Source organism: Mustela putorius, unplaced genomic scaffold, assembly GCF_011764305.1.
Source record: "Mustela putorius furo isolate JIRA1106 unplaced genomic scaffold, ASM1176430v1.1 tig00000545_pilon_pilon_pilon, whole genome shotgun sequence".
Taxonomy (NCBI): Eukaryota; Metazoa; Chordata; class Mammalia; order Carnivora; family Mustelidae; genus Mustela; species Mustela putorius.
This window is the reverse complement of record NW_025421410.1, coordinates 1-211,796: the sequence shown is the minus strand read 5'-3', so window position 1 is coordinate 211,796 and position 211,796 is coordinate 1. Positions and strand designations below refer to the sequence as shown.

General features: G+C 44.3%; 1 protein-coding gene and 3 long non-coding RNA genes across 8 annotated transcripts; 1 reads left to right on the top strand and 3 right to left on the bottom strand.

Moving 5' to 3' along the window:
* Nucleotides 1-59,957: 59,957 nt before the first annotated feature.
* On the bottom strand, nucleotides 59,958-62,681 carry LOC123392384. Its single transcript, XR_006607108.1, has 3 exons — nucleotides 62,554-62,681; nucleotides 61,790-61,928; nucleotides 59,958-60,075 (listed from the first exon to the last, which is right to left on the bottom strand). It is a non-coding gene; the product is annotated as an uncharacterized LOC123392384 (long non-coding RNA).
* A 641-nt stretch (nucleotides 62,682-63,322) lies between these two features.
* LOC123392382 (translation initiation factor IF-2-like) lies at nucleotides 63,323-138,085 on the top strand. Of its 5 annotated transcripts, XR_006607105.1 has the most exons (4): nucleotides 63,338-64,117; nucleotides 118,612-118,699; nucleotides 137,402-137,488; nucleotides 137,573-138,085. XR_006607105.1 is itself a non-coding variant. In XM_045081217.1 (3 exons), the coding sequence occupies exons 1-3, from the start codon at nucleotides 63,477-63,479 to the stop codon at nucleotides 137,417-137,419; spliced, it is 747 nt and encodes a 248-aa protein (XP_044937152.1). In that variant the 5' UTR covers nucleotides 63,336-63,476; the 3' UTR covers nucleotides 137,420-138,085. The 5 variants fall into 5 exon arrangements, 3 of the variants coding, with proteins under 3 accessions (XP_044937150.1, XP_044937152.1, XP_044937151.1); XM_045081217.1 differs by having other exon boundaries at nucleotides 63,336-64,117; nucleotides 137,402-138,085; XM_045081216.1 differs by lacking the exons at nucleotides 137,402-137,488; nucleotides 137,573-138,085 and adding an exon at nucleotides 131,788-131,857 and having other exon boundaries at nucleotides 63,345-64,117.
* Nucleotides 131,161-149,527, bottom strand: LOC123392383. Its single transcript, XR_006607107.1, has 3 exons — nucleotides 149,385-149,527; nucleotides 148,277-148,404; nucleotides 131,161-131,856 (listed from the first exon to the last, which is right to left on the bottom strand). It is a non-coding gene; the product is annotated as an uncharacterized LOC123392383 (long non-coding RNA).
* An 18,120-nt stretch (nucleotides 149,528-167,647) lies between these two features.
* Nucleotides 167,648-176,970, bottom strand: LOC123392381. Its single transcript, XR_006607104.1, has 3 exons — nucleotides 176,900-176,970; nucleotides 175,462-175,633; nucleotides 167,648-170,186 (listed from the first exon to the last, which is right to left on the bottom strand). It is a non-coding gene; the product is annotated as an uncharacterized LOC123392381 (long non-coding RNA).
* Nucleotides 176,971-211,796: the final 34,826 nt, after the last annotated feature.

Below are 211,796 nucleotides of genomic sequence, written 5' to 3'. Positions count from 1 at the left end.
CCACCCCTTCTCCCAAACCCCCTCCCCCCGGCAACCCTCAGTTTGTTTTGTGAGATTAAGAGTCACTTATGGTTTGTCTCCCTCCCAATCCCATCTTTCACCACTTCCTCATATCAGGGAGATCATATGATAGTTGTCTTTCTCTGCTTGACTTATTTCGCTAAGCATGATACGCTCTAGTTCCATCCATGTTGTTGCAAATGGCAAGATTTCATTTCTTTTGATGGCTGCATAGTATTCCATTGTGTATATATACCACATCTTCTTGATCCATTCATCTGTTGATGGACATCTAGGTTCTTTCCATAGTTTGGCTATTGTGGACATTGCTGCTATAAACATTCGGGTGCATGTGTCCCTTTGGATCACTACATTTGTATCTTTAGGGTAAATACCCAATAGTGCAATTGCTGGGTCATAGGGCAGTTCTATTTTCAACATTTTGAGGAACCTCCATGCTGTTTTCCAGAGTGGCTGCACCAGCTTGCATTCCCACCAACAGTGTAGGAGGGTTCCCCTTTCTCCGCATCCTCGCCAGCATCTGTCATTTCCTGACTTGTTGATTTTAGCCATTCTGACTGGTGTGAGGTGATATCTCATTGTGGTTTTGATTTGTATTTCCCTGATGCCGAGTGATATGGAGCACTTTTTCATGTGTCTGTTCGCCATCTGGATGTCTTCTTTGCAGAAATGTCTGTTCATGTCTTCTGCCCATTTCTTGATTGGATTATTTGTTCTTTGGGTGTTGAGTTTGCTAAGTTCTTTATAGATTCTGGACACTAGTCCTTTATCTGATATGTCGTTTGCAAATATCTTCTCCCATTCTGTCAGTTGTCTTTTGATTTTGTTAACTGTTTCCTTTGCTGTGCAAAAGCTTTTGATCTTGATGAAATCCCAGTAGTTCATTTTTTTTTTTTGCTTCCCTTGCCTTTTGCGTTGTTCCTAGGAAGATGTTGCTGCGGCAGAGGTCGAAGAGGTTGCTGCCCGTGTTCTCCTCAAGGATTTTGATGGATTCCTTTCTTGAGGTCCTTCATCCATTTTGAGTCTATTTTTTGTGTGTGGTGTAAGGAAATGGTCCAATTTCATTTTTCTGCATGTGGGCTGAAATCCAATTTTCCAGCAGCAAACATTATTGAAAGGCTGTCTTTGTTATTCCATTGACATGGGAAATTCTTTCCTGCTTGTCGAATACTTAGTTGAACCATGAGATTTGAGGGGTCTATTTAACTGGGCTCATCTATTCTGTTCCATTGATCTAGTGTCTTGTTTTTGTGCCAGTACCATGCGTCATTGATGATGAACAGCTTTGTAATGAGCCTGAGTCGGAATTGTGATGCCACCAAACATTGGCTGTCTTTTTCAATCTTCCCTTTGGCTATCAGAGGTCTTTCTGGTTTCCATAGAAATGTTAGGAACATCTTTGTTGTCCATTTCTTTTGGAAAAGATGGTGGGTACTTTGTATAGGAAGTGCAATAAATTGGGTCGATTTGGCTTTTTGAGGTTAGCATAGACCTTTTTCACATAATTAATTCGTTTCCATCCGTGAGTCATTGACCATGTTGTTCCATTTCTTTGTGTCTTCCCTCAATTTCTTTCATTGAGTACTTTATAGTTTTCTGGAGTATAGATGTCTGAGTGGAGTCTTTGGGTTTTCCACATATAGTATCATATCATCTGCGAAGAGTGATAATTGACTTCTTCTTTGCCGATTTGGATGCCTTTAATTTCCTTTTGTTGTCTGATTGCTGAGGCTAGGACCTCTAGTACGATGTTGAATAGCAGTGGTGATAATGGACATCCCTGCCGTGTTCCTGACCTTAGCGGAAAAGCTTTCAGTTTTTCTCCATTGAGAATGATATTTGCGGTGGGTTTTTCATAGATGGCTTTGATAATATTGAGGTATGTGCCCTCCATCCCTACACTTTGAAGAGTTTTGATCAGGAAGGGATGTTGTACTTTGTCAAATGCTTTTTCAGCATCTATTGAGAGTATCATATGGTTCTTGTTCTTTCTTTTATTGATGTGTTGTATCACATTGACTGATTTGCGGATGTTGAACCAACCTTGCAGCCCTGGAATAAATCCCACTTGGTCGTGGTGAATAATCCCTTTTAATGTACTGTTGAATCCTATTGGCTAGTATTTTGTTGAGTATTTTCGCATCTGTGTTCATCAAGGATATCGGTCTATAGCTCTCTTTTTTGGTGGGATCCTTGTCTGGTTTTGGGATCAAGGTGATGCTGGCCTCATAAAATGAGTTTTGATGTTTTCCTTCCATTTCTATTTTTTGGAACAGTTTCAGGAGAATAGGAATTAGTTCTTCTTTAAATGTTTGGTAGAATTCCCCCGGGAAGCCGTCTGGCCCTGGGCTTTTGTTTGTTTGGAGATTTTTAATGACTGTTTCAATCTCCTTGCTGGTTATGGGTCTGTTCAGGCTTTCTATTTCTTCCTGGCTCAGTTGTGGTAGTTTATATGTTTCTAGGAATGCATCCATTTCTTCCAGATTGTCAAATTTATTGCCGTAGAGTTGCTCATAGTATGTTCTCATAATAGTTTGTATTTCTTTGGTGTTAGTTGTGATCTCTCCTCTTTCATTCATGATTTTCTTTATTTGGGTCCTTTCTCTTTTCTTTTTGATAAGTGGGGCCAGGGGTTTATCAATTTTATTAATTCATTCAAAGAACCAGCTCCTAGTTTCGTTGATTTGTTCTATTGTTTTTTTGGTTTCTATTTCATTGATTTCTGCTCTGATCTTTATGATTTCTCTTCTCCTGCTGGGCTTAGGGTTTCTTTCTTGTTCTTTCTCCAGCTCCTTTAGGTGTAGGGTTAGGTTGTGTACCTGAGACCTTTCTTGTTTCTTGAGAAAGGCTTGTACCGCTATATATTTTCCTCTCAGGACTGCCTTTGTTGTGTCCCACAGATTTTGAACCGTTGTATTTTCATTATCATTTGTTTCCATGATTTTTTTCAATTCTTCTTTAATTTCCCGGTTGACCCATTCATTCTTTAGAAGGATACTGTTTAGTCTCCATGTATTTGGGTCCTTTTCAAACTTCCTTTTGTGGTTGAGTTCTAGCTTTAGAGCATTGTGGTCTGAAAATATGCAGGGAATGATCCCAATCTTTTGAGACCGGTCGAGTCCTGATTTAGGACCGAGGATGTGATCTATTCTGGAGAATGTTCCATGTGCACTAGAGAAGAATGTGTATTCTGTTGCTTTGGGATGAAATATTCTGAATATATCTGTGATGTCCATCTGGTCCAGTGTGTCGTTTTAAGGCCTTTATTTCCTTGCTGATCTTTTGCTTGGATGACCTGTCCATTTCAGTGAGGGGAGTGTTAAAGTCCCCTACGATTATTGTATTATTGTTGATGTGTTTCTTTGATTTTGTTATTAATTGGTTTATATAGTTGGCTGCTCCCACATTGGGGGTATAGATATTTAAAATTGTTAAATCTTCTTTTTGGACAGACCCTTTGAGTATGATATAGTGTCCTTCCTCATCTCTTATTATAGTCTTTGGCTTAAAATCTAATTGATCTGATATAAGGATTGCCACTCCTGTTTTCTTTTGATGTCAATTAGCATGGTAAATTCTTTTCCACCCCCTCACTTTAAATCTGGAGGTGTCTTCGGGCTTTAAATGAGTTTCTTGGAGGCAACATATAGATGGGTTTTGTTTTTTTATCCATTCTGATACCCTGTGTCTTTTGACAGGGGCATTTAGCCCATTCACATTCAGGGTAACTATTGAGAGATATGAATTTAGTGCCACTGTATTGCCTGTAAGGTGACTGTTACTGTATATGGTCACTGTTCCTTTCTGATCTACCACTTGTAGGCTCTCTCTTTGCTTAGAGGACCCCTTTCAATATTTCCTGTAGAGCTGGTTTGGTATTTGCAAATTCTTTCAGTTGTTGTTTGTCCTGGAAGCTTTTAATCTCTCCTTCTATTTTCAATGATAGCCTAGCTGGATATAGTATTCTTGGCTGCATGTTTTTCTCGTTTAGTGCTCTGAAAAATATCATGCCAGCTCTTTCTGGCCTGCCAGGTCTCTGTGGATAAGTCAGCTGCCAATCTAATATTTTTTACCATTGTATGTTACAGACTTCTTTTCCCGGGCTGCTTTCAGGATTTTCTCTTTGTCATTGAGACTTGTAAATTTTACTATTAGGTGACGGGTGTGGGCCTATTCTTATTGATTTTGAGGGGCGTTCTCTGACCCTCCTGAATTTTGATGCTCGTTCCCTTTGCCATATTGGGGAAATTCTCCCCAATAATTCTCTCCAGTATACCTTCTGCTCCCCTCTCACTTTCTTCTTCTTCTGGAATCCCAATTATTCTAATGTTGTTTCGTCTTATGGTGTCACTTATCTCTCGAATTCTCCCCCTCGTGGTCCAGTAGCTGTTTGTCCCTCTTTTGCTCAGCTTCTTTATTCTCTGTCATTTGGTCTTCTATATCACTAATTCTTTCTTCTGCCTCATTTATCCTAGCAGTTAGAGCCTCCATTTTTGATTGCACCTCATTAATAGCTTTTTTGATTTCACCTTGGTTAGATTTTAGTTCTTTCATTTCTCCAGAAAGGGCTTTTATATCTCTCGAGAGGGTTTCTCTAATATCTTCCATGCCTTTTTCGAGCCCGGCTAGAACCTTGAGAATTGTCATTCTGAACTCTAGATCTGACATATTACCGATGTCTGTATTGATTAGGTCCCTAGCCTTCGGTACTGCCTCTTGTTCTTTTTTTTTGTGTTGAATTTTTACGTCTTGTCATTTTGTCCAGATAAGAGTAAATGAAGGGGCAAGTAAAATACTAAAAGGGTGGCAACAACCCCAGGAAAATATGCTTTAACCAAATTAGAAGAGATCCAAAATCGTGAGTGGGGAGAAAGGGGATAAAAAGAGGTTCAAAAAGGAAGAAAGAAAAAAAAGAAAAAGAAAAAGAAAAGAAAAGAAAAGAATTTTTTAAAAAAGAATACACCTAAGAAAAATGTAAAAAAGAAAAAATATATATATTAGATAAACTAGTATAAAATCGTTAAAAAAGAAAAAGGTAACAGTTAAAAAAAAATTTTACCCGAAGGCGAGAAAAAAAAAAAATGAAAAAGAAAAAATTAAATTAACTGCAAGACTAAAAAAAATCACAGGAAAAAAGCCATGAGTTCCGTGCTTGGCTTTCTCCTCCTCTGGAATTCTGCTGCTCTCCTTGGTATTGAAACCGCACTCCTTGGTAGGTGAACTTGGTCTTGGCTGGATTTCTTGTTGATCTTCTGGGGGAGGGGCCTGTTGTAGTGATTCTCAAGTGTCTTTGCCCCAGGCGGAATTACACCGCCCTTACCCGGGGCTGGGGTGAGTAATCCGCTCGGGTTTGCTTTCAGGAGCTTTTGTTCCCTGAGCGCTTTCCGTAGAGTTCCAGAGGACGGGAATATAAATGGCGGCCTCCTGGTCTCCGGCCCGGAGGAGCCGAGAGCCCAGGGCCGCACTCCTCAGTGCGCGCTCAGGGAACCGCGCCCAGTTACTCCCGTCTGCCTGACCTCCGGCCGCGGTCCGAGCTCACCGAGCCTGCGACCGGTTCAAGGTAACACGGAGCTGCGAGCTTACTGTCGGCTCTGTCTCTGTAGCCGGCTTTCCCGTTCCAATACCCGCAAGCTCTGCGACACTCAGACACCCCCGATCCTTCTGTGACCCTGCGGGACCTGAGGCCACGCTGACCCCGCGTGGGCTTCGCCCCGGTTTAGCCTCTGGAGCGATGTCCCTCAGCGGAACAGACTTTTAAAAGTCCTGATTTTGTGCACGGTTGCTCCGCCGCTTGCCGGGAGCCGGCCCCTCCCCCCGGGGTCTATCTTCCCGTCGCTTTGGATTCACTTCTCCACCGGTCCTACCTTTCAGAAAGTGGTTGTTTTTCTGTTTCCAGAATTGCTGTTCTTCTTCTCTTCGATCTGCCGATGGATTTTCAGGTGTTTGCAATCTTTAGATAAGCTATCTAGCTGATCTCCGGCTAGCTGAAGCAGTCTCAGCTTGCTACTTCTCCGCCATCTTGACTCCTCCCCCTCGAAGCTAGTTCTACCTCACGCCAATATTCTTTACTCCCAGTCTCTACTTGCTCCTGTGTACTTGCTTCCCTTAGGACCAGGAGCATGCCAAGACACAGGAGCAAGGAGGAATTTGTAAACTCCAGCAAAATTCCTTCTCAGCCAGTTCCAAGTGTCCCACATAGTGTCTTCCAAGGGCTGGAAAGACCCACTGGGTGGCACGGCTTCCTCTCTGATGTAACCACTCTGAGAGCCAAAAATACTGAGGAGCAAGTGGCCCCCATACATGGCCTGAGGACCCCCATCTTCCCCAGAGCTGCAGTCTTCCTATGGGCTGACCATGGGTTGGGTAATTCTCATCGGTGAGCCAGCCCCCAACCTTCTCCCCCTCACCTCCTACCTGAACATTCTTACAGCTTTCCTGAAATTGTGACTCTTATTCCAGAAAGTGGCATTTCCAGATGAATGGGCTGTTTCATTTGCCCTTTTGTCATTGAGTAGGGGTGCGCATGTTTGTAGCTGCAGGTGGAAGAATTGCATCAGGTGAGGAAGGTGACTTAAAATTTGTACATATGGGAAGGAGGATGGATGCTGGGTGGGCAGGGGGTAGAATGTGTGTGTGAGTGTGCGTGCACACGTACTTGAACCCCGTATCCCATTTCTGATTATTCTGAGAACAGCACCATCCCCTTTCTTTAGGGAATTATCTGTCCCTCCCTGACCCCACCATGTCATGTCACTGAGCCCTATCCCTCCGATGCTGGAGTAGCCAAGTAACTTGAAGTAGGCCAGTCCGAGGCCCTTTCTTGGGGATTTGAATCTTGAGCAGATGCTCCAGGGACAAAAGGAATGGATTTATTTGTCCTTTGAGGCAGCCCACTATTCTTGCTGCTAAGGTCCCCGGGACTGCCCCGCTTACTGGCCTTTCTGTGGCCTGTTCTTTATCTCATATTTCAATTCTGTGAGCTTGCAGTAACTCTCCAATTTACCCTCCCTTTGCTTTTGAGCTAAATTCAATCTGCTTTTTTGTTACAGAGCTGACTACCAACAGAGAGGAAGGACCCCAAACTCTCTGGCAGTCTGCTTTGCCAGAAGGACGGGGGGGTGGTATTTAAGTGGAAGTTATAATACAATGTATTATATTATAACATAATACAATAATACAATACCTAATACAATGCTAGCTCAGCAGCAGCCTGAGAAGTTCAAAGCTTCCTTCAATATTTTTGCCAGTTCTCAGAAGGATTCAGGTGCTTACTGTTCTTGCCTCCACACTTGGTAGTCCCACATACCTCCGGAGGCGAAACTCCGCTTCCTGCTTGAGTTCTATGTAAGAAAGAAAGAAAAAAAGAAGAAAGAAAAGGAGAGGAAAGGAAAGAAAAAAAAAAAAAAGAAAAGAAAAGTAAAGAAAAGAAAAAGAAAAAGAAAGAAGGAAGTAGGAAGGAAGGAAGGAAGGAAGGAACCACAATTTGTGAGGATAGTAAATTTTCCACAGATTTCAGGGGTGGGGTAGAAGACAGTCAAGGTCAACATTGCTTTAGTGAGATCAGCTTCCAAATGGAACACTAGGCATGAGGATTTTTCAAACGTCCCTGGATCAACACTTTTTGGGTTTGGTGGTGGTGATGGGGGTGATTCAAGCCCCCTTTCCCTCACTCAACTCCAACCCTCCCCATCTGGCTGTGTCTCCTCTGTCTCCCATCTCTTCAGGCTCTCCTAATCTCACTTTCCTACCCTCTGCCCTGAGGGGGAAAAAAAAATCAGTTAGTTTTGTTGTCTAGTACAAAGTCACTTCAGACTTCTCCAAAAGCTGTAGGAGATCTGACACCAGCCCTTCGCAACTTTACCTTCTATTCCCGACCCTACTTCAGTAGCCAGCTGTTAGTATAATAATATATTTTCCCATTTAATTGCGATGGCTATTTTTAGCTATGACCACAGACCAACACAGGAGCCTTTCTCTCGCTTCTCCCCCTCCTCCGCTCACTGCCTTCCCAGGGCATCACCCCTGGAACCAGGGGCCTGTCTGTAGGATTAGATGCCTGCTGAGAACATGACAATTGGTGATGTCCAATGTCACCATGGGGGAAAGGAGCAAAAATAATAGAGAGTGGCCCCAGGACATCTGGGTGGCTTAGTGGGTTAAGTGTGAGACTCTTGATTTTGGTTCAGGTCATGATTTTGGGGTCATGAGATCGAGCCCCATGTCGAGCTCTGTGCTGAGCCGAGGAGTCTGCTTGGGATTCTCTATCTCTGCCCCTCCCAACCCCATTATAAAGAGAAAGAGAGAGAGAAAGAGAACTGCCCTGTTTCACTGAGCGCTTACTCTGTGCCAGGCCCTGAACCAAGCCCTTTGCCTAAGTTGCCCTCCTCGGTCTTCATGAAGACCGAGCAGGTGGGGTACCAAAATTATCCCCTGTTTCCAGATGTGGAAGCTGAAGTTTGGAGGAGCCAGGTGTACCTGAGCCTCCATACCCCATGGCCTGGCCTGTTCCCTGACTGCGGATAGAACAGGACACAAGTCCCCTACCTCCACCGCCACGCTGGCTGGCCTGCATTCACTAAATTTACTTCTGAATCAAGTCCGCTCCACAATCCACATGGTAATGGCGAGAGCCCAGAGTCCTGCTCTTCACGCTGCAAATTGAATTATATCCATCAGCCTGGCGCCAGCCCTATTGTTCCCAGGGCCTTCCCAGCTTTAATTAGAATATTTTTATTTTCCCTGGGAGAGGGAGGACAACCGATCTCGGCTTCAATAACCTTGCCGGGGGCCAGAACCTGGAAATGCAGGGCTGGTGGGCCATCCGAGGGAGCGGCCGGCAGGAGTGGGAGCGGAGGGTGGAGATTCTGTGTTTGCACGGGGGCCCGGGGTGGGGGGGCCCTCTGCCCTCTCCCACCCTCAGTGAGCTGCTGTGATGTTAACCGCGGTGAAGAAGGAGCCCAGCAGGAAGTGACTTTGAAGAGGACACACGTTTGCCTGCACGTGAGTGTGCACGTGCGTACACACACACACACACACACACTCACTCACTCACTAAGGCGTGAGGGACAAGGGAATCAGCTCACTGGCTCACAGGCTGAAGCCCAAGTACAGCAACATCAGAAGGACTATGCGGGAAGGCTGGGAGGCAAGCCTCGTGGCTCACCCCATCCTCTGGGAGCCACGTAGTACAGTGGTTAGGGTAGCACCATCCCAAAGACATCTAGTGCACACTTTGCAGTTGATTTATAATTTTCTAGAAGCCACGTTCAAAAAAAAAAGTAAGAAGAAACAGTTGAAATTAATTTTAATAATCTCTTGTTTTAACCCAGTATTTAAAGGGTATCATGTCAACACATTATCAATAGGAAAAATTATGTACAATATTAGAAACAAAGTCTTCAGGATCTTGTGTGTGTTTTCAACATGCCTAGCTCACCTCCAATGAGCCGTGACCATTTCTGCGCTCACCAGGCACATGGGGCTGTCGCACTGGGGAGGTCAGGGTTCGCCCTGCGAAGCCTGACGCTCCGGGCTCAAGCCTTGCTTATGTGTTTGTTATTATGTATTTGCTTATGGCATCAATTCCGTTACAGACCTCTCTCCTTCACCTCCTTTGTCTGTGGGGTGTGTGACAATCACGGCCTGTAACTCACAGGCTCCTGTGAGCATTTTATGCAGAAATTCACGCAAACCCCTTAGCAGAGTGCCCGCATGTAGCAGGTCCTGGCGTGGTAGCCATTCACTGGGTCTTCCCATCACGTAGTGAGTGACAGCTTCCATACAGGACGGTGTCGTCCAAGCCAGACCCCTCGTTTGCTGCTTTACACTCTGCAGTCACTATTTGAGGTGGACATGGTTAACATCTGTATTGTTCAGACACGGAATCTGAAGCTCAGAGAGGGGCTAGCTCCTGTCAGCTGCAGAATGAAATCTTGAAGTGGCCATTGCAGGACTTTGAGATCTGTCCCTCTCTGCCCCAATAGATGGACAGCAGAGTGACAGCGGGTAATGAGGCTAGACACAGCTGACCTGGACTCAAATCCTGTTTCTGCCACTTACCCTCTGGGGGACGCTAGGCAGATGGCTTCTACACTGATGAATCACTAAATTCTACCCCTGAAACTAACATACAGTATAGGTTAACTAAATGGAATTTACATTTAAAAATTTTAAAAAGACTCTGTTTTCTCTGCTGTAAGCAGGGACTGATGCGTGGCCCTTAGGGAGGTGCTGTAAGGAGGAAGTCAGGAACTTGCTCACCAAGGGCCTCTGCTACAATCATTGTTACTTGCCTTTGTCCTCCTGCCGGGTGATTTGCACCCACGGTTGGCTGGCAGGAACCACAATCAAGGTGCTGTGGGCCCTGAATGTCAGCACAAAACAGGAGGGTTCACCTTGGATGCGACCTTCCTCACAGACTCCTCAGCAGGATGTCATTATCTCCCTGCTCTGAGCAGCAATTCAAATCACCATGATTATTTGCACATCCTCTGAACCAGAGAGGGCAGGAGACAAATGGCCCCCCTGCCAAACACCCTGCCGTCACCCTAGAGAGGGACCTCCGGGTGTGATCTCACGGCTGGCATTGACCTCCTTCCTCCCTGGTTTAGCCTGGCCAGGAAGGGACCTTCTAAACTGAATTCACAGCCTGTTCCCTGGGTCCTACAGAGGAGGACATTCTTGGGGTTGTGGAAATTAAGTCTCTGTCACAGCCCTGGCTAGAAACTACCATTTCCTGGGGATTTGGATTTAGTTGTCAAAATGGCTCTGGTTTGAAACTCTGCATATAAAATCCAGTGAGTTTGGGAATCTGAAGGTGTGTCTGAAGCCTGTGATTTTGAAGGTGTGTCTCTGTGGGTTTCCGTTGTTTGCACCTATATCTTTTTACAGAGATTTCAAAGAGCCCAGTGGCCCATCAGACGGGCATTGGTTCAGATCCTGGCTCTGTCACATACTATCTGAGTGACCTCTGACCTTTCTCTGAGCCTTTGTCTCCCTTGAATTTCAGTTTCTGGGAAGCAAAAATTATTACTAACTCTGTGGCCAAAAAATTATTACTAACTCTGTGGCCAAAGCCAGAAGAGTCTTCTCTCTACCAAATAGCCATTCTCCCATTTCCTCCTCTGACTTGGAAGTGGACTCATGCTCACCTAGAGTGAAAGCCTTATTTTTCATCACTCTCTATTGCTAAGGGTAGTCATGGGAGTAATTCTGGCTGGGGAGATATAAAAAACAGACAACAAATGCACCTGACTAGAAGAACCCTAAGAGGGAGAAGTGAGACTTTCTTTGTGCCTTCCTTCCTCCTGTTTGCTGACTGGAATGTAGTTCTGATGCAGGAGCTCAAGCAGCCATTTTGGACCATGGGGAGAAAGCCAAATGGTGAGGATGACAGAACCTCAAGAATTAAGGAAATCCAGTCGTTGACATCTGTTCTGAACCAACTATTTCTGAATTCACTTAGCACGAGAGAAAAATGAGCTTTCTTTCTTAAGCCACAGTTATTTTATTTCTGGTCCTTACAATCCATCAGAATCCTAATTGCTACCTGGTGTTCAGAGGATTAAATGAGCTATTTCTGTAAAGATGTCAGCACAGTGTCTGGCTAATAGAATTCACTCAATATGGTAGAGATATTCCTATTACTTTAAAGGCAAGAATGAAAGGGATGGTGAATTGTGGTTGGACAATCTGGGGTATCATTTCTGATGTGATTGAGGTGAAAGAAAATTCTAAATACAGTTCCCTGAGCTGGTGTGTGTGTGTTTCCTCAGAAACTACTGCCAGAACCTCAGAGATGTGTGTGGGGTCCGTTAATTCCCAGGGCTTTGGTCTGGGTACAGTTCGTCACATCCTCAGGCAACACCTACTCTCTCTGCTTCTAGACTCTCATCTCTTCACCTCTAATCACTTGGTCCAGGGCCCTGGCCTGGAAGCTGTGGGCTGTGCTGGAATTCTCTAGTTTTTCCTGAGCACCCAGAGTGCTCCACTGATGAAATTGGCCCAAATGATACTTCATTGTCTTTTTATCCAGGAATTAAGGCTTCCCTGGCATTACTTTCCAGGAGGCTGAGGGAGGACAAGGAATCAGCCACTCGGGCTCAGAATCCTTCAAAGTAGAAATCTGAACGAAGAGCCTGACAGGACTGGCACAGTTGTGCTGAGTACCTCTGTCCCCACTGTTTCTGCCAGCTGAGGCGTGTACTTGGCCCTCTGTCACCATCAAAAGATGATTACCTGTTAAGGGGGCACCTGGCTGGCTCAGTCAGAAGAGCAGGCAACGCTTGTTCTTGGGGTCGTGAGTTCAAGTCCCATGTTGGGTGTAGAGATTACTTTAAAATAAGACCTTAAAAAAAAAAAGGTTATTTTGTGTTGAGCCCCTGCTCTGTGCTAAGCTTAGTACTAAACCCCTCCCATGCAGTCTCTCATTTTGTCTTGATGTCATAGTTGGCATCATGCCCATTTTGCAGGTGTGCAAACAGAGGTTTCATTGTCAAAGAAAATGCGCAGCATCACACTAGGAAAAAATCTCTGCTTTTTTCCTTTGGAGCCCTCTGCCCTGAACCATGCTCCCAGTGGGTTCTAAGGATGGTCGGAGTCCCTGCAAATAAACAGGTAATCATTACCCTGGGAGACAGGAATGTCAGACAGTGCTGGCTTCAGATTTCCTCTGCCTATTTCATAGTAAACAAACATTTTCCTTCCAACAGAAAATACTTTCTCATTCCTTTTTGATTACAAAAGCCATTTATGCTCTTCTAAGACATACAGATGATACATAAAGGTTTAGAGAAAAGCCTGTACTTCCCATCTAAAGAACCATGTGTGAAAGTATATTAAGCCCTCTTGTGGGTCAGCCCAGCTGGGTGTGCTAAAAACAAGGGGCCACCAGCAAAGACTCCTCCCTGCTCCCAGGTGCCGCTAGCACCTGGACTCAGATCCTTACAGCTCGTTTTCTGTGCTAAGTCACATGACACTTTTTTTTTTTTTTTAATGGGGCCATCCTATAGACTTGTCAGTTTTTCTCTGAAGCTAATCTGAGAATGTCTTTCCGCTCCCTTCCCAGAAAGTGAACCATGCAGGGTGTGGAATCCCCAGGGCCAATCAAAAACCAATGGCTTTGGATTTGGACAACCCAGGTGAGAAACACCTTCTTCCAGTGAATACCCAACTTGCTTCTCCTCTCTCTTCAACCTTCCCCATCTATAAAACAAACAGTACCTCCCTCCCATATTCAGATGAAGAGCAAATGAGATAACACACCCCTAGCACAGCACCTGATATAATTTACGTGTCTTAGAAATGCTGGGCTCCTTCCACTGTGACTTTATTTTGCTCATGAGCCTGGTAGGGTGATTTTGTTTTGAGTTTTATTATTATTTTTTTTTATATCACGGGCTGAGGTTGAGGCATGTATGTTTCTTGGCTTATGACACGTTCACACTATTGTCTGCAAGCATCTCCCATGTGTCATTCATTTGTTTATTTGTTCATTCATTTCCATTGATCCTCATGCCCCACTCTTATCCATCCCTCCCATGTGCACCCCACAGGCAGCCAGTCTGACCTGTTTGATGTCCTTTTATTTGTACCTGTTCCTGGGAAACATGTTTTGTGTGCATGTGTTTTTTATTTACCTCAAAGGTACTGTGCTGTGAGCTGCATCCCGTTACTCCTTGTCTTCGTGGTACTGTGACTTTAAGACTCACCCACGCTGCCATGCCCGCATCTAGGCCTGCCATATGGCACTCCCTTGTGTGTGTGTCCACCACGCTTTACTCATCCATTGATTTAGGGGCCGACGCTTGGAGGGACTCAGCTTGCTGTCACCACAGATGGCCCGATGGTGAGCAATATCACATGTACCCCCAGCCTCCAACATGTGGACTTCACTGATGGCCCCGGCCACCCTCCCAGTCAGTACTTGCCGAGAATGCAAACATTAGCCAGTATCTTCTGCTCAATCCCACTTGGGCTTCACCACATCAGGACCCCTCCCATCCTCTACTTAGGATCATTTCTGAAAAACCAAATGGAAGTATAAACAGGTAAAGGTCCTAATAGGTATTTGGGATCCTCTACAACTTCAGAACTGGGGGTGGGGGGGGTTGCTGCTCAGAGCCTTGTGGTCCTCACATGTACAATGGCAAGGGTCGATTAGATCATCTAGAAAATCAACAGAGCAGAAAGGGCCAGAAGACCTTGGGTTCAAGTCCTAGCTCTGCCCCTTACCAAACTATGTGTCCTTGGGCAAAAGTCTTCATCTGGCTGAGGCTCCGCTTCCTGATCTGTAACATGGATCCCTAAAAGTATCCATTTCCTAGGATATTATAAGAAATGAGATAACACTTAAGAACCTCTTAGCATCTTGCCTGGCTGTTCCCACCAGCCGCTCTTAGTGCTGATGATGGGAATATTGATACAATACAGTGGTCTCAAGAACTACAGCAACAATGAGAGAGCACACCTCCATGTTCTGGTCATCACTGAGCCTATGATGCTTGCAGTAGCAGGACTAATGGCTTGACCAACTACATTCCATTTCTTCCCCTGCATTTCCCTATGCCACCTGGAGGAGGCAGTAATGAGTCACACGCCTGTGATAAAATCTTTTTTTAAAAAAGGCTGAGAAGTTGAACAACGTATTTTCCTCAGCAGGTGCTGGTCTTCTTTCTAACCTGCTAGGTTTAGCTGGCTTACCATTTAAATTTTAATGCAAGTGTTCAGTTTTCACTGATTTGCTGGGCATGTGGACCCAATTCTAATGGGACAGTGTATCTCACTTTTATGGAATAGATGTAGGTACCTGGCTGCAAACTGGCTTGTCTCCAAATCACTTCTGTGTGCTGGATTCCACTTTTTAGCATATACCTATATTGATACAGTCAACGAATGTTTACTGAGCAGCTAGTATAGTCCTGCCTCTGTGTTCTCTGTGAAGGACAGCAGACATTAACTTTCAGTCTGTAGGAGAAGGCAGTTACTGAACAACGAATTTATACAGATAATGAGTTAAATTAAATTAAAGTTAAGTTAAATTAAAATGTCACAAATTAGGGCACCTGGGTGGCTCAGTCAGTTAAGGGTTCAATTCTTGATTTTGGCTCAGATCATGACCTTGGGGTCCTAGGATTGAACCCTGTGTTGGGATCCTGCTTAGCAGGGAGTCTGCTTCAGGATTCTCTCTCTTCCTCTGCCCCTTCCGCCCAATAAAAAAAATAAATCTTAAGAAAAAATGAAAATAAAGTATCACAAGTTTATTATATTATATTAAACTGGGCTATACTCTATTACACAAACATATACAGATATAGGCACACAAAGAAGTAAGTATGGGAAGAGAGAGACCGAAATGTGAATATTGATTTTCTTTGGATGACAGGTATATTGGACAGCATTCTTTCAGTTGCAAGAATCAGAAACTCAACTTAAACTTACCGAAGTGGGAAAGGGGATTTGTTGTCTCATGTATTTAGTGGAATGATATGAACTTGTCTTTTTGGGATCAAAAATTGCCAAATATTGGAGCTGCATATGGTTCAATTTAATAACTAAAAACTCTATTAAAATACTGGCTTCAGGTGTAGTTGAACCCAGGTACGCAGACAATGTCAGCAATCTCTCTCTCTCCATGTGTCTCAGCTATCCTTTCTTCTGTGGAGTTGGCTTTATTCTTTGGCAAACTCTCCACAGACTAAGGCAAGAGTGGCCATCTCGGGTCCCAGCCTCTTTGCAACTTAGGACAATTAAAAAAAAGAAAAAAAAAGCCACTCTCTCACTGATTCCAGGGAATCTGGAATCCAGGGAAAAGTCTGGGCAGAACTCTAATTGGCTTATGCCTGGGTTTGATTAGTCTTCCTTTCATGAACCAATCACTGTGGACAGGGCTGGGGTGCTCTGATTGGTCATTTCTGGATCACATGCTTCTCCCCATCCGCCCTCTAACCAGCGTGGAGATGGCATCAGCCGGTAATTAGCTGTGTGGAGAGTGAGAAATGTATAGTTTTAAATTTGAGCACCGCTACTAGATAATATGGAAAGAAATGGCTGCCTCACAGGGATTATGAGCAATTTTTTTCTTTTGTTCTTTTTTTTTTTTTCTTAAACCTCTCTGCATTTTCTAAAATTCTACAACGAACATGAATTACTTAGGGAAAAAAATTTCAAGTTATTAGAAAGAAACCCAAAGGTATTGAAAATGGAATTTGGACACAAATGTGACCTGGCTTTATTCCAGGCCAATAATGGCTTTCTGTGTTATCCCTCCAGGTACGATTTGCATTTTAACCAGAATCAACACACCGTGACTCTGAGGAGAGTGTAATGAAGGAATTTAGGGCACTGAGCGAGCCCTTGGGGCCCCAAGCCCATTGTCTGCCTTCACTGGGGCCATATTGCCATGAAATCTGATTGACCTTGAAAACCTTTCTTGAGGATTAAATCAAGGACTTCAGAAGTGATGTTCAGCTCTGAAACTCAGTTTCCTCACCTGCGAAATGGGGATGCTAACGGTTCCCTTCCTACAGGATTGCTGTGAAATTAATGAGCCAGCACAGCTAAGCACTGTCCTGAGACAGTGGTCAACCCATCCCATTCCTGCCTTTCCAGAAGGCCCTCTTCCTCTTCCCAGGCAGGCCATGTGGGACTGAGCAAAGCTGAATTCAAAGCCAGCTCTGCCATTTACCAGCTGTGTGGTCTCCCACAGGCCCTAAAACCTCATGTCATCTGGGTTCCCTCACCTGAGAAACAGGCATGAAATTATTCTCCATGCAGAATTGAAAGGCTCTGATGGGGTAGTATTTTGATAAACCAATTTGATGCCTAGTAGGCACTCAGTAAATGTTTGCTTCCATTCCTGTTCTGGTATCCTTTGACCTTTTTCCCAGAGGCATGCACAGAAATCACATCCATGTGATAGAGACTATGTTTTCTAAACATATTTACATGTGTAACTGTGATCATTATGTAAGGCAGCGAGAAGCTGGCAAATTCATGCAGAGTCAGCAAGTTCCTAGACTATGATTTGAAAGATGTTGATCTACTTTTTCTATTTAAAAAATATATATGTTTTAAATGGTCTAAAATGCTAAATCACTAAAAGTGGTCACTTATGAAGTGTTTTTAGGCATGACTTGGGGCTGATATTTCACACCTTGTATGTCCGTCCAGTCATCTTTACTTCTTTCCCTCCTTCCTTCTCTGCTTCCTTCTTTCTTTCCTCCCATGCTTGCCGGGCTTCCACCCAGCCATCCAGTCATTCATCCATATATCCACCTATCCATTCATCCATCCATCCATCCATCCATCCGTCCATCCATCCACCTATCCATCCATCCGTACGTCCATCCATCCATCCATCCATCCATCCATCCATCCATCCATCCACCTATCCATCCATCCGTCCATCCACCCGTTCATCCCTTCAACGTATAATGGAGACTGTGTGCCAAGTCCTTGTTCTGGATGCTGGCCACACAGTGATATAAATAAGACAAACAGGGTTCCTGACCTTACAGAATTTACTCCAGGTACTTGGCAAGGGGAATGGGACTAAAAAGTGTGAGGCTGAGTGCTGTGATCTGGGAGCTCAGCTTGGTCGCTGGGGGCTGGGTGGTCCTCTGGCACATGAGGCAAGTCACTCTCTGCTATGGAAGCCTCTCCCTGTGATGTCCAGCCCTGGGATCCACGAACCACCCAAGAAAAGTCAGCATGGTAAGGGTGCAGCTGGGACGTTTAAGAGGAAGACTTTGGAGGTCCCAGGTACGCGGGTCTTGGCGGATCAACTGGAATGGAAACATGATGTCACTTTTTCACACCCTACATTTAAGATTGGGTTTATTCCCATTTTGAGGAGACCCTCACCCTCCTCAAAATTATTTTGCTTAATCTTTGCAACAACCTGTGGAGCTGGATCTATTACTGACACCAACTTAGAGATGAGGAAATATGTGATGAGACGGGTGAAATGGCCTGTCCTGGATCAGACAGAAAACCCCATATGCAGGATTGGTACCCACAGTTCTAAGCTGGTTTCTTTGTTTGCTTGTCTATCTGTTTGTTAGTCTGTTTGTTTAAAGATTGATTGTTTTTTTGGTTTTTTGTTTTTGTTTTTTTTTTTTTTTTTTTTTTTAGGACGCCTGGGTGGCTCAGATGATTAAGCATCTGTCTTGGGCTCAGGTCATGATCTCCTACTGGTCCTGGGATGGAGCCCCTCATCAGGCTCCCAGCTCAGCAGAGAGTCTGTTTCTCCCTCTGCTGCTCCCCCTGCTCATGTTCTCTCTCTCTCCTTCTCTGTGTATTTCTCTGTTTCAAGTGGATAAATAAAATCTTTTTTAAACAAAGAAAAAATAAAGATTTATTTATTTTAGAAAGAGAGAGACTGCATAAGTCAGGGAGAGATGAGCCCACTGAGCACTGGACTGTACACAGGGCTCGATTCCAGGACTGGTGAGATCATGACCTGAGCCAAAATCAAGAGTCAGAGGCTCAACCACTGAGCCAGCCAGGTGCCTCCTAAGCTGGTTTTGAAGGCAAAAGTAGAGGAGGGCATTCCTGCAGCGCTGGGAGAGGGCCGGGAGCATTGGCTGCAGTTCTGCTCAGGGACAAGACGTAGGAAAAGAATGAGGCACGCGTACCTGATTTCCACTCTCCCCAAGCACATCAGGCCCTTGTTGTGCAGGAGAACGCAGCGCAGACCCAGCAGAGTGACTCTGCACAGACCCATCACATGCCCTCCATACCCCGGCTGCAGCTCCATGCTGCGACAGCTCTCGTGACAGCCTGGACCAGGGGCCTTTTTCTGCAAACAGATGACATCATTACCTCGAGCGAGAGACACTGCATTGTGAGCGTGACAGTTTCATGACCTGTAGATCCCCACAACTGGAACCATCTGGACTTTTTTAAAAGCTCAGTAATGCAGCCTTATAAACAAGCCGCTGCACAAGTCTCACCATGTACCGAGATCTAGAATGCTTCTAGGGGTCTGCCATGTGGGAGGCAGCCAGGTCTGATAAGGACGCAGGCTCAGAAAGCTTTTTAGGCAGGCTGACTTGCTGTGTGGTCCCAGGCATATGTCTCCCCTTCTCTGGGCTTCACTTTTCCTCCTTCATGACCCTGCTTTACTCAAAGCATAGGGAGATTTGGAACTAGAGATGAGACAAGTGGTCTTGGTTAAACCCCACCTCGAGCCCCTTCTCTCAAGATTCCAGGGCTGCCCACCAGCTTGCCATCCCCAGTTACAGAAATATCGGTTCCAAGGGACTGGGACGTGATGTGTGTGTGTCCAGAGTGATGGGAATTCTCTCTGCAGAGCTCTGTCCTGGGGGCCTCAAGTGATCTATCTGCATGAAGGGACCCCAGGGCTGTAGCTGCAGAAATCCTGGTTCACACCAGGCACATCAATGAAATATTCTTAAAGACTAGGTCATCCCTCCATCACAGCACAGGCCTCCATGCCTCTAGTTCAGTTTTTCTGTACCCAACCTGCAAGAGAAAATGAACATACTGCTTTCAGGCTGAACTGCTAAGCTGTCTGTTTTCAAGCTGTCAGTGGGGAAGACAGAAAAAAAAGTCTGGAGACATTTCCAAATGTGGCTTGTGGGGGATTTTGGAAGTTTTTGTCTGAGCCGCAGAACTCAATGTGGGGAGGAAGATGAAGGTGAATGGTGACAGCCAAGTTGGTATCATGTCACTCATGATATCCTGTGGCATTGCTACCCAGAGCCAGCAGATTACAAAGAATGACATCAGGAAATTACTATCAATAATACAGCTGTGGCCTCTTGTGTGTCTTAATGTGTAAACTGGTGCACGTAGGGAAATTTTTCAGTCTATATTGAAAACTTAGAATGCACACACTCTTTGACCTAACTACTTCACCAATAGGGATTTATCCTAAGGCAAAACCTGGACAAGTGCAAATATATATTTTTATTATAGGGTGTTATAACAGTGAAAGTTTGAAAAGAAACTAAATGTCTGACCAGTGAGACTGATGGAGTAAACTGTGCTTTTGTCCTGCAGTGGAATATAGGCAGCCATTTTGTATTTGTTTGTTTGTTCTTCTATGAGCCCGATGTCTTGACATCCTTTTCTAGGCATGGAAGTGACAAAGCTGTTTCTGATTTGAAAAGTGAAACAAAAGGATCTCAGGAAACTAGCCACCATTCACAGGACTGCTGACTTTTCTCCACCCCATGTTTTTCCCCTCCAAGTAGTCTCTTCCCTTTCAGTTTCCTGGACATCATCTTGCACAAATTTCCCAGATCTTCCTGTGGGTTCCAAACCCTCCTGGAAGTGAAGGCTTTGTTTTCTGAACTGCTCTCTCATGTTGTGTTTCATTGTCTGCCTGGTTTTAACATGAGCTACGCCCATGCCTTCTGTGCTTTCCTAAACTTAGTTGGACCCATGTCTGATATACCTTGGATCCCCAGGACATGGATGATTGTGAGGAAGGAATAAATTATCTGGGGTGTCTGGGTGGCTCGGTTGGTTAAGTGTCCAACACTTGATTTTGGCTCAGGTCATGATCTCAAGGTTGTGAGATCAAGCCCCTGTCTGAGATTCTCTTTCTCTCTCTCTCTCTCTCTCTCTCTGTCCTTGTGCCCCCCTTTGCATGTGTGCTCTCGCTCTCTCTCTCTCTCTCTCTCTCTCTCTCAAAAAATAAATAAATAAATAAATGATGCCTGGTAAATTCTATAATATGAGAGAGGAGTTGATGTGAGACACTGCAGCTAATTTCTGTACCAAATGCATTAGTCTCACTTGACATTGCCTTGTACTTGCCCTGCATCCTCATGAAGGTCCACACCAGCTCCCATGTTTTGTGATGACTGTGATGAAGAATCTACATGTATTACAAATATACAGAACAACAACACTAAAGGGGGTAGGAGGAAAATGTGCCGATCTAAGTAACTTTGGAAATGTTCAGTCTCTAAGAATAAAGGCAAAAGGAACAGCACACAAACACTGTACTCTAGTTGGTAAAGTTGATGTCCGTGGGGTCCAGGGTAATGATTCTGAGACCACTGTATGTGTATTCTGGAATTGAAGAATTCTATAAACGGATGGTGTGTGGTGGGAGCCAGGCTTCCCATTGCTGGAGTATAAAATGTGCAAGAGGAGGCTGAATGATTCGTGGGGTAATGGATTAGACCTGGAGACATCAGTATGAACTCATGTGTAGTTTAATATATGTACCTCTTGGCACATATAGAAGTACTTATATCCACACTTATTTACATACACGGGTTAGTATAGTAGCCTACATTTCCTTGCTCTGTCCACTGAATAGGCCTAGAAGCAATAATACCCCAAGAGCAACAAGAATATTTAATGGCCATGTCTTGGATTGTAACACCATTCCCCCATAAAAAGAACCAGGGATCCCTGGAAAAAATAGCCAACTCAGTGACCAGAACCATAAACGCGCAAGATGAGCCTGGAGCATCTTCTACTATCAAATTGTAAGAATGCTCCAAAAAAAAAAAAAAAAAGAAATTGATTAGAGTTTATCAAAGGAACATAGAAGCCAACTGAAAAGCTCCCAGTGGCCCAAGCTGGAACAATTTGAGCAAGAAAAATAAAGAATTATTGGATTATAACTCATTGTATAAAACAAACAGCCATGAGTCCATACTCATATAACTAAATGATTAAGTAACTTAATAAATGAGAAGAAAAGACAAATATCCCATGCAGAAGAATTACAAATAATTAATGTAAGTATTCTGCCCTCGAAGAGGGTCTATGCATGGACTTCCCTCCAAAGTGCTCAGTGTGGCAAGGGGGCAAAAGTGTACCTTGACAGTGGAGAAACCTGACAGACATTACCTCACCAGATAGATCATCAAGGCCATTATCAGGGGTCCTATGTCATGTTAATATTACATACCATTGATATGATGTGATGAAAATTGCATTTTATCTCTCTGGTTTTCCTCCCAAAAAACTATAACCCCAGTCAATTCATTCAAAACAAAACAAAACAACAACAACAAAAAAAAAAAAAAAAAAAAAACAAGGGCACCTGAGTGGCTCAGTCAGTTACGCATCTGCCTTCAGCTCAGGTCACCATCTCAGGGGCCTGAGATCCGGCCACATTCAGGCTTTTTATTCAAAGGGAACTTGTTTCTTCCCCCTCCTTCTGCCTTTCCCTCCCCCACCCCAGTTCATGCTCTCTCTTGCTCACTCACTCTTTCTCTCTCAAATAAATAGAATCTTAAAAAAAAAAAAAAAAATCAGACAGGACACTTGCCCAGCTCAGTTGGAAAAGCATGCAATTCTTGACCTTGGGTTTGTGAGTTCAAGCCCCATGTTGGGGGTAGAGATTACATAAATAAATAAACAAGAAAATAAATAAAAAATAAAAACTTTAAAATAAATTATTTGGTACTAATAGAGACATTCTACAAAATACCTAAGCAGTACGCCTCAAAATTCTCAAGGTCATCAAAAATGAGTAAAGTCGGGGCACTTGGGTGGCTCAGTGGGTTAAAGCCTCTGCCTTCGGCTCAGGTCATGATCCCAGAGTCCTGGGATCGAGCCCTGTATCAGGCTTTCTGCTCAGCGGGAAGCCTGCTTCCCCGCCTCTCTGCCTACTTGTGATCTCCTTTTGTCAAATAAACAAATAAATAAATCTTAAAAAAAAAGAAAAAGATTATTTATTATAATAAATAAATAAATCTTAAAAAAAAAAAGAAAAAGATATTATTTATTTATTTAACACACTGGCTTTAACCCACTGAGCCACCCAGGCACCCCAACAAATAAAATCTTTAAAAAAAAAAAAAATGAGGAAAGTCTGTGAAACCTAAAGACACATGGCAAATATACATAATGTGTTATCTTGGGTGGGATTCTGAATTCAAAAAGGAATGTTAGGTGACAAGTAAGGAAATTTGAATATAATATGAACTCTAGTTAATACTTGTGTATCAACAGCATCTCAAATGTAAGTAAGATGTAAGTAAGATGATACTAATAGGCAAAACTGGGGATATATGGGAACTCTATACTGTCTTCTCCAATTTTCTGTCAGTCTAAAAATGTTCTAAAAAGTAAATCAATCTAAAAGTTCTAAAAATTACCAATTAGGCATAGATGAAGAATAGTATCTTGGGTTTTCTTTTTTATTTTTATTTTTTTTAAGATTTTGTTTATTCATTTAAGAGCGTGGGGGAGAGAAGGAGAGAGGAGTGAGAGGAACCCAAGCAGACTCCATGCTGAGCATGAAGCCTGACCTGGGGCTTGATGCCATGACCCTGAGATCAGGACTTGAGCCAGAATCAAGAGTTGGATTCTCAACCACCTGAGCCATCCAGGCACCTCTTGGGTTTTCTTTAGTTAACTTTCTTTGTTTCCTATTGCAGTGAAGCCTTTGCATGAATGTGCTGGCTACTTCTATTTCTTCTTTTGTGGATTGCTGATGGTCATGTGACACCAGGATTTTAGGGGTATTTGTTATGTGGCATTGTTATAACCATAGCTAGTGAATACATCTCACTGAATTACTACAGCCCTATGAAGTATTATTTGTCTGCTTTCCATTATCCAAATATCTACTTGACAGATGAAGAAATGGAGACTCAGAGGGGCTAAATAATTTACCCAAATTCAGACTCAGTGTCACAACTGAGCTTTGGACTAGCATCTGTCTAATTCCAGAATTTCCTAACTACCACCCTGTACTCTGAAGTACCAAGTGTGGTGATAGCAGGTGGGGGAGAGGGAATCCTGACACTAGCAGGGTGTCAGGGATGACCTTTGAATTCTCTGCTTGAATGTGGGGTTGACAGTACTCCAAAGAGGGACACCATGCAGTCTAACTAGAAATGATATAGGAAATCCTTGGGGCGCCTGCTGGCTCAGTCAGTGGAGCATGTGACTCTTGATATTGGGATTGTGGGTTCGAGCCCACATTAGGTATAGAGATTACTTTAAAATTAAAAAAAAAAAATTTTAAGGAAATTCTTGAATGGCTGCAATTAGAAACAGCTCGTGAGGGCACCAAACTTCTTGTCCCAAGCAGAAGGACTAGAATAGGTCATTCCAATTCTGCTGAGAATGGCCAAATGGGCCTTCTGGAGATGTGCCTGGAAGAAATTTAATTGTCAGGTACTAAAAGGCAGCACAATCCCATGTCCTACATATCATAATTTCATGCCAAGGCTGAAAACTAAAGTCAGGAAGGAGAACCTCCTCTCCTCCGAATGATTAACCAGGGTCCAAGCTGTGGGGACCCACTCACTCCCTAGCCCCTGCCTCCTGGGGCTTGACTTCAAGGAGCTGAGCTGGAATCTGAAAACTCAGGCTCAAGGAACCAGGTTTGACTTCTGGCTTAGCTGATTATCCTGTGCAACCACATGCATGTCAACTCACCACTCTGGTCCTTGGCTTGTTCTTTAGAAGATTAGAACCATATTCAGCTCAGGTCGTGATCTCAGGGTCCTGAGATCAAGCCCCATCAGGCTCTGTTCCCTCTCCCTCTCTTTCTGCCCCTCCTGTTCACGCTCTTTCTCTTTTTAAAATAAAGATATCTTTTAAGAAAAAAAAGAAAGAAAATTGGAACCATAGTCTTTATCCTCCTGACCTCACAGAATTTTCCAGTGGACAAACCATAGTACTGATGGCCAATGGTTACTGCACACTCTCCACACGCCAAAATTTTTCATGCATCAACTCTCTGAACACTCCCAGCAATCTGAATGGGCATGTGCTCATGCTATCCTCATTTTATAAGTGGAAAAATGGATCCAGAGGCAAAAACAGACATGTCGCGTGTCTGAGGTCATCCAGCCTGCGAAGATTAAGTCAGAATTTCCAGCCTGTCTTGTTCACCAAAGAGTATGTCACTCACCATATTCCCATACGATACTAGATGGAAAAAACACGTGAGTGACTTGGGGGCCCTGAAGAAGAAACTGGGGCAGGCTGGGGAAGCTGGACAGGGTGGGCACAGCTAGAGACTGGAGCTTGGTCCTTATTGCTAGTGGGTATGCAAGCAGGAGGTTTCGAGAAGCAAGGTGCAGAGAGAAACCAGCCTGAGTGAACAATGCTGGCAGAGAGGACAGCAGTTGCCAAAAGTAAAATGCAAATCTGGTGAAGACAGAGAACCAGAAGGGGAGTTTAAAAAGCTTTGCTCACCCCAACCTCCCACACCCTCCCCCCGCCACTTCAGGGGGTGGGAGGTCGGGGTACCAGGTGGTGGGTATTATAGAGGACACGGATTGCATGGTGCACTGGGTGTGGTGAAAAAATAATGAATACTGTTATACTGAAAATAAATAAAAAATAAATTTAAAAAAAAAAAAAAGCTTTGCTCACAGATGTGCTCTCTAATCTCCTCTGTCTCTGTCCTCCATTAGACCTACAGGAAAATTTTGGTCCTTGTCAGGTCCAGGTGGGCTTTGGGATTTGACAGCCAGAGACTGGCCACAGAGTGGCCAAGGAGCTCTGCCCTGAGCTCCTTGCCATGAGCCTGCCTGAGACCCAAGACAGTCCCAGGGAGTCCCCTGGCTGCAGCTTCCAGGAGCTCCAGCTCTGGGTCCATCAAGAACAGCAGCTTCTTAAGGGACTTAGTTGTGTGGGTGTCCCATCCTAGCTGGGTCCTGGCTGAGGCGTCTTCTTGAATAGATGCGAGTGAGCAGCAGAGTCATTCTTCTCTTTCCCTTCCTTGCTACCGCTTTCTTTGTCTTTCCTTTTTTCTCTTTCTCTCATTTACTTCCTTTCTTCTCTCTTGCCTCCTGTCCTCCCTTCCGGCTCATCCTGCCCTCCCTCCTGCTTCCAGTGTTGATCCTTTGGCCTCGGTATGCAAGATACTGTGCACGGCCCCGCATGCAGGAGCGAATGGCAGAGACCTCTTTTCTTCTCTCTTCCGTTTATCACGTGCCCTCCACCAGGCAGTGAGTCTGGGACCCAGTCACACATCTATAGATGGGTATATTGATGCTGACATATAGAGCTAGAGATATATGTGCATATATAGGTACAGGTACAAATAGAGATACAGGAATGTAGGTATAGTTATAGATACGAACATCGATATCAGAGCCCCTGCTCTTCAAAGATCTAGATCCTTCCATCAGCAGCTAACCCAATGACCAGAATACTATCCCTCCAGATTCAGTTCTCCTGGACAGCCAGGTCCTTGTGAACTTTTTTTCCCCCATGATCTCCTCTGGTAAAATACAGATTATCCACCTTCCATTCCTGGAGTATTTTGTTTGTTTGTTTGTTTGTTTGGTTGGTTGGTTGTTTGGTTATTGTTGTTGTTTTAAGATGTATTTATTTTATTTTAAAGGTTTTATTTATTTATTTATTTATTTATTTGACAGACGGGGATCACAAGCAGGCAGAGAGGCAGGCAGAGAGAGGAAGGAAAGCAGTCTCCCTGCTGAGCAGAGAGCCCAATGCATCCCAGGACTCTGGGACCATGACCTGAGCCAAAGGCAGAGGCTTTAACCCACTGAGCTACTCAGGCACCACAGATGTATTTATTTTAAAGAGAGAGAGCACAGGCGCATGAGCAGGAGGGGCAGAGGGAAATGGAGGGAGAATCTCAAGCAGATGCCACACTGACCAGGCAGCCAGGCTATCCTTATTTTAGAAGTGGAAAAATGGATCCAGAGGCAAAAACAGACTGACCCTGAGATCACAGACTCCATCTGCTGACCCTGAGATCACAGACTCAAGCTGAAACCAAGAGTCAGATGCTTAGCTCACTGCACCACCCAGGCGCCCCTCCTGGGGTTATTTTCTAAGCATTTCTTCGGTGTTCTGTTCAACTCAACCTTCTTCCTTATCACTTTAATGGCTCCCTGATGTGTCCCTAAGTAACCTCATTGACATAACTGGCTCCATATTGTTGAACATTAGGTCTTTTTCTAGTTTTTGCATCCTTGTGGGTGAAAGTTTCAGTTTTTTCCAGTCAGCCCTATCTGCAGCTCCTGGGTCCAATATAAGTGGGGGCAGTGGGAGGCAAGAGGTAGATGTTTTGCATGGATTAATAGTTTGCTTCCTGCCCTCCCCTCTTCCCCAGAGCAGCTGTGAGTATACAGCAAGCACTTTGTAAATGATGCTTGAGGATGCCTCCCTACCTCTCTCTATTTCCGCACCTGGCACACTGCCTTAAAGGACTCTCCATTGAATCCTCCTGTCTCCCGCCTCACCGTGACCCTCCATAGCCTTTTTACTTCTGTGTCCCCAGTGCCGGGCACCAGGAAGCCCCTCAGACATGGAAGGCAAGGAAACAAAGAAAGGAGGAGGAAGCCTGAGAAAGCTTACTTACTCTGGCCACCCCTCATTAACAGGGCCTGGGATTGCCGTGGGACATTCATGATGGAAGACGTTGACACTATGTAATTTATTAGCCTGAACTGTACAAATGATACCTACCCCCAGGATGCCTACGACGAGAAGCTGCTTTTCATGAGTTTATCCTGGGGACTCGAATGAATAAGCAGAGAAACAAAAAAAAACTCATGAATTTTTTAAAGAGCTTATTGGAATCAAGAGAAAACCCCAGCATTCTGATACAGAAGTAGATGACAGATCGGGGTTTGTAGCTTCTCTTTACCCTCTGAAGTCTTTTCTAATCTTCTTGCTTGCTAGCGTTAAGCCGTGTTTTTTTTTCCCTGAATTTCCCTCCACTTTGGATTGTCAGGAGAACTGTATCCACCCTTGGGACTCCCACCTGCGTCGCCCACTACACTGGGCAAGGGAGGGGGGAGGACAGCGTGCCGAGACCCTGGTGAAGGTGGGTCTTGGAGCCCCAGACATGCAGGACCCCATCCTCTGCCTGAACCTGCTGGGGGTGAGATTAGAGGTGTGGAATTGCCACATTGAGACCTTTGGTGTCCTCTTTTAAAAAGCTTCTTGGCTATGAGCAAGACCTGAGTTTATCATCCCCCAAATGTCAGCCTTGCCGAAAGTTAAGCAGTTTACAAGGTCTTACTGAGAAATTCCATGTACTAGAAGCTAACAGAAGGTCAGCATTTTCTATTTCGGTTTTTTTTTTTTTTTTTTTTTTTTTCCTGCTGCTGCCCAGGGTCTAGGTAATGCTCCATTCAGCATTTTGAAGATGTTCCTACAAATTCTGGCAAGGTAGCTGTGCGCTTGATGGGATTTATCCTCCCCAAAGCCTATGAAATGAAGGTTGTTATTATATCCATTTTATAAATAAGGAAATTGAGGCTGAACAGAGAGGGGTTCCTTGCCCAAAGTCACACATGGCAGGTCATGGAGCTGGGTTCTGGACAGGTGTCTGTCTGAATCCAAAGCCTATGCTTTGATGCCCTATGATGTCGTCCTCCACTTTGCAAGCCAAGAATGCCCCCTCCCCTGCCCCTCTGCAGAGTTCTTCCTCCCGGTGACTCTGCAAATGATGCTAACATCCCGAGATCCAAGTTAAAGAACTGCAACCTTAAATAGGTACAGTGGACATTCCATCTCTGACTTCCTCTAATTTCCTGGGGCCAAGGTCAGCAAACTGCAACCATTGGTCCAAATCTGGCCCGCTGCCCCTTTATGTAAATAAAGTTTTATTAGCATACAGCCATGCACATTCATTTACACATGGTCTGTGGCTGCTTTCATGCTACCAAAGCACAGAGGAGTAGAGGGACAGACACCGTATAGCCCACAAAGCCTGCAATATTTACTTTGGGCCCCTTAGAGAGAAAAAGTTTTCTGACTCCTAGGAGGTGGAAAAATCAACATCTATTGCCCCCAGAACCTAGTGTAATAAATGATAAAACACCAGCCATGGAAGTCGACTGTATTTTTGGAAGGCTAACTATGAGCCAACCGTTCTGCTAGCTGCTTTTGGTGGATGATTTCCTGGAATCCTCCAATAATACCATCAGGCAGATCCTCAGAGAGGTAAGCAACAGCTCGTGTCCCAGTCAGGGTCTGAACTTGACCCTGCAGCTGACGAGAAGTTTGTAAATTGAAAAGTGCTCTCTGGTAGTAAAGGCATCATTTCCGAACAGATCGTCTACCTAGTGTCCCCATCATGCTCTGTGTTCAGATGGAAAATGATTATAATCAGCAAGAGACAGACTCCATCCTTGGGAAACTCGTGAGCTTTTGGGAAAGACAGAACTTCCTCTAGATCAGCTGGCGAGATGAACAGTCCTGGAAGACACAGAGGTCACAGGAGGAAGAGGCATCCCATAAGGTGACCTTTGATTGAGGTCTTTCATGATGAACAGAAGTGTGATCATTGAGATGGGAGAGAGAGAAGGGCACCCCAGGAATTAGTGAAACGAAGCCCTGGATCGAAACAATTGCAGGTGCCTGAGTCTAGGGTGAGTGAGGGGCAGAAGGAAGCCAAGGGTTTTACCACCCCATTTCTTTTCTTTTTTTTTTTTTTTTACTTTTTTTTATTAATTTTTTATTTTTTTATAAACATGTATTTTTATCCCCAGGGGTACAGGTATGTGAATCGCCAGGTTTACACACTTCACAGCACTACATTTTTATAACTCTAGCTAACCCTTTCTCAGACCAATCTCAGTTAATGAGGTTTTAGGGAGTTGGGCTAAGTGATCTCTAGAAGCCTTCTATCTCTGTAACACATTAATATTGAACTATGTTCACTGGTACCATTAATTTCGATAATTATAGAATATTTCTGAAACTTTTATGTTCCTAATGCACATTACAAATTTCCATTTTAGTGTATGAACAATTCAGAAGCCTCTTTATTACAGAACACTAACACCTCATAAAATGCAGTTTGGAAAATGTTGGCTAAAAACAGGAACTTTTTCCCCTTTAAATTGTTTTACTCTTCATCTTCCATCAGACATTCACCATTTGGAATATGACTGTGTTCACAATGAACTTGATTGTTCAACTCCTAACCATTTTACGTAAATAGATGTTTCTTTTTTTTTTAAATTTTTTATTTTTTATAAACATATATTTTTATCCCCAGGGGTACAGGTGATTCCCCCTGTGAATCACCAGGTTTACACACTTCACAGCACTCACCAAATCACATACCCTCCCCAATGTCCATAATCCCACCCCCTTATCCCAAACCCCCTCCCCCCGGCAACCTCAGTTTGTTTTGTGAGATTAAGAGTCACTTATGGTTTGTCTCCCTCCCAATCCCATCTTGTTTCATTTATTCTTCTTCTACCCACTTAAGCCTCCATGTTGCATCACCACTTCCTCATATCAGGGAGATCATATGATAGTTGTCTTTCTCTGCTTGACATATTTCGCTAAGCATGATACGCTCTAGTTCCATCCATGTTGTTGCAAATGGCAAGATTTCATTTCTTTTGATGGCTGCATAGTATTCCATTGTGTATATATACCACATCTTCTTGATCCATTCATCTGTTGATGGACATCTAGGTTCTTTCCATAGTTTGGCTATTGTGGACATTGCTGCTATAAACATTCGGGTGCATGTGTCCCTTTGGATCACTACATTTGTATCTTTAGGGTAAATACCCAATAGTGCAATTGCTGGGTCATAGGGCAGTTCTATTTTCAACATTTTGAGGAACCTCCATGCTGTTTTCCAGAGTGGCTGCACCAGCTTGCATTCCCACCAACAGTGTAGGAGGGTTCCCCTTTCTCCGCATCCTCGCCAGCATCTGTCATTTCCTGACTTGTTGATTTTAGCCATTCTGACTGGTGTGAGGTGATATCTCATTGTGGTTTTGATTTGTATTTCCCTGATGCAGAGTGATATGGAGCACTTTTTCATGTGTCTGTTGACCATCTGGATGTCTTCTTTGCAGAAATTTCTGTTCATGTCTTCTGCCCATTTCTTGATTGGATTATTTGTTCTTTGGGTGTTGAGTTTGCTAAGTTCTTTATAGATTCTGGACACTAGTCCTTTATCTGATATGTCGTTTGCAAATATCTTCTCCCATTCTGTCAGTTGTCTTTTGATTTTGTTAACTGTTTCCTTTGCTGTGCAAAAGCTTTTGATCTTGATAAAATCCCAATAATTCATTTTTGCCCTTGCTTCCCTTGCCTTTTGCGTTGTTCCTAGGAAGATGTTGCTGCAGCAGAGGTCGAAGAGGTTGCTGCCCGTGTTCTCCTCAAGGATTTTGATGGATTCCTTTCGTACATTGAGGTCCTTCATCCATTTTGAGTCTATTTTTGTGTGTGGTGTAAGGAAATGGTCCAATTTCATTTTTCTGCATGTGGCTGTCCAATTTTCCCAGCACCATTTATTGAAAAGGCTGTCTTTTTTCCATTGGACATTCTTTCCTGCTTTGTCGAAGATTAGTTGACCATAGATTTGAGGGTCTATTTCTGGGCTTTCTATTCTGTTCCATTGATCTATGTGTCTGTTTTTGTGCCAGTACCATGCTGTCTTGATGATGACAGCTTTGTAATAGAGCTTGAAGTCCGGAATTGTGATGCCACCAATGTTGGCTTTCTTTTTCAATATCCCTTTGGCTATTCGAGGTCTTTTCTGGTTCCATATAAATTTTAGAATTATTTGTTCCATTTCTTTGAAAAAGATGGATGGTACTTTGATAGGAATTGCGTTAAATGTGTAGATTGCTTTAGGTAGCATAGACATTTTCACAATATTTATTCTTCCAATCCAGGAGCATGGAACATTTTTCCATTTCTTTGTGTCTTCCTCAATTTCTTTCATGAGTACTTTATAGTTTTCTGAGTATAGATTCTGTGTCTCTTTGGTTAGGTTTATTCCTAGGTATCTTATGGTTTTGGATGCAATTGTAAATGGGATTGACTCCTTAATATCTCTTTCTTCTGTCTTGCTGTTGGTGTAGAGAAATGCAACTGATTTCTGTGCATTGATTTTATATCCTGACACTTTACTGAATTCCTGTACCACCCCATTTCTATATGCTATGTAGTAGGTGCTCAATAAATGCTTCCAAGAATCAAATGTCAACCCTAGCAGTAGGGAACAAGCCTGCTCTCATCTGTTCTTGCAGAACCACAGATAGCAAATCTGGGACCACCAGGCTTCCAGAGCCTCAAGTCTGGGTTTGACTCCATTGTCTCTGGAGAGAGGCATTCCAGAAAATGCTCCTACTTTCCCACCTGCATTCAGATGATAGAACAGCAGTTTTTGTGCCCTAGAAAAATGACACTTGCATCATGTGCTTGGGTAGAAGATTGGGAGAAGCCCAGCCTTTGAGGCCATCAGATTCCAGCTCTGCAGGTCTCTGGTTGTGTGACCTGGGGCCAGTTCCCTAATTCCTCAGAGCTTCAGTTTCTCACCTATAACACGCAACTCATTCCTGTGTCATGGGGCTGTTATGAGAGCAAGTAGAAGCTGCCACGTAGTAAGTGCCCTCTATTTTTTATTAGCTATTATTTTTATTATGATTAATGATCAAAGTTATGTATTAGTCTTTGCTGCCATCAGGCCAACAGTCTATAGGATTCATAAGAGTGTTTATCTCCTTTTTTTCTCAGTTTCACAGATCAGTTGGGGATGGCTTTGTGGGTTGGGTTTAGCCTGCTCCCCTTGTCTTTCATTCTGGGACAAGTAGCCACCTAAGACCTAAGACATGCTCTTCTAAAGGTGGGCAAAGAAATTTCAAGAGGGGTGAGTGAAAATTTGGACACTGCCCAAGGCTTGAACTCAGGACTGATCCACAGTTGCTTCAAGATATCCCATCGGCCCAAGCAAGGCGTACGGTCCAGCCCAATAGCAATGGGGTTCACTCCAGCCACAGAGCACTATAGTGAGGGTGGGGTGGAGAACTGGATCCGTACCATGGCTGCCAAAAGTCACAGCAAGGCTGTGGGCCAGATGATTCCATCACCTACCCCACATTGCCTTCTGTGTTTCTCAGCGGTGAGCAACCCCCTTCCCATGGTGGTCTCCAATCCAGGGGCTCTTAGGGATTGGGAAGCATCCATAGGGACACTGTATGTTTCCTATTGGTGGGGTTCTGACAGGTAGCCCCTAGTCTAGTCTGAATTTCCAGACAAAGCCTAACCGACTGCTGGAATGGGAAGGCAGCCACCTTCGTACCCGCACTGTGGGCCCAGGGTGGGAGAAAATATCAAGACAGCCCCCATGTTGGATAATGACCACCAGATTTCCAATACTCAGTGCCCAACACTGCCCATTCGGTTTCCTTTGGCTATAAATGTTGGTTGGTTCACTGCCGAAGACAGGGTGGTGGTTGTTAGCCATACTGGTAAACGAGGCTTCCAAAATCCTCTCAGTCCTAGGAACTGTTCACTGAAAACAACAACAACACCGATGACAAAATCAAAACGGACAAGAGAGTCCTGTGGTATCCACCCTCGCCCAAGGGAGCCAGGTGGGAAGCCAATGAGTATTTTTGGACGTAGACAACAGCGGGCCTGGCCAGGATCCACTCATTTCTTCAGTAGCGCCTCCCAGAGAGTTCAAATTGTTTCCTAATTTGTTCCAGATACACCATCTTTCATGGCTTCATTTGGGCATTGAGGTCATCAAGAGAGGATTGACTTGGGTGACGCCAAGCAGGGACAGGAAAGAAATTCTTCCTTTGTGCACGGGCTCACGCATTCACGCATTGGTTGCTGAGTGTCTGCAGGGTCCTGGGCTGGGGATTCACAGCTGAAGAAGCAGAAGTTCCATGTGCTGGCCATTTAGTGGGGCAGATCCTCATTCACTGTATCTTTTCAGGGTGAATCATGGACTTCCCCCTCAATCCCTGTGCTGCAGAGGATGGGTTTAATCTAATCACAGTGATGGGACCCTTTTGCGGGTCATTGGCTTGGGCGTTGGCATGTGACCCAGTTCTGCCCAGTAAGAACTGAAGGAAAGTCTAAGCTGGCTTAGAGCAACTTTCCCCCGGGACTAAGAAGGTCCTAGAGGAAGGGAGCTCTCTTTCATCGCTTGCTGTATGTGCAGATCGGATACCTGCAGGGTTTTTTTATTTTGTGTGGGCTTTTGAGTTTTGGGTTTTTGGTGGGCTTTTTTTGTTGTTGTTTTGTTTTGTTGTTGTTATTGTCATTGTTTGGAGAGTGAGAGTCAGGGAGGGGCCGAGGGAGAGGAAGGGAGAGAATCCCAAGAAGGCTCCACGCCCAGCTCCCAGCACACGCAGGGCTCCATCTCACAACCCTGAGATCCTGACCTGAGCCAAACATCAGGAGTCCCACCTTAACTGCGGGAGCCACATAGGGTCCTGGACAGCTGCGATTTTATAATTATCTTGCTACGGGCCAGAAGGTAAGAGACGAAACTGTAACTCTGACCGTGGCAGAGGGGCAAGATGAGAAGAACTCTGTCCTCACGGCTGTCACTGAGCTAAGTCAATAACTGCAAAGTCCCCCCTTGGACTTCCTGTTCTGGAGGATAGTAGATTTCCCCAGTACACCTTCGCCAGGACAGGTGAGGGTGTCTGTGGTCTGTATCCCCAAGCATCCTACTCGATGCAGCAGTGTTATTGTAGAACCCCAATTTATTCCTAAAGAAGCAGGCACAGGAGAAGCCGGTTAACACCTCAGCGGAGGAACATCCGAATTAGATTATGAACCCGGGACTCTGCCTCCAGCCTGCCTAGGTGACAGATAGCCTGCCTCTGAGAATGAGCAGTTGGCAAATGATAGATAATGAACATCCAGTGGTGGTGGATGGAGGGCAGTGCTAGATGCTGCGCCATAGGGAGCTTACACCAAAAAGTAAGAGAAAACAGTGAAGATCCTTTAAGAAGATCACAACCTGATGGGTGGGGGTGGGGCCACACATGCTTTGGTGGTGCTTGGCTCCAGCCCCTCTCCCTATTCCCCACACTCTCCACACCCAGCAAGTGTTTTACCTGGGCCCCTTTGGTACAGTGGAAAGTGCTCCCTCTTTTTTTTTTTTTTTTTTTTGTCAGAGAGAGTGAGCACAGGGAGACAGAGTGGCAGGCAGAGGCAGAGGGAGAAGCAGGCTTCCTGCTGAGCAAGGAACCTGATGTGGGACTCGATCCCCAGATGCTGGGATCATGACCCGAGCCAAAGGCAGCTGCTAAACCAACTGGGCCACCCAGGCGTCCCAAGTGCTCCCAATTTAAAATTCAGGTTAGACATGGGTTCGAATCCCATCTCTGCTACTCCCTAGGAATGTGACATTGGGAATGTGCTATCACCTCTGAGTCTCTTGCCCTGTGGTTGTTCCGAGGGGTAGACAGTTGGATGTATGTTGTTGGACACTTAGAAGATGCTCAGTGAATGAAAGCTCTGAGGATGATTATGGAGGGATTATTAAGTGCTTCGAGAATCACGTAGCAGAAAGAGGGCTGTTGTTCTGATGGCAGGAAGACCCAGGTCCTAGTGCCAGTTTTGCCATGATGAGCTGTGTGACCTTGAGCCGTTCCTACCCTCTCTGGTCCATGTAGTTTTTTCCCATATTTAAAATGATGCAGTTCCAGGGGCACCTGGGTGGCTCAGTGGGTTAAGCCTCTGCTTTCAGCTTAGGTCATGATCTCAGGGTCCTGGGATCAAGCCCTGCATGGGGCTCTGTGCTCTGCGGGGAGCCTGCTCCCTCCTCTCTCTCTGCCTGCTTCTCTGCCAATTTGTGATCTCTGTGAAATAAATAAAGTAAATATTTTTTTAAAAAATAATGGGGTTCAGCTTGACCAATCATTTTCAAACTCTGCTCCAAGGAGCTCTGGAGATTCACTGACTCTATAATGAGGAAGGAGCCCAGGAATGGGAAGCCCACCACCACCCCACCCCAGCTTCAAGCACAGCAGTTCTCTTCTTATTTCTTTCATGGGGCTGGGTTTTCTGTGCGATGCTCTTTGAAGAGAAGCTTCTGCTGCTTTAATTAAAAAGAAAAAAAAAAAGCCCCAAAGAACTCTAGATTAGATCACGAAGTTCCTTCCATTTATTCAGTGGTTGACAGCATGAGCTTTGGAGTTCAGCCCACCAGATTTGAATGATGACTCTGACATTAACTACCTTCGTTAACTTGGGGAAGCTGATATTTCCAAAGCCCATTTCTGATCATCCACCAGCCATTCATGAGAGTTTCCTTTCCCGCATCTTTGCCAGCAGGAGGTGTTCTAGCTCTTTAACATTTTTGCCAGTTCAGTGGGCACAAAGTGGTATTTCATTGTTACTTCAATTTGCATTCCCCTCTTCTCTAGAGAATTTTTTCCAGCAATTTATTTATTTTAGAGAGAGTAAGATAGCGAGAGAGAGACGGTGCAAGAGTGGGGGAGCAGCAGAGAGAGAGAATCTCAAACTGACTCGTCACTGAATGTGGAGCTCAAACCCGGGCTGGCACCCAGCTGGACATGGGGATCCCCCAACCCATGAGATATGATGTGAGCTGAAATCACGAGTCAGACACTTAACCGACTAAGCCACCTGGGTGCCCCTAACCTCTAGAGAATTTAAGCATCTTTTCCTATATTTGTTTTTTGGCCACTGAGATTTGTTCTATGAATTCTTATCCTTTGCTCATTTTTCTTTCTTTTTCTTTAAGATTTAATTTATTGGACAGAGAGAGAGATCACAAATAGGAAGAGAGGCAGGCAGAGAGAGAGAGGCAGGCAGAGAGAGGCAGGCTCCCCGCTGAGCAGAGAGCCCAATTCGGGGCTTGATCCCAGGACCCTGAGATCATGACCTGAGCCAAAGGCAGAGGCTTAACCCACTGAGCCACCCAGGTGCCTCACCTTTGCTCATTTTTGTATTGGGTCCTTTGTCACTTGTTAATTAGTGAGAGCTCTTTACTATAGTATGGACATTACCCTTATAGTATGGACCTTATTTCTTACTTGCATTATAGCATTTTTGTAGAATTATCTTTTGGATTTTTTTTAAGCCTATGATAATGATTCCCACTGCACTATCTGTGAGGATTAAAGCATGAGCAGAATTCCTGATACGTAGTTCAATAAATTATTTCTATTATTTTCAAGCTTTGGTATGGGTACAGGATTCTGGAGTTGTCGAAATGTGTGTGTGTGCTAAAATCCCACTGGCCAGAGGAGGCCACATGGTTGAGCTGAGTCAGCAAGGTGAAGCACTGTGGTCCTATGGTCAAGGACGCAGGATCAGGGAGGGGTGAATTGGGTCCACCCTTGGAATCTGCCACAATGGTCTGGCGCAGAGATCAAGATCATAGGTTGTGCAAAACAGAAAGGCCTGAATTCTGGTGCCTCTCACCGCTGGGGCTTTCGCACCTCCCCCATTGCCCCCTAGGTGCCTATACCAAAGCTGTTTTCCCACAAGCCTTTGTTCTCAGCTGGCTGCCACGGCCAGATATCTTTTTTTCAACATTGCCTTCCAGCTGCTAATACCCTCTCTGTCTTTCAAGGTTTTTGCATTAAAAGATCCTCTTGCCTCTTCTGAGTACAAGGAAACACATGCTCAGTGCACAATGATCAAGCAAGACGGATATCCGGAATCCAGCTCTACAATTCCACTTCGGAGGGGAGACTGCCCACTGTTAACCTATTCTTCCAGACTTCTTTCTGTGTCCATTTGACATCTCTTCTCTCATCAAATAGAGGCCCCTTCTTTACACAATGCACCCTTTGCACTTAACAACAGTGAGTGCTCTTCTGCAAAGACTGTCGTCAGTGGCAAGGGCTTCAGAATCATCTAGACAAGAGGATTATCAAAATGGAGATTCCCACACCTCATTCAGAAAGAGTCCATTTTAAGAGGCCTGAAGGAAGGAACCTAATTGTAGATGCACAATACAGGTGACCCTTGAACAATGAAGGGTTTGGGGCACTCCGCACAGTCAAAAACCCACATATAACTTTTAAAGTTTTTTTTTTTTTTTTTTTTTTTTTTATTTATTTATTTATTTGACAGACAGAGATCACAAGTAGGCAGAGAGGCAGGCAGAGAGAGAGAGAGAGAGGAGGAAGCAGGCTCCCTGCTAAGCAGAGAGCCCCATATGGGGCTTGATCCTGGGATCCTGGGATTACCTGAGCCAAAGGCAGATGCTTTAACCCACTGAGCCACCCAGGCGCCCCAAAAACCCACATATAACTTGACTCCACCCGAACGTAAATGCTGATAGCCTGCTGTTGACCCCAAGCTTTCCTGATAACACAGTCAACTGATGCCAATATTGTACATTGTATGTGTTGTATATTGTATTCTTACAATAACATGAGTTAGAAAAAAGGAAATGGTCTTAAGAAAATCATAAGGAAGAGAAAATCCATTTACAGTCCTATTCTGTATTTATTGAAAAAGAATCCATGCATAAGTGGACCCACACTGTTCAAACTCCTGTAGCTCAAGGTCAACTCTATTTGTATTTTAATAGGGTCTTCTTGCCTGGTGTCAGTTTTGAGGTGGGGGTGAGGATGGAGGGCATGGTCCTTGAAAGGAAGGATTAATGGGGATGTTCCAGGCATTGTGACAAGCAGGAAGGGAGACAACAACTTGGTCAAAGTCCTCTCCCCTCCCCCAGGCCTCTCCCCAGAGAGAGGATCTTACACTGGCTTAGTATCTGCCCAGGTATGGCTCCCTAAGTAAGCAAGTAACCATAAACGAGAGTTCTGATATTTCCCAGCTCTGTGTCCTTGGCCCACCTCTCCGAGCCTCAGTGGGCTCATCTGTAACATGGGAATCATAGTGTCCATGTGGCAGGGGTGTTTAAGGGAAGCAATGACTGCACACAGATACACTCACTCCAGGGCTGGACTCACAGTAGGTCTTCCAGAAACAGAGCAACCCCCGCCACCAGGAGATGAGCAGAGCAGGGAGGGACCCACTGGATGGCGCTGGGGAAAGCCAGAGCCCCTGAGGGGAGCAGCAGGCACACCAGGTGTATTGACAAGTTAATTATGGGAAATCAGGGCAAGTCAGGTTTCTGCCTGCAGAAATCTCATGGTGAGGTCAGAGGAGAGTGTGGGATTTTACTCATTCTCCAGGGGCTGGAGACAGATAGGCTCTTCCTGCTGGGACAAATGATAAGTAGGGGAACCAATCAAAATATGCAAATCCAGCTGAGGAAGAGGTTGGGGACACCTCCAGAGGGGGCCAAGGCCTTTTCAGGATGTTTGCTTGATGAAGTCCCAGAACCTAAGTCAGGTTCGGTGGGGTGAGGAGGTTCGGAGCCGACGACTAAAGAAAGAATTCTTGAGACGTCGTTGGTGCAAAAGGTGATTTATTAGAGCACGGGGACAGGGCCCGTGGGCAGGCAGAGATGCGGCTGCCCCGGGTTGTGAGGGGTGGTTGGTTATATACGCAGGAGTTGGGTAGGTGAGGACAAAGGGTTATTGGGGCAAAGAATACTACCAGGATATTGAAGGCTTAGTTACTATTAAGTAAAGACAATTCAGAGTCTCCTGGTGGAATGTTACATTCCTGCCATCAAACATCCTTGTTAATGAGATTTAGGTTTAGAATAAATCTAACTTTATTTGCTTTTCCTTCTACCTCCGCCTCCTTCCGTTTTTTTTTTTTTTTTTTTTTTTAAAGATTTTATTTATTTATTTGACAGAGAGAGACCACAGTAGGCAGAGAGGCAGGCAGAGAGAGGGGAAGGGAAGGAAGTAGGCCCCTGCTGAGCAGAGAGCCCGATGTGGGACTCGATCCCAGGACCCTGAGATCATGACCTGAGCCGAAGGCAGCGGCCCAACCCACCGAGCCACCCAGGCACCCCCTCCTTCCGTTTTTATGGAGGGGAGGATGACATTAGGCTTGAGAAACTGAGTTCTGTGTCTTTGGAATTTGGGCTATTGATAAGGTAACTTCTTTGTTTGTAAATCTCAAGGATATTTGCAAACCAGGGGAGACTCCTGTCTTGTAGGATTGTGATCTCAGCAAGTTAACTATTTATCATTTTATGGCAGTCAGGGGTGCCTGAGGAATGCTACACCTATGGAGGGGAGCGGATGAAGGGGGGGGGTGCAAGGCGCCAGCTTTTGCTTTGTCCTCAGCCAGCCTCCTGTTCCCTCATCATGCTGGCTGGAGACTCTTACCCAGGTACAAACCTGAGCAGGGCCTTCGTAACTCCTGACCTCGATTCTCTACCCTCACATGCATCCTCTTGTTTCCCCGACGCCGCTTTGCAGCTGCTGCCATTAAGGAGGGAACTCGGTTTCCCTGGAAGCCCCTGTACCTGGGCTGGCCCTGTCACTTGTCTTGGCCTACAGAATATGGTGGAGGTGTCCGCGGTGATCCCCAGCACAGGGGGTCAAGAAGACTAGAACATGCCTGCTCTCTGTTTTTGAAACTTTTTTTTTAAATTTTATTTATTTGACAGAGAGAGATCACAAGTAGGCAGACAGGCAGGCAGAGAGAGAGGGGGAAGCAGGCTCCCTGCTGAGCAGAAAGCCCGATGTGGGGCTAGATCCCAGGACCCTGGGATCGTGACCTGAGCTGAAGGTAGAGGCTTTAACCCACTGAGCCACCCAGGCGCCCCATCTGTTTTAGAATCTTGCCCAGCATCCCTACTGAGCCCTAGCCCAAGCTAGTCTGCTAGAGGATGAGAGACGTCCCCCTCCCCAGAGGGCCCCCAAATATGAGAAACTTCAGCCTAGTCCAGAGAACATAGCCCCCTACTCGACCCCAGTGGTACTCAGAGCCATCAGTGGGCCCAGCCAAGCCCAGAAGAACCTCCAGCTGACCTGGAGACAGTGAGCAAAAGAATCACTTCTTATTTTAAGCTGGGAGCCTGGGGGTGGTCTGTTAGGCAGCAACAGCTCACCGATACAGCATATGTGTGATGGTAGTTATATAAGAATAATAAGATGGTAGCGAGAGCCATCCTGTACCACATGTCAAGGACTGTGCAGGTTATTATCTCTATCTACTTCTGTCTCTAGATCTGTGTCTGTATTTAATTGTCACAGTGGCCCTTCTCATTTTACAGGGGAGGAAGCTGAGGCTTGCTTAAGGTTTATCCTCATTGTCTAGCATCACTACTTGCTTTCCTCGGAGAAGCCAAGATTGGAACTTAGCTCTATCAGACTCCAGAGTTTGCTTTGTACTGTCTCTGAAGGGTCCTGACTAATCTACAGAGGAGCTGTTCTCAGAGGAAAGCCAGAGGAAGGCAAGGCAGGCCCTCCATGATGTAGCAGCACCCCCCCCCCCCGATCTCCCCTTTTGATCCTTCTCTGAATACATCCGTGCCTTTGCCCAAGCCATTCCCTCTCCCCAGGGGGACCTCCCTTTCTTCCTCACCTAGAAAACTCTTATGCAACCTTCAAGACCCAGTTCCGTATCACCACTATTGGTTCTTAGTAAAGCAATAAAGTAATAAAAAGTCCTTTTTTTGTTTTGTTTTTGTTTCCAAACAGGCACAACCCATAAGAAAATTTAATATCCCACACAAATGGAAGTCCAGAGGTGAGGGAGGAGGGTCCACATTTGGTTGAGGCCGCTGTGCAGTGTCCTCAAGAATCCCCACCCCTTCCATTTCTTTGCTTGGTAAGCTTCACCCATGGCAGGTGGCAAAGTAGCTGCTGTAGACCGGGCATTGCATCCAGACCCAACCGCATAAAGAAATCAGAGGGTTTTTTATTTTAATGTGTGTCTCATTTTGACAGTCAAGGAAACCCCTCCCTGCAGCTTCCAGGCAGATCTCCCTCAAGTCTCCTTGTCCTGGAATGGGTACGTGTCTTCTCTGAGCTGGTCCCTGGCAGGAAGAGGACTACATCACTCTCATTGGCTTTGACACATCCAATCATCTCTAATGCAGCTGATGCAAGAGGGTCAGCCGCCATCCATGGCCCCCAGGAAGCTACCTCTGACTTTTGAGCCTGGAGCATGTTCTCAGAGCTTGTCAACCTTGCCCATTATAACACGGCATGGCCACTGGAACACGGCCTCCCTCCTGCACACCTCTATTCGCTGGGCATCACAGTAGCAGCTTCATCCGTAAGGCTTCTCCTCCAACTTAGCTCTGTCATCCTCATCCATTATGCCCTGTGCCACCCCAACACCCCCCACACTTAGAATTACTTACCCACCATCCTTCATGGGACGTGAACTTCATGACAGCAGGTGTGGGTACAACTGCCTCCCTTCCTGCCTTATTCCCAGCCCCTTGCAGAGCTTCAGGCCCATTGACATGCCCAGGAAGTATCTGTCTGGCCTGTGCCTGACTTCCTAAGCCTTGCTTTGGATAAGTGCAGGAGAGGGAACTGCAAGAGAAATATTGCAACGTCACCTTCAAGGGTGCCTTTATGCAGACTATCCCTGGGAAAGGCTTGAGGCTCAGCTGGGTGGCCAAGAAGCTTCACTGGGCACTCAGGGCCATCATATGAATGGCTCTGGAATCCTAGACAACCACTGTGGGTGTTCATGGCCCACAAAAGGTCTGCACACATATTAGTCCTTTGATCCTCACAGAAACTCCCAGAGTCATGTGAGAACCTCACTGTGTAGACGACTCCTGGAGAGGTAAAAGGACACACAGAGGCTTGGCCGTTCATTGATAGGGCTGAGATGCACATACTGAGTCTGTGTTGATTTCAAACGGGTGCTCTCTCTGATTCATAAAAAACACCAGGAGGGCGTCCAGCTTCCAATTCTGGAACTCAGCTCTCCTTGAGTGATCTGTAACCGTTGATGACTGCCTATCCCAGATTTTGTAGTAGGGTTTTATTTTTTTTTCCTCTCTCCCTTAGAATATTAAAGACCTTCTATTAAACATAGGGTGTTTTGTACTATTATCCAGCAAGTAGTCCCTCTCCCCTCCCTGGTCAGTGAAGAGAGTCCATTTCCTTATAGATGTGGGACTTGGCCTAGATGTGGGACTTGGCCATGTGGATTGATGTGGCCACCAGAATGTGGGCAAAAGTGATGATATCTCCCACTTCTAGGCAGTTGTGTCAAAGAACAGCTGTTGTCTCCAGAGAATAGCATTTCCAGATAGGAGTTGATCCTTTACGAGGGGCCCAAATGAGAAGACACATGGAGCAGACCCAATAGGGACCCACCTCCCCTCCAGACATAAAAGTGAGAAGTGACTCTGTTGGAGCTCTCTTGAGATTTTTGGGCAGTGTTTGTCACATGGCTTCATCACAGCACAAGCTGACTAATGCAGACACGATGTTCCTGGATCATGCAAAGCATTTTCGGGCATGAGTTTATTCAGTCCTCCCAACAACTCATGAGTGGGGTACTATTAAATCCTCGCTGAGGTTTTGTGCCCTCTTGCCCAACCTAGTACTCTGCCTGGCACCTTGGTAAAGCCAGAGTTCACATTTTTAGATGAGTTAATAAAGTGAACGTAGGAACCATGTGGCACTTTCCTGCTTTTGTGACCAACATCTGAGTAATCCTAATGAACTACTATGTGCCAGGCATTGTTGATGTTTCTTTATGTAAGAAATTATGTCAGTCGGGGTACCTGGCTGGCTTAGTCAGAAGAGCATAAAACTCGATCTCGGGAATCTGAGTTCGAGCCCCATGTTGGGGGGGGGTAGAGATTATTAAAAGAAAAGAATGAATTCTAAATAAAATTATTTCAACAAATATTTATCAAACACCTACTTCATTCCAGACATTGTTCTAGGTGCTGGGAAGATAGCAGGGAACAAAAGAGACAAAACTCCCTCCCTCCTGGGGCTGAAATTCTACTGGGGGTGAGCTAGAACACAAACAGAATATGTAAATCTATACTACATATATGAAAAAATAAATCAGAGCCACGAAGGGCTGAAGAGTGGTGACAATAGAGTTGTGGTTTCTGACACGGTGGAGAGACCTCTTGGAGGAGGCAACATCTGAACGCAGACTCAGAAGAGATGACTGCGTGAGTCCTAAATGTCTGGGGGCAGACTGACCAGTGGGAATAACAGTTATCACTCCCTTTTATGGATGACTAAATGGGCTTGGAAGGATTGGATTGATCGCCCGTTGTCAGATGGAGCTGGAACGTGGGCCAGTTTTCTGGCCTCAGGTAACCCACCCACAGTAAACGCACCCTAAGCTACTTTGTAGAGGGTCTTAACAGGGCTGGTCTTCGTGGGGCTGCTGTGACTTAGCTGTGGGGCTGGGAATCCCCATGCTGATCCCAGTGCCTCCACCCAGCTCCCTGAGCTCTATCTTCATCTGCATTTCTGCCCATGACAGCGGGGAAACCACTTTGGTCCCTAATGGATTCAGCACTCTCTGAACGCTCTGTCCTTTTAGCCACGGAAATGGGCTTTGTCTTGTCCAGGAGTCATCACTTGATGGAACAAGCGGACACTCCATCTCCCTAAGCCAAAGGTGATTTAAAAACATTGCGAGAGCCAGCCTTAGATGAGGCTTATGTAAACGGTCTCTTTAATTTGTTGGGGGTGGGCTGGGGGAATGGTCTCCCCAGGGCTCTGAGTTCCTGCTGTGGGCCGCTGGTAGGTCAGCATCCATCCCCACCTCCCCCATCCCTGCCCAGGCTCCTCTGGGGCTGGTGCCTATGAGCAAAGTTAACCTGGAGAGCAGAGGCAGGTCCTCCTGTGTCTCCCCATTGCCGGTGGGCAGAGGCAGAGCACAGGGCTCTAGGCCTTTTTTGGAGACGTTACTCCTGCTTCCTGTTTATATGTTCTCAAAGATTCCCTTCCCATCCTCCTTTATCTCCTCCTCTGTTTTCTCTTTTGGCCTGACCTGATCATCACCAAGCGTATGTGAGAGGAAAGACTTTAGTCCGACTTCTGCTGTCCACAGAAGCCAGGAGCCATGTGTCTATGGGGCACTTGAAATGTGACAAGTCCACATTACTACAGGTCACAGTCCACAATGTGTAAGGGTAACATGGACGCTGGATTTTGCAGACTTGGTGTAAAAAAAAAAGGTATAAAATATCTTAATAATTTATATTGTTTCCATGTAAAAATGCTAATATATTCAATAAGTTGGTTAAGTAAAATATTTAAAATATTACAGTATTTCACCTCGCATATATGGTCTGCATTTGTGGCTCTTACCGTATTTCTGGTAGAGAGCCTTAGCCTAGCACCTCTGCCTCATCCCCCCATATTAATTAATTAGTATTTTTTTCTCCCGAGGCGCCACCCAGGATCACCATACCAGGTCGACATTTTGGCAGTAAATAAGTCAAATGGAAAGGAGCTGATGTTCCGGGGCCCCTCACTCTGTGTCTAACTCAGTGCTGCATGATTGACTTAGATCAAGGTTTTGCAACAGTGGTACCATCGACCTTTTGTTCTAGATGATCCATGCAGCTGGGGTGGGTGTGTGTGGAGGGAAGGGGTCCCTGTGTATTCTACAGCGTTGAGCAGCACCGACACGATGACGGTATCACCCCCCAGTTCTAACAACTAAAAATGTCTCTAGATATCGTCAAAAGGTATTCCTCGGGAAAATTTCTCTGTGAGGTGTTGTTGTTATCGCACAGAGTGGTGAATTCGGTGAATTCTTCTGCACAAGGGCACACAGCTAAGTAGGTGGTGTAGGTGGTGTTAGGACCCATATCTTTCTGACTCCGGAGACTCTGTAATCAGGTGCAGGGCCTCGTGCTGAATGTGTATGTGTAGACAAGTATAAATTCTGGTTCAGAACTGGGCTCTGCTTCAGAGCACGGTTGGTGTAGATGGATTGGTTATCTGGGGTACACACTTGTGAAAATTAATAAAGGGAAACCTCGCTACTTAGCGTGTGGGCCTGGAACAGGGAGATGTGTTGCTCACTGTTAATTACAGGAAGAACTGTCAACTACAGACCCCAACGGAAGTATGGTCAAGAGGTATCATCAATTACAGGCCCCAACAGGGGAGAGATGTACATCCATCGCCAAGGAGAAGTCAACGATTTCCACAAGTCTGCCCATGAGGACCCGTCATCACTCTGAACTGTTGCTTTTCTCTAAGGGATTTTTGTTCAAAGTGATGTCTTCCAACTTCCTCTCCACAGAATGACATTCCTCTCCTTTGTTTGTTGGACTTGCCTATGGTTTTGCCATAGTGTGTCCCACATTGTAATTCTCTACTCTTCTTGAGTAAACCCATTTTTGCTGGTAAAAGATCGACTTTTATTTTTAAGGTGGACATACCTTGAGGACCAGGAAACCTGACTCTGCACCCTCCTCTACCCCCATGGCCCAGGGTGGGCAAGACAACGGAGACCAGAGACCCTGCTCCCTAGAAGTCCCTGCCAACATTCTCACCTCCTCATCAGCCCATGGTTGAACAGGCAAACAGGCCTTAAGGCAAGTGGGTCTCTACACTGGCAACAATTAGAACTACCTCAGCAGCTTTTAAACATGTCAGTGCCCAGGCCACACCTTGATTTATCAAATCAGGTTCTGGGGATGGAGTCTAGGCATCTCAATCTTCTCTGACAAGGCTGTCCACTGGTCTCCTGCTGGGCGACTTTCTCAGCTAAATGCTCCCCTCTGGGTGGCCAGAGCCCAGCGTGGTGCTTAGCACATGGTCAATGGTCAGTACAGATTTCAGGGCAAATGAACTTCTGCTTGGCACAGGCTCCCTGAAGACAGAGCAGCGGAAGTGGAAAGAAACCCAAGCAGTGCATTCCAAGGCCATGGACCGAAGACATGGGAACTTGCCACCAGTCTGTTCGCCCACTCCGTCCTGGCACCTTCAGGAGCCTGGACAGCTAAGAGTCTGGCTCGTTAAAGAAAGAGACCCCTTAGCCTTAGCCCCTTTAGGACTCTCGAGGGCCGTCTATTTTGAGCGTCCCCCAGAAGAGACGCTGAAGAAGGAGCAGATCCTTGGGAACAGCAGGAAGGGTGGGAGGGAAGGAAACCAACAAATAGGTGTTACTGAGCAAATGCGTGCCGTGGGCAGCCCCATGGCGGGGCGCTGGGGCAGACAGGGTATAATGTGGACAGAGTTATCCTACCCCAGGGACAAGCACCTGGGACATTTACCTACTTATTCTCATTTGCCAATTCTCTAGCACTTTGGCCCAGACACCCGGGTTGGCCTAAGAAGCTACTACCCGTGGGGTGCCTGGGTGACTCGTGGGTTAAAGCCTCTGCCTTCGGCTCAGGTCATGATCCCAGGGTCCTGCACTGGGCTCTCTGCTCAGCAGGGGGCCTGCTTCCCTTCCTCTCTCTGCCTGCCTGTCTGTCTACTTGTGATCTCTGTCTGTCAAATAAATTTTAAAAAATCTTAAAAAAAAAAAAAAAAGAAGAAGAAGAAAAGAAGCTACTGCCAAGCAACACAGTGATGAGTGTCCGGGCATACAGGTAGGATGCTGACAGCAGCAGCCACAGCTAGGTCTGAGGGTCTGTTCCCCACACCATGAATGCAGTTCCGAGTAGAAAACAGGTCTGGTCTCCAGAAAAAGATCTCTGCTGTCCTACCCGTAGGTGGTTCCTCCAACACAGTACAAGAGTGAGGTCTGGAACCACACATCCTGGATTTACATCCCAACTCTCAGGCTCGCTGTCCACACTCTCACTGCCAAAGACCATTTAGACCCAGCAGAGGGAGAGCTCGGCACAGGCTGGGCCTGAGTGGAGCCGTGGAGGTGGCCTGTTTATTCTTAGCAATGAGGTAGGAGAGGAAAAAGATGCCTTGGGCTGCCAGAGCTGCATAGCACCTTTCAAAGGGAGAAGCCAGACCACAGTCCTTCCTGGCTTGCCAAGTTTGGCTGGAAATTCTTTCTGCCCCAGGCAGTGGGGAATGCGGGGAATTCAGGGTGAGCCTGCCAGGGCCTTCCAGAGCCCCTTAAATAAAACTTCTTCACTCTGGTGTCTGAGCGGTGGTCAGACGTGATGTGGGCTGTTCAAAGAGCCGGACCTGGCAGGCAGGACCCCTGAGGCTGGGCTCTTGGCCCGTCTGTAGTTTTCCTTCCCCTGTCTGAAAGCCTTGATTCACGCAGGAGCTGGCCCAAGGAGGGTAAGGGGAACTGAGAAGGTTAAATGTCCTCAGAGCCAAGGCAGGAGTAAGGACACCGCCACAGCCTTGTTGATGCTCCAGCCTCAGAATGTTCAGAGAGAGCTGAGTGCCATCGAGACCTGGCTTTTTGGTTCAAACTGTTATTGCCCTCCAGGAGAGGAACCAAAGCCCTTTGCTGGGGCAGCAGCATGGGAAAGAGCACACACCCTGGACTCCAGAGTTCTGGGTTCACATCCTGTTCCCATCACCAAGAAGCCGTGTAAGCCCTGGGCCTACATTGAACATATAAAAAGTAATCAAAGGAAACCTCACTAAAAGGGAGTCAGGAGGCTAGAAGGGAGAGTCTAGCAGGGGGCAGAGTATTGTTCAAGTATCCATTATAGGAAGAACTGTCAGTTGCAGACTCCCAACAGAAGATTCAGGAAATAATCAATTATAGGCTAGGGCAGGGCCGGGGGTGGGGGGGGTGTATATTGCATTCCCCACCAGAACCCAACTACCCTAACAACTAAGGTAGTGAGAAACTGTCAGCACCCTGAAGTCTTGCTTTGCTTAGAGGACTTTCATTCAAAACAACCATACTAACTTCCTCTTTCTCCATAAAACATTTCTCTCCTTTGTTGGTTACACTTGCCTATGGTTCCTCTGTTTTGCTATTCTCTGCTGTTCCCAGAAAAAAAAAAACCATTTTGCTGGTAAAAGACCTTCTATATTTTCAAGTTAACAGATGTTGCCGTGCCTCAGTTTCCTTCAAGGATGATCCCTAGATTATGGGGTCGCTATGAGTGTTAAATGAGTACACAGTTCTTAGAGCAGAGCCTGCTTTACAGAAAGTACTTGATAAAGAGTAACCCATGAGCCTGGCATATGGAAAATATTCCAAAAATAGTAACTTTCCTGGATACTGACTGCTTTTCTCCATCCGTCTAGTCCAAGCGTTTAAGAATTGCAGATGTGAAGGAGGACAGGTCCGGCCTGACATCTCTGATTGCTCTCTCTGAGTCATATGGCAAACGATTCCAGTTTCCCATCTGTAAGATAGGAATAATTGTAGGAGCCCCTTCATGGAGTTGTCCTGAGGATTAAGTGAGTCCGAGAATGGAAACTGGAGCAGCACAGTGGCTGGTACACAGGAAGCCCATGATACTTTTGTTGTTGTTGTTGTTGTTACTCGTTATTTTTGCTGGAATGACTCAGCGATCCACATTCAGTCATCAAACACTTTTGTTGCAGACATCAGCTCTCTGAGAAGAATCAAACATGCAATGAGCCTCCACAGGCTAATTAATTCTAAGGATCTGTGTGTCCCCTTGAAAAAAGGGGTTTGTTTCCAGAAGAGAGAGGAGAATGGGCAGGCAGAAGGAGCCATGTCCACTCAGGCTCCCAGATCAACAGGTACAAGTGTGGGGATGAGCTGTGTACTTAAAATGGGCATATTAACGATGCCAGGAAGCAGGGCTCAAACCCATTCTTTCTGATCCTGAGTCCCTACTGCGCTGCCTGGGAAGCCAGAGGCAGCTGCACATTCTACAGAGAGGCAGAGCCTACTTCCCTTCCTGTCATTGTGGGCTGGGTTTTCAGGACCTTCCCTGCAGTACTAACTGGGACAAGCAGCACCCCACAAGCGGATGGTGGATGTCGATCTACGAGACCATCCAGGAAAACAGGTGCACTCTGATTAAGTAAACTTGGGAAACCTGCCACCTCGTGTCACCCCCCAAAGGAGCTGGTTTTTGAAGGTCCTGAGAAATCCCCCATAAGGAAGACTCTCCTCTGAATTTAACCCCTAGTTACTTGTAACACAGTTGGAATATCTGCCCCGTAACTGACTAACACTTCCGGGAATGACCTCACAGATCAGTGCATCAGAGATCTTGGGGTGGGGGGCAGAGGCATTGCACAGCTTGGAGAAAAAGCCCTCCTTTCCACCCCCAGCCTTTCGGAAACCCCCTTGCCTTGGTCTCTGCGTGGGCAGGGTGAAGCCTTGCAAAGCAGCTCCTGCAGCTGGTTGGCCTGATTAAAGTGGCAACATTCAAGAAAAGTCCTGCTGTTGGTCTTTGCAAATTATGGGACTCTCAGGAGAAACCAACTGGGGAGAAGGGGGGCGGGAGGGGGAAGTGGTGAGGCCCAGAAATTGGGAGAATGCAATGCATCATAATGACAACTGGGGGAAAAATAAAACAACCAACGGAGAAAAATAATTTGGAGAATTATTGAATGCCAGAACCCCAAAGCTATAAACAGGATGTTTGAAAGATTTCAAGCATAAAGGTCACAATCTGCAATTTAAATGGATAGTTTGTTGCCTTTTTTCTTGGTTATGGTTGGTTGCCACCAATTAGTTGAAGTGTGTATGTGTGTGTGCGCGCGCGGCGCGCCCCCGTGCAGCACACAGGTTTTTCAAAGAGTGCTTCTCAATCAGGCTGGGATGGTTGAGAGCCCCTAAGCCCACACAGGGGTGGGCACATCCTTTATAGCATGAGAACGAGCAGAACTCATGCCACACAGCAAGGGCCTTCTTCTTCTCTTTCTGGGGAAAAAAATAAACTATTAACACAGCATAAATGCCTGCTCACTCCCAGCTCTCTGCAGTGGTTTTACCCTGAAGAAAGGGATCCCAGAAAATCATCCCTAGGCGGGATTGCCCCTAGGGTCCCACCTTGTCCAGGGGTCCTAGTTTACCGGAATCCTATTTATCAACTAGGTGGGTGCACCACCGTCCACTTTGTGAGAGCTGAATTTGTGGCTGGCGGGGAGGTCAGTCGGCTGAAGGCCAGGTTGGGACCCTCCACTGCTGCTCACGGGAGGGTGTGTGTGACAGCGTCAGGCAGAGGGGCTAAACTCAGAGCGGCTCTTAGGATGGCGTTTCTTTGGATAACGCACATGTGAATCACCTGGGCGTCTGTGTTGAGCACTTCGCTCAATTACTCCGTAGTTTTTCGGTCTCAGCATCTGCTCTGTGTGGCCCAGCAGCCTTCAGGGGCCTTGAACTGATGCCGACTCTTCCATGGCCACATGTCCTAAATGAACAACCTGTGGTCATAAGTAAATGTAAGTTCCTCACATGGACCCACCAAGGGCCCTTGTGATGAGCGTTCTCTCCTGCCGCCCAGGGCCACGAGGCTTACAAGAATCCCACCCTTTTTGTTTAGAACTGACCAATCTAGCCTCAGACTGGGAACCCATGGACCATAATGAAGGCCTGGGCCCCCAGCACTCTGCCTGGCCCTTCCTGCTCAGACCCCTCCAGGCAGCTGAGTACCCCTTGCCTGCCTGACAGGTGAGTAACCAATGAACTCTATTTCACAGCACTGCTGTCTTGGGTAACTGTGGCTCAACACCCTCCTCCCCCAGGCTCCATTAACAAATGTTAATTTAAGGAAGTCACAACAATCTCTTTGAAATGCAGATTCCAACTCACTAAATCTGTGATGGTATTTGAGATTCTGCATTTCCAGTGAGCCTGATGGGGCTGGTTTCAAGAACACTTTGGATGGGCAGGGCTCTAGACCAGCATGGGCCAGTGGAAAGTTCTGTGCTGAGGGTGAGGTTTTGTGTCCATGTGATGAAGTTCTAGAACCTAGGTGAGGTTTGGTGGGCTGAGGTCCGGAGCCGATGACCAAGAAAGAATTCTTGAGACATCTTTGGTGCAAAATGGTGGTTTATTAGAGCACGGGGACAGGACCCGTGGGCAGGAAGAGCTGCTGCCCCGGGTTGTGAGGGATGGCAGGTTATGTACCCTGCTGTTGGGGGAAGGTGAGGGGAAGGGAGGTTTCAGTGGAGTTTTCATATGCTAAAGAGGGCCTACAAGGTGCCAGGATGTTCCAGGCCTGCCAGAGGCCTTGCCCTTGCTGCTGGATCAATGTTGTCTTTAGACAAGCCATTAACATTAAGATCTTTGGGAGACTTTTTGGTGGGGTGTCACAATCCTGCTATCAATCGTCTTTGTTAGTTAGATTTAGGACATTTGTAAGCCAAGGGAGACTCCTGTCTAGCAGGATTGTGAGCTGTGCAAGTTAACTATTTGCTTATTGTTCATGGCAGTCAGGGCTGCCTGATGAATGCTACACCTATGGAGGGGAAAGGGTGAAGAGGGGGTGCAAGGCGCCAGCTTTTGCTGCTTTGTCCTCAGCCAGCCTTCTGCTCCCTCATCACATGCTGCCTAATACGGTAGCCACCAGCACCATGGGACTGCTGAGTACCTGAAAGGTAGTACATGAGTCTAATGAACTGAACTTCAAATTTTATTTAATTTTAACTATTTTAAATTTCAATAACTAAGTGAGGGTAATGCGGACTGAGCTCTGTGTGGTCAGGGACCATACTTTTCTCTCCCTCTGGGATCCTCCTTAGCAGAGTGCCTAGTCTATACCGGGTCTTTAATAAATATTTATTGACTGCATTATCACCTAATGTAATTGAAGAATGAGTTTTAAATTTTGTTTTTGTTAGAACCCTGTAGTTGTTAAGTGACCAAAATTCACCCTATGGTTTTAAGATCAGAACCCATCTTGAACTTGAACTCCTACTAAAGACTTCATGGGCCCCCGAGACCCATTTGCAGAAAGATCAGGGGTGAAAGCAATCTCCAGGAGTGTTGGAAGCCAGAAACTAATTCAGCAACATCCTCTCTGTGTAGTCTATTGTCGGCAAACTGGTTCATTCCCTCAAGCTAGTCATCCTCACTGGTCTCAAACCAGTATCACGGGTGGCTCTGGACATCTAAACATTAGAACCTTCCGACCACACAAAATAGCCTTGTTCCCCACCAACTAGTCAGAAAACTCCCAGGGAAGTTTGTTGATTGGCTGAGCTTGGGTCATGTGCCAATTCCTGGACCAATCACTGTGGTCGGGGCCTTGGGATTCTGAGATTGGCCAAGTTAGACTCCAAGGTGTCCCTACCACCTTCAGGGATGGCTTCCTCCAGACACACAAGATTGGAATGGAAAGAAGCAGCTTTCCCCAAGATGGGTTATGCTATTTCTGGGCAAACAAAACAATTAGTGTGGGGAAAAGGGGATGGAGGGAGGTTTCCAGCTTCTGTAAATGGTTTTGGGGAGGCATTTCTTTGGGCTCGATCAAGGGTATGGAATTGCCTTCTCTGATTGCGTCCTAAGGCATAAAGAGAAGAAGATTCCATTGGCCCAACTGGTTTCACTCTACTCTCCCGTCCCCGGTATGTTAGTGAAGTCACAGGTTTCTAGAAACCAAGACCTCTCAAAAGAAGGTACCATTTGAAATCGAACGACGAGCAGGAGTTCACTGGGTGGAGAAGCAGAAGGAGAGAAAAAACACTCCAGGGAGGAGAGAGAGCGTCTTCGAAGGCAAGGTGGAGAACCAGCATGCGGTGTGGGGGAGCAGGGGAGCGTCTGCTACAGAGGGTAGGCTGGAACTGTGGGAAAGGAGGCAGGAAGTGGATTTCAGGCCCGGCTGCAGAAGGCCTTGGGTGCCAAGTGAAGGAGTCTGGGTTTCAGCTGTGGGAAACACGAAGCCATTTGGAGGTCTTGAGCAGGGGGTGGTGTAGTCAGAGCTGTGTATGTTCTAAGAGATTGTTGTGGATGACTTTGGAGTGGTGATGGGAGGCAGGGGGCCAAGGACAAGGCTGTCCCAATATGTCTTTTTAAGGAATGGCTGCCTCCAGGGCCCTTCCGGTTCAGGCTGCTGGTGTCCTTTCTCCCTGTCTTATGCTCAGAACTTGACCTGGCTGGATCCAGGTCTTCTCTGTGCCACGTTCCAGCAGTGGGCAGGTTACTTCATTTCCCTAAGCCTGTTTGCTCACCTCAAAAATGGAAGTAGGAATACCCACGGTGCATGGCGGCTGTGGGTTTGCAAGGCCGACGTGGATGTGATGGGTCCCAGACCAGCAGACCCCAGACTCACCCCTAGTAGGAGATCCGCAAAAATGGCTGTTGTGATTCGCACAGTTGTGGCTCCTGAGTTTATTTGCATGGAAAAAGGTTGAACACGGAAGACATGGGAAAGAAATAACATTCAAAACACAAGCTTCTTGGACCAGCTCTGTAACCAGGACGGGCTGACATCCCCTGACCTTCATGGTAAAAACCTTTCAACCCACAAGCCCCGGGCTCTCTCTCTTCCTAGGATACTCATGGGTTTCAATTGGAACACGCCAGAAGAGGTTGGTTTCCAAGAGTATTTCCCTGGAGTCTGGGCGGGCATCTCCAGGGAGAATGAGGACATCGGGCTGCATTTTGGACTGACCTGTTTGCCGTGCCTGACAGCTACATGTCCTGCCGGAAAAACCCCAGCATGGAGCCTGGACGACCCCAGCCTGAAACCTCCCAGTGCATGATTTCCGGAAGGTTGTCTCACCCTGGTGGGCCTTAGTTTCTCCATTGGGAAGATGGCAACAGTACTGTCTACATGGGGCTGTGGTGGGGACTGATGGAGGAAAAGCGTTAAGGTTCAAAGCCCATGGCCAAAAACAAATTCTTTCTTTCTTTTTTTTTCCTTTCCTTTTTTTTCTTTTCTTTTCTCTTCTCCTTTTTTTAAAGTTTCTTTTCAGTGTACCAAAAAGAATTCTTGAGAGATCTTTAGTGCAAAAAGGTGGTTTCATTAAAGCACAGAGACAGGACCTCTGGGGAGTAAGAGCTGCCCTGGGGTCGTGAGGAGTGGCCCATTATGCACTTTCAAGTTGGGAAGGGGATAGGTTAGAGTAAACCTTTTAAGGAATTTGGGAACAAGGTTTCTAGGACCTTGAAGAGGCTAGCTATTGTTGGAAAAGGTCATTTATTATTGTCTAATAAAACCTTAGCCATGAGACCATGTTTATCAGTCAACCACAGGCTTGTGGGGTGATTGCCAAGACCTATCTTGGGAGGTTAAGAGATACAGGAAACTTCCAAAGGAATTTTTATATGTTAAAGTTGACTTACAGGATCCTAGGCAGTAGGGGAGGGTGGAGTTGAGCTAGGATTGCCTTTTGCCCTTAGCAAAGTGTTAACATCAAGGCAGCTGAGTTCCTAGAGGAAGTTCTTGGTTCAAGGGCTTGTCAATGGGCTATAGGTAGTAAGGAAAATTAATAATTTTTCCTCTGCCTTTGTTTCTCACATCAGGAATTAAATCAACTAATGAATGTGGCACGTGGTCCCATGGCTATGCCTCCAGTTCAGGCTCAGAAATGTGCATTTATTAGTCCCTATAATGTGTGAACGCCTTACTCTGTGCTGGTACTACCTGACAAATAAGACAGGGCTTTTGGCTCCATGGGTAGGCTTGGGGCACAGATAACTGGATACATAAGCAACAGTGTTTTAAGACAGTCTTTACTCTGGGCACCTGGCTGGCTCAGTTGGTAGAATGTGCAACTCTTGATCTCTGGGTTGTGGGTTCAAGTCCCACATTAGGTATAGAGATTATTTCAAACAAAATCTTAAAAAAAAAAAAAAATCCATCCAGGGGCACCTGGGTAGCCCAGTTGATTAAGAGTCTGCCTTCGGCTCAGATCATGATTCCAGGTCCTAGCATCGAGCCCCACATTGGGCTCTCTGCTGAATGGGGATTCTGCTTCTCTCTCCCTCTGCCCCCCTTCTCCCTGCTCATGCATGTGTGCGCTCTCGATCTCGCTCTCTCTCTCTCATAAATAAATAATCTCAAAAAAAAAAAAAAAGTCTCTGCTCGGTACTGCTCCTGTCAGTGAGAGGTGTGTCAGTCAGTATATATTGAATATGACTTTCCCATGGAAGTCAGGGTACACTCAGGATAATGTTCTTGCCTCTGAGCTGAGCTGTGGTATGGGGATCTCCCGGCACAGACCGCCTTCCTTCCCGTGGCCTTTCCCAGAGGGCAGACCTGTATTCAGTTTGAAGGCTCTTCCTGTCCGACCTTGCTTTCTCTGTCTTCTACCTCTGCAGCAGTTTCCTCCATGGAACCCCTGCACTTTGAATTGCACCTGTGAGCCTGCATGGCGGGGGACCTGAACTCCTTGAGCATCCAGTGGAAGTGAAGCTCATAGGGATGCCAGATGGGCCAGTAACTTGGATAAGAAATGGGGAATAGGGCGCCTGGGTGGCTCAGTGGGTTAAGCCGCTGCCTTCGGCTCAGGTCATGATCTCGGGGTCCTGGGATCGAGTCCCGCGTCGGGCCCTCTGCTCGGCGGGGAGCCTGCTTCCCTCTCTCTCTCTGCCTGCCTCTCCATCTACTTGTGATTTCTCTCTGTCAAATAAATAAATAAAATCTTAAAAAAAAAAAAAAAAGAAAAAAGAAATGGGGAATAGCGCCCCTGGTGTTCAGTCCTGGGAGACTCATTCAACCCCTCCCAGCCTGTTTCCTCCACCCAAAATGGGAGTTGTGATGCTACTTCTTTCCTAGGGCTGCTAGATTGAATGAGATCATCTTTGCCCAAAGGCTCAGAGCTGGGTCCTTGGAGGGGACAGGCCTGGAGCGCCGCTGGGACCAGATCGGCCTTACCTTTCTGGCGCCTCTGCAGATTCTGGAAGAGATCCTTTGGCTCCTCTTGCAGAAAGGAAACCCCGGGGTGGCACAGGCCTCTCTCTGCGCTCCGCCCACAATTAGGGCTCCAGGAGAAGGGTCCACCTGGTGGGTATTTTGGCTGGGATGTGTGGTGTCTCCATGGCAGTTTGACCAATATCTGGGACATCTGATCCCAGGAAACTGCCAAATCAGATAATTTGCCTGTCTCTCTGGATCAGATGTCCTGAGTAATGGCCCTTGTCTCCACCTGGCTGGGTCCTCAGTAGACAATCCCCCCTTTCAGTGAGCCTGAAACGAAAGCTGGTTTCAGCTGGTACCGTTCAAGGTCAAGGCTTCGGAGAAGTTGCTAACTGAGAGGCCCACAATTGCCCTCTATATCATATGACTCCATCCGTGATGTCGCATAAACAATCAGTAACTAATAGTGGTTAAAATACTGCAATTGGCAAGTTTTTTTTATATTAAACAATATTTTAATTGAAGTGTAATATATGGCCATAAGTGTACAAGCAATAAGAGTATAGCTTATGCATTCTCACGAAGAACACACCCTGGGAACCAAGACCCAGACCAACCAACACAACACTATCCATTCCCGGATGGCCCCCCCAGCCCACTTCCAACCTCTCACTGAAGCACAACCACTACTCTGACATCTAGCCTCCTGGTTAGTTTTGCCAGTGCTGAACTTCATGTAAATATCAGCAAGTAAAAGCTTTGGGTCTGGTTTGTTTCATCCACACTGTTTGGGACATTCGTCTGTGTGGTCCCGATAGCAGTAGTGTGTTCATTCTCTGCCGGAGAGTATTATCCTGCAGAAAGAGTGCAACGCTGTCCATTCTCCCACTGATAGACATTTGTGTTGTCTCCAGTTTGGGGCTATTAAAAAAACTGTATTTGAATTTGTGTATTTTTGTGAAGATATATGCCTCTGTGTGTTAGGCATCAGATTTTTACTAAAAAAATACAAAATAGGGGGCAACTGGGTGGCTCAGTGGGTTGGACCTCTGCCTTTGGCTTGGGTCGTGATCTCAGGATCCTGGGGTGGAGCACCGAATCAGGCTCTCTGCTCAGTGGGGAGCCTGCTTCCCCCTTTCTTTCTGCCTGCCTCTCTGCCTACTTGTGATATCTCTGTGACAAATAAATAATTAAAAATATTAAAAAATATATAGTTATATAAAATAGAAAGGGATGCCCTTGTGACATTATTCTTCTCCATCTCTTTCATGGTGACATAAATAGGCCTTGGGATTAGGAAGCCACATTAGAACCTGTCCGGGTACCTCTGGGACCTGTGTCCCTGTTTTAGTAGGTCCCCATGTGACCATTGTTGGTTCCCTAGAAGGAAGTGAGGTTTTGAGGGAAGCACTTTGGAACAGAGACCTGCTCAGCACCTTACCCAGAGGGGGGTCCTCTGCACACCTCCCATCCTCAGTGCTGCCTCCCATGCCCCCCATGACCTCAGACAGCTTCCCAACCTCTCAAGTCTTAGGGTGTCATCTGTGAAGACAGGTTAGAAGTGGTTGATCTTGGATGTACATGGCTGGCTCAGTCGGTGCAGCATGTGACTCTTGATCTCAGGGTTTTAAGTTCAAGCCCCATGTTGGGTGTAGAGATTACTCAACAATAAAATCTTTTTTAAAATGGCTGATCTTCTTGGATGTCTCCAGTTTTCAAATAATTTGAAACTAACTGCTGTTGATAATTAATTATGATATGAATAGTTACCATTTGTTGAATACTTCCATTGCTTTAAGCAATTTACACCCATGATGTCACTTAATTCTTCCAAGATTTATTATCCCTATTGTAATGTTGAGGAAACCGAAGCTCAGAGATTAAATCGCTTGTTCGAGACACATAGCGAATATCTGAATGGAGATAGGAATTAGGCCTTCACTCAACAGCTAGCTTGGGTTTTTTTTCTTTAATAAAATATTTCAGGCATACAGGGGCACCTAGGTGACTCAGTGGGTTAAGGCTCTGCCTTCAGCTCAGGTCATGATCTCAGGGTCCTGGGATCGAGCCCCGCATGGGCCTCTCTGCTCGGCAGGGAGCCTGCTCCTTCCCCCCACCCCCTGCCTGCCTCCTCACCTACTTGTGATCTCTCCATCAAATAAATAAATAAAATCTTAAAAAATAATAAAAATAAAAAATAAAATAAAATATTTCAGGCATACAATAGAAAATCCAAAAAAACAATAAAACTTCTACGTATCCACCAAATGGCATCAGAAGTAGAACATTAAAGACACAATGAAAGTGCTCTGGGATCTTTGCTGCCCCCTTTCTCCCCCCACAGCCATAAACTCTCTCCTGAACTTGGTATTCACAGTTTCTCTGCTTTAACTGTACATGTAGGTGCTCATAAAAATATACTGAATTGTTTTCCATAGTTCTGAATTTTATTAACTAGTATTATGTATGTGTCCTTTTGCAATTAGCTTATTTATTATCTTGCAGCCAGCTTTTTGGTTTTTTTACTCAATGCTCTAATTTCTGAGATTTATCCAAGCTGATGCATAGAGTTCTAGTTCATTACTTTTCACGGCCGTGTGGTACCTTCCCTTTAAGAATATACCGGAATTGGTCCCTCTGTTCTCTCGCTTGTTGGGCATTTGGATTCTTTCTGGCGTTCTGCCATTAAAAGGTACTGCAGTACACATTCTTCTACTTTTACATACCTTTGCCTCTTTTACTGAATTTTTAATGAGTGAACTCTCCGGATCACACCAGATTTTCTTTTCACCTGTATATATCTGTGGCAATACTGGACGGTTTTATTAATTCATTCATTTCTTTCAGAGCACCTGTGCTCTAGACCGAATGTGTCCCTCCAAAATTCGTACATTAAAACCTCACCCCTAAGGTGATAGTAGGAGGAGGTGAGGCCTTTGTAAGGTGAATAGGTTACCTGGGTGGAAGCCCTATGAATAGGATCCTTGCCCTTACAAATGAGACCTGAAGAGAAATCCCTCAGTCCCGTCCACCCTAAGAGGACACAGCAAGAAAATGGCTGTCTGCAAACCAGGAGGTGCGCTCTCACCAGACACCGAATCTGTTGGCACCTTGGTCTTGCACTTCCCGGCCCCCTATACTGTGGGAAATAAATTTCCGTTGCTTATAGGCCACCCAGTCTTCAGTGTTTTTGTTACAGAAGCCCAAGCAGACTAACACAGCCTACTGTGTGCAGAGCGCTGTGTTCAGTGAATGCCAGGGACAGAGGAATGGTTGAAAGACACAGCCCTTGGACTCTGGGATTCTGCATGGCAGACCAGCCCCCATCAGAAGAGTGGGGCTGGGGCGGGGGAGGGGGGACGTGGCGGAAATCATAGGAGGATTCTGAATGGAGGGGCTGGGGAGCAGAGAGAGATTCCTGGCAGACTCCTTTGGCTCAGGTCATGAGCCGGGACTCCCCACACCAAGCCCCAGTGTTGGCCTTCCGGCTTCTCAGGGAGCCTGCTTCTCCCTCTCACTCTGATGCTCCTCCTGCTTGTGTTCTCTCTGTGTCAAATAAAAAAAATAAACGACATCCTAAAAAAGAAAAAGAAAACTACCATCAAAGGGGAGTTAGTTACCACCCAACACAGCTCACTCACTACTCTAACACTCTTTCCATTTATACCAGCTACTCAGGAAATTACAGCAAATACTATTTTTAGACGCTGTGGTTCAAAGACAGGGATGTACTGGTTAGTGACTTGTTCTATGAACATAGCTTGGAGGTGTTACATCATCTTACTCACAGAAGCTCTCTTACATCATTGTTTTGGTCTTTATAATTGATTTCAAAGATGGCTTTGTTTCTTCACTCTCCTCCGTGAGTCCTGCAGCAGACTTGGGCCAAGAAACAGTAAGATTCTGTGCTGAAGTAGCAAGAGCAGAGAGAGGAAGAGGCTCAGAAACCTGATACCCAAAAGAGGGCCAGGCCAAGGACCCGCTCAGAGCAGGACCTTAGCAAAAATTAGAGTTTGTCCAATGATCAGGCCTAGAGGAAATGGACTGTCTCATTCTGCCCGAACTGACTGTGTGTGCGGTTTAGACAAAAATCCTAAAACTTTACTCCTTACTTTTTTTTTTTTTTAAGATTTTATGTATTTATTTCAGGACACCTATGTGTCTCAGTTGGTTAAGCCACTGCCTTCGGCTCAGGTCATGATCCCAAGGTCCTGGGATCGAGTCCTGCATCGGGCTCCTTGCTCGGCAGGGAGCCTGCTTCTCTCTCTGCCTCTTCCTGCTTGTGTGCTCTCTCTCTCTCTCTGACAAATAAATAAATAAAATCTTTAAAAAAATTTATTTATTTGACAGACAGATCACAAGTAGGCAGAGAGGCAGGCAGAGAGAGGGGGAAGCAGGCTCCCTGGCCAGCAGTGAGCCCAATCCCAGGACCTTGAGATCATGACCTGAGCTGAAGACAGAGGCTTAACCCACTGAGCCACCCAGGAGCCCCTACTCCTTACTCTCTATAGCGAATCTCAATCTCTTGGTTTCAGAGACCAGCAAGGGGGTTACACAGTGTTTGGATGGTGCCCTGGCAACCCCAAGAATTAGGCAAGGGAAGAAAAAGCAGAATCAGCCCCCTCCCTCCACATGGTGGACATTATATGGAGGAAAACAATCCTGTCTCCAGAGCCCCCAGTTTCCACGGCTACAGAATGTCACGATGCTCTGTTGTACTGCTTGTATGGTGATGCCTGTGATGACTCTAACATCACAGCTGTGTATTTTTACATGGTTCTACTCAAGGTGTTTTCCAATCCATAATTTTCCCAACAACCCTAGGAAGTAGGCAGGGAAAACATTATTCGTCCTTTTGTGGCTGATGAAAATGGGGAGTGATCAATCCAGGACACTTGCCTAACATTTGAACTTCACCTGCTTGAGTCCCAGCCTGGGGCTTTTTCCATTTCTCCATGAGCCCAGTGCCTATGCCTGAGGGGGCGTTGGGGATTGGCGTTGGCTGCTGGAGATTAATAGCTCTGTTCTCAGATCCCCAGCACCTTGCAGGGGGCTCCATAGCCAGGTGTCAGTCCCTAGATCACTCAGATCACTCCCAGGAGGAGGTTTGTCCCCCAGACAGAGCAAGAGGGTTCTGAGCTGGGGAGGGACGAGGAGGACATGGGAAAGGTACCAAGTCTGCCATTTGGAATTGTGCTGGTGATTGGGCCGCAGGGGCCAGAAGAGCTGGGATCTAACCCAACCTCTACTGTGAGCTTACTATGTACCCTCTGACAGAGGATTTCATCTCTCTGGGCCTCAGTTTCCCCATCTCTCAATGGACTAAGTCCTAATACCGATCACCTGAAGTTGTTGTTAGGCATTAATGGGAATTGTGCCTGCACTTTGCAAGGACTCAACAGTTGTTGACAATCAGTATTAGTGTTATTCAGATCACTTCTCCTCCCTAATGAAAAGCAATAGCTGCTATGAGTTGAGTATTTACTGGTCTTCGTCTTGTGTAAGCCTCACGACTCCAGAGGGTTGGTGTTCTTTCTGCCCCATGTTATAGATGTGAAACAGACTCAGAGAGGTGACAGCTGCTTGAGACAGAGCACAGATTTGAACCCAGATTGCTTGCACCTTTAAGCCGTAGCACTGCCTCGGTCCTCCTGGGGACTTCACTCTGGGAATGCTTTGTTCCTGATGGGGTTGGGCAGCCTGGAAGGTGTGTGTGACATCTGTAGTCTCTGTACTCCAGGCAAAGGAATGATTTGGTCTTCTAAAAGACACAGGAACAGTGGGAGAAGGGAAAGCATCAGAGCAGGGTTTGTCCAATGGTAACTGGGTGAAATGCACAAATCCCCAACCTGGTAAGGTTTCTATTGGACTAGTGGTAGGGTAACTGTCATCTGGGTTTGTTGAAGCTGGGGGCACCTGGGGGGTCCAGCCTCAGCAAGGGGTTCATGAATTGCATCTGCCAGACCCTTCCTATCTCCTGATACGGAATGGTGTGCTTGGGATTATTCACCTTATGCGAACTGCCTTTACATGTGGGTATAGAAAAAAGAGTGGGGGAACTACATCAAGATCTTCATTATTACCTCTGGGTGGTAGGAATAGGGTTGATTTGCTTTCCTTCCTATATTTTAGTATTTTCTGAAATACCTACATTAGACCAGAATTAATTTTATAATTGGAAATACAACATGTTCTAATTAAAGAAATGCAGATGCAAATTCTGGTTGCTAGCCTCAACAAAGGTTGGCCCACATTAGAGCTTCTCCTTCAATCCCCAGCTTAACGGTACTGGTTTGGGAGTCAGAAGGTCCTGGGGTCCAGCTCCAATCCTCTGTAAGCGTGCTAACTTGGGTTAACTTAACATCCTGGGGCGCCAAATCTCTCACCTGCGAAGGGGAGTTGAAACAAGTTGCCTCGGGAGGCCTGGGTGGCTCAGCGGGTTAATCCTCTGGCTTCTGCTCAGGTCATGATCTCCTGGGATGGAGCCCCACATGGGGCTCTCTGCATAGCGGGGAGTCTGCTCCCCCACCCCCCACCCGCCTGCCTCTCTGCCTACTTGTGATCTCTCTCTCTGTTACATGAAGAAATAAAAAATCTTAAAAAAAAAAAAAAAAGAAAGAAAGAAAAGAAACAAGTTGCCTCTTAGGGTTGTTTCCATAACTTAATGAGGTGATGTGTTTGGAACTACCCCGGCCAGGTGCCTGGCATTTAGGAGATTGGCTCCATGGTGGTTCTCTTGAGAGCAGCTCCCTTTCCAGAGATTTGCAGGAGGTCCTTTGAAGGTGAGCCACATCGATCATCCCCCACTTTACAGATGAGGCTACTACAAGAGGTTCAGAGGGGGTGCTGAGACCCAAGGTCACACAGTGCAGAGGGAATCTTCTGCAACAGGCTCAGAGAGGGTAAATGACTAGCCCAGGGTCACACAGCTTAAACCTATTTCCAGTTAAAAAGAACAAAGTAAACACCAGCAAGCCAAACCGCCCTTTTCAGGGTGTTTACTCTACAAGGTAACCTGCTAACCCAGCACAGCAGCAGCAGCAGCAGCAGCAGCAGCAGAAGCAGCCAATCCTCTGCCATTTATCGAGCACTTCCTTAATGCCCGCCGCATGGCACTTCGCATCACTAATCCGTTCCGTTAATTCTCTACCCGACTCCCCAGAGCCGGGCCGCGAGCCCATTTTAGAGACAAGCAAAGCGAGGCCGGGAGGCCTGCCTGGGGCTGAGTTGCCTGGCTCCGCGGACGGCTGCGGGAGGGCCAGGTGGCACGTAAGGAGTTAAGCGGGGGCAGCGCTCGCCCCGTTGAGGCATGCTGCTGGCGGCGGCGGCGGCGCGGGGAGCTCGGGCGGGAGACGGGAAGTCCGGGCAGCAAGCGAGGCAGCGCGCGAGGCGGCGAGCGCGAGGCACAGCGGCCGGAGCCCGGCGCCCGGCGCCCAGCCGCCGCCCGCGCCCGCCGTGCCCCGGCCTCGCCATCCCCCGACCCGGTGGCCGCGCGCGCTCGGGGCCTCGTCCCGGCGCAGGGCACCCGCAGTGCCGCCCGCCCGGGCGCCAGGCTCGCGGGAACCGGGCTTCCACTTCGCGCCGCCGCCCGCCTCCCCGGCTCGCCGGCTGGCGTCGCCACCGCCTCCTAGTCCTCGGCCGCCGCTGTCGCCGCTGCTGCAATCCAGGACGCACACTCTTGCACTTTCCCGTTGGCCACGCGCAGGGTGGCCCCCTGCGCCAGCCCCGAAGAGCAGCCCCCCACCCCCGCCCCGGACCCGGCGCTGAGCAGGCTTGGTGGCGAGAAAGGCGATCCCGAGTCGGCTTTGCTGGATGCCACTGCAGCGGCTGGCAGCGGGGAAGGCGCCCACGGAGCGGGCGAGCCAAGCGGGTCGCGCGAGTCGCCGAGGGAGACCCTGGCGCCTGCTGGGCTCCGCTAGCAGAGTTTGCAAGTGGCCGAGACCCCCTCAGGTAAGGGTCGAGGCGGCAGGGCCAGGTAGAAGGGCTCCGGAGGGGGAGCGGGGCGGCCGAGCTGCCGCCAAACGATTCCTGCCCCCAATCGGGGCTTCCAGGTCCAGCCGCTTCCCCGCAGGCTGGGGGCTCAACGCCCGGAGCCGGGTGAGGAAGGAACCCGGAGTGGTGACAGCCCAGCGCCCGGGTAAATGACAAACTTTCTCTCCTCTGGCAGAGGGTGGGACTTTCAGGCTCATCCATGCGTCCTTCCTGCGGGCAATCCCGCTGGGTCCCCAAAGGCAGGCACTCCAGGCTTCTCAGGCTGAGCTGGGCCGGGGGGGGGGGGGGGGGGGGGGGGGGGGAGTTTTGGAGGCAGTGGGCCCCTTTAATTGAATTGATGAATTTCCCCATATTAGGCCTGTTCACAGTTCAGGGGAGAAGGAGCCGGTCCTATTTTCAAGTTGGCTTCAGGAGGTGCTTATCGCGAATATATATATTGAACATATATTGGAATATATAATTTTGGACAGAAATGAAAATAGACATTGCCGTATTTTCTCCCCTAGGGGAACCTAGTGTGTCAAGGGTTTGGTGCAGGATATCACAGGGAGGAGTACAGTTTTCACAACGAAGGACAAAAGGCAGCTAGCTTGGTAGAATAACCAAAAATAGAAATCAAGGGATAAAACTAAACTATAAAACATTTGTATAACTACGAATGACAAGTTGGGAGAGAGAAAATTATCATTGATGAGAAAATATTTGGAGGAAGAGTGAACTATCTGGTTAGCAGCAAACAGCAGTCCGGAGATCTGTAAGAACATATCACAACAGCAGCCACACAAAATATTTCCAATCCTGTTTCCGTCCTTGAGAGTTGTACGTGTCTCAATGACTCACTCAGCCCAAAGAGGGACCTTTGGACAGCACAGCAGAGGTGTCTCTCTCGTCGCCATGGTGATGGTGTCATCATAGACCTTTCAGAGTCACTCGAGCTGCACAGTGGCCAACTCATTCTGTCCAGACAGGTGCCTAGTCACAGACAAGGGTGGCACATGAGAGGAAAGACTTCCTTTCCCAAGTTGAACTCTGGCCTCACACATTATCCCTCTGTTTTTGAAAGGAAATGAAATGAGGGGAGGTGACCTGCACCCCCCCATAGAGTCACTAGCCCAACTTTAGGGTGAAGAGGGGAAAAGAAACACATATTGAGAATAAATAGAGGTCCCATTCTTGATTGAAAACACCATCCCTATCCATTTTTACCGTCCTGAGTCATCAGACATTTCTAGAACAAAGTTTAACATGGGTCCCAGATGAAATCAAAAGCAGTGTTAACACCAATTCCATTTTCCAAAGTCATATTTCTCTAAGCACATACTAATCAAATTATGTCATTCTCTCACCATCTATGTATTTGATCTGCTTTCTCTCTGTGTGTAGCTAAGGCTAGGTACTTTGTTATCTCTCAACCTTTGTGAATTCACTGACCAATTTCTCCGTCACTGTGTGTTGGAAAAACAGGCTCTTCGTGAGTAATTATGAGAAACGAATCACTGTTTTTTTAACACAGCATTTCTGTATGAGTGGACCAGTGGAGGGAAATACATAAAATCGATACTTATCTAAATGAAGTATTTTAAATACTCCCCAAAAGGTAGGGTTCAGTGTGTGTTCTGGCACATAGATGGATACTACATGATTTTGTTCTGTTCATGTAAAGGATCAAAAAAAGACTGTGGACCCTGAGAATCAAACTGATGGTTTTGGAGGGGAGGGGTGGGGGATGCATGAGCCTGGTGGTGAGTAGTAAGGAAGGCACGTATTGTATGGAGCACTGGGTGTTATACATAAGCAACAAATCTTGGAATGCTGCATCAAAAATTAATGACATATTGTATGATGACTAACAACACAGTAAAACTTTAAGAAAGGAAAAAAAAAAAAAAACAAGGAATAGTGCAGAGGACCATAGGGGGAGGGAGGGAAAACTGAATGGGAAAAAATCAGAGAGGAAGACAAGCCATGAGAGACTCTGGATTCCTGCAAAAAACTGAGGGTTACAGAAGGGTGAGGGGAGGGGAGCAGAGGGGGTATCGGGCGATGGGTATTAAGGGGGACACATGTGGTGAGGAGCACTGGGTGTTCTATGCAAACAATGAGTCACTGAACACTGCATCAAAAACTAAACATGTAATCTATGGTGGCTAATTGAACATAAGAAAAACAAAGAATGTAGGCAAAAGAGGAAAAAAACAACTAACGGTCCACACGTTGGCTAGAGATTTTGTTTACTGTTCAACAGGAGCCCATTCTGGAGGTGGAGTGTATCTTGATGTCTAGAGTTAGAGGCACTACCGATTGACTTGATCATCCACCATTGCATACAGGAGAGAGGAATGTAGCTGAACATCTCATAGTTTTGTCTTAAATATGGGTCACTGATGAAAATAGACTCATTATTCTGAAATGAACCTAAAGAGTGTGTTTCCACAGTACCTTCAAGTGGGCCATCCATAGGGGGCCTCCCGTTGTTTGGCCAGATGTGATGTTTCACGAATCACTGCTTCAGGCCAGTTGATATTCTTCACCTCGGGTGAACATTTCTTCTTAATCCTTGAGGCAAGATCCTGAGAAATGCATCATAATAGAGAGAACTGTGGACATCCTGCTGGCAGAAGAACCCAGGGAAATGGGTGATAACCTATTCCTAGTTCAATCCTTTCATCTCATTATTCATCTGCTGCCTGCTCAGTAGAGCCTCCTGAATCCAAGTTGGGCTTGTGGAGGTTTTGCAGTTGGGGGTGCACTAAGAACACCGGACAGGTAGGTCCTGTGGGCACATACCTTCATTTCATGGAAGCATTGGAGAAATGCAGCTGTTTCACAGCTCGTGGATGACACCTTTGACCATCTCCTGTAATCCCCATGTGGGCCCTTTTGAGGTATGGGGGGACAGAAAGGGGTTGTAAGCCATATTCTAGAGTGAGGGCCCTGAAATGTACAGAGATAAATTGACATGCTAGGAGTTACCATACAGATGAGGATGGGTCCAGGACAGGAATAGAGTTGGTTCCCTGGGGAGAGAGATCCCTGAACACGAGTCACCTTCCTGGAGCATGTGAGATCATGCCTTGACGCCCACAGCCAAGTCTCTTTCTTGGACACTCCTGCTGGAGGAGGTGCCTGAGCCAACAGAAAAGTCCACATGCTCACTCAGCCCCCCACCTCTAGGTTTCCACCCATGACCCAAACCCCAAGACAGTTACCTCCAAGAGAAGCCCCTCTGAAGTGCCTGTGGAAAAAACCCACCATGGCCATCCTCTGTCAGTCTTCATATTACCAGCTATCTCACATGGAGCCTTCCTAGGGACCAGCTGACCACACTTAGTGGCCAGTGAGTGGTCTGCTCAACTGCTGAGAACCTGGGACATTCCAAGCCAACTGTCATAGGATGGCTCTGCCAAGAATTAGATTCCATTTACTGACCAACACTGGCGGACCAGTTACTATGCACGCACTGGGAAAATGGCCACCTGAATTGGTGCTTTGGTGGCTTAATAAATTAAACCTGTGACCTTCAGTGTCTTACCACTTGTTGATCTGAGCAAGTGTACAAACAGCTTGGCCTAAGGCCTGGCCGAGAGTGAACAGGGGCTGCACTGGCTCTGAGTGGGCTGCCTGTCTCTGAGGCAGGCTCAGACAAGATTCACAAGAGCCTATACATGGTTCCAAGCTCTGATTCTTCTTCTTATGACTCACAACAGGTTTGCACAGAACAATACAACATTGTAACCAAAAGGACAGCATAAGCGTACAAAAAGGAATGGTCTGGTTCCACCAAGGAGGCCAAAAAAAAAGGGGACCCCAGAAGAAGGCCCAGGTGCCAGGCTGGAAAGCTTTGGTTTTGAAGCAACGGCACCTCAGACGGGGTCTTGGCGGGACCTCTGGGATGACCTGTCCTGTAAAGGAAGGCCAAGCAAATAACAACAGGCAAAGAATATCAGAGCTTGCTAGAGCAAGGGAGTCAAGCCACCATTATGTGCATTTGGCAGAGACTCCACATCAAGCAGAAGAGTGAGAACTCATGCTAGTGGGGAAAAGGGAAGGCCTCAGCTATGCCCGATGGGAGCCTATTGGCCCAGAGAGCCTTAGTGAGCTGTCTAGAAGTGAGGCATCCTATGTGCCTGTTCGGGGTCCCAACTTGATGTTTTCTGGTCCGTCAGACCTAGGTGGGGAGTGGGGACAAGAGTTAGGGAAGCTCTCAGATAGAACTATGGCCATTTGGGCCTATTGTTCTGCGGGATCTGGTGCAGATTCCTGGCCTTTTGCTAGATACAGCAGCCAACCTCCTTCCAAGTCTGACATACATAGTAAGCCTGCTTGCTCGGCTGACAACAAGGATTGGGTCCTGGATTGGTTGTGGTCAGAAACCCATCTTCATGTTCAGTCTGCCTATGGCTCATTTGTGCACTCGCATTTTCATGCAGACTGGGGACCAGAAACCAGGAAAATGCTGAGGAAGTTGCTGAGCAGGGCTGAGGACAGAGACTATAGATTTGAAGATCTGAGAAGAGCAAGTGCCTGCATAAGCCCAGGTCCTACAGGATGAGAATCATAAAAAGCAGGAAAGAGGAAAGTAGCCAAAGCTACCAAAAGGAGGTTAGCAGTAAGAGAGAGGAGGGGTGCCTGGTTTCTTCAGCTGGTGAAGTGTGTGAGTCCTGAGGCCATGGTCTCAGGGTCGTGGAATCGAGTCCCCTGTCAGGCTCTGCACTCAGTGGGTAATCTGCCTGGAATTCTCTCTCTCTCTCTCTCCTTTTGCCCCTCACCCCATCCCATGATCTCACTCCATCTCAAAATATAATAATTCATTACCTAAAGAAACTAAAAAGAAAGAAAAGAAAGAGTATAACGGAATGAAAGAGGAAATGATGGCACACGGATTATGGATCTATTGTTCTGAATCTTCTACGTCTGCGAAATAGTCTTCTCTGGGCAGAGCGATGGTAACAGACATGGCCATGCCTTGCGAAGGGAAAGGGGACAGTCAGGCTGAGGTGAGGACTCAGGCCACTTCTCCCAGGATCATGTCCCTGACCCAAATACTCAATTTCTGTCCTCAGCTCTGCAGTCCCCCCATCTCACCAGCCCCAGAACCATGATCCCCTTAGCCCACTGATATGAAGTCCTCCAGGGTCTCTGGGCCCTTTCTGGCCCTTACATTTCAGAACTGGCACCTGCAACCAAAGCCTGTCATCCCATTCTTTCAAGAGGCATCCAAGGTGCTGCCCATGATTTTCTGTCCTCATGATTTCCTGCCTTCCTCGGCTCCCTCCTGCTATGCTCCCTCATCCTTCCCCGAATCATGAATTGCTTCTTTCCCTTCTCCTCTCACCTCCGACAACCTGATTGCTCTGTGAAATGGCAACAGTGGAGCAATGATGATGGGTTTACTGCCATCCTCCCTAGTCCTACCTCAGTTGACCCGTGAGCCAAACCAGCTAGCATGGAGGTGATTTCCATGGGCCTGGCTTGTGCTGAGCATGAGTGTGACAGGCAACTGGGCAATAAAGGTACTGCCCTATGCCTGGGCTGATCATAGACACTGGAATCATACTTGAGTGTTACTATAGCCCACAAGAGTCCTAGCCAAGAGAAGAGGTGAATGTGACAGGAGAGGGAAAATGACATATCCAAATTCACCTAGGCTGTCAGTGTGGAGACAGGTTTCCACAGCGAGCATGGATATATAAACCCCAGCACTTGCCAGCAATCATTCCAAGCCCCCAAGCCCTGGCAAGACTGGGGGGGCCCCAAGCGGGTTGAAGGAAGGTCCAAGGGTGGTCTGGGACCATGATGTGGGGAGCAGGTCCATTACCGTGTGGCTGGAGCAGCGGGATCAGACAGGAGCAGAGACAATGGTCCCACTTCTAGAGCCCCTGTCCTGGGCAGGGTCATCCAGAAAACAGCTCAGTGGGATCCTCGAGCACCAGGGTGTGCGACCAGCTTAGCAGCCTTTACACAGGTCTGGAATTCCAACAAGCCTAGGAGGGTCTCCAAAGGCTCTTATGTTTGGCAGGGAGAAATGCAGCCTCACTTCACTTTTGGAGAGAATCATAAATATCAAATAAGAAAAGAGGATTACAAACAGAGCACCTTCAAAGCCCAGAGGCAGACTACTTCTATTTCAAAAGAAGGGATTTTGGGTAAATTGGAAGGGGAGGTGAATCATGAGAGACTATGGACTCTGAAAAACAATCAGAAGGGTTTGAAGTGGCGGGGGGGTGGGAGGTTGGGGCAACAGGTGGTGGGTATTATACAGGGCACAGATTGCATGGAGCACTGGGTGTGGTGAAAAAATAATGAATACTGTTTTTCTGAAAATAAATAAATAAATTTAAAAAAAAAAAAAAAACTACCATTACAGGAAAAGAACAAAACAGAGACTGAATCTGGATGGCTCAGTCATTTCAATGTCTGCATTCAGCTGGGTTTCTGATCCATGGGAGCAGGCCTGCATGAGGTTCCTGGCTCAGCCTGGAGTCACCATCTCCCTCTCCCATAGCCCCTCCCCCCAATCCTTCACTCTCTCTAAAAAATAAAATCTCTCCATGGCTGAAAAACAGAAAGAAATCCTCTAATACATATACTTCATCTTTTTTATTTCCTACCTCCCACTCGCTATCTACAAAGTAACTGCTGTAATCTGCCTGTTCCCAGGAACCCTCTCCCCTTGGTTCCTACCTGAGTGTACTTCCCTACCTGGAGGGTCTTCTTCCTCTGAGCTGACCTCTAATATCGTATCCAGGCTCCATTCTATAGAGACACAAGCATGAGCAGCGAGTTGTTAGAGAGAGGGGCTCCCTTGTGCCTGAGGCTCCAGCGGAGGCCAGGCTGACTCTCCTGGCAACACCTACTCTTCCACCAGGTCCTCAGACCTGCCCTGGGCTCCCTAAGTCAGAGCCCTTCAACAAGACCTTGAGCACAGCTGCTAACGCTCAGCAAAAGGAAGGATGCCACTTCACATGGCACTTCCCTGTCTCCATGGGATCAAGATAGCTCTCACCCACGCACGGATCAACCTGTGTTCTCAACTTGGTGGAAACAGTCTGGGTTAGATGGGGTCCATGAGCAGCCCCTCTGCCAGGCTCAGAACAGGTGCCCAGGGGAGCTGTCTGTGAGGATGAAAATGTTCTGTGTTGTAAACATGAATTACGGGGCACCTGTAATTTAGCTGATGTGATGAAGGATGGGACTGTTTAGCTTTGTTTCCTTGAATTAACTCACACATGAGCAGACATGTCTCGCTAGGGGCAGGGACAGTTCACTGTCCTCAGGAGCCCATCCTTCTCTTCCTGGTCCATACAAGAGCCTCGGCAGGCACTTAGCATTTTGTGGGGCCACAGAGGCCCAGACAAGGTGAAGAGGGACGTTTCTGCCCCTGAACTAGACCCTAATCCACGCTGTATCAAGAGAGGCTGCTGAGAGCTAACCATCTGGGTGAGAAGGAATGAGAGAGATGCAATTGGTGCCCTTGCAGTGGCTACCAGGTGCAGGTCTCCTGTCCCCCTGAATAGAAGGACACAGAGTTTGGGTGTGCGAACTCTCAGATCATTTCAGAGAAACCATCAAACTGATGTCCTCTGGGCCATAAAAGGGAGGAGCAAGAAGCACCCCAACCGTGGGATCAGCTCCCATGACTTTGCTAAGTTCACCATGCCTAGAGTCTATGCCCCTCTCACCTCATGAACACCTAGAATGTTCTACAGATGCCATAGCCACATGGTGTGAGATCTCTTCAGCTTAAATATGTCTAGAGGTCAGATAACCCTTGGCCAACTGCGTATAGACAAGGATTGGTTGTCAAGTGACTTCCAGAAGCAGGTGAAAAGTAAAAACTTGCCCCTCCTACCCCTGGGTGGTTCAGGCTGGGAACCTCCGTGTGTCTGGCCTGGTCCTGTTCCATCCTCACTGATGTGTCTCGGATGGGGGAACAGAAGACCTGACTGCATTCTCTGACTCTCCCTAATTTCCATGATGGAAAGAGCCTGGTTTGTCACACAGGTGGCCGGAGAAGAGGATGGATTGAGAAGCAAGCCCCTTCCCTGGGGATTTAGGAAGACGTCCATACAGTGCTCACACCAGCCGTGACAGTGTGACCTGCCTCATCCCTGCGCAGGAGGAGCCCGAGTGGCATCCTCAGCGTGGGCAAGGCTGGGCCCAGGCTTCACCTGATTCACCTATCCTTGCAATCTTGGCATGCCCTCCCTCTCTCACATGGCCTGGCTGTCTTTCGAGCTGCCCCTCTGCCCCCCCCCCATCCCCTCTACATCTTCCCTCTGAAGATCTAGTCCAAGCCCCTGGATCATGCCCTCACCCGTCAAAGCAGAAGGATCTGATGGAGTCAGGACTCCTTAGAGCCTAGCTGCTGCTCTCACTTCTGTATTGGGTTGTGCCCAGCAGGCATTCCCTTCAACACTACCGTGAGACTATGGTGTAGGGACAAAGGTTACTAGAACCTACAGGCTCCCACTTCTCAGATTCCTTTCAGAACAGGGTGTGGCAACCATCTGCCCTTGGGACCACCTGCCTCAGCTCTCCCCCTACGAGGAAGAGGATTATTTCTCAGGCTCCTTTCATCAAAAAGTTGTGGGAACAGAGGAGGGGTCGTAGATGAAATATCCCTTTAATCTGAAGAGTCTGATATAACAAGGCCTCTGGGATTGGGTTTGGTGAGAGCCCCGTTCAGGGAAGATCAAGAACAAGGCAAATAGCTATTACTAATGCCACTCAGTGTAGAAATGTAGGGTCTTCCCCTAGAAATTGAGATGGGAAAAATATCATGAGATCTGAGGTTGAAGGGCCTCATCTCGGTGCTAGGCTCCCCAAACACAGGCACTACGTCCTCGCTGTCATTCAGCACCCTCTCCAGCCTCCCTTTTCTCTGACGCCAACTGAATATCCTATGGCACCTTCTCTTTAGTCATGATCGCTCTCGCTGTCTGCTCAGAGGTGAGACCCATCATGAACTGAAGTCATTCCTGACAGACTCAAGGGATTTCTGAAAATGTTATTATCCTCTCAGGACCCTGGGAACACTTTCCTCCATGGTGTTGGGATTTTGTCAGATGAAACCAGATGTATTTGGCATACGATAGACTGCACACATTTTTAAGTCATACAATGCCGTAAGTTCTGACACACAACACACCCATGAGGCAAGGGGAGGGATTTTCTTTGTCTTTTTCAAAATGATAAGTTCACACCAGCAACTGTGCTATTTAGGGAGACATAAATCCTGGAAACACACACACACAGACACACACAAAACCACATGCCCATTCAGAATCACACCTCATTATTTCACACTGAGACACAGCCCACCTCCACATACACAAACTCACTACCTGAATTACAAAGACATGACCATGGTTATGCACATAGAAAACCCATTGTTTCACCACACCTCTGATCCCCATTCCAGTGGGAACCCAGGATCTGATGGTGCCCCTGACTACAGACAGCAAGAGACTGATTCCAGAATACACACCTCTTTGGCTCAGTCTGCGCGGCACCTGCAGGTACAGAAAAGAGAGCACCATGAGGCTCAGGTCATGTTGTATACTGTCTGACTTCATGATCTTTCGTTCTCTCAGTGATATCAGGAAATCAGAGGGAACCCAGTGTTTGGCCCCCACGGAAAGCAAACAGGACACTTGAAGGAAATTGTTTGTCCTAGGGGATGTGTCCGCCCGGTCCATTCAGGATGGTGCCTACAAATTCTTCATCCAAGCAAGGGAAACTGTTGCTGAGGGAATGAATGCCACCACCACAATTCTTTTCTTTCTTTTTTTTTTAAGTATCATTCATGAAGTTCAACCAACCTTTATTTGTCTATACATATTAGGAACATACTTAGTGTTTAGCAAATGCGTTTGTTCACAGAACCCCAAATCATTTTAACTAATGTAATAATAAAGCTCGAAAAGTCTAGTGTAGACTAATGTGGGTCTAAAATGAAAGCATGATCTACTAACTATAGAAAGTTCTTTTCAGCAAGGACATTTGGGATCCCTGCTTTATGTATCCTGTATAGGTACCTCATAAAAGTTGACCAAATTTAAAAGCTAAATAAGAAATTACTTTCTTTAGTTTTAAGAAAGTGAGGTTATACTATAATATTTCTATAATTTGGAACAAATAGTATCAATACCTTTTCTAAATTATGATAATGTTACACCATTTTTCTTTCTTTTATCTTTTGTACACCAGCGCAATTCTAACCAGGTTTGCTGTTGCCATTGGTGAATGTCCTCTCGAATCAGATGATGGTTGGCAAGAGAAAACCACTCAGCACTCTTCCCAAAAGGGAAATTATACATATGTCTTCTCGAATGTGTGTGTATGTGTAATTACACATTTATGCAATTACACATGCACACACATTCAGACACATATACATTTGAAAAATCACTTTATTTCCATATACAAGCAATTTATAGTAGGAAAATGAATTTTTTATTATTATGTTCAATTCATCAACATATATTATCTGATTTTCACCTGAATTTGCTGAAAGAAACCAAGAAAACAATGCTTGTTCCTTGGGTAAAGACAGGCATGCTCACCTTGGCAATATACTGCTGTTTCTCCACTTCAATGCTCTGGCGAGGCCACGCCCAGACCAAGCCGATGTCCACATCTAGACGGACATCAAGAATGTACCTGTCAGCACATTGGTGGTGCTGCTCAAGGATAATTCAGGGAGGGGCACCCGGAGGGCTCAATCCTTTCAGCATCAGCCTTCTGCTCAGGTTATGATCTCAGGGTTGTGAGATCGAGTCCCACATGGGGGCCACCCTGCTCAGCGAGGGTCGTCTTCTCTCTCTCCTTCCGCTGCTCCCGCCTGACTGTGGGCTCTCTCTCTCTCTCTCTCTCAGATAAATAAAATCTTAAAAGAATAATGAATAGCTCGGAGAGTATTGCTTGATATGAACAGGGGTTAGATCATGTGGGGTCATGTGGTTGACTGGCAGGGGCTGAACTGCCCCTGTGGGGTCTCCCATGGCTAGAACGTGTGCCCTAGATGAGGTTTATTCTTTTCTCTGAGAATGTTGACTTTGGCCAGTGGCAGTGGTGGTAGGATCTATCTCCTGCAGAAATATACACGCTCTCTCTTGCTCTATTCATCTCTCCCTCTCTGTCTTTCTGTCTGTATCTTTCTGCCTCTGTCTCTCCATGTTTCCCACAAAAAATCACCCACTCACAATCACACTACATAGAGCCACAAAAGACACCTCAACCAAAAACCTCATGCACACAAACTCACAGCACACACACGGAACCCACTGGCTTCCTAGTCTTGCAGACAAAAGAGCTTACTTTGTCACCTGGGAAATATGCCTGTCCCCAAACCACCAAGAGTCCTACCAAGAATCCCCAATCAGGGAGGCTCTCCAGACTGAAGATTGCAAGGGGGCCCCACCTGCCTTACCAGCTAGAGTTTTTCCGCAGGAAGAGACTGAGTCCAGAATACGTACCACCTCCCTCTGTTGATGTTTCCTGAGGCTGCAGGCACAAAAAAGAGGACACCATGAGTCTCTGGCTGTGCTGTATACTTGTCTGCCTGTATTGATATTTAGTTCTCTGAATGACTTTAGCAAACCAGATGGAACACAGTGATTGAATCCAAGGCCCCAAGAGTGGGACCTGGATACCTGTATGAAGTCATTTTTCCTGGGAGATGTGTCTACCCAGTCCACTCAGGATGGCAACTACAAAATTCTTCATCCAAGCAAGAGAAACTCTTGTGGATGGAAAGGATCATACCACAGCAATTCTAACAAGATTTGCTGTTGCCAGTGGTAAATATCCTCTTGAATCAGACGATGGTGGGCAGGAAACAACCACTCAGGACTCTCCGCAAAAGGGAAATTATGCATATGTCCTCTCAAATGTGTATGTGTGTGTATACACACGTATGTGTATATATATGGATATATATACTTATATAAACACACATATATGTATATGTATGTATATATATAAGCATATACATATATATATACACGTTTATACATATATATGTATATAAAATTATATATACACATACATACACACACACATACAGTTTGAAAATCTCTTTAGGGGTGCCTGTGTGGCTCAGTGGGTTAAAGCCTCTGCCTTGGCTCCGGACATGATTACAGGGTCCTGGGATTGAGCCCAGCATCGGGCTCTATGCTCAGCGGGGAGCCTGCTTCCACCTCTCCCTCTGCCTGCCTCTCTGCCTACTGTGATCTCTGTCTGTCAAATAAAGTTATAAAATCTTTAAAAAACCATTTTACTTCCATGTACAAAAAATTTACATTAGGACAATGAATTTTTTTATTATGTCCAATTCACCAACATATAGTGTATAATTTGATTGTCATCTGAATTTGATGAAAGAAACCAAGGAAGCAATGCTTGCTCCTTGGGGAAAAAGAGAGGCAACCTCACCTTGGCAACACTCTGGTCCTCTTCTTCTTTGGGCTGATGGCAAAGCGTCGCACAGACTGAGATTTTCTCAGACACATCTGGAAGGACATCAAGAATGTACCCATCAGCACATTGGTGGTGCTGTTCAAGATTAATTCGAGGAGGGGCGCCTGGAAACTCAGTTCTTTCAGCACTGGTCTTCCCGTCAAGTCATGCTCTCAGGATGCTATGATCCAGTCCCACGTGGGGGGCCCCTCCTCAGGGAGTACCTGCTCTTTCTCTCTCCCTCTGCCCTTCCCACCTGACTGTGCTTTCTCTCTCTCTCTCTCACTCTCTCTCTCTGAGAAATAAAATCTTAAAAAAATGAATAGCTCGGAGAGTATTGCTTGATATGAATGTGGGTTAGATATGTAACGTCATTGCTTTTCTATCAATCTCTATCAGTAGATTTCTTTGCCTGCCATTGTGTGTAAGGCTGGATAATCAATGGGTATATATTGAAATATATCTTGTTTCTATTTTCACCAGTCTATACCTCTGGGGTGGGCAAATGCTTAGTGAAGGCATGCTGCTGGTATTTCTCTATACCTATAATTTAGGCAGATTAAATTTAGGCAGATTAATTAAATTAGCCACATGTCATCAAAGACGTAATGTAAAAGAAAATGTGTGTTTTAGTACAAAAGCTTGTATCTAGACTCATTCTTCTCAGCTGTTTTGGAAAACTAGTTTTATGAATAAAAACAGCATGTGCCCAGATGTATTGAAGTCAAGACTCAGGACACGAGAAGGGAGTTTGAAGGTACATGAAGACAAAAAGAGAGACTTCCATGGGCAAAGACCATGGAGATCACCTCTTCTTCCTAAGGACAAGAGAGAGCCTGAAGACACTGAAAAATCAACACGCTCTTCTGGGATCCATAGGAAAACAGAGGACACAGGGAAACCATGGCCCTCAGGAGACAAAAAAGGGAAAACAGGGGATCGAGCTTTCCTGGAGCACACACTCTCTCGCAGAACACACCATTTTCTCAACCTCCCATGGAACATTCAGCAGGAGACCACATTCTCGGCCGGAAAACACATCCAAACACAATCAAAGAGTAGATTCAATACAACAGCTGCTCTCAGACCTCTATGAAATTCAACTAGAGATCAACAACAGGAAGAAATCTTGGCAGAATCCCCAAGGAGCTGTGATTTAAAAATACACTTCTGAATAACACAGTGGTCAATGAAGAAATTTCAAGAGAACCTTTAAAATATTTTTCACCAAATTAGATGCAAATGTACCTTGACCAACATTTATGGAAAGGCAGGGCTTGGGGGAACTGATAGGACTGAAAGTCGTGTGTCAGAAAATCAGAGAGATGTAACATGCCTAGGCTTGCTTAGAAAACAAGGCAAGAGTGTACTATCATAGAAAGCGAGCAAGAGAAAAAAATAATATTATTGCAGATACTATTGAAATGGAGCACGGGAAATTCCCAGACCTAATTCATTAACCTAAGACACAAGCTCATTCCTTGTAAATATCAGTGAAATGAATAAAGCTGTAGCCCGATGAAAAATGAAAGAATAAGAGAGGACGTACATTAACATGGGACACAAGAGTCATCGTCACTACAGATCATATGGAGGTTGAAAGGATTCAAAAGTAATATTGGGTATTTACTCCCAAAGATAGAGATGTAGGGAAAAGAAGGGCCATCTGTACCCCAACGTTCATAGCAGCAATGGCCACAGTTGCTCAACTGTGGAAATAGCCAAGACGTTCTTCAACAGACAAATAGATAAAGGAGATATGGTCCATATATACAATGGAATATTATGCCTCCATCAGAAAAGATGAATACCCAACTTTTGTATCCACATGGACAGGACTGGAGCAGATTTTGCTGAGAGAAATAAGTCAAGCCGAGATGAACCATGAGAGACTATGGTCTCTGAAAAGCAATCTGAGGGTTTTGGAGGGGCTGTGTTGGGAGGCAGGGTGAGCCTGGTAGTAGGTATTATGAAAGGCACGTATTTCATGGAGCACTTGTGTGGTGCATAAACAATGAATTCTGGAACAGTGAAAAGAAATTAAAAAAAAAAAAAAATTGTTTTAAAAAGGATGAATACCCAACTTTTGTATCAACATGGACAGGACTGGAGGAGATTATGCTGAGAGAAATAAGTCAAGCAGTGTCAATTATCGTATGGTTTCCCTTACTTGTGGATCATAAGGAATAACATGGAGGACATTAGGAAAAGGAAAGGAAAAGTGAATTGGGGAAAATCAGAGGGGTAGATGAACCATGAGACACTGTGGACTCTGAGATACAAACAGGGTTTTAGAGGTGAGGGGGATGGGTGAGCCTGGTGGTGGGTATTAAAGAGGGCAGTATTGCCTGGACCACTGGGTATGGTGCACAAACAATGAACACTTGGAACACTGAAAAAAAAAATAAAATCAAATTTTAAAAAGTAAAGTAATACATGGAAAAATCCTAGGATGGCTTAGGCAAAAAGGCCAATTCCTTCCAAAACAGAAACTCTCAAGACCCACGCAAAGGAAATAGATTGTCTGAATTGGCATATATCAAAGACAGTGAATCCACAGTTCATACGTTTCCCAGAAAGGAGGTGCCGGCCCCAGGTGGCTGGACTGGTGAATTCTATCAAATCTAACAAAGCATAAGAGCCTTGCTGTGTCTAATCACACTCTTAGGTATTTATCTAGTTGAGCTGAAAAATTATGTTCCTATGAAAACCGGCCCAGGAGTGCTTCTATCAGCTTTCTTTAGGAACACCACAACTAGAGGCAACTAAGTTGTCCTTCACAGGGTGAATGGGTAAACAACCAACAATATCCCCATACAATGAAATAGGATTCTGTAAAAAAAAGAGCTGAACCTTCGGGGCATGTAGTCGGCTCTCTCAGTTAAACACCCAACTCTTGATTTTGGCTCAGGTCAGAATCTCGGGGTCAGGAATTTCAACCCCGTGTCAGGTAAGCTCCATGCTGAGGAGGAGCCTGCTGAAGTTTCTCTCTCATTCTTCCTCTGCCTCTCCCCCACACTTTCCTTCTTTCTCTAACTAAAATAATAAAAGAAAAGAAAAATAATTCAGGTGTCAAGTCACAGAAAGATATCAATGAATGGTAACTGTATAGATAGAGGGGAAAGCTGTCAGTGTGGAAAAGCAACATTGCTTACAGTTCCAACTCTATCATATTCTGGAAAAAGGAAATCTAGAGCGATGACAAACCATCAGCGGTTGCTCTGATTCCTAGAGAAAGTGCAAAGGCATTACTAGGTGAAACACAGGATTTTTATGGCAGTGAACCTACCCTATAAATGTTGGATACAGGACTTTACCCATTTGTCAAAACCCATACTACTGCTCAACACAGAGCAGGCCTTAATAGCAATGGTGGAATTCAGTGAATAATAGCTCTAGGCTGGTTTGTTATTTGTGACGAATGTTCCACAATGATGAAGGTTTTGATACTTGTGGAAAAGGTGCACTATGGGATAAGGGGGATAAGGGAACTTTTTTTGATTATCTCTTCACTTGTTAGGATACTCTAAACCTACTCTAAGTATTAAGGACTATTGATTAGAAATTAAGAAGACATCTCTTTGGCTAGTGTTTAACAACACATTCATGCCTAATGTTAGCTTCACTATACCTACCATTTAACGTTACCAAACTCGAGTTGCAAATGCAGCTTTATTCTTGTGGTTATAAACTCATGAGTGACCAGCTGAAATTCAATGTTCACAAAAATAATATGGCTTGGTATCTTTGTCGGAAGTATGGGACACTCACAGGCAAGTATATTGATACAGCTTCTTTTTTTTTCTTTTCTTTCTTTCTTTCTTTCTTTCTTTTTTTTTTTTTTTTTTCTAGCAACAAAGAGAGAGTGTGAGCAGGGGAAGGGCATGGGAATTGGAGAGAGAAGCTTAAACAGCTCCATACCCACCGCGGAGCCCCACATGCGGCTTGAGCTCAGGTCCCTGGCATCATAACCTGAGCCAAAATCAAGAGTTGGACACCACATAGGTGCTCCTACAGTAATTATTCTTGAACCCGATTCATGAATGAATTCCCATGGTACCTTCATGGGATCCATCAGTGGGTTGTATTTTTATATGATGTTTCCATCTTCGGGCCCATAGCTGGGTGAATTTCTCACCTGCAAAGGAAGGAAATGTCAACATTTGTGACAACCTGGATGGCCCTGGAGGACTTCATCTTAAGTGAAATAAGCCAGACCCAGTTAGACAAATATGGCATCATGTCGCTTATATGGGGCACCTCCAGTAGTCCAATACGTAGAAGGAGAGAATAGAATACGGGCTTGGAGGAGGAGCAAAGAGGGGGATGTTGATGATTAAACAAAGTTTCAACAGTACAGAAGAAATGAGTCTGGAAATGGACCTTGCCACATGGGGCCTGGAATTAAGAACTCTGTATTCCAGGCTTGAAAATCAGTAAAATGTTGGAATGTAGGTTAAGTGTAGCTTAAGTGTCCTTTACTACCACAGGAAAGATGGGGAAAAGCTCTAACAGACACTGCATGAGACTATAGAGAAAGACAGAATGACTCTGTCATTGAGAGTGTGGGGTTGGTGACTTGCCAAGAGTGACTATACTGAGGAGTGGGAAATCTGGGACAGGAATGGAGTTGAATCCTTGGGGAAAGAGATCCCTCAATACCTGAGATCTTCCCAGGGCACCTGAGATCATGCCCTGCAGTCCTGAACCAGGGCTTTCTCAGTTCAGTCCCATTCTCAAATCCTCCTGCCCCAAGTGGGAGTGTGGGAGACACTTGATGCCTTGGAGGAGGTGCCTGAGCCAACGGAACAGTCCAAATTCTAACTCAGCCTCCCACCACTAGGTTTCATATTGGCAATATCATCAAATACGGTGAAAAGGTCTCCTCAGTTCTGACTGGACTGAGGTCAGGTGCTGAGGAGTAACCCTGTATTATAACATAAATTGACTGGGTTGTCCTAAAGGGTGCCTCCAAACCCTCAAAATCTTTGAACTGACCAGGCTTTCTATGTCCCTTTCCTAGTAAAGACTATGGCAAGGTCTGTACCTGTGGGGCTCAGGAGCTTCGGTGGCCTATGTGACCCCTGAGATGACCTCATAATGCTAAACAGCACTTGGGATTTCCCTTGGCTCAGGTAATTCCTGATGTATACACTGAGACTACAGCTCTATGCACAGACACTAATGAATCCATGTCTGAGCAATCAGTGCAGTTCAGTTCAGTAGTTAGAGCATGAGCCCTGTGACTACAGGCCTTGGTCCACCTCCTGGCTCCTTTACATAGGAGACCATGAACCTGGTCACATTTATCCCTATGCCTACGTTCCTCCACCTGGGAAATACGGAGAGTAAACAAAACATCCAATATGTGTGTGATGAGCATTACTGAATTAATGCATGTCACATGGTCTGGGAGGCTCATTGGAGGGTATGGATCTTGTCTGAGATCTCACAATTTCACAACTTCCAGAGCTGGGTTCACATCCGTGCATTTGAGTTCCCAGACCATTGCTTTGTGACACAGCTGCTTTGCCTAAATACAAGTGTTTTACCCTAACACAATTTCGTTTGGATGGATCAGAGGCATCAAGAAGTCAATAAGGAAAAAACAACCAATTACACAATGTACAACAACCAATTGCTGATTCCCTGAATACACTCTCTGGGACCCTTGGTCAGAAATAGTCATGATTATTCTCTAGATTGTTCCAGTTGCCTTACTCAGGGTCAGCAGACCAAATGAGAGGAATCCCAGGGTAAAGGATGGCAGGGTCACTATTACAAAGTCTAGTGTTTTAAAGAATCTGAAACAATGCCACCTTGCATTATGTTTTCCTCACACAAACATAAGTGCGTCCAAACAACATATGAGTTCCTGAGGCCATTGTCACAGAAGAAAACCATAGCTTAGCTGTTGGAAAGAGATCTGGAGGAAAGGTCAAGAGAACTAACAAACATGTTCCATCGAAACCACTCTAATGAAGACTCTTTCTGCTTTCGAGCTACCATCCTATGGGCAAGTGTACATGTTTATCCACTTACACGTAAAGTTTGTCTCTACTCATGGTTTCCATCTCCCATTGTTCTTTGTGCATTCCTAACAATCTATGTGCTTGGGTATCAATCCATCATTAACTCAATTCATTAACCAATTAGTCATCTTTCACCATATGTTGAAAGACTGGCTATTCATTGTGTAACTGAGGACACTTCTGGGGAACTGAAAGGGATGGGGGATAGCATATGACCTAGACAGCATATCACCTAGAAAAAATAATTTTTGATAACAGCCAAAGAAGAAAGGGAAACATCTGCTTGGGGGTCATAAGTGAAATGTAGACTCTCCTATTCTTTGGATCTCGTTGGGGTGCCTGTTTCTAGGAACAAACCAACATGTGCCCCAAATCCTGAAATCATACCCATTTTGGGATAAACAGTACAGGAATACATTGTAAAACATGGATAAAACAATCATAAATATCCTCCATATCGACCTTTCCAGGTTCACTCTCACTTTCAGAAAGGAGGAATGGAAATGTATAATTTTGGACGTTAAAAAAGCGTAAATGAAAATAGATGTTGCCGTTCTCCCCTAGGGGAACCTAGTTTGTCAAGGGTGAGGTGCAGGATATCAAAGGGAGGAGTACATTTTTCAAAACGGAGGACAAAAGTCAAGGCAGCTAGCTTGGTAGAATAACCAAAAATAGAAATCCAGGGATAAAACTAAACTATAAAACATTTGTATAACTCTGAATGACAAGTTGGAGAGAGAAATTTTTCAATAATGAGAGAATAGTTGGAGGAAGAGTGAACTATCTGATTAGCAGCAAAAAGCAGTCAGGAGATCTGTAAGAACATACCACAACAGCAGCCACACATTCCGATTCCGTTTCCCATCTTGAGAGCTGATTTGTCTCATCGACTCACTCAGCTCAAAGAGGGGCCGTTGGACAGGACAGCAGAGGTGTATCTCTTGTCGCCATGGTGATGGTGTCATCATAGACCTTTCAGAGTCACCATAGCTGCACAGCGGCCAACTCCTGCTGTCCAGACAGGTGGCTCTTCACAGACCAGGGTCTCACGTGAGAGGAAACACTTCTTTTCCAAAGTTGAAGTCTGGTCTCACACATTATCCCTCTGTTTTTGAAAAGAAATGACATGAGGGGAGGTGGCCTGCCCCCCAAATAGATTCACTAGCCCATCTTTAGGGTGAAGAGAGGAAAAGAAACACATATTGAGAATAGATAGAGGTCCCATTCTTTTTTAAAAATGTTTTTTAAATTTATTTTTTATTTATTTTCAGCATAACAGTATTCATTGTTTTTGCACCACACCCAGTGCTCCATGCAGTCCTTGCCCTCTCTAATACCCACCACCTGGTATCCCGACCTCCCACCCTCAGATTGTTTTTCAGAGTCCATAGTCTCTCATGGTTCACTTCCCCTTCCAATATCCCCCAACTCCCTTCTCCTCTCCATCTCCCCATGTCCTCCATGCTATTTTTTTTGCTCCACAAATAAGTGAAACCATATTATAATTGACTCTCTCTGCTTGACTTATTTCACTCAGCATAATCTCTTCCAGTCCCGCCCATGTTGCTACAAAAGTTGGGTATTCGTCCTTTCTGATGGAGGCATAATACTCCACAATGTATATGGACCACATCTTTCTTATCCATTTGTACGTTGAAGGGCATCTTGGTTCTTTCCATGGTTTGTCGACTCTGGCCATTGCTGCTATAAACATTGGGGTACAGATGGCCCTTCTTTTCACGACATCTGCATCTTTGGGGTAAATACCCAGTAGTGCAATGGCAGGGTCATAGCGAAGCTCTATTTTTAATTTCTTGAGGAATCTCCACACTGTTCTCCAAAGAGGCTCCACCAACGTACCTTCCCACCAACATTGGAAGACGGTTCCCCTTTCTCCACATCCCCTCCAACACATGTTGTTTCCTGTCTTGCTTATTTTGGCCATTCTAACTGGTGTAAGGTGATATCTCAATGTGGTTTTAATTTGCATCACCCTGAGGGCTAGTGATGGTGAACATTTTTTTCATGTGTCTGATAGCCATTTGTATGGCTTCACTGGATAAGTGTCCGTTCATATCTTCTGCCCATTTTTTGATATGATTGTCTGTTGTGTGTGTGTTGAGTTTGAGGAGTTCTTTATAGATCCTGGATATCAACCTTTTGTCTGTACTGTCATTTGCAAATATCTTCTCTCATTCCGTGGGTTGCCTCTTTGTTTTCTTGAGTGTTTCCTTTGCTGTGCAGAAGCTTTTGATCTTGATGAAGTCCCAAAAGTTTATTTTCGCTTTTATTTCCTTTGCCTTTGGAGACATATCTTGAAAGAAGTTGCTATGGCTGATATGGAAGAGATTACTGCCTATGTTCTCCTCTAGGATTCTGATGGATTCCTGCCTCACGTTGAGGTCTTTTATCCATTTTGCGTTTATCTTTGTGTACAGTGTAAGAGAATGGTCGAATTTCATTCTTCTACATATAGCTGCCCAGTTTTCCCAGCACCATTTATAGAGGTCCCATTCTTGATTGAAAACACCATCCCTATCCATCTCTACCATCCTCAGTCACCAGACATTTCTAGAACAAAGTTTAACATGGGTCCCAGATGAAATCAAAAGCAGTGTTAACACCAATTCCGTTTTCCAGAGTCGTATTTCTCTATGCACAAATTAATCCAATTATGTCATTCTCTCAGCATCTATGTATTTGATCTGCTTTTTCTCTGTGTGTAGCTAAGGCTAAGTACTTTGTTATCTCTAGACCTTTGTGAACTCACTGACCAATTTCTTGGTCACTATGTGTGGGAAAAACAGGCTCTTCATGAGTAATTATGAGAAACAAATCACTGTATTTTCAACACAGCATTTCTGTACGAGTGGACGGGTGGAGGAAATAAATACAATGAATACTTTTCTAAATGATGTATTTTAAATACTCCCCAAAAGGTAGGGTTCAGTGTGTGTTCTGGCACATAGATGGGTAATACATGATCTTGTTCTGTTTACGAAAATGAGCAATGGAAAGGGAAGGAACCAGCCCCCAAATACATGAAACAAGGAAAACTTTTAGAACAAAACCAAGAGACATGGCATGGTTAAAATGAAGTAATTGCAATACATGGTTAAAAAAAAAAATTGCGTATATTCCAGGTGCCTAGTTATCCTGGGACTCTGAATGTCAGCTCAGGGCTTGACTCGGGTTCATGAGATCCAACCCCACGCGAGGCTTAGGCCTAAATGTGGGTGTGCTTGAAATCCTCTCTCTGCATCTCCCTGTGCCACGATTACACACACGCTCATGTGCGTGCCCCTGGTGTTTCTCTCTGCAAATCAATAACATCTTTCAAAAGAAGAAGATAAAATCCACACGGCACCAGTGCCCATTGTTGCTGATTTACTGCAACTTTCTAGACATAGTCAATCAAATAAGCTCTTCAGGAGACAGAAAAAATCGCATTAATATGGTTAGGGCCACATTTTCTCCATAGAATATCCAGGTAGTTGAACCAGTATGGAGGAAACAGGCAATGGTACACTGGTGCATTAAAAATGGAGAATTTTGGCCCCACTGTGATGGGAAACTTCTTAAACATATCAATAGATATGTACAGAAATAGGGAACAACTGGAAAACAAGTTCACACCTCTGCATGTCAAATAGGAGGAGAAAATGCAAAAGCATTAGAGTTTTGTACAAAACAGATAAATAAAAAACCATTTATGCATTCATGTTTGTATTCCTGGGGGGGGGGGGGTCCTTTGAGTAGGTATTCCCCCCAAAGGAATGGCATAAAACAATCACATTATTCTGATCATGGTCGTGGGGTTGGGAATTCAGTCAGGACACAGTGCTGTTGCTAGAAAATGAAAGGTTTCAAATATCCACACCCCGGGAGAACCTCATTAAGTGAACGTGGGGTCCATGAAGAGAGCAGCCCGAGGCCCAGCGCCAATCAATGTATGAGTGCTTTCCATTTCTCAAATCCACAGTCCAGAATCCACATTTTGCAGGCACTGGGTGCCTCCTGTGTTGGTGAAGAGATTCTTTGCAAATGCCCAGATCCTATTCTTTGATTGTTCCAACATCTATTTCCCAGTAGGGTGCCCAGAGGGCAAGCAAGGGGAGTCCAGGGTGCAGATGGAGTTGCTGAACCTCTCAGAACCTCTTTCTGATTCTATTTGAAATGAATGTCCATGTTGGACACCCTTCAGGGTAGCAAAAGTCATGAGGTTCTCCTTGGGTGTATCTACATCTGAGGTCATAGCCATTGGAGAGAAAGAACCCAAATCAACAACTGGTCAGAATGCATAGCCTGAACCTAGAAGAGGCCCACATACTCCTTTTGCATTTAAGTGGCTTATCTCTGCTCTTTCCACAGTCAATGAATCTTTCCACAGAAATCTTCCCTGAACTCCCACCTCAGGACTAAAATTAAGGATGCATATTAACACTGATCTTGTCTCATGGACGTTAAGCAGCCAACCAGGAAAAGGGGTTAACAAGGGCACCTGGTTGGCTCATTGGTTAAGCATCTGCCTTCAGCTCAGGTCATCATCCCTGGGTACTGGGATCCAGTCCTGTACCAGGCTACCTGCTCAGTGGGGAGCCTGCCGGTCCCAGTCCCACTCCCGTTGTGTTTTCTCTCTCTTTCTCTCTCTCTCTCTGTGTCTAAATAAATAAGATCTATTTAAAAAAGGGATTTAATGAGGGAAATAAGCAATACCACACAGAGGGGTCACTATAATTTTTAAAAAAGATTTTATTTATTTACTTGACAGACAGAGATCACAGTAGGCATATAGAGAGGCAGGCAGACAGAGAGAGAGAGAGAGAGAGAGAGGAGGAAGCAGGCTTCCCCTGAGCAGAAAGCCTGATGACGGGCCAAATCCCTGGGCCCTGGTATCATGACCTGAGCTGAAGGCAGAGGCCCAACCCACTGAGCCACCCAGGCACCCTGGCACTATGATTTTTTTGAAGCCTTCATTAATTTGTACTCTAGGCTACCCACATCCTTTAGCCTCAAAGAGTTAAGACACATGTTATTATTATCATTTCCCCCCACAAAGCTAACAACAATGACAAGATTGTGTTACATGTCTTGTGAGGGAAATCAAGAATCGAGACAGGTGCTTCCTCTGTGTAATAGAGATTCCCCCTGAGGTTTGTCATGGCACGGAGACCTTCCACAAGGGCACCAATCAAGAGCCTAGAGGAGTGGAGACGCAATGGTAGCAAGAGTGTATCGGTGGGTTCCCTTCCAAAGCATAGAAGTCTCACAAGAAACCAACCTGTAGCAAGAACAGGCTCTGTCGGGTGGCCCACTTGTGTCCAGAGCAGGACTCAAGCATCAGTCTTTATCAGGGACCTGCCAGGTCATTCTACTGTGCACTCAGGACTGAGGGGCATAGTCACATAGAATGCCTAAGATCAGATAATTCCTGCCATTCCTGGAGAACCAGCAGTGATATAATGATCTCTGAGTCCTTAGTGAGGAAGGGGGTGGTGGTGCGGGTAATGTCAGCATCCACAGGTTCACCCAGAGAATAGCTCTCACCTAGGGCTCCAGATCCTTGATCTTGGAAACCAACTCTCCCCACTGCCAGTTGAACCTGATTCCATTCTTCCAAGGCCACAGAGCACAGAGGACCCCCATGGGGATCTTTATGCAGCCATTGCTGCCATGGTGGTAGCAGATGTGTTCCTGTTTCAAGTACACGGGTGTGTCCTATTTGCTAACACCAACCACCACCAACTCTCCAAGTTGTCTTACAATTCCATCCAATTCTGACAGGAACCAGCCAGAAGAGCTTGCACAGTCGGTGACATCTCTCCACCTAGTGGCCAGCTGCGTTTACCATTGCTCCATTCACCAAAAGTTCCACGTGTCTGCCACAGTCACTCAAGAAATCAAATCCATCAGGACTTTCCATATTTGAGGAATAAAGGCAAAATAAGGGAGGAGAAACAGCAAAACACCTCAAATTTCACTGAGGGACTGCTAACAAGGATATTTAAAACAGTTATAATTCATGAAATGTTCATCCGACCTCCCCGTGTTTTGAATCTCAAATATATTTAAAATTCGCTTCATGGTTTTGATATGCCTATATTTTCATATTTCACTGTGCATCAAAACGTGGTAGGAATAAGGGATTTCTTCTTCTAGTCACCGATTGGCAATAAAATCAACATGAAGCCTCTATCTCATAGGATGGGAACGAAGCAGAGTAAAATGCCATCCCCCTTGGCTTGGTTCCCCAAATAGGTGGTATGGCCATCACCATGGCCTACATACTCTAAACACTTGAGCTAAAGTGAAAGACAATTTATACAGATATTAGTGAAGGGTGAGTATTGTTTAGTAAAACTGAGGTCTTAATCTTAAGAAAATAGGAGTCAAATTGAAATGGGAATTTTACCTCTGAGGGTGTGGTTTCCAGATGAAGGATGAATTTTTTCCAAATGGATATGGAGGAATACATAAGGAGAAATATTGATGAAGTCATATACACATGTCTGACTTTGTCTAAACAATGAGAAAAATTATAATGGCCACAGGCCATTCTTGAGATTTGTAACTACTCAACTTCAAATTTCTTGAAAGTGTAGCACCCTGTTCAATTTTGGGTGAACGTTGAATCCAAACATTTGTGGCCACCTTTCTTTCATCAGTAAGTCGCTTTTCTCCTAGAATTAAATTAAAAGGACTCAAATATAAGAGGCGATTGCTGCTATGGTAGAGTGTGAGAAGAACCCTTTAACAGAGATCCCTTCTTGATCAATCTCATTCCAGAACTGAATCACCTTCAGAGGGAGTGGAAGGCTGGAGAAGACTCTCATAGAGGACACATCCAAGATTGTGAAACTTTTTTTTATTTAACCCTCAGGGTTTCACAAAAGCAAATATGAGACCACAAGTCTGGGGAATGAAGTATTTTCCTAATACAATGAGTGTTTTGGAGGCCAGCTCAGTTCCAAACACAGGGTCTGCACCTAGAGACAATGGGTACACTCGGGCTCTCTGCTCTAGGAGTTGTGGGCAGGACTAGATTTTCAATACCCACACTGGAGAGAGGACCAAGTCTTTCTATTCCTTAACCAGATCATAGCTCAGACTGCTCTACGAGATGCTGCACTGAGTTTCCCCACTGACTGATTCCACCCCTCAGTGGCTGCTCTGGTTCTGAGTCACGGCCAGGTGGGACCAGTTCCCTGAGTTGGAGACTCTCGGGGGTTGGGTCCGGCAATGCTTGGCAGAAAATCTAATGTGTCCCACCCATGTCAGTTACAAATTTTCTAGCAGGCACATTATAGACGGTAAAAGGAAATAAGTCAAAATATTTATAATTGGAAAAATGGTATCCCCTCCACATGTATTTATGTTAATGAGAATTGTTTTAACGATCTCAGTAAGATAATATAACTCCTCTTCCTTCTTCCGGTTTCAGAATCCAGTGTGCATTTTACACTCAGAACACATCTCAACTCAGAGGAGCTGAACTCCAGGTGCTTGATGGCCATGGGTGGTCGGTGGCTACAGTATTGGACACCCACGATCTGTTTCTGTTTCAATTCACCAGCTCAGGTCAAGGCTGAATGACCCATCAAGCTTTTTATTCTCAATAGCATCTCAAATATCAGAAGTTCGGGGCCAAGAGTAACTCACTTGTTGCTATATTGTGTGTCATTTCCTAGTAGAGGGATGACATGTAGTAGCTACATAACATGTCTATGCAAGCAAAGAAGATTAAGAACCCAAGCCAGGTGGTGGGTATTAGGGAGGGCATGGATTGCATGAAGCAGTGAGTGTGGTACAAAAACAAGGAATACTGTTATGCTGAAAATAAAAATTTCAAAAAAAGTGTAAAAAAAGAAAAAAAAAAAAAAACCCAAGCACTCAAGGTCACTTATCATTAGGAAACTCCAGTCTACACGTTTTTCTGCAGAGAGTGGGTCTGGCTGAACATTTTAAAGAAGGAAGTAGATGTCTCATCTGCCTGGGTTATCTTAAGAAACCCATGCACCAAAAATGTGCTTCTGTCTGCCGCCATAAGAGCACCAATTTATGGCAGAAGGAGCCCCGTGGGGAAGGTTTGTTGTGTCTGTTCTGCTCTGTGGTCTGTCAGAAGAGTGAGATCAAGACAAGTGTTCAGCTGGGGGAGCTGGTGTCCAAGATCAGGGACCTGGAGGCCTGACAGGAACCATCCTCCACTTTAACTCAGGATGCGAAGTTCCAGGGTGAGGCCACTGTTTTGTCCTGGGTTCTGTGACACATGCCCAGGGACAAGAGGAAGGAATTGGCCCCTGTGAAGTGAGATGCTGAAACACAGCATCCTCTCAAACCTTACCGTGCAGAAACTTTGCTGCACAAGGAAAGCTTTAGCACTGCCCCAGGGGAAGGCAGGCAAGCTCCTCTCAATGCAAAGCTGCCACTGGGGAAATTCATGTAAGTAACTGCAGGAGGAAAAAGGCCAAGTCCCACCCTCTGGGCCCTGTGAGGAGCGGGAGGTCTGAAGACAGAGGCCAAGGGAGGGGACCCTGCCCCCCACCCCCCATGCAATACAACCCATTGTGACACCTGCTGTGGCACAGTAGACAGAGACCGAAACTGCCCCATTCCCTTGCTCATATTCCTTCTTCTCCCTAACACACCATCAAACCCTGCCTATGGCTTTCAGTTAAAAGACAATCGGTATAAAGACAACTAACAGGATGGGAGAAGATATTTGCAAACGCCATGTCAGATAAAGGGCTAGTATCCAAAATCTATAAAGAGCTTAGCAAACTGAACACCCAAGAACAACTGATCCAGTCAAGAAATGGGCAGAGGACACGAACAGGCATCACTGCAAGGAAGACATCCAGGTGGCCAACAGACCCATTAAAAATTGCTCCACCTCACTGGGCATCAGGGAAATACAAACCAAAAGCACAGTGAGATACTACCTCACACCAGTCAAAATGGCTAGAATTAACAAGTCAGTAATCGACAGATGCTGGCATTCAGGATTCAGACAAAGGTGAACCCTCCTACACTGTTGGTGGGAATACAAGCTGGTGCAGCCACTCTGGAAAATAATATGGAGGTTCCTCTAAAAGTTGTAAATAGAGCTACCCTATGACCCAGCAATGGCACTACTGGGTGTTTACCCTAAAGATATAAATGCAGTGATCCTAAGGGGAACGTGCACCCCAAGGTTTATAGCAGCAATGTGCATAACAGCCTAACCAGGGGAAGAACCTAGATGTCCATCAACAGATGAAAGGTTAAAAGAAGATGTGGTATATATATACAATGAAATAATATGCAGCCCTCAAAAGAAATAAAATCTTGCAGTTCGCAGTGACGTGGATAGAACTAGAGAGTATTATGTGGAGCGAAACAAGTCAATCAGAGAAATACAATTATCATATGATCTCCCTAATATGAGGAATTTGAGAGGCAAAGTGGAGGTTTAGAGAGTAGGGAAGGAAAAAAATGAAACAAGATGGGATCAGGAGGGAAAGAAAACTTAAGAGACTCTTAAGTCTCACAAAACAAACTGAGGGTCATGGCGGGCGGTGGGGTAATGGAGAGGGTGGTTGGATTATGGACATTGAGGAGTGTACGTGCTATGGTGAATCTGTGAAGTGTGTAAGCCTGATGATTCACATAACTCTACCCCTCTGGTGAATAATACATTATATGTTAATTTAAAAGAAATGGCAGGAGGACCTGGGTGGTTCGGATGGTTAAGCATCTGCCTTTGGCTCAGGTGGTGATCTCCAGGTCTTGGGATCGAGCCCCCTGTTGTACTTGGGAGTACAGCTCAGCAGGGAGTCTGCTTCTCTGTCCTTGGCCTCGCCCCCTGCTTGTGCTCTCTCTCTGTCCCTGTCTCTGTATCTTTCTCAAATGAATAAGTCAAAAGAAAATCTTGTAACAACTAATAAAATAATTAATTTTATGGCTTTAGTATATTCCAGCAATGTAATATGACAGAAGACATTGCTTCTGGTCATAGAAGTTATATTTGTTTTATTTACAAAAGTGGAAAGTGAAATGTACACAATTTCTTTTTTTAAAGATTGTATTGATGTGACAGAGAGAGAGAGCTCAAGCAGGGGGAACAGCAGGCAGAGGGAGAGAGAGAGCAGGATCCCTGCAGAGCCAGGAGCCCGACGATGGGTTTGCCATGGGTCTCAATCCCAGGACCCCGGGATCATGACCTGAGCTGAAGGCAGATGCATAACTGACTGAGATAGCCAGGTGTCCCTGAATTGTGCACAATTTCTAATCCTAACTCCTTAACATATTCCAAATGAGCACTGCACTCAATTTCCTTCACATTCTTGTGATTTGTTTGGTTATCCTGTATGTATGAAAATATATAGAACCTGAAATGATGAAATGGTGACATGAGGTGAGCCTGGCTGTCCATGGGTCTCCGCAGAGGCTGAGGGGCCCCCCGGGGACTCGGGCCTCTCCCAGCTGGGTTTGGATGCTATCTTGTTGTTGACTTGAGCCCGGGATACCATATGCCCTCAGGGACACATGGTGGGCCAGCTGCACCCCCAATTGGCATGGGAGGGACACCCCGAGCCTCTGTCCTCCTCCTTTCTTCAGGAGCCTGAGCTGGGCAACATCAAGCCCAACCCGTGTTATCTCCCCACATGGATTGGCTGAGCTGCTCCCTGTTCACCTTCAGAGGGCCATACCTGACTGGTGAACCCTCCAGGGACACGTTCCACAAAGAACACTATGTGACTTGCTCCTCCTGGAGTCAGGCACAGGGTGACCCCTTGGGTGTCTACAGCTTCCTCCGCCTAGCTTGGGAGCCAATGGGGAACTCAGCCTAGAAAACTCAGGGCTGGAGAAGGCGGGGTTTACTTTCCCAGGAAATGTTTGCATTACATCCTTCCCTTGTGGCACTGGCCTTGACCGTCATCCCCTCCTCCAAGGCCATGGGCAGAGGAGGCCACTGTATCCAGAATACACCAGCTGTCTCTACACCTTAAAGAACTGGAGAATCAACAACAAATTAAGCCAACTCCACACACAAGAAGGGAAATCATCAAGATTAGAGCAGAGATCAATGAGATAGAAACTAGAGATATAGTAGAACACATCAATGAACCCAGAAGTTGCTGTTTTGAAAGAATAAAATCGAGAAGCCATTGGCCAAACTAATCCAAAAGAAAAGACAGAAGGCCAAAATTAATAAAATTATGAATGTGAAGGGAGAGATCACAAATAACGCCAAGGAAATAGAAACAATCATCAGAAATTATTATCAACAGTTATATGCCAATACGTTAAGCAACCTAGATGAAATGGATGCACTCCTGGAAAACCATAAACTTCCAAAATTGAATCAGGAAGAAATTGACAACCTGAATAGACCAATACCTAGTAATGAGATTGAAGCAGTGATCAAAACCCTCCCCCAAAACAAGAGCCCAGGTCAGGACGGATTGCCTGGGGAGTTCCACCAAATTTACAAAGAAAAAATAACACCTATTCTCCTGAAGCTGTTTCAAAACATTAAAGCAGAAGAAAAACTTCAAGACTCTTTTTATTAAGCCAGCATTATAGTGATCCCCAAACGAGGCAAAGACCCCACCAAAAACGAGAATTTCAGACCAATATTCCTGATGAATATGGATGCGATGATTCTCAAGATCCTCGCTAATAGGATCTAATAGCACATTACAAAGATGATCCACCATGACCAGGTGGGATTCATCCCTGGGTTGCAAGGATGGTTCAACATTCCCAAATCAATGTGATAGAACAAATCAATGAGAAAAGAGAGAAGAACCACAAGGTCCTCTCAACCGATGCAGAAAAAGCATTTGACAAATTCTAGCATTCGTTCCTGATTAAAATGCTTCAAAGTATGGGGATAGAGGGAACATTCCTCAACTTGATAAAATCCATCTATGAGAAACCCATAGTGAATATCATCCTCAATGGGAAAAAGCTGACAGCCTTCCCTTTGAGATCAGGAACACAACAAGGATGCCCACTCTCACCACTCTTATTCAACATAGTATTAGAAGTCCTAGCAACAGCAATCAGACAACAGAGAGAAATAAAAGGTATTCAGATTGGCAATCAAGAAGTCAAACTCTCTCCCTTCGCAGGTGACATAATACTTTTTAAGAAAAACCCGAAGACTCCACTCCCAAACTACTAGATCTCATATAGCAATTCAGTTATGTGGCAGGATACAAAGTCAATGTACAGAAATCAGTGGCTTTCTTATACACTAAAAATGAAAACACAGAAAGGGAAGTTAGAGAATTGATTCCATTTACTATAGCACCAAGAACCATAAGATACTTGGGAATAAACGTAACCAAAGAGGTAAAGGATCTGTACTTGAGGAACTACGGAACACTCATGAAACAAATCAAAGAAGACACACAAAAAAATGGAAGACCATTCCATGCTCATGGATCGGAGGAATAGACATTGTTAAAATGTCTACAGTGCCAAGAGCAATGTATACTTTCAATGCCATTCTGAACAAAATTTTACTGGCATTATTCAAAGAGCTGGAGCAAAAGTGTTGAAGAGGATGTGGAGAAAGGGGAACCCTCTTCCACTGTTGGTGGGAGTGCAAGTTGGTGCAGCCTCTTTGGAGAACAGTGTGGAGATTCCTCAAGAAATTAAAAATAGAGCTTCCCTATGACCCTGCAATCGCCCTACTGGGTATTTACCCCAAAAATACAGATGTCGTGAAAAGAAGGGCCATCTGTACCCCATTCTTTATAGGAGCAATGGCCGCGGTCGCAAACTGTGGAAAGAACCAAGATGCCCTTCAATGGACGAATGGATAAGGAAGATGTGGTCCATATATGCTATGGGGTATTATGCCTCCATCAGAAAGGATGAATACCCAACTTTTGTAGCAACATGGACGGGACTGGAAGAGATTATGCTGAGTGAAATAAGTCAGGCAGAGAGAGTCAATTATCATACGGTTTCACTTATTTGTGGAGCATAACAAATAGCATGGAGGACAAGGGGAGATGGAGCAGAGAAGGGAGTTGAGGGAAATTGGAAGGGGAGAGGAACCATGAGAGACTATGGATTCTGAAAGACAATCTGAGGGTTTTGTAGGCCCGGGGGGTGAGAGGTTGGGGGAACCAGGTGGTGGGTATTAGAGAGGGCAAGGGTTGCATGGAGCACTGGGTGTGGTACAAAAACAATGAATACTGTTATGCTGAAAAGAAATTTAAAAAAAATTTAAGAAAGATATGTCTCCAAAGGCAAAGGAAACAAAATCAAAAATGAATTTGGAGGAAGTGGAGAGGCAACATGGGGTCTTAAGGGGGTAGGAGAAGAATAAATGAAACAAGATGGGATTGGGAGGGAGACAAACCATAAGTGACTCTTAATCTCACAAAAAAAAAAATGAGGGTTGCTTGGGGGAGGGTGGTTGGGAGAAGGGGGGTGGGGTTATGGACATTGGGGAGGGTATGTGCTATGGTGAGTGCTGTGAAGTGTGTAAACCTGGCAGTTCACAGACCTGTACCTCTGGGGATAAAAATATATGTTTATAAAAAATAAAAAATTAAAAAAATATATATATATTATATGTTTATAAAAAATAAAAATAAATATAAATATATATAGAAAAATTTAAAAAATGAATTTGGGGGACTTCATCAAAATGCAAAACTTCTTCACAGCAAAGGAAACAGTCGACAAAACAAAGAGGCAACCCAAAGAATGGGAGAAGATATTCACAAAGGATAGTACAGACAAAAGGCTGATATCCAGGATCTATAAAGAACTTCTCAAACTCATCACACACAAAACGGACAATCATATCAAAAAAATGGGCAGAAGGGGCGCCTGGGTGGCTCAGTGAGTTCAGCCTCTGCCTTTGGTTCAGGTCATGGTCTCAGGGTCCTGGGATAGAGTTCAGCATCGGGCTCTCTGCTTGGCGGGGAGCCTGCTTCCTCCTCTCTCTCTCTCTCTCTGCCTGCCTATCTGCCTGCTTGTGATTTCTCTGTCAAATAAATAAAATCTTTAAAAGAAAAAAAAGGGCAGAAGACATAAAGAGACACTTACCCAATGAAGACATACAAATGGCTATCAGACACATGAAAGAAGGTTCATTGTCACTGGCCATCAAGGAGATTCAAATTAAAACCACATTGAGATACCACCTTACACCAGTTAGAATGGCCAAAATTAACAAGACAGTAAACAACGTGTGTTGGAGAGGATGTGGAGAAAGGGGAACCCTCTTACACTGTTGGTTGAGCCTCTTTGGAGAACAGTGTGGAGATTCCTTAAGAAATTAAAAATAGAGCTTCCCTATGCCTGCAATTGCCCTACTGGGTATTTACTCAAAAGATACAGATGTAGTGAAAACAAGGACCATCTGTACCCCAAATGTTCATAGCAGCAATGGCCATGGTTGCCAAACTGTGGAAAGAAACAAGATGCCCTTCAATGGATGAATAGATAGGGAAGATGTGGTCCATATACACTATGGAGTATTATGCCTCCATCAGAAGGGATGAATGCCCAACTTTTGTACCAGCATGGATGGGAGTGAAAGAGACTATGCTGAGTGAAACAAGTCAAGCAGGGAGAGTCAATTATCATATGGTTTCACTCATTTGTGGAGCATAAGAAATAACATGGAGGACATGGGGAGATGGAGAGGAGAAGGGAGTTGGGGGAAATTGGAGGGGGAGAGGAACCATGAGAGACTATGGACTCTGAAAAACAATTTGAGGGTTTTGAAGGGGCGGGGGTGCGTGGTAGGAGGCTGGGGAAACCAGATGGTGGGTATTATAGAGGGCACGGATTGCGTGGAGCACTGGGTGTGGTGCAAAAACAATAAATACTGTTATGCCGGAAAGATATATATATATATATATGTATATACATATATATATATATATATATATATATATAAGAACTAAAAGAAAAAAAAAAAAAATACAGAGACCCAAAAAACCAAATCAATCTTGAAAAAGCAAAAGCAAAGCTGGAGACTTCAGAATTCTGGACTTCAAGTTTATTACTAAGCTATAGTCATCAAGACAGGATGGCACTGACACAAAAATAGACACCTAGATCAATGGAACAGAACAAAACTCAGAAATGACTCCACAAAAATATGGTAAACTAGTCTTTGACAAAGCTGGAAAGAATATCCAAAGGAAAAAAATAGTCTCTTCAATAAATGGTGTTAGGAAAACTAGACTGCAACATACAAAAGAATGAAAGTGGACCACTGTCTTACACCATACATAAAAGTACATTTTAAAAGGATGAAAGACCTAGGTGTGAGATAGGAAACTATCAAAATCCTAGAAGGGAACACAGCAATAACCTCTTTGACATTGACCATGGCAACTTCTTATAAGATATGTCAAAGGAAACAAAGGCAAAAATAAACTATTAGGACACCACCAAGATTAAAAGCTTTTGTATGGTAAACAATTACTAAACCTAAGAGGCAACCTGTGCAATGGGAGGAGATATTCACAATGATGTACCTGATAAAGGGTTAGTGTCCAAAATCTATAAAGAACATATCAAAGTCAATACTGCATTTTCAAAATGAGCAAAAGACCTAAACAAATATTTTTCTCAAAGAAGACTTTCAGATGGAGAACAGATACATGAAAAGATGCTCCACATCACTCATCATTGGGAATTATAAATAAAAAATACAATGAAATATCATCTCTCACACACACAAAAAAGCCTGTGCTTCATGGAGGAGTCATGATTCAAACGACTCCTCAGATCATACTTTGCCTCACTTGCTATATTGTGATTACTAAAATACTATCTTGACTTGTTTGCTTTCAAAGGCTAGAGAATAGCCAAGAGTCATTTTCATCTGGTAGGTCCACCAGCGACATGAGTGGCAATCCCTCTGTCACATACTGAGTTTCTCTGGGCCTGGCAATACAGCACCTCCCCTTCCCTTCATCCACCTAGGTGGGAAGCCAAGTGCCCACCCTAAGGCTCAGCCCCTGAAAACCTTGGAGCTCACTGTCTATCCGACAGGGTTTTTCTTTTCCTAAGACACAGAAACCACAGCTAACACAAGTGACGGGAAACCAACTTTCCACATGAGGAGGCCATTTCCTAATTTTGGCCGCATTTTCTGAAGCAAAATATGAGGCCCTAGTGAGTCAAAGTTGGACGGAAATCCCATGGAATCCACTGGAGGTCACTCCTCCTTGGTCCTTCTGCAGCTGGGTGTGACATGAGGTTGCACCAGGGGCCACCAGCCCCAGGTCTCCAGTTATAAGGGGGAAGATTCTACCTCAGCCTCCTTTAATCAAAAGGGTTTGGAATGAAAAGCAGGGCAGGAGGGAAATATTCTGTTTTGCTAATTATAACAAATGTACCGCAAGCAAGTAAGATGTTAATGGAGGAATCTGGGGGTGGGGGTGGGGGACCTGGGAACTTTCTGTATTATATGTTCAACTCTTACATTCATCTAAACCTCCTGTAATAAAATAATGCCCATTCATTTTTTAAAATCTGGAAACACTCTATCGGGCAGAGATGGCTTTCAGCCAAAGTTCAAAAATCAGTCAAGCAAAGAAAGACAATTATCATATGGCTTCACTGAGTTGTGGAAGAATAAGGAATAGTGCAGAGGACCATAGGGGGAGGGAGGGAAAAATGAATGGGAAAAAATCAGAGAGGAAGACAAGCCATGAGAGACTCTGGATTTCTTCAAAAAACTGAGGGTTACAGAAGGGTGAGGGAGGGGAGCAGAGGGGGTATCGGGGTGATGGGTATTAACGGGGACACATGTGGTGAGGAGCACTGGGTGTTCTATGCAAACAATGAGTCATTGAACACTGCATCAAAAACTAAACATGTACTCTATGGTGGGTAATTGAACATAAGAAAAACAAAGAATGTAGACAAAAGAGGAAAAAAAAACAATTAACGGTCCACACGTTGGCTAGAGATGTTGTTTACTGTTCAACAGGAGCCCATTCTGGAGTTGGAGTGTATCTTGATGTCTTGAGTTAGAGGTACTACTGATTAACTGGATCATCTACTCTTGCATACAGGAGAGAGGAATGTGGCTGAACATCTCATAGTATTGTCTTAACTATGGGTCACTGATTAAAACAGACTCATTATTCTGAAATGAACCTAAAGAGTGTGTTTCCACAGTACCTTCAAGTGGGTCATCCATAGGGGGCCTCCCGTTGTTTGGCCAGATGTGATGTTTCGCGAATCACTGCTTCAGGCCAGTTGATATTCTTCACCTCGGGTGAACATTTCTTCTTAATCCTTGAGGCAAGATCCTGGGAAATGCATCATAATAGAGAGAACTGTGGACATCTTGCTGGCAGAAGAACCCAGGGAAATGGGTGATAACCTATTCCTAGTTCAATCCTTTCATCCCATTATTCACCTGCTGCCTGCTCAGTAGAGCCTCCTGAATCCGAGTTGGACTTGTGGAGGTTTTGCAGTTGGGGGTGCACTAAGAACACCGGACAGATAGGACCTGTGGGCACATACCTTCATTTGACAGAGGCATTGGAGAAATGCAGCAATGGGCAGTATGCACGACTGATGGCCTGGGGTCCAACTCCATTCAGAAGCCAGCAGTATGCAGAATGTTACATAGACCCCTCTGGGTCTCATTTCCCTGAGATGTTGAAATGTGAATATGGCCTTCTTATCAGTATGATTTTATGAGGCCCAACACAATTAAACACAAGGAAAGCCTTAAGAAAAAGTAGATGACTGGTGTTTCCTAATTGCCCTAGTGTTCAATCCCTGAGTGACTGCAAGAAGTAGACACTTGGTAGTGGTTGAATCCAGAGAGGGGATTTGGACGGCTCCACAGCAGGGAGGAAGGAAGCTCCCTCTTAGCTTCACATGGGAATGATGTTTCACAGCTTGTGGACGATACCTGTGAGCATCTCTTGTAATCCCCAGGTGGACCCTATTGAGGTGTGAGGGGGGATGTGAGGGGGATAGGGGGGCTGTAAGCCATATTCTAGAGTGAGGGCCCTGAAATGTACAGAGATCAATTGACATGCCAGGAGTTACCATACAGATGAGGATGGGTCCAGGACAGGAATAGAGTTGGTTCCTTGGGGAGAGAGATCCCTCAACACGAGACACCTTCCTGGGCCACCTGAGATCATGCCCTGTCACCCACAACCAAGTCTCTTTCTTGGACACTCCTGCTGGAGGAGGTGCCTGAGCCAACAGAAAAGTCCACATGCTCACTCAGCCTCCCACCTCTAGGTTTCACCTCCTGACCCAAAACACAAAAGAGTTACCTTCAAGGGAAGCCTCTCTAAAGTGCCAGTGGAAAACCCACTGTGGCCATCCTCCCTCAGTGTTCACATGACCAGCTGTCTCACATGGAGCCTTCCTAGGGACCAGCTGACCACACTTAGTGGCCAGTGAGTGGTCTGCTCAACTGCTCAACTGCTGAGAACATGGGACATTCCAAATCAACTGTCATAGAATGGCTCTGCCAAGAATTAGTTTCCTTTTACTGACCAACCCTGGCTGACCAGTTACTGTGCACACACTGGGAAAATGGCCACCTGCATTGGTGCTTTGGTGGCTTAATGAATTAAAGCTGTGACCTTCAGTGTCTTACCGCTTGTTGATCTGAGCAAGTGTACAAAGAGTTTGGACTAAGGCCTAGCTGAGAGTGAACTGGGGCTGCACTGGCTCTGAGTGGGGAAATTTCCCACTCTTTCATAGCAAAGCGTCTCCCCAGATTATGTCTCTATGGACTTTCTCCTTCATTATTTCCTTAAAGGGCAGGGGACTTGTTCCATCTCCTCTTAGAAGGGCCCTTCCATACCCACAACCTGCAGATTCCCTCCCCAAAATACTCCCCAAGGGTCACCAGTCCTATTTTCCTATTTTCTCTTGCATTCAGGAAAACTCCATGCTTATGAGTTCCAAACTTTTGGAATTACCATGGCTCCACTTCAAATCTAAAAGTTTTGCTCAAACTATGGCCCAGACATCCAGAATCTTATTCAGAAACTCCACATGGTTGTGTCATGCCTCAGTCTTCACATTTCTAAAGCTGAATAAAAAGGCAAGGGAGCTTCTGAAAGTAGACCCTTGCTGGAGCAATCTTGTAAGTTGAAAGAGAGGGGGGATTGTGCATGTTCAGAGCTACCCAAGTCATGAAAACACCAGTGTGGGTGTGGGTAGTACCTGGGCCAGAGCCAGATTTTGCAGGGTTCCCTTAGAGCAGGGTGGGCCTAGTACCCCTGACTTAGCCCAGCTCCATGCCTGGGGAGTCAGCCACTATCTTTTGGGCAAAGATTCAAAGGCAGCATAGGAGTAGGGAAACATTGTACAGCCAGAAGGAAAGGCTTCAGGGATGCCCCAATTAGAGCCTCTTGGCATAAGGAAGCTGTAGCCGGTGGTCTAGAAGCATGGAATCCCATGTCTTTGTCAGGGCTATTGTATCCTCTGGGCCTTAGGTGCATATAGGGAAAAAAATCAGGCACAGTCTCAGTTACAAACCATGTCCTGGTCATTTGGGGACAATTGCTTTCTAGGCCGGATGGCCCAGATTGTGCTCTGATGCCTTCCATGGAGAAAACTGTAGATAATGGGTTGATTTCCTGGTCTACACACTTCAGGCAAGAGACCTATTTTTTTTTAAGATTTTATTAATTTATCGGAGAGATCACAAGTAGGCAGAGAGGCAGGCAGAGAGAGAGGGAAGCAGGCTCCCCATTGAGCAGAGAGCCTGATGCGGGGCTCGATCCCAGCATACTGAGTTCATAACCTGAGCCGAAGGCAGAGGCTTAACCCACTGAACCACCCAGGTGCCCCCAGAAACCTACTGTTATGTACAGTCATGGCACTGCCCGTTCGTGTCTTCCACGTGTCTGTCCCCATTTTGGGCCTTATCTCACTTGGGAGAGGTTGGCCCAGTTGAGAAGACCAGAGATCCCACACTTCACTGCTGGACATGGTCTAGTTATCTTCATAGGCAACTGTATTGGAAGATCTTCTTGACCATGCATGTGATGACGGAACATAGATGCTTGTAATAGACTCTGGCCAGAATGCAGTGGACCAGCACTATGACCACTATGAAGACAAACAAAACAAACAAAAGCATGTTAAGAGTCTATATAGGGTGCTTCCAAACAGGAGCTCCTATTGTTCAACCCAGTCCAAGACAACTAATCCCCTAAGCCATGAGGATCAACCTTAATGCCAAACAGCTTCTTCCTAAGGCCTTTCAGAGACTGTTCTACCTTTCTTACTTTATGGACCAAGCACAAAATGTATAAACAATAACACAAATACACCTGCCCCAGCACGATGGACAAAGACTTGAACCTGCCCCCTTTTCTTTGGTTGTAATCCTTCTTCTTCCTAACACGCCATCAAACCCTACCTATGGTTTACAGTGTGTCCCACCAGACAGCCTCTGTGAGGGGTCATGCTAAGCCCGACCCAGTAAATCCCCTGCTCAGTTCTCAACACACGTGAACCAAATATAAGCAAGGCCTTGCTGCTTGGCATAGGCAGAGCAGAAAAGAACAGGTCTGGGGGAAAGATAATTTTGTAAAAGTTAATATTGATTCATTTGAGAGAGAGAAAGATCACAGGCAGTGGGAGGGGCAGAGGCAGAGGGAGAAGAATGCTCACCAAAGGGCAGGGATCCAGATGTGTGGCTCAATCCCAGGACCCTGGGATGATGGCCTGAGCTGAAAACAGACACTTAACAGACTGAGCCACCCAGGCATCCCTGGGGAAAGAAGATCTTAAATAACAAAGCAAGAAAAGGTGACTACAAACATGCAGCCAATAGAGGTGACAGATCTTACTCTTATGTCATTAAAATAGGAAACATGAGGGCCATTTCCTTTTTTTAAAAAAAATTTATTTTTTATAAACATATATTTTTATCCCCAGGGGTACAGGGCTGTGAGTCACCAGGTTTACACACTTCACAGCACTCACCAAAGCACATACCCTCCCCAATGTCCATAATCCCACCCCCCTTCCCCCAACCCCCCTCCCCCCACCAAACCTCAGTTTGTTTTGTGAGATTAAGAGTCACTTTTGGTTTGTCTCCCTCTCAATCCCATCTTGTTTCATTGATTCTTCTCCCACCCACTTAAGCCCCCATGTTGCATCACCACTTCCTCATATCAGGGAGATCATATGATAGTTGTCTTTCTCTGCTTGACTTTTTTCGCTAAGCATGATATGCTCTAGTTCCATCCACGTTGTCGCAAATGGCAAGATTTCATTTCTTTTGATGGCTGCATAGTATATATACCACATCTTCTTGATCCATTCATCTGTTGATGGACATCTAGGTTCTTTCCATAGTTTGGCTATTGTGGACAATGCTGCTATAAACATTCACGTGCCCGTGCCCCTTTGGATCACTACATTTGTATGTTTAGGGTAAATACCCAGTAGTGCAATTGCGGGGTCATAGGGCAGTTCTATTTTCAACATTTTGAGGAACCTCCATGCTGTTTTCCAGAGTGGTTGCACCAGCTTGCATTCCCACCAACAGTGTAGGAGGGTTCCCCTTTCTCCGCATCCTCGCCAGCATCTGTCATTTCCTGACTTGTTTATTTTAACCATTCTGACTGGTGTGAGGTGATATCTCATTGTGGTTTTGATTTGTATTTCCCTGATGCCGAGTGATATGGAGCACTTTTTCATGTGTCTGTTGGCCATCTGGATGTCTTGTTTGCAGAAATGTCTGTTCATGTCCTCTTCCCATTTCTTGATTGGATTATTTGTTCTTTGGGTGTTGAATTTGCTAAGTTCTTTATAGATTTTGGACACTAGTCCTTTATCTGATATGTCGTTTGTAAATATCTTCTCCCATTCAGTCAGTTGTCTTTTGATTTAGCTAACTGTTTCCTTTGCTGTGCAAAAGCTTTTGATCTTGATGAAATCCCAAGGTCATTTTTGCCCTTGCTTCCCTTGCCTTTGGCGTTGTTCCTAGGAAAATGTTGCTGCGGCTGAGGTCGAAGAGGTTGCTGCCTGTGTTCTCCTCAAGGATTTTGATGGATTCCTTTCTCACATTGAGGTCCTTTATCCATTTTGAGTCTATTTTCGTGTGTGGTGTAAGGAAATGGTCCAATTTCATTTTTCTGCATGTGGCTGTCCAATTTTCCCAACACCATTTATTGAAGAGGCTGTCTTTTTTTCATTGGACATTCTTTCCTGCTTTGTCGAAGATTAGTTGACCATAGAGTTGAGGGTCTATTTCTCGGCTCTCTATTCTGTTCCATTGATCTATGTGTCTGTTTTTGTGCCAGTACCATGCTGTCTTGATGATGACAGCTTTGTAATAGAGCTTAAAGTCCGGAATTGTGATGCCACCAACTTTCGCTTTCTTTTTCACTATCCCTTTGGCTATTCGAGGTCTTTTCTGGTCCCATATATATTTTAGAATTATTTGTTCCATTTCTTTGTAAAAGACGGTTGGTACTTTGATAGGAATTGCATTAAATGTGTAGATTGCTTTAGGTAGCATACATTTTCACAATATTTATTCTTCCAATCCAGGAGCATGGAACATTTATCCATTTCTTTGATCTTCCTCAATTTCTTTCATGAGTACTTTATAGTTTTCTGAGTATAGATTCTTTGCCTCTTTGGTTAGGTTTATTCCTAGGTATCGTATGGTTTGGGGTGCAATTGTAAATGGGATTGACTCCTTAATTTCTCTTTTTTCTGTCTTGTTGTTGGTGTAGAGAAATGCAACAGATTTCTGTGCATTAATTTTATATCCTGACACTTTACTGAATTCCTGTACAAGTTCTAGCAGTTTTGGAGTGGAGTCTTTTGGGTTTTCCACATATAGTATCATATCATCTGTGACTTCTTCTTTGCCGATTTGGATGCCTTTAATTTCCTTTTGCTGTCTGACTGCTGAGGCTAGGACTTCTAGTACTATATTGAATAGCAGAGGTGATAATGGACATCCCTGCCATGTTCCTGACCTTAGCGGAAATCTTTTAGGTTTTCTCCATTGAGAATGATATTTGCAGTGGGTTTTTCATAGATGGCTTTGATGATATTGAGGTATGTGCCCTCTATCCCTACACTTTGAAGAGTTTTGATCAGGAAGGGATGCTGTACTTTGTCAAATGCTTTTTCAGCATCTATTGAGAGTATCATATGGTTCTTGTTCTTTCTTTTATTGATGTGTTGTATCACATTGACTGATTTGAAGATGTTGAACCAACCTTGCAGCCCTGGAATAAATCCCACTTGGTCATGGTGAATAATCCTTTTAATGTACTGTTGAATCCTATTGGCTAGTATTTTGGTGAGAATTTTCGCATCTGTGTTTATCAAGGATATTGGTCTATAGCTCTCTTTTATGATGGGATCGTTGTCTGGTTTTGGGATCAAGGTGATGCTGGCCTCATAAAATGAGTTTTGATGTTTTCCTTCCATTTCTATTTTTTGGAACAGTTTCAGGAGAATAGGAATTAGTTCTTCTTTAAATGTTTGGTAGAAATCCCCCGGGAAGCCATCTGGCCCTTGGATTTTGTTTGTTTGGAGATTTTTACTGACTGTTTCAATCTCCTTACTGGTTATGGGTCTTTTCAGGCTTTCTATTTCTTCCTGGTTCAGTTGTGGTAGTTTGTTTCTAGGAATGCATCCATTTCTTCCAGATTGTCAAATTTGTTGGCATAGAGTTGCTTATAGTATGTTCTCATAATAGTTTGTATTTTTGGTGTTAGTTGTGATCTCTCCTCTTTCATTCATGATTTTATTTATTTGGGTCCTTTTTCTTTTCTTTTTGATAAGTCTGGCCAGGGGTTTATCAATTCTATTAATTCTTTCAAAGAACCAGTTCCTAGTTTCGTTGATTTGCTCTATTCTTTTTTGGTTTCTATTTCATTGATTTCTGCTCTGATCTTTATGATTTCTCTTCTCCTGCTGGGCTTTGGGTTTCTTTCTTGTTCTTTCTCCAGCTCCTTTAGGTGTAGGGTTAGGTTGTGTACCTGAGACCTTTCTTGTTTCTTGAGAAAGGCTTGTACCGCTATATATTTTCCTCTCAGGACTGACTTCGTTGTGTCCTACAGATTTTTGAACGTTGTGTTTTCATTATCATTTGTTTCCATGATTTTTTTCAATTATTCTTCAATTTCCCGGTTGACCCGTTCATTCTGTAGAAGGATGCTGTTTAGTCTCCATGTATTTGGGTTCTTTCCAAACTTCCTCTTGTGGGTGAGTTCTAGCTTCAGAGCATTGTGGTCTGAAAATATGGAGGGAATGATCCCAATCTTTTGATACCGGTTGAGTCCTGATTTAGGACCGAGGATGTGATCTATTCTGGAGAATGCTCCATGTGCACTAGAGAAGAATGTGTATTCTGTTGCTTTGGGATGAAATGTTCTGAATATATCTGTGATTTCCATCTGGTCCAGTGTGTCGTTTAAGGCATTTATTTCCTTGCTGATCCTTTGCTTGGATGATCTGTCCATTTCAGTGAGGGGAGTGTTAAAGTCCCCTACTATTATTGTATTATTGTGATGTGTTTCTTTGATTTTGTTATTAATTGGTTTATATATATTTGTTGCTCCCACAATGGGGGCATAAATATTTAAAGGTTTTTTTTTTAAGATTTTATTTTTTATTTGAGGGAGAATGAATGAGAGAGAGCATGGGAGAGGAGAAGGTGAGAGGGAGAAGCAGACTCCCCAGGGAGCTGGGAGCCCGATGCGGGACTCGATCCTGGAAGTCCGGGATCATGACCTGAGCCGAAGGCAGTCGTTCAACCAACTGAGCCACCCAGGCGCCCCAGGGCATAAATATTTAAAATTGTTAGATCTTCTTGTTGGACAGACCCTTTGAGTATGATATAGTGTCCTTCCACATCTCTTATTATAGTCTTTGGCTTAAAATCTAATTGATCTTATATAAGGATTGTGACTCCTGCTTTCTTCTGATGTCCATTAGCATGGTAAATTCTTTTCCACCCCCTCACTTTAAATCTGGAGGTGTCTTTAGGCTTAAAATGAGTTTCTTGGAGGCAAAATATAGAGGGGTTTGGTTTTTTTATCCATTCTGATACCCTGTGTCTTTTGACAGGGGCATTTAGCCCATTAACATTCAGGGTAACTATTGAGAGATATGAATTTAGTGCCATTGTATTGCCTGTAACGTGACTGTTACTGTATATGGTCTCTGTCCCTTACTGATCTACCACCTGTAGGCTCTCTCTTTGCTTAGAGGACCCCTTTCAATATTTCCTGTAGAGCTGGTTTGGTATTTGCAAATTCTTTCAGTTGTTGTTTGTCCTGGAAGCTTTTAATCTCTCCTTCTATTTTCAATGATAGCCTAGCTGGATATAGTATTCTTGGCTACATGTTTTTCTCGTTTAGTGCTCTGAAAATATCATGCCAGCTCTTTCTGGCCTGCCAGGTCTCTGTGGATAAGTCAGCTGCCAATCTAATATTTTTTCCATTGTATGTTACAGACTTCTTTTCCCGGGCTGCTTTCAGGATTTCTCTTGTCACTGAGACTTGTAAATTGTACTCTTAGGTGACGGGGTGTGGGCCTATTCTTATTGATTTTGAGGGGCGTTCTCTGAACCTTCTGAATTTTGATGCTCATTCCCTTTGCCATATTGGGGAAATTCTCCCCAATAATTCTCTCCAGTATACCTTCTGCTCCCCTCTCTCTTTCTTCTTCTTCTGGAATCCCAATTATTCTAATGTTGTTTCATCTTATGGTGTCACTTATCTCTCGAATTCTCCCCTCGTGGTCTAGTAGCTGTTTGTCCCTCTTTTGCTCAGCTTCTTTATTCTCTGTCATTTGGTCTTCTATATCGCTAATTCTTTCTTTTGCCTCATTTATCCTAGCAGTGAGAGCCTCCATTTTTTATTGAACCTCATTAATAGCTTTTTAAATTTCAACTTGGTTAGATTTTAGTTCTTTTATTTCTCCAGAAAGGGCTTTTATATCTCCCGACAGGGTTTCTCTAATATCTTCCATGCCTTTTTCGACCCCGGCTAGAACTTTGAGAATTGTCATTCTGAACTCTAGATCTGACATATTACCAATGTCTGTATTGATTCGGTCCCTAGCCTTCGGTACTGCCTATTGTTCTTTTTTTTTGTGTTGAATTTTTCCGCCTTGTCATTTTTTCCAGATAAGAGTATATGAAGGAGCAATTAAAATGCTAAAAGGGTGGCAACAACCCTAGGAAAATATGCTTTAACCAAATCAGAAGAGATCCCAAATCATGAGGGGGGAGAAAGGGGATAAAAAGAGGTTCAAAAAGAAAGAAAGAATATAAAAGAAAAAGAAAAGAGTTAAAAAAAGAAAACAAATAAAGAAAAATATAAAAATGAAAAAATATATATATTAGATAAACTAGTTAAAAAACGTTAAAAAAGAAAAGCTTAAAAGTTAAAAAAAAATTTTAGCAGAAGAAGAGAAAAAAATGAAAAAGAAAAAAATTAAATTAACTGTAAGACTAAAAATATCACAGGCAGAAAGCCATGAGTTCTGTGCTTTGCTTTCTCCTCCTCTGGAATTCTGCTGCTCTCCTTGGTATTGAATACCGCACTCCTTGGTAGGTGAACTTGGTCTTGGCTGAATTTCTTGTTGATATTCTGGTGGAGGGGCCTGGTGTAGTGATTCTCAAGTGTCTTTGCCCCAGGCGGAATTGCACCGCCCTTACCAGGGGCTGAGTAATGCGCTCAGGTTGGTTTTCAGGAGTTTTTGTTCCTGAGCACTTTCCGTAGAGTTCCAGAGGACGGGAATACAAATGGCGGCCTCCTGTTCTCTGGCCTGGAGGAGCCGAGAGCCCGGGGCCCCACTCCTCAGTGTGCCCTCAGAGAATAGCGCCTCGTTACTCCCGTCTGCCTGACCTCCGGCCGGGCTCCCAGCTCACCGAGCATGCGACCGGTTCAAGGTAACCCCCAGCTGTGAGCTTACTGTCGGCTCTGTCTCTGTAGCCGGCTTCCCCATTCCAATACCCGCAAGCTCTGTGACACTCAGACACCCCCGATTCTTCTGTGACCCTGTGGGACCTGTGGCCACGCTGACTCTGCGTGGCCTTCACCCCGGTTTAGCCTCTGGAGTGATGTCCCTCAGTGGAACAGACTTTTAAAAGTCCTGATTTTGTGCTCCGTTGCTCCGCCGCTTGCCGGGAGCTCGCCCCTCCCCCCGGGGTCTATCATCCCGTCGCTTTGGATTCACTTCTCCACCAGTCCTACCTTTCAGAAAGTGGTTGTTTTTCTGTTTCCAGAATTGCTGTTCTTCTTCTCTTAGATCTGCCGATGGATTTGCAGGTGTTTGCAATCTTTAGATAAGCTACCTCGCTGATATCCTGCTAGCTGAAGTAGTCTCAGCCTGCTACTTCTCCGCCATCTTGACTCCTCTCAGGGTCATTTCCTTTTAAAGAATTTATTTATTTATTTGACAGAGAGCACAAGCAGGGTGAGCAGCAGAGGGAGGGGAAGAAGCAGGTTCCCTGCCGAGCAGGGAGTCCGATGCAGGACCCTATCCCAGGACACTGGGATCATAACCTGAGCTGAAAGCAGAGGCTTAAACATCTGAGCCACCCAGGGACCCTGGGCCATTTCCTTTTTCTGATTTCCTAGCTCCTTTCTCAGTCTCCATGCCACAGGTGTAATCTGACTGCTTCCTGAACCTTCTCGCATGGCATGTGGCTGAGAGTGCTCCAACCTGGGGTGTCTTAGTCTTTGCTGCTCGAATTGTTCTTCTGTCTACACTCCAGTCATTAGAGAAATAAGTACAAGCAGCAGGTTATTAGAGAGATGGGTTCCCTCGTTCCTGCTACTCCAGCAGAGGCCAGGCTGGCTCACCCGGCTTCACCTGCTCTTCCTCCAGACCCTCAGACCTGCCCTGGGCTCCCTGGAGTCAGAGCCCTTCAACAAGACCTTGAGCACAGCTTCTAACCTTCAGCGAGAGGAAGGATGCCCTTCATATGACACATCCCTCTCTCCACAGGATCACGATAGCTCTCACCTGCGCACAAATTAACCTGTGATCCCAACAGTGGTGGAAACAGTCTGGGTTAGACTGAACAGGTGCCCTGGGGAGCTGTCTGTGAGGATGGAAATGTTCTGTGTTGTAAGCATGCACTACGGGGCACCTGAACTGTGACTGGTGTGATGAGGAATGGGAATGTTCAACTTCATTTAGTTAATTTAAACATTAGCGGGCACGTCTGGCTAGCAGCTGCCCCTGGATAGCACAGTTCTAGGATCCAAACACAAAGAAGATGTGACCTCCATGGTCTGGGGGTTCCTGCAGAGGTGTTTCCTGGCCTGATCTGATCGTTCATTTGCAGATTCTCCCTGGGCTTCTGCTCCCATGCCAGGCATGGCAGGCCCTGGGGACACTCACACAGGAAGGTCAACACCCAGGTCCTAAAGGAATTTCAGCAGGGGCCCCCTTGTAAGCAAAGCTGACGAGCAGGACCCCATACATTTGTGCTGGATGGAATGAGAGCAGCAGAGAGCAGACAGGGGCCTCCTAACTGTCCGAAGGATCCTGCCTTTCCATTCCCCGGTCCAGGCAAGAGCCTGATCTGAACTCATCCCTCTCCTGGCTTAAGGGAGAATGGGAATCAGGGTCTTCTGTCTCCAGCCAGACCCTGTGGTCTGTTCCTGCTAGCCCATATCAGGCCTGTCTCCTGTGCATTGGCTCTAGCCAATTTTCCAGGATGGGAAGGGTCTGGAATGTCATGGTAGATGGAATGACAACGGAACAGGAAGGATGCTTCTCCCTGTAGACGTTTGGGAAGATGTCCTTGCCATTCTCAGTCTAGCAGTCACACCTGCCTCGTGCCTCTCTCCCACTTAGAAGAAGCATAAACGGAGCCCTGCCCCGGATTACTGAGCCTCAGCTTCATTGTGCTTCCCAGATACGGCATTTATTAAAAGACAGAGGTTTTGGCACCCTCTGTGGAGCAAATATATTGGCACCATTTTTCTGACAGCATTTGCTGCAATGTCTCTGTGTCATATTTTGGTAATTGTCACAATATTTCAAACGTTTTCTCTATTGTTGTATTTATTAAACTGATCTGTGATTGTGGGTTGCAGCTTACTGGGACATCATATAATGATGAGCATTTTATGACAACAGAGTGTTCTTTATATAAAGTACGGACCTTGTTTTTCATTGTTTTTTGTTTTATTTTGTTTTCTTAATATGAGGTATACTATTTATTTATTTTATTTTTTAAATTTATTTTCAGCATAACAGTATTCATTGTTTTTGCACCACACACAGTGCTCCATGGATGTTTTTTGTTGTTGTTGTTTTTTAAAGATAGAAGGCTATAACATACTTCTATCTTCTAAGACAGAAGGCTATTGCTTACTTAACAGACTACAGGATAGTGTCAGGGTCACTCTTGTATGCACAGTAAACAATGAAATTCACTGGACCCACTTTACTGAGATTTTTGCTTCATGCCCTGGGTCTGGAGCAGAAGGTGTACTCTCTCAGAGCTGTGTCTGAATCCTTGTGCTGATGGCCATGGCTGGGCTCCAGCGATGATGCTGTACTGGTTCTCCCAACCGTCGCACCATGGAATTCGTCCCCGCTCTGTACACTCATGTGGCCTGTGCGCTCTTTCTGTCTTCCTTCTGTCCCTCTGTGTCTTCTCCCTCTTAAGGTCTAGTCCACAGCTCTGGACACCACCTGCCCATTCTCCCATGGAATTCACTTGACAGCTCTCCTGGATTCCTAGATCCCTTGCTTTTGGTATCACTCATTTCTTAACAATCACTCACAGCCTGGGTCCCCTAAGCACCCAGGGAAATTGATGCAGAGATGAAGGATTCCTTGTGACAAGCAGCTTGATCTGGGGGAAATAAAGTGTTGTTTTCAACAAAGTTGTCTCATCTTTTTGTTACATGCAGGAAATACTGACACCTGTGGGAAAATTGATTTCAATTTAAAGAGCACGTGTTTCACATAAGAGTCTTGATCCAAAGGGCCCAAGGCATAATTTGCCTCACTTTCTAGTTGTGATTAGTAAAAGAACTACCTTGACTCATTCCCTTGCAAAGGTGTACAGAATTAAGGCAAGAACCTGTTTCATCTGGTAGGACCTCCAAGGACATGAGTGGCCATCCTCACATCACATACTGATTTCCCTTGGCCTTGCAACATGTCACCTCCCCTTCATCCCCCCAGGTGGGAAGCCAATTGCCCACCCAGAGGCTCAGTCCCTTAAGAAGACCTTGGGGCTCTCTCTTCATCTGACAGAGTGTTTCTTGTCCCACTGCCCAGAAACCAGGGCTGGAGACAGACTTTCCACATGGGAAGGCCATTTCCTACTTTTGGCAGCACTTTCTAGGGCAACATATTAGACCTTGTTGGTCGAAAGGTGAATGGAAAAGGGCCAGCTTGGCCTGGAGGTTCCTTTTCCTCAAATTCCCTCTAGAACTGGGCCTGGTTCGGGGTGCCCCTAGGGCCAGCTAACCCCAGGTCTTCAGCTAAGAGGGGGGGAGGATTCTTTCTGAGGCTCCTTTCATCAAAAGGGTGTGGGAACAGAGGAGGGGCAGAAGGAAAGTATCAGTGGGGGAAATATCCCTTTAATGCTGAGGTATCTGACAGAACAGGGACTCTGGGATCACTGCAGTCTCCGGGCTGGCGAGCATCCTACAGGAGGAGGATCAGGAACAAGGCATAAAAGTATTACTGATGCCAAATCCAAGGTAGAAATTTAGACTCTCCTCCACCTCCCAGGTGGTAGAAACATGGGAGAAGATGCATGGGAGTTGGGGTTAAAGGACCTTGTCTCAGTGCCTAACTCCCCATTTGCTGGTCATGCAGCTCTGCACAATTTGCCCACATTCTCAAGCCTGTCTTTCTCGTAAATCAAATAATTACAGCCTGAGAGACTTTACTTGTTATATGATCCACCAAAATGCCACAAGGGCAACATAAAGGCCTCCTCAGGGTTGAGATTTATTACAAAATGAAGTGGTTATTGACTCAGGAATAGAGATGGCATCTGAATAAATGAAACCACACTTGAGATGGAATTGGTGGCCCAGAGGAGGGAGGTCTCCTTGCAGCCCTTTGCAGGCCCTTCAGGAAGAGAAAGAAGCCCAGCAGCAAGATGAAGGAAGATTTTCTCCTCCCCTGGCAAAAGCCCAGCTGATGAGACTGCTACAACTGTGCCAATGAAAAGCCACTACACTGGAAATCCCAGGTCACCCCAATGAGCTTTTCTCTACAATAGCCTGCTTACCTGATCCATTCCTTCCTGTTAGGGGAGCAGTCCTCTTCTTTTTTCTCTGTACTTTCCCAGGGTTCATATTGCTTGCTTGTCCCTAGGTGCAATTCCTCTGCTATTCCTGAAGAAACCCATTGTGCTTGTAAAGTAACCAGCCATTCTATTTCAAGGCTGACAGGGGGTTGTGAGACCCCATTTTGTCCTTTTAGAACACTTTGAACATTTTCCTGGGTGGTGATGGTATTTTCTTCCCTGGCTTATTGAGGGCTACTGGCATACAGTATGCTGTACATAATGAAAGTTTACAATTCAATAAAACTTGATGTACATGACCTCAGTGTGATGGTTATTCTCGATGGTCTCCATCTCTGATTCCTGGCACAGAACTTCAGAAGTCTGTGGCATTCCCTAAGTGATAAGGTTGCCTTTATTATACCAGTGAGGTGGCTCATCGTGGGCCCCGAGGCAGCAAAAGACCACGTGTATAGATCAGATGGTTGTAACTTTGAACCAAACTGACCTTCAGGGGGAGGAGAAGGCTAGAGACCCTCTCTAGTCTTAATCTAGGTGTGTACTTTATAATCTTCTGAAATTGGATGTATAGTACTTTCCTTAGTTCTAAGAATGAGTTCCAGGGAATTGGTGAAACTGAGGGGCTGTGGGAACCTCTGAATATAGAGCCAGTCTGTCAAGAAAAATATGGGTGGCTTAAGGAATCCCCAAATTGCATCTGGTGACTGATATGAGGACAGGCATGTGGGGGACCCTGCCCTTCTCTTGTGGGATCTCGTGCTAACTCAGTGGTCAGCATCAGAATCATATAGGAGTATGCCAACTTGGGGGGCAATGGAATATATGGCATCAGAAATGCAAGGTTCCTGAGAAGAACTGACTCACTGACACATGTGGTTTGGAAAGAGAAGGGATGACAGTGGGGGTGTGAGTCTCCTTTGATTCCTATGTACTCAGAAGGTCAGCCATGATGCTGACCAGCAGCTGTACCTCAGTCATTTCTGTATATTAAAAGTTATAAAGGAGGGTCACCTGCATGGCTCAGTGGGTTAAGCCTCTGTCTTCAGCTCAGGTCATGATCCCAGGGTACTGGGATAGAGCCCCACATTGGGCTGTCTGCTCAGCATGGAGCCTGCTTCCCTTCTGCTTTCTCTCTGCCTGCCTCTCTGCCTACTTGGGATCTCTGTCTGTCAAATAAATAAACAAAATCTTAAAAAAAGAAAAAGAAGTTATAAAGGAAAGTAGAGTAACAGAATTTGGAAGTGATGGACCCAACTCCTAGGGAGCTGGCCCACTAGAAATGGAAAGGAAATGTAAAATAATGAGAACAATGTTAAGGAAGCAATCCCTTGTTCATGGTTATCACTGATAGCCAAGTGGAGCTAGAAATAAAGTGCTGAGTCAGACCTCAAGGCCAGACCAAGGTCAGATTTCGGGCAGTCACAAGTCTTCCTCCAAATGAAGTATTAGGCTTGGACAACACAGATTACTGCTACTAACACCTTTGGTTACAGTAAAGTGAGTCCAGCTTGGGGGAAATGACAAAACCAAGAAGTTACCAAAGCCAGGAGGTAGAGTGTGAAGAAGTTGTCTCATTTATGGATGGGCATCACCAGTTCCCCAGCAAGCCTTTACTGAAATGGGATGTGAGACTGACTCATTTTGGGGCTGTGTCTTTGGTTTTGAAGGCTACAGTGTGGGAGGGCATGTTTGGGTCCATAGAGGACCCACATCTCACTATGGAACAATTGCAGATGCTGCGCATGGTCAGACAAACTGCAGGTTATTCCTGAGGCAACCAGCAAGCCCAGGGACTGGACAAAAGGCATTGTATGGTTTGTGTATACTGAGAAGGAGGGAACTGTCTGACTGCCCCCTATAAATGCCAAGGGGTACATCTTGGATGAAGCAACTGATAGACTTTGTATGTAAGCGAAGCTGTCCTGGCTTTATGATGACCAGGAAGTGTATCCTTGGAATAATCCCCTTGTACAGGATATGCTAGTTGTTGTGATTAAAATACCCCTTTTGTATGGGAAAACCATGAAATTTTACTGGTGTGAAATTGAGCAAGGGGACAAAATGACTTACTGGATTAACCCATCTCAGTTTCCCCTTACAGGTTTTTCAGATGTTACCCTACCCCCCAAATGCTGAGAATCAGAGAGTGAAGGGATTCATCTCAGCAGAATGGAAATCTTTACATGGCTTTTAAGGAATGGGATCAATAAAGCAGATGTTAGTGGGGGGGTTGAAGCAAAGGTACATTTTTGAAGACTTCTGAATGGAACACTGAAAGAAGTTCTTTGGTGTCCTCCAACATTTAAGGTCCCCAACCAAGCCTGTCCCCTCCATCTAATCCAGTACGGATGAAATTTAAAAGCCAAAGGTAAAGATTACAAGGAGAAGCCCAACATTGAGTTGGATGGGGCGATGGTCAAGCAGATTTATCCAGATGAGTATTGACAAAAGGGCCAGTGTATCTTGGCTCAACGCTGTGCTGGGGAACCAAAAGCTTGTGCCCATGAGCAGTTGGAATGGTTGAGGGGTGAAGAGGTTTCTTGGACTCCTTGACAAGGGGAATCCCAGGAACGTTGTCATACCAAAATCTGTTGGTGAGACCATACACAGGAAGCCTACAGTTAAATGGAGGGAATCTAGAAATGCAAATATTGATAAGATTAAGGTGAAAAGTTTGGTTGACAATGGGAATGTTCATGCAGGCTGTGACTATTTTACCTGGCAAAGTATTAGGGGATGGATAATGTGTCTGACTGGTGAATGTTTCCCCCACCCGGCAGTGTAAAGCAGAAGGCACATAAATCTGCCCTTCAAGCCATATAATTGGACATGCTAAATGGGTATCAGGAAGAATGCCAGAGCCCACACAGTGGGAAGAAAAGGGGTTGGAGAGTTGGTACAAAGTTTCTGTCCAAGAATCCTGTGTGGAACGTTGACTGGGGGTTGTCATCCTCCGAGCCTTTAGATCTACCACCTGGTACAGACAGCTGATCTGGAGTCAGGGCCTGTTCCCATTAGTATGCATGGATATTGGTCCAGTGCAATCCACTTGCCTCTCTTGCCCCCTGGAGGCAATGTCTTACCCACCTGCAGTCTCTGTCTCTCTGGTTGGAAGACAGAACAGTTCTTGTGGCCATCTTGTGTCTCAGAAGTTGCAAGAGGAATATGTCTAGGGTTAGCTGCTCTCCACTTTATTACAGTCCCTGGGGCAAGGTGGCCACCCCCAGCAAGCATATTGGTACATACACTCATCAATTCCAACCATACCAATCTGGTTGGGGGTTCTTCTGAGAAACATTGACAGGTCTTACTTTAGTGCTTTCTTCAACTTTCCATGGTGAATGCCATTGGTCCGTGCCCCCTTTTGGGCTTCCATCTGATAGGACTTTGTCCTTCTGCCCGATCATAGGCATAGGCTATTGGTCAGAACCAGAGAAACTCTACAAACCTAAACACAGGAGCAAATAGCATGCAATCTAGCCCAGGGAGTAGATTTGTTTTTACCTTCTTGATCAGAGTGGTGGTATTCTAAACAGGAAACTCTCACTTCACCCCCAAAAGGCCATCCAAAAGCCAAGCAACTCTGTTGGTCAATCAGGAGCTGTTAGAGGGCACTATCTCGGGGGAAGGGGCAACAGAATCACGCAGCTCCTGAGATGTGATGCCCAAGTCAGTTCTAAGGAAATAGGGTGTACCTACTCACAGACACACTGACTAACCATTTCTTTTCCTCTTGGAACATACCCCATGCACAAATCATTTCTGTTTTATGATGGAACTCATCTGGCCATTGCCCTCCATTTAGTGTGTTTCTCTAACAGCACCAAAGGTATTGTGGGTATTTTAGGTTTCAAGCTTCTTTTATGCCCTTCAGTTGCAAGGGCGGAATCAATGTCCTTTAGCTTAGCTAGTTATTATTCCTCAAACGGAAATTCTCTAGTTCATGTTTCCTGCAGTTCTCATGGAGAGGGGCTCATAGGATGACAAGAGAACCAGCATGAAGCTCCTGCACTAATTTAGACTGCCAAGTTACATTATCTTAGAAGGAGTAGTGGTTTGACAGGAAGTCAGAATGGGCAATGAAAGCATCGGTGGTCTGAAACAGAGGGAGAGGCAAGCATGGTGGGCTGGGTTACACAGCTTCATGAGTGTTTGCTCACAGTCAACATGAGGGGCACAGAGAGTGTGTCCCCACTAGTTAGACCCCACTGATTTTCTGGTGGACCTAGGGGAAAGGGGGATCAGAGGATGCTGGTGGGACTATGAAATTCTTCCCAATAGGGGAAGAGGATGAGAGAAGTGCCTGACTCAGTGGATTGGGCTGTCACTTCCTCTGGCAAAAATGGGGTTAACTGTGAATGCACCTATATCACCAAGAGGTAGAAATAGCCCACTACTTCTGCACAAATGCAGAGAAGGGGCACTAACAGCTGAGGATAAGGAATGAACACATGCATCGTGCAATGTGGGAGATCCCATATTCTTCAGAAAAGACCCTTAGCTCAAGATGTTGGATGCCTGATGGGGCTTAGCCATAGGTTGCTGAGACCACTCCATCTTTTGGAACCTACTAATCACAAATGTAAGCCTGCAAACTTGTGTGACCTCAGGAGACATTCTGCTCATGTAATAAGATAATGCACTGAACTAATTATTAATGTCGGCAATTCACTCTAGGAATAGGACACTACCTTTGGACTTTTATTTTTCAGGTCATGTCTACCACATTGCAATAGGCCCTCTCACTGGCATTGTGAGTACAACACCGATATGGAGAGTCAAACACATTGCGGAGTACAGGTGAGCTAAAAACCTAGTTTCTGCACCCCACACTTGCTCCTCCAAATATTGGGTATATTCATGTTGATAAGATTTCTGACTCTGTTATAGAAATGCTATCTCAAATGAGGATTCTCAGAAAGGTGTGCTCATTTTTCTATAAGGTAAATGTGGTCAAAGGCTGGGAGAGGGGAGAGCAGGCTGAGATTGACTACATTCATATAGCCAAGCTTTTATCAACCATGCCTACCAAATGACACCTCAATAAAAATATTCAACAGGAAAGCTCAGTGATGTTTTTTTCATTGGAAAACACATGGTTGTTCTGGGAGGGTAACATGACCTGACTGCACCCAGAAAGGGTGTGGAAACTCTGCTTCCAGTACCCTCCCAGACCTGGCACTGTGCGTATCCTTTATTAAGTTGTGATCTTCAGTATAGCACTTTCCTAAGTCCTATGAATCACTTATAGCAAATTACCAAATCCTAGTGGGTCATGGGAACCCCTGAATTTGTAGCTGGTCTTCTGGAAGTGCAGGTAGCCTCAGGACCTCCAACATGTGGCTGGTGTCTGAAGAAAGGGCAGTCAAGTGTAGCATTTTGCCCTCAACTTGTGGGCTCTTACTGTAACTCTGGGTGGATGGTGTCAGAATGGCATCACTGTGCAGTCAATTAGGATAGAGAGAGGACACACATAAATGTCCATGAAGCAATGGTAATGAGTGTTTTTTATCTGAAAAAGTGGAACTTGCGATTTTGCTACATAAAGGGGATACAGTTGTATGGGAAAGACACACATGCACACACCATCGCACCATACAGATTCACATATAGGCCCACCTCCCCGGCCCCATGACCCAAACCTGTTTCATCTAAAGGGATTACAGCTGCTTGTAGAAACAAGGGCATAGTTCATTACCTAAAAAATCATTTTCCTTCACTACACTCTCAATCCTCATTGCCTTCACTAAGCTGGAGCTCAAATTGGGGTGGTACCTCAGATGAAAACTTACAAGGAAGACCCACCATTTTTGTCATCTGGATCATTTCCCTCAGCAAGTGATTGGCCTAGACCATGAATATTTTTTCTTTCTTTCTCTTGAGGCCACCTGTAGTCACAGAAAAGCAACTACCATGAGGGGCAGGTCATGCTATGCCCTGTCTATCCTTTTGGTCTCCTGTTGACTGTAGGAAATCAGATGGGAAGGGCACCTGCCAGGCTCAGTTGGTGGAATACGCAACTCTTGATCTTGAGCCCATGAGCTTAAGCCCCACATTGGGTATGGAGTCTACTTAAAATAAATTAATTTTAAAAAAGAATATTATATGGGAAACAGTGCTCAAGGGAAGGTAATTCATCAGCAAGATTAGAGGACACTTATACACACCAAAAAGAATCAATTGTTCTTGGAGGAGGTATCTGTCAAGTGCATCTTGTTTGTCAATTACAAAAATCTTAATGAGGAAAAAAAATCACTGCTGAGGAAAAGGCCCCCTACTCACAGTTTCTAATCACTACTCCCATAGTTGAGCACCTCTTGAAACAAGCATCAGTTGGCAAGAGACTATCCTTCCAGTCCTCCAAGGAAAATGTTAACTAACCTGTATAATAGAGATGACTGGGTTTTCATTTGGAACTAGACTGGCTAAGGAGAAAAAAAATCAAGAAAGCAACATTTCTATCCCAGGCAAAGACAATCTTGATTTGGCATTTGATGGGATCCCTTCATCTGCCCTGCCTCCTGGTCCTCTGGGGGAACTACAAGTGTATAGATGACCTTTGAGTACATGGGTGAGACTGCTCATGCAGTACTGGATCTCAGCTTAAAGAAGAATTGCAAAAAAAAAAAAAAAAAAAAAAAAAAGTCCTGGACACCAGGCTGGTGCTATAAACTCTTATTTGTCTCTGTACCCAAGTTGTGTAATACTCAGAATTTGGGCATTTCCAGTGCTTCTGCAGAGAATACTCTTAAATTCCAATACTCTTAAATTCCGGTAAAATCCTCCTCATTCTTATTTGTTTGGGGTCAGACACGAAGGTATAACTCCAGCAAGGACAGAGGTTGGCCATATTGCCTTTCTTTTTGTCACCAAATCTTTAGAATGTGTGAGCTGATTGGAAGTATCTGAACTTTTGATGTGCTTTTTACATATTCCCCTGAAAACTAAAATTAAATACATCAGAAAATACCAAATGCAGCTGAGCCAGGGGAGCACCCAAACTCTCTTCTATGATAGCCATGAGCATCAGATGTGCAGATCTGGAAAACCTTTAGTCAGGATGCATGGTGGTGTATACAAGCATCTCCCATGCCCCAGTGTTTCTTTGGGTGGAGAAACACCCAACAGAAATGCAAAAATGTGTTTCCCAGAAGACATTTCCATCAGGAATGTACACAGAAGCATTCCTCTTAATTTTCTAAATGCTCATAATAAGGGAACATGTTAACAGATTCTAGCACATTTCAACAACTATGCACTATTCCTTCCTAGGGAAGAATGATCCTTAAGAACATACTACTACAGCATGGGTGAATCTCACAAAACATAGAGCAAAGGAAGTCAGGCACAAAAGGACTCAAGATTTCCTTTAATGGCAAGTGGTTGACGACAGTTCCTTTTGGGGTGAGGTTCATGATGGGAAGGAGGTCCAATGGCACTTTTGGGGGTGCTGGGTTCCAGTCGTGAATTTTGGAGGGTTGTCTTTGTTTTTTAATTTGAAGGATGATGACACAATTTGTGAAAATTCATTGAGATGTACAATTATGTCGTGATAGATTTTGGGGGGCAGGCATATAAATCTTTGAAGTGTAGGAAAAGAAAGAGTATATATGAAATATATATTTCATATATACTGTATATGAAATATATACTATATAGTATACTATAAAGTATATATACTATATAATATACTATATATAAATATATACTATATACTATATATATGAATATATACTGTATATGAAATATATACTATATATAAATATATACTATATACTATATATATGAATATATACTGTATATGAAATATATACTATATAATATATACTATATAAATATATACTATATAATATATACTATATATAAATATATACTATATAATATACTATATATAAATATATACTATATACTATATATATGAAATATATATTTCATATATACTCTTTCTTTTCCTACACTTCAAAGAATTATATGCCTGTATATTTCAAACATGGTATCAAAATCCAAGCAGGTCCATGCTGTTGCAGACAGGGTAAGAGGGTCTTTTATCACAAACCCTGAATCATAGCCCTGTATCCAAATACAGCAATCATGTGGGGACTCTTAGAGTAACTGTTTTGTAGCATCAAAAATCCCCAGACTGCTACAAGAACCTGATAACATTCACAGCCATTCACCCCTCATGACCAGAATGATCCCAAACCTGTATCATTAAGCACTCACCTCTGAGTGATCCTTGATACAGACAGGAGAATCTCCTAAGCACACAAAAAGCATACATCTTGGAGTATTTAAAGAAAAATCCACATTGAATTGGGAACTTTTCTTGCCTACCTGTTGCACTTTGATTTTCTATGATTTTACCCACATTTACTGAATGTATTGCATTCATGTGTAGTGCACTTCTGAGAAATTCCCACACATATAAAAAATAAGGACTCCATAATATGTTGGTGGAGATTATAGCCATTGCTTACCCTTTCATCCATGCCTTCTTCTTCCCTTATAAGGCATCCCGATTTTGTCTCAGAACAGCGATGTCTGGGTTTGGAGAATCCAAATGGGGCCATGTGCCAGAGATAGAAATGCTCAACCCAGGCTGGGTGAGCACAGAGTGTGGCCAGAGACCAGGGACACCGGAGGGATTGGCTGCTTTTCTCTGAGGGTGCACTGAGGAGTGCGTCCCAAGCTCTCAGCTCCTATGGGGCTGGACACTGAAAGGCTGCCATTTTCATTCCCATCCTCCTAAGCTCTACAGAACGTGTTCAGGGAACAAAAACTCCCGAGACCGAACCCGAGCAGTTTACTTAGTGGGACCCTGGCAAGGACAGTGCAATTCCACCTTGGGCAAATACATTTGAGAATCACAGCAACAGGCCTATCCCTCAGAAGATCAGTAAGAACATTCAGCCAAGACCAAGTTCACCAATCAGCGAGAGCTGTGGAACTCCAGAGCTAGGGGAAAGCAGCACATACAATTCATGGTGTTTTCCCCATGATTATTAAGTCTTTCAAAGTTATTTTTTAATTTTATTCTTTTCTTATTTTATTTTTTATATTTTTCATCTTTCCTATTTTAACGTTTTAACTATTTTACCTTACCAATACTTTTTAAAAAATTCTTTTACATATTCATTGTTATTGTCATATTTTATCCTTTCATTGTAGTTAACCTTATTCTTTGAATACACATAGTTTTTTTTTCTTTAAAATTTTGGGATACAATTTCTTCTAATAGCTCAAAATATACCCTAAATCTAGTGCATGGCTTTGTTCTATTCTTCAGCCTGATCACATTCTTTCCTCTTTTTCTTTCTTTTTTCAACCAACTTCTTATCTTATCAATTCCTTTTTGAGAATCTTTTTAAATTTTCATCTTTCCAGTCATATTCCACCCCTTCATTGTGTTTACCCTTATTTTTTATATATGTAAGTTTATCTTTCTTTAAAATTTTGGAATGTAGATTCTCCTTACAGTCCAAAATACACCCAAAGTCAAGTGTGTGGCTCTGTTCTATTCACCAATCTAATATATAGATGATATAGATATAGATATAGATATATCTTTTCTTTTTTTCCCCCTTTCTTCTCCCCTGGATGCAGGTCTCTTCTGAATTGGTTAGTGTATATATTTCTAAGGTCGCTGCTACCCTTTTAGTATTTTGTTCTCTCATCCATCTATTCTTATCTATATAAAATGACAAGATGAAAAAACTCACCACAAAAAAGGAACAAGAGGCAGTACTGACAGCTATGGACCTAACCAATATGGACATTAGTACGATGTTATAACCAGAGTTCAGAATGATGATTATCAAATTGAAAAAAGCATGGAAGATATTAGAGAATCCCTTTCTGGAGAAATAAAAGAACTAAAATGTAACCAAGTTGATTTATTCCTGGGCTGCAAGGTTGGTTCAACATCCACAAATCAATCAATGTGGTACCATACATTAATAAAAAATAAAGAACAAGAACCATGTGATACTCTCTATCCATGCTGGAAAAGCATTTAACAAAGTACAGCATTTTTTCTTGATCAAAACTTTTACAGTGGAGGGATAGAGGGTACATACCTCAATATCATCAAAGCCATCTATGAAATCCCACAGTGAATATCATTCTCAATGGGGAAAAACTGAGAGCTTTTCCCCTAATGTCAGGAACATGGCAGTAATGTCCACTATCACTACTGCTATTCAACATAGTACGAGAAGTCCTAGCCTCAGCAATCATATAACAAGAAGAAACAAAAGGTATCCAAATTGGCAGAGAAGTTAAACTCTCACTTCCCGCAGATGATGTGATACTTTCTGTAGCAAACCCAAAAGACTCCACTCCAAAATTGCTAGAATTCATACAGGAATTCAGTAAAGTGTCAGGACATAAAATCAATGAACAGAAATCAGTTGCATTTGTAAACACCAACAACAAGACAGAAGAAAGAGAAATTAAGGAGTTTATCCCACTTACAATTGCATTGAAAGCCATAAGATACCTAGGAATAAACCTAACCAAAGAGGAAAAGAATCTATACCCAGAAAACTATAAAGTACTCATGAAAAAATAGAGGAAGACACAAAGAAATGGAAAAACGTTCCATGCTTTTGTATTGGAAGAATAAATATTGTGAAATTGTCTGTGCTACCTAAAGAAATATACATATTTAATGCAATCTTTATCAAAATACCATCAATTTTTCCCCAAAGAAATGGAACAAATAATCTTAAACTTTATATGGAGCCAGAAAAGAACCCAAATAGCCAGGAGCATGTTGAAAAAGAAAACCAAAGTTGGTGTCATGACAATTCCAGAATTCAAGGTCTATTACAAAGCTGTCATCATCAAGACAGTATGGCACTGGCACAAAAACAGACACAGAGGTCAATGGAACAGAATAGAGAGCTCAGAAATGGACCCTCAACTGGTCTTCAACAAAGCAGGAAAGAATGTTCAATGAAAAAAGACACTCTCTTCAACAAATGGTGTTGGGGAAATTGGACAGTCACATTCAGAAAAATAAAACTAGTCCATTTCCTTATTCCACACACAAAAATGGACACAAAATGGATGAAAGACCTTGATGTGAGACAGGAATCCATCAAAATCCTTGGGAAGAACATAGGCAGCTACCTCTTCGACCTCAGCTGCAGCAACTTCTTCCTAGAAACATCATGAAAGGCAAGGGAAACAAGGGCAAAAATGAACTATTTGGACTTTATCAAGATCAAAAGCTTTTGCACAGCAAAGGAAACAGTCTACAAAACCAAAAGACAACCAGCAGAATGGGAAAAGATACTGTAAATGACATATCAGATAAAGGACTTGTATCCCAAATCTATAAGGAACTTTTCAAACTCAACTCCCAAAGAACAAAGAATCTAATCAAGAAATGGGCAGAAGACATGAACAGACATTTCTGCAAAGAAGACATCCCAGAGGCCAACAGACACATGAAAAAGTGCTCAACATCACTCGGCATCAGGGAAATACAAATCCAAACCACAGTGAGATACCAGCTCATACCAGTCATAATGGCTAAAATTAATGAGTCAGGAAATGATAGATGTTGGTGAGGATGCAGAGAAAGAGGATCTCACCTACTGTTGGTGGGAATGCAAGCTGCTGCAGCCAGTCTGGAAAACAGTATGGCCGTTCCTCAATACATTGAAAATAGAGCTACACTACGACCGAGCAATTGCACTACTAGGTATTTACCCTAAAGATACAAATGTAGTGATCCAAAGGGGCACGTGCACCCAAATGTTTATAGCACCAATGTCCACAATAGCCAAACTCTATAAGGAACCTAGATGTCCCTCAACAGATTAATGCATAAAGAAGATGTGATATATAGAGAGAATGGAATACTATGCAGCCATCAAAAGAAACAGAATCTTGCCATTTTTCAATGACATGGAGCTAGATGGTATTATGTAAGCAAAATAAGTCAATCAAGAGAAAGGCAATTATCATATGATCTCTCTGATATGAGGAATTTGAGAGGCAAGGTGGGGGGGTTATGGGGTGTAGGGAGGGAGAAAATGAAACAAGATGGGATCAGGAGGGAGATGAACCAAAAGAGACTCTTAATCTCAGGAAACAAACTGAGGGTTGCTGGGGGACAGAAGGGTAGGGAGACGGTGGCTGGGATATGGACACTGGGGCATGTGCTATGGTGAGTGCTGTGAAATATGTAAGCCTGATGATTCACAGACCTGTAGCCCTGGGGCAAATAAGGCATTATATATTAATTTAAAAAAAGATCCAGGTAGGTGATGAGAATAGAGCATATGGATCTCCAGATAAGTACAGTCTCCAGATAACGTCAAGACAAGTCTGGATCTCACATGTATTCTTCTGTCAAGTTATTTAGCCAAGGGTTTTTCAGAGTCAAGAATTGCCTAAATCAGAAATGGCTTTTAAATTTTTTTTTAATCAAAACCAAACATAGAATTAAAAACATGGTCAAAGAATCATATAGTATGAAAATGCCCAGATTTTAAAAACCACACCTTTATAAAAGGACTCTCCTAGAACTATAGGAAATGGACAACCCAGAAATTAAAATTAAAAACTCAATTCATCAAGGGGTTTGAAGTGGTGGGGGGTGGGAGGTTGGGGTACCAGGTGGTGGGTATTATAGAAGGCACAGATTGCATGGAGCACTGGGTGTGGTGAAAAATTAATGAATACTGTTATGCTGATAATAAATGAATTAATAAAAAACAAAACAAAACAAAACAAAACTCAATTCATTATACCAGGTTAGAGATAGGAGGAAAAAAGAAATACAGAGATGGAAGGTAGTTCTGACATATTTACCCAGCTCAGGCAGAAAAAGAAATTGGATATTCAAAGAAAGCATTTAAATAATATGAAAGCCTGAATTAGAAGGTCTAAGAATCTAATTTGGCTCCAAGGAGAAAACAGGGAGACTGGAGGAGACAATACATTTGAGGTCATAACAGTTGAGCATTTCTTTAATCTGATAAAAAATATATGATTTCTCAGCTTTGGGAAACAGGGTGAAAGCCACAGAGTATAAATAGATTGAAAACAAACAAAGCAAAACAAAGAAACGCCAAAATAAAAGTGATGCGTGGGGACATCTGGGTGGCTCAGTGAATTAAGCATTCAGATCTTGGTCTCAGCTCTGGTCTTGATCTCAGGGTCATGAGTTCAAGTTCCATGTTGTTAATAAATAGCAAGCCAGATAGGCTTGGAGACCAAAGGCATCATTTTGTCTTTAGAAGGTCAACACTAATGAAAGAAAAGAAAGAGGAGAGAGAGAGAAGAGAAGAGAAGAGAAGAGAAGAGAAGAAGAAGAAGAGAAAAGGAAAGAAAAGAAAAGAAACATCCTACGTATAGATATATGTTGGTGCAAGTCAAGAAAAAAAGGGAAAGATAAGACCTGTGTTACTTACCCCAGAACAATCAGCAAAAGTAGAACCAAAGAAAGTTAAATAACACCTTTAGTGAACTGAGCCCAAAGATCAACACAGAGATATATACTTGGTCAAACACTTATTCAAATAACAGGGAAAAACAGATGATTTCTGGAGAGGTCATTAAAGAAACTGAAGATGAATGATCTCAGAATGGAATTTTGAGATATCTGGATGCTCAGCAAATATACAAGTAGGCAAAAATGATATCTCCATCAAGTAAGTACTGTTTCCCAAGCCAGGATGAAAACTGCAAGTTGGAAGCAAACCCGTAAGCAGAAGTGACATGTAGGGTCAGAAGTAACGTGTATGGTGATCAGATTTGAAGTGTTCTCATTCTGTTTGGAATAACATACGTGTATTCATTACTTTGCATTTTAAGTTAATTTGGCATGTTAAACTTTGAAGAATAATTTAAAAGTGACTGTGTACTTCCATAATAGTGCAGTGGTTGTAGTTACAAAAATAATACTTACACTGAGTCGATCCAAAAGAAGAAAGGAGGATAGAAGCATAAATCCATCAGGATAAATAGCAAAAAAAATTGAGTAAAAATATATAAAAATGGATAAGTACTCATACTAAATGTAAATGGACTTAACATGACAACTCAAAGGCTGTATCGACTTTGGATAATTTATTTAAAAACATAGGTACATATAAGTACCCATAAATGTTTTTGATGAAGATGTTGGGGAAGATATTAGGCAAACACTAATGAACAAGACAGAAAATTGAGGCATATTCATGAATAGTAAGACAGACATGCTTGGAGATCAAAAGCATTATTTTGTCTTTAGAAGGTCAATGCCTAAGAATACATTGTCTGATTCAAAGTAAAGAATTCTGATTCTCAGCTCCGACATGAACTAGCTGTGTGGCCTAGACAAATCACTTACCTTCTCTGGACCTAATTTTCCAGATCTGTCACTTGGGGATCATGACAGCATGGATCACTCGAGGTGGTGAGGATTAAAGGAGAGTCCACTTGGTAAATCTTGCATAAACACTTGCATGATTTGGGGTGACTTCTCCCATTCTTCTACCTGACTCCAGGGCCTTGCTCCATGCCAGACACATGATAGTGGCTCAGATTGCTGAAGGAATCAAATCTCATTTCTGTGGCCCTTTGGCTGTGGGCCCAGAGAACCAAAGCAGCTCCCAGAACACCCTCCCCACCTGGGCCGCCTCTGGGGTGTTTTTCCATCAGACCTGGTGACTTGGTGGAGAGGGAACCTTGGCCTTGTCACTACCTTTGTGCTGAGTTCAGTGGAGCTGGGATGGCAGCGGCTCCTTCGGGAGAGCCCCTCCCCACAGATGCTAGAAGTGAAGTGGGGAAGGCTGGAGTGGGAATAGAAGCCCCTCCAGAGTTGACCTTGCACCCCAAGGGGAGCAAGTTACTTGTACAGGAGAGCAGGCCTCAAGCTAGCACCACTGCTCCCTGCTGTGTGCCTGTGGACATATCCCTCCACCCCTCCTGAGCCTTGCTTCCTGGACAATGGGCTGTCGATGACATGGGTGGCCCCTAGAATTATTGAGAAGCAGGTGAAGAGTGGAGCATACAGTAAGCACTTCTTAAATGTACAGGCACTGCTGTCTCAGCTTTTCCTGTAGAACTCCTGAATTCCACAGATAAGAAAACTGAGGCCCAGAGAGTGCCAGGGACTTGTCCAAGGTCACTGAGTCTGTATATTGCTGGTTCCAGCTGTGGCTTTAACCATTCTCCCTGCTCAGTCCCCAACAACCAGCAAGGTTGTGCTTCTGGGTGGACCAGGCAGGGGTCTCCCTAGAGCAGAGGGGTTGGGTGGGAGGGGGGTGGTAGAGAGCAATAGGAACAGTCACCTTTACCCAGGGCCTTGTTCTCTCATGAAATCCTAAAAACTCTATGAAAGCGCTATTGTCAGCCCCATTTTACAGATGAGGGAACAGGGGCTCAGAGAGGTGACTGTAGCTTGCCCAGCAATACAGTGAAAAAAGGATCCTCTCGACCTCAACACCCCAGCACCAGATTTGTTGAACAAAGGAAGCAACAGTGGACATCCAGGGACACCCAGTGTGAATTCTACAGTTTTAGGAGTTCAATCTGCCTTCCCCAACCTGGAGATGGAGAGAGGACCATAACAGCATCTCTCGTCTGGGGGTCTTTGCAAATTGTCAAAGCTCCAGAGGGCATGCCCTAATCCCACCCTACACACCTGCTCTACCTCTGGTTGGCAGAAGCCTTCCCTGCATACCTTCAGGAGCTGCAGATGGGCGTCAGGGTGTCATTCAGAATTCTGGGGACATGTGGAACCAGCACTGCCTCCCTTTCACCCTCTCCACCAGGCAGCACACAGAGGCTCACCAGTCTCTCTCCCTGGGGTTACCCTGGACTGCTCCAGCCTCCAGCCAGTAACCTAGGGCCTTAGCAGCCCACTGGGTCTTAGAAGGTCCTCTCCTCCCTGCCTGGAAGAGTGTCTCTCCCCTTTCCCTGTGCTTCCTGAGCCCTTTGGCCTCCAGTGTGAAGGTCCAGGTTTTGGGTCCTGCCTACCTTCCAGCCTCTGAAGGCACTGTCTCCATTGTGCCCCCCCCACCCACAGGAGACATAGGATGGCTTCTCAGCTTCCATTCCCCCAGGGAGGGACTCCCAATCACGAGGTCCAACAGGAAGAACCACGTCTTGGTTGGAAACACGAATTCCAGGGACAGTGATTTCTGGGGATGTCTGTGGACAATTACATTCTGAGTTCTGCTGCCCACTTGTCCTCTGACATCTAGTGAACTCTTGTCCTCTCTGACCCTGGGTTTCCTTTACTCTGCCATGAGTAGTGTAGAGATTACTTATACCTTTTTAAAACCCCACCAATATTTTTTTTCCTGACATTTTTTTAGATTATTTCTTTTCAGTGTAACAGCATTCATTGTTTTTGCACCACACCCAGTGCTCCATGCAATCCGTGACCTTTCTAATACCCACCACCTGTTTCCCCCAACCTCCCACCCCCTGACCCTTCAAAACCCTCAGATTGTTTTTCAGAGTCCATAGACTCTCATGGTTTTCTTACAGAAACACCCAAGAGTTCCCCATGGTTTGTTTTCTCCTACATGGAGAGGAGAGGGAATCCCAGCTTGGAGAGCTGCAGGTGCAGGCCTGGTGGTCACTGGTTAAGGGGCATTGACTGGCCTTTAACCATGTAACGATGATGATCACAAACTCATACACATGGTTTAATTGTGCCGCCCCTGAGCTAAGTTCTTCACTTACATTAATGTGTTTCTTCACATCATCTTTGGGAAGTGGATACTGTGGGCCACTCTGTCTTGCAGATAGGAGAGCCAAGGCAAGCAGAGGGTTAACCACCTGTCCCAAGTCACCCAGACGGGAAGGTTTTGCTGACTTGAGTCCATTCTCTGAGCTGTGTCCTAACCAGTCTTCTTTGCCTGAGCAGACCTTGGTGCCTGAACTACCTTCATCTGTGGAGGTCTTAGAGCATGCTGGAGTGTGGTGGGGAAGGAGAGAAGGTGCTATGCAGCCCGTACATCAGGCTTGAGAGCAGGAGCCTGCCTGTCCTCTGAGCCCAGTCTTGCCCCTCTCCAGGGAGTAGGGATTTATGGATAGAAGCCCAACTAGGCAGGAAGGGTAGACAAGGGCCTGCACCCTCAGGAGCTGAGAGGTGACACCTTCTGCCCTGTTCCCAGGGGAGGGTGGTTGGGAAAGATGGAGCAGCAAGCCAAAGAGAGAGGAGTTGAAATGGGAGAGCAGAGCAGGGGAGAGGGAGGGAGGAGGGAGACATAAAGGGAAAGAAGGTCAACCACCATTTTTAATTTTTAGATTCCTAGTGTTGATGACACAGAGGCGATCTGGTCAGTCCTCATTTTCCAGAAAGCAAATGGAGAACAGATTGTTTACTCAAGCTTGTTGACATTATGGTGACAACATTAACCCCAATAACTGTAATCTGAACACTTAGCATGGGCCAGTCTCTTTTCACAGACTAGCTCCTTAACCCCCCGGACAGGTCTTGTGTTCCAAGTTTCCATTTTACCTACAAGGAAACTGAGTCTCAGAGAGGTGAAGTGACCTGCCCAGAGCTGCACAGCACTGGACAGGCTATAATCAAACCCAAGTTCCCAGATTCCAAGTGCCAGAGACTCGACCACCCAGTGTCCCATGGTCCAAGGAAATTTCTCTTTTTTGAGCTCCTACTATGTGCTGAGCACCATGTGAGGTATGAGGGATACAGAGATGAATAAGACAGACCCATTCTATGGCCAGTTTTTCATGTGTCCTCTGCACTGGGAACCTTGAGGGTAGAGCGAACTTGTTGCCAGCATCTACTACAGAGCATGGCACATGGTGGGGTCTCAGTTAATGTTGGCTGAGTAAATGCATCCTCATGTGGCCTTGCTTGCTTCACCCTTTACATCCCTAACATTCCACATTCACATTTCTTCCTCCAGGTCTTCTTTGCCCCAAACTGCTTCCTCTTCTCCTTTTATCGAATCGTCCACTAGAGGATTTCTTGACAACTAAAAAGAAGAAAAGAATTGGAAATATCAGAGCCCCCCCCCCCCAAACACCCACCAGGGCAGGAAAATGCTCACATTGGGGGGCTGTGTGACTTCCTGGAGCTCCTGCTGCAAGGGGGCCCAGCCATTCTGATTCCCCACCCTGCTCCCTGCCCACCACTCAGGGCTGTTCAGCATGGTTCAGCAGTGCAGACCTGGGTCAGGAGCCAGGGTGACACCAGTAAAGCTGTTGAGGGGGCCAGCAGAGAGACCTGAAAGACATTGAAGGTGTAAGAATCTCCAGTACCTGCATGGCGCCGGGTTCTTTGGAAGAACCATCCAAAGAGGGAAAGGGGAAGAAACACAAAGTGGAGATCAAAGGTAAGGATGCAAGAAAATGAAAAGAGAGGACTATAGTGATAAATTGCAGGCACAGTTTTGCCCATTCTGTGCGAGTCTTCAACATCTTCAAAGTAGTCTTTGAGGGGACAGGGCAGCAATGACATTGGGATGTCCGTGGAAAAGAAAGTGGAGAAGAAGGGAAGCTAAGGACTCAGAGCGGGCCCTGCTGCTCCCAGGATTATGTCTGCAGATCTCAGGATCTGCTGTCCCCTGATCTGAGGACAGATTCTGTCCTCAGCTTTGCAGTTGACTGATAAATGCAGCTTCCCTGGGCTATGGGACCACTGAGGCCACCCCAGCACGATGGCAGTATGTGGGACCACTGTACACTTGAGTATTTGCAGGCATGTACATGAATGCCAGAACTGCCTTGCTCTGTGACTAATGATCTCATGGTTAAGTGGTAAATGCTTGTTAGTGGCCAGCGCAACAACATTGGGACCCATGCTTGGGTTCACAGTTTGGCTTTTCCAACCTAGGCAGTCAAGAGCATGGGCCATCCCTCTCTGCACCTTCTCCTCAAAGAGAGGGAATGGCCAACAAACCCCCAGGTCCAGAGGTGGTGAGAGAGGAACGTGGTGTTGTATGTAAAGTGTGCAGGGGTAATGAGATTTCTGAAGGGAGATCTGACACTTGCTTTGGGCTGGGTACATGGGAAATACCTCCCGAGGGAACACACATACACTCACATTCACAGTCATACCATGCAGACTTACATACACACACAACTCTCACACGCACATGAACCCAAACCACCTAAGTAACTAAGTTGCTTGCAGAGCCCATAGATTGTGGCCAAAGCTCTCTGCTGAGCATTCATGGCACCCCATCCCTCCATTCCGGCAGGACCCAGAATCAGGGTAGCCACGCAGGCCAAAGCAGACAGGAAAGCCCCACCTTCTTCAGCACTGAGGTACTTCTTCAGCACGTGATTCCAGAATATGTACAATTTTAGATTCTTTTTGCATCCATCTGTGATTAAAAAGTATGAAGATCATATCATCTTGTACACTGTATACATATGGCTTTGTTCTCTTGATTTTATGGAAACAGATGGGATACACAGCCCCCAAAAGAAAAAGTTTGGGCTTTTCATGGCAGACCTCTCAAGTGCATTTTGGTCAGCAAATACAGACTTCTTTGTCAAGGAGGAGGCTTTTTTTTTTAAATTTCATTTCAGTGTTAACAGTATTCATTGTTTTTGCACCACACCCAGTGCTCCATGCAATCCGTGCCCTCCTTAATACCCACCACCTGGCTCCCCCCCCTCCCAACGCACCTTCAAAACCCTCAGGTTGTTTTTCAGAGTTCATAGTCTCTCAGCATTCACCTCCCCTTCCAATTTCCCTCAACTCCCTTCTCCTCTCCATCTCCCCATGTCCTCCATGTTATTTGTTATGATAAGAGGGGGATTTCTTACTGAGAAAATTGCTTACTGCCATACACTTTGTAACTGATGCTGTCGATTTTTGCTCTATTTTTTTCCCCCAGTGAGTAAAGTGATAAAACTTTATTAAGTCAGGATACAGAAAAAGCTCTCAAGAGTGAGAGGGGTCTCGACAGGGTCGCCAACGAGGGCCTTTAAGGTTGGTCTTTTAGAGACAGCTAACCAGGGAACTTAAAATCTTTTAAGATCTCTATTGATAACACATTCAGTGGCTTAATTCTTTTTTAGGGGCTGGTTATTCTTTGTTGATCACAGGTGATTATCATAACGATATGTACCCCACAGGACCCACACCACATGCCTGTGGCAGGGTGGTCCTCCATCCCAAATGCCTCTGGTTTCTCCACACCTTCACATTTTGGGGATTTCTGTGAGCCTGATCCCATAGTCCCCTATCTATCTCTCCCTACCAGCCCCAATTATCCCTTACCCATTCCTCCCCGTGGAATAGTAACCCTAACTGCTGTTAGGGAATGGGATGATGCCTGCTTTGTTTCCTGATGAAATGGGATGGCAGGCTGTGTGACAGTTAGAATCTATCCATTGTTAAAATGTTTGTCCTGGGGGCACCTGGGTGGCTCAGTGGGTTAAATAAAGCCTCTGCCTTAGGCTCAGGTCATGATCTCAGGGTCCTGGAATTGAGTCCCACATCAGGCTCGTTGCTCATCAGGGAGCCTGCACTTCCCGTCCCCCTGCCTGCCTCTCTGCCTACTGTGATCTCTGTCTGTCAAATAAATAAATAGAATCTTTAAAAAAAAAATGTCCTGCCCGGAGCGATTCAATGCCATTCTTATTAAAATACTACTGGCATTTTTCAAAGCGTTCAAACCAACAATGCTAAAATCTGTATGGTAGAAGAAAAGACCCTGAATCACCAAAGGGGAATGATGAAAAAGAAAAAAAAAGCTGGGGCATCACGTTGCCTGACTTCAAGCTGTATTACCAAGCTGTGATCACAAAGACAGCATGGTATTGGCACAAAAACAGACACATAGACCAGTAGAACAGAATAGAGACTCCAGAAATGGACCCTCAACTTGATGGTCATCTAATCTTTGACAAATCAGGAAAAAATATCCAATGGGAAAAAGAGAGTCTCTTGAATAAGTGGTGCTGGGAAAATTGGATGGCTATATATACAAGAATGAAACCGGACCATTCCCTTACACCATAAACAAAACTAAATTCAAAATGGATGGAAGACCTCGATGTGAGACAGGAATCCATCAAAATCCTAGAGGAGTACATAGGCAGTAACCTCTTCGACATCAGCCACAGCAGCTTCTCTCAAGACATGCCTCCAAAGGCAAGTGAAACAAAGCCAAAAATGAACTGTCTGGGCTTCACCAAGATAAAAAGCTTCTGCACAGCAAAGGAAACAGGCAACAAAACTAAGAGGCAGCCCACACAATAGGAGAAGATATTTGCAAATGACATTACAGATAAGGGGCTGATATCCAAGATCTATGAAGATCTTCTCAAACTCAACACTCAAAAAACAAATAGTCCAGTCCAAAGATGGGAAAAAGACTTGAACAGACACTTCTCCTAAAAAGACATGCAATGGCTAATAGACAGACGAAAAAATGCTCACCATCACTAGCCATAAGACAAATACAAATCAAAACCACACTGATATGCCACCTTATACCAGTTAGAATGGCAACAATTAACAAGTCAAGAAACAACAAATGTTGGCGAGGATGTGGAGGAAGGGTAAACCTCTTACACTGTTGGGTGGTTCGAAACGCCAGCTGGTATAGCCACTCTGGAAAACAGTATGGAGTTTCCTCAAGATGTTAAGAATAGAGCTACTCTTCCACCCAGCAATTGTGCTACTACATATTCACCTCACAGATACAGATGTAGTGAAAAGAAGGGACACATGTACCCCAATGTTCATAGCAGCAGTGTCCACAATAGCCAAAGTGTAGAAGGATCCATGGAGGAAAAGGGGAGTTAGAGAGGCGAAGGGAGTTGAGGGAAATTGGGCGGGGAGGTGAACCATGAGAGACTATGGACTCTGAAAAACAACCTGAGGGTTTTGAAGGTGCGTGGGGTGGGAGAGTGGGGGAGCCAGGTGGTGGGTATTAAGGAGGGCACGGATTGCATGGAGCACTGGGTGTGGTGCAAAAACAATGAATACTGTTAATACTGAAAAGAAATTAAAAAAAAAAAAAGAAGATGTCGTCCATATATACAATGGAATATTATTCAGCCATCAGAAATAATGAATACCCACCATTTGCACTGACATGGATGGAGCTGGAGGGGAATATGTTAAGGAAAGAAGAGTCAAGCAGGGAAAGACAATTATTGTATGGTTACACTCATCTGTGGAACATAAGCAATAGCATGTAGTGCCATAGGGGAAGGGAGGGAAATCTGAAAGGCAAGAAATCAGAGAGGGAGATGAACCATGAGAGACTATGGACCCCAAGAACCAACCTTAGGGTTTCAGAGTGGAGGAGTATAGGGGGAAGGGGTAAGAGGGTGATGGGTATTGAGGAGGGTATATGCTGAGATTGGGTGTTATAAGTAAAGAATAGATCATTGAGCACTACATCAAAAACTAATGATGTACTACTCTACAGTGGCTAAATTAATATAATAAAAAAATATATAAAAAAACAATCTGGGGTTCCTGGGTGGTTCAGTGGGTTAAGCCTCTGCCTCCCTACCATGAGACCATGATCTAGAGACAAAGAATTTCTAGAACCTGCAGGCTCCCACTTCTCAGATTCCCTTCAGAACGGGATGTGGCAACCATCTGCCCTTTGGACCACATGCCCCAGCATTCCCTCTAAGAGGAAGAGGATTCTTTCTCAGGCTCCTTTCAGCCTGAGAAAGGAGCAGCCTGAGAAAGGAGCCTGGGAACAGAGGAGGGGTCGTAGATGAAATATCCCTTTAATCTGAAGAGTCTGATGGAACATGGCCTCTGGGATTGGGTTTGGTGAGAGCCCCATTCAGGGAAGATCAAGAACAAGGCAAAAAGCTATTACTAATGCCACTCAGTGTAGAAATGTAGGGTCTTCCCCTAGAAATAGAGATGGGAAAAGGATCACGAGATCTGGGGTTGAAGGGCCTCATCTTGGTGCTAGGCTCCCCAAACACAGGCACTACATCCTTGCTGTCATTCAGCACCCTCTCCAGCCTCCCTTTTCCCTGACACCAACTGAATATGCTGTGGCTCCTTCTCTTTAGTCATGATCGCTCCCGCTGTCTGCTCAGAGGTGAGACCCATCATGAACTGAAGTCATTCCTGACAGACTCAAGGGATTTCTGAAAATGTTATTTTCCTCTCAGGACCCTGGGAACACTTTCCTCCATGGTGTTGGGATTTTGTCAGATGAAACCAGATGTATTTGGCATACGATAGACTGCACACATTTTTAAGTCATACAATGCCGTAAGTTCTGACACACAACACACCCATGAGGCAAGGGGCGGGATTTTCTTTGTCTTTTTCGAAATGATAAGTTCACACCAGCAACTGTGCTATTTAGGGAGACATAAATCCTGGAAACACACACACACACACACAAAAAACTACATACCTATTCAGAATCACACCTCGTCTGTTCACACAGAGACACAGCCCACCTCCACATACACAAACTCACTACCTGAACACTAAAGAGCCACTTACAAAGATATGACCATGGTTATGCACATAGAAAACCCATTGTTTCACCACACCTCTGATCTCCATTCCAGTGGGAACCCAGGATCTGATGGTGCCCCTGACTACAGACAGTGAGAGACTGATTCCAGAATATACACCTCTTTGGGCAGCACCTGAAGGTATGGAAAGGAGGGCACCATGAGGCTCAGGTCATTTTGTATACTGTCTGACTTCATGATCTTTAATTCTCTCAATGACATTAGGAAACCAGAGGGAACCCAGTGTTTGGCCCCCACGGTAAGGAAACAAGACGCCTGTAGGAAAGTGTTTTTCCTTGGAGATGTGTCTGCCCAGTCCACTCAGGATTGTGCCTACAAAATGCTTCATCCAAGCAGGCAAACTGTTGCTGAGGGAAAGAATGCCACCACCGCAATTCTTTTTTTTTTTTTTTTAGTATCATTGGTGAAGTTCAACCAACCTTTATTTGTCTATACATATTAGGTACATACTAAGTGTTTAACAAATGCGTTTGTTCACAGAATCCAAAATCATTTTAACTAATGTAATAATAAAGCTAGAAAAGTCTAGTGTAGACTACTGCTGGTCTAAAATGAAAGCATGATCTACTAACTATAGAAAGTTCTTTTCAGCAAGAACACTTGGGCTCCCTGCTTTATGTATCTTGTATAGGTACCTCATAAAAGTTTACCAAATTTAAAAGTTAAATAAGAAATAACCATGAGAGACTATGGACTCTGAAAAACATTCTGAGGGTTTTGAAGGGGTGGGGGGGTGGGAGGTTGGGGTACAGAGTCGTGGGTATTATAGAGGGCACGGTTTGCATGGAGCACTGGGTGTGGTGCAAAAATAATGAATACTGTTATGCTGAAAATAAATAAAAAATATATTTTAAAAAAAGAAAGAAATTACTTTCTTAGCTTTAAGAAGTGAGGTTATATGATAATATTTCTATAATTTGAAAAAAACAGTATCAATACCTTTTCTAAATAATGATAAATTTACACCATTTTCTTTCTTTTTTCTTTTGTACACCATCGCAATTCTAACCAGGTTTGCTGTTGCCATTGGCGAATGTCCTCTCAAATCAGATGATGGTTGACAGGAGACAACCACTCAGCACTCTCCCCAAAAGGAAATTATATATATATATGTCCTCTCAAATGTGTGTGTATGTGTAATTACACAATTACACATACACACACATTCAGACACATATACAGTTGAAACATCATTTTATTTCCATATACAAGCAATTTATATTAGGAAAATGAATTTTTTAATATTATGTTCAATTCGCCAAAATGTATGATCTGATTTTCACCTGAATTTCATGAAAGAAACCAAGAAAACAATGCTTGTTCCTTGGGTGAAGACAGGCATGCTCACCTTGGCAATACGCCATTCTTTCTGCACTTCCATGCTCTGGCGAGGCCACACTCAGACTGAGCCGATGTCCACATATAGACAGACATCAAGAATGTACCTGTCAGCACATTGGTAGTGCTGCTCAAGATTAATTCAGGGAGGGGCACCCAGAGGGCTCAATCCTTTCAGCATCGGCCTTCCGCTCAGGTTATGATCACTGTAATCTCGGGACTGGCAAGCTCCCCACAGGAGGAGGATCGGGAACAAGGGTTAATATATTTTTGATACCAAACTCCGTATAAAAATGTAGGGCCTTCTGCAATTGCATTACTGGGTATTTATCACAAAGATACAGATGTAGTGAAAAGAAGGGCCAACTGTGCCCCAATGTTTATAGCAGCAATGGCCACAGTCGCCAAACTGTGGAAAGAACCAAGATGCCAGTCAAGAGATGAATGGATAGGAAGGTTTGGTCCATATACACTATGGAGTATTATGCCTCCATTAGAAAGGATGAATACCCGAGGGAGGACTCAAGATGGCAGAGAAGTAGCAGGCTGAGACTACTTCAGCTAGCAGGAGATCAGCTAGATAGCTTATCTAAAGATTGCAAACACCTGCAAATCCATTGGCAGATTAAAGAGAAGAACAGCAATTCTAGAAACAGAGAAACAGCCACTTTCTGAAAGGTAGGACTGGCGGAGAAGTGAATCCAAAGTGACAGGAAGATAGACCCCGGGGGGAGGGGCCGGTTCCCGGCAAGCGACGGAGCAATGGAGCACAAAATCAGGACTTTTAAAAGTCTGTTCTGCTGAGGGACATCGCTCCAGAGACTAAATTGGGGCAAAACCCATGCAGAGTCAGCGTGGCCTCAGGTCCCGCAGGGTCACAGAAGGATCGGGGGTGTCTGAGTGTCGCAGAGCTTGTGGGTACTGGAATGGGAAAGCCGGCTACAGAGACAGAGCTGACAGTAAGCTCACAGCTGGGGATTACCTTGAACCGGTCGCAGGATCGGTGAGCTCAAAGCCTGGCCGGAGGTCAGGCAGACGGGAGTTACTGGGTGCTGTTCTCTGAAGGCGCACTGAGGAGTGGGGGGCTGAGCTCTCGTCTCCTCCAGGCCTGAGACCAGGAGGCCACCATTTGTATTCCCGTCCTCCGGAACTCTAGGGAAAGCACTCAGGGAACAAAAGCTCCTAAAAGCAAAGCCGAGCGGATTACTCAGCCGGCCCCTGGTAAGGGCAGTGCAATTCTGCCTGGGGCAAAGATACTTGAGAATCACTACACCAGGCCCCTTGCCCAGATGATCAAAAAGAAATTCAGCCAAGATCAAGTTCACCTACCAAGGAGTGCAGTTTCAATACCAAGGAGAGCAGCAGAATTCCAGAGGAGGAGAAAGCAAAGCGTGGTACTCATGGCTTTCTCCCTGTATTTTTTAGTCTTGCAGTTAATTTATTTTTTTTACTTTTCATTTTTATCTCTTCTTCTGCTAAAATTTTTTTTTACTTTTACCCTTTTCTTTTTTAATGTTTTTTAAATAGTGTAATATATATATATATTTATACTTTTCTTTATTCATTTTCCTTTTTTAATTCTTTTCGTTTTTTTTTTTTTTTACTTTTTTTTTCTTTCTTTTTGAACCTCTTTTTATCCCCTTTCTACCCCCTCACGATTTGGAATCTCTTCTGATTTGGTTAAAGCATTTTTTCATGGGGTTGTAGCCACCCTTTTAGTATTTTACTTGTTCCTTCATATACTCTTATCTAGAGAAAATGACAAGGCGGAAAAATTCACCACAAAAAAAAAAAAAAAAAAAAAAAGAACAATAGGCAGTACCGAAGGCTAGGGACTGAATCAATACAGACATTGGTAATATGTCAGATCTAGAGTTCAGAATGACAATTCTCAAAGTTCTAGCCAGGGTCGAAAAAGGCATGGAAGATATTAGAGAAACCCTGTCGGGAGATATAAAAGCCCTTTCTGGAGAAATAAAAGAACTAAAATCTAACCAAGTTGAAATTTAAAAAGCTATTAATGAGGTTCAATAAAAAATGGAGGCTCTCACTGCTAGTTTAAATTAGGCAAAAGAAAGAATTAGCGATATAGAAGACCAAATGACAGAGAATAAAGAAGCTGAGCAAAAGAGGGACAAACAGCTAAAGGACCATGAGGGGAGAATTCGAGAGATAAGTGACACCATAAGACGAAACAACATTAGAATAATTGGGATTCCAGAAGAAGAAGAAAGAGAGAGGGGAGCAGAAGATATACTGGAGAGAATTATTGGGGAGAATTTCCCCAATATGGCAAAGGGAATGAGCATCAAAATTCAGGAGGTTCAGAGAACGCCCCTCAAAATCAATAAGAATAGGCCCACACCCCGTCACGTAATAGTACAATTTACAAGTCTCAGTGACAAAGAGAAAATCCTGAAAGCAGCCCGGGAAAAGAAGTCTGTAACATACAATGGAAAAAATATTAGATTGGCAGCTGACTTATCCACAGAGACCTGGCAGGCCAGAAAGAGCTGGCATGATATTTTCAGAGCACTTAAGGAGAAAAACATGCAGCCAAGAATACTATATCCAGCTAGGCTATCATTGAAAATAGAAGGAGAGATTAAAAGCTTCCAGGACAAACAACAACTGAAAGAATTTGCAAATACCAAACCAGCTCTACAGGAAATATTGAAAGGGGTCCTCTAAGCAGAGAGAGAGCCTACAAGTGGTAGATCAGAAAGGAACAGAGACCATATACAGTAACAGTCACCTTACAGGCAATACAATGGCCCTAAATTCATATCTCTCAATAGTTACCCTGAATGTTAATGGGCTAAATGCCCCTGTCAAAAGACACAGGGTATCAGAATAGATAAAAAAAAAAAAACCAAACCCCTCTATATTTTGCCTCCAAGAAACTCATTTTAAGCACGAAGACACCTCCAGATTTAAAGTGAGGGGGTGCAAAAGAATTTACCATGCTAATGGACATCAGAAGAAAGCAGGAGTCAAATCCTTATATCAGATCAATTAGATTTTAAGCCAGAGACTATAATAAGAGATGAGGAAGGACACTATATCATACTCAAAGGGTCTGTCCAACAAGAAGATTTAACAATTTTAAATATCTATGCCCCCAACGTGGGAGCAGGCAACTCTATAAACCAATTAATAACAAAATCAAAGAAACACATCAACAATAATACAATAATAGTAGGGGACTTTAACACTCCCCTCACTGAAATGGACAGATCATCCAAGCAAAAGATCAGCAAGGAAATAAAGGCCTTAAACGACACACTGGACCAGATGGACATCACAGATATATTCAGAACATTTCATCCCAAAGCAAAAGAATACACATTCTTCTCTAGTGCACATGGAACATTCTCCAGAATGTTGGGTCTGTCAGAGGGTTTTATTTTTCTATGATATCTCCATCGTTGGGCCGATATCTGGGATAATTTTTCACCTGCGAAGGAAGAAAATCTCAACATTTGTGACAATCTGGATGGCCCTGGAGGACTTCATCTTAAGAGTAATAAGCCAGACCCAGTGAGACAAATATGGCATCACGTCACTTATATGGGGAACCTCAAATAGTCCAATACGTAGAAGCAGAGAATAGAATAGGGGCTGGAAGGAGGAGCAAAGAGGGGAATGTTGACGATAGAATAAAGTTTCAACAATATGGAAGAAATGAGTTCTGGAAATGGACCTTCCTACATGGGGCCGGGGATTAACAACTCTGTATTCCAGGCTTAAAAATCAGTAAAATGTTGGAATGTAGGTTACGTGTAGCTTAAGTGTCCTTTACTACCACAGGAAAAGATGGGGGAAAAGATCTAGCAGACACTATGTGAGACTATAGAGAAAGACAGAATGACACTGTCAATGAGAGTGTGGGGTTGGTGATTTGTCAAGAGTGACTATACTGAGGAGTGGGAAATCTGGGACAGGAATGGAGTCGAATCCTTGGGTAGAGAGATCCCTCAATACCTGAGATCTTCCCAGGGCACCTGAGATCATGCCCTGCAGTCCTGAACCAGGGCTTTCTCAGTTCCGTCTCATTCTCAAATCCTCCTGCCCCATGTGGGAATTTTGGAGACACTTGATGCCCTGGAGGAGGTGCCTGAGCCAATGGAACAGTCCAAATCCTAACTCGGCCTCCTACCACTAGGTTTCAATCCCCAGCCTTGAACACAATGCAGATGGCCCCATGAGAAACCCCTCTGAAGAGCCAGTGGAAGCCAAGGGCCATCCACCCACAGCATTCATACTCCTAGCTCTCTCATGTGGAGCCTTCCCTGTGACCAGTGGACCACCCTCAGGGACCAGTGGTCTGCTGGGATCCCAAGCTCATGCAGAAGCCAGGACATTCCAAATGATGGCTCTACCAAGAATCTGCTTCCCTTCAAAGAACTAAGCCTGGCTGAGCCATTCCTCCCAGTTAACTGGGAAAATGGCCACCTGGCCTAGTGCTTTGGTGGTTGATTAAACAAGCCTGGGACCTCCAGTGTCTCCTTGGTTATTGATTTGAGTAAGTCTCCAAACAGCCTGGACGAAGGGCTGGCTACCTCAGAGTGAACAGGGACTCAGTGCGCACATTCCCTGTTCCTTCCTCCCTCCCCCAGATCCAGTCTCTATAGACTCCTCATTCTTCTCTACACCCTGCAGTGGCAGGGGACCAAGTCCCACCTCCTTTGAGGGGAACCCCTCTGGGGCACCTGTGTGGCTCAGTGGGTTAAGTGTCTCACGTAGGGTCATGTCATGATCTCAGGGTGCAGGGATCGAGCCCATCCTCTGCTTCTGCACTCAGCTTGGTGCCTGCTTGTCCCTCTTCTCCTCCGCACCTTCCTCATACCCAGTGCTCCCGTTCTCTCTCTCTCTCCCACTCAAATAAATATTCTTTCAAAAACCGGGAATATAAAAAGGACCCATAGGGAGGGACACTTCTAAACACACTCCCCCACGAAGCTCCCCCTCTCATGACACTCCTTGAGGATCATGCAGACCTCTTTTTGCATTCATCTCTCCTCTGCTCTATACTCCTTGGCACCTGATAATGAGTGACATTTCATTGAGAGACCAGATTCAAATCTAGGCACAACATTGTGTTTCTTGGTTAGGAAGCAACCAAAGTGCTTGGTCCTTGGTGAGGAAGCTCACCAGTTGTTGACAATTTGTAAATAAACAAGTCCTGTCATTGAAAACCAAACACCATTCTTAGTTCTATGTTGATTTCCTTCTGGTCTTGCTGTGTGTTGCCAGGTGTATATATTCATTAAACATGGACTCTTTCCATGCTTGCACTTACTAGCCAACAAAGGGAGAGCACTTTAAGGAGGCAAGGTCCCTCCTGGAGCATGGACACTCCCTGACCCTGCAGGACAAGCCTGTCAAAATAAGGATGATGGACACCAGGCTGTTACAAGCGTTTGAGTTCTTATTGGTCAGTGTCCCTAAAGTGTGTTATTCACAGCATCCAAGCATGTTTTTAGGGCTTATGGGGGAGAATGTTATCCAATATACTACACTAGGTCCCCATTTATTCTTTTTTTTTTTTTTTTTAGTATGCTCCATGCCCAACATGGGGACTGAACTCATGACCCTGAGATCAAGAGTCAAATGCTCCCCTGACTGAGTCAGCCAGGAACCACCCATTATGATCCCTATTCTTATTTTATTTGTGAAAAGGGACCATGCCATGACACTGACCACTCTCTATCTCAGCTCTACAAGACAATGGCAATGAGGGCGGTGGAGAGAAGGCTAATCATGAACTGGTTCTCTGAGTCCCTTTCATGGTCCCAGGAGTGTCCCTGGGCTCACAGGATTCCTGCATACCAGGACTTACTCATATTGGCAATGCCATCAAATATAGTGAAAGAGTCTCCTCAGTTCTGACTGGACTGAGGTCAGGTGCTGAGGAGTAGCCCTGTATTAAAACATAATTTGACTGGGTTGTCCTAAAGGGTGCCTCGAAACCCTCAAAATCTCTGAACTAACCAGGCTTTCTATGTCTCTTTCCAAGTAAAGTCTATGGCAAGGTCTGTACTTGCGGGGCCCAGGAGCTTTGGTGGCCTATGTGACCCCTGAGTTGACGTCATAATGCTAAATAGAGCTTGGGATTTCCCTTGGCTCAGGTAATTCCGGACGTACACGCTGAGACTATAGCTCTATGCACAGCACTAATGATCCCATGTCTGAGTAATCAGTGCAGTTCAGTTCAGTAGTTAGAGCATGAGCCCTGGGACTACAGGCCTGGGTTCACCTCCTGGCTCCTTTACATAGGAGACCATGAACCTGGTCACATTCATCCCTATGCCTGCATTCCTCCACCTGGGAAATATGGAGTGTAAACAAAACATCCAATATGGGCATGATGAGCATTTACTGAATTAATGCATGTCACATGGTCAGGGAGGCTCATTAGAGGGTACAGATCTTGTTGGAGATCTCACAATTTCACAACTTCCAGAGCTGGGTCACATCTGGGCATTTGAGTTCCCAGACCATTGCTTTGTGGCACAGCTGCTTTGCCTAAATACAAGTGTTTTACCCTAACACAATTTCTTTTGGATGGATCAGAGGCATCAAGAAGCCAATAAGGAAAAAACAACCAATTGCTGATTCCCTGAATACACTCTCTTGGACCCTTGGTAGAAATAGTCATGATTATTTTCTAGATTGTTCCAGTTGCCTGACTCATGGTCAGCAGACCAAATGAGAGGAATCCCAGGGTAAAGGATGGCAGGGTCACTATTGCAAAGTCTAGTGTTTTAAAGCATGTGAAACAATGCCACCTTGCATTATGTATTCCTCACACAAACATAAGTGCGTCCAAACAACATGAGTTTCTGAGGCCCTTGTCACAGTAAAAAGCCATAGCTTAGCTGTTGGAAAGAGATCTGGAGGAAAGGTCAAGAGAACTAACAAACACTCTATCGAAACCACTCTAATGAAGACTCTTTCTGCTTTTGAGCTACCATCTCATGGACAAGTGTACATGTTTATCCACATACATGTAATGTTTGTCTCTACTCATGGTCTACATCACCCATTGTTCTTTGTGCATTCCTAACAATCTTTGTGCTTGGGTATCGATCCTTCATTAACACAATTCATTAACCAATTAGCCATCTTTAACCATATGTTGAAAGACTGGCTATTCATTGTGTAACTGAGGACAAAATGTGCTTATAGTTTCACCATGCTTACTTCTGGCAACTGAAAGGGATGGGGGATAGCATATGACCTAGACAGCATATCACCTAGGAAAAGTAATTTTGGATAACAGCCAAAGAAGAAAGGGAAACATCTGCTAGGGGGTCATAAGTGAAATGTAGACTCTCCAATTCTTTGGATCTCTTTGGGGCACCTGTTTCTAGGAACAAACCAACATGTGCCCCAAATCCTGAAATGCATACCCATTTTGGGATAAACGATACAGGAAGACATTGTAAAACATGGATAGAACAATCATAAATATCCTCCATATCGACCTTTCTGCGTTCACTCTCACTTAAAGAAAGGAGGAATGTGAATATACAATTTTGGACGTTAAATGAAATATATGATTAATTAAATCAATATATAATTTTGGACGGAAATGAAAATAGACATTGCCGTATTTTCTCCCCTAGGGGAACCTACTGTGTCAAGGGTGCGGTGCAGGATATCACAGGGAGGAGTACAGTTTTCACACCAAAGACAAAAGGCAACTAGCTTGGTAGAATAACCAAAAATAGAAATCAAGGGATAAAACTAAACTATAAAACATTTGTATAACTCCGAATGACAAATTGGAGAGAGAAAATTTTCAATGATGAGAAAATTTTGGAGGAAGAGTGAACTATCTGGTTAGTAGCAAACAGCAGTCCGGAATTCTGGAAGAACATATTGCAACAGCAGCCACACAAAATATTTCTGATCCTGTTTCCCATTCTTGAGAGTTGTACGTGTCTCAATGACACACTCAGCTCAAAGAGGGACCGTTGGACAGCACAGCAGAGGTGTATCTCTCGTCGCCATGGTGATGGTGTCATCATAGACCTTTCAGAGTCACTACAGCTGCACAGTGGCCAACTCCTTCTGTCCAGACAGGTGTCTACTCACAGACAAGGGTGGCACATGAGAGGAAAGACTTCCTTTCCAAAGTTGAACTCTGGCCTCACACATTATCCCTCTGTTTTTGAAAAAAATGACATAAGGGGAGGTGACCTACCCGCCCCCCCATAGAGTCAATAGCCAAACTTTAGGGTGAAGAAGGGAAAAAAACACATATTGAGATAAATAGAGGTCCCATTCTTGATTGAGAACACCATCCCTATCCATTTTTACCATCCTGAGTCACCAGACATTTCTAGAACAAAGTTTAACATGCGTCCCAGATGAAATCAAAAGCAATGTTAACACCAATTCCATTTTCCAAAGTCATATTTCTCTAAGCACATACTAATTAAATTATGTCATTCTCTCACCATCTATGTATTTGATCTGCTTTCTCTCTGTGTGTAGCTAAGGCTAGGTACTTCGTTATCTCTCAACATTTGTGAACTCACTGACCAATTTCTCGGTCAATGTGTGTGGGAATAACAGGCTCTTCGTGAGAAATTATGAGAAACGAATCACTGTTTTTTCAACACAGCATTTCTGTATGAGTGGACAAGTGGAGGGAAATACATAAAATCAATACTTATCTAAATGAAGTATTTTAAATACTCTCCAAAAGGTAGGGTTCAGTGTGTGTTCTGGCACATAGATGGATACTACATGATTTTGTTCTGTTCACGAAAAGGATCAAAAAGAGAGACCGTGGACCCTGAGAATCAAACTGATGGTTTTGGAGGGGAGGGGTGCGGGATGCATGAGCCTGGTGGTGAGTAGTAAGGAGGGCACATATTGTATGGAGCACTGGGTGTTATACATAAGCAATAAATCTTGGAATGCTGCATCAAAAATTAATGACATATTGTATGATGACTAACAACACAGTAAAACTTTAAAAAAGGAAAAGAAAAAAAAAAAAAAAAACAAGGAATAGTGCAGAGGACCATAGGGGGAGGGAGGGAAAACTGAATGGGAAAAAAACAGAGAGAAAGACAAGTCATGAGAGACTCTGGATTCCTGCAAAAAACTGAGGGTTACAGAAGGGTGAGGGGAGGGGAGCAGAGGGGGTATCGGGCGATGGGTATTTAGGGGGACACATGTGGTGAGGAGCACTGGGTGTTCTATGCAAACAATGAGTCATTGAACACTGCCTCAAAAACTAAACATGTACTCTATGGTGGCTAATTGAACATAAGTAAAACAAAGAATGTAGACAAAAGAGGAAAAAAACAACTAACAGTCCACACGTTGGCTAGAGATGTTGTTTACTGTTCAACAGGAGCCCATTCTGGAGTTGGAGTGTATCTTGATGTCTAGAGTTAGAGGCACTACCGATTGACTTGATCATCCACCCTTGCATACAGGAGAGAGGAATGTGGCTGAACATCTCATAGTTTTGTCTTAAATATGGGTCACTGATTAAAATAGACTCATTATTCTGAAATGAACCTAAAGAGTGTGTTTCCACAGTACCTTCAAGTGGGCCAACCATAGGGGGCCCGTTGTATGGCCAGATGTGATGTTTCCCAAATCACAGCTTCAGGCCAGTTGATATTCTTCACCTCGGGTGAACATTTCTTCTTAATTCTTGAGGCAAGATCCTGGGAAATGCATCATAATAGAGAGAACTGTGGACATCTTGCTGGCAGAAGAACCCAGGGAAATGGGTGATAACCTATTCCTAGTTCAATCCTTTCATCTCATTATTCATCTGCTGCCTGCTCAGTAGAGCCTCCTGAATCCAAGTTGGGCTTGTGGAGGTTTTGCAGTTGGGGGTGCACTAAGAACACCGGACAGATAGGTCCTGTGGGCACATACCTTCATTTCATGGAGGCATCGGAGAAATGTAGCAACGGACAGTATGCATGACTGATGGCCTGGGGTCCAACTCCATTTAGGAGCCATCAGTATGCAGAATGTTACATAGACCCCTCTGGGTCTCATTTCCCTGAGATGTTGAAATGTGAATATGGCCTACTTATCAGTATGATATTATGAGGCTAAACATAATTAAACACAAGGAAAGCCTTAAGAAAAAATAGATGAGTGGTGTTTCCTAATTGCCCTAGTGTTCAATCCCTGAGTGACTGCAAGAAGTAGACACTTGGTAGTGGTTGAATCCAGAGAGGGGATATGGACGGCTCCACAGCAGGGAGGAACGAAGCTCCCTCTTAGCTTTCACATGGGAATGGTGTTTCACAGCTCGTGGATGACACCTTTGACCATCTCCTGTAATTCCCAGGTGGGCCCTTTTGAGGTGTGGGGGGACAGAAAGGGGTTGTAAGCCATATCCTAGAGTGAGGGCCCTGAAATGTACAGAGATAAATTGACATGCCAGGAGTTACCATACAGATGAGGATGGGTCCAGGACAGGAATAGAGTTGGTTCCCTGGGGGGAGAGATCCCTGAACACGAGTCACCATCCTGGGGCACCTGAGATCATGCCCTGTCGCCCACAACCAAGTATCTTTCTTGGACACTCCTGCTGGAGGAGGTGCCTGAGCCAACAGAAAAGTCCACATGCTCACTCAGCCTCCCACCTCTAGGTTTCACCTCCTGACCCAAAACACAAAAGAGTTACCTCCAAGGGAAGCCTCTCTAAAGTGCCAGTGGAAAACCCACTGTGGCCATCCTCCCTCAGTGTTCACATGACCAGCTGTCTCACATGGAGCCTTCCTAGGGACCAGCTGACCACACTTAGTGGCCAGTGAGTGGTCTGCTCAACTGCTCAACTGCTGAGAACATGGGACATTCCAAACCAACTGTCATAGGATGGCTCACCAAGAATACTGACCAACCCTGGATGACCAGTTACTGTGCACACACTGGGAAAATGGCCACCTGCATTGGTGCTTTGGTGGCTTAATAAATTAAACCTGTGACCTTCAGTGTCTTACCACTTGTTGATCTGAGCAAGTGTACAAACAGCTTGGCCTAAGGCCTGGCCGAGAGTGAACAGGGGCTGCACTGGCTCTGAGTGGGCAAATTCCCCACTCCTTTGCAAAGCGTCTCCCCAGATCATGTCTCTACAGACTTTCTCCATTATTTCCTTACAGGGCAGGGACTTGTTCCATCTCCTCTTAAAGGGGCCCTTCCATACTAACAACCAGCCAACTTCCTCCCCAGGATACTCACCAAGGGTCTCCAGAATTATTTTCCTATTTTCTCTTGCATTTAGGGAAACTCTATGCTCATCAGTTCCAAACTTTTGGAATTCATGACCTCACTTCAAGTCTAAAATTTTGCCTGCACTATGTCCCAGACATCCAGAATCTTATTCAGCAACTCCACATGGTTGTGTAACACCTCAGTCTTCATATTTCTAAAGCTGAAGAAAAAGGGAAGGGAACTTCTGGAAGCAGACCCTTGCTGGAGCAATCTTGGAAGTTGAAATGGAGCGGGAGTTGTACGTGTCCAGAGCCATCCAAGTCAGGAAAACACCAGTGTGGGTAGTACCTGAGCCAGAACCAGACTTCACAGGGTTCCCTTAGAGCAGGGTGGGCCTAGTACCCCTGACTTAGCCCAGCTCCATGCCTGGGGAGTCAGCCAGTATCACTTGCATTTGGGCAGAGATTCAAGGGTAGCATAGGAGTAGGGAAACATTGTACAGCCAGAAGCAAAGGCTTCAGGGATGCCACAATTTAAGCCTCTGGGCATAAGGAAGCTGTAGCCGGTGGTCTAGAAGCATGGCATCCCATGTCTTTGTCAGGGCTATTGTATCTGCTGGGCCTCAGGTGCGTATAGGGAAAGAAATCAGGCACAGACTCAGTTACAAACCATTTCCTGGTCATTTGAGGACAATTGCTACAGAGGTTATTGGTTCGCTTTGTAGGCCAGATGGACCAGATTGTGCTCTGATGCCTTCCAAGGAGAAAACTGTAGATAATGGGTTGATTTCCTGGGATATACACTACAGGCCAGAGACCTATCTTTTTTTTTAAGATTTTATTATCTGACAGAGAGATCACAAGTAGGCAGAGAGTCAGGCAGAGAGATAGGGAAGCAGGCTCCCCACTGAGCAGAGAGCCTGATGTGGGGCTCAATCCAAGCACAATGAGATCATAACCTGAGCCAAAGGCAGAGGCATAACCCACTGAGCCACCAAGGCGCCCCCAGAGACCTATTGTTATGTATGGTCATGGCACTGCCCGTTCATGTCTTCCACGTGTCTGTCCCCATTTGGGGCCTTGGGAGAGGTTGGCCCAGTCAGAGAAGACCAGAGATCCCACACTTCACTGCTGAACATGGTCTAGTCATCTTCACAGGCAACTGTATTGGAAGATCTTCTTGACCATGCATGTGATGACAGAACATCTGTATAGATGCTTGTAAGACTCTGGCCAGAACGCAGTGGACCAGCACTATGACCACTATGAAGACAAACACAACAAACAAGAACATGTTAAGGGTCACTATAGGGTGCTTCCAAACAGGAACCCCTATTGCCCAACTGAGTCCAAGAGAACTAATCCCCTTAGCCATGAGGATCAGCCTTAATGCCAAACAGCTTCTTCCTTAAGGCCTTTCAGAGACTGTTCTGTCTTATTTTATGGACCAAAGGGTGTAAACAGTAACACAAATACCACTACCTCCTGCCAACTAGAAATCTACGGCAATGGCACGAAAATCACTATGCCAACAATAGGCTCAGACGGCTCCATATTCCATCTTCCACATAAATTGTATTATGAGTCAATTTCCCCCAAATTAGAGATAGGTTTCTTACAGGCTTTCTTATTTATGCAGTTTCCAATAAAGGGAACATTGTTCTAATTTGTGGCATAAATAGTAAATGCTCCAAGTCATGTGCCTGAACAATCAAAAGTCGCCACCTTTTGGAGCTCACCCAGGAGTTGGAATTTCCAGTCTTGGTGATTCATTTCATTTGTTGAAATCTGAATTTCCCAGAAGGATTTGCCATGGGGTCCAGGGATGGATGGCACATCCTGCGGTCAGAAGCACAGAGAGGAGTGGCATAGGCTATGTTCTCACTTAACAAGGATAATAATTAGTATAGTGATTATAATAAGAAAAAAAGGAGTAAAGGGGTCATTCTGGGTGAATGGCAGCAAGCCGTTTATGGGAAATGAGAAGTAGTATTTTAACTAAGCATATACAAAATGAACAAAGAACTAGATGGGAGCCTTGACCCAATATCTTGTGTGTTACATGCCTGCCTCTCAAATGAACGATTTTGTCACATCAGGTTGTCCAGAGTGGGCCCTGAAGACCCAAATCATCATTGGCAAAGTTGCGGGGAATAAGACTTGAGATTGTGAGGAGAGTACATACAGGAAGCAGACATTTTTGTTTTCTGGGAGAAGAGAGAGTTTACTTTTAGAGGATTCCGAAGAGAAGTGGGGATGGTTGGTCAAAATAGAACATTAGTATATCTCATGTCTTGAGCCCCCCAAAATGACAGTTGGCCACCTCTGAACACAGACCCATCAGTCTGGACTCCCCACCCAGTGGAAACCCAGAGAGGATACTGCCAGGACCCAACATTGACTTAGTGGGAGAACTTCAGCTTTTGTGATTGGGGACCTTCAGCTCAGTTCATCGCGGTGGATAACAATCTGCTGAGATCATCAATCTCCCTGGTCTCTGAGGCAGGCTCAGACAAGATTCACAAGAGCCTATACATGGTTCCAAGCTCTGATTCTTCTTCTTATGACTCACAACAGGTTTGCACAGAACAATACAACATTGTAACCAAAAGGACAGCATAAGCGGACAAAAAGGAATGGTCTGGTTCCACCAAGGAGGCCAAAAAAAAAGGGGACCCCAGAAGAAAGCCCAGGTGCCAGGCTGGAAAGCTGTGGTTTTGAAGCAACGGCAGCTCAGACGGGGTCTTGGCGGGACCTCTGGGATGACCTGTCCTGTAAAGGAAGGCCAAGCAAATAACAACAGGCAAAGAATATCAGAGCTTGCTAGAGCAAGGGAGTCAAGCCACCATTATGTGCATTTGGCAGAGACTCCACATCAAGCAGAAGAGTGAGAACTCATGCTAGTGGGGAAAAGGGAAGGCCTCAGCTATGCCCTGATGGGAGCCTATTGGCCCAGAGAGCCTCAGTGAGCTGTCTAGAAGTGAGGCATCCTATGTGCCTGTTCGGGGTCCCAACTTGATGTTTTCTGGTCCGTCAGACCTAGGTGGGGAGTGGGGACAAGAGTTAGGGAAGCTCTCAGATAGAACTACGGCCATTTGGGCCTATTGTTCTGCGGGATCTGGTGCAGATTCCTGGCCTTTTGCTAGATACAGCAGCCAACCTCCTTCCAAGTCTGACATACATAGTAAGCCTGCTTGCTCGGCTGACAACAAGGATTGGGTCCTGGATTGGTTGTGGTCAGAAACCCATCTTCATGTTCGGCCTGCCTATGGCCCATTTGTGTACTCGCTTTTTCATGCAGACTGGGGACCAGAAACCAGGAAAATGCTGAGGAATTTGCTGAGGAGGGCTGAGGACAGAGACTATAGATTTGAAGATCTGAGAACAGCAAGTGCCTGCATAAGCCCAGGTCCTACAGGATGAGAATCAAAAATAGCAGGAAAGAGGAAAGTAGCCAAAGCTACCAAAAGGAGGTTATCAGTAAGAGAGAGGAGAAGGGGTGCCTGGTTTCTTCAGCTGGTGAAGTGTGTGAGTCCTGAGGCCATGGTCTCAGGGTCGTGGAGTCAAGCCCCCTGTCAGGCTCTGCACTCAGTGGGTAATCTGCCTGGGATTCTCTCTCTCTCCTTCTACACCTCACCCCCTCCCATGATCTCACTCCATCTCAAAAGAAAATAATTCATTACCTAAAGAAACTAAAAAGAAAGAAAAGAAAGAGTATAACGGAATGAAAGAGGAAATGATGGCACACGGATTATGGATCTATTGTTCTGAATCTTCTACGTCTGCGAAATAGTCTTCTCTGGGCAGAGCGATGGTAACAGACATGGCCATGCCTTGCGAAGGGAAAGGGGACAGTCAGGCTGAGGTGAGGACTCAGGCCACTTCTCCCAGGATCATGTCCCTGACCCAAATACTCAATTTCTGTCCTCAGCTCTGCAGTCCCCCCATCTCACCAGCCCCAGAACCATGATCCCCTTAGCCCACTGATATGAAGTCCTCCAGGGTCTCTGGGCCCTTTCTGGCCCTTACATTTCAGAACTGGCACCTGCAACCAAAGCCTGTCATCCCATTCTTTCAAGAGGCATCCAAGGTGCTGCCCATGACTTTCTGTCCCCATGATTTCCTGCCTTCCTCGGCTCCCTCCTGCTATGCTCCCTCATCCTTCCCCGTATCATGAATTGCTTCTTTCCCTTCTCCTCTCACCTCCGACAACCTGATTGCTCTGTGAAATGGCAACAGTGGAGCAATGATGATGGGTTTACTGCCATCCTCCCTAGTCCTACCTCAGTTGACCCGTGAGCCAAACCAGCTAGCATGGAGGTGATTTCCATGGGCCTGGCTTGTGCTGAGCATGAGTGTGACAGGCAACTGGGCAATAAAGGTACTGCCCTATGCCTGGGCTGATCATAGACACTGGAATCATACTTGAGTGTTACTACAGCCCACAAGAGTCCTAGTCCAGAGAAGAGGTGAATGTGACAGGAGAGAGAAAATGACATATCCAAATTCACCTAGGCTGTCAGTGTGGAGACAGGTTTCCACAGCGAGCATGGATATATAAACCCCAGCGCTTGCCAGCAATCATTCCAAGCCCCCAAGCCCTGGCAAGACTGGGGGGGGCCCAAGCGGGTTGAGGGAAGGTCCAAGGGTGGTCTGGGACCATGATGTGGGGAGCAGGTCCATTACCGTGTGGCTGGAGCAGCGGGATCAGACAGGAGCAGAGACAATGGTCCCACTTCTAGAGCCCCTGTCCTGGGCCGGGTCATCCAGAAAACAGCTCAGTGGGATCCTCGAGCACCAGGGTGTGCGACCAGCTTAGCAGCCTTTACACAGGTCTGGAATTCCAACGAGCCTAGGAGGGTCTCCAAAGGCTCTTATGTTTGGCAGGGAGAAATGCAGCCTCACTTCACTTTTGGAGAGAATCATAAATATCAAATAAGAAAAGAGGATTACAAACAGAGCACCTTCAAAGCCCAGAGGCAGACTACTTCTATTTCAAAAGAAGGGATTTTGGGTAAATTGGAAGGGGAGGTGAATCATGAGAGACTATGGACTCTGAAAAACAATCAGAGGGGTTTGAAGTGGCGGGGGGTGGGAGGTTGGGGCAACAGGTGGTGGGTATTATACAGGGCACAGATTGCATGGAGCACTGGGTGTGGTGAAAAAATAATGAATACTGTTTTTCTGAAAATAAATAAATTAATTAAAAATTTTAAAAAAAACCCTACCATTACAGGAAAAGAACAATCAGAGACTGAATCTGGGTGGCTCAGTCATTTAAATGTCTGCATTCAGCTGGGTTTCTGATCCTTGGGAGCAGGCCTGCATTAGGTTCCTGGCTCAGCCTGGAGTCACCATCTCCCTCTCCCATGGCCCCTCCCTGCCAATCCTTCACTCTCTCTAAAAAATAAAAACTCTCCATGGCTGAAAAACAGAAAGAATTCCTCTAATACATATACTTCATCTTTTTTATTTCCTACCTCCCACTCTCGATCTACAAAGTAGCTGCTGTAATCTGCCTGTTCCCAGGAACCCTCTCCCCTTGGTTCCTACCTGAGTGTACTTCCCTACCTGGAGGGTCTTCTTCCTCTGAGCTGACCTCGTATATCGTATCCAGGCTCCATTCTATAGAGACACAAGCATGAGCAGCGAGTTGTTAGAGAGAGGGGCTCCCTTGCGCCTGAGGCTCCAGCGGAGGCCAGGCTGGCTTGCCTGGCAACACCTACTCTTCCACCAGGTCCTCAGACCTGCCCTGGGCTCCCTGAGTCAGAGCCCTTCAACAAGACCTTGAGCACAGCTGCTAACGCTCAGCAAAAGAAGGATGCCCCTTCACATGGCACTTCCCTGTCTCCATGGGATCAAGATAGCTCTCACCCACGCACGGATCAACCTGTGTTCCCAACTTGGTGGAAACAGTCTGGGTTAGATGGGGTCCGTGAGCAGCCCCTCTGCCAGGCTCAGAACAGGTGCCCAGGGGAGCTGTTTGTGAAAATGAAAATGTTCTGTGTTGTAAACATGAATTACGGGGCACCTGTAATTTAGCTGATGTGATGAAGGATGGGACTGTTTAGCTTTGTTTCCTTGAATTAACTCACACATGAGCAGACATGTCTCGCTAGGGGCAGGGACAGTTCACTGTCCTCAGGAGCCCATCCTTCTCTTCCTGGTCCATACTAGAGCCTCGGCAGGCACTTAGCATTTTGTGGGGCCACAGAGGCCCAGACAAGGTGAAGAGGATGTTTCTGCCCTGAACTAGACCCTAATCCAGGCTGTATCAAGAGAGGCTGCTGAGAGCTAACCATCTGGGTGAGAAGGAATGAGAGAGATGCAATTGGTGCCCTTGCAGTGGCTAACAGGTGCAGGGCTCCTGTCCCCCTGAGTAGAAGGACACAGAATTTGGGTGTGCGAACTCTCAGATCATTTCAGAGAAACCATCAAACTGATGTCCTCTGGGCCATAAAAGGGAGGAGCAAGAAGCACCCCAATCGTGGGATCAGCTCCCATGACTTTGCTAAGTTCACCATGCCTGGAGTCTGTGCCCCTCTCACCTCATGAACACCTAGAATGTTCTACAGCTGCCATAGCCACATGGTGTGAGATCTCTTCAGCTTAAATATGTCTGCAGGCCAGATAACCCTTGGCCAACTGCGTGTAGACAAGGACTGGTTGCCGAGTGACTTCCAGAAGCAGGTGAAAAGTAAAAACTTGCCCCTCCTACCCCTGGGTGGTTCAGGCTGGGAGCCTCCGTGTGTCTGGCCTGGTCCTGTTCCATCCTCACTGATGTGTCTCGGATGGGGGAACAGAAGACCTGACTGCATTCTCTGACTCTCCCTAATTTCCATGATGGAAAGAGCCTGGTTTGTCGCACAGGTGGCCGGAGAAGAGGATGGAATGAGAAGCAAGCCCCTTCCCTGGGGATTTAGGAAGACGTCCATACAGTGCTCACACCAGCCGTGACAGTGTGACCTGCCTCGTCCCTGCGCAGGAGGAGCCCGAGTGGCATCCTCAGCGTGGGCAAGGCTGGGCCCAGGCTTCACCTGATTCACCTATCCTTGCAATCTTGGCATGCCCTCCCTCTCTCACATGGCCTGGCTGTCTTTCGAGCTGTCCCTCTGCCCGCCGCCCCCCATCCCCTCTACATCTTCCCTCTGAAGATCTAGTCCAAGCCCCTGGATCATGCCCTCACCCATCAAAGCAGAAGGATCTGATGGATTCAGGACTCCTTAGAGCCTAGCTGCTGCTCTCACTTCTGTATTGGGTTGTCCCCAGCAGGCATTCCCTTCAACACTACCGTGAGACTATAGTCTAGAGACAAAGGATTTCTAGAACCTTCAGGCTCCCACTTCTCAGATTCCCTTCAGAACAGGGTGTGGCAATCATCTGCCCTTGGGACCACCTGCCTCAGCTCTCCCCCTACGAGGAAGAGGATTCTTTCTCAGGCTCCTTTCATCAAAAAGTTGTGGGAACAGAGGAGGGGTCGTAGATGAAATATCCCTTTAATCTGAAGAGTCTGGGGCGCCCGGCTAGCTCAGTCGGTAGAGCATGAGACTCTTAATCTGAAGAGTCTGATGGAACATGGCCTCTGGGATTGGGTTTGGTGAGAGCCCCATTCAGGGAAGATCAAGAACAATGCAAATAGCTATTACTAATGCCACTCAGTGTAGAAATGTAGGGTCTTCCCCTAGAAATTGAGATGGGAAAATATCATGAGATCTGAGGTTGAAGGGCCTCATCTCGGTGCTAGGCTCCCCAAAAACAGGCACTACGTCCTCGCTGTCATTCAGCACCCTCTCCAGCCTCCCTTTTCTCTGACGCCAACTGAATATCCTACGGCTCCTTCTCTTTAGTCATGATCGCTCTCGCTGTCTGCTCAGAGGTGAGACCCATCATGAACTGAAGTCATTCCTGACAGACTCAAGGGATTTCTGAAAATGTTATTATCCTCTCAGGACCCTGGGAACACTTTCCTCCATGGTGTTGGGATTTTGTCAGATGAAACCAGATGTATTTGGCATACGATAGACTACACACATTTTTAAGTCATACAATGTCGTAAGTTCTGACACACAACACACCCATGAGGCAAGGGGCGGGATTTTCTTTGTCTTTTTCGAAATGATAAGTTCACACCAGCAACTGTGCTATTTAGGGAGACATAAATCCTGGAAACACACACACACAGACACACACAAAACCACATGCCCATTCAGAATCACACCTCATTATTTCACACTGAGACACAGCCCACCTCCACATACACATACTCACTACCTGAATTACAAAGACATGACCATGGTTATGCACATAGAAAACCCATTGTTTCACCACACCTCTGATCCCCATTCCAGTGGGAACCCAGGATCTGATGGTGCCCCTGACTACAGACAGCAAGAGACTGATTCCAGAATACACACCTCTTTGGCTCAGTCTGCGCGGCACCTGCAGGTACAGAAAAGAGAGCACCATGAGGCTCAGGTCATGTTGTATACTGTCTGACTTCATGATCTTTCGTTCTCTCAGTGATATCAGGAAATCAGAGGGAACCCAGTGTTTGGCCCCCACGGAAAGCAAACAGGACACTTGAAGGAAATTGTTTGTCCTAGGGGATGTGTCCGCCCGGTCCATTCAGGATGGTGCCTACAAATTCTTCATCCAAGCAAGGGAAACTGTTGCTGAGGGAATGAATGCCACCACCACAATTCTTTTCTTTCTTTTTTTTTTAAGTATCATTCATGAAGTTCAACCAACCTTTATTTGTCTATACATATTAGGAACATACTTAGTGTTTAGCAAATGCGTTTGTTCACAGAACCCCAAATCATTTTAACTAATGTAATAATAAAGCTCGAAAAGTCTAGTGTAGACTAATGTGGGTCTAAAATGAAAGCATGATCTACTAACTATAGAAAGTTCTTTTCAGCAAGGACATTTGGGATCCCTGCTTTATGTATCCTGTATAGGTTCCTCATAAAAGTTGACCAAATTTAAAAGCTAAATAAGAAATTACTTTCTTTAGCTTCAAGAAAGTGAGGTTATACTATAATATTTCTATAATTTGGAACAAATAGTATCAATACCTTTTCTAAATTATGATAATGTTACACCATTTTTCTTTCTTTTATCTTTTGTACACCAGCGCAATTCTAACCAGGTTTGCTGTTGCCATTGGTGAATGTCCTCTCGAATCAGATGATGGTTGGCAAGAGAAAACCACTCAGCACTCTCCCCAAAAGGGAAATTATACATATGTCTTCTCAAATGTGTGTGTATGTGTAATTACACATTTATGCAATTACACATGCACACACATTCAGACACATATACATTTGAAAAATCACTTTATTTCCATATACAAGCAATTTTTTATTATTATGTTCAATTAATCAACATATATTACACATATAATTACACATTTATGCAATTACACATGCACACACATTCAGACACATATACATTTGAAAAATCACTTTATTTCCATATACAAGCAATTCTTTATTATTATGTTCAATTAATCAACATATATTATCTGATTTTCACCTGAATTTGCTGAAAGAAACCAAGAAAACAATGCTTGGTCCTTGGGTAAAGACAGGCATGCTCACCTTGGCAATATGCTGGTGTTTCTGCACTTCAATGCTCTGGCGAGGCCACGCCCAGACCAAGCCGATGTCCACATCTAGACGGACATCAAGAATGTACCTGTCAGCACATTGGTGGTGCTGCTCAAGGATAATTCAGGGAGGGGCACCCGGAGGGCTCAATCCTTTCAGCATCAGCCTTCTGCTCAGGTTATGATCTCAGGGTTGTGAGATCGAGTCCCACATGGGGGCCACCCTGCTCAGCGAGGGTCGTCTTCTCTCTCTCCTTCCGCTGCTCCCGCCTGACTGTGGGCTCTCTCTCTCTCTCTCTCTGTCTCTCAGATAAATAAAATCTTAAAAGAAAAATGAATAGCTCGGAGAGTATTGCTTGATATGAACAGGGGTTAGATCATGTGGGGTCATGTGGTTGGCTGGCAGGGGCTGAACTGCCCCCGTGGGGTCTCCCACGGCTAGAACATGTGCCCTAGATGAGGTTTAATCTTTTCTCTGAGAATGTTGACTTTGGCCAGTGGCAGTGGTGGTAGAATCTATCTCCTGCAGAAATATACACGCTCTCTCTTGCTCTATTCATCTCTCCCTGTCTTTCTGTCTGTATCTTTCTGCCTCTGTCTCTCCATGTTTCCCACGATAAAGCACCCACTCACAATCACACTACATAGAGCCACAAAAGACACCTCAACCAAAAACCTCATGCACACAAACTCACAGCACACACACGGAACCCACTGGCTTCCTAGTCTTGCAGACAAAAGAGCATACTTTGTCACCTGGGAAATATGCCTGTCCCCAAACCACCAAGAGTCCTACCAAGAACCCCCAATCAGGGAGGGTCTCCAGACTGAAGATTGCAAGGGGGCCCCACCTGCCTTACCAGCTAGAGTTTTTCCGCAGGAAGAGACTGAGTCCAGAATACGTACCACCTCCCTCTGTTGATGTTTCCTGAGGCTGCAGGCACAAAAAAGAGGACACCATGAGTCTCTGGCCGTGCTGTATACTTGTCTGCCTGTACTGATCTTTAGTTCTCTGAATGACTTTAGGAAACCAGATGGAACACAGTGGTTGAATCCAAGGCCCCAAGAGTGGGACCTGGATGCCTGTATGAAGTCATTTTTCCTGGACTGTCTACCCAGTCCACTCAGGATGGCAACTACAAAATTCTTCATCCAAGCAAGAGAAACTCTTGTGGATGGAAAGGATCATACCACAGCAATTCTAAGAAGATTTGCTGTTGCCAGTGGTAAATATCCTCTTGAATCAGAAGATTGTGGGCAGGAAACAACCACTCAGGACTCTTCGCAAAAGGGAAATTATACATATGTCCTCTCAAATGTGTATGTGTGTGTATACACACGTATGTGTATATAAATGGATATATATACTTATATAAACACACATATATTTATATGTATGTATATATAAGCATATACATATATATATATACACGTTTATACATATATAAGTATATAAAATTATATATACACATACATACACACACACATACAGTTTGAAAATCACTTTAGGGGTGCCTGTGTGGCTCAGTGGGTTAAAGCCTCTGCCTTGGCTCCGGACATGATTACAGGGTCCTGGGATTGAGCCCAGCATCGGGCTCTATGCTCAGCGGGGAGCCTGCTTCCACCTCTCCCTCTGCCTGCCTCTCTGCCTACTGTGATCTCTGCCTGTCAAATAAAGTTATAAAATCTTTAAAAAACCATTTTACTTCCATGTACAAAAAATTTACATTAGGAAAATGAATTTTTTTATTATGTCCAATTCACCAACATATAGTGTATAATTTGATTGTCATCTGAATTTGATGAAAGAAACCAAGAAAGCAATGCTTGCTCCTTGGGGAAAAAGAGAGGCAACCTCACCTTGGCAACACTCTGGTCCTCTTCTTCTTTGGGCTGATGGCAAAGCGTCGCACAGACTGAGATTTTCTCAGACACATCTGGAAGGACATCAAGAATGTACCCATCAGCACATTGGTGGTGCTGTTCAAGATTAATTCGAGGAGGGGCGCCTGGAAACTCAGTTCTTTCAGCACTGGTCTTCCCGTCAAGTCATGCTCTCAGGATGCTATGATCCAGTCCCACGTGGGGGGCCCCTCCTCAGGGAGTACCTGCTCTTTCTCTCTCCCTCTGCCCTTCCCACCTGACTGTGCTTTCTCTCTCTCTCTCTCACTCTCTCTCTCTGAGAAATAAAATCTTAAAAAAATGAATAGCTCGGAGAGTATTGCTTGATATGAATGTGGGTTAGATATGTAATGTCATTGCTTTTCTATCAATCTTTATCAGTAGATTTCTTTGCCTTCCATTGTGTGTAAGGCTGGATAATCAATGGGTATATATTGAAATATATCTTGTTTCTATTTTCACCAGTCTATACCTCTGGGATGGGCAAGTGCTGAGTGAAGGCATGCTGCTGGTATTTCTCTATACCTATAATTTAGGCAGATTAAATTTAGGCAGATTAATTAAATTAGCCACATGTCATCAAAGACGAAATGTAAAAGAAAATGTGTGTTTTAGTACAAAAGCTTGTATCTAGACACATTCTTCTCAGCTGTTTTGGAAAACTAGTTCTATGAATAAAAACAGCATGTGCCCAGATGTATTGAAGTCAAGACTCAGGACACGAGAAGGGAGTTTGAAGGTACATGAAGACAAAAAGAGAGACTTCCATGGGCAAAGACCATGGAGATCAACTCTTCTTCCTAAGGACAAGAGAGAGCCTGAAGACACTGAAAAATCAACACGCTCTTCTGGGATCCATAGGAAAACAGAGGACACAGGGAAACCATGGCCCTCAGGAGACAAAAAAGGGAAAACAGGGGATCAAGCTTTCCTGGAGCAGACACTCTCTCGCAGAACACACCATTTTCTCAACCTCCCATGGAACATTCAGCAGGAGACCACATTCTCGGCCGGAAAACACATCACAACACAATCAAAGAGTAGATTCAATACAACAGCTGCTCTCAGACCTCTATGAAATTCAACTAGAGATCAACAACAGGAAGAAATCTTGGGAGAATCCCCAAGGAGCTGTGATTTAAAAATACACTTCTGAATAACACAGTGGTCAATGAAGAAATTTCAAGAGAACCTTTAAAATATTTTTCACCAAATTAGATGCAAATGTACCTTGACCAACATTTATGGAAAGGCAGGGCTTGGGGGAACTGTTAGGACTGAAAGTCGTGTGTCAGAAAATCAGAGAGATGTAACATGCCTAGGCTTGCTTAGAAAACAAGGCAAGAGTGTACTATCATAGAAAGCGAGCAAGAGAAAAAAATAATATTATTGCAGATACCATTGAAATGGAACATGGGAAATTCTCAGACCTAACCCATTAAACTAAGACACAAGCTCATTCCTTGTAAATATCAGTGAAATGAATAAAGCTGTAGCCTGATGAAAAATGAAAGAATAAGAGAGGACGTACATTAACATGGGACACAAGAGTCATCGTCACTACAGATCATATGGAGGTTGAAAGGATTCAAAAGTAATATTGGGTATTTACTCCCAAAGATAGAGATGTAGGGAAAAGAAGGGCCATCTGTACCCCAACGTTCATAGCAACAATGGCCACAGTTGCTCAACTGTGGAAATAGCCAAGACGTTCTTCAACAGACAAATAGATAAAGGAGATATGGTCCATATATACAATGGAATATTATGCCTCCATCAGAAAAGATGAATACCCAACTTTTGTATCCACATGGACAGGACTGGAGCAGATTTTGCTGAAACAAGTCAAGTCGAGATGAACCAGGAGAGACTATGGTCTCTGAAAAGCAATCTGAGGGTTTTGGAGGGGCTGTGTTGGGAGGCAGGGTGAGCCTGGTAGTAGGTACTATGAAAGGCACGTATTTCATGGAGCACTTGTGTGGTGCATAAACAATGAATTCTGGAACAGTGAAAAGAAATTAAAAAAAATAATAAAAATTGTTTTAAAAAGGATGAATACCCAACTTTTATATCAACATGGACAGGACTGGAGGAGATTATGCTGAGAAAAATAAGTCAAGCAGTGTCAATTATCGTATGGTTTCCCTTACTTGTGGAGCATAAGGAATAACTTGGAGGACATTAGGAAAAGGAAAAGAAAAGTGAATTGGGGAAAATCAGAGGGGTAGATGAACAATGAGACACTGTGGACTCTGAGATACAAACAGGGTTTTAGAAGTGAGGGGGATGGGTGAGCCTGGTGGTGGGTATTAAAGAGGGCAGTATTGCCTGGACCACTGGGTATGGTGCATAAACAATGAACACTTGGAACACTGAAAAAAAAATAAAATCAAATTTTAAAAAGTAAAGTAATACATGGAAAAATACTAGGATGGCTTAAGCAAAAAGGCCAATTCCTTCCAAAACAGAAACTCTGAAGACCCACGCAAAGGAAATAGATTATCTGAATTGGCATATATCAAAGACAGTGAATCAACAGTTCATACGTTTCCCAGAAAGGAGGTGCCGGCCCCAGGTGGCTGGACTGGTGAATTCTATCAAATCTAACAAAGCATAAGAGCCTTGCTGTGTCTAATCCAGCCATCACACTCTTAGGTATTTATCTAGTTGAGCTGAAAAATTATGTTCCTATGAAAACCGGCCCAAGAGTGCTTCTATCAGCTTTCTTTAGGAACACCACAACTAGAGGCAACTAAGTTGTCCTTCACAGGGTGAATGGGTAAACAACCAACAATATCCCCATACAATGAAATAGGATTCTGTAAAAAAAAGAGCTGAACCTTCGGGGCATGTAGTCGGCTCTCTCAGTTAAACACCCAACTCTTGATTTTGGCTCAGGTCAGAATCTCGGGGTCAGGAATTCAACCCCGTGTCAGGTAAGCTCCATGCTGAGGAGGAGCCTGCTGAAGTTTCTCTCTCCTTCTTCCTCTGCCTCTCCCCCACACTTTCCCTCTTTCTCTAACTAAAATAATAAAAGAAAAGAAAAATAATTCAGGTGTCAAGTCACAGAAAGATATCAATGAATGGTAACTGTATAGATAGAGGGGAAAGCTGTCAGTGTGGAAAAGCAACATGGCTTACAGTTCCAACTCTATCATATTCTGGAAAAAGGAAATCTAGAGCGATGACAAACCATCAGTGGTTGCTCTGATTCCTAGAGAAAGTGCAAAGGCATTACTAGGTGAAACACAGGATTTTTATGGCAGTGAACCTACCCTATAAATGGTGGATACAGGACTTTACCCATTTGTCAAAACCCATACTACTGCTCCACACAGAGCAGGCCTTAATAGCAATGGTGGAATTCAGTGAATAATATCTCTAGGCTGGTTTGTTATTTGTGACAAATGTTCCACAATGATGAAGGTTTTGATACTTGTGGAAAAGGTGCACTGTGGGATAAGGGGGATAAGGGAACTTTTTTTGATTATCTCTTCACTTGTTAGGATACTCTAAACCTACTCTAAGTATTAAGGTCTATTGATTAAAAATTAAGAAGAGATCTCTTTGGCTAGTGTTTAACAACACACTCATGTCCAAATGTTAGCTTCACTATACCTACCATTTAACGTTACCAAACTCGAGTTGCAAATGCAGCTTTATTCTTGTGGTTATAAACTCATGAGTGACCAGCTGAAATTCAATGTTCACAAAAATAATATGGCTTGGTATCTTTGTCTGAAGTATGGGACACTCACAGGCTAGTATAATGATACAGCTTCTTTTTTTCTTTTCTTTCTTTTTTTTTTTTTCTAGCAACAAAGTGAGAGTGTGAGCAGGGGAAGGGCATGGGAATTGGAGAGAGAAGCTTAAACAGCTCCATACCCACCACGGAGCCACACATGGGGCCGAGCTCCGGTCCCTGGCATCATAACCTGAGCCAAAATCAAGATTTGGACACCACATAGGTGCTCCTACAGTAATTATTCTTGAATCCGATTCATGAATGAATTCCCATGGTACCTTCATGGGATCCATCATATTTTTATATGATGTTTCCATCTTCAGGCCCATAGCTGGGTGAATTTCTCACCTGCAAAGGAAGGAAATGTCAACATTTGTGACAACCTGGATGGCCCTGGAGGACATCATCTTAAGTGAAATAAACCAGACCCAGTTAGACAAATATGGCATCATGTCACTTATATGGGGCACCTCCAATAGTCCAATACGTAGAAGCAGAGAATAGAATAGGGGCTTGGAGGAGGAGCAAATAGGGGGATATTGATGATAGAACAAAGTTTCAAAGGTACAGAAGAAATGAGTCTGGAAATGGACCTTGCAACATGGGGCCTGGGAATAAGAACCCTGTATTCCAGGCTTGAAAATCAGTAAAATGTTGGAATGTAGGTTAAGTTTAGCTTAAGTGTCCTTTACTACCACAGGAAAAGATGGGGGAAAGCTCTAGCAGACACTGTATGAGACTATAGAGAAAGACAGAAGGACACTGTCATTGAGAGTGTGGGGTTGGTGACTTGCCAAGAGTGACTATACTGAGGAGTGGGAAATCTGGGACAGGAATGGAGTTGAATCCTTGGGGAGAGAGATCCCTCAATACCTGAGATCTGCCCAGGGCACCTGAGATCATGCCCTGCAGTCCTGAACCAGGGCTTCCTCAGTTTAGTCCCATTCTCAAATCCTCCTGCCCCAAGTGGGAGTGTGGGAGACACTTGATGCCCTGGAGGAGGTGCCTGAGCCAACGGAACAGTCCAAATCCTAACTCAGCCCCCCACCACTGAGTTTCAATCCCCAACTGGAACACAACGCAGATGGCCCCGTGAGAAACCCCTCTGAAGGGCCAGAGGAATCCAAGGGCCATCCACCCACAGCATTCATACTCCTAGCTCTCTCATGTGGAGCCTTCCCCGTGACCAGTGGACCACCCTCAGGGACCAGTGGTCTGCTGGGATCCCAAGCTCATGCAGAAGCCAGGTCATTCCAAACCAACTCTCCCATGATGGCTCTACAAAGAATCTGCTTCCCTTCTAAGGACTCAGCATCCCTGAGCCATTCCTGCCAGTTAACTGGTAAAATGGCAACCTGGCTTAGTGCTTTGGTGGTTGAATAAATCAAGACAGGGACCTTCAGTGTCTCCTTGGTTATTGATTTGAGTAAGTCTCCAAACAGCCTGGACAAAGGGCTGGCTGGCACAGAGTGAAAAGGGGCTGCACAGGCTCTCAGTGGGCACCTTCCCTGTTCCTTCCTCCCTCCCCCAGGCCCAGTCTCTATAGACTCCTCATTCTTCTCTACACCCTGAAGTGGCAGGGGACCATGTCCCACCTCCTTTCAGGGGAACCCCCTGGGGCACCTGTGTGGCTCAGTGGGTTAAGTGTCTCACGTCGGGTCATGTCGTGATCTTGGAGTCCAGGGATCGAGCCCATCCCCTGCTTCTGCACTCAGCTTGGTGCCTACTTGTCCCTCTTCTCCTCCCCACTTTCCTCATATCCAATGACCGTTCCCTCTCTCTCCCCCTCAAGTAAAATCTTCTTTCAAAAACCGGGAATATACAAAGGACCCATAGGGAGGGACCCTTCTAAACCCAAGCCCCGCGAAGCTCCCCCTCTCATGACACTCCATGAGGATCACCCAGACCTGTTTTTGCATTTATCTCTCCTCTGCTCTATACTCGTTGGCACCTGAGAATCGGTGACCGTTCATTGAGAGACTAGATTCAAATCTAGGCACGACATTCTGTTGCGTGGTTAGGAAGCAACCAAATTGCTTGGTCCTTGGTGAGGAATCTCATCAGTTGTTGACAATATGTAAATAATGAAGTCCTATCATTGAAAACCAAGCACCCTCTTAGTTCTATGTTGATTTCCTTCTGGTCTTGCTGTGTGATGCCAGGTGTATATATTCATTGAGCATGGACTCTCTCCATGCTTGCACTTACTAGCCAACAATGGGAGAGCTCTTTAAGAAGGCAAGGTCCCCACTGGAGCATGGACACTCCCTGACCCTGCTGGACAAGCCTGTCAAAACAGAGACAATGGACACCAGGCTGTTACGAGCATTTGAGTTCTTATTGGTCAGTGTCCCTAAAGTGTGTAATTCACGGCATTCAAGCATGTTTTTAGGGCTTATGGGGGAGAATGTTATCCAATATACTACACTAGGTCCCCAATTCTTCTTTCTTTTTTTTAGTATGCTCCATGCCCAACATGGGGACTGAACTCATGACCCTGAGATCAAGAGTCAAATGCTCCCCTGACTGAGTCAGCCAGGAACCACCCATTATGATCCCTATTCTTATTCTATTTGTACCATGCCCTGAAAAGGGACCATGCCATGACACTGACCACTCTCTATCTCAGCTCTACAAGGCAATCGCAATGAGGGCAGTGGAGAGAAGGCTAATCATGAACCGGTTCTCTGAGTCCATTTTATTGTCCAAGGAGTGTCCCTGGGCTCACAGGATTTCTGCATTACTAGGTCTTACTCATACTGAAAATGCCATCAAATACGATGAAAGGGTCTCCTCAGTTCTGACTGGACTGAGGTGTAGCCCAGCAGTGAAACAGAGTTTGACTGGGTTGTCCTAAATGGTGCCTCCAAACCCTCAATATCTTTGAACTAACCAGGCTTTCTATGTCCCTTTCCTAGTAAAGACTATGGCAAGGTCTGTACTTGTGGAGCTCAGGAGCTTTGGTGGTCTATGTGACCCCTGAGATGACCTCATAATGCTAAACAGCACTTGGGATTTCCCTTGGCTCAGGTAATTCCTGACGTACACACTGTTACTACAGCTCTATGCACAGACACTAATGAATCCATGTCTGAGTAGTCAGTGCAGTTCAGTTCAGTAGTTAGAGCATGAACCCTGGGACTATAGGCCTAGGTTCACCTCCTGGCTCCTTTACATAGGAGACCATGAACCTGGTCACATTCATCCCTATGCCTACGTTCCTCCACCTGGGAAATACGGAGAGTAAACAAAACATCCAATATGTGTGTGATGAGCATTACTGAATTAATGCATCACATGGTCTGGGAGGCTCATTGGAGGGTATGGATCTTGTCTGAGATCTCACAATTTCACAACTTCCAGAGCTGGATCACATCTGGGCATTTGACTTCCCAGACCATTGCTTTGTGGTACAGCTGCTTTGCCTAAATACAAGTGTTTTACCCTAACACAATTTCGTTTGGATGGATTAGAGGCATCAAGAAGTCAATAAGGAAAAAACAACCAATTGCTGATTCCCTGAATACACTCTCTGGGACCCTTGGTCAGAAATAATCATGATTATTCTCTAGATTGTTCCAGTTGCCTGACTCATGGTCAGCAGGCCAAATGAGAGGAATCCCAGGGTAAAGGATGGCAGGGTCACTATTGCAAAGTCTAGTGTTTTAAAGCATGTGAAACAATGCCACCTTGCATTATGTATTCCTCACACAAACATAAGTGCCTCCAAACAACATATGAGTTCCTGAGGCCATTGTCACAGAAGAAAACCATAGCTTAGCTGTTGGAAAGAGATCTGGAGGAAAGGTCAAGAGAACTAACAAACACGATCCATCAAAACCACTCTAATGAAGACTCTCTGCTTTTGAGCTACCATCCTATGGGCAAGTGTACATGTTTATCCACTTACACGTAAAGTTTGTCTCTACTCATGGTCTCCACCTCCCATCGTTCTTTGTGCATTCCTAACAATCTATGTGCTTGGGTATCAATCACTCATTAACACAATTCATTAACCAATTAGCCATCTTTCATCATATGTTGAAAGACTGGCTATTCATTGTGTAACTGAGGACAAAGTGTCCTTATAGTTTCACTATACTTACTTCTGGGGAACTGAAAAGGATGGGGGATAGCATATGACCTAGACAGCATATCACCTAGAAAAAGTACATTTGGATAACAGCCAAAGAAGAATGGGAAACATCTGCTTGGGGGTCATAAGTGAAATGTAGACTCTTCTCTTCTTTGGATCTCTTTGGGGCACCTGTTTCTAGGAACAAACCAACATGTCCCCCAAATCCTGAAATGCATACCCATTTTGGGATAAATGGTATAGGAAGACATTGTAAAACATGGATAAAACAATCATAAATATCCTTCATATCGACCTTTCCGGGTTCACTCTCACTTTCAGAAAGGAGGAATGGGAATGTATAATTTTGGACGTTAAAAAAGCGTAAATGAAAATAGATGTTGCCGTGTTTTCTCCCCTAGGGAAACCTAGTTTGTCAAGGGTTGGGTGCAGGATATCAAAGGAAGGAGTACATTTTTCAAAATGGAGGACAAAAGTCAAGGCAGCTAGCTTGGTAGAATAACCAAAAATAGAAATCAAGGGATAAAACTAAACTATAAAACATTTGTATAACTCTGAATGACAAGTTGGAGAGAGAAAATTTTCAATAATGAGAGAATAGTTGGAGGAAGAGTGAACTATCTGATTAGCAGCAAACAGCAGTCAGGAGATCTGGAAGAACATACCACAACAGCAGCCACACAATCCAATCTTGTTTCCCATGTTGAGAGCTCTACGTGTCTCAATGACTCACTCAGCTCAAAGAGGGGCTGTTGGACAGGACAGCCATGGTGATGGTGTCATCATAGACCTTTCAGAGTCACTGCAGCTGCACAGCGGCCAACTCCTGCTGTCCAGACAGGTGGCTCTTCACAGACAAGGGTCTCACGTGAGAGGAAACACTTCCTTTCCAAAGTTGAAGTCTGGTCTCACACATTATCCCTCTGTTTTTGAAAAGAAATGACATGAGGGGAGGTGGCCTGCCCCCCAAATAGAGTCACTAGCACATCTTTAGGGTGAAGAGAGGAAAAGAAACACATATTGAGAATAGATAGAGGTCCCATTCTTTTTTTAAAATGTTTTTTAAATTTATTTTTTATTTATTTTCAGCATAACAGTATTCATTGTTTTTGCACCACACCCAGTGCTCCATGCAACCCTTGCCCTCTCTAATACCCGCCACCTGGTACCCCGACCTCCCACCCAGGCCCGTTCAAAACCGTCGGATTGTTTTTCAGAGTCCATAGTCTCTCATGGTTCACCTCCCCTTCCAATTTCCCCCAACTCCCTTCTCCTCTCCATCTCCCCATGTCCTCCATGCTATTTGTTATGCTCATAAGTGAAACCATATGATAATTGACTCTCTCTGCTTGACTTATTTCACTCAGCATAATCTCTTCCAGTCCCGCCCATGTTGCTACAAAAGTTGGGTATTCATCCTTTCTGATGGAGGCATAATACTCCATAGTGTATATGGACCACATCTTTCTTATCCATTTGTCCTTTGAAGGGCATCTTGGTTCTTTCCATGGTTTGGCAACTGTGGCCATTGCTGCTATAAACATTGGGGTACAGATGGCCCTTCTTTTCACGACATCTATATCTTTGGGGTAAATACCCAGTAGTGCAATGGCAGGGTCATAGTGAAGCTCTATTTTTAATTTCTTGAGGAATCTCCACACTGTTCTCCAAAGAGGCTGCACCAACTTGTATTCCCACCAACAGTGGAAGAGGGTTCCCCTTTCTCCACTTCCTCTCCAACACTTGTTTTCTGTCTTGCTAATTTTGGCCATTCTAACTGGTTGGATACTGTTATGCTGAAAATTAATTAAAAAATTAAAAAAAAAAACAAAGAAGATGTGGTCCATATATAAAATGGAATATTATTCAGCCATCAGAAACAATGAAAACCCACCATTTGCACTGACATGGATGGAACTGGAGGGGAATATGTTAAGGAAAGAAGAGTCAAGCAGAGAAAGACAATTATCATATGGTTACACTCATCTGTGGAACATAAGCAATAGCATGAAGTGCCATAGGGGAAGGGAGGGAAATCTGAAAGGGGAGATGAGAGGGAGATGAACCATGAGAGACTATGGACCCCAAGAACCAACCTGAGGGTTTCAGAGGGGAGAAGTGTAGGGGGAAGGGGTAACAGGGTGATGGGTATTGAGGAGGGCATATGCTGAGATTGGGTGTTATATATATATATAAAGAATAGATCATTGAGCACTACATCAAAAACTAATAATGTACTCCTATACAGTGGCTAAATGAATATAATCAAAAAAATTTAAAAAAAAAAATCTGGGGCACCTGGGTAGTTCAGTGGGTTAAGCCTCTGCCCTTGGCCTGGATCATGATCAGGGTCCTGGAATCGAGCCCCACATTGGTCTCTCTGCTTGGTGGGGAATCTTATTCCACTCCTCTCTCTCTCTGCCTGCCTCTCTCCCTACTTGTGAGCTCTGTGTGTGTGTGTGTGTGTGTGTGTCAAATAAATAAATAAAATCTTTAAAAAAAAATCTATCCAGGTTTCCATCCAGGGGCTCGTAGTATGGCTCCAGGGGTCATGATGGGCAGCAAATGGTACATGCATCAGCACATGAAAAAGGATTAACGTAAAGTATTTGTTGCCAAGTTATGATCACATCCCTTAAATATATCCCCAATTACCAATTTTGTGAAATAGATCGGTGTATATCTTGATCTTATTTAATTGACCACAAATGTCCCCTATTAATTGGACACCTTTCCTGAGTTAACTGTAACATTAAGACAACACATATCCTTTGAAATCAGGTATAAGTTGATAATAGACTCAACATTCTCCCCACGCCCAACAAGGAAATTGTGGATGTCATCTATAACGCACATTGTTTCATTTTCTTTTGAAGAAAGAAAGGAAGCAAGGTTTCTATCTCAAAGACAGGCTTGCTTCCCTTGGTGGTAGATGGGACCACTTTCTCCATTGTGTCTCCAAGAAGGTTCTCCAAAAGGCCATTGGACGGAGCTAGGACACAGAGAAGCTGTCAGGACATTGGAAGTGCTGCTCACTTATTACTCAGGGAGATTTGCTTGGTGTGGACATGGGGCAGGAACGTATGCATATCGTTGGTTAACCAGCAAGGACTGAGCAGCTGCTGGAGCATCTTCCTCAGTGGTTGAAGGCAGGCCAAGAGAAGGAGCAGGAAGGAAATGAGAAATAGAGGCTTTGTCTTTCTAGCTAAGGGGAACTTAATCCATGTGAAATGGTCTATCTAAAAAAGGCAAACATTAAAATGTATGTTGTTTCAATGATGGAGTCCCATGATTCCTACCCATTTTAAAGCACAGCAAAATTACACTTATTCAAATGTTATAAGACCTTTTCAGCCTCCATGCTTTTTATACACAGCTACTGTATTCATCACTAGTCTATTGGATTTTTAACTTTTTTACTGTGATGAAGAATATAGAACATTCATCCTTTTAATCATTTGTCTGTATACAATTCAGTGGTTTTAATTATCTTTACACATGTATATTCATCACTACTATCTATACCTAAAACTCTCTCATCCTATCCAACATAACCTCCATTCCCAGGAAGAGATAACTCCATCTTCCCCACTGCTTCTGGCTCTTAATAACCTCTGTCTTTATGAGTTTGCCTATTCTAAAGACATTATATTAGTGGAATCATACAATATTGGTATTTCTGTGCTAGATTGATCTCATAGAGGATGATATTTCTTCAAGGTCCATACATGTTGGGCATATTTCAAATTCTTTTTTATAGGTGAATAGTACTTTATTGTGTGTATATAACACATTGTGATTGATCCATTCATCATTGGAGGGACTTGAGGGTTGATTCCACTTTTTGACTAATGTGAATAGTGCTGCCAGGAGCACTGATGTATGGATTTCTGTAGAATCCTGGCATGGAACCTCTTCAACCTCAGCCGCAGCAACATCTTCCTAGGAACAACGCCAAAGGCAAGGGAAGCAAGGGAAAAAATGAACTATTGGGATTTCATCAAGATCAAAAGCTTTTGCACAGCAAAGGAAACAGTTAACAAAATCAAAAGACAACTGACAGAATGGGAGAAGATATTTGCAAACGACCTATCAGATAAAGGACTAGTGTCCAGAATCTATAAAGAACTTAGCAAACTCAACACCCAAAGAACAAATAATCCAATCAAGAAATGGGCAGAGGACATGAACAGACATTTCTGCAAAGAAGACATCCAGATGGCCAACAGACACATGAAAAAGTGCTCCATATCACTCGGCATCAGGGAAATACAAATCAAAACCACAATGAGATATCACCTCACACCAGTCAGAATGGCTAAAATCAACAAGTCAGGAAATGACAGATGCTGGCGAGGATGCGGAGAAAGGGGAACCCTCCTATACTGTTGGTGGGAATGCAAGCTGGTGCAGCCACTCTGGAAAACAGCATGGAGGTTCCTCAAAATGTTGAAAATAGAACTGCCCTATGACCCAGCAATTGCACTATTGGGTATTTACCCTAAAGATACAAACGTAGTGATCCAAAGGGGCACGTGCACCCGAATGTTTATAGCAGCAATGTCCACAATAGCCAAACTATGGAAAGAACCTAGATGTCCATCAACAGATGAATGGATCAAGAAGATGTGGTATAGGGCGCCTGGGTGGCTCAGTGGGTTAAGCCGCTGCCTTCGGCTCAGGTCATGATCTCAGGGTCCTGGGATCGAGGCCCGCATCGGGCTCTCTGCTCAGCAGGGAGCCTGCTTCCCTCTCTCTCTCTCTCTGCCTGCCTCTCCATCTACTTGTGATTTCTGTCAAATAAATAAATAAAATCTTTAAAAAAAAAAAAAAAAAAAAAAAAAAAAGAAGATGTGGTATATATACACAATGGAATACTATGCAGGCATCAAAAGAAATGAAATCTTGCCATTTGCGACAACATGGATAGAACTAGAGCGTATCATGCTTAGTGAAATAAGTCAAGCAGAGAAAGACAACTATCATATGATCTCCCTGATATGAGGAAGTGGTGATGCAACATGGGGGCTTAAGTGGGTAGGAGAAGAATCAATGAAACAAGATGGGATTGGGAGGGAGACAAACCATAAGTGACTCTTAATCTTGCAAAACAAACTGAGGGTTGCTGGTAGGAGAGGGTTTGGGAGAAGGGGGTGGGATTATGGACATTGGGGAGGGTATGTGCTTTGGTGAGTGCTGTGAAGTGTGTAAACCTGGTGATTCACAGACCTGTACCCCTGGGGATAAAAATATATGTTTATAAAAAATAAAAAAAATTTTAAAAAAAAGAAACACGCCAGTGAAAATCCACAAAAATTTTAATGTTCCAAAGTTCCATAAGTAGCAAAAATTTGGAAGAAGGTAGAGTCATGATAGATTTTTGACAAATCATTTGGTAAACTTCTATTGAATTAGACTGATGTCTGTGTTAATTGGTATCTGTGACAATAAATTGTATCACCAGCCATCATTTGTCACCAGTTATGTTCTCACTGATTTCACAAACCTAGTAGGAAACCTAGTAGGAAAAGTAGGTCAGATATAGCCAAATATTTAACTCAACTCTTTTTTATATTGGTTTTGTTTTTCAGTCTGTAATAAATCTATCAAAGTAAAAAAAAAAAAAAGAATCCTGGCATGGTGATACACGACACTATACATTTGTCACAACCCCCAGAATGTCAAAGCACAAAGAGTGAATTTTAATGTAAACCGTGGACTTCTAGTTAATAGAAGTGTATTGATATTGTTTTGCAAATTATAACAAATGGACCACATTCATGTAAGATGTCCTTAATGGATGAATCAGGGGGCATGGGTTATGGGAGCTTTCTATATTATCTGTTCAACTCTTACATTCATCTAAACCTCCTGTTATAAATAATACCTATTAAATTTTTAAAATCTGAAAACACTTTTTCAGTCAAAGATCTGTTTCAGCCAATGTTCAAAAATCAGCTAAAAGTCTATATGTTAACTAAAGATGTTGTTTACTGTTAAAAGGAAACCCATTCTTGAGTTTGAAAAGTACCTGTATTCTAGAGCTACAGCAATACTGAATGGCTTGCTCATTTATCTTTGCATACACAAGAGAAGAATGTGGCTTAACATTTTTATGGTTTTCTCTTAAAGATAGGCCAGGGAATAAAATAGAATCATTATTCTTGAATGAACCTAATGAGTCCATTTCCACAGTACCTTCAAGTGGGTCATCTATAGGGTGCCCTCTGTTGTGTGGCCAGAGGTAGAGTTTCCTGAATCACTGCTTAGGACCAGTTGATATTCTTCACCTTATGTGAACATTTCTTCTTAATCCTTGAAGCAAGATCCCAGGAAATGCATCACAATAGAGAGAACTGTGGACAACTTGCTGGCAGAAGAACACAGGGAAACGGGTGATCATCTATTCCTAATTCAATCCTTTCATCCCATTATCCACCTGCTGCCCGCTCAGTAGAGCCTCCTGAATCCAAGTAGGACTTCTGGAGTTCTTGTGGTTGGCTATACGCTTAGAACACCCTATAGACAGATCCTGTGATCAAATACTTTTATTTCACTAAGGCATTAGAGAAATGCAGCAAAGGGCACTATCCATGACTGATGGCCTGGGTTCAAACTCCATTTAGAAGCCACAAGTGCCTGAGAAAGTGACAAAAACACTCTGTGTAATTCCCTGTTCTGAAATGTTCAAATGTGAATATGGCCTACTTTTTTACTATTATGTTAAGAGCCTAAACATAATTAAATACAAGAAAGCCTTATTACCAAAAAAAAAAAAAAAAAAACAGATGACTGGTGTTTCCTAATTGCCCTAAGTGTTCAATCCCTGAGTGACTGCAAGAAGGAAATAGACACTTGGTAGTGGTTGAATCCAGAGAGGGGATTTGGATGGCTCCACAGCAGGGAAGAAGGAAGCTCCCTCTTAGCTTTTACATGGGAATGATGTTTCACAGCTCATGGACAATACAATACATGTGACCATCTCCTGTAATTCCCAGGTCGGCCCTAGTGAGGTGGGTGAGGGCAGGGCAGAGGCTGTAAGCCTTATTCTTTTTTTATATAAACATATATTTTTATCCCCAGGGGTACAGGTCTGTTAATCACCTGGTTTACACACTTCACAGCACTCACCATAGCACATACCCTCCCCAATGTCCATAACCCCACCCCCCTTCTCACAACCCCCCTCCTCCCAGCAATCCTCAGTTTGTTTTGTGAGATTAAGAGTCACTTATGGTTTGTCTCCCTCCCAATCCCATCTTGTTTCATTTATTCTACAGTGGGAGGCCCTGAAATGTACAGAGATGAACTGACATGCCAGGAGTTACCATACAGATGAGGATGGGGTCCAGGAGAGGAATACAGTTGTTTCCCTGGGGAGAGAGATCCCTGAACACCGAAGACCTGCCCAGGGCACCAGATATCATGCCCTGTCGCCCAGAACCAAGTCTCTTTCTTGGACGCTCCTGCTGGAGGAGGTGCCTGAGCCAACAGAAAAGACCAGATGCTAACTCAGCCTCCCACCTCTAGGTGTTAATCCATAACCCAAAACACAAGGCAGTTAACCCCAAGGGAAACCCCCTGGAGTGCCAGTGGAAGACCCACTGTGGCCATCCTCCCCCAGCATGCACATTACCAGCTGTGTCACGTGGAGCTGGAGCCTTCCCAGGGACCAGTTGGCTATGCTTAGTGACCATTGAGTGGTCTGCTCAACTGCTAACTGACTCAGAATACGGAATATTCCAAACCAACTGTCACAGGATGCCTCTGCAGGATGCCAGATGGCCTCTGCAGGATGCCGGAGCAGTTACTGTGAATAAACTGTGAAAGTGGCCATCTGCATTGGTGCTTTGGTGGCTTAATAAATTAAACCTGTGACCTTCAGTGTCTCATAGGTTGATCTGAGAAAGTGTGCAAATAACCTGGACTATGGCCTCAGAGTGAACAGGGGGTCTGAACACTGGCTTGAGTGGGCAACTTCCCTACTCCTTCCTTCCAAAGAGTCTCCCCAGATCCAGGCTCTACAGACTTTTCTCCCTTACTAGTTCCTATAGGGGCAGGGGACAATGTCCTGTCTCCTCTTAGAGGGCCCCCTTTATACCCAGAACCTGCAGACCCCCTCCCCAGGACACAAACCAAGGATCACCAGACATATTTTCCTATTTTCTCTTTCACTCAGGAAAACTCTATGCTCATCAGTTCCAAACTTTCTGACCTAGCATGGCCCCACTTCAAATCTAAAATTTTGCCCACACCATGCCCCAGACATCCAGAATATTACTCAGCAATTCCACACAGTTGTCTCATGCCTCAGTCTTCATATTTCCAAAGCTGAAGACAAAGACAAAAGAACCTCTAGAACCAGACCCCTGCTGGAGCAATCTCGAGAGTGGAAATTGATGGGCAAATTGTGCATGTCCAGAGTCACCCAAAACAGGAAAATAGCAGTGTGGGGGAGTACATGGGCCAGAACCTGACTTTACAGGATTTCTTTCTAGCAGGGTGGGCCTAGTACACCTGACTCAGCCCGGCTCCCTGCCTGGATCATTCAGGGTTTCTTGACACTATTCAGTGGTGCTGTGCATAAAAACGAAGACCAACCATATGATAACAAGTAAAGGGGATTTATTCAGAACTTGCTAGAGCAAGGGAGTCAGCCACTATCACTGCATTTGGGCAGAGATTCAAAAGCAGGAGAAGAGTGCAGAAACATTGTCTTTCCCAGAAGGAAAGTCTTCAGGGATGCCTGATTAAAGCCTCTTGGCATAAGGAAGCTGAAGTCAGGAATCTAGCAGCAGGACATCCCATGTCTTTGTCAGGGCTATTGTATATGCTGGGCCTCAGGTGCAAAAATGGAGAAAAACCAGGCTCAGTCTGTTACAAATCATGTGCTGGTCCTTTGGGGCCAATTGCTACAGAGGTTATTTGTTAGCTTTCTGGACTGGATGCCCCAGATAGTGGTCTGATGTCTTAAAAGATGAAAACTGTAGATAATGGGTTGGTTTCCTGGGCAACACATAACAGGCCACAGTCCTATTTTTATATATATTCAGGGCACTTTCTTTGGGGTCTTCCATGTGTCTATCCCCCATTTTGGTCCTTATCTCACTTAGGAGAGGTTGGCCTATTCAGACAAGACCAGAGATCCCACACTTCACTGCTGGACATGGTCTAGTCATCTTCATGGGCAACTGTATTGGAAGGTCTTCTTGACCATGCATGTGATGAGAGAACATCTGTATAGATGCTTGTAAGACTAACACTGGCTAGAACACAATGGACCAGCACTATGACCACTATGAAGACAAACAAAACAAAGAATATGTTGATAGTCTGTATAAGGTGCTTCCAAACCAGGAAGCCCTATTGCCCAACCCAGGCCAAGAGAACAAATCCCATAAGGCATGAAGATCAACCTTAATGCCAAACAGCTTCTTCTTTAAGACATTTGAGAACCTGTTTTACCTGCCCTCCTTTATGGGGTCAAGCACAAAAGGTGTAAACACTAACACAGATGCCACCACATCCTGCCAACAAGAAATCTATGGCAATGGGACAACTGTCAAATGCCACCAATATGCTGAGACTGATCCATATTCCATCTGGGACAAAAATTGTATTATCAGTAAATTTTGCCAAAAGTAGAGATAGGTTTCTTATTTTTTTTAAGAGATCACAAGTAGACAGAGAGGCAGGCAGAGAGAGAGAGAGGAAAGCAGGCATTATGCTGAGCAGAGAGCCCGATGTGGGATTCAATCCCAGGACCCTGGGATCATGACCTGAGCTGAAGGCAGAGGCTTTAACCCACTGAGCCACACAGGCACCCTAGAGATAGGTTTCTTATAGGCTTTCTTATTTTTGCAGTTTTCACCAAAGGGAACATTGCTCTTGTTTGGGGCATGAATAGTAATTCCCCCAAATTGTGTGCCTGAGTAACCAAAAGTGGCCTCATTTTGGAGCTCACCCAGGAGTTGGAAATTCCGGTATTGGGGATTCCTTTCATTTGATGAAATCTGAATTGCCCAGAGGGATTTTCCATGGGGACCAGAGCTGGATGGCACATCCCGCAGTCAGAAACACAGAAGAGGTATAGAGTATGTTCTGACTTTAAAAGGATAATAATTAGTATAATGATTATAATAATACAAAAGGAGTAAAGGGGTCATTCTGGGTGAATGGCAGCAAGGGATTTAAGTAAAATGAGAAGAATTATTTTAACTTTTTTTAAAATTATTTTAATTATTTTGTATCTGCTGATACAAAATGAAAAAAGAATGAAGGGGCACCTGGGTGGCTCAGTGGGTTAAAGTCTCTACCTTCAGCTCAGGTCATGGTCTCGGTGTCCTGGGATTGAGCCCTGCGTCAGGCTCTCTGCTCAGGAGGGAGCCTGCTTCCTCCCTCTCTCTCTGCCTGCCTCTCTGCCTACTTGTGATCTCTCTCTCTCTCTCTCTCTGTCAAATAAATAAATAAAATCTTAAAAAAATAAAATTAAAAAAGAATGAAATGGGTGACTTGACCCAATATCTTGTGTGTTACATGCCTGCTTCTCAAATGAACGATTTGGCTCAAATCAGGTTGTGCAGAGTTGGCCTTAAAGACCCAAGTCATCATTGGTGAAGTTGTGGGGAATAATAATTGAGATTGTGATGAAAGTACACATGAGAAGCAGATTTTTTTTTTTTTAGGGAGAAGAAAGAGTTTAGGTTTAGAGGATTCCCAAAGAAGTGGTGATGGTTGGTTGAAATAGAACATTTGTATATCTCATACCTTGATCCCCCATAATGGCAGTTGGCCACCTCTGAACACAGGTCCATCAATATGGACTCTCTAGACAGTGGAAAACCAGAGAGAGTACTCCCAGGATCCAACATTGACATAGTGGGAGAACTTTAACTGGTTTCATAGAGGACCTTCATCTCAGTTCATACCGGTGGATGACAGTCTGCTGAGATCATTAGTCTCCTTGTCTGTGAGGCTGGCTCAGACAAGATTCACTAGAGCCTATGCATGGTTCTATGCTCAGATTCTTCTTCTTATAACTCACAACAGTTTGCATAGCACAACACAACATTGTAACCAAAAGGACAGTCTAAGGGGACAAAAAGGAATGGTATGAATCCACCAAGGAGGCAAACAAATGGGTCCCCAAAACAAGCCCCAGGTGCCAGCCTGAGTATCAACAGCCTAGGAACTCACTGCAAGAGAGCAAATTTCAGATTCAGTGCTCACTCATAGGCTTTCTTATTTTTGCAGTTTTCACCAAAGGGAACATTGCTCTAGTTTGGGGCATGAATAGTAATTCCCCCAAATTGTGTGCCTGAGTAACCAAACATGGCCTCTTTTTGGAGCTCACCCAGGAGTTGGAAATTCTGGTATTGGTTATTCCTTTCATTTGATGAAATCTGAATTGCCCAGAGGGATTTCCCATGGGGTCCAGAGCTGCATGGCACATCCCGCAGTCAGAAACACAGAAGAGGTGTTGAGAAGCTGCATGCAGCAAGGCCAAGGGGCCTGGTGGGCACCACACAGGCTTGAAAGCTGTGGTTTTGAAGCAACAGGCCTCTAGACAGGGTCTAGGCGGGAACTCTGGGATGACCTGCCCAGTAAAGAAAGGTCAATCAAATGACAACAGGCAAAGAACACCCAGAGCTTGCTAGAGCAAGGGAGTCAAGCCACCATTATGTGCACTTGGCAGAGACTCAACATCCAGCAGAAGAGTGAGAACTCATGCTATTGGGAAAAAGGGAAGGCTTCAGCTATGCCCTGATGGGAGGTTATTGGCACAAAGAGGGTCTAGTGAGGTTTCTGGAAGGGAGGCATCCTCTGTGGTTGTTAGAGGTGCATACTTGGTTGTTTTATGGTAAATTGGTTCTTTGTGGGGAGTGGGGACAAGAGTTAGGGAAGCTCTCAGATAGAATTATGGCCATTTGAGGCCCACTGTTAAGAAGGACCTGGTGCAGAACCCTGGCCATTTGCTACGTACAGCAGCCAATCTCCTTCCAAGTCTGACATACATAGTAAGCCTGCTTTCTCTGCTGACACCAAGGATTGGGTCCTGGATTGGTTGTGGACAGAAACCTATTTTCATGTACGGTCTGCCTACGGCCCATTTGTGTGCTCGCTTTTTCATGCAGACTGGGAACCAGAAACCAGGAAAATGCTGAGGAAGTTGTTGAGCAGGGCTGAAGAGAGAGACCATAAATTTGAAGATCCAAGAACATCAAGTTCCTGGATGAGCCCAGGTCCTGCAGGATGAGAATCATAAAAAGCACGAAAATGGAAAGTAAGCAAAGTTACAAAAAGTAGCTTATCAATAAGAGAGAGGAAGGGTACCTGGTTTCTTCAGTTGGTTAAGTGTCTGAATCCAGATTTTAGCTTAGGCCATGGTCTCAGGGTCCTGGGGTTGAGTCCCCTGTCAGGCTCTGCACTCAGCATGCTGTCTGCTTTGGATTCTCTCTCCCTCTTCCGCCCACCCTCCAACTCACGTGATCTCACTCTCTCTCAAAAGAAAATAATTCATTACCAAAAGAAAATAAAGAGGGAGACAAACCATAAGTGACTCTTAATCTCACAAAACAAACTGAGGGTTGCTGGGGGGAGGGGGTTTGGGAGAAGGGGGTGGGATTATGGACATTGGGGAGGGTATGTGCTTTGATGAGTGCTGTGAAGTGTGTAAACCTGGTGATTCACAGACCTGTACCCCTGGGGATAAAAATATATGTTTATAAAAAATAAAAAAGAAAAAGAAAAAGAATAGAAAAGAAAAAGAAAGAAAAGAAAGAGTAAAAAGGAATGAGAGATGAAATAATGGCACACGGATTGTGGATCTAGTGTTCTGAGTCTTCCCAGTCTGCAAAATAGGCTTCTCTGTGCAGAGCAATGGTAAGAGACATGGCCTTCCTTTGGGAAGGGAAAGGGGAGAAAGAGGACTCAGGCCACTGCTCCTAGGATCATGTCCCTGACCCCAAAACTCAATTTCTATCCTCAGTGCTACAGTCCCCCCACCTCACCAGCTCCAGAACCATGATCCCTTTAACCCACTGATAACGAAGGTGTCCAGGGTCTCTGGGCCTTTTCCAGCTCTTACATTTCATAACTGGGACCTGCAACCAATGCCTGTCATCCCATTCTTTCAAGAGGCAGCCAAGGTGTTGCCCATGACTTTCTGTCCCCATTATTTCCTGAATTCCTCTGCTCCCTCCTGCTATGCTCCCTCATCCTTCCCTGAATCATGAATTTCTTCTTTCCCTTCTCCTCTCACCTCCAACAACCTGATTGTTCTGTGAAATGGCAACAGTGGAGCAATGATGATGGGTTTACTGCCATCCTCCCAAGTCCCTCAGTTGACCCGTGAGCCAAACCAGCCAGCATGGAGATGATTTCCATGGGCCTGGGTTGTGCTAGGCATGAGTGTGACAGACAACTGAGCAATAAAGTTACTACCCTATGCCTGGGCTGATCATAGACACTGGAATCATACTTGAGTGTTACTACAGCCCATAAATGTCCTAGCCTAGAGAAGAGATGAATGTGACAGGAGAGATCAAATGACGTGTCCAAATTCTCCTAGGCTGTCAGTGTGGGGACAGGGTTCCACAGTGAGCACAACTATATAAACCCCAGCACTTGACAGCAATCATGCCAAGCCCCCAAGCCCTGGCAGGAATGGAGGAGGCCCCAAGCAGGTTGAGGGAAGGTCCAAGGGTGGTCTGTGACCATGATGTGCGGAGTAGGTCCATCGCTGTGCGGCTGGAGCAGCAGGATCAGACAGGAGAAGAGACCATGGTCCCACTTCTAGAGCCTCTGTCCTGGGCCTGGTCATCCAGGAAACAGCTCAGTGGGACCCTTGAGCACCAGGGTGTGCGACCAGCTCAGCAGCCTTCACATATGCCTCTGGAATTCCAACCAGTCTACGACTGTATCCAAAGGCTCTCATGTTTTGTATTGAGGAATGCAACCTCACAGCTCCTTAGGAAAGAGAATCTTAAATATGAAATAAGAAAAGAAAATTACAAACAGAGCACCTTCAAGGCCCAGAGGCAGAATACTTCTTACTATTATTTCAAAAGAACCTTACCATTATAGGAAAGGAACAAAACAGAGACTGAATCTGGGTGGCTCAGTCATTTCAATGTCTGCATTCATCTGGGTTTCTGATCCCTGGGAGCAGGCCTGCATTAGGTTCCTGGCTCAGCCTGGAGTCGCCATCTCCCTCTCCCATGGCCCCTCCCCGCCAATCCTTCACTCTCTCTAAAAAATAAAATCTCTCCACGGTGGAAAAACAGAAAGAAATCCTCTAATACATATACTTCATCTTTTTGATTTCCTACCTCCCACTCTTGGTCTACAAAGTAGCTGCTGGAACCTGCCTATTCCCAGGAACCCTCTCCCCTTAGTTCCTATCTGAGTGTAGTTCCCTACCTGGAGAGTCTTCCTCCTCTGAGCTGACTTCTAATATGATCTCCAGGCTCCATTCTATAGAGACTCAAGCATGAGAAGCAGGTTATTAGAAAGAGGGGATCCCTTGCACCTACTGCTCCAGCGGAGGTCAGGCTGGCTTGCACGTCATCACCTGTTCTTCCTCCAGATCCTCAGACCTGCCCTGGGCTCCCTGGAGTCAGAGCCCTTCAACAAGACCTTGAGCACAGCTGCTAACCTTCAGCAAGAGGAAGGATGCCCCTTCATATGACACTTCCCTGTCTCCATAGGATTACGATAGCTCTCACCTGTGCACGGATCAACCTGTAATCCCAACTGTGGTGGAAACAGTCAGGGTTAGATGGGGTCCATGAGCAGCCCCTCTGCCAGGCTCAGAACAGGTGCCCAGGGGAGCTGTCTGTGAGGATGAAAATGTTCTGTGTTGTAAACATGAATTACGGGGCACCTGTAATTTAGCTGATGTGATGAAGGATGGGATTGTTTAACTTTGTTTCCTCGAATTAACTCACATGTGAGCAGACATGTCTTGCTAGGGGCAGGGACAGTTCACTGTCCTCAGGAGCCCATCCTTCTCTTCCTGGTTCATACTAGAGCCTGGGCATGCAGTTAGCATAATGTGGGGGAACATAGACCACTACAAGCTGAAGAGGGAAATTTCTACCCCTGAATTAGACCTTAATCCAGACTGTATCAAGAGAGGCTGCTCAGAGCTAACCATTTGGGGGAGAAGGAATGAGGGAGATGCTGTTCGTGTCCTTGCAGTGGCTAACAGGTGCAGGGCTCCTGTCCCCATGAGTGGAAGGACACAGAGATTGGGTGTGTGAACTCTCAGATCATTTCAGAGAAACCATCAAACTGATGTCCTCTGGGCCATAAAGGGGAGGAGCAAGAAGCACCCCAACTGTGGGATCAGCTCCCATGACTTTGCTAAGTTTACCATGCCTGTAGTATGTGTCCCTCTCACCTCATGTGCAACTAGAATGTTCTACAGCTGCCATAGCCACATGGTATGAGATCTCTTCAGCATAAATATGTCTGCAGGCCAGATAACCCTTGGCCAACTGCGTGTAGACAAGGACTGGTTGTCAAGTGACTTCCAGAAGCAGGTGAAAAGTAAAAACTTGCCCCTCCTACCCCTGGGTGGTTCAGGCTGGGAGCATCTGTGTGTCTGGCCTGTTCCTGGTTTCATCCCCACTGATGTGTCTCGGGTGGGGGAACAGGAGACCTGACTGCATTCTCTGGCTCTCCCTAATTTCCATGATGGAAAGAGCCTGGTTTGTCACACAGGTGGCCGGAGAAGAGGATGGAATGAGAAGCAAGCCCCTTCCCTGGGGATTTAGGAAGACGTCCATACAGTGCTCACACCAGCCGTGACAGTGTGACCTGCCTCATCCCTGCTCAGGAGGAGCCCGAGTGGCATCCTCAGTGTGGGCAAGGCTGGGCCCAGGCAGTGATCCTGGACTGATTCACCTATCCTTGCAATCTTGGCATGCCCTCCCTCTCTCACATGGCCTGGCTGTCCTTCGTGCTGTCCCTCTGCCCCCCCCACCATCCCCTCTACCTCTTCCCTCTAAAGTTCTAGTCCAAGCTCCTGGATCATGCCCTCACCCTTCAATGCAGAAGGATCTGATGGAGCCAGGACTCCTTAGAGCCTAACTGCTGCTCTCACTTCTCTATTGGGTTGCACCCAGCAGGCATTCTCTTTCACACTACCAAGTGACCATGATCTAGAGACAAAGGATTTCTAGAACCTGCAGGCTCCCACTTCTCAGATTCCCTTCAGAACAGGGTGTGGCAACCATCTGCCCTTGGGACCACCTGCCCCAGCTCTCCCACTAAGAGGAAGAATATTCTTTCTCAGGCTCCTTTCATCAGAAAGGTGTGGGAACAGAGGAGGGGCAGAGGCAAAGAATCCATGGGGAGAAAAATCCCTTTACCTTAAAGTATGTGAAAGAGCAAGGACCCTGGGGTCACTGTAGTCTCAGGACTGACAAGCACCCCACAGGAGGAGGATCGGGAACAAGGTGTAAAAGTATTTTTGATACCAAACTCTGTGTAGAAATGTATGGGTCTTCTACAATTGCATTTCTGGGTATTTAGCACAAAGATACAGATGTAGTAAAAAGAAGGGCCATCTGTGCCCGAATGTTTATAGCAGCAATGACCACGGTCGCCAAACTGTGGAAAGAACCAAGATGCCCCTCAACAGATGAATGGATAGGAAGATGTGGTCCATATACACTATGGAGTATTATGCCTCCATCAGAAAGGATGAATACCAAACTTTTGTAGCAACATGGACGGGACTGGAAGAAATTATGATGAGTAAAGTAAGTCAAGCAGAGAAAGTCAGTTATCAAATGGTTTCACTTATTTGTGGAGCGTAAGAAATAACATGGAGGACATGGGGAGATGGAGAGGAGAAGGGAGTTGAGGAAAATTGGAAGGGGAGGTGAACCATAGAGACTATGGACTCTGAAAAACAATCTGAAGGTTTGGAAGGGGTGGGGGGTGGGAGGTTGGGGGAACCAGGTGGTGGGTATTGGAGAGGGCACGGATTGCATGGAGCACTGGGTGTGGAGCAAAAACAATGAATATTGTTATGCTGAAAATAAATTAAAAATTTTACAAAAAAATGTAGGTCTTCCCCTAGAAATGGAGAGGTGGGAAATGGTGCATGAGATTTTGGGTTAAAGAGCCTCATCTCAGTGCCAGGCTCCCCAAACACAGGCACTAGGACCCCGCTGTCATTCAGCACCCCCTCCAGCCTCCCTTTTCTCTGAGGCCAACTGAACACCACAGGAGTCCTTCTCTTTAGTCATGATCGATCCCACTGTCCTCTCAGAGGTGAGACTCATCATCAACTGAAGTCATTCCTGACAGACTCAGGGGAATTCTGAAAATGCTTTTTCCTCTCAGGACCCTGGGAACATTTTTCTGTGTGGTAATGGGATTTTTCAGACGAAACTAGGTCTATTTGGTATATGATAGACTACACACATATTTAAGTTGTACAATGCCGTAAGTTCTGACATACATATGCACCCATTAGGCCAGGGGACAGGATTTGCTTTTTCTTTTCCTAAATGGCAAAGTTCACACCAATAACTTTGCTATTTAGGGCGACATAATTTCTTGGAAATATACACACACAGAGAGACACACAAAACCACGTGCCCACTCACAATCACACCTCGTCAGTTCACACAGAGACACACTCCACCTCCATACACACAAACTCACTACGTGAATGCTACACAGCCGCAAAGTCCATGGGTCTCCATGTGGAAAACCCATTGTTTCAACACACCTCTGATCCCAATGGGAACCCAGGATCTGATGGTGCCCCTGACTAAAGACAACAAGAGACATATTCCAGAATACATACCTGTTTTGCTCAATCTGGGTGGCACCTGCAGGTACAGAAAAGAGGACACATTGAGCCTCGGGTCATGTTGTATACTGTCTGTCTGCTAATCTTTAGTCATGTCAGTGACAATAGGAAACCAGAGGGAACCCAGTGCTTGGCTCCCATGGTAAGCAAACAGGATGCCTGTAGGAAGTTGTTTTTCCTGGGGGATGTGTCTGCCCAGTCCACCCAGGTGACTATAAAATTCTTCATTCAAGCAGGAGAAACTGTTGCTGAGGGAAAGGATCCTATCACAGCGATTATAACCAGGTCTGGTGTTGCCAATAGTAAATGTCCTCTCAAATCAGATGATGGTTGGCAAGAGACAACCACTCAGCACACTCCCCAAAAGAGAAATTATACATGTGTCCTCTCAAAAGTGTGTGTATGTATATATGTGTGTATATACACATACACACAAACACTCATACAGTTTAAACATTTTATTTCCATATACAAACCATTTATTTATTTATTTAGCCAATGTTTTATTATTTTCAATTCACCAACATATAGTATGTTATATGCTTTTCAACTGAATTTGATTAAAGAAACCGAGAAAGCAACACTTGTTCCTTGGGCAAGGACAGGCAAGCTCACCTTGGCAACACATTGGTCGTCTTTGTCTTTGATATTCTGACGAAACCTTGCCCAGATCGAGCTTTTTTCGGGGATGTCTAGAAGGACATCAAGAACATACTTGTCAGTACATTGGTGGTGCTACTCAAGAATAATTCGGGGAGGGGCACCTGGAGGGCTCAATCCTTTCAGCATCGGCCTTCCACTCAGGTCATGATCTCAGGGTCCTGAAATTGAGTCACACGTGAGGCCTCCCTGCTCAGCGAGAGTCTGTTTTTCTCTCACCCTCTGCCCCTCCCAACTGACTGTGTTCTCTCTTTCTCTCTCTCTCTCAGGTTAATAAAATCCTTTAAAAAAAAGAATGAATAGCTTGGAGAGGATTGCTTGATATAAATGGTGTTAGATCATTGGGGTCATTTGGTTGGCTGGCAGGGGCTGAAATGCCCCTGTGGGGCCTCCCGTAATCATAGGGCTAGAACGTGTGCCGTGATGAGGTTTTTTTCTTTTTTCTGAGAAGGTTGACATTGGCCAGTGGCAGTGGGATTGATCTGCAAAAATATACACTGTCTCTCCTGCTCTTTCACTCTCTCCCTCTTCCTCTCTGTCTCTGTCTCTGTGACTGTATCTGTCTTTATCTCTCCCTGTCTCCCACACAAAAGCACCCACTCACAATCACACTACATAGAGCCACAAAAGACACCCTAACCCCAAGTCTCATGCACACAAACTCCTATCACACACACGGAATTCATTGGCTTCCAAGTCTTGCAGACACAAGAGCATACTTTGTCACCTGGGAAATATGCCTGTCTTGCAAACCTCCAATAGTCCTACCAGGAACCCCCAACTGGTGAGGCTCTCCAGACTAATGATTCCAAGGGGGCCCCACCTGCATTACCAGCTAGAAGTTTTTCCCAGGAAGAGACTGATTCCAGATAACATGCCACTTCCCTTTGCTCCCGACATTTCTGGAGGTTGCAGATATAAATAAGAGGACACCATGGGGCTCAGGTCATGCTGTACACTTGTCTGTCTGCACTGATCTTTAGTTCTCTGGATGACTTTAGGAAACCATATGGAACACAGTGGTTGAGCCCAAGACCCCAAGTACATGACCTGGATGCCTGTAGGAAGATGTTTTTCCTGGGGGATGTGTCTGCCCCATCCACTCAGGATGGAAACTACAAAATTCTTAATCCAAACAGGAGAAACTGTTGCTGAGGGAAAGGATCCTACCACAGCATTTCTAACCAGGTTTGGTGTTGCCAATAGTAAATGTCCTCTCTCATCAGCTAGTGGTTCAAAAGAGGGCACCACTCAGCACTCTCTACAATAGGGAAATCATAGGAGATATATATATATCTCAACTCAAATATACATTGTCCCATTGTCATCTGTATTTGATTGGAAAGAAAACAAGAAAGCAACATTTGTTCTTAAGACAAAGAACGTCAAGCTCACTGTCACAACGGATAAATCTTTGGTAATGATGTTATCACCCAGAGCTGTTCCTAGGAAGTCCTCTGAGAGATCTAGGACACAGAGTACCCATCAGCATGTTGGTGGTATTGCTCAAGAGTAACCCGGGGCGTGTTAGTTGATATGGACGTGAGCCTAGAGTGTATGGTGCCAGTTGGGTACCAAGCATGGACTGAAATGCCAATGTTGGGCCACCCACAGCAGTAAGATTTTTTTGTTTTGTTTTCTTTTTTTTTCCATTTTTTTTTATTAATTTTTTATTTTTTATAAACATATATTTTTATCCCCAGGGGTACAGGTCTGTGAATCGCCAGGTTTACACACTTCACAGCACTCACCAAAGCCCATACCCTCCCCAATGTCCATAATCCCACCCCCTTCTCCCAAACCCCCTCCCCCCAGCAACCCTCAGTTTGTTTTGTGAGATTAAGAGTCACTTATGGTTTGTCTCCCTCCCAATCCCATCTTGTTTCATTGATTCTTCTCCTACCCACTTAAGCCTCCATGTTGCATCACCACTTCCTCATATCAGGGAGATCATATGATAGTTGTCTTTCTCTGCTTGACTTATTTCGCTAAGCATGATACGCTCTAGTTCCATCCATGTTGTCGCAAATGGCAAGATTTCATTTCTTTTGATGCCTGCATAGTATTCCATTGTGTATATATACCACATCTTCTTGATCCATTCATCTGTTGATGGACATCTAGGTTCTTTCCATAGTTTGGCTATTGTGGACATTGCTGCTATAAACATTCGGGTGCACGTGCCCCTTTGGATCACTACGTTTGTATCTTTAGGGTAAATACCCAATAGTGCAATTGCTGGGTCATAGGGCAGTTCTATTTTCAACATTTTGAGGAACCTCCATGCTGTTTTCCAGAGTGGCTGCACCAGCTTGCATTCCCACCAACAGTATAGGAGGGTTCCCCTTTCTCCACATCCTCGCCAGCATCTGTCATTTCCTGACTTGTTGATTTTAGCCATTCTGACTGGTGTGAGGTGATATCTCATTGTGGTTTTGATTTGTATTTCCCTGATGCCGAGTGATATGGAGCACTTTTTCGTGTGTCTGTTGGCCATCTGGATGTCTTCTTTGCAGAAATGTCTGTTCATGTCCTCTGCCCATTTCTTGATTGGATTATTTGTTCTTTGGGTGTTGAGTTTGCTAAGTTCTTTATAGATTCTGGACACTAGTCCTTTATCTGATAGGTCGTTTGAAAATATCTTCTCCCATTCTGTCAGTTGTCTTTTGATTTTGTTAACTGTTTCCTTTGCTGTGCAAAAGCTTTTGATCTTGATGAAATCCCAATAGTTCATTTTTTCCCTTGCTTCCCTTGCCTTTTGCGTTGTTCCTAGGAAGATGTTGCTGCGGCTGAGGTCGAAGAGGTTGCTGCCTGTGTTCTCCTCAAGGATTTTGATGGATTCCTTTCTCACATTGAGGTCCTTCATCCATTTTGAGTCTATTTTTGTGTGTGGTGTAAGGAAATGGTCCAATTTCGTGTTTCTGCATGTGGCTGTCCAATTTTCCCAGCACCATTTATTGAAGAGGCTGTCTTTTTTCCAATGGGCATTCTTTCCTGCTTTGTCGAAGATTAGTTGACTGTAAAGTTGAGGCTCTATTTCTGGGCTCTCTATTCTACTCCATTGATCTATGTGTCTGTTTTTGTGCCAGTACCATGCTGTCTTGATGATGACAGCTTTGTAATAGAGCTTGAAGTCCGGAATTGTGATGCCACAAACGTTGGCTTTCTTTTTCAATATCCCTTTGGCTATTCGAGGTCTTTTCTGGTTCCATATAAATTTTAGCATTATTTGTTCCATTTCTTTGAAAAAGATGGATGGTACTTTGATAGGAATTGCATTAAATGTGTAGATTGCTTTAGGTAGCATAGACATTTTCACAATATTTATTCTTCCAATCCAGGAGCATGGAACATTTTTCCATTTCTTTGTGTCTTCCTCAATTTCTTTCATGAGTACTTTATAGTTTTCTGAGTATAGATTCTGTGTCTCTTTGGTTAGGTTTATTCCTAGGTATCTTATGGTTTTGGATGCAATTGTAAATGGGATTGACTCCTTAATATCTCCTTCTTCTGTCTTGCTGTTGGTGTAGAGAAATGCAACTGATTTCTGTGCATTGATTTTATATTCTGACACTTTACTGAATTCCTGTATAAGTTCTAGCAGTTTTGGAGTGGAGTCTTTTGGGTTTTCCACATATAGTATCATATCATCTGCGAAGAGTGATAATTTGACTTCTTCTTTGCCGATTTGGATGCCTTTAATTTCCTTTTGTTGTCTGATTGTTAAGGCTAGGACCTCTAGTACGATGTTGAATAGCAGTGGTGATAATGGACATCCATGCCGTGTTCCTGACCTTAGCGGAAAAGCTTTCAGTTTTTCTCCATTGAGAATGATATTTGCGGTGGGTTTTTCATAGATGGCTTTGATGATATTGAGGTATGTGCCCGCTATCCCTACACTTTGAAGAGTTTTGATCAGGAAGGGATGTTGTACTTTGTCAAATGCTTTTTCAGCATCTATTGAGAGTATCATATGGTTCTTGTTCTTTCTTTTATTGATGTGTTGTATCACATTGACTGATTTGCGGATGTTGAACCAACCTTGCAGCCCTTGGTCGTGGTGAATAATCTTTTTAATGTACTGTTGAATCCTATTGGCTAGTATTTTGTTGAGTGTTTTCGCATCTGTGTTCATCAAGGATATCGGTCTATAGCTCTCTTTTTTGGTGGGATCCTTGTCTGGTTTTGGGATCAAGGTGATGCTGGCCTCATAAAATGAGTTTGGAAGTTTTCTTTCCATTTTTATTTTTTGGAACAGTTTCAGGAGAATAGGAATTAGTTCTTCTTTAAATGTTTGGTAGAATTCCCCCGGGAAGCCGTCTGGCCCTGGGCTTTTGTTTGTTTGGGGATTTTTAATGACTGTTTCAATCTCCTTACTGGTTATGGGTCTGTTCAGGCTTTCTATTTCTTCCTGGTTCAGTTGTGGTAGTTTATATGTTTCTAGGAATGCATCCATTTCTTCCAGATTGTCAAATTTATTGCCGTAGAGTTGCTCATAGTATGTTCTTATAATAGTTTGTATTTCTTTGGTGTTAGTTGTGATCTCTCCTCTTTCATTCATGATTTTATTTATTTGGGTCCTTTCTCTTTTCTTTTTGATAAGTCGGGCCAGGGGTTTATCAATTTTATTAATTCTTTCAAAGAACCAGCTCCTAGTTTCGTTGATTTGTTCTATTGTTTTTTTGGTTTCTATTTCATTGATTTCTGCTCTGATCTTTATGATTTCTCTTCTCCTGCTGGGCTTAGGCTTTCTTTCTTGTTCCTTCTCCAGCTCCTTTAGGTGTAGGGTTAGGTTGTGTACCTGAGACCTTTCTTGTTTCTTGAGAAAGGCTTTTACCGCTATATATTTTCCTCTCAGGACTGTCTTTGTTGTGTCCCACAGATTTTGAACTGTTGTATTTTCATTATCATTTGTTTCCATGATTTTTTTCAATTCTTCTTTAATTTCCCGGTTGACCCATTCATTCTTTAGAAGGATACTGTTTAGTCTCCATGTATTTGGGTTCTTTCCAAACTTCCTTTTGTGGTTGAGTTCTAGCTTTAGAGCATTGTGGTCTGAAAATATGCAGGGAATGATCCCAATCTTTTGATACCGGTTGAGTCCTGATTTAGGACAGAGGATGTGATCTATTCTGGAGAATGTTCCATGTGCACTAGAGAAGAATGTGTATTCTGTTGCTTTGGGATGAAATATTCTGAATATATCTGTGATGTCCATCTGGTCCAGTGTGTCATTTAAGGCCTTTATTTCCTTGCTGATCTTTTGCTTGGATGATCTGTCCATTTCAGTGAGGGGAGTGTTAAAGTCCCCTACTATTATTGTATTATTGTTGATGTGTTTCTTTGATTTTGTTATTAATTGGTTTATATAGTTGGCTGCTCCCATATTGGGGGCATAGATATTTAAAATTGTTAAATCTTCTTGTTGGACAGACCCTTTGAGTATGATATAGTGTCCTTCCTCATCTCTTATTATAGTCTTTGGCTTAAAATCTAATTGATCTGATATAAGGATTGCCACTCCTGCTTTCTTCTGATGTCCATTAGCATGGTAAATTCTTTTCCACCCCCTCACTTTAAATCTGGAGGTGTCTTCGGGCTTAAAATGTGCTTCTTGGAGGCAACATATAGATGGGTTTTGTTTTTTTATCCATTCTGATACCCTGTGTCTTTTGACAGGGGCATTTAGCCCATTAACATTCAGGGTAACTATTGAGAGATATGAATTTAGTGCCATTGTATTGCCTGTAAGGTGACTGTTACTGTATATGGTCTCTGTTCCTTTCTGATCTACCACTTGTAGGCTCTCTCTTTGCTTAGAGGACCCCTTTCAATATTTCCTGTAGAGCTGGTTTCGTATTTGCAAATTCTTTCAGTTGTTGTTTGTCCTGGAAGCTTTTAATCTCTCCTTCTATTTTCAATGATAGCCTAGCTGGATATAGTATTCTTGGCTGCATGTTTTTCTCGTTTAGTGCTCTGAAAATATCATGCCAGCTCTTTCTGGCCTGCCAGGTCTCTGTGGATAAGTCAGCTGCCAATCTAATATTTTTACCATTGTATGTTACAGACTTCTTTTCCCGGGCTGCTTTCAGGATTTTCTCTTTGTCATTGAGACTTGTAAATTTTACTATTAGGTGATGGGGTGTGGGCCTATTCTTATTGATTTTGAGGGGCATTCTCTGAACCTCCTGAATTTTGATGCTCGTTCCCTTTGCCATATTGGGGAAATTCTCCCCAATAATTCTCTCCAGTATACCTTCTGCTCCCCTCTCACTTTCTTCTTCTTCTGGAATCCCAATTATTCTAATGTTGTTTCGTCTTATGGTGTCACTTATCTCTCGAATTCTCCCCTCGTGGTCCAGTAGCTGTTTGTCCCTCTTTTGCTCAGCTTCTTTATTCTCTGTCATTTGGTCTTCTATATCACTAATTCTTTCTTCTGCCTCACTTATCCTAGCAGTTAGAGCCTCCATTTTTGATTGCACCTCATTAATAGCTTTTTTGATTTCACCTTGGTTAGATTTTAGTTCTTTTATTTCTCCAGAAAGGGCTTTTATATCTCTCGAGAGGGTTTCTCTAATATCTTCCGTGCCTTTTTCGACCCCGGCTAGAACCTTGAGAATTGTCATTCTGAACTCTAGATCTGACATATTACCGATGTCTGTATTGATTAGGTCCCTAGCCTTCGGTAATGCCTCTTGTTTTTTTTTTTTTGTGTTGAATTTTTACGTCTTGTCATTTTGTCCAGATAAGAGTAAATGAAGTGGCAAGTAAAATACTAAAAGGGTGGCAACAACCCCAGGAAAATATGCTTTAACCAAATTAGAAGAGATCCAAAATCGTGAGTGGGGAGAAAGGGGATAAAAAGAGGTTCAAAAAGGAAGAAAGAAAAAAAAAAAAAAAAAAAAAAAAAAAGAAAAAAAAAAGAAAAAAAAAAAAAAAAAAAAAATAATTTTTAAAAAAAGAAAACACCTAAGAAAAATGTAAAAATATATATATATATATTAGATAAACTAGTAAAAAATCGTTAAAAAAGAAAAACGTAACAGTTAAAAAAAAATTTTACCCGAAGGCGAGAAAAAAAAAAAATGAAAAAGAAAAAATTAAATTAACTGCAAGACTAAAAAAAATCACAGGAAAAAAGCCATGAGTTCCGTGCTTGGCTTTCTCCTCCTTTGGAATTCTGCTGCTCTCCTTGGTATTGAAACCGCACTCCTTGGTAGGTGAACTTGGTCTCGGCTGGATTTCTTGTTGATCTTCTGGGGGAGGGGCCTGTTGTAGTGATTCTCAAGTGTCTTTGCCCCAGGCGGAATTACACCGCCCTTACCCGGGGCCGGGGTGAGTAATCCGCTCGGGTTTGCTTTCAGGAGCTTTTGTTCCCTGAGCGCTTTCCGTAGAGTTCCAGAGGACGGGAATACAAATGGCGGCCGCCTGGTCTCCGGCCCGGAGGAGCCGAGAGCCCAGGGCCCCACTCCTCAGTGCACCTCAGCGAACCGCGCCCAGTTACTCCCGTCTGCCTGACCTCCGGCCGCGCTCTGAGCTCACCGAGCCTGCGACTGGTTCAAGGTAACCCCGAGCTGCGAGCTTACTGTCAGCTCTGTCTCTGTAGCCGGCTTTCCCGTTCCAATACCCGCAAGCTCTGCGACACTCAGACACTCCCGATCCTTCTGTGACCCTGCGGGACCTGAGGCCACGCTGACCCCGCGTGGGCTTCACCCCGGTTTAGCCTCTGGAGCGATGTCCCTCAGCGGTACAGACTTTTAAAAGTCCTGATTTTGTGCGCGGTTGCTCCACCGCTTGCCGGGAGCCGGCCCCTCCCCCCGGGGTCTATCTTCCCATCGCTTTGGATTCACTTCTCCGCCGGTCCTACCTTTCAGAAAGTGGTTGTTTTTCTGTTTCCAGAATTGCTGTTCTTCTTCTCTTCGATCTGCCGATGGATTTTCAGGTGTTTGCAATCTTTAGATAAGCTATCTAGCTGATCTCCGGCTAGCTGAAGCAGTCTCAGCTTGCTACTTCTCCGCCATCTTGACTCCTCCTCCCAATTTGACTTCTTCTTTGCCGATTTGGATGCCTTTAATTTCCTTTTGTTGTCTGATTGCTGAGGCTAGGACCTCTAGTACTATATTGAATAGCAGTGGTGATAATGGACATCCCTGCCATGTTCCTGACCTTAGCGGAAAAGCTTTCAGTTTTTCTCCATTGAAAATGATATTTGCGGTGGGTTTTTCATAGATGGCTTTGATGATATTGAGGTATGTGCCCACTATCGCTACACTTTGAAGAGTTTTGATCAGGAAGGGATGCTGTACTTTGTCAAATGCTTTTTCAGCATCTATTGAGAGTATCATATGGTTCTTGTTCTTTCTTTTATTGATGTGTTGTATCACATTGACTGATTTGCGGATGTTGAACCAACCTTGCAGCCCTGGAATAAATCCCACTTGGTCGTGGTGAATAATCCTTTTAATGTACTGTTGAATCCTATTGGCTAGTATTTTGTTGAGTATTTTCGCATCTGTGTTCATCAAGGATATTGGTCTATAGCTCTCTTTTTTGGTGGGATCCTTGTCTGGTTTTGGGATCAAGGTGATGCTGGCCTCATAAAATGAGTTTGGAAGTTTTCCTTCCATTTCTATTTTTTGGAACAGTTTCAGGAGAATAGGAATTAGTTCTTCTTTAAATGTTTGGTAGAATCCCCTGGGAAGCCGTCTGGCCCTGGGCTTTTGTTTGTTTGGAGATTTTTAATGACTGTTTCAATATCCTACTGGTTATGTGTCTGTTCACGCTTTCTATTTCTTCCTGGTTCAGTTGTGGTAGTTTATATGTTTCTAGGAATGCATCCATTTCTTCCAGATTGTCAAATTTATTGCCGTAGAGTTGCTCATAGTATGTTCTTATAATAGTTTGTATTTCTTTGGTGTTAGATGTGATCTCTCCTCTTTCATTCATGATTTTATTTATTTGGGTCCTTTCTCTTTTCTTTTTGATAAGTCAGGCCAGGGGTTTATCAATTTTATTAATTCTTTCAAAGAACCAGCTCCTAGTTTCGTTGATTTGTTCTATTGTTTTTTTGGTTTCTATTTCATTGATTTCTGCTCTGATCTTTATGATTTCTCTTCTCCTGCTGGGATTAGGCTTTCTTTCCTGTTTTTTCTCCAGCTCCTTTAGGTGTAGGGTTAGGTTGTGTACCTGAGACCTTTCTTGTTTCTTGAGAAAGGCTTGTACCGCTATATATTTTCCTCTCAGGACTGCCTTTGTTGTGTCCCACAGATTTTGAACCATTGTATTTTCATTATCATTTGTTTCCATGATTTTTTTCAATTCTTCTTTAATTTCCCAGTTGACCCATTCATTCTTTAGAAGGATGCTGTTTTGTCTCCATGTATTTATTCTTCTCTTCGATCTGCCGATGGATTTTCAGGTGTTTGCAATCTTTAGATTATCTATCTAGCTGATCTGCGGCTAGCTGAAGTAGTCTCACCCTGCTACTTTCCGCCATCTTGACTCCTCCCTCCCACAGCAGTAAGTTTTAAAGTGTGCCATGTGATAATATTTTTTTAGAAGGTTGATCTCATGTGGTTTCTGTCTGACAGTATCTCCTGGAGAAACACATTTAACTCTCTATCATCGCTCTCTGTGTGTCTTTATTACTTCTCTCTGTCTCTATCTCTGAAGGAGGGTACATGACAGAATGACCAACGGCTGTTATATGGAACACATGAATCACTCAATTCTACCTCTGAAACCAATACTACAGTATCTGTTACCTAATTTGAATTTAAACTTTTAAAACAAGCATGCAGGTGGCTCTTGGTGAGCCACCCTTCTTCATGGAAGGAAATGCAAGGCAGAAGAGTAGAAAAGAAGGGAGAAACAGAGTCTTGGCTTTGCCATTGAAGACAAAGTTACACCTGAAGCTAAGGGGACATTGTATGTCAACTTGGCCTCCATTAAAAAACAATAAAGGAAAATAAAGACACCCTAAAGAGAGAAGAGTGTCCAAAAATTTTAAAATCTTAAATCAGTACAAGTAACCATCATTAATCTCATGGTATCTTTCCATCAAGTCTGTGTCTCATCTCTGTATTCACTAAGTTGGGTGGCTCTCCGAGTGTGCAGTAGTCATTCACTCATGGGATGATTCTTTACAATGGGAGGCCTGGGTTCCTCCCAATGTTCTCTATCTAACCCAACTCTGTATGAGAGTTGCAAGAAAGAAAAAGAGTGGAGCCTATGTTCATAGCCAAAGGTGACTTTGAGTTCCTGTTTGTACTTGTCTTGCTGTGTACCTTCGAGCATCTGAGGCTTTCTGGGGCTCAGCAGTCAATGAATACTAACTTTCTTCCCATTTCTGTTTGGGGCTGGCTGCTGAGAGGTGACCCAACACTGAGATCGACTTACCAGGTTTCTCAATGCTATGCCTCCCAATCTCAAAATCTGTGAGATGGCCAGACAGTTTAGATCTTTTCTGTGCTTGTCACACTAATGGCTATGCCGACATTGGTCCTCCATGGGACCACTGAGGTCACCTTATGAGGATAGACAGTGTTTGGGATTTCTGTAGACTCAAGCAGTTCAGAAATCTATACAGACCTTGGAAAGACCTTCCATTGTTTCTACTGAACCCATGGCTCAGATCTACCCTTGTCAGTGTGGTAAGTGCAATTCTGTATCTCAGAGGATCAGCATAGGGTCCCACATCTGGGTTCACATTTTGGCATTTACACTTAAGAGCTTGTGTGCCTGGGCATATTCATCTCTGTGCCTCAGTTTCTCCATCTGAAGAGTGCCATTAGCAAGGAAACCACTACATTGGTGGTTGTGGGTTGAATGGTTCATATAAGTAAAGCATGCCGTGTAAATGATCAGAAATGTTACTTAGAGGTGAGATGCCTTGTCTGAGATCCTATAACTTCACAAAACTCAGAGCTACATTCAAACCCTGGCATCCAAACTCCGAGGGCAGTGCTTTTTCCATGTCTTATAGCTGCTCTGTCTAAACATGACCACTTTATCTTAAACCGACCTGGTGTTGAAGGAGTCAGACAAAGGTCTCAGAAATCTTTTGGTTGAGTATACTGCCTGAGTATACACCAAGTGGGTATTTCCCAAAATAATGTGCATCATGCTTCCAGAATGTGTTAGTTGCCTGACCCAACACCTATCTGGTAAAACACAATGAACACCAGTTTTCTAGGGAGAGAGGATTGCCTACATAACGTATGGGGGTTCCAAAATGTGTGAAACGAATCATCTCGTGTGATTTATTCCTTCTCAAGTAAGCATGTCAAACTAAGACCTGTTTCCAAGTCATGCAAATGACCTTAACCTCAACTTTGAAAAGAGCTCTAGATCTTTCACGGGACCAGATTTGTGCATTACATCAAAACAACATCCATAGAAACTTGTTCTTTTTTAAAGCTGGTGCTCTATATGCAAAAGTATGCAATGATCTATATACATAATTTTTTTATTTCTCTTTTCATCTCAAAAATTTACCTTTCATTTTTTTGTTATGGTATCAACTCCCTATGGACTTGCTTTTTGATCCATCTCTGTTAATGGATTTCTTTGTCTATCATTGTGTGTGAAAGGCTGGATACTCAATGGGTATATATCTATTTTTTTTTCTCTTTTCACCAGTCTACACCTCTGGGGTGGGCAACAGGTTGAGAGAAAGCGTGTTGCTGATATTTTTGTACACTTATAATTTGGGATAATGGTGAAAAGATGTAAAGGAAATGTGTTTTAGTACAGAAGCTTACATCTAGACACATTCTTCTTAGCTGTTTTGGAAAACTAGTTCTATGAATGAAAGCACCATGTGCCCACATATATTGAACTCAAGACACGTGCCAGGAGAAGGGAGATTGAAGGCACATGAAAGCAAAAGGAGAGGCTTCCATGTGCAAGGAGCATGGAAATCAGCTCTTCTTCCCAAGGACAAAAGAAAGGCTGAAGACACTGAAAAATCAACCACTCCTCTGGGATCCATAGGAGAGGGGAAGACACAGGGCAAACCATGGCTCTCAGGAGACAGAAAAGGTAACACAGGGAATCAAGCTTTCCTGGAGCACTGGAGCAGAGACTTTAGTAGAACACACCATTTTCTCAAGCTCACATGGAACATTCAGCAAAAGAGACCACATTCTGGGCTGTGAAACACACCCCAACACATTTAAAAGAGCAGAAGCAATACAATAGTTGCTCTCAGACCTCTATGAAATTAAACTAGAGAGCAACAATAGGAGGAAATCTTGGAGAATCCCTAAAGAGCTGGAGATTTAAAAATATATTTCTCAATAATACAATGGTCAAAGAAATTGTTTCAAGGGAAACGTTAAAATATTTTGAGCTAGGGCGCCTGGGTGGCTCAGTGGGTTAAGCCGCTGCCTTCGGCTCAGGTCATGATCTCAGGGTCCTGGGATCGAGTCCCGCATCGGGCTCTCTGCTCAGCAGGGAGCCTGCTTCCGTCTCTCTCTCTCTGCCTGCCTCTCCGACTACTTGTGATTTCTCTCTGTCAAATAAATAAATAAAATCTTAAAAAAAAAAAAAAAAAAAAATATTTTGAGCTAAATGAGATGTAACTATATCTTGACAAACATTTATGAAGAGGTAGGGCTTGGGAGAATTGATAGTACTGAAAGATGTGTGTTGGAAAATCAGAAAGACATAAAGTGACTAGGCTTCCTTCTTAGAAAACAAGGCAAGAGAATAGTGTCATATAAAACAAGCAAGAGAAAAAAATAATATTATTGCAGATACCAATGAAATGGAACACGGGAAATTCTCAGACCAAATCCACAAAACCAAGACATAAGCTCGTTTCTTGTAAATATCAGTGAAAATGATGAACTCTAGCCTGGAAAAAATTAAAGAAAAAGAGAAAATGTACATTAATATCGGACACAAGAGGATCACTACAGAGCCTATGGAGGTTGAAAGAATTCAAAAGTAATACTTGGTATTTACCAAAGATATAGATGTAGGGAAAAGAAGGGCCATATGTACCCCAACATTCATAGCAGCAATGGCCACAGTTGCCCCACTATGGAAATAGCCAAGACGTTCTTCAACAGACGAATGGATAAAGAAGATATGATCCATATATACAACGGAATATTATGCCTCCATCAGAAAGGATGAATACCCATCTTTTGTATCAACATGGGCAGGACTGGAGGAGATTATGCTGAGTGATATAAGTCAGAGAGAGTCAATTTTCATACCAGGGAGACGGGAGTGATTGGCTGCTTTTCTCTGAGGGTGCACTGAGCATGGGGCCCTGATCTCTTGGCTCTTCCGGACCAGAGATTGAGAGGCCACCATTTTCACTCTCATCCTCCAAAGCTCTATGGAAAGCACTCGGGGAACAAAACTCCCGAGAACAAACCCGAGTAGATTACTTGGTCCACCCCCAAGCAAGGTTGGTGCAATTCTACCTCAGACAAAGACAACTGAGAATCATTGCAACAGGCCCCTCCCACAGATCAGCAAGAACACCACCCAAGACCAAGCTCACTGATTAAGGAGAACAGTGGAACTCCAGAGCTAGGGGAAAGGAATGCATAGAATTCATGACTTTTCCCCCATGATCCTTTAGTCTTGCAAAGTTAAATTAATTATTTTTTAATTTTCTTTTTTTATTACTCTATTTTTAAACTTTTGTTCTTTCCTCTTTTAGTGTTTTTTAACTAGTTTATCTTCACAATAGATTTCTTTTAAAAAAATCTTTTTACACCTTCATTGTTAGAGTCATATTTTATCCCTTCATTGTATTTAACCTAATTTCTTGTATACATATAGGGTTTTTTTTCTAAAAAAATTTTGCGATACAATTTCTTCAAGTTGATCAAAATATACCCAAATCTAGCACATAGCTTTGTCCTGGTTGCCAGCCAGAACGCGTTCTCTCCTCTTTCTTTTTTTTTTTTTTTCCTATTTCCAACCAACTTTTCAATTCCTTTTTTAGAATTTCTTTAAAATTTTCATCATTACACTCATATTCCATCCTTTCATCATGTTTACCCTTATTTTTGTATATATATATATATTTTTTTCTTTCTTTATAATTTTGGGAGGTAGTTTCTCCTAAGAGACAAAATACACCCAAAATCAAATGGGTGGCTCTGTTCTATTCACTAGCCAAATGTGTGTGTGTGGGTGGGTGGGTGGGTGTTATACTGGTGGCTGGGGACCTAATCAATATGGACATTGGCAATTGTCAGAACTAGAGTTCAGAATGATGATTCTCAAGGTGTTAACTGGGCTCAAAAAAGGCATGGAAGATATTAGAGAAATAAATATATTAGACTAAAATATAAGAAAATATCTAATAAAGATATTAGAATAAAAGATATTAGAGAATCCCTTTCTGGAAAAAGAAAATAACTAAAATCTAATGAAGTTGAAATTTTAAAAAGTGAGTAATGAGCTGCAATAAAAAATGGAGGTTCTTTCTGCTAGGAAAAATGAGGCAGAAGAGAGAATTAGTGATATAGAAGACCAAATGACAAAGAATTAAGAAGTTGAGCAAAAGAGAGACAAACAACTACTGGACCATGAGGAGATAATTCAAGAGATAAGTAATATCATAAGCTGAAACAATGTTAGAATAACTGGGATCACAGAAGAAGAAAAAAGAGAGAGCAGGGCAGAGGTATATTGGAGCAAATTATAGTAGAGAATTTCACTAATATGGCAAAGGGAACAAGCATCAAAATCCAGGAGGCACAGAGAGCCCCTCTCAAAATCAGTAAAATAGGTCCACACCCCATCATCTAATAGTAAAACCTACAAGTCTTAGTGACAAAGAGAAAATCCTGATAGCAGCTCAGAACGAGAAGTCAATAGCATACAATGGTAGAAATACTAAATTGCAAGCAGACTTATCCACAGAGACCTGGCAGGTCAGAAAGGACTGGCATGATATATTCAGAGCACTAAAGGAGAAAAATATGCAGCCAAGAATACTATATCCAGCTAGGCTACCATTGAAAATAGAAGGAGAGATTAAAAAAAAAAAAACAAAAAACCTTCCAGGAAAAACAAAAGCTAAAAGAATTTGCAAACACCAAACCAGCCCTACAAGAAATATTGAAAGGGATCCCCTATGCAAAGAGAGAGCCTAAATGTCATAGATCAGAAAGGAACAGAGACAATGTACAGTAACAGTCACCTTACAGGCAATACAAAGACACTCAATTCCTTTCTTTCAATAGTTCCCCTGAATGCAAATGGGCTAAATGCCCCAATCAAAAGACAAAGGGTATCAGATTAGATAAGAAACCAAAGCTCATCAATATGCTGTCTGCAGAACCACATTTTAGACCCAAAGACACCCAACTTTTGTAGCAACATGGACAGGACTAGAAGAGATTATGCTAAGTGAAATAAGTCAAGCAGAGAGAGTCAATTATCATATGGTTTCACTTATTTGTGGAACATAACAAATAGCATGTAGGACAAGGGGAGATGGAGAGGAGAGGGGAGTTGAGAGAAATTGGAAGGTGAGGTGAACCATAAGAGACTATGGACTCAGAAAAACAATGTGAGGGTTTTGAAGGGGTGGGGGGGTGTGAGGTTGGGGGAACCAGGTGATGGGTATTAGAGAGGGCACATATTGCATGAAGCACTGGGTGTGGTGCAAAAACAATGAATACTATCACACTGAAAAGAAATAAAAAGAAAATAAATAAAATGAGGAGGTGGAAAACAATGCTAATAGACATAAAAAAAAAAAAAGCTGGAGTGGCAATCCTTATATCAGATTAATTAGATTTTAAGCAAAAGACTAATAAGAGATGAGGAAGGACACTATATCATATATCAAGGGTCTGTTCAACAAGATCTAACAATTTTAAATATCTATGTCCCTAACATAGGAGCAGCCAACTATATAAACTAATTAATGACAAAATCAAAGAAACACATCGACAATAATACAATAATAGTAGGGGACCTTAACATGCCCCCCTCATGGAAATGAACAGATCATCCAAACAAAAGACCAACAAGGAAAAAGGCCTTAAATGACACTGGACCAGATGGATATCACAGATATAATTAGAACATTCCATCCCAAAGCAACAGAATACACACTCTTCTCCAGTGCACATGGAACATTCTCCAGAATAGATCACATCCAAGGTCACAAATCAGGTTTCAACCGGTACCAAAAGACTGGGATCGTTCCCTGCATATTTTCAGACCAGAATGCTCTGAAGCTAGAACACCATCATAAGAGGAATGTTGGAAAGAACTCAAATACATGGAGGCTAAAGAGCATCCTACTAAAGAATGAATGGGTCAACCAGGAAATTAAAGAAGAATTGAAAAAAATCATGGAAACAAATGAAATGAAAGCACAACTAGTAAAAATCTTTGGGACACAGCAAACATGGTCCTGAAAGGAAAATATATAGTGATACAAACCTTTCTCAAGAAACAAGAAAGGTCTCAAGTACACAGCCTAACCCTACACCTAAATGAGCTGGAGAAAGAACAGCAAAGAAAGCCTAAACCCAGCAGGAGAAGAAAAATCCTAAAGATCAGAGCAGAAATCGGTGAAATAGAAACCAAAAGAACAGTAGAACAAATCCATAAAACTAGGAGGTGGTTCTTTGAAAGAATTAATAAGATTGAGGAACCCCTGGCCAGACTTACCAAAAAGAAAAGAGAAAGGACCCAAATCAATAAAATCATGAATGAAAGAGGAGAGATCACAACCAACACCAAAGACTTATGCAAATAAGTATAAGAACATATTATGAGCAACTATATGCCAGCACATTTGACAATCTGGAAGAAATGGATGCATTCCTAGAGATGTATAAACGACCCAAACTGAACCAGGAAAAAATAAAAATAGAAAACCTGAACAGGCCCATAGCCAGTAAAGACATTGAAAAAGTCAGCAAAATCTCCTCACAAACAAGAGCCCAGGGCCAGACAGCTTCCCAGGGGAATTCTACAAAAGATTCAAAAAAGAATTAGTAGCTATTCTCCCCCAAAACTGTTCCAAACACTAGAAACGAAAGGAGAACTTCCAAACTTATGAGGCCAGCATGATCTTGATCCCAAAAGCAAAATCTCCTTCAAAAAGGAGAATTAGCAAGACAGGAAACAATGTGTGTTGGAGACGATGTGAAGAAAGGGGAACCCTCTTACACTGTTGGTGGGAATACAAGTTGGTGCAGCCTCTTTGGAGAACAGTATGGAGTTCCTCAAGAAATTAAAAATAGAGCTTCCCTAATGACCCTGCAATTGCACTACTAGGTATTTACCCCAAAGTTACAGATGTAGTGAAAAGAAAGGCCCTCTGTACCCCAATGTTTATAGCAGCAATGGCCACGGTCACCAAACTGTGGAAAGAAACAAGATGCCCTTCAATGGATGAATGGATAAGAAAGATGTGGTCCATATACACTATGGAGTATTATGCCTCCATCAGAAAGGATGAATACCCAACTTTTGTAGCAACATGGACAGGACTGGAAGAGATTATGCTGAATGAAATAAGTCAAGCAGAGAGAGTCAATTATCATATGGTTTCACTCATTTGTGGAGCATAAGAAATAACATGGGAGGACATGGGGAGATGGAGAGGAGAAGGGAGTTGAGGGAAATTGGAAGGGGAGGTGAACCATGAGAGACTATGGACTCAGAAAAACAACCTGAGGGTTTTGAAGGGGCAGGGGGTGGGAGGTTGGGGGAGACAGGTGGTGGGCATTAAGGAGGGCACGTATTGCATGGAGCACTGGGTGTGGTGCAAAAACAATGAACACTGTTACGCTGAAATGAAATTTTTTTAAAAAAGGATAATTACACACCAATATCTTTGATGTACAAAGGTGCAAAAATTCTCACCAAAATGCTAGCCAATAGGATCTGACAGTACATGAAAAGGATTATTCACCATGACCAAGGGGGATTTATTCCTGGGATGCAAGTTTGGTTCAACATCTGCAAATTAATCAATATGATACAATACATTAAGAAAAGAAAGAACAAGAACCACACAATACTCTCAATAGATGCTTGAAAAGCATTTGACAAAGTACAGCATCCTTTCTTAGTCAAAACATTTCACAGTGTAGGGATAGAGTGTACATACCTCAATATCATCAAAGCCATTTATGAAATCCAATAGCGAATATCATTCGCAATGGGGAAAAACTGAGAGCTTTTGCCCTAAGGTCAGGAAGACGGCAGGGATATCCACTATCACCACTGCTAGTCAACACAGTACTAGAAGTCCTGGAGTCAGCAGTCAGACCACAAAGAGAAAGAAAAGGCATAAAGAAGAAGTAAAACTCTCACTCTTTGGAGATGATATGATACTTTCTGTGGCAAACCCAAAAGACTGCACTCCAAAACTACTAGAACTCATACAGGAATTCAGTAAAGTGTCTGGATATAAAATCAACTCACAGAAATCAGTTGCATTTTTATACACCAACAACAAGATAGAAGAAAGAGAAATTATGGAGGTGATCCCATTTACAATTGCACCCAAAGCCATAAGATACCTAGGAATAAACCTAACCAAAGAGGCAAAGAATCTCTACTCAGAAAACTATAAAGTACTCATGAAAGAAATTGCAGAAGACACAAAGAAATGGAAAAACATTCCATGCTCATGAATTGGAAGAAAAAATATTGTGAAAATGTGTATGCCATCTAAAGCAATCTACACATTTAATGTAAACCCTATCAAAAACTATCAAATTTTTTCAAGGAAAAAGAACAAATAATCCTAAAATTTATATGTAACCAGAAATGATCATGAATACCCAGAGGAATGTTGAAAAAGAAACCCAAAGTAGTGGCATCACTATCAGAATAACATCAGACCTGTCCACAGAAACCTGGCAAGCCAGAAAAGCCTGGCAAGATGTATTCAGGGCACTGAATGAGAAGAACATGCAGCCAAGACTACTTTATCCAGCAAGAATGACATTCAAAATGGATGGAGAGATAAAGAGCTTCCAAGACCGGCAAGCTTTAAAAGAGAATGTGACCACCAAATCGGCACTACAAGAAATATTAAGGAGGGTTCTATAAAAGAGGAAAAATCCCAAGAATATCATTGAACAGAAATTTATGGGCACAATCTATAGAAACAAAGACTTCACAGGTAACACGATGTCAAAAAAAACATATCTCTCAATAATCACTCTCCACATGAATGGCCTAAACATGCCCATAAAATGGCATGGGAATGCAGATTGGCTAAAACAATAGGACGCATCCATATATTGTCTCCAGGAGACCCATTTTGAACCTAAGGATACAACCAGACTGACAGTGAAGGGGTGGAGAAGAATTTTTCATGCCAATGGGCCTCAATAGAAGGCTGGGGTAGGCATTCTCATATCAGATAAATTAGATTTTAAACTAAAGACTGTAAGCAGAGATACAGAAGGACACTACATAATTCTTAAAGGGTCTATCCACCAAAAAGATCTAACAATTGTAAATATGTATGCCCCCAATCTGGGAGCACCAATTACCTAAGAAAACTATTAATCAGGATAAAGAGTCATATTTGATATGAATACATTAGTAGTGGGGGATCTTAACACTCCACTCTCAGTAACAGACAGATCATCCAAGCAGAAAATCAATAAAGAAACAAGAACATTGAGTGACACATTGGACAAGATGGACCTCATAGATGTATACAGAACATTCCACCCTGAAACAACAGAATACTCATTCTTCTCGAGTGCACATGGAACCTTCTCCAGAATAGACCACATACAGGGTTACAAATCAGAGTTCAATGATACCAAAAGATTGAGATTATTCCCTGCATATTCTCAGATTACAATGCCTTGAAACTGGAGCTCAACCACAAGGAAAAGTTTGAAAGGAATTCAAACACCTGGAAGCTAAAGACCACCTTGCTTAAGAATGCTTGGATCAACCAGGAAATCAAAGGGGAACTTAAACAATTCACGGAAACCAATGAGAATGAAGACACTTCAGTCCAAAACCTATGGGAAACAGCAAAAGTGGTCCTAAGGGGAAGATACATAGCCATCCAAGCCTCCCTCAAAAAAATGGAAAAATCCAGAATACACCAGCTGTCTGTACATCTTAAATAACTGGAGAATCAACACCAAATTAAGCCAACTCCACACACAAGGAGGGAAATCATCAAGATTAGAGCAGAGATCAATAGATAGAAACTACAAATACAGTGGAACTCATCAATGAAACTAGAAGCTGCTTTTTGAAAGAATTAATAAGATCGATAAACCATTGGCCAAACTAATCCAAAAGAAAAGAGAGAAGGCCGAAATTAATAAATATCAATGAAAAGGGAAAGATCACAACTAACACTCAGGAAATAGAAACAAACATCAGAAATTATTATCAACAGTTATATGCCAATAAATTAAGAAACCTAGATGAAATGGATGCATTCCTGGAAAACTATAAACTTCCAAAACTGAATCAGGAAGAAATTGACGACCTGAATAGACTTGATATCTAGTAATGAGATTGAAACAGTGATCAAAAACCCCCCAATAAACAAGAGCCCGGGACCTGACAGATTCCCTGGGGATTTCTACCAAACTCTCAAAGAAGAAATAATACCTATCCTCCTGAAGCTGTTTCAAATAATTGAAGCAAAAGAAAATTTCCAGACTCCTTTTATGAAGCCAGCATTACCTGATTCCCAAACCAGGCAAAGACCTCACCAAAAAGGAGAATTTCAGACCAATATCCCTGATGAATATGGATGCTATGATTCTCAACAAGATCCTAGCAAATAGGATCCAACAGTACATTAAAAAGATTGTCCACTATGACCAGGTGGGACTTATCCCTGGGTTGCAAGTGTGGTTCAACATTCGCAAATCAATCAATGTGATAGCGCAGATCAATAATAGAAGAGAGAAGAACCACATGGTCCTCTAAATTGATGCAGAAAAAGCATTTGACAAAATCTAGCATTTGTTCCTGATTAAAACGCTTCAAAGTATGGGGATAGAGGGAACATTCCACAACTTCATAAAATCCATCCATGAAAAACTCAGAGTGACTATCATCCTTAATGGTAAAAAGCTGACAGCCTTCCCTTTCATATCAGGAACACAACAAGGATGCCCACTCTCACCACTCTTGTTCAATATAGTATTAGAAGTCCTAGCAACAGCAATCAGACAACAGAGAGAAATAAAAGGTATTCAAATTGGCAATGAAGAAGTCCAACTCTCTCTCTTCGCAGGTGACATGATACTTTATATGGAAAACCCAAAAGACTCCACCCACAAACTACTACAAATCATACAACAATTCAGTAATGTGGCAGGATACAAAGTCAATGTACAGAAATCTGTTGCTTTCTTATACACTAACAATGAAAATACAGAAAGGGAAATTAGAGAATCGATTCCATTTACTATAGCACCAAGAACCATAAGATACCTGGGAATAAACCTAACCAGAGAGGTAAAGGTTCTGTACTCGAGAAACTACAGAACACTCATGAAAGAAATTGAAGAAGACTCAAACAGATGCAAGACCATTCCATGCTCATGGATCAGAAGAATAAACATTGTTAAAATGTCTACAGTGCCTAGAGCAATCTATACTTTCAATGCCATTCTGATCAAAATTCCACTGGCATTTTTCAAAGAGCTGGAGCAAACAATCCTAAAATTTGTATGGAATCAGAAGAGACCCCGAATTGCTAAGGAAATGTTGAAAAAGAAATACAAAACAGGGGGCTTCAAATTGCCTGATTTACCACAAAGCTGTGATCACCAAGACAGCTTGGTACTGGCATAAAATCAGACACATAGGCCAGTGGAACAGAGTAGAGAGCCCAGTTATGGACCCTCAACTCTATGGTCAAATAATCTTTGATAAAGCAGGAAAAAATATACAGTGGAAAAAAGACAGTCTCTTCAATCAATGGTGCTGGGAAAATTGGACAGCTATATGTAGAAGAGTGAAACTTCACCATTCTCTTACACCATACACAAAGATAAACTCGAAATGAGTAAAAGACCTCAACGTGAGACAGGAACCCATCAGAATCATAGAGGAGAACACAGGCAGAAACCTCTTCGACCTCAGCCACAGCAACTTCTTTCTAGAAACATTGCCAAAGGCAAGGGAGACGAGGGCAAAAAAATGAGCTATTGGGATTTTTATCAAGATCAAAAGCTTTTGCACAGCAAAGAAAAAACAGTCAACAAAATGAAAAGACAACTGACAGAATGGGAGAAGATATTCAGAAAAGACATATCAGATAAAGGGCTAGTACCCCAAATCTATAAAGAACTTGCCAAAATCAATACCCAAAGAACAAATAACCCAATCAAGAAATGGGCAGAAACATGAACAGACATTTCTGCAAAGAAGACATCCAGATGGCCAACAGACACATGAAAAAGTGTTCAACGTGACTGGGCATCAGGGAAGTACAAAACAAAACCACAGTGAGATACCACCTCACACCAGTCAGAATGACTAAAATTAACAAGTCAGGAAATGACAGATGGCTGGCGAGGATGCAGAGAAAAAGGAACCCTCCTACACTGTTGGTGGGAATGCAAGCTGGTGCAATCACTCTGGAAAACAGCATGGAGGTTCCTCAAAAAGTTGAAATTATGGCTACCCTACAAGCCAGCAATTGCACTACTGGGTATTTACCCTAAACATACAAACATAGTTATCCGAAGGGACACGTGCACCCGAATGTTTATAGCAGCAATGTCCGCAATAGCCAAACTATGTAAAGAACCTAGATGTCCATCAACAGATGAATGGATCAAGAAGATGTGGTATATATATACAATGTAGTACTATTTAGTACTATAACAGCCATCAAAAGAAGTGAAATCTTGCCATTTATGATGATGTGGATGGAACTAGAGGGTATTATGCCTAGCAAAATAAGTCAATCAGAGAAAGACAACTATCTTATGATCTCCGTGATATGAGGAAGTGGAGATGCAATATGGGGGGTTTGGGGGTAGGAAAAAAATAAATGAAACAAGATGGTATCAGGAGAGGGAGACAAACCATAGGAGACTTTTTAATGTCACAAAAACAAACTGAGGGTGGCTGGGGGGAGAGATTAGGGAGAGGGTGGTGGCATTATGGACATTGGGGAGGGTATGTGCTATGGTGAGTGCTGTGAAGTGTGTAATCCTGGTGATTCACATACCTGTACCCCTGGGGCTAATAATACATTATGTGTTTATAAAAAAAAATTAAAAAAAAAAAAAAAAGAAATGGGCAGAGGGCACGAATAGACATTTCTGCAAAGAAGACATCCAGAGGGCCAACAGACACATGAAAAAGTATTCAACGTGACTGGGCATCAGGGGAAATACAAAATCAAAACCACAGTAAGATACCACCATCACAACAGTCAGAACGGCTAAAATTAACAAGTCAGGAAATGACAGATGTCGGAGAGGATGCAGAGAAAGGGGAACCCTCCTGCACTGTTGGTGGTAATGCAAGCTGGTGCAGCCACTCTGGAAAACAGCATGGACGTTCCTCAAAAAGTTGAAAATAGAGCTACTCTATGACCCAGAAATTGCACAACTGGGTATTTACCCTAAAGATACAAATGTAGTGATCTGAAGGGGTATGCACACCCAAATGTTTATAGCAGCAATGTTCACAATAGCCAAACTCTGGAAAGAACCTAGATGTCTATCAACAGTTGAATGGATAAAGAAGATGTGATATGTATATATGTGTGTGTGTGTGTGTGTGTGTGTGTGTACACTGGAATACTATGCAGCCATCAAAAGAAATGAAATCTTGCCATTTGAAGCAAACGTGGATGGAACTAGAGTGTATTATGTGGAGCAAAATAAGTCAATCAGCGAAAGACAATTATCATATGATCTCCCCTGATATGGGGAATTTTGAGAGGCAGAGTGGAGTGTTTGGGGGATAAGGAAGGACAAAATGAAACAAGATGGGATCGGGTGGGAGACAAAGCAGAAGAGGCTCTTAATCTCAGTTTTTTTTTGAAAAAACAAAACTGTGGGTGGGCTAGGGG

Coding starts and splice junctions, on each gene's coding strand:
- LOC123392382 (XM_045081215.1), top strand. CDS start 63,477: ATGCTGCTGGCGGCGGCGGCGGCGCGGGGAGCTCGGGCGGGAGACGGG. Junction 64,118..90,094: donor AGTGGCCGAGACCCCCTCAG/GTAAGGGTCGAG, acceptor TTCCGGTTTCAG/AATCCAGTGTGCATTTTACA.